This window comes from Microcaecilia unicolor, chromosome 6 (assembly GCF_901765095.1).
Source record: "Microcaecilia unicolor chromosome 6, aMicUni1.1, whole genome shotgun sequence".
Lineage (NCBI taxonomy): Eukaryota > Metazoa > Chordata > Amphibia > Gymnophiona > Siphonopidae > Microcaecilia > Microcaecilia unicolor.
The window spans coordinates 288553696-288773906 of NC_044036.1; the positions used below are offsets into that span (position 1 = coordinate 288553696).

Here is a 220211-nt window from a genome sequence, read left to right on the forward strand (position 1 = left end):
TCTGCCCAGGGGCCCACCCTAGACCCACGATTTTAAGCTAACCAGGACCCCGAAATTAAACAGGAAAGAAGGACTAACCTGGAAGAGGTGTATGGACAAGTTTTAATCCAGTCCGCCATGTCTGTACCTGCAAAATCAGCAAAAGAAAGGAGGAGAGGCTCCGAGGAGCCAAAAACAAAATGGCGCCCGCCACTTCCGCCTGGATTGCAACCTCCGGCGTCAGAATCGCTGGTGCTGGAGCTTACAGAAGCGGTGGTCAAAGCGCTAGACGCCCGATTTACACAACTATCGGAGCAGATAAATGGGATTACGGCGGTAACCGCTGAGCTGACCCGCAGAGCGGGCGAACTAGAAGCGCGGATATCTGAAGTAGAGGACGTCCAGGTGGAACACGTGGCGACTCTAGAGAGACTCAAACGTCTGACTCAAGAATACCAAGAAAATTAGATGACCTCGAGAACCGTTCAAGGAGGGAAAACCTGAGGTTTGTGGGTTTTCCTGAGACTCTTGCGGAAGGGCAACTCAAAGAAACCCTGGAAATCTGGCTGAAAGCGCGATTCCCGGAGGCCAGTGAGGAAGGAGATATACACCTAGACAGAGCTCACAGAATAGGCCAAAAGCCCGCCAGAGAAAACAGACCACGGGTGGTCTATGCAAAATTCCACCGTTATGCACAAAAAGCGGCGATTTGCGCTTGTATAAAGCCAACAAAGAAGAAGCCAAATTTGAAGGGGGAGTCATAAGAATATTTCAAGACTACTCTGCGCCATTAACATCACGGAGAAGGGGCCTTTACCCCTATCTGCTCCGGCTAGTAGAAAAAAAGCAAAGATTTGCCTTGCAATATCCAGCCACCTTGAGGATTCAAACAAACACTGTATGGGAAGAATTTTACACCTGAATCAGCCCAGAAGTGGTAATACCGCACTGGGATGAAAGGCCTTGCTGTACTACAAGAGTCCCTGGTGGGACATGAGCACTGCAGCTAGTGTTTGTGGACTGGGCCTGTGATATAGAACAGGGAGTTCTAAATCCTGTACATAAGATTAATATGTTATGATTCTGTTGAGATGTTGGGGGAAATGGTTCAATGAAAGTTGAATGTATTGTGGAGGGGTTGGGGGTGGGCACCAGGTGTGTTATACGGGCCTGCTTGCCAATGGAGTGAGTTAGACGGGATAAGAGGGAAGGGGAGATTTTGGGGGGAGGGATGGGGGAAGGGGAGGGTTGGGTACAGGTATCTTCACCAGTCTTGCAGGGTACAAATGATATACAGATAAGAGATATTTCTGTGTTGGAATGGAGGATAGCTAAGAAGGTGATGGGTCCTGGCTGGGAGACCCACCGCCTTAGACTTTGCCAGAATTTTGTGCACACCCATGAAGTGAGAAGTAATGGCTAGGCCCCCAGCCCTAAGATTGGCATCTTGGAATGTATGGGGGATCTCCTCACCTATTAAGAGAACTAAAATACTAGCCCATCTAAAAAGACACGCAGTCTCAATAGCATATTTGCAGGAAACTAAGCTTACAGATGCAGAGCACCAGAAACTCAGACAACAATGGGTTGGGGAATGCTACTACTCATCGGCAGTGGGTCGGAAGGGAGGAGTAGCCTTACATATCAAAAAAGGGTTGGCGGGCCAAACAAAAGTGGTAGAAACAGACCAAGAAGGGCGATATGTCTTGGTGCATCTGAGCTATCAAGGTCGTGAGTATTATCTCTGTGGAATATATGGGCCTAATACAAGAAACACGCAGTTCCTACACTCACTAATACAATTGGGTACCAAATACGACACGGCTCCATGGATATTACTGGGGGATTTCAACCAAGTTTTGGATCCAGGACTTGATGGTCATCTGGCGCGGTCTGGGGAGCGATGGGCAGAGGTAGAGGGCTAGATCATCTCTGTAAAGTGTTGAATCTGGTAGATCCTTGGCGTCTCTTGCACCCCACACAAAAGGAGTACACCCACCTCTCCAAGGCGCATCGTACTTGGTCACGTATTGATTACATATTAGTTGCCGCAACACTATTCTCAGCCACACAATCGGCAGAGGTGGGTCCAATGGCATTATCGGATCATGCTCTAATTTGGGTGGATATGGAGATGGGATATCCCGCTGACCAGCAGACCCCGCTGGAGATTCCATACATATTTGGCAGGGGACCCGGACTTTCGCAGTTTTCTAGAACAGAAATGGGAACACTATGCAGAGGAAAACAAATTACACTGGGACACGCCTGGGCTGTTCTGGGAGACTCGAGAGCGTGCTCCGGGGAGAAATTATAAGCTATGTAGCAGGAAGAAATAGGCGGATGGCTCAGGGAATCATACAATTAGAACGACAATTTGCAAGCCTCAAAACGTAAGCATCAACAACAACCAACACAAGCCCATTACGAACAGATGATGGCCACTCTTGCAGGGCTTAATTCTTTATACACGAAACGGACACAAAAATATCTTTCCATAGAAATTCCAATATTTTAAGTACGGTAATCGTACAGGGAAGCTGCTGGCTCGTATTGTCAAGACTTGGATGGGGAATTCCTATATACACACATTACAGGCCCCGGACGGCACTAGGAAACATCGGCCACAGGAGCTACTGCATCTCTTTAAGGACCATTTTACAAGATTTTTCAGGGCAGAGCCGGAGGTAGAGAACACACAAATTAAAGATTACCTGAGATTCTAGAATTCCAGGTTTAACACCAGATATGAAAGAACAACTTAATGCCCCTTTAACAGCTCAGGAGATACAAAAGTGATAGGGTCTCTTCCGGGGGAACTAGCCCAGGAGCAGATGGGTTTTCTGCTGAATACTATAAGTTGCTCTCTCACAGAGTGAGCGCACCTTTGGAAGGGTTCTTGAAGAGGTGATAGATGCAGGGGCAGTTTCCGGCCGGGGTGAATGAAGCGCTCATTACACTGATACCAAAGCCTGGGAAAAACCCTGAAGAAATAGAATCATACAGACCAATCTCTCTACTAAATGTAGATCTCAAAATCTTAGCTAAGATATTGGCGGAACGATTGGCAAAATATCTTCCCCATGTGGTGGGAGGACACCAGGTGGGCTTTGTGCGGGGATGCCATCCGGGCCTTAATGTACGATGGGCCCTTTTGGCTCTAGCACATAGCCGGGCAAAGGGAGATCCCCTATTGCTGGTTAGTCTGGACGCGGAGAAAGCGTTTGATAAGGTGAGATGGGGATACCTCTTTGAAGTAATGAAACACGTGGGATTAGAGGGGTGGTACCTTCGCGCGGTAACATCTCTATACGCAGAGCCACATGCCCGTATCATCATAGTAAATAAAATGACGTCCCAGGCTTTTCCAGTACAGAGAGGCACAAGGCAAGGGTGTCCATTGTCTCCACTGCTCTTCTTATTGTACATAGAACCTTTTTTGCGAACGGTGGAGAATAATGTAGACATAGCGGGAGTAACTCTACCCAACCTGACAATCAAAGTCTTAGCATTTGCGGACGACGTCCTCCTCACATTGACACAACCACAGAGTTCCCTCCAGGGTTTACTGGAGATGGTAATGAGTTCCAATACTATTCGGGGTTTACTCTAAACAGACAAAAGTCCATTGCCCTACCAAGTGAGCCGGGCATCCGATTACAGTAGGAGGGTCCCTTCCCCCTGCAGTGGAGAGAGGAGACAATAAAATATCTAGGAATCTATATAACAACTCATCCCGACCAAACACACAAGGTCAATCTAAAACCACTCTGGGAAACTACAAAAGAAGCATTACAGATGTGGCTTAGGTTGCCTTTGTCATTGTGGGGGAGAGTAGCTTTATTTAATATGATCTTAGTTCCGAAGTGGACGTATATCACTCAGGTACTATCACTACTCATAACCCGCAGAGAAGAGTTAGAGCTTCATGGACTTTTAAAACAATTTTTATGGAGTGGGAAGAGGGCACGCGTCTCCTTGAGGCAAACATATTTACCCAGAAACAAAGGAGGGCTGGGAGTGCTTAGTGTTAAATGGATGTCAGCTGCGGGATGCATGAGACATATAGCGGACTGGCTGAAAGGCACAAAACATTTTACATACCCAGAAACAGAGTGTAGGATGTTGGGTGATACCCACTTCAGCTACTGGTTGCATGCCGGGCCGGGTAGGGTGAAAACACCTCAGCACCTTAAATTTTTGTTCATGTCATTAAAGAAAACTTGGAAGTGGATATGTGGGCTATTGGGGTTAAATGCCCAGGTCACACCATACTTGCCGATTGGGGGAAATCTAGACTTCCCGGGGGGTAGCATTACACGCACATTCAAGCAGTGGAGGGAGGCCGGAATCTTCTTCCTATTCCAGGTTACTCAGAGGGACGGAGAACTACGGTCTAGGGGAAACCTGCAGGAGCATCTAGGATTAGAGTTGGGAGACTTCTTAGCTTACACACAGCTGCAGCACTATGTGCGGTCGCTCCCCAGGTCCGCATTACAATACTCAGTGCGGGCACAACTAACAGAAATCCTAGATTTAGAGGCTAAACGCCCAGTCCCACTAAAATACTATCATGCACAAATTAGGGCTGCCCTGTCACCCGCGCCATATCCCCAGCTGACACAACTGTGGGCTGGAGAATTGAGAACTTGTATTGGGCCTAATGTTATACAGGCCTGCCTGCAGACATGCTATAAAGAATATGAGAATGTGGACATGCGAGAAACGCAATTTAAATTTTTGATGCGCCTCTTTATCTCTCTGCATAGAGCATACAGGGCAACATTAAGACCAACAGACGATTGCCCTAAGTGTACCGGGAGCGGAGCTCATTTGGGTCACATGTTCTGGCACTGTCCTCCAATACGGGCCTTTTAGTCTTTGATATGTGGGCAGGTCTCTCAGATGTGGCAGACACAATGGGTAGACAACCCAAGACTCTTGTTTGATGAATTCATTAACCGGGGATCCAGCAAGGCAGGCCAGCGTCAGTTTCAGAGAAGGGCAGTACTGATGGGGAAAAAATCAATACTCAAGTTGTGGCTTCAGGAGGACAAGCCAACAATTCAGCTCTGGAGGGGATACTTGATTTCACTCTGCGCTTTGGAGCGAAGGAGCGTGCGTGATCTGGCTACCGCACGAGGGGAGAGATACCTACAATGTTGGATGCCATTTTTGGACACATTGCTGCCGCGAGCTCGCAGTAGAATATTAAATTGATAACTTATCAGGGGGAACCTAAAAGACTGGTGAAGAGGGGGGAGGGAAGGGAGAAAATTGGAAATATCAAGATGACATGCACAGCTTTACAACCGATATATAATTGTAAGGAGACTGAAGGGAATTCATGACTATGTTATAAATAGAAGATGTAATTTATGCTTGATTGTCATCAATAAAAATATATTAAAAAAAAAAAAAGGATGTGCAAGACAGGAAGTTGGAGTCCTCCTTTAAGATGTCCTTTGCGGTTGCAGCTTTGTTCTAGCAGGCCATACAGTATGGTTCCTGTGTGGCCCGTGCTTGCCTAAGTTGGGATCAGAAAGCTTCCTTGGTAGAAGACTTAATTCAATCACTGCCCTACTTGGCAGATTTGCTGTATGATCTACTCAGGGCATCTGCTAAACAGATCTCCTTGGCTGTTACTGCAAGACGGTGGCTTTGGCTTAGATAGTGGGCTGTGGATGCATCCTCGAGATCTCAAGGCATCAAAAGCTTCCATTTCATGGTAAACTCATTTTTGGGGAGCACTTGGAGAAAATTGTGAAGGAGACAATCCAAAGGGCACCGTTTGCTGGAAGACAAGTCAAAGTCTTCCTTCCGTTCCTGCCAGTCTAGGTCCAGATTCCGCAACACTAAGAGGCAAGATGTTACAGGCCAGGTAAATCAGACTTGAATCAAAGACCCCGCTTTGAGCAGTAGCAGCCTTCCTTTTGGGGGGATAAGTGTTGGGTCCTCGGTCCATTCCTCTGAGACCAGCATTGGAGGACAGCTGTGGAGGAATAGGCCAAAATTACTTCAGACCAGTGGGTCTTAGAGGTGGTCAGAGAAAGTTACAAACTGAAATTTGCTCGTCCTTTAGCAATTTTTTATCTGGACTCCCTATGCAAGGCTCCCACCAAGGTTCTGGTGGTCTGAGCTACTCTGTGACCTCATGCTCTTGGGAGCAGTACAGGCAGTGCCCCAGCAGAAATAGGTCGGGGCGCTATTTCTTTATCCCCAAAAACGGTGGTTCCTTGCATCCTGTACTTAACCTCAAAACATGTCAGCAGAGCTCTCGAGGTCAGGCACTTCCGCATGGAGACCTTGTGGCCCGTCATCGCATCCATTCAGCCTGGAGAGTTTTTAATCTCTCTAGATATCAAAGAGGCGTATCTGCATATTTCAGTTTGGCTGCCTGATCAGTGCTACCTATGGTTCTCAGCACTTGGGGAGCACTATAAGTTTTGGCCATGCTTTTCAGTCATGCCACAGCACCACGCTTCTTCTCAAAGGTGATGGTGGTGGTGGCAGCCTTTCTTCAATGAGAAGATATCCGGGTTCATCCCTACCTAGACAACTGGCTGATTTGAGCATCTTCCTAGCAAGAGAGTGTAGGTGACAGACAGGGTGGTCAATCTCCTTCATTCTGTGGGTTGGGTAATCAACCTTGTCAAGAGCTAGTTGACCCCCACGCAGTCCCTTGAATATCTCGGGGTTGTCTTCGATACTCAGGTGGGGAAGGTCTTCCTTCCAGAAACTCATCATCAGTAGCTTCACTCCCAGGTATCAGGCCTTCTGCAACTTCCTGCTCCCCAGGCGTGGGATTACATTGAAGTTTTGGTAGCCATGGCTTCCACCCTGGACATTGTACCATGGACACGATTCCCCTCCAACTTTCCCAACTCAGTCGTTGGTCTCCCATGACTGACGACTATCATCTCCAGTGGCTGTGTATGGCACAGACCAAATTCAGTGGCCTTTCGTGGCTCAGTTTGAAAAATCTGGGGAGGCGCACTTCCCTGGTGACGCTGGACTGGGTGGTAGTGACCACGGATGCCAGTCTGTTGGGCTGGGGAAGCCCACTGTCTAGGCAAAATAGCTCAGGGACTCTGGTCACCAGCTGAAGCATTGTGGCTGATCAGTCTGTTAGAGTTGAGAGCCATCATGGTGTTTCTGGCCATGTTGCAGGGCAACACTGTTTGTGTTCTTTTTGAAAATGTGACAGTGGGGGCATATGTCAACAGGCAGGGGGGGGCACAAAGAGTGCTCTGCTGGCTTAAGAATTGCCCCTTCTGTCAATGGGCGGAGACTCACTTTAGGCTGCTCTCAGCATACCCCCCACATCCCACCTTCCAAATTTCTGTGCAGGGACAGAAATTTCACCCATCCTTACAAGTAATCTCCATCCCCACTTGTACCGTCAGAAGTATTTATTTAATTATGTTACTGAAATATGTTAGAGGCTCTGGCAAAGTATGTATTTTTCCCAATTGTTATTTCCAAATAAGCAAAAGCTCTTTATTAATTTGGAATATTAATTGGGAAGAATACATACTTTGTAAATCTGTCTTTGCCAGAGCCTCTAATGTATTCTGTACATGTAAAGGTTCAGTTTAATTCTCCCTGAAGAATAATGTTTGCATTACTTTGAACCACATATTGAATTTGTGTTCACTCTAACTGACAGCATTTTTTCACTACATATAGAAGTCTTCATGCAAGCAAGGCAGATTATATATAAAAAGAAAGACAAATATTTAAAAGAGAAAAGTAGAAAAAAAATTAAGTCACTCCATAGTACAACTGCTTAAGGAGAGCATACCTGTACCAGAATGAACCACCAGAAAAGTAAGGGTGAAAAACATCTAGAAGTGTTATAGACTTAACGCACATTAAGGGAATTAGCGCGCGACTTATGGGCTTTTAGCACGCTTTAAGGCCATAATTCTGCAGGTAGCATGCGCTTCTACCACCAGGCTAGAACTATAATCTGAGCAGGAACAATAACTACCACCAACAGAACCTGCCACTGTCTTTACCTTTATAATTCATGTTACTATTACTATTATTATTTTATAACTTATTTCTGCACCACTTTATGCTCATATTCAGTGGATCCATTCATTTAAATATATCACAAGGAAAAAAGCTCTTTTTGATTACAATCACCTCAGCACGCCATATTGGTGAGATTCAAGCGCTGTTACACTATGAGCCATATACTTAAATACTGCATAACAAGATACTCCTTCGACCACAACCAAAATTTCTTCTTAAGGTGGTGTCTCCATTTCATTTAAATCCATCCATAATACTTCCAATATTCTGTCCACCTCATACTGATGCTAACCAATGTCGATTGCATACTTTGTGCGCGAGCACTTACAATTTATTTAACTCGCACAACATCCCCAGACCACCCATCTCAGGGGCCCTTTACCAAGCTGTGGTAGCGGCGGGGGCCGTTTTTACCAGAGCAGGTAAAAAAGCCCCTAAAAAAGACATGGCCATGTGGTAAGATTATTCTTATCGTGTGGCCACTGAGGTGGTGGTAAGGGCTCCCGTAGTAACTGGGCAGTAACCGATTACCACCGGGTTAACGCCATGCTAGAAATTACAGAATAATTTTCTGTAGTGCACGCGCTCGAGGCAGAACTACCACTGATGGCCGCATTGGTCCAGTGGTAGTTCTGGCTTGCCTCACGGCAACCCTTTGGTAAAAGGGCCCCTCAGTTATTTCTTTCTCTGCGGGAGTGGCATATGCCTTAACCTGTCACAAAACGTACTTTGTCGTAACGGATAGTGGCTTATATCTTTTTCTACTATGAAAATGCAGATTCCTCATGACATGGCTCATTGTCTTTGGACTATGGCTAGTACAGTGCATCTTCACAGACAAGGAGGTTTGATTGAGAACAGGAGATGGCAAGACATCAAAAAGTTGAGACCGATTAGGTTTGTCTCCCTTTCCCTCTCCGCGCAGCTGTCATCCCTGTTCATGTAAAACAAAGCTTTAAACTTTGTTTTAATTCATTTATCCAGTCCTTGCATGTACATGGTTTTGCTTTTTAAACCTGAAGGTGAATCTTAAGGGTGGTTGAACAATTAGGTATAAACTGTGTTGTTTCTGACTACTTGTTTTGGACTGTTTTGGGTTCTACTGATGTGTACATCTGCTATCTAGAATTTTGGAAAATAAAACTGAGAAAATAAAAATTAAGTTTTGCTTGTACTTTGTAGAGGTTGTTTACTTTTGCAATGTGTGTATGGATGCCTATTCTGGTGTGTGCGTGTGATAATGTTTGAATAACTGTCTACACTTATGGCTATGATTTCTGAACATGCCGCCTCATTAAAGGATACTTTAATGCCCAGTTGGGTATATCTCAACTTTGTTAAATGTTTCAGACATATCCATCTACTTGCTCCCACAATATAAGTGAATTCTATTATTCTGTCTCACTATTTTCAAATGTAAGCCACATTAACCAGAGTGTGCTTGGGATAATGTGGGATATAAATGAAAAAACAAATCCTTTATACTCGCCTTTTAAGGCATTGCCTATCCAACTGGATGGTGATGGCACAAAGAAAGCAAGTTTGATCCAGTGAAGACTAACCCAAAATAACCTGTTCCTTAGCTGGACTCTAGTATTACCATATTGAAAATGTGACTATACCATGCCTCTGTAGGCATGCCACTAATAAGTTAAATGATTAACTGGCTTGCTTGAAAGGATTATATAACCTTTGGATGCATGACTAGGAACAAACACATATACTTATTTAGTCAACATCACAATTCCTCATGTACAGTCACAAAACAACCTTTTAGGGTGGATAGTGTTCACAATGAGCGCCTTTTATTATTGACCAGATAGGAGAGAGTTTTCAGTTTTGGCACAGTATATAAGTCATCACAAGAAAATATAAGAAAACCAATGGACTGCATTAGGGGCTTATAGCCCATTTAGTTATGTTTAAACAAAAGAGATCTGCATGAAACAAAATATTTATTTTTATTTTGACATAAAATTGCTTGTCCCTGAAACATGCTCAAAACAGAATAATCCATGTGTGTATCTAAAATGTAAACTTCTAAAAAACAGCTGAAGTGAAGATGGGATTCCACATGCCCCAATGAAAGGAAAGTTTCATTTTACTTCAATTTAATTTCAATATATTCCATCTTTATAACATCAGGCTTCCCAAGGCAGATTACAACTACAGTTAAGATGAGCCCATCAGGAAACAGGATATCCTCACTGAAATTTGGCCATCTGTATTGTATGGAACAGTGTTGAAAAATGAGCACAAGTATTTGGTTGTACTGTTCTTGCAACTGTTACACTATTGTACTTCATACATTGCAGAGACATTCCCACCCCTCCCCAGCCTGCTAGCAGAAACATAACACAGGTACTTCCTTGTGCAAAAGAAAACGGGGGATGTGTCCCATCCTAGACCTAAGGGCCCTGAACAAATATCTATTCGAGAAAAGTTCAGGATGCTTTCCCTGGGCACCCTTCTTCCCATGATTCAGAAAAATGACTGGCTATGCTCTCTGGACTTGAAGGAGGCTTATACACACATCCCGATATTGCCAGCTCACAGGCAGTATCTTCGATTCTGTCTGGGAACACAGCATTTTCTGTATTGTGTGCTGCCCTTTGGGCTCGCCTCTGCGCCCCGGGTGTTCACCAAATGCCTGGTGGTCGTTGCAGCGTCACTACGCAGGCTGGGAGTGCATGTGTTCCCTTATATTGACGATTGGCTGGTGAAGAATACCTCGGAGGCAGGAGCTCTACAGTCCATGCAGATGACTCTCAAACTCCTGGAGCTACTCGGGTTTGTTATAAATTACCCAAAGTCCCATCTCCATCCAGTTCAACGACTAGAATTCATAGGAGCTCTGCTGGACTCTCAGACAGCTCGGGCCTATCTTCCTGAGGCGAGGGCGGACACCTTCCGTCCCTGGTTTCCTTGGCCAGACAACCAGGTTGCCATGTACTATGTCAACAAGCAGGGGGGCACCGGATCTCGCCCCTTGTGTCGGGAAGCCGTCCAGATGTGGCTTTGGGCCCGCCGTCACGGCATGTTTCTCCAGGCCACGTATCTGGCAGGCGTAAACTACAGTCTGGCTGACAGGTTGAGCAGGATAATGCAACCTCACGAGTGGTCTCTCAACAGGGCAGTTGTCCGCAAGATCTTCCGAGCGTGGGGCACCCCCTCGGTGGATCTTTTTGCCGCTCAGATCAATTACAAGGTCCCTCAGTTCTGTTCCAGTCTTCAGGCCTACGACAGGCTAGCCTCAGATACCTTTCTCCTACATTGGGGGTCAGGTCTTCTGTATGCGTATCCTCCCATACCTCTGGTGGGGAAGACTTTGCTGAAACTCCAGCAAGACCGAGGAACCATGATTCTGATTGCGCCCTTTTGGCCGCATCCGATCTGGTTCCCTCTTCTTCTGGAGTTGTCCTCCGAAGAACCATGGGGATTGAGTGTTTTCCAACCCTCGTCACTCAGAACGAGGGGGCGCTTCTGCATCCCAACCTCCAGTCTCTGGCTCTCACGGCCTGGATGTTGACAGTGTAGATTTCGCTTCCTTCAGTCTTTCTGAGGGTGTCTCCCGAGTTTTGCTTGCTTCCAGGAAAGATTCCATGAAGAGGTGTTACTCTTTATGTTTAAATCTTTTATTGGTAATCCACAACATAAATTGCAAGTACATATCTCAACACAGAAACAACACATATGTGCTTCAAGATGTCACACTCTTAAAGATTACAACAGAATTTGCATTTTCCCATTTTCTCCCTCCCCCCCCCCCTCCCCTGACCGTCAGCTCAGCCTACTAAGATTAGAACAGGACATCTGCCATGTTATCTATCCAGCCGATAATTACACAGTATCCTGGCTTCCATGCCCTCCACTATCTCCAGTAACCCCCTAATAATATCACTGTTCTCTCCAATCCCTCAAGGACTCCAACAGACAACATGACAAACTAAACAAGTAGAAACCTTAAGAAACCATCTATCCAGCCGATAATTACACAGTATCCTGGCTTCCATGCCCTCCACTATCTCCAGTAACCCCCTAATAATGTCACTGTTCTCTCCAATCCCTCAAGGACTCCAACAGACAACATGACAAACTAAACAAGTAGAAACCTTAAGAAACCATTTACACTTTGCAAGTCAAGGACCAGTGTTCTAGTGTTCCGCATGTAAGACCAGAGGCTTTGGTTCTTATAGCCTCCAGCCCACTTCCCCGACCACTTAACATGAGGGTCAAACCCTCACAATCGATCTAACCAAATGTATGGACGGCCCCCAATATCAGGGCAAACTCCCCTGTCCCACTGTCAATGAGAGCAGAGAGCCAACTGCTCTGGTATTCCAGTCGTCTCCTCCCTTCTCCCCTTCACTAATCTAGTACAGCACTGAAACCTGCTCCCTCTATCCCATCCCACTCAACTCTCCCCCTCCTACCCACCCTCCCTTCATGTGTGATGTTTAAATGTTTAAGATGTAACTTCTCCCTTTAGGTGGCAAGGTGTTCCACACTGGTTCCCACATTTCTCTAAACCTGGTGCCCGGAACACTATCCATGTTGTGCACCCCGCACCTATCTATTCTCATTTGGTGGATTAACTGTGATCTCCACCTCCAGATGTGAGGGCCCTGCGGCATCATCCAAGCTGTCAAGGTGGCATGGATGCCGCAAAAAATTGCTAATTGCACGAACCTCTTAAACCCCGCCGGAGGTTGTGTTGTAAATTTAAAGCTATTAAATAGCAGCAAGGGGTCACAAGTGAGAGTACATCCCCACCACAAATCTATAGTCTGTAGCACTGCCCCCCAGAAACTTTGTACCTCTGGGCAGAGCCAGAACATATGCCCTAAGGAGGCCATAACCGCCCCACACTTTGGACAGACCCCCGAACTGGAAATGTTTGCCTTGAATGCCCGCAGGGGAGAGATGTGCAGTCTTAACAAGAATCTATATAGTTTATCACGCTGTATTACTGACAAGCGCCGCGCATATAATTGTTTTAAATATGCTTTGCACATCTCCTCAGTCACCTCACAGTTTAAATCTTTAGACCAGTCTGCTGCCAAGGACGCATAATGCAACTCTACGGTCGTGTCCTTTAGTTGCTGGTGATGGAATCTTAATGGCACACACAGCTGAGCACCCAACGTATAAGCCTCAGAGAGAATGTCAGACACATCCTCCGTCAGGTCCGTCCAGGGTAAAGTCTTGACATAATGTCTTAATTGGAGATATGCACAAAAATGTCTCGCTGGGATCCCATATTGTTGTTGTAGGGTGGCAAAAGGCCGAATCTGACCCTCATCGTCTATGATGTGCACCAAATATATTATACCCTTCTTTTCCCATTGTTTAAATACACTAATTCCCTGACCCGGCAGGAAATCCAGATTATTACAGATTGAGAGGTATGGCGTTACTTTAGCGGAAAGCTGATGGCGACGGCAAAGCCATCTCCAGGTCGCTTGCAAGGATCCCAGCAATGGATGGCGTTTCAGCGCCGCCTTGGGTAAGTTACCCCCAGTATGTAACAGGTGACTGAACTGGATCTCCGGAAAAATAGAAGTCTCTATAGCCGTCAAGGAGAAGTCCGAGGAGCCTCGGAACCAATCACTTATGTGTCGCATAGAACACGCTACCGTTAACGAGCGGAGGTTTAACATTCCCATACCCCCATACTCTCTAGGTGTCGAGATCGTAGAGAGTTTTAGTCTTGGGCGTTTCCCTTTCTATAAATATATTTGCAACATTTTCCCCAGTTTATTCTCATCCCTTTTTGTTAGAAAGAGCGGGAGCTGCTGAAAGACATATACCCATTTCGGCACTACCAGCATATTGAACAGCGCTATCCTTCCCCACAGAGACAATGGCAGGGCCTGCCATAGCAGCAACTGTTTTTTCGTCATCTCCATGAGTATTCTGATGTTTTGTTCGTATAAGAGTGTTAAATCTCTGGGTATAAAAATCCCCAAGTATTTTAGCGCTACATCTTCCCGACGTAGCGGGAATTGACCTCTCCACTCTTGGAACGTATCGTCATCCGGTGCCATCGCACATGATTTTTGAAGATTAAGGGAAAACCCGGACACCGCACCATATTGTTCCACTACCTTTAAAATGTATTCTAAAGAGGCTTGGGGGTCCGCGAGCAAAAGCATGATGTCATCCGCGTACGCCAGTGCACGAAGCTCCTCCCCCCTACACTAATGCCCTGTATCTTACGTGTCTTATTAAGTATCCGCAGCAAGGGCTCTAACGAAAGGTCAAATAGGAGCGGGGACAATGGGCAGCCCTGCCGCGTGCCGCGTTGCACTTCAAATGGTGCTGACCTATTCCCATTCGCTACAATCTGCGCCAACATGCCTGAATAAAGCGCCTTAACTGCTCTCAAAAACCCCTCAGGGAGCCCCACCCATTCCAGGACATGAAACAAATACCCCCAGTCCACCTGGTCAAAAGCCTTGGCAGCATCTAGGCTTGCCACTAGTAACGGTGACTGTGTATACTTGCTATGTGCCATAGCCAGGAGGATTCTGTGGACATGCAATACTGATTGTCTGCGAGGAATGAAGCCCACTTGTGCCACACCCACCAACTCTGCAATCCGGGTAGCCAGTCTATTGGCCATCACCTTTGCAAGGAGTTTGATGTCCACGTTGATCAAAGAGATAGGCCTGTACGATGCCGGATCTTCGGGTGGCCTACCCGGTTTTAATATGAGCGAGATGAGGGCTGTATTTTCCCTACCCGGAACCGTGCCCTCCTGTATGATTGCCTGCAGATAATCAAGCAATGCTCCCCCCATAGCAGCCTGCATCAATTTAAAGAACTCTCCCGAGAAGCCATCTTCTCCTGGAGCTGTTAGCGGCCGCAATCCCTTAATTGCTTTCTGTAACTCTCTCATCTGTAGCGGCATGTCCAACTCCATTACTGCCTGAGCTGACAGTTTGGGCATATCCGCCCGATTTAAAAGGTCATTCATTATATTTCTATCTGCCCGATCTCCCCCTCTGTAAACTGCCTGGAAGTGGTCTTGTAATATCTGCAGCAAACGTTCCGGTCGGTTTACCACCACTCCTGTACTATCTTTCAAAGCCGTGATAGTCCGTGTACCCCGCTTACTCTTAACCAAACGAGCTAATAGCCCGCCTGTGAGGTTCCCAAATCTATGAAAGCGGAACTTTTGAAATAGCCACCTACGCTTTGTGTGCTCATGCAGCAAAGTATTAATAGACACTTGCAATGCTACATATGCGTCCTTGTTAGCTTGGGTCGGGGAGTGAAGACTTAAGAGTTTAGCCTTTCTCAATTGTCGTTGTAAATTTACAAGGCTCGCGGTCGTCTTCTTTCGACGAGCCGCCGTGTATGATATTATCTCCCCTCTCAGTACAGCCTTCGCAGCACACCAAAACAATTGGGGGTTAGTTTGATGCTGCTCATTGTGGGACACATACTCCTCCCAGCGACCCCTCAAAAATTCCTGAAAGTCTTTATCCTTAATTAAGTATCCTTGGAATCGCCAGGTCAGGACAGGTTTAAAGCTCCCCGGCGGTTCCAATTCTACCCAAACAGGCGCATGGTCCGCAACGACCACCTCCTCTATACGGGATGCTAGTACACAGGGGAAGAGCGCTGATGATACAAATATATAATCCAGTCTGGACCAGGATCCATGGGCCCGGGACCTATGAGAAAAGTCTCGTTCCCCAGGATGTAATACCCTCCAAGCGTCTACCAAATCCAGTGAGATCACAAACTCCTCCAACATCCACTGTGCTGTTCTTCCTATACTCTCGTCGCTGCGGGAGCCTGTGCAGTCAATCTCAGGATCTATTAAGAGGTTCTTATCACCTGCAAGAATAAGGTTTTTACCTTGATAGGGTACCAAAGCCCTTAATAGCTCAGGGAAAAAGCTCCTATCATAGGGCGTGGGGGCGTATACTGCTAATAGATACACCTCTCTACCCTGCAGCCACATCTTTATCAATATATATCTGCCCAAAGGGTCCTGTAAGAGTACCTCGGAAGTGACCATCAACTTCTTATGAAGCAGAATAGCCACACCGCTCCGTCTCCCTCCCGATGATACCCAAAATGCACCACTTGTTCCTCTGATCCCATCCCTACCAACTTACTTAACACCATCTCTCCTACTATCACCCCCTCCATCTATCATATCCTCAACCTCTCTCTCTCCACTGCAACTGTCCCCGACACCTTCAAGCATGCTGTAGTCACGCCCCTCCTCAAAAAACCATCACTAGACCCTACCTGTCCCTCCAACTACCGCCCCATCTCCCTCCTACCCTTCCTCTCCAAGACACTTGAGCGTGCAGTCCACAGCCGCTGCCTTGATTTTCTCTCCTCTCATGCCATCCTTGATCCGCTTCAATCCGGTTTTCGCCCTCTTCACTCGACAGAAACAGCACTTTCTAAAGTCTGTAATGACCTGTTCCTTGCCAAATCCAGAGGCCACTACTCCATCCTCATCCTCCTGGATCTATCCGCCGCTTTTGACACTGTCAATCATGACTTACTTCTTGCCACACTGTCCTCATTTGGGTTCCAGGGCTCTGTCCTCTCCTGGTTCTCCTCCTATCTCTCCCACACGCACCTTCAAAGTTCACTCTCATGGATCTTCCTCCACCCCCATCCCCTTATCTGTTGGTGTTCCCCAGGGATCGGTCCCTTGGACCCCTTCTCTTCTCAATCTACACCTCTTCCCTGGGCTCCCTGATCTCATCTCATGGTTTCCAGTATCATCTCTATGCTGATGACACCCAACTGTATCTCTCCACACCAGACATCACCGCGGAGACCCAGGCAAAGGTATCGGCCTGCTTATCCGACATTGCTGCCTGGATGTCCAACCGCCACCTGAAACTGAACATGTCCAAGACCGAGCTTATCGTCTTTCCACCAAAACCCACTTCTCCTCTTCCTCCACTTTCTATCTCAGTTGATAACACCCTCATCCTCCCCGTCTCATCTGCCCGCAACCTCGGAGTCATCTTTGACTCCTCTCTCTCCTTCTCTGCGCATATCCAGCAGATAGCCAAGACCTGTCGCTTCTTCCTCTTTAACATCAGCAAAATTCGCCCTTTCCTCTCTGAACACACCACCCGAACTCTCGTCCACGCTCTCATTACCTCTCGCCTGGACTACTGCAACTTACTCCTCACCGGCCTCCCACTTAGCCATCTATCCCCCCTTCAGTCTGTTCAGAACTCTGCTGCACGTCTCATATTCCGCCAGAACCGATATACTCATATCACCCCTCTCCTCAGGTCACTTCACTGGCTTCCGATCAGATACCGCATTCAATTCAAGCTTCTCCTTCTTACCTACAAATGCACTCAGTCTGCTGCCCCTCACTACCTCTCTACCCTCATCTCCCCTTACGTCCCGCCCGTAACCTCCGTTCACAGGATAAATCTCTCCTCTCAGTACCCTTCTCCACCACCGCCAACTCCAGGCTCCGCTCATTCTGCCTCGCCTCACCCTATGCTTGGAACAACCTTCCTGAACCCTTACGCCAAGCCCCCTCCCTGCCCGTCTTCAAGTCTTTGCTTAAAGCCCACCTCTTCAATGCTGCGTTCGGCACCTAACCCTTACCGTTCAGTGAATCCAGAATGCCCCAATTTGACTGCCCCTATCGGACCGACCGTTCACTTGTCTATTAGATTGTAAGCTCTTTGAGCAGGGATTGTCTCTCTTTGTTAAATTGTACAGCGCTGCGTAACCCTAGTAGCGCTCTAGAAATGTTAAGTAGTAGTAGTAGTAGTAGAGTGAACCTGGCCCACCCAGGATTTGCACAACTTTGCATGCTCTTCCTCTGACAATCTTGTCTCCTGAAGACATGCTATATCTGCCTTAAGGCGCCTCAGGTGAGCCAAGATTTTTGTTCTTTTGATCGGGGATGTGATTCCCCCCACATTCCAAGTTACTAATCTACAATTAGACATCCCATCTCAAAGTGTGTCGCAAACCAAAGTTTCCCGCTTCTGCGAATCCAGGGGCCCAGCCTCCCCCCGGATCCCATGTGTAGAACATTTGCCTACCAGAGCTGCCACAGAAATTGACATGTACAACATCCCCTTGAGAAGCACAGTACACACATGATTCTCCCCCCTCCCCCCAACCCCGCACATCCACCTCCCACGTCCTCAATGTCAAGGTACCATTATTTCCCTCCCCAAGTTCCCCCCACCCCCCTCCCTCCCACCCCCCTCCCCCCAACTTCCCCATGCTATTACCCTTGACTTGAGTGGAACTTTGTCCATCTCAGAGGTAGTCACTAAATGCTGAGGCCCCCACTCCACCGTCCATCACTCTATTCTCCAGCCGGTATCAAATACTCAACAGTTAGACTTAATGCAGTCAGTGTATTCCCCACCATCTGCACAAAGCAGCAAATCCTCCAAAACGATCTTTTGCCTCACTTATCTACTGTGGGCGCCACCTTCCCATTGCGATTCAGGAACTCCGTTGCCCCTTGTACCGAATCAAATGAAGACCACGTTCCCTCATGCAGCACCTTCAGCGTGGCAGGATACAGTAGCATGAATCGTATTTTCTTTTCTACTAGGGAAGTGCAGAGCGGGTGAAAACGGCGTCTCCTCTCTTGCACCCCCGCGGAGTAGTCCTGGAAAATCCGGATCTGCGCGCCATCATATTTTAGTGTGTCTCTCTTTGCGCGGTACCCAAGCAATATTTCCTCTTTGTGGGAGTAATTATGGATTTTAATGATGACAACACGTGGCTTTTGGTTCTCCGGTTTCAGCCGGCCCAGCCTGTGAGCCCGTTCAATGCACAGGGGGCCATAACTATCAGACAAGGCAAATTCCGTATTGAACCACTGCTCAAGCAGGAAACTTAAGTTCTTTTCCAGTAACTTTTCCGGCAGGCCTACAATGCGCAGATTACTCCTGCGTGCCCGGTTCTCTAGATCTTCAATCTTGTCTTGTTGTACTCGCACAGTCTCTTTTAGTTGGTCGAGCTCTGGCGCCACGCGGTTCCATGTGTCTTCCATATCTGAAACTCTCCGCTCTGTCTCTGTCAGCCGCTTGTTAGAATCCAGCAGTAAGGCATCTAGCTTCTCAAACCGCCCATTCAGTTCAATAAATTTGGGCTCCAGTGCCGCTCCCATCGCGGCTGTAATCTGATTAATTTGTTTGGCGGAGAATTCTTCATCCGCGCTCGGCACCCCGCCCGCCATCTTGGATTCGCCGCCCGTCGGCGCCACCTTTTCCTTCTCCACTTTCGCAGTCTTTTTGGAGCTCCCTGCTGGCATCGAGATAAGATATTGTTCCATACACTGTTCCCACAGCGTATCACAGGTAAAAATCCCGCCGATATGGCTGTTAGACGGTCACAATTAACGATATGTAAAGCAGGGGCCTCGGAGCGAAGCTGCAACGCACCCTTCACTCACAGCGCATCACGTGACTCCGGTGTTACTCTTTTAAATGGAGGAGGTTTGCCGTCTGGTGTGACAGCAAGGCCCTAGATCCTCACTCTTGTCCTACACAGACCCTGCTTGAATACCTTCTGCACTTGTCAGAGTCTGGTCTTAAGACCAACTCAGTAAGAGTTCATCTTAGTGCTATTAGTGCTTATCATTATCGTGTGGAGGGTAAGCCTATCTCTGGACAGCCTTTAGTTCGATTCATGAGAGGTTTGCTTTTGTCAAAGTCCCCTGTCAAACCTCCTACGGTGTCATGGGATTTCAACGTCGTCCTCACCCAGCTGATGAAACCTCCTTTTGAGCTGCCATCTGAAGTATTTGACCTGGAAGGTCATTTTCTTGGTGGCTGTTACTTCAGCTCGTAGAGTCACTGAGCTTCAAGCCTTGGTAGCCCATGCTCCCTATACTAAATTTCATCATAACAGAGTAGTCCTTCGCACTCACCCTAAGTTCTTGCTGAATGTGGTGTTGGAGTTCCATCTGAACCAGTCAATTGTCTTGCCAACATTCTTTCCCCGTCCTCATACCCGCCCTGCTGAACGTCAGTTGCATACATTGGACTGCAAGAGAGCATTGGCCTTCTATGTGGAGCGGGCAAGCCCCTACAGACAGTCCGCCCAAATGTTTGTTTCTTTCGACCCCAACAGAAGGGGAGTGGCTGTCGGGAGATGCACCATTTCCAATTGGCTAGCAGATTGCATTTCCTTCACTTGCGCCCAAGCTGAGCTGACTCTTGAGGGTCATGTCACGGCTCATAGTGTTAGAGCCATGGCAGCGTCAGTGGCCCACTTGAAGTCAGCCACTATTGAAGAGATTTGCAAGGCTGCGACGTGCTCATCAGTCCACACATTCACATCTCATTACTGCCTTCAGCAGGATAGCCGACGCGACAGTCGGTTTGGGCAGTTGGTGCTGCAGAATCTGTTTGGGGTTTAGAATCCAACTCCACCCCCCTAGGCCCATTTTTATTCTGTTCCAGGCGGCACTCTCAGATGTTTCTTCATAGGTCAATTTTTGTTATGTCCTTGCCATTGCGAGGCCCAATTGATCCTGTTTGTTGTTTTGCTTGAGCCTGAGGGCTAGGGATACCCATATGTGAGAACAAGCAGCCTACTTGTCCTCAGAGAAAGCGAAGTTACTTACTGTTTATTTTTCTTAGGTCTGCCTTCTCTATCTGGGCAGCGGAAGCCATGGCCCTTCTAATAGCCTGGAAGGAACTGCATAGCCCCTCTAGATACTTAATTACCCCAACCCTGTATCTGCTCATGGCAGGTCTGCACAGACCAGGCTGTAGCTAGGTCTGTAAATACTACTACTACTACTTAACATTTCTAAAGCGCTACTAGGGTTATGCAGCGCTGTACAATTTAACATAGAGGGACGGTCCCTGCTCAAGGAGCTTACAATCTAAGAGACAAGTGAACGGACAGTCCGATAGGGGCGGTCAAATTGGGGCAGTCTGGATTTAGTGAATGGTAAGAGTTAGGTGCCGAATGCAGCATTGAAGAGGTGGGTTTTAAGCAAAGACTTGAAGATGGGCAGGGAGGGGGAAAGGAACCCAGTATTCAATAGATGTAATAAGATAGTTTATTATAATCTTACCAATAGTAGTACAGGTGAAACAGCATTACATGACACATCAGCCTTCTATGGTCTTCTCTCTCCTTCTCTGTTCTTCTTCCTTCTGTTCTAATACCCTTCTGACTCCCATTTTTATACTATTTTCACCCTATTCATTTCAATGGACCCCAGCTTTGTCACCAGGGTTCTTGGACCTTATCAGTTGATCAAAATGACTTCACATACTATCAAGCTCTAAGTATAAACAAGATATGCTCAGAGCGCATCTTATTAGATGACTTTGCATTTCCCCCAAACTTTCCCTAGCCCCCTCCTTTGGATGTTCTCACCCGGGGTGCAGCTGACCCAGTACTATCTCTACATAACCATAGCAACTCTTGCTTATGACGTCTTGTAGGTGCCAGTCCTAGGATTGTAGACAAGAGTTCAGCACTTGCTACAGTGAAATGTAACTGTGTCAAAGGTGATCTCTGATTTCTACAAGCTAGCTCTCTTTTGTATCAGAGATTATTCTGATTTTAAGAAGCCTAGCTCTTATTATGAGCCATTGGCCTGTATTTTACTGAGAGCAAGGGCTAGCATAACTCTTCATTACCTGTAGCAGGTATTCTCCGAGGACAGCAGGCTGATTGTTCTCACCAACCCGCCCGCCTCCCCTTTGGAGTTGTTCCTTTCTTTGGTTTTGCTTCATAAGTTGACTGAAGCGGGACTCTCGGACGGCGGGCGGGAAGATGGCCGCGCATGAGCGGTGCGTGCACCCGCGCGCTTGAAGGCTTTAGCAACTTTTGTTGCTAGGAAGATTTTCCGGACCTGGGGCTGCTGTAGACGTCACCCATATGTGACAACAAGCCTGCTGCCCTCGGAGAATACCTGCTACAACTAAGTAACTTCGCTTTATCTGAAAATTACAATAAAATATTTTAAAAAGAAAAATGAGCTAAAAATACATATACCTGTGGTTTCTGCCAGCAACAAGTTTTAAGCTGTTTTAGTGATATTCAATTTTTAATTTATTATATTTATATTTACATATTTATATTTACATATAGGAAGTTTTCAAATAAATTAAAAAGTTGTCAAGTTAAAAAAAATCTTTTATCCTCCACCTTTTGAGGCACTGCCTACCCAACTGGAACAGCTTTTGGACTTCTTCAGATGGCCCATGTATAGGCAGTCTGTTATTTCTAATAATCTTTTTCTATTGTTTTCAATAGCGTCTGTTATTGTTTTGGGTGAAGGAAAATGTCGGCAATCTCCGCCTACTGGCTTCAGCCCATATAATGGGCTAGGTAGGCTCATGCCGTCTCCTGTTCTCAATCTAACCTCCTTGTTCACAGAGCTTCCCCCATACATTTGTAAAGTAAGTACATGAGTATCCTTGCATACTTTTACGCGGCACAATCATCAATGCTGCCTCGTCAAACAACTATAGTTTCGCATCGGACAGGTATTGTTGCGCTCTCCTATCTCCTCTGACGCAACTTCCTGTTTCCGGCAAGGCAGGATGCAGAGAGGCAGAAGTTCCAAGTTATTGTGCCCATCGTAGGGGACGGGGCACTGGAGAAGGAAAGCTGTGGGATTGTTAGTGGGCGACCTCAGGTATGATTTCGGGGGGGGGGGGGGGGGTTGAGGGAGAGGTGCCCGTGCCTTATCGGGGACAAGGGGAGGAGAGTGGAAGGTAGAGGGGGAGATGGCAGGTCATGGGGAGTGGAGCCGGCCGGTTCCCTGATCCTCCAATGCATGTGAGAGTGTAAATACAGCCGAACTTGGTATCTTTGAATCAGTGTGGCAGTAGAAGTAAACATTTTTAGTGGAAGGGAAGCTCTGTGGCAAGAGGTCATGACAGGAGTCTCAAATCAGGAAGTATTTCTTTACGGACTCAGTGATGGATTCTAGATTGGGTAGTGGAAACAACAACAGTAATGGAAATCAGGGATATCTCCATGTATGCATAGCGGTTGCCTACTTGTTTATGTTTATACAGCCTTTCTGTTACTAAAACAAGAAGAGAGAAATCTGTCCATTAAAGGGTTTAGTGTCGTGCCTGGAATGAAAGTAGATGCAGTCTTATTCATTGTTTCTATAGTTTTCATTTATTTTAATTTGGATCGTGCTTTTTTTTTATTTGTAGCCTCGGGTGAGTTGCATTCAGGTTCAGTAGATTAGGGATACACAAGTTAATCCTTAAGAGCCACAAATAGGTCAAGTTTTCAGTATACCCCTAATAAATATGCACCTTCCTATCCCTGTGAGAAATTTCTTCAATAAGTTACAATTCCTATATTAATTCTCCTTAGTAACTTTGACTGTTTAACAAAATTTTATTTATTCAATATTTCTTTTACAATTTACAAAAACTTAAAATCCTCCTTATCCTCACTGTTTCAATCACATACATACATACATACCATGCACCTCTCTTCATACTAACTACATTCAAACATAAAAATCCATCAACATCACAGTGTGAATAAATCCAAGTTATTAATATTCATGATTGAAATTCAACTTGTGCATTGGTATCTCTATTGATTATTCCTATCTCTGTTATATCCGCTGGGATTCTCTATACAGCCCACAATTTTATTTATTTATTGCATTTGTATCCCACATTTTCCCACCTATTTGCAGGCTTAATGTGGCTTACAGAGTTTTGTTATGACATTTGTCCAATACACAGGACTTCAATCAAAGGACTGCTCTTTATGCCCTTTCACTTTGTCATGCTGAGCTCTGCACTATTAACTCCGACCAAGCAGTTCCTGGATTGTCAATCCCTCCTCTGTTTGTGTGCTTCACTCTTTGATTTGTATAATCAAGCCCAACACAATTGCATTTTGCTCTAATCGTCATCAGGGGCGATGACTGTGATCCAAAAAGAACAAACAGGAATTCTTTCCTATTCCTAACACTTAACTCAAATATCATATATTTTATCTATATTATGCACATACCTTATCATTATTAAAACTTGCTCTGCTTTACAGCTTGGTCAGGTCAGAACGCCAACCCGCCTGTGCAAAATGGAGAACAACTCCTGATATTTGAGTTAAGTGTTAGGAAGTAGGAGAGAATTCGTCACTGTTTGTTCTTTTTGGATCACAGTCATTGCCCCTGACGACGCTTAGAGCGAAACGCAATTGTGTTGGGCTTGATTATACAAATCGCAGAGTGAAGCGCACAAACAGAGGAGGGATTGACAATCCAGGAACTGCTTGGCCGGAGTTAATAGAGCAGAGCTTAGCATGACAAAGTGAAAGAGCATAAAGAGCAGTCCTTTGATCGAAGTCCTGTGTATTGGAAAAAGAACTGAGGCCCAGATGCATCAACCTTTCGTAAAAAAATGTAAAACGTAAAAGTCCTTAACGAATTTTAAAAAACAAGTCTTTAATGTTCGGTACGGTATTGTAAAGTACAATGCATTAAAGATAAGTTAAATTGGTGTAATCCCCGTCGGTAATCGGCCCCTAAAGCATGCGCAGAGCAGCCAAGCGTTATGCTGGCTGCTCTGCGCATGCCACAAACGTCAAAACCAAAAAAAAAAAAAAAAACCAACACAAACACGTGGCTCCCCGCTTTCCCCTGCATACAGTATAAAATCCTAACAAACATCAAAAAAGGATCAGGAGGGGGCAAAGGCGCTCATCAGGAGCGTCCTGTATGGACGACCTTGCCCCCCCGCCCCCTCCCGAGGTCGCCGCTGCTCCCCGCTTCTCCCTGTATGAAAAAGAACTCAAAATAAAAATCAAACCTTTTGCAGCGCCGGGCCCCCCTCCCTTCCTGTCTCTCTCTTCTCCTTCTCCCACCACTGCCCCGCCCCCCTGAGGTTGTCGCCGCCGCTCCCCCCACCACCACCGGTCCCCCCTCCTTCTTACCGGACCGCGCAGCGCCTCTCACCTCTGTGTGAAGGCGCTGCACGGGCAGAAAGAACAGCTGATGCCTCCAGTCTTCACGTCTCTCCTTTCCTCTTGGGCCCGCCCTTGTCTGACGTAAGTAACCTACGTCAGACGGGGGCGGGCCCAGGAGGAAAGGAGAGGTCCTAGGTCCACTTCTCAGAGGCAGTGAATGTAGCAAAATAATACAAGAAACAGGTGCTTGTATGGAAAATAGTATTCTATTTATTTATTTTCTGCCTTTTTGAAGAAATTTACCCAAGGCCATGTACAGCAAGAATAAGCCAAATATAGACATTACAGCAGTAAATACAGTCTTGATTATCTGACCGTCACTAATCCGACCATCTGTCATATCCAACAGACCCCCCCTATGATGTCATCGCATTTATTTCTGTTAAAAGTCTTTGTTTTACAACAATTTTTTTAAAATTTGTAATTCTATGCCTTTGTTTATGCATTGTTTGAGAAGTTTATGCAATATTTTCCATATTATCCAACTTTTCACTGATCTGACAGTGGGTCGGTCCTGTTTACATCAGATGATTGAGACTGTACTGTATATTCAAATAATAATTATACACAATACACATTAAAACACCTTAATAGACAGCATAGGGTATAAGAGTAACAGGAGATAGATATAAATAAGGGCGACTAACAAAATTAATTGTGCATGAAGTCAGAACAGATACAGGGAAATGATTTCAGCTAGAATAGGAATGGATAAACAAGTCCTGCTTAAGTATGTGCAGCTGGTGTTAGTCCTTCTGTGTGTGACTAGCTAATTTGCTTTCCATTAAAAATGTCAGAGAAAAGCCAACTGAGCTTTCTCCTGCTTCCTGAAGTAGAATAGTTTGTGTCAAGCATAGACTTTCTGGAACTGTGTTCCAGAGTATAGGAGTTACTCTGGATAAGGCTCATTGGTGGCTGTCACAATGCCATGATTTCCTTTGGAGAGGGTATGGTTAGGGGTATTCTGTGGGAGCCCATTGGGCTCTCTGACAGCTTTGGAAAACATAGATGTGTATGTTTCTGAAATGGCCAACCTAAATAATGTGGTTTAATTAGGGCTTAAGACTTAATATGTTAATAAAGCAATTAACACATTAAATCTTTAGTGTGCACCAAAATGTTTAATCGTAATTATTGTAGAAAGCAGACACACAGCCTGGCACCTCTCACATTCTAATCTCTGCCCACACCACAAACCTTGCCTGTCTGCCCATCAGTGTTGAAGGTGCTCCTTCTAGCCGATGCAGACCTCCTTTCTGCCATAACTCGCCCACCAGAAGCAGGAAGTTGCATTAGAGGAGATGGGAAGAGCATCTTCAATGCTGACAGGCAGGCGGGGGGGGGGGGGGGGGGCAGGGCCAGAGAGTAAGAGGTGCCGGGCCATGTGTACAGAATTTCCCTTGAGGAAGGAAGGTGAAGTCCTGATTCAAATGCTGCTGCTGTCACAACTTTTCTGCATATTCCTGCTTTTCCAGCTTTCAATGAACATGGTGCCAGAAGTCCTGGGCTGTTCTCGTGAGAATTGAGAACTGTGTAGTATTTCGAAGATCATGTTGATAGCACGCTGTTACAGCTGTGCTGTGCAGAAAAGCCATGACAGCAGCAGCAGCGTTTGAACCAGGAAGAGCCCATCCATCAATGATCTTATCGGCTGAGAGAGATGGAGTTCAGGGACCGAAGATAAGGAAAGAAGGAACTAGGAAAGCAAGGGGCTAAGAAAAATTGGGAGAGGGAGGACTGGATAAATAGATCATGTATGGAACAGGAGATAACCTGGAGGAGACGAGGTAGGGGATATATCTGTGTTTTGGGGGAGGGGAGAGAAGATCCAAGGACATCAGAGGGTAAGGGGATTGTGGAAGGGAAGGGGAATTGAGGGGTAGCAGATGAAACTGTGAATGGGTAGAGAAGAGCTGGAGACATGGTAAATTGTGTATGGGAAGAACAGGAGTGGGTATGAGCACTGATCCTGTACTCTTGGGGAAAATCTGCACCAAAAACTTTTAACATTTTACATTTTTAAAGCAAGAACTTTTCAGTTTTATTCAGAGACAATAGTTATACTGTATTATTTTGATAGATACACTTGTGCGTAAAATTTTAAATATTTTTGCACAGAATTCTCCTAGGAGTAATATACTGTCTGTGCATTAGAGTTAATAAACCTGTGTGGTCCTCTCACACTCTTTGACCTAGGAATATTGTATGACACCTTTTATGCAGCAGTGTGAGCTGTTCCATCTATTACTGTCAGGTTCATTGATAGGTAGGAAACTGTAAATCTGTCCCTTTGCAAATAAAGACACCCCCCATTGTAGTTCAGTTGGAATGGCTCCAAGTACTGTTCATGAGAACCTTACAGCCCATCTATAACTTTAATCACGCAATTAATCACAGTTAAAAGTTTTAATCTTCCTGCAGTCCTAGGTTTAATATGAGGGAACAAATTAGAACATGAGAGATTTTGGTCAAAAGAGAGGCTGAATCAAATGAAGCATCTTAAGTTGAAAGAGAGATTTCATTTTTTTCAGCTGGTAGTGATATTTATTTATTTATCATTACATTTATATCCCACATTTTCCCACTGATCGCAGGCTCAAAGTGGCTTACAAAGTCTGTAGTGCAAGCTACAGTACAAGAAAAACAATTATACAAATTGAAGAATAAGATATAAAATAACAATTAAACATCAAAAGGCAAGTGATATATGCTACTGGTAGGTTTATTTGGTTTAGTTTATTAATACCTTGATATTAAATCAGAGCAGTCTACAATAACATTAAAAATATACAAAAAAAAATAAACAGTGGAAAGAAACTCCCTAAAAATATGCACAGGGATATTATTCAATTGCCCGAGGTGCAATATACAGCTTAGATTGTGAGCCCATTAGGGACAGTGCAGAGTACCTGTAATAGAAATTATAAACCGCATAGTAACCTCAGGGATCACTTGCGGTATATCAAGTGCTGAAAGTAAATATTATATAAAACTACTCATACTATCTTGAATGACTTGGCAAGTTCAATTCTTATATTGGCCAAGGATAAGGGGATAGGAAGTTGGCTCCCTGTCCTGCACAGTGCCTTCTCCATAGCCTAGGAGATACTACTACTACTACTATTTAACATTTCTAGAGCGCTACAAAGTGTACGCAGCGCTGTACAAACACAGAAGAAAGACAGTCCCTGCTCAAAGAGCTTACAATCTAATAGACAAAAAGTAAAGCATTTAAATTTAAAATATTTAAGCAGTCAAGCACAAGAGAACAGTCACAGAAGGACAGAAGATGTTGAAGGGTGGTCAGTGTGATTAGGTGTAACTCTGGTTGGAGTAGTGGGAGAAGGTGATAGAATAGAAATGGGTGAGGTAAAGTAATGAGTGGGTTGATAGGGAGGTTATATAAGACATGTCACTCTAGGGGTGGGTGGGTAGAGGGGTAGGGTGGGTAGGATTAAGTCTAAAGCAGGAGAAGGTATTCTCTGCAGCCTATCTGTGAGATGGAAAATGCTCTCTGAAGCTGCTGCTATAAGTTGTTAGTTTTCTCTCCCTGAAAGAGATCCAAGCCACACCCACGAAGTTCAAACTGTCAGTGGGGAGGGTGAGGGGAGGAAATGGCAGTGCTTGATAGCAAGATGACAGTATATAAGGGATGCAAGAATTTTTGAAGAGGTCAAGGCCTCAAGGTACCAGGATGCCGTGAGTGAGAGTATGGTGATTTGAGAAGTAGCAATGTACTACAGCTGACTCTGGTATATAGTATAGTAAAGCTAAATTGGTCACATTATCCTGTTAGCCATTTCAGAAACATATACATCTGTGTTTTCCAAAGCTGTCAGAGAGCCCAATACCCTTTGCCAGTATTGCTTTTGGAAGGGGGATTAAAAAACGCCACTGGAGGATTAAGTTCTAGCAGTTTGTAATACAGTGCAGTTACTGAATTTTTGGGTCTTATTCCTTTTTACAATGTTTTGTTAGTTTTTTATGCTTGTGATTTAGATCACAGTGGAGTTACCTTGTATTGTGTTAAATTTATTAGTGATAACTACTTCATTATCCTCATAATATTTTTTCATGGCATTTGATGTCCGGATTATAGTGGAAATCACCTCTAATCCCTCCATTTGGAGAGATGCACAAAATAAGCAACTTTCTAAAACCTAGATGTCCTCAGGAGCAGGTGCAAATCCTGACATTCATGTCAGCAGACATAAATGTGCATTCCCTTTGTAAAATCAGGAATGCACATATACAGTGGTGGAAATAAGTATTTGATCCCTTGCTGATTTTGTAAGTTTGCCCACTGACAAAGACATGAGCAGCCCATAATTGAAGGGTAGGTTATTGGTAACAGTGAGAGATAGCACATCACAAATTAAATCCGGAAAATCACATTGTGGAAAGTATATGAATTTATTTGCATTCTGCAGAGGGAAATAAGTATTTGATCCCCCACCAACCAGTAAGAGATCTGGCCCCTACAGACCAGGTAGATGCTCCAAATCAACTCGTTACCTGCATGACAGACAGCTGTCGGCAATGGTCACCTGTATGAAAGACACCTGTCCACAGACTCAGTGAATCAGTCAGACTCTAACCTCTACAAAATGGCCAAGAGCAAGGAGCGTCTAAGGATGTCAGGGACAAGATCATACACCTGCACAAGGCTGGAATGGGCTACAAAACCATCAGTAAGACGCTGGGCGAGAAGGAGACAACTGTTGGTGCCATAGTAAGAAAATGGAAGAAGTACAAAATGACTGTCAATCGACAAAGATCTGGGGCTCCACGCAAAATCTCACCTCGTGGGGTATCCTTGATCATGAGGAAGGTTAGAAATCAGCCTACAACTACAAGGGGGGAACTTGTCAATGATCTCAAGGCAGCTGGGACCACTGTCACCACGAAAACCATTGGTAACACATTACGGCATAACGGATTGCAATCCTGCAGTGCCCGCAAGGTCCCCCTGCTCCGGAAGGCACATGTGACGGCCCGTCTGAAGTTTGCCAGTGAACACCTGGATGATGCCGAGAGTGATTGGGAGAAGGTGCTGTGGTCAGATGAGACAAAAATTGAGCTCTTTGGCATGAACTCAACTCGCCGTGTTTGGAGGAAGAGAAATGCTGCCTATGACCCAAAGAACACCGTCCCCACTGTCAAGCATGGAGGTGGAAATGTTATGTTTTGGGGGTGTTTCTCTGCTAAGGGCACAGGACTACTTCACCGCATCAATGGGAGAATGGATGGGGCCATGTACCGTACAATTCTGAGTGACAACCTCCTTCCCTCCGCCAGGGCCTTAAAAATGGGTCGTGGCTGGGTCTTCCAGCACGACAATGACCCAAAACATACAGCCAAGGCAACAAAGGAGTGGCTCAGGAAGAAGCACATTAGGGTCATGGAGTGGCCTAGCCAGTCACCAGACCTTAATCCCATTGAAAACTTATGGAGGGAGCTGAAGCTGCGAGTTGCCAAGCGACAGCCCAGAACTCTTAATGATTTAGAGATGATCTGCAAAGAGGAGTGGACCAAAATTCCTCCTGACATGTGTGCAAACCTCATCATCAACTACAGAAGACGTCTGACCGCTGTGCTTGCCAACAAGGGTTTTGCCACCAAGTATTAGGTCTTGTTTGCCAGAGGGATTAAATACTTATTTCCCTCTGCAGAATGCAAATAAATTCATATACTTTCCACAATGTGATTTTCCGGATTTAATTTGTGATGTGCTATCTCTCACTGTTACCAATAACCTACCCTTCAATTATGGGCTGCTCATGTCTTTGTCAGTGGGCAAACTTACAAAATCAGCAAGGGATCAAATACTTATTTCCACCACTGTATCTTTTTGACGTGCCTAGAACATGCCCAGACCAAATCTCTTGCCATATGCATGTATTCATGTTTTGATGTGTATACCCCACCTTTGTAAAATTGGAATTTAGATGTGTGTTCAATATAAATTTTTAAATGCGGTTTCTGCATGTCTAAAAAATAAATAGAGCTTCTAAAAGAACTTCCATCTTCCTGCATTGTCTGGAAAAAATCAGTTAACTGTTTTTGGAGATTGCCTCGATTATGTGGAATTCTCTACCGATAGAGCTTAGGGTAGAGTATGATTACTTGAAGTTCAGGAAACTCCTTAAAACATCTTAAAAAATTTCATAAGCATATTTTATGTTTTACTATTTATATTCCCTTTTGTAATTTTATTGTTTTTGCTTTGCGTAGTTCTTTTATCTTTTGCAAACCACCTAGACTTCTAGTTTTAAAATGTTATGTTATGCATTTAAGGCCCAAAGTGAAGTCACAGTGTAAAAATTGAGTGAATAGCACTAGGAATAATGCAAAAAATACAGTTCTATGGTATTGCAGTTTTTGGATTAAGTATTTATAAAAAAGATATGTCTTTGAAAAAGATAATAAGGTATTAACCAGATAGCAGGAGGAAGCGAGTTCCAAATTATACCAGACTGCAAACAGAATAACTTTCTAAAAATAGCTTGTACTCTTAAGCCTGAAACTGATGGAAAGCAGAGAAGACCTCAATTTATTACACAGCACGTTCGACCTACTGGAGTTATCCCGGAAATAACAGTGCTTTTAGAAGGCTGCCCAGATAGTATTATTTTACTAGATATTTTAAAAGTGATTCAGTCTTACACAGGCAGCCAGTAAAATTGGTTTAATAAAGGGTATACATGATCACATTTTTTTTTCATTTTAAAAATTAATCAAGCTGCAGTATTTTGCTTTAAAAATTGACATCACTTGAGTCAAAACAGACCTACTGCAGCCATTGGGAATGCTTGGTTTAGAATTTGTCTTGCCCTGAGAACAGAGGTGCCAGAAAGATGATATGTGTACTGTTCCTTTTATTAAATGAGCTTTATTGAAATCATATGTTGCCAGGTCAGCCATGGACATAGAAATTATTCTTCCTTATTCATCACCAAGGGTAATCTTGAATTGTAAAGTAAACCTCAAAATGTTATCTTTTTTGGTCCAGGAGGTTTTACTATTTTTTTATGAACAGGTAATACCCGTTATTGGTAGTAGTTGGTTTGAAAGGCATCAATAGTATACGTTATCACTATGAAATAATTTTGGTATGAGCCAGTAACATAGTAGACGACGGTAGAAAAAGACCTGCACGGTCCATCCAATCTGCCCAACAAGATAAACTCATACTTTTTGTGTATACCCTACCTTGATTTGTACCTGTCCTCTTCAGGGCACAGACCGTATAAGTCTGCCCAGCACTATCCCCGCCTCCCACCACCAGCCCCGCCTCCCACCACCAGCTCTGGCACAGACCATATAAGTCTGCCCAGCATTATCCCCGCCTCCCAACCACCAGCCCCGGCACAGACCGTATAAGTCTGCCCAGCACTATCCCCGCCTCCCAACCACCAGCCCCGCCTCCCACCACTGGCTCTGCCACCCAATCTCGGCTAAGCTCCTGAGGATTCATTCCTTCTGAACAGGATTCCTTTATGTTTATCCCATGCATGTTTGAATTCTGTTACCGTTTTCATTTCCAATACAGCAAGCACATCATCTGCTGCATTGCATCACTTGATGGAAGACATCTACCCCCTAAATTCAGATTTCTTCAGTTATTCACATGTGATCATGTGGTTGTTTTTTTTATTTTGTTTTTCATTGAAAGATGACATTGGAGTGATCCACAGAGTAAATACCATTAGCTTCCATAAATGTCTATAAGTTCATTAAAAAAAAAAGTATACTGAAGGGTGTGAGCTTTTTTCAACATAATAAATTATTCTGTTAACAACTTGTTATAGCATGTAGATAATGCTGAATTAATCCTTATTGACTTTTTGTACGCGTACTATATCAATGAGGCACTCTATGGCCTGTGCAATAATATAGTGTGGACTTCTAATTAGAGAGCGGCCTGAGAATGGGGATTGCAGGAATCCCACAGAACCCGCAGGATTCCCGTGGGTATGGAAGAAGTCGCTGTGGGATTCCCATGGAGATGGAAGAAGTTGCAATGGGGGTTCCCGCAGGAGTGTAGGAAAAATCTTTGATGACTCTAGAATGAAGCTTGGAATACACTGAGAGAAGCAATTGAAGCACCAGAATGAAGCTTGGGTATGGCGAGAGTCAGCTGGGGCATCAGAATGAGGCTTGGAATGCCCACAGAGGCAGCCAGAATACCAGACTGAGGCTTGAAACACTCATTGGTTGAATAGTGAATACCATCGAAAAAAACACAGAGGGCTGCAAGAAAGTAAATAATAGCGTTGACTCTTGCAGGTACAGGTGAGGATGGAGGAGGTTAATTGTGGGATGGAATGGATCTTACAGGTATGGGTTAGATTCTCATGGGGATGGGTGAAATTTCTGTCCCCGTGCAACTCTCTACTTCTAATGTGATATTGCTTTGTTTTGGGTTTTGTTTTGTTTTTTTAGTTTTAGCTCACACCTTTGTACATAATTCAGTATATTCTCAGGGGGCCCCTTCAGAACCTGTCCCTTTCCACTTTTACACAGATGACATTTTATTGGTATCCTATCTTGATCCTTCTAACCCTGATCTCATTATCATCCAGTCTGGCTTGAACTCCATCTTAGATTGGCTTGTCTCCCTTTGGCTGGTTCTTAACCTGGCTAAAACAGTTGTCTCATGGATAATGATTCAATCATTACATTTCTCTCTTGCTCCCACTATCATAGGTACCCCCGTTGTTTTGGTTGACTCCTTTATGTATTTGGGTGTACATTTCTGTTCTTAACTATCCTTCAAGATTCAGTTAGCGTCTGTATTCATACTTTACTTGGCTATCTAGACTTCATTTCCTTCCCCCCTCTGTGCTCCTGTCTTGTCTAGACTATTATAAGGTTGTGTATGCAGGCATTACTTCAGCTTTGAATAGACTTCAGTCTGAGTCTGTCCAAACACTACTATAGATGTCCTTACACACGCTCACCATTATGACCGTACCTCTCCACTCTTATTTCACCATTATTTGTTGCCTGTGTCATTTTGCATTCAGTATAAACTTCTAACCCTTACTCATAGGGCTCTATATAATAGATCCCCTCCATTTCTCGTGGTGTTAATTGCTCTGTACATCAGAGCAACAGCTTTATGCTCTGTGTTGAAATGCCGTCTCGCTATTCCCTCAGTGCTTAGGTCTTGCCTCATTGCTTCGAGGCATTGTGCATTATTTCATGCTGCTCTTATATTATAGAATGCTCTTCTGATTTCTCTTTGTTCTGAGCCCTCTTCTGTTAAGTTCAATCAGGTCTTAAAACATGTGGAACTCTAAGTGTAAGTGCTTTGAAAATGAGCTCCTAAGTATCTCTTACCTCAAGAAAACAATTGAGGAGCTGCACAAGTTTTGAATTTGGAAGAGATACCTCAAAACAGTTTAAATTTGGCTTGATTTCTGGAGTAATCTGTGACTCGTTCAACTCTTGTACCTTTTGTGTTTCACAAGACCGTGACCATGTTATGCAGCTTTATTTTCACCACAGACAAGCTCTTTATGGGATGAAATTTTGACTTTTCCCTGATTTAACTAAATCTACACAGAAGGTAGAAAAAAAAGTCTTCAAATAAAGCAACCTTGGGGCAAATTTTTTGTTACGATTTCCTTGTAAATGTTGTGTGATATATTCCTCATTTAAATATGTTTTTTTTCCAAGACCTTGAGCAAATGAGGTTCTTGTACAGTAGATGCAAGAAAGTTGAAAATTCCTGTGCCGCCTTTTGGTGATACTAATGTAGCTTGAAGAATAGGATGTTATATTGGCTGTCTTTAGTACTTTTTTAATTAAGAAATGTTCGGGTTGGGGAAAGAATTGTAAGGGTGGGGGGATATAAGGAGGGTAAGTTGGGAATGGAAGGGACCAAGGAAGGGGGAATGGGGGGGAGGGAGGATAAAAATAGGGGGGGGGGGGGAAATGGAGGAGACATAGGAGGGGACATTCTTTATTGTATATATGTTTGTATTCTGAGATTCAGAGAAGGGAATGATTGTTGTCACCAGAATTTAGGATGAGACAATGTAATGTAACTCTTATAAAGTTTGTTCAATAAACTTTACAAATTAAAAAAAAAAAAAGAAATGTCCGGGTTAATTTTCCCAAGCTTCAGGAATTCTTCTTTTCCTTTCTTGGAGTTTCTCTCTGTATTGTGGTCTATATAGCACTATTATTTTCCTTGTTTAGTTTTTTTTACTTTTTAGGGCCTCTTTTATCAAACCGTGCTAATGGTCCCTGGAGTGGCAATGCCAACAAAGCCCATTCACTTTGAATGGGCTTCATCAGCATGCAGGAACTGGTAGCACAGCTTGATAACAAAGGCCCTTAATTTGTAAAACTATTTCTGAAAGTGCTTTTCCTATTCAAGTAAAATGCTTGTAAATTTGTTACAATACAAATAAATATAACATTTTTAAAAATTACTGCAATATGAATTGCCCAAGATTACAAGGAGCAGCAGTGGGATTTGAATTTGACTTGCTTGGATTCAGCCTGCTCTTCTAACCATTAGGCTAGTTTAGAAATTAATTTATTTCCAAATGTTTTATGTTGCTATTATTGCCATAGTTCATAGGCTAATTAAACTTCACTGAAGTGCTGTTTTAAGGCTAACCACTGAACCTCATTGGTTAGGCCAGTTTTATTGACGAAGATAATCTATTGGGTGTTATACCTTGTCTTGTCCGGGAAGCATTTTAACAAACCTCCACATATTCTCAAGAGTTTGCAGGTGGAGTAGTAAATACTGTTGAAAATCCTAAGGAAGCCTATTCCTCCCAGATAAGTGGTTTCTGCAAGTAAGCAGAATCCAGACCTTAAGCTTTGAAAGAGCTGTGCTTTTTCTCTAAGCTGTCTCAAAAAAAGGACATAAAATGAACAGTAGCCCTGTAAACATTACGGTTGAGTCTTGGTCTCAGCCTTGAATCTTAGGCGAAGATGCATGGAGATATCTCCTCTTAAGAGTTGTGCACATTTGAATCTTGAGAGCTGTAGTGCCAGTCTTCAAGGCTTCAACTCTATCTACTACCTATTTCTGTATCTTTCATATGCATTCATAATTTAATCATCTTTAAAACAAATCTAGCTATAGAGGGGTTTGATTTGATTATTCCTCTTTCCAAATCTGAGCTTAAGATGAGCTACATATAGATGTAGAAGGTGTTTCTCTGCCAAACAGGGTGAACAATCTAAGGTTCATACCTGAGGGAGTGAATGGTTAAGTGGATTGTCAAAAGGAGTTGCAGAAAGTGAAGCAGATTTAAATCTTGACTTCCCTGGTTTTTGGCCTGCTGCTTTAACCACTTGGTTTCTTCTTCAGTCTGTTGTATCTACATTGTTTATTTTGTTTTGTTTCTGTTTAAACAAAAAATTCCAAGAATCAGACTTGTACAGAAGAAAGCTCAACATGTTCTTCGCAATTGTCTGGAACATATCTGAGAAATAGAACATGCTAACCTCATATTTGAATCGGAAATGTCTGAACATCATGCTGGCTGCAAATTCCGAAAGTTTCCTTTAGAAAATTTAAAAGGAAAAGGGATGGGATTCGATATACTGCCTTTCTGTGGTTACAGTCAAAGTGGTTTACATATTCCCAGAGGACAAGCAGGTCTTTGTATTCTCACAGTTAGGTGACACCATTCGATGGAGACAAGCGTGGACGCTGACTAGTAGACTAAGAACTTTCTAGCAGTGTACCACAGCGCACATGCTGGTCCCTCGGTCTTATTTTTTCCATGGAGCAGGGAGGGTGAGTTTTGTGTTCGCCTCTCAGTTTGTGTGTGTGTGTGTCTCTCAGTACCTTCCCATGCAGGTATTTTTTCTGTTTCTTAGTTATTATTTTTAATTCTTCTATTTCTGTTTTAATTTTGTGAGCTGCTAGGCCTGTTTAGGCCAGAGCACCGACCTCAGTTTGACTGCTGCCCCTTTTACGGGTCACAATTGAAGAGTTTAATTTGACCACAATTTTTTTCTTGATGTCCAAGAAGACCCCAGTAGCTTCAAGAGGTGTGCCCAATGTAATCAGGTGATTTATGTGATGGACCCGCACTCTTGGTGGATCGAGTGCCTTAGGCTTAACATGAGCCTAACTCTTGTTCTCTCTGTTTAAAAATGCAGTTGAGGACACAATGCATGGCAGGTCCAATAGGAGAAACATTTTGGCTCCTCGAAGACCGGTACATCATCATTGGCACCAGAAGTATTGACCTCAATGACTGTCAAAACATCCACTGAGAGTGCACTGGCATTGAGAAGATCTCTACTTCTCTTGACTTCGGGCACTGAGAGCAGGCCCTAGGACCGGCCAGCATTGGACCTGACACTGAGTAAATGTACAGGTTCAACGTTGTCCTTGTCAGCACTGAAGGACTGTGATTCTGAGCATCAGGGGAAGCCCAAGAAGCACAAGCATCTGTTCTCATCAACGTATAGTGCTGGAAGCACCAGGTCATCGGCTTCGCTGGTACCAGAAGCACCAGTACCGGAAGGAGCTCTCCCCTTCTTTGAAAGAGGTGCTGGTCTGCAAGTCTCCGGGCAGCCAGGTTCCTGCTACCAGTTTGGCACCAATGCTTTCTCAGGCTGCCTCTCACCTGGCTCCCCCATCTTTGCTGATGCTTTCTTTTTGATGAGTGGTTCCAAACCATGCTCAGGGAGGAGCTGGTGCAGATACTGAAGCTGAAAACTGTTCAGGCATTGAGGGCACTTGTGCCAGCTGCGGATCAGCCCCAGATTCTTCCTGAGGCTCAGCCCATGACTTTGCAGAGATCCTTAATGCTGGCACCTCAAAGGTACTGCTCTCAATGTCAGGGGAAGGAAGCTTCCCCAGAGTTGCAGGGTAGGACTGTACCTTGGCGCTGTTTGGGGCACGGACATGGTTCCACAGAGCTGAGGCAGGCACAGACTCATTCAGCTAGTTGTGTTTTTGGTGGTGGTCATTTTACCTTGCAGGGTCAGTGAGCTTCATGCTGATCCACTTAACACTAAGTTTCACCACAATAGAGTATTTCTCTGCACACACCCTAAGTTCCTTCTTAAGGTAGTGCCTGGGTTCCATCTTTAATCGGTCAGTCTTCCTGCCAACATAAACCACATGTCCATCCTGGCGAGAGTGTACTGCATACCTTAGACTGCATGCGAGCTTTGGCCTTCTATCTGGAGCAGGCTAAAGCCCATAGACAGTCCACCTAGCGTTTTGTTTCTTTTGACCCAAACAGGATGGGGTAGCCGTCAGCAAACACACAACTTCCAGTTGACTAGCAGATTGCATCTCCTTTACTTATGCCCAATCGGACTGACTCTGAGGGTCATGTCTAGGTTCGTAATGTGGAGCCATAGCTATTCGGTAGTCCACAAAGTCAGCCTCCATAAAGGAGATTTGCAAAGATGTACACACATTCACATCTCGTTACTGTCTTGAGCAGGATACCTGACATGATAGCTGGTTTGGGCAGGCAGTCCTGAAGAATTTGTTCATTGTCGAGAATCCAACTCCACCCCCACTAGGCCCAGTTTTGTTTAGCTCCAAGCTACACCTTCACAATTACTAAGTACATATATTCAGGTTAATTGACTTCCAGGCCTCGATGTTTCATGCCCCTACTTTCCTAGCGTTGTTTTTGGTGAACCTGGTAGCCATGGATTCCCAGTTTTGAGAATAAGAAGGCCTGTTTGTACTTGGAGAAAGCAAAGTTACTCACCTATAGCAGGTGTTCTCTGAGGACGCCAGGCCAAGTATTCTCATGTACCCTCCCACCTACCCTTGGAGTTGTATTCTTTAGTTGTCTTATATGACTGAGGGACCCATGCTAGTGCAGTGGGCAGAAAATCATCAGCATTAGAAAGTTCTTAGTCTCACTAGTCAATATCTGCACTGGGCTCCATTGGATAATGTTACCCAGCTGTGGAATACTTGGCCTTCTGTCCTTGGACAACATCTGCTACAGGTGAGTAACTTTGCTTTATATACAGACACTTATTTTCTACCTGGGACAATGGAGGGTTAAGTGACTTGCCCATATTGAATGTGTGCTGCCTTCTGAGCTCTTCACCTGCTTCAAGACCTCTGCTCCTTTGTACATTGGGAGAGCAGTTTCCAGCACTCAGAACAAGGAGAAAGCGGCGTCTGGGTGACATCACTAACTGTATTGTTATTTGAATGTGTGCTGCCTTCTGAGCTCTTCACCTGCTTCAAGTCCTCTGCTCCTTTGTACATTGGGAGAGCAGCTTCCAGCATTCAGAACAAGGAGAAAGCGGCCTCTGTAAAGCAGATACTATATATCTGACAGTTCTGGGGCATATATCTGGTTTATGACAACTGACTGCTCCCAGTTAAGAAAGCAGTGTATGTATGAAGGCAATAGATGTGCAAATATCTTGAATGTATTTGAAGACTCGTGTAATATTACAGTGTTCCAGTAAGTTGAGTCTGCATTTTATATAGAAGGAGGAGAGGAGCCCCCATCATCCTAGCGAAGGTAGCAAAGTGAAATCATAGTGGGACAGGCCTCAGAAATGGTGCAGAAAAAGATACAAGAACCCTAGCTGCTAATCAAATGTAGCACATCTCCCCAACCGAATAGGAAATCAGGCCAGACAAATAAACCTCTATACTGCAAAGGGTGGAAAAAGTGCCAAATCAGAGGATAGGATCCTTACTCCTTATGGGACAGGTCTCTACCAAGGTCATAGAGGAAACGGAAGGGAAGACCTGAAAATAGAAGGTCTGACACTTGCAGGATTGTCCAAGTTGCAATTGGAGCCTATGACCTGGGACCCAAGAGCAAAGTCCACGACTGACTGTCCTCGAATCACATCAACACTCCAACATACACTCACCTTCATACATTCACACACTAAACGGCACAATTACCAAGCGACTGGATACACCCTTGAGAAAAACAAGCAGAGCATAACTGGGTACCATAACATAAACACCCATGAATTCATATACCCTCTTCCTTCATCATTCTCATACTTTTACACGCACATTCCTTCTTTACTTCACGAACTTAGTCCAGATAAACCTCACTTCATAAAAACATTACCCATAATAGCACTCCACTCCCCCCCATGAGTTCATTCTTAGAAGTAATTTAACACACAACAGATCACATAGGATCCCCTGAGAAAGTGCAAAACCAAAAGCACTTGCTATTACACAAAGGAGCCAGAATGAACGTAATGAAATTACTCCTAGGAATCTACTCCTTAACATTGGTCCAAATACTGTTAGCCACACCTCTCGATGATTATAACACCATACCAATACTACACAGCCGATTCAGGATTACCAGACACATCAACCTCAACCAAACCGGCAACAGAACTTACAATAGCAAATAATTATCCCACAAACAAACTGCACAACCAACACAAAAAAGCTCTAATAAATCCAAATCGACATACAAACGACAATTAATAAAGGTTCCCACTTTCACCATTATGGAAGATCCATGCCTTACAATTCAAATAGGTTACATCAATGCCAGATCAACAGTAAACAAAACAGAAATGATAAAAGATTGGATCACATCGGAAACCTTAGATTTACTCTTCATCAGTGAAACCTGGATCCATGACCAAAAAGATCCCATAATAATGGACCTTTGCCCTCCGGGGTACAACATTACACACTGGACCAGAATAGGTAAAAGAGGCAGAGGCATTGCCATAATCTACCGATCACATCTCACTTTAGAAGCCACTGCTGAATCAATCACACCTCAACTAGAAATTGCCTCAATGAGATTGCAACATAAAAGTGTAGCCGGCAATCTAAATTGCATCCTATTCTACAGACCGCCAGGCACTTACAGCGAAGCATTTATAACCCTAATGGATTTCATATCGGCCACTTGTAAATCTAACTCAAACATATTAGTCATTAGGGATATAAACCTTCATTTAGAAGACCCAAACTCAACTTGTGTCCAAGATTGTAAGGAATTCTTCCAACTATGGGATTTCGAATGGCCACATCCGAATGCCACCCACAGAAAAGGCCACACACTTTTTTTTTTGTTACATTTGTACCCTGCGCTTTCCCGCTCATGGCAGGCTCAATGCGGTGGGCAATGGAGGGTTAAGTGACTTGCCCAGAGTCACAAGGAGCTGCCTGTGCCGGGAATCTGCTAACCCATAAATTCGCATCAAACCAAATCATTAAAGTCATTGATCACAAATGGATGGAAATTCCATGGTCAGATCACTTCAAATTAAATCTGACCCTACATTGGCTGAAGAATGGGCATCTCAAAGCTGATGAAAAAAAATCTTACCAAACCAGAGGTAAAGTGGACACAACTGCATTCTGGCAATCAATTTACGAAACAATTGATCTATTCCATCTGATTCCATCAACTATCTTGCATATTGGGAATCGAGATGTATCACCGTTCTAAGTGAATTATTTATTTATTTGTTACATTTGTATTCCACATTTTCCCACCTACTTGTAGGCTCAATGTGGCTTACATAGTGCCAGAGAGCTGTTTGCAGACTCCGGAGTAAACAAATACAAGGTGATATTGTGAAAGGATAAGGTTCATGTTGTAGGACCACAAAAAGGAATCATACAACAGAAGAGTTGTATGATGGTCATTACGAACTTTAATGTTGTTGTGTTGCTGAGATCAGGCGTTTATATTGGGTCGGTAGGGTATGCCTTTTTAAGCAGGTGGGTCTTAAGTGATTTTCTGAAGTGTAAGTGGTCGTATGTTGTTTTCAAGTCTTTTGGTAGTGTGTTCCATAGTTGTGTGCTGATGTATGAAAAACAAGATGCGTAAGTTGATTTGTAATTGAGTCCTTTGCAGCTTGGGTAGTGGAGATTTAGGTACATTCGTGTTGATTTGGATGTGTTTCTTGTTGGTAGGTTGATCAAGTCTGTCATGTATCGCGGTGCATCACCATAGATAATTTTGTGAACCATGGTGCAGATTTTGAAGGTGATGTGTTCTTTGATTGGGAGCCAGTGTAGTTTTTCGTGGAGGGGTTTTGCGCTTTCAAATCTTGTTTTTCCGAAGATGAGTCTTGCTGCTGTGTTTTGAGCGGTTTGAAGTTTCTTTAAGATTTGCTTTTTGAAATGATGATGCAATGTTTGATGTTATTTTTACTAACTTGAAATGTTTGACAGCACTACGGTCTTGTAGTCCAGCGGAATCTGGATGTCCGTGATATCACTGAAGGGAATGAAAGCCGCGTGCAGCACCTTCTCGTCCACCTCCACGGCCAGGCCGCCTACATACAGCATCCGCTTGGTTGCCGCCATCTTGGTACTCCTTTACGAACAGAAACCATTCACAAACCAAACAGGACCCCATGGTTCAACGAAAATGTTAAACAATTAAAATCTAGAACCTGACAACTCGAATGAGCCTGGAGAAAAAACAAAAACGATCAAAATCTAAACACTTGGAAAGAATCACATAGAAAATACAATATGAAATAAAAAATCCAAACAGAACTACTATAATGAACAACTAGGTTCTGACTACAAAGACATGAAAAAGTTATACAAGCTACTGGATAAATTACTAGACTCAAAACCAGTGCCCTCAACAAAATCAGGAATCCCAACAGCAGACGATCTTGCTAACTATTTCAAAGGCAAAATTGTCGATCTATGCAAAAATATGTCACAGGACTACACCAACCTTGATACCTTCCTTAATGAGCTAGATCCATGCTCAGAAGAATACCCAGCCGAGCGAACTTGGACAAATTTCGCCCATATCACACAAGAAACAATAGCACTAGCAACCAATAAGATCTCTACAGCCTACTGTCAATTGGACACCTGCCCCAATTATCTAATGAAACCCCTCCCCCCCGCTCGATTCATCACTGAACTTACCTCCCACCTCAACTTCTTGTTCCAGCATGGCATATTACCCAAAGACAAAGGTAATATACTACTCACACCATTACCAAAAGACACCAAAAAGAAAACTAACGATATCACCAACTACCGACCTGTGGCATCCATCCCACTTACAACCAAACTGATGGAAAGCATTGTAGCTAAACAATTTTCAGAATACATGAACAATTTCTCAATCCTTCATGAATCACAGTCGGGCTTCAGATCTCTCCACAGTACGGAAACCATCTTGGTAACTCTCCTAGCCAAGTTCAAAAAGGAAATCGCATTAGGTAAAAACATACTCCTCTTGCAATTCGACTTGTCAAGCGCATTCGATATGGTTGACCACTATATGCTATTAAGAATACTCGACAAGATAGGCATAGGAAGCAATATACTCAAATGGATCAAGGGTTTCCTAACCACGAGATCTTATCAAGTAAAAGCAAACTCAAACATGCCACCATCATGGAGTACCGATTGCGGAGTACCCCAGGGTTCACCTCTCTCACCCATATTATTTAATCTGATGATGATCCCCTTTGCTCATGCCCTATACAAGCATAATCTTAATCCTTTTATGTATGCGGATGATGTCATCATTTACATACCGTTCAACTCTAATCCAACAGAAATCACTGTTGCAATAAAGACTAGTTTAAGTTTAATGGATGCCTGGGCATCGGCATTCAAACTCAACAAGGAAAAAACTCACTGCCTTATTCTCTCTCCTCACCACAAAACAAATCTCCCTTCATCCATAAAAACCCCAGAACATACTCTTCTAATATCGGACAAACTGAAGATCCTTGGAATTACTATTGACACCAACCTAACCCTGGAGAGCCAAGCCTCTGCCACCACGAAGAAAATGTTCCATGCAACGTGGAAACTCAAACAGATCAAACAATTCTTCCCAAGGGAAACTTTCTGTAACATTATTCAAACAATGATACTATCACATGTTGACTACTGTAACGCCGTATATGCGGGATGCAAAGAACAGATCTTAAGGAAATTCCAGACCGCGGAGAACACGGCAGATAGACTCATTTTCGGAAAGACAAGATTCAAAAGTACTAAACCCCTACACGAAATACTGCACTGGCTACCAATCAAGGAATGAATAGCCTTCAAAATTTGCACTGTGGTCCACAAAATAATCCATGGTCTGGCCTCAACCTACATGACTAAACTTATCGACTTACCAACTAGAAACATCATTGAATCGTCAAGAATGTTTCTAAACCTGCATTACCCAAACTGTAAAGGACTAAAATACAAATCAACATATGCATCCAGCTTTTCCTACATTTGCACCAAGCTCTGGAATGCTTTACTTAGAAACATTACAACTGCGAACACCCATCTAAAATTTCGAAAAGACCTCAAGACTGACCTCTTCCGGAAAGCCTACCCAGCAGACCCGAACTAATTCATGAACAATGCGTCACATCTTTCGATCTCAGAAATGAACAATACCCCTTCCACATAATCATATTACTTCAAACTGTACAAATTTTACCACTCCAGTTATAATTAAGTGTACTTCTACCCTTATCCTACTCTGTATTGTTCACTAGAAGCTGTAGTCCCATCCCCGGAGACTTATCAGCCTCATTGGGATTACTGCTCTCTATATGCTACTATAGATTCGTCCCTTAGTTGTATTCTCTTTTCCAGAACCTTATCAGCTTCCTTGTACCTACTGTTACTCTATTTTCCACTCTGTATATATTCCCAGAGTTGGTACTCTCCTCTCTGGAACCTGTAAGCCACATTGAGCCTACTGCTATGCGGGAAAATGTGGGATACAAATGTAATAAATAAAATATTCAAAGGAGCTGCAATATGAATCAATCCCTATTCCCCTGGTTCTCAGGCTACTGCACTAACCATTAGGCTACTCCTCTACAAAATCAACAGGTGAAAAGCTTTGTAGGTCAATATGACTGTTTCAGTGGGAAAAATAATTTTTTTTTAACTTGCTGAGATGCTGTCCTTGGGGTTGGGACTAAAAGCACAAAAATACAGCAAGAATCACACATTTCCATTTATCATTCTGTAATATGAGTGACAAATTTAACTTGCTAACCCAAATTAATAAGATTATCACTGGAGGGCTAGCTTGCTGAGTCAATGCACTATGGAAGGACTTGGCTTTGATTCCAAGCTTGGGTCTTTTGCTCTCCAGGTAGCCAAATCTAGGGATCATGCAGAGGTAACTTTCAAAGCCCCTAGGGAAGGGTTTTTTAACCTGAGACACGGAGGTAAGTCAGGAGAATCTATGGAAACAAAGATAATTAAAGGGAAATCTTGAAATAAACTTATAATTTAATACTGTGAATCCTTTATTTTTCTGGGAACAGTACTCTTCATAAGCAACGCCTGTGTTTATTTTTCCCAACTCTGTTCTTGGAGTTGGCTCTGACTACATCCGTGTTGCTTGACTCTTTTTTGTTTGCAGATTTTCTCAAAGTTTGCTACTACTGTGTAAGGCTATTTCATCTCTACAAGCTACAGAACACCTGGGATCCTGTCACCAATGCAGCACAGAAAGGTATAATTAAATAAATTAGATTCCTGATTAATTTTTTTAACATTAATTGTTTAACATTCCCATAAAGCTTTGCTTGATGCACGACCATCTCTACTTCAGGAAGCAGGTGAAAGCATGGCTCTTCTCCTAAAACTAACTAGCTAGTCAAACACACACATGGACTAACGCCAGCTGCACAAACTGTATATAGCAGGACTTGCTTATCCACTCCTACTCTAGCTGTAATCATTTTCATGCATCTTTTCTGACTTCATGTGCAATTTTTCCTTAAGATAGCCACCATTATTTTCTATTGAGCTCCTGTTACTCTGTCTTATCTATCTATGGGGCTGATGCACAAAAGCCCCTGGAAAGAGCTACTCGCTATTTCCACCTCGGTAAAAGTTACTGAGATGGAAATTGCGAGTGATTCCCAAAGGAAATCGCATGCATATGAGCCAGTGGAGTAGCCAGACAGCCAATTTTGGGCGGGCCCGAGAACAAAGTGGGTGGACCAAAAATTTCATCACTGCCCCTCCACCAACTAAAATGAAACCCTAATTTAGTTTCCATCCCCCTCCCAGCACCCCCCTCCAATTAAAACAAAACCCTAATTTAATTTCCACTCCCCACCAAAGTAAATGAAGTACCTGTGCTGTCAGGGATCCCCAAGCCGTGCCAGCTGAAGACCTCCTTCCTGCTGAATAAACTTATCTTGGGCGGCTGCTGGACAGTTAAACTATATTTTGTACTCATTTTTCCACACTGTTCTATATAATAGAGATGGCCAAATTCAGTGAGGATATCCTTTTTCCTGATGGGTTCATCTTAACAGCTGTTGTAATGTGCCTTAGGAAGCCTGGTGTTGTAAGATGGACTATATTTATTTATTTATTTATTTATTTGTTACATTTGTATCCCACATTTTCCCCACCTATTTGCAGGCTCAATGTGGCTTATATAGTACCGTAAAGGCGTTCGCCAATTCCGGTACGAACAAATACAGTAATGTTGTGGTAGAATAAGGTTCGTGTGTACAGACACATTAGGGAATCGTAGCCAGGAAGAGTTATTATATGTCCATTATGAGCTTTAGTTTCATTGTGTTGCAGGGTACAGGCATTTAAGTTGGGTCAGTAGAGTATGCCTTTTTGAACAGGTTAGTTTTTAATGGTTTCCGGAAGTTTAGGTGATCATAAGTTGTTTTCACGGCTTTTGGTAATGCGTTCCATAGTTGTGTGCTTAGGTAGGAAAAGCATAGGTTGATTTGTATTTGAGTCCTTTGCAGCTTGGGTAGTGGAGATTTAGATATGTTTGTGTTGATCCTGTTGTATTTCTGGTTGGTAGGTGTATGAGGTCTGTCATGTATCCCAGGGCTTCGCCGTAGATAATTTTATGAACCAGGGAGCAGATTTTGAAAGCAATACGTTCTTTGATTGGAAGCCAGTGCAGTTTTTCTCGGAGGGGTTTGGCGTTTTTGAATCACGTTTTTCTAAATATAAGCCCAGCTGCCGTGTTTTGAGCGGTCTGAAGTTTCTTTATAATTTGTTGTTTGCATCCTGCATAAATTCCATTGCAGTAGTCTATATGGCTTAGTACCATTGATTGTATCAAGTTGCGAAATGTTTCCCTCGGGAAGAATGGTTTCATGCGTTTGAGTTTCCACATTGAGCGGAACATTTTCTTTGTTGTAGATTTCACTTGGTTCTCTAGTGTGAGATTATGGTCGATTGTAGCACTGAGAATTTTCAGGCTGTCTGAGATAGGGAGGGTATAATCTGGGGTGTTTATGTTTGTGGGTTTGTTCGTATTGGGATGAGAAGATGAGACAGTGTGTTTTTTCTGTGTTAAGTTTTAGTTGAAATGCGTTTGCCCATGAGTCCATGATATTCAAGCTGAGCTTGATTTTCGTTGGTGATTTCTGTCAGATCACGTTTGTAAGGAATGTATATTGTGACATCGTCTGCATAGATGAAAAGGTTAAGGCCTTGGTTGGATAAGGATTTGGCTAGTGGGATGGTGATTAGGTTGAAAAGGATCGGTGATAGTGGTGATCCTTGAGGTACTCCGCATTCTGTTTTCCACGGTGGTGATATGTTTGAGCTTGATTTCACTTGATATGTTCTAGTGGTTAGGAAACCCTTGATCCAACTAAGTATGTGTCCGCCAATCCCGAAGTAATCTAGGAGTCTTAGTATTATTTTATGGTTTACCATGTCAAACGCACTGAACATGTTGAATTGGAGGAGAAGTATGCTTTTGCCTGTTGCTATTCCCTGCTTGAATTTGGCTAGGAGGGTAATTAGTACTGTTTCAGTGCTATGGAGGGGCGAAATCCTGATTGTGATTTATGTAATATTGTGAATTTGTTTATATAATCAGTAAGTTGTTTGGTTATCATGCTTTCCATCAGTTTGACCACCAGTGGGATTGATGCTACTGGGCGGTAGTTAGTGATTTTGTTTGATTTTTTCTTGGGATCTTTTGGTATTGGGATGAGTAGGATGATGCCATTTTCTTTAGGGAAGAGACCTTGTTGAAGCATGTAGTTTGTGGGATGTAAGGTCTGCAATGAAGCGGTGGGGGGCGGATTTTATTAGGGAGCTGGGGCAGGTATCCAATTTACAGTGAGAGTTGGAGAACCTATTAATCGCCTGGGTGACTATTTCTGCGGTGAGGAGAGTGAAGTTTGACCAGGTTCAGTCCGCTGGGTATTCACCAGGAGTTGGGGCCAAGCCAGCGATGAAATTTTCGATATCGGTGTTGTCCTGAGGTAGCGTGTTTCGTAGGTTTTCAATTTTTTCATTGAAGTATTTAGCAAGGTTGTCTGCAGATGGGATGTCTGTATTGCTTGTGGTGACCAAGGTGATGTCTAGTAGTTTGTTCACAAGTTGGTATAATTTCTTCGTGTCTTTGTAATCTGGCCCTATTTTAGTTTTATAGTATGACCTTTTGGTCTGTCTTATTACGTATTTGTATTTTCTTTGTATTTGTTTCTATGCGTTGAGTGTGTGTTCGTCTTTTATTTTTTAACAAGCTCGTTGGAGTTTCCTTGATTGTGTTTTTATTTTTTTCAGTTCTTCGTTGAACCACGGTATTGAGTTATGCCTACGTGAGGTTCTTGTTCGTAAGGGTGCTATTTCGTCCAGTATGCTTCTGAATCTTTTATCCCATTCTGAGAGGTAGTATATAGAGTCCGTTTGTGCTGTCCATTCGTTTTTGTATATTTGTTGCCAGATATTGAAATTAAATGGAAATAAAATTAAACTCACCTTTCATTAGGGTACATGAAATCACATCTTCACAGGTCTCCTGTTCTCAGACTAACCTCCTTGGGCTTCCCCACCCCCATTTCTTGTTGAATACCAAGATCGCCAATCTAGCTGAAGCCAGTCAAAAACGCATGTTGCTGGCCTGGTAAGTTTTGTGCATCGGGCCCTATATGTTCTACCTCCGCTTAATACCCTATGCTATCCATTAAGATGTATTAATGCGTATTATGTTGACATTGTGCAGTGTAAGTAGCACACTATCTGCCGGATTCTGCATAGGTCGCCCAAAGATGGGCGTTCAAATTTGGGTGTGGATCCCAGATCTGCACATAAACTAATTAGCTAATTATGTGCTAACAATAATTGTTAACAAAACTAAAGAACGTAATGGACATAACACAACTCTTCCGTTGTACGATTCCCTAATGTGGCTGTGCCACATGAACTTTATCTTACCACAAAATCACTTTGTAGTCTGTAACACCTCTCCGGTACTATGTAAGCCACATTGAGCCTACAAATAGGTGGGAAAATGTGGGATATAAATGTAACAAATAAATAAATAAAGCAATTCACAGTATTTGGGAGTTTATTTGAATTTGCTAAACCACTGTAGCTGCCTGAGCAAAGTAGAGCGGTGTACAGAGTACAGTAGTAATCAGAAAAATAAAGGAACCCCATTAAAAATAGTAAAGTCATACAATCACACAGAGAAAGCAGAAAGGGGAGATAGGTAAGAATGAGGGATGGGAGAACTAGATATAACCTCTGGCTGGTGATCCAATCAGTCTGAATACCCAATAGCCTGCCTGAAAAGCCAGGTCTTTAAGTTAGCTTTTGAAAAAGGAAGAATCACTACAGAGCGAGAGAGGGAGATTGTTTGAGACATGGGTGAAAGGAAGAAGAGAGCACTACATCAGGTTGATTCATAGTGAGTAGACTTGGGGCTAGGAAGGACAAGATGGTGATTGTTAAGGGAATGGAGGGCCCTAGCTGGTGAGTAGGGGATAGTGAAACAGGTAAGGTAATCAGGGAGGCCTCCCCTGACAGCCTTAAAGGTCAGTATTGCTACTTTGTAGGTTAATCAGTATTCAGGTTACCAGTGATGGCGTTACATAGTGGAGTCGTGTGGTCAGTATGATAGGCGTGACAGAGTAATCTTATGGCTGTATTTTGGAGGGTTTACAATTTTTTCAGCGAAGAACAGGGTAGACCTGCATAGATGATGTTATAATAATATAAGCGGGATGTGAAAAATGAAAGGATAAGTGCATGAAAATTATTGTGGTCAAAGAGGTAGTTGACGGAATAGGAATAAAGTAACTTTAGACAAATACAAAATCTGAGGCAGAAAAGAGAGGGAGGAATCCCAAATAATTCCTAGATAATGGAAACTCGTAACTGGGGTGACTGAAGTTCCAGGAAAGGTAATAGAGGGAAAAAGGAGGGAATATGGTGCCAGAAAACCAACATGCAACAGTTTTATTTGTATTGCGCACTAGCCAGTGTTTAGCAAACCAGTTTGTGACTGAATCCAGGCAAGCCTGGAGAGGAGCAATTCAAGGAGAGAAAGGATTGGTCAGATAAAGAGAATGTTGTCTACATAAAAGTAGGCTGAGATTTCTGAGGTCTGAATAAGGGCTGCAAGAGAGCTCAAGAACAAGTTAAACAACGGGGAGGGGGAAAGAGGAGGAGGTTTGAACTTTGAGGGACACCGAAGTGAAGTTCTCTTTTCTCTGAGATGGAGGTAGGAGTGATGACCTGAAAAGAATGATGTGAACCAAGAGAGAACTTCACCAGCAATACCAAGGGATGATAAGTGAGAAAGAAGTAGAGAGTGGTTGCCAAGGTCAAAGGCAGAAGAAAGATCTAGGGAGACTGCCATTATGATTTTGTGTTTATCAAGATAGGAATTAAGTTTACTGAGTAAAGCTGTCATTACTGTCTCTGTACTGAAATTAGCCCTGAAACCTGATTGGTGAGGGTGTAAGGCTAATGCTTTTTCAGAGAAAGAAGAGAGCTGGTTAAACACAATTTTTTCTAAACATAAGAGATTAGAGACAGGACGGTAGTGTCTAGGAACAGAGGGATCAAGATTGGGTTTCTTTAGAATGGGACGGATCACAGCCAGCTTCCATAAGTCAGGGAACTGGCCAATAAATAGACTAAGATTGATTATAGATAGGAGCGTAGGGAGGAGATGAAGTTTGGGAACTTTGAGCCATAAAGATGGAACAGGATCACATTGGCAATAGGTAGGTTTCATTGTGGACATAATTGTTTTCAGAGAGAAAAGTGTTTGCGTCTGAAAAGAAGCCCAGACTGTAGTACTGATCTGGGATGTGGAGGAGGTAGCTGCCAACACACGAGTAGAGGAGACAGAAATGGAATGGAAATGGGACTTGATATACCTTCTTTCTGTGGTTTTTGCAACTACATTCAAAGCGGTTTACATAGTATATACAAGTACTTATTTGTACCTGGGGCAATGGAGGGTTAAGTGACTTGCCCAGAGTCACAAGGAGCTGCAGTGGGAATTGAACCCAGTTCCCCATGATCAAAGTCTGCTTCACTAACCACTAGGCTACTCCTCCACTCGACGATGGGGTGGACGAAAGCAACAAAGGTTGTAATAAGGTGTCAGTTTTTTAGTGAAAAATAAAGAAAGAGTCTCTGCTTTGTGGATTATAATGGCCATGTTTCATTCTGTGGATTGATCTGCTGTATACCCTATACTATAACATTTGCGCCTAAATTTCATACCGCCTGATATTTAAAACTATTTAACCGGCCAGGAACAGTTAAATTAGGTCACTAAACTAGCTGGAATATCTTTGGCCAGTTTAAACTTAACTGGCCAGTGCTGAATATCAGCTTGACTGGTTAAATTTAAGCCAGCCAACAAACGCCTAGATATTCAATGTTAGTCACCAGAAATGGCCCGGCATTGAATATCCGGGATCAGCACCAACTGCGGGAGGAAGCCCGGCTACCTCCTGCTGCCTGAATATCGGGCCCATAGTGTGCAGTTAGAAATATGCAATCTGTCCCTAAAATCGAGTGTAGTACCGAAAGACTGGAGGGTAGCCAATGTTACTCCGATTTTTAAGAAGGGTTCCAGAGGAGATCCGGGAAATTATAGACCGGTGAGTCTGACGTCGGTGCCGGGCAAGATGGTGGAGGCTATTATTAAGAATAAAATTGCAGAGCATATACAAAAACATGGACTGATGAGACAAAGTCAGCACGGATTTAGTGAAGGGAAGTCTTGCCTCACCAATCTAATGCATTTTTTTGAGGGGGTAAGCAAACATGTGGACAATGGGGAGCCGGTTGATATTGTATGGATTTTCAGAAGGTGTTTGACAAAGTGCCGCACGAAAGACTCCTGAACAAATTGCAGAGTCATGGAATCGGAGGTAGGGTATTATTATGGATTAAGAACTGGTTGAAAGATAGGAAGCAGAGAGTAGGATTGCGTGGCCAGTACTCTCAGTGGAGGAGGGTAGTTAGTGGGGTCCCGCAGGGGTCTGTGCTGGGTCCGTTGCTTTTTAATGTATTTATAAATGACCTAGAGATGGGAATAACTAGTGAGGTAATTAAATTCGCCGATGACACAAAATTATTCAGGGTCGTCAAGTCGCAGGAGGAATGTGAACGATTACAGGAGGACCTTGCGAGACTGGGAGAATGGGCGTGCAAGTGGCAGATGAAGTTCAATGTTGACAAGTGCAAAGTGATGCATGTGGGTAAGAGGAACCCGAATTATAGCTACGTCTTGCAAGGTTCCGCGTTAGGAGTTACGGATCAAGAAAGGGATCTGGGTGTCGTCGTCGATGATACGCTGAAACCTTCTGCTCAGTGTGCTGCTGCGGCTAGGAAAGCGAATAGAATGTTGGGTGTTATTAGGAAGGGTATGGAGTCCAGGTGTGCGGATGTTATAATGCCGTTGTATCGCTCCATGGTGCGACCGCACCTGGAGTATTGTGTTCAGTACTGGTCTCCGTATCTCAAAAAAGATATAGTAGAATTGGAAAAGGTACAGCGAAGGGCGACGAAAATGATAGTGGGGATGGGACGACTTTCCTATGAAGAGAGGCTGAGAAGGCTAGGGCTTTTCAGCTTGGAGAAGAGACGGCTGAGGGGAGATATGATAGAAGTGTATAAAATAATGAGTGGAATGGATCGGGTGGATGTGAAGCGACTGTTCACGCTATCCAAAAATACTAGGACTAGAGGGCATGAGTTGAAGCTACAGTGTGGTAAATTTAAAACGAATCGGAGAAAATTTTTCTTCACCCAACGTGTAATTAGACTCTGGAATTCGTTGCCGGAGAACGTGGTACGGGCGGTTAGCTTGACGGAGTTTAAAAAGGGGTTAGATAGATTCCTAAAGGACAAGTCCATAGACCGCTATTAAATGGACTTGGAAAAATTCCGCATTTTTAGGTATAACTTGTCTGGAATGTTTTTACGTTTGGGGAGCGTGCCAGGTGCCCTTGACCTGGATTGGCCACTGTCGGTGACAGGATGCTGGGCTAGATGGACCTTTGGTCTTTCCCAGTATGGCACTACTTATGTACTTATGTACTTATGGGGGCATGGCCATGGGAGGGGCATGGGCAGGTCAGGACATTTCCAGAATTTAGACGCAATGTTACAGAATACTGTAATCTACTGGTCTAACTGCCATTAGTTGGGCTCCAGCATTTACACACGCCAAAGACAGGTGTAAATGCTCACACCCAAAGTTAGGCACAATATGCTATTAAGCTAGTAGTCTGCAAAGATCATTCTACGCAGAGCTCCCTTTGTAGAATACTAGCTTAGCGCAGATCATCCCAGCACCTAATTGGGCGCCATTTATTGAATTCCACCCATGCAATAATGTGTATTCTTATTTGAATATGTTTACTGCTCTAATTGTCCTTTGCCCGTGTCTAGCTTATTCTTGCTGTGCACCACCTTGGGTGAATTTCTTCAAAAAGCAGTAAATACATCCTAATCAATAAGTATTTCCTTTTCACCCAGACCAGTCCAGAACCAGATGGCTGTGTTCAGTGACCAGCAGATGGAGACAGAGAAAGAAAGTAGTGCTTTGTGACTCACCCCTTAAAGGGTATTGTGCATCCATAGATTGTTTGGTATCTTTCTCTGTCTCCTAGCAGATGGTGGATGGACCATGAAGCAAATCCTTTATGCTGATCACAGAGCTCCTGAAGCAGTTGGTAACTGTGTTTCAGTAAAACATGGTGGTTCATAATGGACAGTTTACACTCCTTTCAATATGTTAGAAGCTTTTCTGGAGCCAGGGTGATGCTGCAGTTTGTTGTGGAAGAGGTTAAAGGCTTTCATACTGCCTTCTGTGTGTGACAGACTGCTTGCACTGTTACTTGAGATACTGCCTTTCCTCTATTTTTCTCTGGAAAATTTTATCTTCTTCACGACTCTCTCATGTATGCTTTCAGGGCCAATGGTTGCACGGATGGTTGGAAAATTCTCACCCTGAGCCACTTTCGGTTTATTTCTTTCCTTTTTTTCTCAGGAAGTACTCCTTCTTTGGCAGTTTATTTATCAGTTTCTGGTTTTTAATTTTCTCTTTGAAGCATCAATATTTTTTACCGCGCTCTAGAAGCTGCAACTTCTTCATTTGATCGTTTCATTTACAATTCTGATCAGAGCAGTCATTTCTGTGAGCAAGTTCTTTAAAAAAAAGTTAGCCCTGTAGTAGTCCACTGTTTGGATAGCCAGCTATGGAAACATAGCTTCTGAATGCAAGTCTGTGCTATGCAACTCTGGTGTGGGAGGTAATGGTGATGGGGCCGCTTGATAACAGTGATCATAATATGATCAGATTTGATATTAGCTGTGGAGTAAGTATACACAGGAAATCCAATACCTTAGCGTTTAACTTTCAAAAAGGAGACTATGATAAAATGAGAAGAACGGTGAAAAAAAACTTAGAGGAACAGCTGCGAGGGTCAAAAATTACATCAGACATGGATGCTGTTCAAAAATAATATCCTGGAAGCCCAGGCCAAATATATTCCGTGTATTAAAAAAGGAGGGAGGAAGACCAAACGACAGCCGGCATGGTTCAAAAGTGAGGTGAAGGAAGCTATTAGAGCTAAAAGAAAATCCTTCAAAAAATGGAAGAAAGAACCGACTGAAAATAATAAGAAACAGCATAAGGAATGTCAAGTCAAATGCAAAGCGCTGATAAGGAAGGCAAAGATTGCGCTGGAGGCAAAAAACACATAATACAATTTTTTTTAGGTATATTAAAAGCAAGAAGCCGGCAAAAGAATCAGTTGGACCGCTAGATGACCGAGGGGTAAAAGGGATAATCAGAGAAGACAAAGCCATAGCAGAGAGATTAATTAAATTCTTTGCTTCGATCTTCCCTGAGGAAGATTTAGGAGAGCTACCAGTGCCAGAAATGGTATTCAAAGCTGACGAGTCGGAGAAACTGAATGAAATCTCTATAAACCTGGAGGATGTAATGGGACAATTTGACTGGTTTAGGAGGAGTGGCCTAGTGGTTAGGGTGGTGGACTTTGGTCCTGGGGAACTGAGGAACTGAGTTAAATTCCCACTTCAGGCACAGGCAGCTCCTTTTGTGACTCTGGGCAAGCCACTTAACCCTCCATTGCCCCATGTAAGCCGCATTGAGCCTGCCATGAGTGGGAAAGTGCGGAGTACAAATGAAACAAACAAACAAATTGAAGAGTAGCAAATCCCGCAAGGGAAGCTCATCTCCTAGAACCAGGGTAGTTATAAACACCAGCTTTACAGCAGGAAAGGAAAACTGTAAAAATTCGCTTAGAATCTGCTTTGAACTTAGCGGAATATAAGAATCATGTAGTATAGTATCGAAGAGATTTTTGTTGATTTCGGATCCTTACCTAAAGCAGATCTCCCCTATAGCCCGAAGTCAGGTATCGAATGGGTTCCCAGCATGAATAGTGTGTTTGTTTGGTGTTATGCTCCTGGTTGGGGTGGGAGTGGGGGTTTTGGTTCATTTGATTGCTGTGATATATATGCTGTATGTTTGGGGTCGTAAGAGTACAGGTCCCAGATTTTTATTTGTCATGATTACTTTCATTTTGTTGCATCTTGTTAGTGTTTGGTTGCAAATTTAAAGTTAAAATGGCTGCTGTGAGTTCCTGCGGTTCACAGCAATCTCATGAGACTGCCACTGAAACTCAGGGCAGGCAGCTATTTTAACTACAGAGACTGCATGGGCAGGAGCGTAAGAGGATAGCTCCTGCCCCAGCTCACCACTGGACCACAGCTATAAGGTAAGCCTGGGGAGGAGGCCTACAAGTGGGTCTAGGAAGGGGATGTTCGTATTACAAGGAGAGACTGAGCCAGTTGGGGGAGGCTGGGGGCAGAGCCGGCCATGGCAGGAGTGCCGAATTCCAAGGGGAGGGAAGGAAGGAAGGTAGGATTTACAGGTACTTGAATATAAACCATTGGTTTATATTCTAGTTAACATTTTCTTCCCCTTTTTTAAGGGAAATCTGTTTATATGCGGACAGGTCTATATATACTGAGTATATATGGCATGGAATCCTTTAATTCAAGGAAACCTCCTTTATCATTCAATTTTTAGTATTTTCTCTGTTTTTATTCCACCATTTTCTTTGGAAGTGAAAAGATATTTCAGTTGAAGGTAACATAACCTTACTTCTGTTTTTATTGTACTTAGGCTGTGCGTTAAGGAGATCTTTATGTCTCTTGACACAATTCTAATTTATAATAATCTTGGGCATTCCACCTCATACCCTCCAGTAATTTGCCATTTCTCTTTGCTCCTTTTCTTCGTGGCCCTTCTATTCCTAAATCTCTCTCGATTGGGATTCCAGCGTTAGCCTTTTCTTGCTCTCATATTGTTTCAATTTTTCATTCCTGCCCTTTTTGAGTACTGCTTTGCTATACCCCACTGGTTATGGACTGGTCTGGTATGGACAACAAAGAAGGAAACAATTATGTCTTACCTGATGATTTCCTTTCCATTAGTCCTACCAGACCCACCCTGATTGATTTTATTTTCCCTGTGGGGTATCTTTACCTGTTTCTCCTTTTTCTTGCAGATTTCATGCCTCCTGTTTTTTCAACATTCTTCAACATGCACAGTTTTACACACCTGCTGATTCAGTGAAATATCTGTATATCAGAGTATGTGCCTCCATTGGTACTGTATGTATGAAGAGGCAGTTCAAATTCAAATATTCAGTGTATTCCAGTGGTTCCCAAACTTGATCCTGGATGTACCCCAGCCAGTCAGGTTTTCAGGATATCCACAATGAATATTCATGAGAGAGATTTGCATACCAAGGAGACAGTGCATGCAAATTTCTCATTATTATTATTATTAGCATTTGTATAGCGCTACCAGACGCACGCAGCGCTGAGCATCTGACACAAAGAGACAGTCCCTACTCAAAAGAGCTTACAATCTAGATAATGAATATTCATTGTGGATATCATGAAAACCTGACTTGTTGGGGTGCCTCCAGGACCAGGTTTGGGAACCACTGGTGTATTCAGTTAACCCAAGCACTTAAACACTCAATTTACTCTCATGAGTATGATCAATAATTGTGTGGAAAAAGCTCAGAATACCTACCTCCACCCTGTAAATCACTTTAGACCGGTGGCAGATATTCTTCGGGATATGATAATGTCATAGGCATAAAAAACCTCCACAAAAGATCATTACAACTCTTTAAAGTATATGTCCATTTGGTAACCCATAAGTGGTGACAAAAAAACATTAAATATAACTTAGCTTCAGTTCGTTAGTGCTCTTCCACATAAGATTAACAATACATCGACTGTAGCCAGAGTTTTGCCGTTCGGCTGTATGAAGGTGCAATATTTGTTATCTAAAACAAAAAACAATAACATGTGATCAAAAAATACCAGTTGGATCAAACTAAAAATATTGCAAAATATTTGAAATTCAGTACTTGCCAGTTTAGTAGCACCATATGAAGTCTCAGCATCACTGGGTTCCATTAAACATGACTGCGAGATCTCTTTTAAAACTTTTCTTAACTCACCACTTCCTGTTCTTCAAAAAATTAACTTTATTCGACTTAACTGAAACCTGCTCATAAAAGACTTTTCCATTCTATTTTAGCATTAAGTCCCTCTGGTTCTTCTGTTTGCAAATGGTAAAAGCAATAGTGCTCCCTTCTAACAAATCTTTTTTACAATGCTCCCTTCTAACAAATCTTTTTTACAATTCATCACATGCTCCCCAACTTGATCTATTACACATCTCGAAGGTCCGAGAAAGAATGTTGCTTCTCCAGTGTGTCACCAAAAGTGCTTCTTCCTTTTTTTTTGTTCAAACAACTTCTGTGTTCCGTTAGACAAACTTTCAGAGGTTGTGTTGTTTGCCCTATATATACCTTCGGACAAGGTTATAGGATCACTTACACTGCATAATCAGAGTTACAAGTTGTGTTGTATGTTAAACAAAACCTTTTCTTCGTCACTTGGTTCATAAACCACATGTGTAACTCTAACATATTCCCATTAACTTTACAATTGCCACATTTCATATATTGTTCCTCTGTCATCGTGCAACTAATTGCCGATCTATCAATATCAGATGGGTTTAATAGTTCCTTGAGATTAGGATTCCTATTGAAAGCAACTCTCAAATTGGCATTTATAAACACTGGTTCATTTGACAGGATATGCCAGTGCTTTCTTAAAATGTTCAAACCCTTTTCTATCCCAGGGAAATATTTCAAATAGTAATTGTCTCTGTCATTTCAATTGTACTTGATTTCTCAAATAGTAAGTCTCTATTAAAATAAGTTAGTTCTTTTATAAGCATTATGAATAGTCTTCAAAGGATACCCTCTTTGCTGTAAATGCATTTGCAGTTCTTTTGCTTGACTTTTAAAATCCTGTATGTTGGTGCAAATCCTCCGAAATAAATTGTGTGAAGGGAAGACTGTTTTAGATCAGATGGATGGTTACGATGGGAATGTAAAAACTATTTTGTCCATTTTCTTCCTATAAACTATTGTAGTCAGTCCATTGCTGTCTGTCTTAATTCTGACATCTAAAAGTGATTTCTTCTTGATGATATGTCATACTGAACTCAATATCAGGATAACAGGTGTTCAGACAGTGATAAAAAAAATCTTAACCAGATTTTCATATGATGTGTAAACTGGTTTGTTTTTATCCAGAGGTTTTCAAACTCTTGCATAAAAATGTTGGCCATTCATGGGGCCATAGTAGCTCCCATGGCCACACCAGATACTTGTTGAAAAAATTGGCCCCAATATTTAAAATAATTCCTCTGCATTGCTATTTCAGTTAACTTTAACACAAAGGAAGTGAAGATTTTGGATTCCCTGTTGTTTTGATCTAATAAAAAAATGTTTGTATTACAAATGTTTGTATTACAAGTGCTTTTTCTGTGGGATAGAAGTGTATAGTGACTTTACATCTAATGTCACTAAAAATGTAGTTGACTCTACCCCTTCTAATTCAGATATCTTTTTCAAAAAATCTGAGGAATCACATATATGAAAAACCTTGCAAACCATGGGTCTCAAGTTGATAAAGGTTCAAGTAATGACCCTTTATTTGAAACAATTGGACGCCCTAAAGGATGTTCTAATGTCTTATGTATTTTTGGTAAAATATGAAAAATGGGTGTCCTAGGGTGATTCTTGTTCAAATATAGATATTCCTTTTTAGTTAACATTCCTTTATCATATACATCTTTAGACCTTGAATTGGATCTGAACTTAATTTTAAGTAGTCTGTTTCAACTGAAAATTGTCTATACACTTCTGTATCATAATCTTGATTATTAAGGACCACTATCAGGGGCATTTTCGAAAGGAAAGGGCGTCCAAAAAGTGACACAAAAGGCACATGGGCGTCCCCGTGAAAGAAGGTCGTCCAAATCCAATAATCAAAACCGGGCCGTAAGGGCGTCCTCAGCACGAGGATGCCCATCTATAGTCATCCCCACAGGGGGCATGTTATGGGCGGCGTTACGAGATGGGCGCCCCCAACGTATAACGTCTTGCGAAATGGTTTCGCATGGGTCGGAACATGGACATCCTTAGTTAGACGTGAAATAAAAGTGACCAAAGTAAGGGGAAAGTCATCTTTAGACCCATTAGCAATTTTGTGCAATTGGAGAGTGGCGAGAGCGTTGTTGGGCGAGAAAGCTGAGAGTTTGTTCAGTACCTGTTACCTTTGTCTGTGTACCGTAGTTGGAACGTTTTCCCCCTCACCTGCCTCATTTGTGTTTTACCTTTTCAGCTTCCTCTACCCTTTCTAGCCCCCAAACCCAGACACCACTACTCCTTCCTCTATCTCCCTCATCCCCTCTCCCTATCCCTCTCCATTCACTGTCCCCAAGTTCATAACTAATTCCCTTACCTGTTTGTAGTCTCTGTTTGTCTTTGTCCTGTGTACTGCTGCAGCGTGTTTGTGAAGACTGTCGTTTGCTGCTTGGACAGTGAGTGGCTAGAGGGTGTGGCAGGGGAGTTTGTACTGGGTCAGAGAGTGCTTGCAGTGTGTGATCGCATTGTTTATCGGTGGTGGGAGAGTGAGTGTCAGCTTCTGTTTGTTGCTGCTGTGTTTCACCAAGTTGGTAGGGAGAGGTGAGCTGGCACTGTAGTGTGGGGAAATGGAGGCACTAAATGCACAGGTGGCTTACATGTTGAAGGAAGAGGGGAGGCACCGCAGGAGGTACTCACGCCCCAGAGTTTTCAGGCCCCGTAGCAGTTTCCTAGACCTCACTGACCTGCAGTGTCTCACTAGGTACCGCTTTGATAGTGCTGCCATTCAGCACCTTTGTGACCAGCTCAAACTCCTCCTGCAGCCCAGGACCCGTAGGAACAACCCCATCCCTGTGCACCTAAAGATCACTGCTTCTCTATCTTTTCTGGCCACTGGGAGTTTCCAGTCTGTCCTATCTGTGAACATGGGTCTCACCCAGGCATCCATTTCTAACTGCCTCACCCAGTTCTTTGATGCTTTCCTTACCCATACCTCTGAGTACATCACCTTCCCCACCACCCCCCAGGCCCTGCAGAACAACATGGCTGACTTCTACGCCATAGCTCGCTTCCCCTCGGTCAAAGGCGCCATTGACTGCACACATGTCGCACTCAGACCCCCCCCTCCCCCCGGGCACGAGAGGCCACTTATAGGAACAGGAAAGCATTCCACTCAAAATGCAAGTTGTGTGTGACGCCCAGGGGGAGATTCTAGACATGTGTGCCTGATACCCAGGTTCCACCCATGATGCCTATATATTGCAGCACTCAGGAATCTTCCGCAGGTTTGAGCAAGGGGAGATCACTGGTGGATGGCTCCTAGGTAAGTGCAGCATGGATCTGTCCAAACTATACCTCCTTCACCAGGCAGCCCTCAGTACTGTCTCCCTCCAGCTCACTCCACAACCCACTATTCCCCCCCCCCCCCCCCACCTCCACAAGGTACCTGCGCCAAACAATACACACTGATCTTTCTCATCCTGCTTCTCCCCACAGCGGAGTTGGCTCATGACCCCCATAATGCACCCACAAAGGAGGTCAGAGGAGAACTACAACAGTAGACATCAGACCAGCTGTGGCATCATCGAGCGCACCTTCGGACAACTTGAGAACAGGTTCCGATGTCTGGACCGTTCTGGAGGGGAGCTCCTGTACAGCCCTCAAAAGGTGGCAAAGATATTCCTGGCCTGTTGCATGCTACATAATTTGGCAATGCGCAGAGGACAGGCCCTTCCAGAAGATCCACAGCCACCGTAGCAGCAGGCCCCAGATGAACAGGATGAGGAGCCCCCTCCACCTCCCGCCCACAGAGCAGAGCAGAGTGCACACCAGCTGGGGGTCAGAGCCAGGCAAAGACTGATCAAAACAACTTTTTAGTGTGAGAGTAAGTTGACATTTATTTCTATCACATAGTATTTACACACCAACACCACCCCCCTCCCACCACCATCACCTGCTCTGTGCATATTCCCCTCCCTCCAACCCTCACCCCCACCCCTCCAGCATGACCCATCACTTCCCCTCCCCTGTCCCCATCCCCTCCTACCCCTCCCACCGTGTTACTTTGCAGCTGGTGCTACAGGGGAACTCTGTTGAGAGTCCTCTGATGAGCTCCCACTCTCCTCCTCTGTGTCCACAAGGCAGCCTACTACTACAACTTATCATTTCTATAGCGCTACTAGACGTACACAGCGCTGTACACTGGATAGGAAAGGGATAGGAAAGGGAGGAGGGAGATGGGGTGATAGTTGGAAGGACAGGTAGGGTCCATTTAAGGTTTTTTAAGGAGTGGTGTGACTACGGCATGTTTGAAGGGTTCAGGAACAGTCACAGTGGACAGTGAAAGATTGAGGATATGACAGATAAATGGGATGACAGTAGGAGAGATAGTGTTAAGTAGATGGGTGGGAATAGGATCAGAGGAACGGGTAGTTAGTTTTGAGGCTGCCCTGTGGAAGTCCGGCCACCTTGCACTCTGTGGCTTGCCCTGCAACCTGGGCACAGGACCCAGAAGGGGAGCTGGTGTGGTGGCTGCTGGACCAGTGGCTGAGGAGGCTGAGGATCTCAAGCTCCTCTTCTTAGCGGGTGGTTGCTGTGCAGTGGTGGAAGTAGAAGCCAGTTGTTGTTGCTGCATCAGGGCTGTACTAGCTGCTTTCAGGTCATGGCGTAGGCCCTCAATGCTGTGCTCCAGCCGTTGGAGCTGCTGTACCACTTCTCGTTGCACCTGGAGCGCTTCCCTTTGCAGCTCCAATTTCTGGCGCCGGTAGTCTTCCATCTGCACATTCTGGCCCAGCAATTGTGTGGCGAGGCGCAGTAGCTGCCTCCTCTGGCTGGATGGCCTTTGCTGAGGAGGTGCCCCCCTTCTGCATCTTCTGCTTCTTCTTCAGTGCCACCATCAGCAAAGGCTGAGGGTGGTGGAGGGAGAGCCTCTGCTGCGGGTGGTGGAATGAGAGCCTCTGCTGCAGGTGGTGGAAGGCGAGCCGGCGCTGCTGCTGCTGGGTCCTGTGGTTCCACCCCATGGTCCTCTGTGGTTTCTTGTGCAGGCCCACTAGTTTGGTGCTCTGTGTGCTGGGGCTGGTGACCACTAGGGCCAGCTTCTTCCTCTGACTGGCTGTCATCACCTGCATAGCAAAAGGGGAGGAAGTGTGTCGGTCAAAATAACCCACTTTTGTTTTTCAGCATTCATATACATAGCCCCATAGGCAAAGACCCAGCAAAGAGATGGTGAGGAATGGGATTGTCAGGCAAGCCACAGATGTCATTGTACATGGTACAGAGCTGGAGACAAGGAGCACAGTGTACTACAGAGACTAATGTGCAAGAGAGCCACACAGGCAGGTGGGTAGACATAGAACTGTGGAACTGTGGAAGGAGTGCAGAGGACACAGTGGCTACAGCACAGAGGTGTGGGAAGGAGATATGCAGAGTTTGGTGATGGGGAAGGCCCCCAAAGCTGTGAAACAGTGGTAACCTACACACACATTGCTGGAAACCCTCCCCCGTCCCCCTCCACCCGGCTACTCCCTGTGTCATGGTCTGTAATGAATAGTGATTTGTATTGTATGTGGTATTCTCACCCCTTCCCCTACTGAGGAGTACCACACTGTCCCCCACTTGTATAAAACAGAGTGTAGTACAGCACAACAGATACCCTCAGGCTGTGTGTCAAGGGACCCAATGCCATGGATCCCCTCCTGGGCCAAGAGCCCATGAATGATTCGCTCAATGAGGGTGAATTTAGCGGTGTCATCTACTTGGGGGGTTGGCACCAGCCTTCCTCCTGACATCACGCCTCAGCCGGCGCCACTTCCGTTTGCAGTCTTCCACATCCCTGCCACAGTGGAAGACTGCATTGAGCCAGTCCCTTACTGCCTCCCATTCTCTTTGCTTCGTTGTAGCAGCTAGCCTGCGGCCCATGGGAGCAAAGAGATGCATGTGCCTCCTCTGGATTTCTTGAACCAGCAGTTCAATTTCTGCGTCGGTGAAATTACCCTTGCGGGTGGGTGGTTGCTTTGGTACCATTGTACCAATGCGATGCAAAGAATCGAAAATACAGAGAAGGGCGCTTAAATACTCTCTCAGGAACGCCTATGTGAGAATGAGATGGGCGTCCTAATTTTGATTATCGACAAAATCCCTAAACGTCCCCAGCTGCTTTGACGATTTGGGCGTCCTAATTTCGATTATAGGTAGGGAACTGTGGGCATCCCCAGCTGCTCTGTGTTTTGGGCGTCCTCATTTCAATTATGGGTGATAATGATAAACGTCCCCAGCTGCTCTTCCCATTTGGAAGTTTGCATTCCCTTTATTGGCGCCTCTTTAAAACGGCTTTCTCTGTGCTTGCATTTAGAGGTTTTTTTTTTTTTTTGATGGAGTGGTATTTCAAAGCATTTTAGCTTCAGTTATAGTAAACCTTGTTTTTGCCACTGTATGCTTTTGTGCACCTGTTTGTTTTGGGGTTTGTTTTTTTTTGTCTCATCTGCTTGGGGGTTGGCACCAGCCTTCCTCCTGACATCACCGCCACTTCCGTTTGCAGTCTTCCACATCTCTGCCACAGTGGAAGACCGGTTGAGCCGGTCCCTTACTTCCTCCCTTTCTCTCTGCTTCATTGTAGCAGCCAGCGTCTGGCCCATGGGATCAAAAAGATGCATGTGCCTCCTCTGGATTTCTTGAACCAGCAGTTCAATTTCAGGGTTGCTGAAATTACCCTTGCGGGTGGATGGTTGCTTTGGTGCCATTGTACCAATGTGATACAAAGAATCTTGTACCACAAGTTCAAGGTAAGCTCATACCTCTCAGCCACCTCTTCCCTTTCTGCTATGTAGGTGCTAAACAAACATGTCTTCCATCTTGCAGGACAGCTGGTCAAGTAATACCCTGCACTCTGAGAGCCATAATTGTTTCTACCCAATTCATTGTACAGATGTCTTGTTCTCTATTGGACACCCTCAGTTGTGGCTGCCTGTGGGGTGGGGGAGGGGGGAGAGGCCCTGAGAATGGATGTGTGCATCCCTCATGGTCTAGGGCTCCCCATTCTCTGTGTGTTCTCTGCATTCAAATCTTACCTCTATTTTCAACAGATTCACGGGTATCCGCAGCAGGTAACTTTTCAACTGCTTTCCACCTCTTGTGTCTCCCCGCTAGGCTCCATCCTTCTTTATGTGGTGAATCCCAGTCCCCTTTTATGAAGTGCCCACCCATTCTGAAGGTTGTTGGGGGTGGGGAGAGGGGGAAGCATATATGCATTGAATGTCTTTTCCACATTATTCAACACAGTCCTACAATCCTCCATAGTTATGGAACAACATTTCTAAATTCCATCCTGCAAACTATTTTCAAGGTGGCCACAGGTGCGTGCCTACTACAGCCTTGAGCCCTTAAATCATGGTGAGGGAGAGGGGCTCTGGTTACAGTTCCTATTCTATATTACCTGCAGGTGGCTACAGCTATATAATTCCCCTAGCCTGTGCCCTTCTGTACCTGATGTATTATATTGCAATTGTGATGAAGTAAACATCCATCTAATGCTTTTACCGTTGTTTTCCCTTTTCTCCTCAGCACTATATACCATTGCTGATACATTCAATGTGAAAAGATGACCCAGCTGTTTCTAGCTCCTTTCTGGCCCTCACCAATGTGGTTTGGTTGTGGGCAAGGGTGTCTGGTGATCAGAGAGCAAACATTGTCTATGCGATACCTATGGTTATCTGCAAGTTTCTACTTGGCAGATCACTAGTGCTAGACAACATACCTATTATTTACACAACTCTGTGCTGAGGGGCTCTATGGTAAAGGGGGGAGAGGCTGGATGGGCATTTCTGTTACTCAGCAGAAATGCCCACCCAGCCTCCCCTCCCCTTACCATACAGCCATGCAGTTTGGAAGGAACAGATGGCCTGTATGGCCACGTTTATCACACATGTACCAGAGTTTCTCTGTCACAGTTTACCTGTCATGCAACCCAGATTGCTGCCTCCTCTCACATCAACCCCAGCATTTGATAATATGTAGTGCACAAAGTAGAGACACACACCCTGTTATATCAAAAAATATCAAATGTGTATTTAACAAAAATATATATATAACTATTTACAACTGATTGCTCTTTTTCACAGCTGCTCAGTTCTGTGCTCTCACCCCACCCCCATAGAATTCCTTCCTCCACAACATTTTTCGGCCACAATACTCCTCCCTGCCCTCCTCTCTGATGCTCTACCGACTCCCACACCATATGTCTGCGGTCCGTGTAAAATTTATAAGGGTGTGGCCCGCACGGTACCAATTGGGGTAACTTAATACCTTACATACACCTTTTTGGCTTCCTGTGCAAACCAGAAATCATTTTTTTTTATTTTTTTTGATTTCCTAGAAAACTTTTCTTTTTCCTTCTCAGTCCCATGTGCTGTGAGGTTTGAAATATATACTCCCTCTTGGGCTTCGAATAAGAGTTGTAAGTTCTAAACCCCTTTTTCTCACATTTTTTTTTTTTAACATCCTTATCCAGGCTTCCGAAACTGCCATTTCTTTCTGTAGCTTTTAAAGGTTTTCCCTAACAAGTGCTGTAGTTCACTATCTCAAGGACATGAGAATCTGGGAAGCTTGCCCACTTTAGCTGCCTTATCAGTCCAGCACTGCTTTGGCAGAGGAGGCTCTACAGTTCACTTTTGAAAGCTCAAAAAAGTGATTTTTTTTTTCTTCCCCCCTTTTCCGTTCGTTTTTTGTCCCTGTTCTATGCTGAAGTGGTATAAGTTAAACAGTCATTTACACAGGTATTCTTTTTAACCCTCTGTCAACTGTATTGTTCCTAAAATCCGTCTAACTAACTCTCTCTCATGTCTTTCAACTCCGGTTTCCCCTCATAATTGTAAAATGACTTATCTTTTCATGCCTCATGCTGCCAAGTCCGTTATACGTGCACCTCTGAGCATGTAAGATTGTACGGATGTATTTCTGCTTTCACTTTTAAAATTATGGCACTGCATTTTAGTCTTACTCTGCATTCTCCTTTTATCAGGGCATACTTTTTTCTCCTCTTTTGTGTCATTTTATTAGGACGTTGTCCCCCACTTTCCAAAATTTTCTGCTCATATTGCTTTGACTTTTGAGCGTTTCTTTCTCTTTTATCTCATTTCCCTTAAACAATAGACCGTCTGAGACTCTAATGCTGTCTCATTCTGTCTCTGAGCCGTGATTTTAACCCCGAGACAGGTTTTTCTTTCTTTTTGTGTTGCAAGTGACAGTTTGATAGACCTTATCGTGCCACACCTTCAAACATACATTACTTGACTTTCCCCTTTAAAAAAACCAGCTTTCTCCTTCTTTGTCCTAGTGTGGTTTCCTGTGATCACATTACAATGCTTCTAGGAAGCCTTAGTCCGGAAACTAAAAATTAACCCTTACTTAACAGAATCAAGCGATATGCTGGTAGTAATGAAATTTAGATTGCCGTTATTTTAAAAAAACACAGTAGAAGACATTAGAAATTTTTGCCTTAAAGGAGCTGTCGTATTAAGTGTAGAATTGACAGTTTCAGCTTTCATATGAACACATAACGCAGTTAGAATTGTCATACTTTCTCAAACATTAACTCCCTGGTTCCTTACACAATAGTTCCTAAGGACTGCAATACGTTTGATCTGATAAAATCCTATCCTGATTAATTATAACAGCAGAAAGTTTTAATATGAAAAATTAAACTTACTGTTTTTATGTGCTGTATAGTTCTATTTTCAGTAGCCGTAATGTCCAATGCTTGCAGTGAGCAGTAAACTCAAATTAAGCACAGGAAGCACACTTCCCTTCTGGTTTTTATTCTCCTTTTCCTATAACATCCACGTCAACATTAAATCCTTATAACAATTTTCTGTAAACCTCTTTGATGTTCTGGTTCTTCTTAAACTCTCTACAGGATTACTGCTAAATCATATTAAAAGTTTTACTTCCCAGAAGCAGTCTTTTAACCACAATGTTACCCTCTAGATAAGATTCTCGTATGCTTTGGATCTCCGATACTCTGGTTCTAGTTTCTTGTACTCTATTTTAATGGTGTACTCGTTTAAAAGAAATATAAGTTACAGCCCCAGCACCGTACTATCGTGTTAGTTTAATACAAGCCTGCTTATCTTCAGGAAACATTGATTTTTGAACAGTATTATAGATTGTCAGAATTATAAATTGTCCTCATATTTAAGTCCCATTTTAAGGACTATATTATAACGTTATCTACAAGAAATACTACACTTCCTCGCTTGCATTGTGATTTTCGTCCTGGCTTATTTTAAACACTTGTAATAATGAGCTAGGTTATAATATTTCTTGATGAATATTTCCACGTTCTAAGAATGACAATCACTTTTAAATAATATGGTTCTATAATGAATTAAATTGTGTAAGTCTTTATAACAAATTTTCTATTTTTACTCGACAGCATTGTAAACCGGAATCCAACACAGACAGTTGCTAGAAATTACAGTGGTTTATTGTTACATTAAGAGCTAAAGAAGCATTTCTTTGCTTTTACCTTAATAGATAAGCATATAAAATATGTTTTATCTTTCCGATTGAGAAGATAATGGCTGCGTGCCATGATAATACAGCGTTGCTTCACATCTCAAGTTATTTCCTGTTGTTTCTTTATAACCCACCCCACCTTCTCTTTCCTTCTAATGCTGCAGCTGTTCTGTTTGTCATCATTTAGACATACCATTTCAGTCACTGATTAGTATGTATGTTTTATGCCGTACCACGATTCTGGTGTCCTGTTTCACAATTTATTGCATTATATGCTTCTCTTATATTTTCCTGTTTAGATGCTACTTCCGATCTATCTGGTACCCGCCCCAAAAGCATTTAATATGTATTTACCTTTATTTCATTTATTCTAGGGGTATAGGCCTGGACTACACATGTTACAATACCTTTCTTGCCTTTTGTTGAAATCGGTGTTTCAGTAACATATATGGTTATCCCCTGTTACTCTTATTATAGTATGTAGTAGTTTCATGTCTTGTTTAAAGTCTATATTTTGTTTCCATATACAGCTCCCAACCTACCCTTACAGCTTATTTTTTGCCTTACATTACAAATTAGGTAGGCCCAGTTTTTATCATATAATTTCATATACACTTATCTTTCCTAAATAGTTTTCTTCTTTTACTACAGGTATGAATGAATTTATTTGTACTGTTTGCCCTTGTATTACAGGCTTTCTTATTGTAACTGTTCCGCTCTAATGCTTTTGAGTTTCCTTCTCCTGGTTTGTTGAGTGGAAAATATATTGTCTAGTGAATGATGAACGTGGAATTTTTCACATTTTTTGTCCTGACTAAGGTGTTCCAACTAAAGGCTCTTTTTATGACTGTGCCTTACCCGAAGAGCTTACATGTTTTTTTTATTTATTTTTATTTATTTCTTTTTACTCACTATCTCTGGAATAGGTTTCAGGGATTCTTTCTAGGAACATGCCATGTTCTTTTTTTTTTTTTTTTTTTAATTTATTTGTTTTTCCTTTTCCTTTTTTCTCCCTCTGCAAGTCCCTCCTACTTCCCTATTTTACGTATGTCACTTTAGTTTCTGACTTTACTGCATATTTAGGCTGTATAACAGTGTGCATGATTTTATCCTGTATCGTATTGTCCTGGTTTTGCAGGCTTCCTGACTGTCGGCTGTTTTATTTTAATGTCTTTTGAGTTCCATTATTTAGTAGAAAATCTATTGTCTAGTGACTCTTTTATGGTTCCATCCCCCAAGAGCTTACATGTGTTGAGTCATAAATCTTTCTTTCAATTTTCTTTTAACCTGATTAATTTTATTTTCACTATCGTTGCAGTTTATTTCAGGGGCTCTTCCCTTTTATTCAACTCTTTATTTCTACCTTTCTTAAATACCTGTGTCACGCTATAATCATTGGGTTCGATACCGATGCCTGGGACTTACACCCATTGGAGGGCCGCAAACCCTTCAATGGATGACGGTATCACAATTACTAGGAGCAGACTTCCATTCCATTTTCGGAGTGGCCTGCGGATTCGGCTTTATTGCCCACATATGAGTTACCTAGTCCAAATGACCGTGGGAGCAATATAGAGACGTCTGACGCTTTTCATTGCGAGTTTGGACTAGTTGACTAGGGCATTCAATATTTTTGAATGGTTAGTGGTAACAGAGAAAATTCCTAGTCTTTCAATGTTTTAGTTGGGTTTGTGGTAACAGAGAAAATTCCTCACCTTAAATTTCTCAGTGTTTTGTTGTAAACGAGAAACATTCCAAACCACTGTAGGTCCATTGGAGAGGTTAGTTGTAAAAGAGAAGATTCCTAATCTGCGGAAATCCAGTGGTCCGCTGCTCTTCGACTCAGAAGACCTTATTCGCGGGTTTTATGGGTTCTTTTTGGGAGTGGTTGCAACGTCCCTTCTTAGGGGCTCTATCATGGGTTATAGCCCGTGGCCGATCGTAACCGAGATAATTCTTGGCAGGCAGTAGAAACCGAGATTTATTCCTGTCTTTAGAAGCACACTCTGGAGAGTAGTTCTCATTAATTAGGGGTAGAGTAGTATAAATATATAATAGCTGACACTACGTATTTATTTACTTTTGTACTGTCTCTCTAGGCATATTTCTGTTTACAATTTTTGTCTTGCTTTCTCCTAATGTCACTTGTGGTCAAAGCGTGGAACTGTCCGCCAATTAGTAATTTTTATTTTGGGTCCCTATGTTGGAGTACATTAGCAGATGCATGAGTATGAATGTGTTATGTCTCTGCATGTTCTACTATCAGAATAATCATCGCATGTTTTTGTACACTGTTAGCACATTATCATTTCAAGATCTCCCTGTTATCTCTGAAGCTGCTCTTTGATCCACTGACCTTGTACCAGGTTCTAGGTCTGGTCAATATATATATTATTACAATAGTTCATTTTTTTTCTATAGCATGTTACAGGTCTGAAGCTCATTTGTAGACCACTCACTCACTAGGTCCCGTGGTTATACATATTGGGTGATGTTGTTCACTACCCATTATGTCATATCTTCCTCTCCGCAACCAACACCAGATACTGGTGATCTGACATCTATTCAAATCTCTGGTAAGGACTTTCTGGAACAATCCTTTCTATTTTGCGGTTGACCTCCCTATGCCACCGAGAGTTCAAAAGGGCGTAGTGATCCCGCCAACTGTCCTCTTTCTCTATTAATTTTCTGCCCTGGAGATTACATTGCACGAATCGTGAGTATATTTTCATTTATTGCATGTGTTACTATGAAGCTTGCCATTGTATATTCGAATTTAGTAACAGATAGTAGTGATATAAGTGTTTTATAAGACTAGATTTGCCAATATTATTTGATACAACCCAGATATCAGTGTTCTACCATACCAGAGTTCTGGTACCCAATTCATTATGCTGCCTCTTGAGAGAGTGATAAATCACTTCCCAGGAGACCACATAAATCTTATAAAGTTTTGCCAAATATGGCATTCCTGGAATAAGTTTCAGCCTGGACTCTCGTGGCCCCGTAAGGGCACTTTTAATACCAAAACTTTGCAAAGGTTATTAAATTTTATTTACATATACACACCCGATTCCACCCGTCATTTCCACTATCAGATTCTCAGTAGATGGGTATCGACTATCACTGATTACGTGATCCCAGACACTGTCGATCTGACATCGTTATTGATACCTGGTGAGGTGAATCTTAATCCACGACCTAGTAGACGGCCCCCTGCAAGAGGCGATTCACCCATTCCACATAAATTCAATGCTCCTAGTGTTAACAATCAGTGCCGGGACTGTCGCTCTCAACCTACTCCCAGCCACCGAGCTGAAGTACAGTGCAACCGTTGTTTCCAATTGGGACATAACGCCATGGAATGTCCATGCCGGCACTGTCCTCATAGTCAATACCGTCAACCTCCTTCAGACTCCCCATCGCTGCATGTCTCCCGGATGCAGATACGACAGCCACAGAGAGACCGCAGGCGCCCGAGTGACCTCCCCTCACTAGATAACCCACATCGCCAAGACTGTAGGAATGATTACCCTGATAATCGTGGCCGCCGCGCCCAACCTCAGCGAGGTCGCCTACGGGGGCCCCCTGATTCCACTAGACAACCCAGAGACTACCGTTCCCGGCCTAGTCCTGATCGCTTTCCAGATGTCCTGTGTTATCGCTGCCAGCAATATGGCCATTATGCCTTTCAGTGTTCTCAACCATTACGGAATCTGCCCCGAGCTCAAGTTCGGGCAATGCGGCTATTACGCAGCCGTCTGTCCACGACCACGACTACGCGTACCTAGAAAACACAGAGGAAAAAAAAAAACAGATTCACCAAAACCTCAACTGTCGTGCCAACGTGGAATGTTTCCGTTGCTATCACATCGACCATTCTGCATCGCAGTGTCTACTACCCGTTCAACGCTAGCCCAGAAATCAAAATCGCCCACCCCACCCGTCCATAATGACTAGGCGTATTCCGAACCCGATCTGATTTTGTAGTTCACAGTTACTCATAGTACTCAGCTCCTCATTTAGTATCCAGAAACCATTTCTCTGTATATGTGTTGGTGTGATGTTTCTGTTTCTATTGCAGGTAACGTGTTTTTATTTTATATTTCTCCTGGTTTAATTTCAAGTGTATATTTATGGTACCATACAAATGACCTAACTGAGTCAGCAAGTTATTTAGTTGTTTCTATGCATACCTTCCCTGGGGAGTTCTTATCAACTGCAGGGATGAGTGATCCCCAGAGGATGTTCATTTTATGTTTTTTATATGTATACCTGAACTGACTTATTTATGCCATTTTACTTTATACGGGATCCCTTTTTAATAAAAGCTGTGTATTGCACATTTTTAAAATGTTTTCTGCTTTAACTGTTGTGCTGTATAAATTGATGTGACATTCACTTCTTTAATTTTTTTATTAATATAAAGCCTTCATTTTTGAAATCTCTTTATTGTGTGTGACATCTGAAAGCTTTTCATTATTTCCTTGTCTAAGAAAGAAGAAATATTTAATAACCATTATCTGTTATATGGAATGAATGCGAGAAATATTCCCTTGAACTGGCCATTTGGGGGAGCATTTTGCGCTGATCATAGATTTTATAGTATTCTTGGACTGAGAATTGGTGAAGCTTTCAGACATAAATTGGGAAAATTATACACTCCACTTTCTGATTCCTTTCTATTTAAAACAGGTTATCACAATATGGCAACTATTACTCTTTTTATTTGTGTGCAGCGGTCCTGGAATTTATGCTTTGTGTATTTAACTAACACCTTGCTTCAACTAACTCTTGCCGCGTGGTGGATTTGTCTTGAAGCGATATGCTTCTTCCTACTTCTTTGTCTGATTGAAAAGGGTTACTTAAACTCTATGTGAAGGTCAATCACTGGTGTCTGCACTTTTGAATGTTTTTTTCATTTGTCTTTTTCAAGGAACCTTTTTCTGGCATTGCCTTCTGAATATGCCTTGCTGCAATTCAGATGTATCATATTTTGTTTTTTTATTATTAAGCTTATTTTTATCTTACACCCTTCAGGGTGCTTTTTTAATTTTTTTAATTTTTTTCATTCTCGATGAAATAATGTTAGATCCCCCAAGATTGTGGCAATAATCTTTACACCTTGCAAACTACTGGATCACAAGTTTTGGGTCCATGTGAAAGATATACGTGTTTACTCAGCCGCAGAACCAGATGTTACCAGTCTAACCATCTCAAGACCGGCAACTTCCTTCAGCAAGCCAGCCTGAAAACCCAGCCCTGTTAGATCTTCCAGATCTCCGTCCAGATTCTTCAACGCTTCCACCGCCTCAGCCATGATCGATGAAAGAGAATTTAGAACTGATACTTAATTTGAGAATTACTGTTGCTGTTTATGGACATTATAGATTCATATTATGTTTTATTTTCAGTTTAGCAATAATCCTGTCTAGATAGTGAAAAGGTTTTATTTCCTTTATTGTTCTAAATGTTTTTCCACGAGTTTCCCCGTTATTTCTGTTTAAATTGAAGTCGATATTGTTCAGATACAAGGGTAACATTATACTGGCTAAGATATCATAATGTAGATGTAAACTCTGTTAGTATCAACCTGTTATGCAATTGTTTAACTTTGGTGCAGGCTTACTTGAGCTGCATGTCTTTCTGTAGGTTTGACTAAGCTCCAAGAGGGGTAACGGATATATACAATGCTTCCCATACTTCCAGGTCATTATGCATATGTCAAGATCCATGCATGACCTTGGTTAATATAAATTTTCCTAGGATTGACCATTTTTGCTGTATGAGGCAACCTCATACTTGCTATCCACTTATTAGTGCTCATGATTGGATGCCAATGGTGAGTACTGGTAAGGTCCAGGAATCCCGACCTGTTTAAGGATTCTGAATACCTACAACCTTAAACAGCCTATTAGTATGATCCACCTGAAATTGCTATTACCCGCATACCTATATTTCATGGGATTTTGTAAATGAGCTCATGGATTAGTCCCATTCATAAAAACATTTCTCGCTACAGGTTTGAGTAAGTCTCAACCGAAAACTAAACAAATTGTACCAGTTGATCTTAAGACTCAGATAATTTGATGGCCTCATAGAATACCTTCTGGAACGGATGGTACCAAGGTACGTTAACCCTGGTGTCACCCTATGGGATAGGGTGAAGAGGGGAATGTTAATATATGGCCTGGCTTTAAGGCTACCACTGGAATAGTGATGGCCAAAGCTATGCAGCCTAAAACAACTGAAAAAGTACTGACTAGGCCAAACAACAAGTAAATGATTTAATATTTGAGAATCTGCAAAAAGCAGGTCTGAATAATGACTTCTGACACAAATTGGTACAATTTTTAAATCAAATATAGCATCTGTAATGAAAGATCAGGTGAATAAAATGGAGCTTATTAGTTTTGGTATACAATGATACAGAGGTAATACAGAGTTCATGAGAAAAGTATGAAAAGTATTGCAGCCGGAAGATGTGAAACTGTTATCTCAACGCTTCCCAAAACATGTTGATAATTAGCAGTAGCTGAGAACGGAAGGAGGTGGGCACATCAGACAGCAGACCGCGTGGGAAAGTATGATCTCAGAAAGTGAGAAAGATTAGGAGCAAGGTTTCTCACCATTCACTTCTATGGAGAGGTTTGTGTATAAAAGAGGGGAGATTTTGCCTTAGTTTGGAACTCCTCCCCAACGCTTCTATCAGACGGCAGGGCGCTGTGCAGATAAACCCAGAATCTGATGTCTGTATTTGTATCAACTTGAAGACTTGTGTTTGGGTAAGAAATAAAATGTACCTATCTATCTAAACCTATCTCTGTCTCTATTTTTATTGATTCTATCTTCTCTTTACCTAACATTTAGCCTAAGGTAGATCACATACAAGTGACACTCAGTTTTGGACAGAAAGCAGTAGTTATGGGAATTAGTTTTCAATTATGGCTCCTAATGCCACCCTGTTATATGAAATAAATACCTTTAGTCCCCCGTGGGAAAGAGTCAGAAAGAGGTCTATAAGATGGGGGATTAAAAACAATATATTTTGAAAAGTCAAGGGAGGCCTTGTCTTCCTCCTTGCCTGGCTCTTTGCAGCAGGCTAACGAGCAGCACCAGAAGCAGCCTCAGTGCCCAGAAGTGCTGCTTGTTAGCCTGCCGCATCGCTGACACCTCCTGCAGCAACTGGTTTTGGCTATTCACCAGTTCCTGCAGGAGGCGCAGTGCTGAGGCTGGGGATGGGCCTGTAACAGGGACATCCTTCGGCAGTTCTGTGAGAAACATGTCCTTGTTACTGTACTTTATACTTCTCAATGTTCCTTATATTTTCCCTGTACCTGGATATCCGCAACTACATGCACTGTACTTCCGGAACAACCAGGTCAAAGAAGTCCAAAGTATAGTAATAAGGACGTCTTTCTCATAGAACCGCCAATGGACGTTGATATGAAAGTACATTGAATGTTTTAAGGACATCCTTTTGCAGTATTTTTACTGTACTTTGGGCGTCCCTGATTTTGGCTGACTTTGTGAGGGCGTCCTCATTGGACGACCTTTCGAAAATGCCCCTCCACGGCTCTTGTCCACCTTACAGATCCTTATATCAGTTCTTTTTTGCAATGCTCATAAGGCTTTCACTTCTTTGGTCAAATTATGCTGTTGATAAATTTTCTTCTGTAGATATTTTTCTGTGTCTCGCAACACTAGTTCTTTGTAAACTTTCAAATTAGCACTAAGTGGAGTCATAGGTACCCAAATAGATCTCTTTTAAACTCAGAATGGTTCTGGTTCAAATGAATGTTTATTAAAAAAAAAAAAAAAAAACTCCTTCAGCTGTAAATGTCTAAAAAAACATTCTAAATCCATACTTATCTCAAAAGGTTCCATATTGACCGGCAGTTTGTTCACGAGCACCATTGCTTGGCTATTCAAAATACTGAACGTACTATGACTGTAAGATACCCTTAAAGAGCAAGTCACAAAGAACTACTTTCTTTCTTTGTCCTCTATCCACTGGTTCTGCACTGATGTGGTAGGACTAAAAGAAAACAAATTATCACGTAAGACATAATTTTTCCTTAAAACATTTTTCCAGATTCACGTGACACTATGATCAGGAGCAGCAGCTAGTTCTTCTGCTCCTGCCACCTCTCCATAAAACCTTTAATTTTTACATAGCATACCTCGGATTTTGGACTGATCCTGATTTATAGGAGTCTCTGAGGGGCGAGAATTAAGGAATTGGCGATTATTAACAACTAATGGCGACTAAAAATCTCCGGAAAGAGAAAGACAAACAGAAATTACAGGGGGACAAGATGGCTGCACCTGCTAGTCCACCCAACTCTACTGTCAGCTCCGCGTGGGTAGCGGAATTAACGATGGAAGTAATTGGAGCAATGGAGCATGTTTTGGACACTCGGCTGAGCACCAGAGATTCAAAGAACAGCTTCAAAGTAATCTAGATCGTATTGCTGCAGAATTAGCAAACTACTGCTGCCGCACTGGAGAGCTGAAAGACAAAATGGCGAAGGTGGAAGAAGTTCAGGCTCGTATGCAAAAAGTGTTGGATACTTATGAAGACAGGTTGGAAGACTTGGAAAATAGATCTCACAGACACAGCCTGCGGTTTGTGGGACTGGTAGTGGAGTCGGAACTGGGGAAGCTCTAAATTGTATCTTGACCAACTATAATACTGTAATCCTTTTTAATGTATATGGTGCATTATGTGTGGAGGGAGGCCGATTGCTGGGGTGGTCTCTCTACTTCATACTAAAAAGTTTATCTATGACTTTATCCTTGCATTGTTTGCTCCTATGGTTAAAGTAGTAACTTGGAATGTTGGGGGCATTTATTCTTCTATTAAGCATTCCAAAATACTGCAATATCTGAAACGTATCAAAGCTGATGTGGTTTTTCTTCAGGAAACACATTTGTCTGAAAAGGAGCATGCAAAATTGGCTCGCTGGTGGGTGAGTGATTGTGTGTCATCACCTGCTGATGGAAAGAAAGGGGGAGTGGCCATTCTCTTTAGGGCAGGATTGGGCAGGATTGTTAAAGATACCGGGGGGCGCTTTGTTTTTTGCCAGGCTCTGATAGCCCGACAACCAGTGGTGCTGGGCAGTATTTACGCCCCCAACCAATGGGAAAGTGCTTTTTACAAACGCTTTACACACTTCTTGAAATTTCCTCTATGCCCATGATATTGGGGGGTGACTTTAATATGGCCTGGGACCCTGAATTGGACAAATCTCGCCCGTCTCCAAATCCAAAAACTTGGTCAACGAGGGGGTTACCTGGGTTGTGTGAGCTGCTGGATCTTTTAGATATTTGGCGGGTTCTGCATCTGCTTGATAAAGATTACGCACACCTATCTCGGGCGCATGGTACACAATCACGGATCGATTATTTGCTGATCTCCCATTCCCTTTTGAATTCAGTAAAGAACTCCCAGATAGGGCCATGTGTTATTTCAGATCATGCTACTGTCTGGTTGGAGTGGTCGACGGTAGGGGCTGAACAGCCGGCCCGATCCTGGACCTTCCCAGCTTACTTTGTATCATAATGCAGAATTTAGGGAGCGTTTATTGCACGGGTGGGCTGAATACACGCAGTTTAATAGGGATAGTGGATCAGGCGACCCTCAGGGGGAGGAATGCTGGCTTCGGCCTAACCCCTGGTAAGCCTTCCTCAGCTGAGAGGTGCCCAGCTATACCACCGGCTGCCTTTCAGGTGTTGTGGAGGACTTGCAGCTCATCTGCATATCCTTTGCAGCCTTCTCCGGGGTGACACCCAGGTCCACTCAGGGCCTCAGCTCTTGGTGCTGCGCGCCGGCATTTTTCTCTTTACATCTATTTTCTCCCAGTCACTACTGACCTCACCCAATTATACCTAATTCTGAATCACGCTATGGCCCCTATACACATTCTCTTCCTTGCCCTGTCCCTTCCTAATCTTTTCCCTCACCCCCTACTTCTCTCCACTACAGGAACTCACTGCCCATCCATCGACTTCATCACCTCACCTTGCCTCCTACCCTCTTCCTCCCTCTTAGCTTTTAATCTTCATCTCTTTCTTCCTTCCATTTTGCCTTCCCCATTCCACCTAAATACTTCTCGCCTTCGACACCTTCATGGCCACACCTCTCCTACTCTCCTCCGCTCTCTTTTACTCCTTCTCTTACTCTCAGCCGGTGACATCAATCCCAATCCTGGCCCTCCTCACCAACATTATCCCAACTCTATAGATCTCACCATGACCTCTCTAACCTCATCACTATTCCTCTACTCCCCTCCTCTTCTCTGCCCTTCTCTTGCACCCTTTGGAATGCCTGCTCGATCTGCAACAAACTCCCATATGTTCATGACCTCTATCTCACGTCACCTCCATCTGCTTGCCATAACAGAAACCTGGCTCTGCCCTGATGATTCTGCTTCAGTCGCAGCCCTCTGCCATGGCGGTTATCTTTTTTCACATACTCCTCGCCCTGCTGGCCGCGGGGGCGGTGTTGGATTACTTCTCTCTCCCTCCTCCAGATTTCAACCCCTTCTTCCACCTCAATCTCACTGTTTTTCCTCCTTTGAAGTCCACTCTATCCGCCCTTTCTCTCCTCTGCCTCTTCGAATAGCGGTCATTTATTGTCCCCCTGATAAGTCCCTTTCATCCTTTCTCAGTGACTTTGATGCCTGGCTTGCCTTCTTCCATGATCCTTCCTCCCCCTCTCTCATCCTTGGTGACTTTAATATTCCTGCTAATGATCCTTCCAACTCTTATATTTCCAAGTTACTCGCTTTAACGTCCTCCTTTAATCTCCAACTATGCTCCACCTCCCCTACTCATCAAAATGGTCACTGTCTTGATCTTGTCTTCTCCTCCAACTGTTCACCCTCTAGTTTCCTTGCTTCTGATCTTCCCCTCTCTGATCACCATCTTATAACTTTCACACTTAAATCTCCTCCCTCCCAGTCCCGTCCTATCTTATCTAATTTATCTAGGAATCTTCATGGTATTGACCCTTCATCTCTATCCTCCCATGTTTCAAACCTCCTCTCCTTCAAAACCTTGCGCCTGTACATGGCCCTTGCCCCGCTGTCCGTCACTGGTCCACCTTTGAGCCAGTCACCGTGTAGAAGGTCTCTCTGGCCCTTCGCAAATTTTCTTGTACACACTGCAAGCTAGGTTGCTGCCCTAACTACTTGATTCAATCGGCGCCGGAATGTTTTGTTGATGACTTTACATCCTATCTGAACTACATGCTCCAATGCGGGCGCTTCCCTGTTGATCACGGCCATATTCTCCTGACGCCTATCCCGAAGGACCCGAAATGTGAGCCTAGTATTATTAATAACTTCCGCCCTGTAGCTACTATACCATTGCTCGTCAAAACTATGGAAAGCTTGGTGAACTCTCAGCTTGCTGATTATTTGGACAATTTTTTGATTCTTCATGCCTCCCAGTCTGGATTCCGTCCTCACCACAGTACCGAGACAGTACTAGTTACCCTCCTGTCCACCTTTCGGAAAGAGCTGTCTTTTGGTAAAAACATCTTACTTCTTCAGTTTGATATGTCGAGCGTTCGACATGGTGGACCACAACCTCCTCCTCATGTTACTAGCTGAAAATGCTGTTGGAAGTACCGTCTTGGATTGGTTCCGGGAGTTTCTGTCTTGCCGATCCTATCGGGTAAAAGTCCAGTCCTCTATCTCACCTTCCTGGACACCTCGTTGTGGGCTTCCTCAAGGCTCACCCCTTTCGCCTACCCTGTTCAATATCATGCTGATGCCTCTAGCAATGGCCCTTCACAATCGTGGCCTGAATCCCTATATCTATGCTGATGATGTGACTATCTACATCCCCTTTCGGTCTTCCATAGCCGAAATCTCAGCGGAAATTCAGGACAGTCTCTCCATCATGGTCAATTGGGGTAACACATTCAAATTTAAACTTAATCGGGAAAAAACACAGTGCCTCATCCTATCATCCCAGTTCAAGAAGTCTATACCGGCCAAGGTTACTACGCAGCACTTCTCCATTCCTGTCGCTGCAAGCTTGAAACTCCTTGGGGTCATTCTGGATCCCCACTTGTCTCTTGACCTTCAAGTCTTGTCCATTACGAAGGGCACGTTCCTGTCCATGAGGTCCCTCCGGCATATCAAGCATTACCTACCATTTGCCCTATTCAGGTCCCTTATTCATTCCCTTGTCTTGAGCCATTTCGACTACTGCAATGGAATTTACACCGGTTGTAAGGAACATGCCCTTAAGAAGCTCCAGACAGCGCAGAACACAGCGGCGAGGCTGCTATTTGGCAAATCTTGATTTGAGACAGCAACGCCCCTTAGTGAGAAGCTCCACTGGCTCCCGATCAAAGAACGGATTGAATTCAAAGTCTGTGCCCTTGCACACAAGATTATATATGGGGAAGCTCCAGCCTACATGTATAGCCTGGTCAACCTCCCACCCAGAAATGCCGGGCAGTCATCCCGCACCTATCTTAATCTCCACTTCCCCAACTGCAGGAATTTAAGATACAAGCTGCTCTTTGCCTCTTCATTTTGCCTCCTGTGTCTCTGTTATTGGAATGCTCTGCCATCAGCGTTAAAAGAGACCTCTGATCAATGCCTATTCAAGAAATCCCTGAAGACCTACCTATGTGATCGTTCATTCTCCTCAGCTGCTTGATCTTTTGCATCTCCACCTCCTTTCCCTTGCAGTTTTCCCTCCCTTCCCCTTATCTTCTCTTTTCCTCTGCTTTGCACTAGTGCTGTTTGTTGTACTTTTCTCTTAACATTGTGCGCCACATAGAGCCTGCCTTGGTGGGATTATGTGGAATATAAATGTTCACAATAATAATAATATACAATGGGAGGATGTCTTTGCACACTGTCAACTAAAGCATTACATTCAAGCATTGTGGGGGGAGTCTTTGAGCAAGGGTACTGGAGCTCAAGTGCATAATTTCTTTGACAAGATCTCTGAGTCTTCCACTTCAATTTCGGGAATCCATAAGGCCTTGTGGAATTTGGGCACTTATAGGGATCTGGAGGATATCAGAAATCGCTGGGAATCTGACATGGGATTGAACTTGAGATTGTGGGATATGCTCGCTATACGGAATGAATATTCCTAGGCTAACCGGTTGTGCTTCATATAGAGAGTGCTATTTTTGAGTCCTTCTGAGGGCCTATTTTACTAGGGTCCATGGTGGGGGGGGGGGGGGGGGGGGGTCTGTCCTCTTCAGTGTGTCCCAAATGCAGTAAGTCAGATAATACCTTTTACCATGCCTTTTGGACTTGTGAAACTGTCAGACGCTTTTGGGATTGGATTATGGTGTACGTATCGTCGGTTAGTCTGCGCCGGGGTGGTGCGGTCCCAGTCTTTTTTGCTGCTGGACCGCCCTGGGTTGGGAGGGGGAGCAGTTGAGGGCTCAGAATTAATGCTTCGGAAAGCCTACTTGCTGGCACGTAAATGTATTCTGCAGACTTGGGTTTTGGATGTGCCCCCTGAGTATTGGCACTGGCGAAATCAGCTGCATCAATTGGTAACATGGGAGGCGAGGGAGACAAAAGGTTCACATAAGCGTAAAATTCACTTTCTGAAGCTTTGGGGACCCTATCTGTCTTCTCTGTCTCCCAGAGGGAGACGTTTAGTGATTAATGAGATGTGAGAGGATTGGCTGGATGAGTGGCTTGCTACATGAGTTCCGACTACATATGGGATCCTTAATTAATCATAGGTACCTGGGGGGGGGGGGGGGGTAGAGGATAAGGGAGTATGAAGCTATGCTTTCCCTGTTCCGGTGTCTTGAGGGCTCATAAGGAACCAGACCTTTCGGGGGATTTGTGTTGTTTCAGTATTTGGGGATAGGTGGGAAAGGGAAGGTTAGGAGGTGTTAAGGGAGGTGGAGTTTGTTACTATGATTATTGTTGATTTGAAGTTATACAGCCCAGGGGTGGGACATGGGTGAAGGGAGTTAAACGAGAAATAATTGTTGGTGGCTTTCCCCATGTCAGTCTCAATGGCAGACTATGGACTTTTCCTCCACAAATTGTCCAAGCCTTTTTTTAAACCCAGATACACTGTCCGCTGGTACCACATCCTCTGGCAATGAGTTGTAGAGCGTAACTGTTGATTGAAAATTTTTTTTTGACCTATTTGTTTAAAAATAGTATCATGTAACTTCCTTGAGTGTCCCCTAGTCTTTGTACTTTTTGAAACAGTAAAAAAATCGATTTACGTTTACCCATTCTACACCACTCAGTATTTTGTAGACCTGTATTATATCTCTAACTCTTAAGCCTTTCCTTATATGAAAGGAGTTCTGCTTTATCATTTTGGTTGCTCTTCTTTGAACCTTTTCTAATTCTGCTATATCTTTTTAAAGATACAACAAGCAGAATTGCACACAATACTCAAGGTGTGGTTGCACCATGGAGTGATACAGAAGCATTATTATATTCTTTATCTTATTTTCTATCCCTTTCCTAATAATTCTTAACATTCTGTTCTCTTTTTTGACTGTCACCACACATTGGGCAGAAGATTTCAGCATATTGTCTACATTAAATCTCATGTGCCATTTGGATGCCCAGTCTTCCAACTTCCTAAGGTCTTCCAACAATTTTTCACAAAACAACTTCCCTGGTCTGTTCTATCTGACTTTCCCGTTCCACGCCCTCTGCTTCTATTCTTTCCTCTTTCAATCCTCCTTTGCTTATCACATAAATTCCCCCTGTTTCCTCATCTATCATAAGGCTAGAATTCCAGTCCCCTCTAATTACACACCAATCATGTCCCATTACTTGCCTTAGTGCTCTTTCTAATTCATAGCCATTTAACCTATAAATATTGTACAGGCCCCTAATTTGCTGTTCAAAATCAATGATTTTTAATTTAGGATGTGGTATACCATCAGTGGCCTGTTTAATGCCATTCTGGGACCATGATTGGAAAACAAACATAGTATTAGCCTGATTTGCTTCTCCTGCCCTGTATAAAACAGGGGAAGCAGTTTCCTCTCTTCTACTTAAACCATTAAATCATCTTCTTGTCTAGTAAGTTAGCCTGATCTAGCTTAGAGTTCCCCACCTGTTTCTTTTTATTAATGTCACAATTTCTTTTATATGCTTGTATATACCAATTTTGTGCTTGTTCTAGTCCATTTTTTTCCTGTTTTCTTTTGTGACTCTTTTCATATGCGTCAAGATTTCTAAGCATTCATCACAAGAATTCACTGTCAATTTTCCATCAAATCCAATCTTTTTCCATTTTTTCAAATATTTTACATTTTCTGGATTCAACTTATGCATAAATTTAGCATCACCGGTTAATGCTTTGTCATGATTTTCACGGCCATCAGAAAAACAGCATAAACAATTACAGAAACCTAATTCAAAACACAAATTTCCTATTTTGTCCGGACAATCAACAAAGACAAACAACAAAGATTTCCCTGAATCCAGTCTAGACTTTGCTGTAAGGAAAAGGACCCAGACTCCTATAAAGGACGATCCCCAGGACCACGAGTTTGCAAAACCCGGTCTGGATTCCTATTACAGCTTGAAAGTGTACACTATGTTGCCACTAGCCGTCCCAGACAGGCTGGGGAATTTTGCCAGTAGCTGTCCCAGACAGGCTGTGGACTTTTGTCAGTAGCCGTCCCAGACAGGCTGTGGTCTTTAAATGAATCCCCGATTCATTGCACACAAAACAAAAAGACAGAAACACAAAACTTACCCAGAATCCTGGCGGCTGTCTTTGGTTTAAATTTGGTTCGAAACCCGATACCAACCCCTGGTCACAGAGAGATTGGCCTCTATTTGACAGTGGTGCTCCCCGGAGGTCTTTCTGTTTAAGGACAGTTATTTGTCCATGCAATTGCAATCTCGACCCTGTAACCAGGGGGAGGGCAGTGGGTCTGGCTCTGCGAAGGACCAATATGTTAAGAGGATTTTCTGTCTTACCAAAGAAGCTTGCAGACTCTGGGTTCAGATATATATATATATATATCTTTATTGTAAACCTGTATACAGGGAGACTAGATGAACAAGAAAATCTCAGTTCACAGTCTGACTATACTGATTCACTGCAAACCTTAAATAGCCAAGAATACTGTTATCTTTACCATCACCAGCTCACCAGGTGCTGTATTTCTGGTTAAGATGAAAGACATATAAGATGAAAGAATATATAATGATCCCCTTCCTTTCTCCCTCCAGCTACTGCAAATAAAACACAACTCTTCCTGTACTTTCCCAGCTAATCAACATTCCAAGCTTCAAAGATGATTGTGGTTTATTATTTACTAACAAGCTAGTAAATGGCCTTTTGCTGAAGTAAGACTTATTTCAGTGATTACCATTCTGCAGTGAGATACAATTCTATTATCCTACAACATGTACATTCTATAACAGAGTAAGCATAATCCTAATATACATAGAATGATTTCATTTTCTCATAACACACATGCTTTTTAACAACTTTGAATAGTTTTGTATTGTCTGCAAATTGAATCACCTGACTTGTTATTCCCATTTCTAGATAATTTATAAATATGCTAAATAGCACCGGTCCCAGTTGTAAATAATTGTCACAAATTGAATGCAGTGAAAAACAGGTTCAGGCTTTCTAAGCAAACTAGGCCTGTAAAATTATAGCATCTCTCAGTCCTGATACTTCACTGAAGAAATGTGACAGTCTGATTAAGTTAATGAAGCTTGGCAGAGTTACAAAGTTGGCAAGGATTGTGTACAGCTGGACATAGGCATGCTGAGAAACTATAAAAAATAATTGGGCCAGGTGCAGAAAAGTTAAATTTGAGGATGAGGGAAGCTTGGAGATAAGAAAACTTACTAAGGTTGAAACTTCGTCATAATTGGATGAGAGATAAGAAAGTTGAGACTTGGTCATAATTGGATGTATGTGCCAATTATGATGAAATTGCAGATGGCTCATAGGGATCTATGGGACCAAAAAAGTATAAAAGGTCTGCTACCTAAGCAGTGCCTCAGAAAAGCCAGTAACCTGTGAAGGCACATGCCATGTGTCACGACGTGCTGCTCTCCCAACAGCTGAATGCCTGTACTGCGATGCCATTCTGTGTAAAGCTTGCCTTTCTGTAAGTATGAAATAAACTTATAAATCTATCCCAGTTTGTCCTTCTGATTATGGAGCTTGAGGTCAGAGTAATTAGTGGGAACACGCTAATTATTTACACAATACAGATCCCTGCTGCACTCCACTATTCACCCTCCTCTATTGAGAAAAATGCCCATTTAACCCTATCCTCTGTTTTTTGTCCAATAACCAATTCCTAATCCACAGAAGGACATTGCTTCCTATCCCCTGACTTTTTAATTTTCTCAAGAGAATCTCATGAGGCACTTTGTCAAAAACTTTCTGAAAATCTAGATAACACTACATCAACCAGCTCACCTTTATCCATATGTTTATTCACATCTTCAAAGAAATAAAGCAAAATTGGTGAAGCAAGATTTCCCTTGTCGGAACCCTTGCTAAACCCATTAAACCATGTTTGTCTACGTGTTCCGTAATTTTATTCATTATAATAGTTTCCACTATTTTGCCCAGGACTGAAGTCAGGCTTACTGGTCTGTAATTTCCCATTTCATCCCCTGGAACCCTTTAAAAAATTGGCATTACATTGGCCTCCCTTCAGTCTTCAGGTGCTACTGAATGATTTTAATGACAGGTTAGAGATCACTAACAGCAGATCAGCAATTTAATGTTTGAGTTCTTTCAGTACCCTGGGGTGTATGCCATCTGTTCCAGGTGATTTATCACTAACTTGTTGATTTGGCTCAGTACATCTTTCAGGCTCACTGAGATTTCTTTCTGTTCTTCTGCAGTTCCTCTTTTCTCTGATTTGTTTTAAATTTACATAGAGCATCCCCCAGTTCTACTGTTGTTTGAAAGGGTGAATAACTGCCTATTAAATGCTTCTATCCACTTATGATTTTATAAACCTCTATCCTTTCCCTCTGACTTCTCTTAGCTAAAGAGCCCTAACCTGTTTAGGCTTTCCATCTTTTAAAAAAAACCCCATTGCATTCTCTGAATATTTTTTTTCTTGCTGTGCAGTACCTTTTGTAGCCTCCCTATATATATTTCAAAGGGGAGTGTTGAGAACTGCACACAGATCTCAAGGTGCAGTTTATATAGAAACATTATGGTATTCTCTATTTTTTTCTCTATTCCTTTATTATTAATTCCTAATATTTTATTTGCGTTTAGACCACGCATTGAAATGAGCATTTCACGATATTGTCTGTTATGACTCAAAGATCCTTTTCCTGGATAGTGATGCCTTTTATGGAATCGCACATTGTGTACGTATAGTTAGGATTATTTTTCCCTGTATGCTTTACTTTGCACATGTTCATGTGAACTTTCTTCCCATCTTGATTGCGAAGATAGGAGAGGTTTTTCATTTCTTTTGTTTCACGCTAAACTCTCCCTAAAATTCATGAGTTTTGTTTTGCTTTTTAAATTTTTGCCTTTACATTTTTTTATGTTCATAACAGAAAGATGAGCACGTGCTGTTGGTGTACACCTGGTGGATCTTTCACCACAGAGTTCTTGAGGAAATACTCATCCAAGAATTTGTCCTCGGAGGATCTTGTAGCAGCTAATGATGATCTCTGTTACTGTCTGGAGTGCGTGGTTGAATACCATATTGCGCGAGATGAGCTGGCTTTCCTGCATGAGGTAAATTTTTTTTAAAAAAGGAAGTGCTGCTCCTAATGACTGTTGAAAATCCTGTAGAACAGTTTACTTTAACCATATAAATAATGTGAGGTCCACATAAAAAGATCTCTCATATGTGTGAACAAAGAGGGAGGCCCATGGAAGAGGGCAGGATCAAAAGGACTCTCAGCCATTGCCCTTATATATCAAGAGACCAGCGTGTAGAGAAATATTTTGACTCTAACTCTTCCCCTCCCCTCACAAAAGCAGAGAAAAGTAAAAGCCTGGTTATTTTGATAAGTATTTAAATTAATGGAGACATAATTTGACTGTGCATCATATTGTAGTATAGGTGATGTACTGTCCTAGGATCAAGCTTATTTGGTAGATTTCAACTATTTTACTAGTTAAAACAATAAGGAAATCATTGGATGGTTGTGTATAATTGCTAATTTATATTTATAAAATTAGCAATATGTATAGATTTTGCACTGGATTTATGTATTTAAGAGATGAATTGTTAATGCTTCTGTAGTAACCTATATGATGTGCACAAATTTTTTAAGTCACTTCACGATGATTTGTTTGGTGACGTGATCAATAAATATAAGGAAATACCATTTCTTAATCACTATGAGGTTTACAGAGATTAATAGGTGGGCTTAAAAACTGAAACTTAGTGTTACTGGTATAGGTAAAATCACATGACTGTAGTAAGTGTAAGGGTGTCAGATTTTTAGAGGAATTACAGAAAACCAATCTAGAGAGACACTTTTGTTCTTAATCAAATAGTTGTTTAATGCTATACAGTGAACAGGAAATAGAGGACGTGACAAAATGCCTTCCCGTTAGGCTATATTGTTTTCATAGTAATTATTCCCTGCTGAAGGCCAAACATTTTAATACTCATAATTAGATAAGGCAGGTAAAAATAGTAGAGAATCATAATATGTACATTGATGATGATCAATACTTATATATCTTCCAACAGCTCCTAAGGAAAGAACTTGGCAACAGTATTTTCTTGCTATAGGCCTTGTGACTGTAGTTCTTCATTTGGATTCCTCCACTGTGGTGCAGTTTTAATTTCCAGAATACAGATTATGGAAGTTTCCTTGTACTAATAGAGATTTAGCACTGCTGGATTTATTTCTAGCCCATAAATGCAAAGTCTAGTTTACTGAACCAAAGTACACAGATATTTATTTCATATTGATGTTTTTACTGGCTTACATTGTCTCCTGTCAGCACAGTCCCATTAAAGTACCAACTTGCTGCTTCATCTTCTATACAACAACTATACTGTATTGGAAAAGAAGCAAAATGCCTGCTGCTTCAGTGCACTTACTATTGAATGGGACACTTGGCTGCCATTGTAAACTGTCAGAATAAATTAGTGGAATCTCGAAGAAATGCTTTTAATTTTATTACCTTATTCTGTTCTTCAGTGTTATGTGTAGTTGCTATCTGAGGAAAAAATGGTTTATCATAAATCCTATTCATCAGATTTTTTTGGAACCCTTCATTTAAGTAGCTAAGGAAAATTTCTTGTTGACATATAACCTTATGAAACCAGTTCAGAAGTGTTTATTTAATGTTATATCCCACATCTCCAGGATCTTTGGGAGCTGGAAACATCTCGTCTTGTTACCCAATTTGAGAAGTCCCTGTTTAAAGATGACGAGGATGAGGATGAGTTGCTGTTGGTGAAGAGGACAGAGAAACACGACTGTCCGGATACATAGGCTCTGATTTTGAGAACAGCCTAAGGGGTGCCACTGCTAGAAATCTTGAAATACCCATACTTATTGCTGCATGAAACGTTTGGGTAAGCAATCCCTAAATGCCAGGCAAGAGGACATCAAAATGGAAAAGGCCTCATATAATAACCAGTGCTGTATTTTGATATTGTTCTGTATGAAATAGTCTTACAAGTTTGTTTGAAAATGTTAAGCTCCACAACCAGAAAGGAGTGGAAGGAGGTTATTGCCTTTCTGATCATGTCTCAGCCATTTGTAATGGAGCAGCTTTAGCATATATGGTATAGAACAGAAAAATTGTAAGCAGATAAAGACTATATAGCCTATCCAATCTGCACATCCATACCATCTACTCTCTTATCACTCCCTTAGAGATCCTATGTACTTCCCAAGCTCTCTTGAATTCAGATACTGTTTTCATCTCCACCACTTCCACTGGTGGCCATTCCTGAATTCTCCACTCTTGAAAGTATTTCCTCAGGTTACTTCTGAGTCTGTCCTCTTTCACCTTCATCCTATGCCCCCTCATTCCAGAGCTTCCTTTCAATTGAAAGAGGCACGCCTCCTGTGAATTTATGCCACAAAATTATTTAAATGACTTCTCCCTTTCTTCCAGAGTATATATATTGAGAAATTTAAGTTTGTCCCTATTACTCTTTATGACGAAGACCACTGACCATTTTAGTAGCCACCCCCTGGACCAACTCCATTCTGTTTATATTTTTTTTAAGATGAAGTCCCAGAATTGTACACAATATTCTAAATGAGGTCTCACCAGAGACATATACAGAGGCATTCCTCTCACTATGCACCCAAGCATCCTTCTAGCTTTCGCCGTCACCTTTTCTACCTGTTTGACCACCTTAGGTCCTCACAAACGATCACACCCGAGTCCAGCTCCTCTTTCATGCACAAAAGGTATCAAACAGCTGTGCTTTGCGATAATCGCAGGAATTCAAATGTATCTTGAAGAGAGGGCATGGCCAAACATTTATAATAAAGTGAGCCAGGAGATGTCGTGATGTTGGAAAGGTCATTTGTATTGGAATGAATCCCTGGCCAAGAAACTTACAGTATATTTTGCCTATATTTGATGTGGTGTACGGTACAGTGATTCACAGGGCTTTGCTATAGAGGCTAACTGAAATAAATAATTTTCAGGTTAGGGGTCCTGTTTGTTATTATGCTTCTGTACTTTTTGAACCTATAATTGAACCATTTTTTTTCTTCCTAATTTGTTTGTTCAAGTGATTTCTCTTTTGTCTCTTTCTTCACTATGTGCCATTGTTATGCCATTTTGTCCAGGTGAACTCTGCGTTGCTGCATTGTGCAAGATGGAACAGGTGAACCAGTCCTTTCAGGTCTTTGACAAACATCCAGGAATCTATCTGCTTCTAGTGTACCCCAATGAACGGTGAGTTACCACTGGACAAAAGCAGCCCTAGAAAGCACATTCAAGAAATGAACCAGTTATGAGTTAGTTATTTGCTTATTCACCCTCCATGCACCCTATCCTGCCTCAATGGCATACCTGAGCGTCTCCAGGATCCCCAAGAAAGGGGATATCCTTTCTTTGGCAGTTACCAACTTCTCTTCTTCCCCAGAACTGAGTGACACGTTGTTAGATAGGAGGACTTGAACCCATGTCATCTGTACTGAAGTGGATAGTGGTGTACCCTGAGTCGAGGCTTCATTTCAAGACTTTTTGGCAAACAACTTGCATGTTGCCTAAAAGGAAATCCACTTGAAAAGCATACTTCTTAGATGCAGATCATTTCTTCGGGAATAGCAGGCAGTCGCCACAGTCTGTGGCATTGACTTGTCAGTTTGTATATTCTCTTCTATAAAATGGAGACATCAGTGCTTTACTTCTGGCCACAAAATGCCTGTGCGGCTGTTTGCCCTTAAACTTGTTTTTAATTTTTGTTTCAACCTTGCATCTGTGAGGAGTTTATTCTTTTAACATTTACAGAGGTATTCATCACCTACTGAATTACTGTATTTTAATAATTATTTGCTATCTGCATTTTTCCCATATTGTGCAGTGGTCATTGTTTTGATATTGGCTAAATTCAATAAAAAATATTTAGCCAGAAATGCTCTGACAGCTGGTAGGACAGTTAATTAGAGCTGACTTTTAGGCCCCCAAACATTTCTGTCTGCACAAGTGGGTTTCATCTTCTCCTAGCAGATGAAGGTAGAGAAAAAGCTATAACCTAGTGTGCTGAATGGAAAGATTCAGTATTTTCTCTGCCTCTAGCAGATGGTAAGTTGTGCTGACTGGTTGCTCCTGGTCACTCCCTACTCTGCTGGCAGGAATGTACACATGGTCGAGCCTAACAGCTGGTTGAGTGTGGAGCTGAGGTCTGCTACCCCCCAGTCCTTCTTTTAGTAACCACTAGGTGAGGCTTCAGCTTAGTCCTGCCGGACCCCCACCCCTCCTTGCCCATACACCTTGTTATTATATATACTCACACAAATAACAAGAGATAAAGACTATAAAAGTTTGGAGTGACAACTTTCATTTTGAAAGTTTTGGTACTAGAGGGTCAGTAGAATGGGACTATGCAATTTCACAACTTGAGTTTTTCATGTTCTACACCCTGGCTTTGCATGTGGAGGTGGTCCAGTTCCTGAAAAGTATGGTGCATGTGCGCCCTCCACTTCATCCTTTGTGACCTGTATCTGATCTTCTGAGTACTGGCTGAGGATCCTTTTGAACTCCTGTGGTCAGCTTCTTTCGAGGACCCTCGCACTCAAGGTGGTTTTTCTGGTGGCTATCACCTGACCCTGGAGATCTTCGAGCTGCAGGCTCTGTTTGTCGAGATCCGTATGCCTTCCTTTGAGGGAGATTTGGTCTCCCTTTGCACAACCCTTCCTTTCTTCCCAAGGTGGTGTCTTCATTCCATATGATCCAGTGGTTTGTTTGCCTTCCTTTTTTAGCAGAAGGCTCTGATCTGGCAGATGAGAGGCTACACAAGCTGGACTTCCAGCGGATGTTACTTCAGTACCTGAAGGAGTTGAATGATTTTCTTCAGTGCTTTTCCATGACCCTAGGAAGGGTCAGGAAGAAGGCTTTGATTGCATGACTATCGAGGCCACCTATATTGCAGAAATCGTCTGTTCCTCAGGGCCTGAGGGCCCACCCACACCATGAGAGCTCAGGAGTGGCCTAGTGGTTAGGGTGGTGGACTCTGGTCCTGAGGGAACTGAGTTCAATTCCCACTTCAGGCACAGCTCCTTGTGACTCTGGGCAAGTCACTTAAACCCTCCATTGCCCCATGTAAGCCGCATTGAGCCTGCCATGAGTGGTGAAAGCGCGGGGTACAAATGTAACTAAAAAAAAAGTCACATCCTGGGCAGAGGCCTAGGCTGTAGCTCTGGAGGAAATTTGTAAAAGTGACCCTATAAGTTGGCCATTCTGGCCAGGGCGTGTTTGGACTTTGGCAGAGCAGTCATTCAGGGGACTTTGTCTTCTCCCGCGCCGTAAATCTGGCTTGGTACATCCCAGTGTTCAGAACGGTACAGCCAGATGGCAAGGAAGGTGAAATTGTGTCTTACCAATGATTTCCTTTACTTTTAGTTGTCCATACCATTCTGCAACCCGCTCTTGGGTAGCTCTGCACTTTCTCTTACAGTTGAAAACTAAATAAAAAAAAAAACTGAAAAAAAAGAATTCAATTTAAACATTCCTGGAGTATTAAGGTAGCGAGTGCCACCTTGTGATGTTATGCTTGCTTGATGTTCTTTGCAAATGCAGTGGTTGGTGGGGCATGGATGTGCATTACAAAATGACCTTCTGCTATTTTGGCAGATGTATGTATACTGTATTTTTCCGTTCAGCAACACTCAGTTATGCTGGTGAAGCCACTGGCAAAGATAGCTTTTCTTACCTCTATCTGCTTGTAGGAGGATATAACAACCACTTGTGCAGAATAGTACAGCTGACTAAAAGAAAGGAAATTATCAGTTAACACACAGTTTCACCATTCTTTCCAACCCACCCCAATGGAAGTTGGAAATAATTATATTACAAGCGATCCAGAAATGTCCTGAGGTAGACATCCAGCAGGTGGTGGTGAGGCATTTCATTTTTAGCCGCCAGTGTTGTTATCCCCAGATACTCAGTGCTGGGCCGTGTCCGGGCACTGGCATTGAATATCCAGGTTATCTTTGCATGCTATCCTTATGCTATTAAGTGTGATATTCAGTACTTAACTGTCTAAGGAACACCGCATAAAGATAGGACTGTGTTTTATGCAGTCCCATTTAGCCGCTTTACTTAGGTGGTTAAGGGCTGATTCCATCCCTTGACCCCACACAAAATAGCTAGCTTTCAGTTTAGCAGTCGTGCTAATATTCCATGGCACAAAGTGCTGCTTAATATTAACTAATAGCCTCGCACAGGCAATTTAAGCAGCCATGAGCCTCATCCTGGCTGTTTAAATCACTTTGAATATCGCCCCTTCTGTCTGGGATCAAATAGGTCTGAAAATTTAATGAAATAAAACAAAATAAAACATGGAAAAGAAAATAAGATGATACATTTTTTATTGGACATAACTTAATACATTTCTTGATTAGCTTTCGAAGGTTGCCCTTCTTCGTCAGATCAGAAATAAGCAAATGTGGTAGATGACAGTATATATAAGTGAAACATCAAAGCATTTCAGTGGACAGTCTAACAGGATGGGGGTGGATAGGTGAGAGGAGGGTGAACAAACAGAGCAATGCAACTTTATGGTTTATAATGGGCTAGAAAAACCAGATCTTTAAGTCCTGTCTGTTGGGTGTCAAAATATTCAATCATTCTGACTTCAATGGTCTTACCTTCCTGTGTTGTTTTAAAGTTACCTTTCAGGATTCTTACTATGAAATCACTGGTACAGTGTTCTGGTTTTGTAAAGTGCTGCCCCACAGGGGTGGAATCCTGGCTGGCATTGGCATTCTTCATGTGATGTCTATGTAGATTAAATCTTGTCTTTAGCATCTGGCTTGTTTCTCCAATATAGCACCCTTCGTTACATTTTTTACACTGAATGATGTATACCACATTGGAAGATGAGCATGTGAATGACTCTGGGGTCCTGTGAAATGTTTTGGCATAGCTTGCAGCTGGATATATTGCAAGGATGTGTGCCATTCTCTTCTCTTTGAGTCTGTGTTGGGAGTTTACTTCTGATTAGCTTGTGTTTTAAGTTGGGTGGCTGTCAGAAAGCAAGCACTGGTGGGGATGGGAATATCTCTTTCAGTAATCCATCCTCCTGGAGTAGAGGCTGAAGATCTTTTATGATTTTTCTTAATTTTTCCAGCTCTGAGTTGTATGTCACTATAAGGGGGATTCTGTCCGTGGCTTTTTCTTTTCTTCATACTGTAGCAGATTTTCCCTGGGTGTTTTGAGGGAGGAGGCTATATTCTTGGAGATTATTTTGGGGTTGTAGCCTTTCCGTTCGAAGGATGCAGTCAGGATTTCAAGGTGTCTGTCTCTGTCCCTTGGGTCAGATCAGATATGGTGGTATCTTGTGGCTTGGCTGTAAATAATGGATCTCTTGTATGTGAAGGGTGGAAGCTGGAGTTGTGGAGGTAGCTGCATCTGACTGTGGGTTTCTTGTATATAGATGTTGTATATAGCCATCGCTGATTGAGACCGTGGTGTCCAAAAAATTGACTTTTTCTGGGGAGTAGGTCAATTTTGAATCTGATTGTAGGATGGTATTGTATTGAAGGAATAGGATGGAATGGGATGAAATGTGTACAGGGAAAAGTCTGGTGAAAAAAACACATTGAGTTTGAAAATATGTGACCTGGATTTCCAGAGAAATAAGCCCCCCTGCCCTCCAAAAAATGGTTCAATGCATTTCTGTGGGAGGAATTCCAGCTTCTGTAGCATAGAAATGTACATACATTAAAACATAGATGTTAGGAAATTCCTCCTTTCATATTGCCTCTTCCCATTCTCTATTCTCCAAAGTAGCCCCTACAACCGATCCACCACCCTCAAACTGCCTTACCAACCCAAAACGTCTCTTCCACAACTGCCCCAACCCCAACAACTACCCCCTGCAAACTGTCTCCAACATAAATAACTATCTCTCATAACTAATTCTCCATTCCAAAAAACTATCCTTTTCAACTAGTCTCAAATTGCTCCTAGCACCTAAAAACTACCCCTTCCCCATAACTGCCTTAGCACACACACATACACGTGTATGCAGAAAGGTTGAAAATAATTCCATGAGCCATGCTTTGCAAGCTTTCCTCAGTTGTTTAGATTTTTAAATATCATTTCATGCGCTGAAGATTCTCCTCACATTGGAGCCAAGGAGTTCTCAGCAAGAGTCAAAACAGGACTGGTTTTCAGGATATCCATAATGAATAGAAAGAGAGATCTGACTCGCCCCTCTTTCAGTAGTAGCTCAAGGGAAGTTACAATAAGGTACAGAAGGGCTTACAATATAGGTTTGTACCTGAAGCAATGGACAGTCAAATGATTTGCCCAGGAAGGCACAGTGGGATCAAATGGCTGTGCTTCACAATAAATTGCAACACGTGAAATGAACCTTAGAAGAGGGAATGACCTAGCATTTATCATTTGAACCAGGGCTTCCCTAACTCTTAGCCCACTGTTCTAACCGCTAGGGCAACTCCACTCTACTCACACATGTAGTATGGGAACAAGGTTGATGTTTCATAGGATGATTATCCTCAGACTGAAGTTGAGGACCCTTGTCCTACAGCAAGGTGAGGTCGCACCCATGGAACAATTCAGAGGCATTATAGTATTTTCAGTCTTATTTACTATTCCTTCCTAATAATCCTAGCATCCTGTTTGCTTTTTTGGTCGCCGCCACTGTACACTGAGCAGAAGATTTCAGCATATTATCTACACGACACCTAGATCTTGAATGCTGACCCCCAAGGTGGACCCTAGCATATGATCAGATTATTCTTTCCAATGTGTATCACCTTGCATTTGTCCACATTAAATTTCATCTACCATTTGGTTGCCTACTCTTCCAATTTCCTAAGGACTTTCAATGTTTCACAGTCGACACGTGTTTTATCAGCTTTGAATAGCTTTGTACCATTTGCAAATTTGATCACCTCACTCGTCGTCCCAGTTTCCATATCATTTATAAATATGTTAAATAGCACCGGTCACATAACTTATAAACGACATAAAATACTGTTAGTTAATGCACATTGCATAGTGCACTTATATCTGCTATTGACCTGGTGTAAATGGTCATGCCTAAATGTAGGTGTACCAGCTCAGGTTTACGCTAGTATTCTATAACAGCATCTTGGCGCACAGATGCCATGTTATAATTGGCGCTCAGAGCATGGCATCAGTGTGCCTAATTGGAGGCACCAAGTTAAAGAGTTGCTCCCACAGCTTTGTGCTTTTCATAATGATTGAGGTTTAGTACTCAGCTAATGACATTACACTACCATACCCTAGTTCAGGACAATCAGGTTGTGTTCTCTTGCTCTTTTAATTTCAGTGAATTCTTTAACGCGTGAGCCCTTCAACCTATTTATAGACAAAGAAATCAGCATCTATAAAGATTAGGTTTTAAAGGACTAATATCTATGGGGCTGATAATTAAGCCTGCATGAGGGTCAACATTTATAGAGATGCCGACTACCACAGCAGAAAATTATTCAATGCTGTTCCTAATTTGGGCACTGGCATTGTCTATCCAGGTTTCATCAGCCACTGGCAGTTATCTGAGTGCCGTCCAATATTCAGACCGGTGTGTGGTTAACTGCCCAATTAAAGTTAGAACATCTTTTTGATGTCATAACTTTATCCGGCACTTACATGGTTATTGGACTGAAAACTATCATTGGGTAAGTCCTGGTTCCACTCTGACTCCGTCCCAATGATATTCAGCAGCACTATTAAGCATCCACCCCACTTTGCTGTGACAGTATTATATTTTAGAAGTTAACATAATAGAGATTTACCGTTGAATTTAGTTCACTTCATTTTCTGCTGTCTGGCTTAAGATGTTAGTGGGACCTCTACAAATACTCATATATTTGCCTATACTGTAACAGAATATTCTGCGACTTACATTTTTATCATGTTTTGAAGCTGCCAGCTCAATTTCAAGGTCCTGAGCTTGACTCCTTTGATAAGTGATAACACATTTCTTACTGCTACAAATTTCTTGATGCATGGATGTTGTGTGTTTCCTTTCCTGTGACAGATTCAGCGATGGGCAATCCTAACAGCAAGAAACTTGGGGAAGGTGGCCCGAGATGATTACTATGATCTGCAGGAGGTTTTTACTTGCTTGTTTAAGGTCATTGAATTGGGGCTGTTTTGAAAATCCAGATATTTACAGCTTCTCTGAGATTGAGAAAGGGAAACTTATTCTCCTGCCACCACATCTTTATGACACCAACAACCAGAAAACTACTGGTTAGGTGAGAAAAGCTGCTAGCAGCAACTGTAGAGTGGGCAATAAGTTCCTGTATTTATTATTTATTTATTTGGATTTTGCTCACATCTTTTCAGTAGTAGCTCAAGGTGAGTTACACTCAGGTACACTGGGTATTTTGTATGTTCACAGTTCATGTATAGTGTTATGTGAGCTGTTAGAGGTTGCAGGCTGTTCACATCCTTAGAGGTTTCAAGAATTACTATATATGCAAGTACAAAAAAAAAGAGTTTTGAAATTTCTAATACTAGAAGCACAATTTGTATTTATTTATTTATGTAACAAACTTAGGACTTGCCCAGTTACCACAGGGTCAGGGCAAGGTACAAAAGGCATAGGCATTCTTCAGGACATAAACCAAGCAGATTGGGTCTGAACTCAGAGAAATATCTCCTGTTTAGTAATGGTCTGTCTTCAGGACAGTGTTTTTTTCTTACAAGGTAAGATGTCCATTTTTCTCTTTTAGCATGTTTCTTGTATTTCAGGTATTTGTATGTTACTCAGTGTTCTGGAGGAACAGGCTATGGATTCATTGCTTCTGGGCCCAGACAAACAAAATGATTTCATGCAGTCCATACTTAACACCATGGTGAAGAAAACTGACAGTAAGTCTGGACTTCTATGACCTTTTAATCTGTAATTGACATGCTTTTGCTTATCAATATGTAAACCAAGGGTCTTAACTAGTGGTGGCTGCACCCCCAAAGGGGTGTAGGATGAGGTCAACAGGTGTGGAGAAGGGTCTTGAAATCTGAGGCAATTTATTGAAACTTTCTAAATAGTGAAGGCAGTTATTAGGGCAGTAACTTAATAGCTGGGTAAATTCCTCAGGCTGAAAACTTCACTTAGTATTCACACAGGTACATTTTTACCAGCGGGTTTCTCCACTCCAGCTCACATTTTCAAAGGGAAACTATTTATTTGAGACTATCCCCACCAAAGACACAGAAATACATACACACATTTGTGCCATCCCTGGATTATACTACTACTACTACTACTATTAAACACTTCTATAGCGCTACTAGACTTACGCAGCGCTGTACAAATTAACATGAAAAGACAGTCCCTGCTCAACAGAGCTTACAATCTAAATTGGACAGACGAACAGACAGTTAGGGGTGGGGAAATTGCAGTGGTAGGGGTGATAAGTGAGGGTGTTGAGTTAAGAGAGTCATGGTTAGGAGTCGAAAGCAGTACCACAGTAGGAATTGGCTACTTATTCTTTGGGTTTCCCTCTGAGACCTAGATGGTCTTTTTATAATTTTTCCAGCTCTTTGTACTCTGAAATTCATTTTCTTTGCACTGGTTTTCTTATTTTGTCAAGGTTAAGAATTTGTGAGTCTAGAAAGTTTGTATACTGGCTGTTTGCAGTGGTGCTATACCATACACATAGTTAAGTGTTTTGTTAATGTTATATTCCCCTTAACACCTTTAAATAGGTTCGGAGTGGATCGCAATTCAAGATATAACCAGTGTACAAAACTGGGAGCTCACAAATTAAAAAAAAGAAACAGATTAATATGCAATAACAGCATAATATCTAACTAGAAAGCACATACTTTCTAAATAAATTTGTTTTTAAAAGTTTACAGAAAACTAAATAACACGATTGACATTTCACCGAAGTTGATAAGAGTTCCAGATTTGAGAGGCCTGATAGGAAAATAAAGCTGTAAAGTATTTTTTAGAACGTAGGCCTTTATATGAAGGGACAAACATGTTTAAATTATTGCAAGTGTCATACTTGGAAGTTTGAATTTTGATCATTGGAAACATATAACATAATTGACACGGAGAGAGTGGTGGATGCTTGGAATGCCCTCCCACGGGAGGTGGTGGAGATGAAAACGGTAACGGAATTCAAACATGCGTGGGATAAACATAAAGGAATCCTGTTCGGAAAGAAGGGATCCTCAGGAGCTTAGCGGAGATTGGATGGCAGAGGCGGGGCTGGTGGTTGGGAGGCGGGGTTAGTGCTGGGCAGACTTATACGGTCTGTGCCCTGAAAAAGACAGATACAAATCAAGGGGCTGGTGGTTGGGAGACGGGGCTAGTTCTGGGCAGACATACGGTCTGTGCCCTGAAAATGACAGATACAAATCAAGGGGCTGGTGGTTGGGAGGCGGGACTAGTGCTGGGCAGACTTATACGGTCTGTGCCGTGAAAAAGACAGATACAAATCAAGGTAAGGTATACACAGAAAGTAGCACATATGAGTTATCTTGTTGGGCAGACTGGATGGACCGTGCAGGTCTTTTTCTGCCGTCATCTACTATGTTACTATAAAGCCACACCCTTTAAAATCTAATAAACTAAGCAACAAAGCTTATTTAAAAAAAAAACCTCCAGCCTCACTTGGGAATCAATGTAATCTTTCGTAATGTGCAGAAACTCTGTCAAATCTACCTACATCACATATAAGACAAATTACTGTGTTCTGAATAGTTCTGAGTCTTCTCAATAGATGTGATTTAGTCATAAACTAGTCAAGATCTTATAGTTTCCCTGCTTAAAACTCTGATTAGTTCAATATTGCTTTCCCTTGCAGTTAAACCAGGGTTTATGACCAGTCGTAATACCAAACACTAAGTTCCCCAACAAGTGTTTTTTTTTTTCTGTGATATCTGGTAACATATATGTTTAGCTTTATAGTTATTTATTTGATATATGGTTTTCCTTCCTTGAGTGGCCCTGGAAGCTGGAAGAGACTACTTATAAATATTTAAATTAAACAGCACAACAGCTAAATGCATCCTCAAACAGAACCCCAAAACACACATCCAAAAGGCAAACACAGAGACCTGAGAAATTGAAACTAGATGAAACTGACACAAACCCAGCTGTAATGATACAATACTGCTACTTCAAATTCAGTTCACTGCAATATTTTCAGATTGTTCTATTCAGCACCAGATGGAAAGGTGTGCTTTCATTTATTTCAGATGAAGTATTAACATACATGTTGAGTATATTTGTCTCTGCAGTCTATAAACATAGGAAGATGTACATTTCATTAGGTTTTTTATGTGGTGTCAGGAAAGGCATAGTCAAGTTGTGGAACAAGAGTCGAGAGAGTTCCATGGCTTTTGGAGTTCAGATGTTGGTTTTGCAGTGTTCTCTCTGTGTGACCAGGGCCGGTCTTAGCAAGTGCGGGGCCCTATGCAGACCAATTTGGTGGGGCCCCGCCCCCATTGATATTATTCAATTTTTAGAAAATTTTTTATTTATGAAATGTCAAATAAAGACAAATGAAGCTAAACTTGTACAGAAAAACTGATTGAAATAATAAGCACAATGCTATCATGAAACCCCTCCTCCCCAGAAATTATCAGTTCAAGTCCACTACAATTAGTAGTTCCAATTCTCATAACCCGGGGGGGGGGGGGGGGTCAGAGGTGCGGACACACAATCTCTCCACTGCAAAACACTATACACAAACTTGTGCAAAAACACACTCATAACCTTACCAAACCATAACAGCACTAATTCCAAGGACATGAAGAGCACAACCTTATGTGTGGAAGGCAGAACTGTAATTACACCAGGCTCTAAAACACCAATACACTACCTCCTGAAAAAAACAAAACAAAAAGGGCTGCAAATGCTACACACTAGCAGGACACTGCACCTTGATCACACATGAAAAACACATGACAACAGATATGAAGGCAAAATACTGAACTGGAAAGTTACCTCAAGAAGTCAGACTCAGCATGCAGTAATACTAGAAAAATTGAAACTTACATGCAAAATATCACAGATGCACATTTCCAAAAGCTGACATATTCCAATTAATAAATTCTGAATAAAATACTTTTTTCTACCTTTGTTGTCTGATCATTTGGTTTTTCTATTCGCTTTGGTCCCAGTGTCTTCTGTTTTATGCAGTGTCTTCTTTCCATTTGATATTTTTTCTCTCACTATGTTCACCATCCTCCTGTGTCCTTATGTGTCCTGTCTACCATCTGTAGCCCTGTTCCTATCCTTTCTCCAGTTTCAGCATCTGCCTTCAAAGTGTTCCAATCCAGCCCTTAAATTCAGCAATTTTCCCTTCCATGCATATCCAGCATTTCTCCTCACTCCCCTCCTTCCATGTGCATCTACTTTCCTCCCCTACATCCATGTCCAGCATTTCTCCTCTATCCCTTCCCCTCCATCCATGTGCATCTCCTTCCTTTGTCTTTCCTTCCCTCCATTCCTGCCCAACATTTCTCCTCTCTCCCCTGCCCCCTCCATTCATCCCTATCCAGCAATTCCCCTCTCTCCCTGAGCCCCTGCCCTCCCATCCATGTTCCTCTCTCCCCTGCCCCCCTCCATTCACCCATATCCAGCAATTCCCCTTTCCCTGAGTCAAACATCCAGCAATTCTCCTCTTTCCCTGAGTCCTGCCATCCCATCCATGTCCCTCTCTCCCCTGCCCCAACTGCCCGCCCTCTTCTCGCACCCAAGATCCCTTTCCTTTTTTTTTTTCTTTTAATATAATATATATATAGCCTAGGGGTCTGTGAGGGTTGGCACGTATAGTTTACTCACAGTTAGATGTTTAAAGGAGTTGCTCCAGGGTGTAGCGGCTCCATGGTTCAGAGTGCTGCATCGCTGGTTTGGGTTAGGTATCTGGAGAGTTATTGTAGTGCAGGCGGGTAGTGTTCCTGCGGGTTGAGGTAGCTTGCTGTTATGTCTGGGGAGTGCAATGTCACATCCGAGGGGTGCAGGATGTATGGGTTCCGCAGATGCTGGCAGGCATGTTATTTAGTTGTATTTCCATTAGTTCTGAGCGTTGATTTGGAGGTAGGAGTTAAAAGGCATGGGGTGATGATCCCCTGTGCTGCCGAGGTTTGAGTCCCGTTGCGACTGTCTTTAGGGCGGCTCCCTCTTTCTCATTTCCTCGGCGTCGCCTTTGTTTCTGGGTTGGGCCGCGTGCGGTCTTGTGTGTTCCCGACTGAGGTGAGGTCTGGTCGTCCTCTCTTCCGACGCTAGACGGGTGAGCGGGTTCCGAGGCGGAAGGGCAGACCGTCTCTGTTATAGTCGTCGCAGACGGTTCGGGTGATTGGCGGATGAGCAGGGCCGAGGCGGGAGATCAGATCACCTCCGCTCTGGTGCGGGAGTCGATCGCCGCCGGCTGTCGCTGCGGCTCCAGGTGGGGGATCGAGACGGAGGCCAGATAGCCTATGCTCTGCTCCAGTCGCCACTCGAATCTCGCCTTTCGCTCGCCATCGTGGCTTCAAAGGCCAGAGCAGGGGTGGAATATCAGGCAGGGTAGACTCCGGGCAGGCCGGGGGTACGACCAACCGTTAAACCTCGGTTTTCTTTTAAATTTACCTCCGAAGTCTGGCAGAGCAGCGTCAGTGAAAGCGCTCCCAGTGAAAGCGCTTCTCTTCGCTCAGTGACCCGCCGTCTTCTGACGTCATGACATCAGAAGAAGGCGGGACACTGAGCGAAGAGAAGCGCTTTTACTGGGAGCGCTTTCACTGACGCTATCGCTGCTCTGCCGGACTGGAGGTAAATTTAAAAGAAAAAAAAGGAAAGGGATCTTGGGGGCGAGAAGAGGGCGGGCAGTTGGGACGAGCGGCGAAACTGGGTCGTGTGAATGCCTGGGAGGAGGCTAATTGAGGCGCGGCGCGCAGGGCCCTATGCAGTCGCCTCGGCCTAAGACCGGCCCTGTGTGTAACTGTAGGCGAGTCACTTTGTTCCTCAGCTTACCCAGTGTTAACTGTTGTAATGGTTATCTCTCCATCTTAAATTGGATAGAAACTAAGGTTGATAACATTAAAAAAAAAAGAAACAATATGAAGTGTGATACCTTGTCGTGGACTGACTCAATACATTTTTAATTAACTTTTGAGAGCTTCCTCAGGTCAGGATAGAATGAGCTAAAGATTGTAATAGAATAGAAAATACAAATGGAAAAGTATGTGAAATTTGGTTCATGGAATTCTTTGCTTGTGTCTAATTATAAAATAAATCAAAAATGTTCCTGCTGGTAAAGGGGAAACGGGGATGGGGAAGGCAAGGGGAAACAGATGGGTGATGAGAAGGTGGCAGGCAGTAGAATTTTGTGGCATACAGTGAGAAAGCAAAGACCTTAAGTCTTTTTTTGTTAGTTTGAAGGTATCTGATCATTTTAACTTCTCCACATAACTCCTCTAGCATTCCATTCAGTCCCCTCACTTATTCCCCCTGGGTCATCTCCACCACCTTAATCTCCTAGTTACCTTCCCTCTTCCTCTTTTCATCTTCTCCCCCATCCCCCTACCTCCACTGCCATAATCTCGATCCTATCTCCAGTATTAGATTTGATTGTGAGCCTATTAGGAACAGAAAAGTAACTGAAAAAAATCGTATATGTAAACTGCTTTGACTGTATCTACAGAAATGCGGTGTATCACGTGTGGAATAAGCAGGCAGTGGGGTCTCAGGAGTCTAGCAGTATACCACCTCAGGCCATGTCCTCCATCCTTGCTGCCCAGGATAGTGTGTAATGCTTTGTAGATGTGGTTCAAGTGCAACATTCAGGTCTTTCTTGGGCAGCAAAGAGAACAGCATGGCCTAAAGTGCTGTACTTAAGATTTTGCATATATTTCTGCAGTGCTGAAATTGTAAACTGCTTTGAGATTGTTGTGGCTGAAAGTTGTTACTTGAACTTAAATTATTCTTTGTTACCAGATGACAGCACAAGCCCTTTCTGGCCAGCCTTGCATTGCTTTATGGTGATTCTAGATCAATTGGGATCCAAAGTATGGGGGCAGCTCATCGATCCAATTGAAGCATTCCAAACTATAATCACTAGCCCAAGCTACAAGAATGAGATTGAAAACATTCGTAGGAGCACTGTCAGGTTAGTGTGTTTCTTAGCAATATTTTACATCTTCGGGTTCGCAGCACACATATGCAGGTAGTTATTTTAATGATGACATAGTCTTTTAATGACAGATTAGAAGACAGCAAATTAGGAGTCAGTGTAATTTTCCTGTTGGAGTGTTTCTTCTGTGGCAACTCTCCCAAGACCTGCTTTCTGGAACAAGACTTGAGTTATCAATAGCCTTTTTTATAAACTGATTTGTTCTTTAATTTCAAAAGCATGACATCTTTTCAGTGAGTGTTAAAATTTGTCATATATTATAAACATGAGTGTGGTGTGAGTTTACATTTAACAATTTTTATTGATGATCCAGCATGTCAAACACAGCCATAAAGTTCAATACACAACAAATTGAACATCAGACCTTGCTGAACAAAAGCAAGGTAATAAATTCCATCATCAAAGTTTTAACAATTTTTCTCCCCTCCCCACCCAGACCTTTTTCCCCCCTCCCCCCCCTCGGTTTTTGACATTTAAATAATTTTATTGATGAGAAGCAGAATAAAAAGAGTCAATACATAAGAACATCGCTAATGCCATCACGTATTTGCATATAAGCTATCCTCTAACCCCACTCCATTTCTCAAACCACCCCCTACTTCCTCCCACTCTCTACCATTAAAAAAAAAACCAACAACCCTACTTTTAAAGAGAGTTAACTACAAAGCTACTTGCCCTCGGGGATAAGGTTTGAATATATGGTTCCCAAATTCCAAGGAAATGTTTCCGTCTCTTAGGGGAGGACCCCACCCCTTGGCGTTTGATCAACAGAAGATCATGGAGTCTATTTCGCCAGTGCCAGTAATCCGATGGAGATGTACTCATCAATGTGGTCATAATAAGTTTTTTTTACCCAGTATACAGGCCTTGCGAATTAACTGCTGCACTCCCCTTCTTTGTAAGGCAAAAAGTTCGTATTTATCTAGCAAAGCCCCCAGGAGAGTAAACAGTATCTGGGACCGCACCAAAGTTTCTAAATAACTAAATATTGCCCTCCAAGAAACCCTTATCGTTGGACATTCCCAGAGAGAGTGAAAGAATGAACCCATCTTCTGTTTACATTTGGAACAGAGAGGCTCTGAGACACCCCCTATTTTAAAGACTTGAACCTTGGTCATATATGCTCTATGCTAAATTCTGTACTGACATTCCCACAGACTAGCATTAGCAGACAATGTGGGTATACGAGAGGATAGCTTATTAAAGTCTAAAGCAAGATTTGGATGGCTCAAATCTTGTGCCCAGTGTAATCTAATGCTATCTTTATCTTTACAAGGGGCTATTGCCGTTAGCACCTTGTATAAGCCCGAGACCAAGAGCTGGTCATCTGGCACAGAACTGAAAAATCTCTGATTCGCCTACTGTGTCCGCTTTTCAAAGCTTCTTTCTGCAACATATGAACATAATGCACCAACTGGTGATATGCAAATAAATGATTGAAATCAATGCCTAACCCTAGTGCTCCCAGACCCAACAGCACCCCCCCCCCCCCAAGCCTAAAACATGTTCTAATCTTTTTATACCCAAAATCGCCCATCGTCAAAAGTGTGGTGTGAATTTAATGTTCCTTTAATTTAAAACATAATGTTGCAAGACTTTTTTTTCTTATGCAATGCAGTAGCTATAGAAATTGACAGTGCCTTTTGTGAAAAGATGTTGAGTTTCTTTGCTCCATGAAACAGAAAGCAGGTCACAGTTCTAATATAAACTGGGATCATGGTACCACATTCTGATTGATCGAGTAGCTTACACTAACAAACAGGAAATGGCTAATAATAAAATAAAAAATATAACATAGGATAATTCCACACTAGATAGGATTAGATAAAGGTCTAATCTAAAAAAAAATGCACTATGAACTATCAAATAATATGAAACATTTTAGTTGAATGTAGTGTTCTCCAAAAATCAATTTGTGGGTACCTACACAAAATAAATTTGAAGCATTAAATATTTCCCAATTCCAAATTCAGAATATAATTAAAATCTCTACTTGAGTTCAGCTTTCAAAAATTATCTCCATTTGTGAAGCTGAGAGCATACACATTTGGGAGTAAATTTACAAGTGAATTGATGTGTAGAATATCATAGCACAGGGGTAGGGGGTGACTCAATGACTTCCAAAGGGTGTCTTGGATACACCGTAGGGGTTTTTGTCTACAGCTGCTAGAATAGCATGGCACCTACTTTAATGGAATATATACGCAGACATTCCTCTGAGTGGAATGGGGTAGGATCGGTATTATGTATGTGTTTTTTTTTTTTTTAAATAAAATACACACACCACAACCTCTGTTATTTGCCTTTATAAAATAGGTATAATGTATGAGACACTGAGCCTTCCTTGTGCAGGCAATGACCCTGTACAGAAACTCAGAAATTGTGTATCCAGCATTCCAGCATCTGCAGTGTGATTTGTTTCAAGCAATCAAGTATTATCTGCCAAAAGGTCTGGTCCTTAGAGCATGTCCACCATATAGAAAAACAATCTCCAATACCTCTGCACTGCCAACATCAATTCAGCTCTGTTGTAGATCTGAAAAAGCTTACCAGGTTATAGTACTACCTATATGGAGTGGAGGAGTGGCCTAGTGGTTAGAGCACCGGTCTTGCAATCCAGAGGTGGCCGGTTCAAATCCCGCTGCTGCTCCTTGTGATCTTGGGCAAGTCACTTAACCCTCCATTGCCTCAGGTACAAACTTAAGATTGTGAGCCCTCCTGGGACAGAGAAATATCCAGTGTACCTGAATGTAACTCACCTTGAGCTACTACTGAAACAGGTGTGAGCAAAATCTAAATAAATAAATATATATAATATCTTAAAACCATTTTCAATCATATTACTTGCTGCAGAAGTGTACTAAACGAAATAGCGCCCTTAAAGTCAAGAATATCAAAAATACAAAACTCGATACCATGGTTCAATGACGAACTAAAAAAACTCAAAACACAATCCAGGAAACTTGAACAAGCATGGAAAAAAACAAAAGATGAACATACACTCAATGTACTCCGCTCACTGGTCAAGTCTCTCTTGTCGTCCTCCTTCTCCTCCACTGCTAACTCCAGGCTTTGCTCCTTTTCTCTCGCGGCACCTTATGCCTGGAATAGACTTCCTGGACCTATACGTCTAGCTCCATCTCTACCTGTTTTCAAATCTATGCTGAAAACCCACCTTTTCACTGCTGCTTTTAGCTCCTAGCCACAATTGCCCTCCCCTTGTCCCTTCCTCCCTTCTCACCCATTACTTCCCTCACCCGTAACTGTCTTGTCTGTCTGTATTATTTAGATTGTAAGCTCTTTTGAGCAGGGACTGTCTCTTTGTATCAGGTGTTCAGCGCTGCGTGCGTCTGGTAGCGCTATACAAATGCTAATAATAATAATATGCAATAAGACAAACCAAAAGGTCCTATTACAAAACTAAAATATAGTTTTCAAATTGTAAATAAGTTATTAGACACCACAACCAACACAGACATCCCACCCACAGACAAATTTGCTAACTAACAAAAAAATAATAAAATTACGCAGCACACTTTCTCAGCACAACACTGACATCGAAAACTTCTTCAACGACCTGGACCTAATCCCTGGTGGATGCCCAGCTGACCGTATCTGGTCAACATTTACTCTCCTCACCACTGAATCAGTTACAAAAACGACTCATAGGTTTGTCAACATGCACTGCAAACTGGACATATGTCCCAGTCATCTACTCAAATCCGCCCCTGACCACTTCATAACAGATCTCACATCCCACCTAAACTTCATGCTATAACAAGGTCTTTTCCCCAAGGAATATGGCAACATCCTACTCACCCCAATGCCAGAAAACACCAAGAAAAACACAAACGATCTAACCAATTTACCTCCCAGTTGCGTCTATCCCACTAGCAGTCAAACTGATGGAGAGCTTGGTGACCAAACAGCTTACAGAATACATGGACAAGTTCTCAATACTACACGACTCACAGTCAGGATTCCACCCCCCACCACAATACTGAAATTGTCCTGGTCACGCTCCTGGCCAAATTCAAGCAAGAAATAGCCGCAGGTAAAAGATACTTCTCCTCCAATTCGACATGTCGAGCGCATTCCACATGGTAAACCACAATATACTACTAAGACTCCTTGGCCACTTCGGGATTGTTGGAAATGTACTTAACTGGATAAAGGGTTTTCTAACCACCAGAACTTACCAAGTAAAATCAAACTCAAACATATCACCACCGTGGAAAGCTACCTGTGGAGTACCTCAAGGATCACCATTATCACCAATACTCTTCAACATGATGGTGATCTCACTGGCAAAGTCCCTATCCAACCGAGGCCTCAACCCGTTCATCTATGCAGATGATGTGTCAATCTACATTCCCTTCAGTCATGACTTGACAGAAATAACCAATGAAATCATGACGGCCTGAACACTACGGACTCCTCGGCAAATCATTCCAACTGAACACTGAAAAGTACACTGCCTCATCCTCTCATCTCAACATAACACGTACAAACCCACAACCATAAACACCCTAGAACACACCCTCCCTACCTCAGACAGCCTAAAAATACTCGGCGTCGCAATTGACCACAACCTTACCCTTGAGAGCCAAGTAAACTCCGTAATAAAGAAAATGTTCTATTCAATGTGGAAACTTAAACGAATAAAACCTTTCTTCCCGAGGGAAATCTTTCGAAATCTAATACAATAAATGGTCCTAAGCCATGCAGATTACTGCAACGCAATCTATGCGGGATGTAAAGAACAACTCGCAAAAAAACTGCCCAAAACACAGCTGCCAGACTGCCCAAAACACAGCTGCCAGGCTGTTATTTGGTAAATCACGCTTTGAAAGTGCCAAATCCCTACGAGAAAAGCTGCACTGGCTCCCAATCAAAGAACGTATCATCTTCAAAATCTGCACCTTTGTCCACAAAATTATCTACGACGTAGTCCCAGGATACATGACAGACCTCATAGATCTACCAACCAGAAACAGAAATCAGATCATCACGATCATACCTAAACTTACATTACCCAAATTGCAAAGGACTTAAGTACAAAACAACTTACACATCCAGCTTCTTCTACATAAGCGCACAACTATCGAATGGACTCCCAAAAGCTGTAAAAATAATCCATGACCATCTAAACTTCAGAAAATCATTAAAAACCAACCTCTTCAAAAAGGCTTACCCCACCGATCCAACGTAAATCTCCACACCCAGCAACACAGCACAACCAATGATCGTACTGGACAATATACAATCTTCATTCCCTTCGACCCTCATGGTGCCTGACACACACCTACCTCATTCGACCACAATACAACCTTGTATTTGTTATCAACCGACTGGCAAACGCTTTTACGGTATTATATAAGCCACATTGAGCCTGCAAATAGGTGGGAAAATGTGGGGTACAAATGTAATAAATAAATAAATAGTAAGTATTGAAATACATTTTTTCTTTGCGTGTACTCGTAGAAAGTATTCATGTCCTTATCCCACATAGATATATACTTACTGGATTTTTCTGATATAGGCGTGCTTGATAAAGCCTTGATACTCTTCCACAACCAGATTTCAATGCCCATTCCATGGCTGTTTTTAGTCTCCATTAGCCTTGTGTAATAAGTCTTTGATTTACTTATAATTAAGTGTGTCCTGTTGCTGCAAACCACACTCCTCTTTCATGTCCTCAAATGATAACACTTGACTGTCTTCAAGATCTGCCCCTAGGTTCACAAGGAGTGAGATGCCCATTTTTTATAAGCCATGCCTAATTTGCCCAGCCCAGGGGCATATTCAGTAGAGGACATCAGAAAGAACAATGCTCTGGGAACATTTGCATCCTCTGAAGTAGCCAAGTCTGTAGTGAAGCTCTTACAGGACTTGTAGAAAGATTTTCAAAAGTTGGTCTCCGCTCATACACTATCCTGCTTATAATCGAAATAGAAAAACGCCTATATTGTGACCCAAATCGGGAGATAGACGTTTATCCCACAAAAACGAATAAAGCGGTATAATGGAAGCCGAATTGTGGACGTTTCAACTGCACTCCGTCGCGGATGCGGACAAAGTTGATGGGGGCGCGTCGAAGGCGTGGTGAAGCCGGAACTGGGGCGTGGTTATCGGCCGATCAGAGATGGGCGCCTTTCGCCGATAATGGAAAAAAATATGCGTTTGTAGCGAGAATTTAGGGCACTTTTCCTGGACCCTGTTTTTCCACGAATAAGGCCCCAATAAGTGCCCTAAATGACCAAATGACCACTGGAGGGAATCGGGGATGACCTCCCCTGACTCCCCCAGTGGTCACAAACCCCCTCCCACCACAAAATATGCCGTTTCACAACTTTTTATTTTCACCCTCACATGTCATACCCACCTCCCTGGCAGCAGTATGCAGGTCACTGGAGCAGTTATTAGGGGGTGCAGTGGACTTCAGGCAGGTGGACCCAGGCCCATCCCCCCCCCCACCTGTTACACTTGTGCTGGTAAATACGAGCCCTCCAAACCGCCCCCCCAAACCCACTGTACCCACATGTAGGTGCCCCCCTTCACCCCTTAGGGCTATAGTAATGGTGTAGACTTGTGGGCAGTGGGTTTTGAGGGGGATTTGGGGGGGCTCAACACACAAGGGAAGGGTGCTATGCACCTGGGAGCTCTTTTACCTTTTTTTTGTTTTTGTAGAAGTGCCCCCTAGGGTGCCCGGTTGGTGTCCTGGCATGTGAGGGGGACCAGTGCACTACGAATCCTGGCCCCTCCCACGAATAAATGTCTTGGAGTTATTCGTTTTTGAGCTGGGCGCTTTCATTTTCCATTATCGCTGAAAAACAAAAACGCCCACCTCACAAATTGTCGAATAAAACATGGACGTCTATTTTTTGCGAAAATACAGTTCGGTCCACCCTTCACGGACCCGTTCTCGGAAATAAACGCCCATGGAGATAGACGTTTCCGTTCGATTATGCCCCTTCACGTGGACCTGCTGACTTAGTCCTTATTTTGTTTTGTTTTTGTATATAAATACTTAAGTGCTTGATGATTTTTCCGCAGCTCTTGCTTAGGTTACCAAGGGAGCGCCCATAATGGGGTTTTCCCCATTAATGCGTGTTCTGTTTTTATCCAGGGCTTTGCTGTGTCCTGCAGCCATTCTAATACAATTTTTAGTTGGGATGCTTTATAGTAGTTGTCAAAATGAGGCACCATTTTACCCCCATCTCACTTTAATTAATAAAGCATATCCCGGTGCACCATTGGTGGTTTTCCAAATATAATGGAAGTCTTTTCTGGTTAAGTTCTGTATGAAGCGTTTTGTTAAGGTATAGGCAAGGCCATAAACAAATAGAGCAGCTTTGGCAATACAATCATTTTAAGTGCACGTGTTCTCCCTAGCCAAGACAAATTCAAACTTTCTCATCGGTCAAGATCCAACCAAAGTTCCTGCAAAAGTGGTGGAAAACTAAGACGATTTGGACAACTGAATTCCCAAATAACGACTGCTGTGCTTGGCCCAACAAAAGGGAAAATTTCCTTTTAATTGATGCACTTCCCTAGGACTAACGGTCACATTGAGGATCTTGGGTTTACTCATATTAACATGAAATCCTGATATTTGACCATAATCTTGTAACAGTTCAATGACTGTAGCTAGTGAGCTATCAGGCTTTAAGTTTAATAAGATGTCATCAGCAAAAAGCATGATTTTATGTTCTGAACCTTAAAACATAATGCTCTTTATAGTCACTTGATCCCTTATTAACTGAGCCAATGGTTCCCTTTCAATGATACCTTTAGCAACAAGTATCTGCCTTATCAGTATAGTCTGAAGCACCTGCCAGGGCTTATTGTGAGATAGTAGAATTCCAAACCCTTTAGTCTATTCTTTAGTTTTATCGGAAGCTAGGTAAATCTGTCTGTACTTTTTATAATACAGTAATCTCTCATGTTTGGGCAAGAGGTGGGTTTCTTGAATAAATCCAGCGTGAACCTTCAGCCTAATTGCTTCTCGAAAGAGGAGGCGGCGCTTGGTTGGCGAATTTAAGCCCTTCACATTTAGGGACATAAATATAGCTCTCCTGTGATCAGTCAGTATATACCCTGATAATGTATAATTGCAAAGGCAAGAAAAAAAGTATATACAGTGCAATCCGCTTAAGTGCAAGGGTCTGGGACCAAAGAAATACATGCAGTTAACCGGAGCGTGCACTTAACCGTTGTGACCCAAAAAAGAAGCTTGACATCTGATAAACATATGTACAGTACTGTTTATACATACAGTATACAGCCTCCGTTAACTGACGTTAGGCTTACTTGAAGTAATCAGTCATAGTCCTCCGTATACTCTTTGTGTCTGTAAGTTCCATAGACTACGTCTACCAGACGGTAAAAACTGTCATAGCACTGACATCCAGTGGCCTCCAGAAAGGCCCGCACAGTGTTGAGACTCTCCAGCACTCTTGCAAAAGTGACAGGAGGTTGTTGAATTTCGTCAGCATGTGCCTCGCTTCTCATTTCATCATCTGTTTCACCATCAACCGTTGCCTGCGTGTAGGCGCATATCTGGACAGCTGTCGTCAGCTGTTTGTAGATCGTAATCAACAGCTACGTAGTGATGAAACTCCTCTTCAGTAACACCGGCTGGGATGTCAATAGCCTGTTCATCTGACGCGTTTGCAACAGCTGCATCTGTTTCGTCTCTCTCCACATCCCTAACAAAGCTTGCCCACTTGTAGCAGTTCACAATGGGTGCCTGTGTAACATGATTCCAGGCTTCTTTCTGCATATGTAGGGAATCCAATAGTGATAGATTACGAGTCAGTTCAACAGTACGTTTATCCTTGCCAGTCTGATCATCCATTACGCTCATCAGACGACGTAGCACGAGCCCGATAATGTTGTTTGAAATTGGCTATTATGCCCTGATCCGTAGGTTGGATCAGAGAGGTGGTGTTTGGTGGCAGGAAGACCACCTTGACGTTAGACAGCCTGACATCATCACTGTGTGCAGCACAATTATCACAAAGCAACAAAATCTGACGCTTTTGTGCCCTCATTCTAGTGTCTACACTGCTTCCAAATTTCCCCAGTCATCCATGAATTTGCATTAGCTTCGTATGACAGAGGAAGTCGCTTAACATTCTTGAAGCAACGGGGCTGTTTGCTCTTTCCAAAGACAAGTGGTTCCAACTTCTCACTCCCATTCATATTGCAGCAAAGGAGGATCGTCAGTCAGTCCTTCGATGTTTTACTTCCTGTAGTTTCGGCTTGTTTGAATGCAAGTGTTCCATCAGGAATCGCTCGCCAGTAGAGACCGTTTTCATCAGCATTGAAAATGTCACGAGGTGCAAACTCGGAAGAACTGAAACAGCCCAATTTTCAGTACCAAAGTCATCAGTGTCTTGTTTTTCACCGTGCTGTTTCTTGAATTTTATGTTGTTCCGCTCCTTCCACTCTAACAACATTCTTTTGCTTCTTCTGCCTGTGGCAGTTAACCAACGAGATTTCAAATTTACCGCCCCTTTGTCACGTGCCAGTCGACTTCCATATTAAGTGCTCGCGCTTATGCGGAGTCTTTCCTGCAGAGGAGCAGTCTTAAGCCATGCATATAAGCGAATCTTGCACTTATCAGTGGTGCACTAAACCGAAGTTTGTCCCCATAGAAATTGATGGCGCCAAAAAACGGGGACCGAAGTACAGCATGCAGTTACAAAGAGCATGCGCTTATCCGACGTGCACTTAAATGGAGTGCACTGTATTTAACTAAAGTAATGTAATCAAGCATCCCTCTCTCTTTTACAGAGTCCATGACAAGGCAGAATTTGTGTCTAGAGCCTGAGCTCTTTCATTAGAACTTGGGGACCATCAGTCAATTTTAGCACACAATGGAAAAGGTGCCGGTACTCAGTACCCCCTCAAAAAAAGCCCTGCAAATAACTAATGTGATGATTACACATAAATTAGTTGAACGAATAATTAAATGAATTTGAAGGAGTATGAAGAAGTTGCAAGTCTCAGCTTTGAAGGTTATTTCATCAACAACCCAAACGTAATATACATCAATCTTTCAGAACCCAGCTTTAATTTTGCATAGCAAGACAGCATTAATCATAAAAACAGAAATATCATTCTGTGGCATAGATGCGAAACTCTGAGAAGAAACCAGAAAAGTAGCCATCATGGGGACTTGACGAAGCAAAAAAACAAACCAAAAACACAATGGTGCATAATGTAAATTAGGAACTGAAAAATATAATTTATTTTTTCTGGTATGGAAGGAGTTGCTTCTTTTCTTTGTCTGCTAGGGTGCACAGAAGGTGGCCCTACATATGAGCGAGAGTGTTCTTTGCAGATAGCTGTGCTCATCTCTTGCCTTTCCCCTCCCATCACCTTCACCCTCGCTGCCACCACCACTGGAACACGCAAGAACAGTCCTGGTGCTCTTAACTTCTTTTTGCAGTGTGTGCCAGTGCTTCCTCATTCACCTGTATAGGAGAAAGAGTCTGAACTGCATGGTTCTCTGTAACAATATGGGACATGCACAGTTCAAACACTTCACTGAACTGCACAGGAGGAGGCAGTGCTGGCAAGCACTTCAGCAAGACCACTGACTGCTATACAGTGGAGGAAAGGAGGTTAAGAAAGATACAAGATTCAGGTCTCAGGGAGTGCTAGAGGAGGGCAGGCCCAAGCCTGTCCCTGTATCTCCCACAGGGTGCCCCTGAGTATGCATCCTTCATTCTGTCACCATTTGTGCAATCCCAAGTAGAGTACTCTGCTCCATGCAAAGGTCTTGTTAGATTTGAACTCTTTGAGAGGGGGTGGACATTGAGTACTTGGACCATCATACATTTTCCCATTTTTATCTGCTGAGTTTTCTTTCTCATTATTCATAATGAACTGCTTCTGGGTCATTCATAGTTTCCAGCCATACGACACCAGTGTTCTCAGTCTATCCAAATTCTTCTCCTCCATTACTCTTAGGTAGGAGGAAGATCAACACCAGATTTCCTGTCTGATATCATAGTGGGATCTTCGTGCTGTCACCTGTTTCTGTTTTTAGCTCTTTGAAATTGATTTGGAGCCAGAAAAATTAGCTTCAGGAGCTTATTCTCAGTATTCAAGTACCTTTCCAATGAGGAATAACAAAAAAACTGGTCCTTGTGTAGTCTTTTGTAACTTTTACTGTTTTACCTATGGAAAATGAAATTTATCTTCTAAAGACTATCTCTGTGAAAATGTTAATTTATTATGTTATAGTTTATTAGAAATGTTTTATGTCTAATTCAGTTGCATGCATTCAAATTAAGAACCCCCCCCACACACACACACAAATCGGGGGTCTCCTGCCCAAGGTAGGAGACTGTATTTTGGTGACAGCACTTTAAATAGTTTTTTTTCTTGTAAATTGTGCAGTAGGTACTAAGAAAACAATATGTACTTAATAGAAGAGTAGCAGTAAACATGTTCTTTCCCCTCCCCCCCCCCCCCCCCCCCCCCCCCCCAAGGATATGCAGGGGGCTGTTTGGGAGAAATTTATGCCGCTGATTTGATTAATTTGTCACTTGTTTAAGAACATAGTATTCTAACAAGCTGTATGTATTTCTCTCTCTTTTTATTTTTTATTTTATATATAAAGAATGAAATGCGAACCAGTGTTGGATTACAATGATGATGATGTGTCCTGTAGTCAAATCGTTTACAACTACAACACAGATAAACCAAAAAAGGTGGGAAATGGCATGTCTCATTGGTCCATTGTCACTAATCAGTGATAGAAAGTCTTTTTTATTTTCTGTACTTAAGGTTACTGGCAATGTACTGGCAGCAATAAATGAAACCTAAATTTGAAACTTGTGCATTTGGATAGTTGACAGTTGTTTTCTGTGAATATAAAATTGAGGGAGTAGAACGCTGCTATAAATCTGTGTCTGTTAGATTTTCATGCTGCATTGCTGGAGCCATCCTGTCATTAATAGGAGCCATTTCACTTGTCAAAGTTATGCTTCTTAGAGATCATGGAACATTTTAGATCAGCCCTTTTGTTAGGTCTTCACTGATTATGTCTCCATGGCAACACTTGCCATGTAATCCATGACAGGCAGGAACAAGGCCAGGTTAAAAGTGCCTATGGGCTGGAATTAGGACTTCTCTGGTATATGAGGATCCCTTGAAAGTGAAAAACTGCTTTCTACTCATTTTTACACACTTATTGTTAACCAGTAGCAATTTCTGAGTAAATAAAACTCTCATAGCAATCTAGTTGTTTGCACCCAACAAGGCTGCTCTAATTGTTGAAGTTGATTTGAATTAGTGAACCTATAATTTTAGTGAGTTTTGAATGATTTTGTATTAACACTATTTCAGCGCAGAGCTGGTGGCGTGATAGATGGGGGTTTTGTCCAATACTATCACCTATAAGTTTTTTATAGGGTACTAGCCGTTAAGCCCGTTAAAACGGGCGCGTATTGGAATGTTTTTTTTTCCCAAGGCCCCCCTCCCATTGCAGCTGCAAGGCCCCCTGCCATCCTCCTTCCCTGCCAGCTCCAAGGCCCCCTCTGTCCCTCCCTCCCAGCTCCAAGGCTCCAGTCCTCCCCTTTTCCCAGCTGCAAGGCCCCCTGCCCTCCCTCCCTCCCAGTTCCAAGGCCCCAGGCCCTGGAACCCCAGCTCCCAAGGCCCCCTTCCCTCCCTCCCAGTTCCAAGGCCCCCTGCTCTCCCTCACAACTGTAAGGGGCCCCATTCCCTCACAACTGTAAGGGCCCCCCTGCCCTCCCTCCCAGTTCCAAGGCCCCCTGCCCCCCCCCATGCCTTCTTCCCAGCCAGCTGGAAGGCCCCCTTCAGTCCAGCCCTCCCAGCTCCAAGGCCCCCCCTCCTTCTGAGACCTCCCATGTCCCCTCCCCCCAAGGTAGCCGCTACCGCCCCCCACCCCGGAGTCGCCCCCGCCCCCCCTTCACCCGGCCCGGGCCCTCTCTTCGTTATTCAACTTACAGCAGTGCCAAAACAGCAGCAAGCAGCAGCTCCCGTTGGCCTTCCTTCACTGCCTGTGCCTCGCCCTCGTGTGACGTCACGTCGGCGAGGGCGGAGCACAGGCAGGGAAGGAAGGCCGACGGTAGCTGAAGCTGAGCTGCTTGCTGCTGTTTCGGCGCTGCTGTAAGTTGAATAACGAAGAGAGGGCCCGGGCGGGGTGAAGGGGGGGGGTGGTGGCGACTCCGGGGGGGGGGGGAGCGGTAGCGACGTCAGCGGTTCCCTCCCTCCCCTTCCGCGCAGTTTCCCTCTCTGTCCCGCCCCCCTCCCCCCGTCATCACGTCTTGACGCGGGGGCGGGACAGAGAGGGAAGTCTCTACTGCGCATTTGCAGGTGAGTCGGTCACTTGCCATTTATAGGTTTGATGTTTGTTGCACAGTACTATATCTGTCTGAAACATGCGCTGTCTCTTTAAAATACTTGTTTGTTTGCTATGATTTTAATGGGAGCTTCCTGGTCTGCAGTAAGGTTGCAGCCACAGACATTTTATTTAGAGCTCCTAGTTCAAACCAACAATGTGAGTTATGATTGCAGGTACATTTTTTGAAGTGTAGAAGTTTCTTCTTGAAGACTAGGAGGGGTTAAGAGCCACGGTCATCATTTTCATTTCATCTTACAGCTATCTCCTCTGCTAATTTGTAGGTCAGGGGAATAATCTCTTTTCATGTTTTCTAGCTATCTCCAGTGAGTGCCTTATTCTGTCCTGTTGAGAGAGGTTGCTATGCTCAAAATTATTACGGCCATGGGCACATCTTATGGGTCTGTATGGTGTTTTGGGCTCATTATGCTACTTCCACCTTGTTTCTCCTTCTCTTTTTTTGTTCTGGCCAGGCTGAGTGGATGGTATTGAGTAATTTGTTGGGGCAGCCATTGCCAGAATGAGAGTGTTGGTGCGCACAAGAGAAAAATTAAAATGATATATAAGGTTTAAAGAGTCTCTGGGAGAGCTGCTGTCATCGATTGACATCACACCTATCTGTGGATATATTACCCCTTTGACTCTGAGAGGTTGCCTGGCTGCTCTTTCACAACACATTTTATCCAGGGGGTGGGGGAAGGTGTATATTTGTTACAGAACTGAAAGTGATTTATTTTGTCTGCTCTTTCTAATAATGTTTGTTAAATTTCTGCTTTCCTACCCTCCCCCCTCCATTCCTGGAGGGAGGTTCCATGCAGGAGGATATTAATTAAGCAACTACATCTTTAATATCGACAATTTTGGGCTGACTACAAACTTTGTAGAGTATAGTAATTAAAGAAACATTTCTAATTTATTATATTGTTTATCTTTGTTCTCAATCTATTCCAGTTATTAATGGTCATAGGCTAAAATCAAATTTTAGAAAAGCTAAACTGCCTTAAAACTTGAGTCAGATATCCCTTAGGAAAATTGAAGATGATTCTGATAATTATGAAGTAATACAAATCTTATATTTTAATGCTAGATCTGTGTGTAGTAAAGCGCATGTGATTAGGGCTTATATAGGTGATTCCCATTCAGGTTTTGATTTTATTACTGAAACATAAATTCCTGATTTTAGTTCACCTTATATTCTAAATATTTGTCCACCAGATTTTAAAGCTACAAATTGTCCTAGACAATATAAGAGAGGAGGAGGTCTTGCTTTGATTTCTAGGGATTTATTTTCTTAATAGATAGGCTATGTGATGAAACTTTGGAGTTAATAGTGTGCCAGTAGGGATGATCTTAGTATATAGGCCTCCTAGTTGGAATCTGATTCAAAAAAAGTTTTATACGAGTCCATTTTTTACTATTCTACAAATTTCATTGATTTAATAATTCTGGGAGATCTTAATTTACACTTAGAAGATATCACTGATCCTCGTGCTGTTCAGTTCACTCAGTTTTTAGAATTTTTATATCTTATTTTAGGTCTTATAATTCCTACATGTAACAAAGGTCATGCACTAGATTTTCTTGCATATTTTGGGACTAGAGAGTTCTTTTAATATGCCATCAAGTCTAGGAACCTTTGATTTTGTCTCTGCACTTTAATCTTTTTATTTAAAAACTTTTAATGCTAAAACTAAGGTGACTCAACCAAATACATCTAATTTGAGAAGGAAAAGAATTAAAGTGGTCTAATCTTTGGCAATCAGTAATTTCTAGGTTACACACCACAGTTTCAAATTTTCAGTTTAAGGTAGAAATATGAAAAGCTGCAATCACGACACATTAAAAACAAGGAATTTAAGAAAGACCAATAATCCATGGTTCACTGAGTCTCTACAAAAAGACATGGCAGAAAATTGGAGAGAATCTGGAAAAGAAATAAAGATCATTAATCTTATATTAATAGGAGGACAACAATGAGATGTTATAAATTACTAGGGGGCCCTTTTACTAAGCCATGGTAAAAAGTGGCCTGCAGCAGTGTAGACGCGTGTATTAGGCGCGCTGGGCCAGTTTTTACTGTGTCTACAAAAGTGTGTGTGGGGGGGGGTTAATGTGATGGGAAAAGGGCATGCAGTAAAACTGAAACCAGCGTGCGTCTAAAACTGGCCTGAGCCCTTAACGCCAACTATTGATCTAGCAGTAAGGGCTCACACGCTACATGTGCGGTGACCAGTCAGCACGCACCAACTACCAATTACCACCAGAAATGGCACGTGTGGGAGGAAATAATTCATCCAGGCGTTATGGGTGCATGCGTCAAATCTGAAATTTCCTCCCAGGGAGGGGGGAGGCGCACTGACCTGGTGATAGTCTCATTTGGGTGCACACTGCACACGTGTAGAGCCTACCACAGCTTAGAAAAAGGGCTCCTTAGGCTAAAATTGGTTTCTTTGATCAGGAAATAAAACATTCTGTCAGGAAATAAAATATTCTGACAACTCTTTTAAACCACTTTATAAAATATTTGATAATTTAACTAATACAGGGTTTCTTTTACAAAGCCACGCTAGCGATTCCCGCATGGCAAATGAGAGGAAGCCCATAGAAATTGAATGGGCTTTCTCTCATTTGGCGAGAATCGGTAGTGCAGCTTTGTAAAACAGGCCCACAGATTGTTAATGATTCCTGAATCTTTGCAACCTAGTACTAAAGACCTAGCACAATTTTTTTCAAACTAAACAGAATTAAGCAATCATTGTCTTCTGTTAAATTGAATTATGGCCCAATGAAAACTTATCCTTGGAAATAGGTTATGGTGTAACTTTGATAAAATCTTTTTAGAATCAGTCATGAAGACTCTGAAAAAATATTAGGCTGGCTTACTGGGTTTATAAATTTTTCTTTACCAAATGGTCATTATTTGGTTAACTAACTGATATAATTTTGACTCCATTACCAAAATCTTTAGTTGTTGAAAATTATCAGCCAGTAGTCAGTATTCCTTGGATGGCCAAATTTTATGACATTTTTAGTAAATAAACTACAATCCTTTCTTGAATTCTTCAAGGTTATCAATAGAAATCAAACAAAATAAAACATGGAAAAGAAAATAAGATGATACCTTTTTTATTGGACATAACTTAATACATTTCTAGATTAGCTTTTGAAGGTTGCCCTTCTTCGTCAGATCGGAAATAAGCAAATGTGTTAGCAGATAGTATATATAAGAGAAACATCAAAGCATTACTTTGACAGTCTGACAGAGTGGGAGGATGGGGGTATGCATGGGGACATCATACCCCCACCCTCCCACTCTGTCAGACTGTCAAAGTAATGCTTTGATGTTTCTCTTATATATACTATCTGTTAACACATTTGCTTATTTCCGATCTGACGAAGAAGGGCAACCTTCGAAAGCTAATCAAGAAATGTATTAAGATATGTCCAATAAAAAAGGTATCATCTTATTTTCTTTTCCATGTTTTATTTTGTTTGATTTCTATTGATAACCTTTAAGAGTGGACTAACATGGCTACCACACCTCTCTACTTGAATTCTTCAGTGTTTTCATTATACGCAACATGGTTTCAGATCTAGACGTAGCACTGAAACATTGCTTCTAGTTCTTACTTCAGAAGTAAAATCTATTCTGAATAGAGGGGAACAGGTCATTTTGCTCCAGTTTGATATTTCTGCGGTACTGACTTGGTTGAAACAATTTCTAAGTAAAAGAACATATTGTGTGAGAGGAAAGAATTCAATGTCATCTCGGTGGAACCTGGATTGTGGAGTTCCGCAGTGTTCACCACTCTTTCTGCTCTTCTTTAACGTCTATCTCGGCTCTTTGGGTGAATTATTTTCAGAGTTAGGGATTACAGTTTTATCTTATGTAGGTTACTTCCCCCCCCCCCCCCCCCCCCCCGAGTCTGGCTTTACAAAATTTGAAGATATTTTAACTTATTTAAAACATCGTACTTCTTTTATAGATGATTGGTCAAATAAACATGGTTGGAAGTTGAACAGGCAAAAAGCAAAACTCTTGTGGTTTGGGGACTTCGAAATATTCTAAAAAAAAAAAAAGAGATTGTACTATATTCTGTTGAGAATTTAAAATAGAGAATCGTTCTATAGTTCTGGGATCATTCTATACTCTAATATTTCCATTGAGAGAAAATTTAATGCATTAACAAAAAAATTTTTTCCAGACTTAAACAACTTCAAGCTATATGATCTTCATTAAATTCACAAAGCACTAGAATTATAACACAGGCAATTCTTCTTCCACAACTAGATTACTTCAATTCATTATATTGCAGTATTTCGACCAAACTTCAGAAAAAGTTGCCGTTGTTACAGAATACCACTGCTAGAGTAATATTTAGCAGATATTTCTGACAAATCTTCATTGGTTATCTATTAATAAACATTTTAAGTTGGCTTGTTTATTTTTTAAATCAATTTATGGCCAAAATTCAGGGAGAGTTACTGAATTACTTGCTATCCCTCTTTATAGACATAATTCTGGTTTTCTGCGAACTTTACAAATAGGATACCCTTCACTTTGGATTGTCCATTTAAAGTCTGTTTTTGATCCTTAGTTCCTGTTTCAAGGTGCAAGAATTTGAAATGCTTTGCCTCGTAAACTATGTTTTAGAAAGGCCTTGAAAACATATTTGTTTGAAAATTAATGTGATTATGTATTTTCTGTTAATTATACATCCCTTAGATGTCGAGTTCCTTATCTGAGTGTTATCTACTACAAATCCTATGTGGAATGTGGGCAGTATACAAAATAGGCTATATTAGAATTAATATATTAGAACAGTGGTTCAGTAAGATGGAGTTCAAGGAAAGTGCAAACTCCAAACTGGGGTTATCTGGGGATGGTTTCATATTTTCTTTAAATTGCAAAAGAGAGAAATTCAGAAAATATTGAGTCATAGTCTTGTATGCTAAAAATATGTTTAATAAAATGTTGATTTGGTGTTTTGCAGGATGCTGGTTGGAAAAGTGCCATATGTCCAGATTACTGCCCTAATTTCTATGAAGGAATGCAGACTCTAACAAATGTGTTGCAGTCTGATATTGGCCAAGATATGCGAGTACATAATAGCACTTTCCTGTGGTTCATTCCTTTTGTTCAGTCTGTGATGGATCTGAAAGACTTGGGCGTGGCCTATATAGTGGAGGTCATTCACCACCTGCACTCTGAAATCAAGGATGTCCTTAACAGAAGAGTTCAGCACTGTGACCAGGTCACTGAATTTTTTATCCTGATCTTGGTATCTGTGATTGAGCTTCATAGGAATAAAAAGTGTCTGCATTTGCTATGGGTCAGCTCCCAAAAATGGGTGGAAGCATTGGTCAAATGTGCTATGCTGCCAACAACAGACTTCAGGCGACATTCAGAGAAAATGCCCACTCATTGTTCTAAAATAACGTCAACTACGTCATCGACTATACCTACTTCGGTGAACTCGCAAGCAACTAACTCTGTCCAGTATGCCTGCCTCCAATTAATTCGAAGTCTTCTGCGGGAAGGTTGTCAATTAGGGCAACAGAGCACCTGCAAGACATTTTTAGATATACTCAACCGCCTTCTGAGGAGCAGTTCATTCCAGGGCTTGATACTCAATGAACAAGAAACCAATGGTTTAGAATCATGTTTGAAGCATGTAATCAAAAACACCAAGGACAGAATGTCTGTAATGGTTAGCTCACCTGTGGAGGACAATTCTGGGTGTAAACTATTATCCAATTCTTTTATTAAGCAAGAAAATGTAGACAGGAATGACTACCATATGGGTACACCCTGTGGGAATAGTTCCAGTCCATATCAGCCCTCAGAGAGTGAGACAAATGAAGTTTGCCAAACAAGTCTTTATGCAGATAGAAATCTGAGTTTACAAGAGTGTCCTTTGGATCTGAGTTTTCAAGAGTGTCCTTTGGAAACCTGTAGTAAAGATTCAAAGGTGTGTTCAGAGACAGAACATCCTATTGCTCGAGACAATTGTGTTAGCAGATCATTTGAAAAACAGAACATTTTTGACAACGTTGTGACAACAAGCAGGAACAGGGATTTTCAGAACACTGGACAGCATGAGTCAGCCAAGGAAGATATAGCTGAGAATAAATCTCTGTCTGAAGGCCACATCACTACAAGTCATCAAGAGTCTGTTTTCACAGGTCAAAGTTTTAGAGAAGGCAGACACAAAGAAGGAACATGGGGAAGAGAGTCCAGCAATGAATGGGATGAGGAAGCCAGTAAATCTTCTTCCTCTTCAAAACATGTAATTAACTCCACAAAAATTAAGAATCTAAAAACTAAATTAAACTTGTCCAATTTGCAGTCAAGGTTGTCAGTGGTGATGGATAAATCCAAAATTCCTGTGAAAAACAAATGTGCAAATGATACCTCAGATCCAGATGCACAAAGTGGCCAGTCTGAAACCATGAATATGTATCCAGCAAACAGCAGAAACAAGGCAAAATCTGAGGCCTACGCACAAATAAACTATGAAAACGGAGAGAAATCCGCAAACAAAATTTTAACAATGAGCCTTAATCCTGTTAAGCTGGAATCTGATAATTTGTTAAAATTCTCCATGTCTTGTACAAAACTAAGTGAGATTGAAAAGATCAGTGAAAGTGCTGATGTTGACAGTGATAGTGATGACAATGTATCACTTGCAGACATTAGAACTAATTTATTGAAAAAGTGTCCCACTCACTCTACTAACTTGCCAGCGTCTCTAAAAGGCCCTGAAAAATTGGCCTTAAATGTTGAACAAGCCAAATTAGAGAGCTTGTCCTCAAGAAAAGACAAGATCGGGGATGGGACAAGAAGGAGCCATGCAGATACAGGAAATGATAGTGCTCCAGATGATTCTGGACCTATTCATCAGAAGTGCAAAAATAAATATTTGAAAGTTCCTATGTCCAAAAAACACAAATTGGATGTCAGTCTCTGCCCCTTAAAATCCTCTGACATTAACAGGGATCTTGATAGGCTATCATTACTTGCCTATTTAAAAGGGGTGAACTTCCCTGGGGATTCTAGTCCAGAGGCCTTGGCATCTCAGTTGCCAGATCAGGTTGAGAGAAAAGTGAGAGTGGATGGTAGATCTTCAATTGGCGACCATAGTGATTGTTCATCCTCTGATAGCAAAACTCTCAATGAGCCAATCGTCATTTCTGATTCTTCTGATGAGGAGAGAATGCACACAACTGTAATTGACAAAAGAGACTATCCTGTTAAGCAGCCTTCAGCACCTACGTGTTCCTCTGTGAGCTTGGAAAGAAATGTTAAAGAAGAAATAAAAGTGAAGCATGAAAGCTTGCCTGTGCCATGTGATGAATATGATTCACAGTTCTTTGAGTTTGAGACAGAGAATGAGGTTTATTCAGTTTGGCAGGACTCTCAGGACCTCAAAAAGGTTCAGAAACAAGAACAAGAACCTTGTTCATCTTTAGCCAAAGACTGCTCCAAGGAGAATTCTGAATGGGAAAACCAATGTAATGAATGGGGATATGACACAGATTATATCTCTGATGATGTGATAGAAGCAGCAGCTAATGCTGCAGAGGAGGAACTGGCAGGTAAAGGGAGAACCACTGTGAATAAAAAACTTAAAGAATCTGAATGCCATCTAAAGAGAAGCTTCAACAAAGAATCTACAGCTGTTAGGTATTTAGTTGATTCAGTTAATCATAAAATGGCAGACCAGTCTAAATGTAAAACCGTTCCAGACATTGCTGCTGGAAGTAGAGCAAATGAAATGATCCCAAAGAAGCAGAAAGAGCAGCTAGCAGATCCTTCAAAATTGAACAAGGAGAAGAGGAAAGATCCCACCACATGTTCTGGACAAAAAGAATCAGTAGTGGCTAAATCAGTCAGAACTGGATCAAAGAGCCCTAAAAAACTGAATAGAGTTGTTAGATCAAATAAAATGCATGTCCATCAGGCTAGCATGCAAAAACTAGTACCATCCAGGGTATTGCCTACTGTAGTTCCACCCAAGAAGGATCGTAAATTTCCTGAGCCAGCATCCACAGTAGAAAAGCTTGGTTTGAAAAGGGCACCACGCAGAGCATTTGATTTGTCTCAGCGGTCTTTGGATAGTGTTGCAAAATTACGCAGTCATGGCCAGGCTGCAGGAGCCCTTGAAATAAAGAGGAAGGGAAAAACTAATTTAATTTTGCCTCTGTCTTTGGCAGTAAAAGGACATAAAAAATTGTTGGATTGCCAGGATCTCCAGTTTTATCGTCAGACAAGACCTAAAAAGAAAATCAAAGATCCAGGAGAAGAATCCAAACAAAGGACCAAAAGAGTCAGATCCACTGTTGCTGAAAAGCCACCTAGGCAAGAATCTGTAGCTCATGAGTTGGTAATGTCTGCTGAAGCTTGGAAACCTAAGGCAGACTCGGCAACCCCAAAACTTGCTCCTGATTCAAGGAATGAAAGGAAACTGCTGAATAGAAGCACTTCAGTAGAACATGACATTAGCAAAAATGTGACAAAAATGAATGAGAATATCAGTGTAGTCCCAGTAGACATGAACACAAATATGCAAGAGAATAACAAAACTGAGATTTTCTTAAACAGTCCTTCACATTTCTCCTTAACTCTCCATTCTCTTGATAAGGAGGAGAAAAGTGAGTTGAATAAAAATGATGACATCGACAAGGACAACTTATTTTTGACTCAGCTTAGTCCAGTAGATATGGAATTATGTTCACAAGAGGAAAATGTAGACATTAAAAAGAGTATTGATGGTGATACAGTAGACCTGGCAGAACATATATCCAGAACAGTTCCTTCTGGGTCTCCTCTGTACAAGCAAAAAGGTTGTGCTCAGACTGCTGAATTGCCTGGTATTTACTTTTGTAAGCACTCCAACCTTGAAAATTCAGATGATCAGCAGTTTGTCAAACCTGGCCCACCTGCTTCTGTCTTCAAACCCCTCAAACCCTCTACTGTTAAGGTTTTCAGTACCAGTATGTCATCTCGGAATGCCAGCCTAACCAAAGATCTTGAAAATATTTCAAAACTGCCACCAGCTGTTAAAAACAAATTTCAGGCAGCAAGACCAATCACACCAAAATCGAATGAGACAGTGTTTACATCTGGCCAGAATAAGACTGTACAGCCCTTGATCTATCGGGCCAGCACTGCTCAGTATTCCAGATCTGAAGCTGGAAAGGCTCCTTCTGGGACTGAAGGCCACCAGTTTCCCACTTTCCCGCCATGTAAATCCTCCACCATGGGATCAAGCTTTTCTGGTTCGAGAGATCCTGCAATGGAAATATGAAATGTTCTCAAACTTCCACCATGATGGAGCCCCAGTAACGTTGTGCCAGTTTGACATAACTACTGTTCCTCGTCGGTTTTATGGCTATAAGGACTACTTCCTTGTTTTCTTCCCTTTGATGATGCTAAACACGTTTGAATCTGTAAGTATTCTAGTCCCTTTGTTGTAATATGTATTTAAACTCTATGTTATTAATTACAAATAGAACCAAAATGTGTGGAACAGAAGGTCTTTCAGTTTTAACTTTGCTCTTTGTTATGGCGGTTTCCTCAAACTGGAAGTAGAAAGCTTCATACATGTATTAAAGGCAGCTTTCTGTGTGCAATAGTTGCTTTTGTGTTTTTGCCTCATGTCCTTTCTGCACATGTGCTCAAAGCAAATATTGTGTATTATATGCACTTAGCACACACTCTTTGCCTGGATTCACATGTACAGAGCAGCTGTGGGAGCTCATTAGCTGTAGTTGGGCATGAGAAGGGATCAAATGCTGCAGAGAGGAGCAGGCTGGAGGCAAAGGAATGGCGAGGATCATAGAGGGTTGGGTGGAGAATGGAAGGAACCACCAGGAAATATTTGGAGATAGTTGTAGGAGAGCACAGAGGACCCACAATCAGAACCAGAGAAAAACCTACGTAGATGGAGGCCCCAAAAAAAGAAAGTAGGGCAGGACAGTGGCAAATCCACAAGGAGCCAGATATTACTCTGCTCCTCATACACTCAGATATGGAAAAAGGGAAATTTTAAATGTACATTTCATTAGACTGGGTAATTTTTTATGGGATGATTTCCTGTTAGGAAATGACCCATTGAGTAGTAATGATTTAGATGAGTATTTCTATTTTTTTATTTTTCTTTATTTGTATCCTTACAAGGGGATAACATTTTGTCCTTTAGTTAACTGTGTTTGAAGGAACCAAAGATATTTTAAACATGTCAGAAGTTTCTCAGGCTATTTTCTTTGTGGGTACCTAATCTCGCTGATTTTTTTATTTTATTTTTTTTACAGCTGGTTCAAGAATGGAAAGAGAGAAAAAACATATGCTATATGCTACATGGTTCCTCCAAGATGCAGGGGAATGCTGCTGATTACAAAGGTGAGGTGCTCTTCAAAACCAAAGAATCACAAACGTTTTAGTTTCTAGCATAGAGAGATTTTTTTCTGTCAATGAAATTTATAATATAACATTTAAAATTGGATAAGGCATGTTCAGGTTAGTGGTAAATTATGCTTATGTATGTATAAGTGTTGACATTTTTTTACCTAATCACTAAAATTTTCTTCTATGATTTTAGGAGATGAGAATTAAATGGTTCGAGGGTTCTGGAATTCCAAAGGTTGTTTCAAGTGACATCCTTGATTAGGAAATGACAACCTTCCTAATACTGTTCATATGGAGGGCTATTTTCAAAGCTGTTCAGCTGTGTTAATTGGCTATCTGAAAAAAGCTCTTTCTGAGTACAACATCTGCATGTAGAACTGATCCACCTCAAAGTCCATATTCAAAACCTTTGTAAAATAACCAGCAAATTTTAGCCATTTTATCTGTATGTGAATATTCAACTAAACTAAAATTGTAAGCTGCCTAGATGGTTCTCCTATAAGGCGGGATAGTAAGCATTAATAAAACTTGGAAACACAGTTGGCTAGGGTTTCAGCTAAATATTTACCAAAATTTGTCTGCGTTTAATGCTCCTGGGTTTTCTGGCTAAATTTAGCCAGTTTATGCTGAAAATCAGGCCTAAACCAGGTAACTCAGAGAGAGTGTAAGCTTCCCACTATTTCAGAACCTGTGGGATAGTTATGTCCATCAACCAGCAGATGGAGATAGAAAACTGAGCCAGCAGATGGAGATAGGTTTCAGCTCAGTTTTCAGTTCTCTATGTCTCTTGGCTTCCAGTCCAGCTCCTCAGTATTTTCTATCTCCAGCAGGTGAATGGACTCACTTTTCAGCCTCTGTTTCTGAACGATTTGCTCCTGGTCCAGTTGGTCAGCTGGTCCCCAGTTCAGCTTTGCGGGTGGCTTGAGTCTGCAGAGTCATATCTGGACATCTTAAGATACCTGTCACTGGTGCCCCACGAATTTACTTCTTCTCTCCCTTCACTTCTCCCCTGTGTCCTGTGGAGCTCTCCTTTTCCAACACAACCTTAAAAAAAAGGAGAAGGAAAGAAGTTTACTGGAGAGCTTGGGACAGAGTATCAGTCCTGATTCTTTCTCATCCAGGGTAAGACTTGTGGAGATTGTGAACTTGGGAGGAGCAGCCGGCAGTGTTGTCCTACTAAAGTTTGACTGAGAACCACTTGGAGGGCTTCAAATTCTATTTGGTTCACGGGAGGGATCTTGACTCACCCCTCGGGAATGCATTGTGCTGCGCTTGTATCAATCGGGAATCCACGGGACGTGGGAGAACGGTCAGCAGCAGCACGTCTTTGGATTTGGCACAGCACCCGAATATGACAGGAACTTTGGGTTCTCACAGTTTGATGCAGGAGAGCATGGGAACAGGCCCCATTTTGTTGTCAACAGGCAGTGAGGAACTGCCTCTGTCTGAACACACACAGAGCAGAACCACCATATTACAACCTCAGGGCCTGACAGAGTATTCAGCTGCATCAGGATCTTTGTTTTCTCCGGTGTTTATATTGCTGTTACACCAGATCTATTTACTGAAGCAGAAACAGAGTTGCTGCAAGGTGCTTCAGTTTCTTGCCCTGCTGCCCCTCTGGCTCCTGAAAGATCTCATTTAGTTTCATTTATCTACTCTTGGAGGTCTGTCTCTGCTTCTCCCACCTTATCTGATGTAACGTTGGTCCATTCAGAGGAGCCAACATTGAAGGAGCCATTAGAGGAGGGGGATGACCTGAAAATATTGAAATTGTTTCACAAAGAGGAGCTCAGTACTCTTATTTCTGAGGCATTGGCGATGCTTTCCATTGAGGAGCCTTCTGCTTTGGCATCGGGAGGTCAATCTTCATTGATCATGGGTGATTACAGCAGAATGGGTCTCACCGGACATGAGGCTAAGAGTGGGAAGAACCAAGGTTCACATATACCTGTTGGTTTTGGAGGAGAAAGAGAAATTGCAACTTACCAGGATGGACTCCCTTGTTATGGCAGTGACCAAGAAGACCACCTTGCCGTTGGAAGGGAGCATTGCCCTAAATGACATACAGTATAGAAAGCTAGAACACTCGCAGAAACAAGCCCTTGAAGTGCCCTCTTTGGGCCTTGAAGTGACTGTGCAGCTCGTTTGAGGCTAGATCATGCCTGAAGTGGCATCAGCAGTCTTCAACACAAGATGGGTGCCATAACGCCCTGCTGGAAGTGGGGCTGGCCTATTTGTCAAATGCTATTTATGACATGTTACAGGTTACGACCCACACGTTGGCAACTCTGGCTATGGCATTGGGCAGCGTTAAAGTCATGTCTAGTTAAAATCCCTTTCGGGGCAAGTGGCTATTTGGAGATCTCAGTAACTTGGTGAATGAATGAGGGGAAATTAAGCCACAGAAGTTGCCAGAGGATAAGCCAAGAGCCTCTGATTTTCTGTCTTCAGGGAGCTCTCAATTTCAAGACAGCAGACTGTACTGGCCTGGTTGTCATCAATATGGTCAGAAGTGGAGGAGTGGTCTAGTGGTTAGATTAGTGGACTTTGGTCCTGGGGAACTGGGTTCAATTCCCACTGCAGGCACAGGGAGCTCACTTAACCCTCCATTGCCCCAGGTACAAATAAGTACCTAAGCCGCATTGAGCCTGCCATGAGTGGGAAAGCGCGGGGTACAAAAAAAAAAGTCCCTCTTTCAGGCATACCAGTCTTCCTTTCATGCAGACAGGAAGTCATCCTCTCAGTCAGCTACAGCACCCAATGCCTCCCGAGCTTTGCAATGATTTGAGGCTGGTCCACTCTTCTCTTTCTTCGATGGAAGAATATCTTGAGGTGTTTCGAGAGTTGAGGGCCAAAATCATGTCAGACCAGTGAGTTCTGGATACTCTTTCAGAAGGTTACAAGTTAGAGTTCTCCTGCCCGGTCACTCCTCTCTTCTTGAAATCTCCTTCTCGAAAGAGAACCAAAGTGGTCCAGGTTCAGGCCACTGTAGATTCCCCACTGGCGCTCTGGCCCATTGTTCCAGTTCCCTAGACCGAACAGGGACAAGGCAGATACTCTACTTCATTGTCCCAAAGAGAGATGGTCTTAGATTTCAAAGGTCTAAACTACTGCCTCTGAGTGTCCCACTTTTGCATGGAAACACTCAAGGAAATTACAAGGCACTACTTTTAAAACGAACAGGAGGAAATATTTTTCACTCTATGACTTGTTAAGCTCTGGATCTCATTGCCAGAGGATGTGATGTCGGCGGTTAGTGTATCTGGGTTTAAAAAAGGTTTGGACAAGTTCCTGGAGAAAATGTTATTGACATAAAGGACATAAAAAATTGTTGGCTTGCCGTGATCTCGTTTTATCGTCAGACAAGACCTAAAAAGAGAATCGAAGAAAAGGATCCAGGAGAAGAATCCAAACAAAGGGCCAAGAGTGTCAGATCCACTGTTGCTGAAAAGCCACCTAGGCAAGAATCTGTAGCTCATGAGTTGGTAATGGCTGCTAAAGCTTGGAAACCTAAGACAAACTCGGCAACCCCAAAACTTGCTCCTGATTCAAGTAATGAAAGGAAACCGCTGAGTAGAAGCACTTCAATAGAACCTGACGTAAGCAAAAATGTGTCAAAAATTAATGAGAATAACAACGTAGTCCTGGTAGAGATGAACACAAATGTGCAAGATAATAACAAAACTGAAATTTTCTTAAACAGTCCTTCACATTGCTCCTTAACTCCTTCATTTTCTTCATAAGGAGGAGAAAAGTGAGTTGAATAAAAATGATGACATCGACAAGGACAACCTGTTATTGAGATAGACATGGGGAAGCCACTACTGTATCTGGGATCAGTAGCATGAATCTTGCTACTATTTGGAATTCTGTCAGGTACTTGTAACCTGAATTGTCCACTGCTAGAAGCAGGATACTGGGCGAGATGGACCATTGGTCTGACTCAGTATGACTATTCTTATGTTCTTATGTACAGCGAATAGTAAAGTTTTTGGAATCCAGTGGATTATGGACCTGAGGCAACATGGTTTCACTAGAGGCAGGTCTTGCCAGACAAATCTGGTTGATTTCTTTGTCTGGGTGACCAGAGAGTTAGATCAAGAGAAAGCACTATATGTGGTTCCGCATAGGCAACTAATAAATAAACTGAGTGCCTTCGGTATGGGCCCTAAAGTGGCTGACTGGGTTAGGAACTAGTTGAGTGGAAGCCGACAGAGGGTAGTGATAAATGGAGCTCATTCTGAGGAAAAAGATGTTACCAGTGGTGTGCCGTAAGGTTTGGTTCTTGGGCCAGTTCTTTTTAACATTTTTATAAGCGATATTGCTGAAGGTCTGTCTAGTAAGGTTTGTCTTTTTGCAGATGATACCAAAATCTGCAATAGGGTAGACACCCCTGATGGTGTGGATAACATGAAGAAGGACTTAGCAAAGCTAGAAGACTGCTGGTCTGGAATTTGGCAGCTTAGATTTAATGTTAAAAAAAAGTACCGTCATACATTAGGACTGCAAAACCTAAGGGACTGGTATAGTTTAGGGGGTGTGAAGAACTTTTGTGCACAAAAGAGAAGCGGGACTTGGGTGTGATCACATGTGATGATCTTAAGATGTCCAAATAGGTAGAAAAGGTGATGGTGAAAGCTAGAAGGATGCTTGGGTGCACAGGAAAAGGAACAGCCAGTAGGAAAAAGGGGATGATGATGGCACTGTATAAGTCTCTGGTGAGACCTCATTTAGAATATTGTGTACAGTTCTGGAGACCACACCTTCAAAAAGGTATAAATAGGATGAGATCAGTCTAGAAGGTGGCTACTATAATGGTCAGTGGTCTTCACATAAAGCGTGTGGGGACAGACTTAAAGATTTCAATATGTATTCTTTGGAAGAAAGGTGGAAGAGGGGAGATATGATAGAGACATTTAAATATCTATGTGGCATAAATGCACAGGAGGTGAGTCTTTAAGTTGAAAGGAAGCTCTGGAACGAGGGGGCATAGGATGAAGGTAAAAAGGGATGGCTTAGAAGTAACCCGAGGAAATACTTCTTCACGGAATGGGTGGTGAATTTGTGGAACATCCACCTGGTGGAAGTGGTAGAGACAAAAACAGTAGCTGAATTCAGGAGAGCTTAGGACAAGTACATAGGATCTCTAAGGGAGTAATAGGGATAGATGACATGAATGGGCAGACTGGATAGGCCATATGGTCTTTGTCTGCCTACATTTTTCTGTGTTTCTGTAAAGACATGATTATTATAAAGACATGCAAGACCTTATTGACTTACCACCCAGGAATGCCAAAAGATCAGCATGCACATTCCTGAATCTTCATTTCCCAGCTGTAAAGGACTAAAATACAGATTAACACATGTGTCTAGCTTTTCCTACTTAAACACGCAGATGTGGAATGCATTGCCACTTGATCTGAAAACAATTTGTGATGATATTAACTTTCGTAAATCATTGAAGACTTTTCTCTTCAATAAAGCATACCACAACGATCCTTAATAGGAACTGTAATGCATCTCCACTTACCTAATTATTCTGAATGTTTTCCCCTCTATACCAGTTACTTAATTCTATTATATCATCCATGTTCTTATGTAATACGAATTGTATCTCTTACTCTGGAATGGTGACTGCCGTGACAGAACATTGTAAGCCACATTGAGCCTGCAAATAGGTGGGGAAATGTGGGATACAAATGCAGCAAATAAAATAAAATAATCACTCCACCTGCATTTTTTAGTCAATTGAAAATTTGCGTCCTCTTTTCTTGTTCTACACAGTAGAAAGGCAACATAGAACAATTATTCTACACAGTAGAAAGGCAACATAGAACATAAATCACACTGTATACTTAGTACCTTACAACTACATTCAAAGCGGTTTACATATATTCAGGTACAAATAAGTACCTGAATATATGTAAACCGCTTTGAATGTAGTTGCAAAAACCTCAGAAAGGCGGTATATCAAGTCCCATTTCCCTTTTCTGCTATTTTACTTTTGAGCATGATGCAGGTACATGTCAAGAATACCTCAGAATTTCAGAGGAAAGCCAAGTATTTTGGCATAAACCTGAATTGCTGCTATTTCACTTCCATTTTTTTTTACTGTATTGTTAATGTTTATTAATTTTAATTATTTGTTCTCAGTTTTCATTCGTGACTGTGACCTGAATAAGCAACTCCATCCCAGAGACGATGACCTTGTCTTTTTGTGGGAGCCAGACCATCAGAACAGCTATCTTCCCAATCAAGGCGAACTGGGAGAACCTCTAAGATATCATATGGCTACGTGTCTCGATTTAGCCGTTCTGGTGCTACTGAAATGAGTAAGTTCTGAAAGAACATCTCTCGCTCTCTGTATGACATACTACTACTAGTAATCATTTCTATAGCGCTACTAGACGTACGCAGCGCGTACACATATACAGGTACGTTCTCTGTCCCTAGGGGGCTCACAATAAGTTTTTTTGTACTTGGGCAACAGGAGGGTTAAGTGACTTGCCCAAGGTCACAAGGAGCTGCAGTGGGAATCGAACCCAGTTGCCAGGATCAAAGCCCGCTGCACTAACCATTAGGCTACTCCTCCACTCCACTTAGAAGAGGAGCCTAATGGTTAGAGAGGTGAGCTGAGAACCAAACAGAAACCAGGTACAAATCTCACCTCAGCTCCGTATGATCTTGTAAACTCACTTAATCCTCCATTACCTCAAGTATAAACTTATGGGTCAATATTAAGCCAATGGCGGTAGTGTTTTATAAGTGCTGACCACTGCTGTCTAATTTATGCCCAGATATTCAGTGCCAGGCACCGAATATTCAGTTTAGCAGTGGTACCCGAAACTTATGTGGATACAGCCTATATTCCATGTTATGCCTGCATAGCTGACCGAGCAAAGATAGGACCACTGTTTACGTGATCCTACTTGCCCAGTTAGCTATGCAGACACCACACTGAATACTGCTGGTGCCCACTTAACTCCTGGCCTGAACAGTGCCGTGGCAGTCAGAGAAGGAGTATTCAGCAACAGCAGCTGATTAAGTGCCTCTGAATATCCTCTCCTCCCTGGTTAAATCATTTTGAATATCGGGCTTTTAGAATATGAAGACAGTAAAATATCTACTGTAGCGGAATATAACTCTCACTTTCAGCTGCTGCTGAGAAAGGCATGAACTAAATCCAAAACCCCTTTTCTTATCTGGATCTTCATATGCTGTGTACATTCTCTAAGAGGGCACCTAGATGAAAAGTCCCAAGAACACCTACACACAGTCCGTGTAAAATAACACACAATCTTTCAGCATTTATATCCTGCAGTTTTATAAGATCCCTTTTCCATGTATAAAGCAAATTTTACATGTGGAAAATGCTTTCTAAAATTACTCTCATTGTGGACAGAATTTGCTGATTAAGCTTATGGAATGTCAGAATTAATTTGATAGCATGTTACTGTGACATTAATAAAGGTTTTAATCATTTTTGGTGTACCAGAATGCTGCTGATGTCATGATTTCAATATTTCAACAAACAAAACAGTGAAAACCACATCTGTGTTAACTTTTTAGTCTTGGGAGAAAAGACCTCATACAACCAGCATAATAGCTGTTGTGCCAGCAGGCTATTCAGTCATTACAACTTAAAGCCTTTCTCTAATCATAGGTCAAAATCTTCCATGTCCATTTTTATATTGATTTTTCTGATATGCAGATAATAAATGTTCATACAGTCATAATTTTCAATGACACTCCCACCAAGTGCAAATTTATAATATCCCAAAAATTATTTAAATCATTTGAATGGCTATAGAATCTTCTCAAACTGTTAATACAATCAAGCAGCACTTAACTCTTCAATCCCTACAGGGATCTCCATTTCACCAGAGGCTTCTTCAAAGGAGAAATAAAGGCTGCTGCTATTGGCCCAATTCATATAATCTGAGACTCTGTTGAACCCAATTGAAAATTAATAATAGTACAGGGAGAAATAAACTGTGATGACATAAAAAAAAGCTTGGCAAACATATCGGAATCCAGCTGATTTAGCGAATATTATTGGTAAACTGTGCACAGCATGATGGTGGGTTTTAAATCTGACGCCGTCGCAACAACAGACTAATCGGCATTCAGATGTAAACACCAGCCAATCTAAAACCAAAAAGATCTTAACCTAAAACTGAAATGGGTAACCATGAAAAAACAATCAAAAGAGAGCAGACCATTGTATGCCTGCATGTAGACCTGAGGGCTCACAGGAATGCAGGCAGTGAATCCATCATTGTTTCTGCTGAAGTAACTTTAAAGCGCCATTGCCACCTCTGTTGTTCGTGGTCACATGTTCAGTAACAAAACAAACAAACTCATCAAAAGAGTGACCTGGAGCACCCAGCTTGTCCCTAGTGACACATGATCTAGATGCTCAATCATCCTAACGTACATTACGGGTAGTTTTCCCCGCATACAGTTTATTGCATTTACATTTAAGAACATATACTACGTGATCAGTTTTATAGTCCGTGCTTCCCTTCAAAATGTATTGTTTGTCCGTCATAATGTTTAGTAAATGAAGAAATCTCAATGGTCATGGTACATCTACTATAATAAAACTTACCCTCAACGTTCTGAAGACAACGTTCTGAAGTCACTCAGTCACTCCCTGAAGGGTTCATGGATTCATGGTGGTGAAGCCACAACATTGACCATGTCTCTCAGCCCCGCCCTCGCATGACGGACCAATCAGAAAAAACACCCTCAACATTCTGAAACACAAAGGACCATCACAACACCGTTCCCAGGCAACACTAGGCAACGTAAGACGGACCAATCAGAGGAAACTACGTGACAATAAGGGAGGAGCATTCCCCAGCAGAATGGCTCATTATCTGTGCAGCACGGAGAGCACAGAACCACCGCTGGAACGAGAGAAGAATATTCCTGCTGTGGGTATGTGCAAAAATAGACCGGGGGGGGGGGGGGGAGAGAAATTTTTAAATGCCTAATGCCAGTACTGAAGAGTGCCAGAGGGCCTATAGCACAGACTATATTTGGGATCGCTTGACATGGAGTCAGAGGAGCCGGAAAACAACGTGCCCGTCACCATCTGGGACGTGGGCGAACAGGACAAGCTGCGGCCCAGCTGGAAGGATTACCCGCGACCCAGCCAGCAGCAAACAGCGACCAAGGAAGGGGGAGGAGTATTCCCTACTCCTTCCCTGCCTAGGAATCGCTGGAGACTGGCTGCTAAACTAACGAAACAACCGCACACCGACACACCATCTCCATCATTGAAAAGGCATCCACTCTTTCTTCAACAGAAATGCAAACTAATAATACAAAACAAAGAATACCCGTTTTCTCATGCAGCTACAGGTAACTCCCCACCCCCTTCCTCTTCCCCTTTTGCCAAAGCGGCCGTGCCCAACCATCCCCAGCCTCAGGCAAGCCGTCTCCCACCTCAGGGATTCCCCGAGCACCCGGAAAAAGACGGCGCAGCTTCCCGCAGCGCATGTTCCAGCATTCCCCTGCAGCCGGCCTGAAATGGACCGAACATACCGGATCACCACCCAATGGCCCGAGACCGTGCTCCTCTCCCTTCCGCCAACTTAAAACAACATCCCCGTCCTCAGGCAAGCCGTCTCTCCACCTCCAGGATGCCCAGAACCCCAGCCCAACGGAAAAGACGGCGCTGCTTCCCACAGCACATTTCTCTTCCAGTGTTCCCCTACAGCAGCCCTGAAACGGCCAAAAAAATACCGACAGACCAAGAACGTGCTCCTCTACCTTCTGCCCACCTAAAACAACACTGCTGCCTCAGCAAAACACAAAAAAAAAACAAAAACGGAAAAAAACAATCACCACTCAGCAAAGGCTGACCCCCCTACAAACCACATTTACATTTCACCAACAGAAAGACCCCCTCCACAAACCTCCTTGACAGACAAAACCACACACACACAATACAACAGACACACACCCTCAAAGCCACACACCAATCCATCCCACTTTGCCAGCATAGCACAGCACATCCCCCAACCCCCCAAGCAAAAAAAAAAAAAAAAAGACACACATCAACAACCTGCAAACACACCCCACCCTCACACACTCACACACAAAATAACTCTGTGACACATACACACACAAAAAAAAAACCACATCCTAGCGCCTGTTTCATTGGTTTCGGAAACGGGCCTTTTTTACTAGTGTTCTATAATTCCCACAGCGTTTGTGATTCAGTGGGCTGCTTCAAGACTGGTAGAGCCGATAGACTCAATATTTCTTTAAAATTACGCATCCTAAAGAAGGCAGTCCAGACCTGCTGATCCTTGAAAGCAGGATGAGTTTTCATCACCTCCCAATTTTTTTTTAATGACATTGGCCGCCACTTACCCACCCATCAAAAACCGCAACACACAGGTGTGTATTGTATTATCCACTGTGACAGAATTATAGGACTGCAATAATAAGATACGTTGCAGTACTTGGCTCGTTTGTAAGCTGTCTTCAAAACTGTGTGGATACCTTTTTTAGATAAATCATCAGAAAACAATTTTGATTGTAACTTAAAATCTGAATCTTCAAAACAAATTCGCCTTGTGATAAATATAGGACATGCCTCAAAAGAACCTAGCCACCAGATGGGGCTCTTATGTTGGAAGACTGCTGTAATGACCTGAAGGGGAGCCACTAGAGGGCGCTCAGGAGAAGAAGCCTGCTTAGAATGGGTAGCGATCACTAGAGTGCATTCTTTTTTTTTTTTTTTCAATTCTTTATTTTTGAATTTTTGTCAACATATTTATAATAACATATCATAGAACAGCTTTCCAGTTTCCTCATATAAACAAGAGAAAGACAGCATTTGTATCACATAACCCCCTTTCTATGGAACCCCTAATCCTTCCCTCCCTCCCCCCCTCATCCCTTTCCCATATTTACCCCTTCCCTCATGAGTCGAAGCATACGAGAAAACAGTTAAATTATTTTGTAGAGTTACACTTATACTGGTCCCAGACCTTATAGTACTGAGCAAGTCTCCCTCTCCGTATTGCTGTGAGCTTTGACAGTAGCCGAATTTTCTCCAGCACCACCTGAAGCCTTGGCAGAGTCGGTTTCTTCCATGCTGCTGCAATGACCATCTTACTTGCTACTAGCATCTGGGTGGCAAAATGGTATGGCGGTTGCCTGATCCCAGCCGGCTTGAAGTGTAGCAAACAGTTGCCCATTGTCCTGGGATATTCTACTGCTATTATTGTGCTCAGGCATCTCATTCCTTCAGTCCAAAATTGCTGTGCATGGCTGCAGTTCCACCAGATATGGAACATATCCACTACACACCAACATTGTCGCCAACAGAGATCAGATCCAGATTTATACATTTGTGCTAACCGGTGGGGCGCGTAGTACCAACAGTACAAGATCTTATGCCCATTTTCTACCATTGCACTTGAAACTGATCCCCGTAGTAGGGATTTAAAAACTTGTCTCCATTGCGAAGCTTCATACGTTACCCCCAATGCAGACTCCCACTTAGCTAAATAGTTCTCCACTGGGGTGTCATGACACAGTAAAGCCTTATATATTCTAGATATGCCCCCTCGTCCACCTCCTCCCATCAGGCCTTGCTCTAAGAGTGTTTCAGTTAAGCTTAACTCTTCCCCTGCTCGAAGTTTGATAAAGTCTCGCACCTGGTAGAACTGAAAGGCCTGGAGTGGAGACAACCCATATCCCCGACACATCTCTTCATATGTGGTGTCCTTCCCCTCCTCATGCATCTGACCCAGCTTGCACAGGCCTATATTTTCCCACTCCTGGTATGCATTGTCTATCTGGCCCGGTTCAAATTGAGGAGCAAATCTAAGAAACATATGTTTAAAGTATTTACGCCCTGGGAAAAACTTTTCTCTGATCTGACTCCATACAGTCAGGGGCCACCGCAGCTGCTGTTTTGGGAGCCAGGGTACTGCTCTAATTGGAAATGGGGTCAGCCATCTTTGCTCTAATTTTACCCATGCCTTCTCTGTGTTTTGCAACCAAGTGGCTAGTATTCTAAGATGGGCCACCTGAAAGTATGCCTGAAATGAGGGAACCCCCATACCTCCCCTCTCTCTAACTTGGTATATCACCTCTTTCCGCACTCTTGGTGGTTTTTTCTTCCAAATGAATGCAAATACTTTTTTCTGCAGACTACGCATAAAGCCATCTGGTAAGGCAATAGGTAGTGCCATGAATAAATACAGAAGCTTCGGTAAAATTACCATTTTCACAGCGTTGATCCGTCCCATCCAGGACAGCGTCAAGCCTTCCCACCTATCTAATTCTATAAATAGGTCTCCTACCTTTTCTGGGAAATTACTTTTAAAGATTTCATCTAATTGCCGTGGTATATTAACTCCCAAATATCATATGTATTTGGCCGCCCATCTATAGGGAAACTGACATTATAATTGTTTTGTTTGCTCGCTTGGTATATTCACGCTAGTGCCTCCGATTTATCAAAGTTGATTTTAAAGCCAGATAGTTCCCCATATTTTTGAATCACCTCATTGATTATTGGAAAAGATGTCATGGGCTCCCTCAATATAAGCAAAATCAGCAAACAATAGAATCTTGGTCTCTAACCCTCTCCATTTCGGGCCTTTGATGTCAGCATGTGCTCTAACATAGGTAGCTAGTGGCTCTATTACCAGAGCAAAAAGCAGGGGAGACAATGCACAGCCCTGTCTAGTACCCCCTATATAATATAAATGGTTGCGTTAAATGGCCTTTAACTCGTACGGCCGCTTTCAGGGCTTTATAAATCAGGTGCAACCGATTCTCGAATCGTCCTTCAATTCTGGTCCTTCTTAACACTGCAAAAAGGAATGGCCAGCTGACCCGGTTGAACGCCTTTTCAGCGTCTAGTGATAGTATGCACAACGGAGTCTTAGTAATATGTGCATGTTGTATCATATACAAGACCCTCCTAATGTTGTCAAAGGTCTGTTGACCTTGTATAAAGCCAGCTTGATCCTCATGGACTAGTGATGGAAGACACTGCTATAACCTGGTTGCTAGAATTTTGGTAAATATTTTATAATCAGCTCCCAGAAGGGAAATAGGCCTATACGAACCACAGACTTAGGGGTCTTTTCCTGGCTTAGGTAGAATTGTGATGGTGGCCAGATCCCATGTATGTAGGAGTCCACTCTCCATTTCCAGTGAATTAAATACCCTGAGCATAAGAGGGGCCAACAATTTTCCAAAATTTTTATAAAACTTATTTGTATACGCATCGAGTCCCGGAGCTTTATTGGGAGACAATTCTTTAATTGCTTGTTCAATCTCTTCTAACTCAATTGGATTGGATAGAGTTTGTCTGGCTTTCTGTGATAACTGTGGGAGATCAGCATCTTCTAGGTATTTTATTATATCATCTGACCTATGTGGGATCTCCGAGGTATATAGTTTTTTTATAGTAATTCCGAAAAGCTGATTTTAAGAATTTGGAATCAGTGTGTACTTCTCCACCCTCATCTCTGAGCCCTCTTACTATATTCCAACCAGTTTGTTGTTTAAGATTATATGCCAGAAGCCTACTAGCTTTGTTGCCAAACTTTACAATTTTCCGAAAGATCTGCCAGTTCTAGCTCATGAATCTGACTCCGCAACCCTTGAGCCCGAGCTGCCAGGTCAGGAGACATCCGGATACCCCCTGCTGTAACTGCTCTTCGATTTTCTCCAATTTCCCGCGCAGCCCCGTTTCCTTTGCAGACCTCTTTTTCCAACAGTGTGACCTTAGTGCTATTAAGTGGCCTCGCAGGACTGCCTTTAGACCCTCCCATAACCTCCCCATTGTCATTGAAGTGGATATACTCCTTAATGTGATGTTCGATCCGAGAGAGGTTTTCAGGGTCTGCCAACATTGCATCATCTAGACGCCAAATGCGTTCTTCCCTTGGTAGTCTCGGGCTATTAAAATGCATTAATACTGGTGAATGATCTGACCAAGTGCGGGGCAAAATTTGGTGTGCCCCTATCTGTCCCAGAATTGAGGTATCTCCCAGCCACATGTCTATTCTTGAGACTGTTTGATGTGTTGCAGAGAAATATGTACAGGTACGTGCGGTAGGGTTGTCCCCGCGCCAGAGATCCACCAACTGCCAGCATGTCATTAACTCATGAAGCTGCCGCCTACTCACTTTGGCATAACTGATTTGTGGTGAGGAATTATCTAGGTGTGGGTGCAATGTGATGTTGAAGTTCCCACCAATTAGTAAGAATCCCTCAACATGTTTAGTTATTAAGTCATCAATTTCTAAGAAGAATTCCCCTTGATTTGCATTCGGCCCATATATATTTATTACCGTGTAGGCCTTTCCTGCCAAAGCCAAAATCACTAGCAAATATCTTCCTCCCTTGTCCCTTATTACCTTACGTACTTCCCAAGGCTTAGAATTGCTAAGGGCTATGAGTACCCCTTTATTTTTTGTATTATCAGAGTTTGATGCAAAGTAGATCAAGGGGTACTGCTTATGATTGCATAGCCACTCATGCCTCGGCCTCAGGTGAGTTTCTTGTACTAAAGCTACGTCTATCTGTAATCAGTCTAACTCTCGGAACAGTAACTGCCGCTTTCTGGGGATATTTAACCCTCTAGCATTTAACAGTAACCGTTAAGTACCATCCATCTCTGTGTATCTCTATTCTCTGCCCTTTAGTATTTTTCGTTCTCACATCGCTTCCCTTCTTCCCTCCCTCCCTCCCTCCCTCCCTCCCTGTAGAATATCCCCCCTCCCTCCCTTCCTCCCATCCCACCCCTTACAGATCCATGACACCCAATCCATAACTGGAACGGTGCCCCACGGAAGGAACGTGATCCTCTCACTCACAACCGAACATTCTTCTTACTAATTCAAACCCCTCGCAACATCATATAACAAATACGTATAACATCAATATATCCCCCAACACTGTAGCTCAACTTTCCCAAACATCAGGTACGACTCAGCCCTGCTAAGCAGTCCCAGCGCCATCCCGCTTATGTGGGCCTGAACCCCAAAAGGGGTTCACCCATGCCTATAAAAGAACAGTCTTACTCTTAATTGCTGGTCAATATTCATGCTGGCGTTGTAAGCGTTTATGCCCCACACGTTGCCACTTGGGATGAGATCTTGGAGCTGAGTCCTGTCGAGACATCCCCGATTGTGATGGTGTCACCAATGCAGCCTTATCTGGGAGGACTTCTCATGCTTCTGCAATGGTTTTAATCTGGTGCATCCTTCCGTCTTTGTAGAAAGCCAGTGCAAAAGGATGTCTCCATCTATATCGGATCCCCATGTCCCGGAGTCTGGCAGTAACTGGCTTTAGGTCCACCCAACGTTTCAAGGTGGCTGATTCCAGGTCTTGATATATCTCTACATGAAGGTATCCCATTGGAAGTTCACATTTTGTCTCGCTGCTTTGAGTACTTGCTCCTTCAGCTTAAAGTTCTGAAAGCACGCGATGATATCTTTGGGCTGATTATTCCGCATGGATCCCAGAGCCCGTTGCGCTCTCTCTAATTTTACACTCTCTGAAGCCACAGGCGCCTCCTTTGTGGAAAGTAGCAGACTCACCACTTGTTGGACCACCGCCTCACTATCTTGGTATGTTGGGGTCTCTGGGAGACCACAGAACCGTAGATTATGGCGCCGACTCCTGTTTTCTAAGTCCTCTAGCTTATCTGCTATTTGTTGGTGACCAGTGCGGATGTCTGTGATCTGCCTGTCCATGGATCCCATCACCTCTACTACTACTACTACTACTTATCATTTCTATAGCGCTACAAGGCATACGCAACGCTGTACACCATACACAAAAGACTGTCTCTGCTCAAAGAGCTTACAATCTAGATAAGACAATCTAGATAAGACAGAACAATTAAGGGTAAGGGAATAAAGAGGTGAGGAAAAAGGACAGGGTATGTGAGTTAGGAGTCAAAAGCAGTGGTAAAGAGTTGGGATTTGAGTTTGGACTTGAAAACGGCTAAAGACAGGGCTAGACGTACAGACTCGGGAAGTCTATTCCAGGCGTGAGGTGCAGCAAGATAAAAGGAACGGAGTCTTGAATTAGCAATAGAGGAGAAAGGGACAGATAAGAGAGATTTATCTACAGAACGGAGTACTCGAGGGGGAACGTAGGGGAAGACAAGAGTGGAGAGGTACTGGGGAACAGCAGAGTGAATGCACTTATAGGTCAATAGGAGAAGTTTGAATAGAATACGGAAACGGAAAGGGAGCCAGTGAAGTGACTTAAGGAGAGGGCTAATATGGGCATAGTGACTTTGGCGGAATATGAGTCATGCAGCAGAGGTTTGGATTGATTGAAGAGGAGAGAGATGGCTAAGAGGGAGGCCGGTGAGTAGTAGGTTACAATAATCAAGATGAGAGGTGATAAGAGTGTGGATAAGGGTTCTGGTAGAGTGCTCAGAGATGAAGGGACGGATTTTGCTAATGTTGTAGAGAAAGAAGTGACATGTTTTCGCAATCTGTTGAATGTGAGCAGAGAAGGAGAGAGAGGAGTCAAAGATGACCCCAAGGTTACGAGCAGATGAGACAGGGAGAATGAGAGTGCCATCCACCAAAATAGAGAAAGGGGGGAGAGGGGAGGTAGGTTTAGGGGGAAAGATGAGAAGCTCGGTTTTGGCCATGTTAAGCTTCAGGTGACGCCTCTGCTTGCTCATCGATCCTTCAGCCTCTTCCACCCGGTGTCCCAGCTCCTTAATCTCACCACGTAGGTCTGCACCCAGAGCTGCTAAGTCGGAGCGTATCGCTTTAAGGTCTGACCGGATCTCCTGTAGGCAGGTGCGTATTTCAGGAAAAACTCCTTCATCAGGTCTCATTTCATCATGAACTTGAGATGCCTGTCCCAGGGCTGGGTCTCCAATGTTGTCCCTTTCAACTAGAGCTTCCTCCGCCGGTACCGCCATGTGTGTTTTGTTCGTGTTATGTGTGAATGCAAATGTTTTTAGGTCGACCACTTCTGCGCTGACCTGCATCCCAGATTCCAGTGACCCACTCACTATGGCGCTCGATTTTATCATGCAGGTGAATTTCGGTCGTCTCAGGCTGGGGGGTTGCTGAAGAAAACGTTGCGAGTGCCCGGGAGCTCGGCGTTTAGGCAGCTATGCTCATCGGTGATGTCACTTCCTCCACTAGAGCGCATTTAATGGTGGAGGCCCTTGTGTTACTTTATAGAGGCCACTAAGGGGAGCCCAGCCTCAATGATAGCCCTGACACAGATAGCTGGAACGGGGGAGGGGTGGAGGCTACCCTTTTGCTAAGTAGAAAGGGGAGGGCAGTGGCAGAAGGTAGGAATAGTTCCCTTCAGAAGGCAAGCCCATTGGATAAGGTTCTGTACCTTTTCCAGAATATAGGAGGAGCCCAGGAAGGGTGGGGTTGGTAGGAAACAGCCCTTTAAAACACCTTTTCCCAAGAAGAGAAAGAAGGGGAAGGAGCCCTCCAAGAAGGATGCCAAGCAATTGATGACTGGACACCAATGGAAATAATCCATAAAGACAGGCTGGAAACCCCAGGGCCTGGACCCCAAAAGAGGATCCCTAAAGACAGACAAGGTACTTAACTGGTCCAGAATAATGGGAAGGATAAGGAACTTTGATTTGGCCACAGTGTGGAGGTAACACTGTGAGCCTTGAAATGATATCAACAGCCTGGGGTGGAGGACAGGATTATAAAGTTGAGGTGAAGTAAAGTCCTGTCGAAGAGGTGGTGGCTGTTTTTATATTGAGACCGTCATCTCCCAGTGGAGGGCCCAGTTGAAGAGAGTATAATGAATTGTTTGCTGAAAGAAGAGTAACCCCTACAGAGTGCTTAGCAGAAGCTAATTGTAGTGGATTTGCATTTAGAATGGTTAATTTGCATATCATGGGAAGCCGGCTAACTGAGTATTGTATAATTGACCCACACGTTCCCCAGTGGAGGGCTTAGTTCAAGAGTTCTTGCTAAAGTGTTTGGTGAAAGAAGTACCCCTTCCAAGTAATTAAAGTATAGCCCGTGAGAGAAGATTTGCCTTCTGAATGGTTACTTTGCATATCCTGTAAAGTTAAGTTTGTTAACTGGTATTCTGCAGACGGAGTGCCAGGTGGCACAAGGAGGGTAACAGAGCGGTGACATGTTACCAGGGAAAACTTCAGAGGAGGGGATGTTGGACGAAATAACATGTATTATGGTTATTCACTCTGAGTTAAAGGGGAGCCATGCAGATTGACTTTGAAAGGGAAATAAAGCATTTGAAAGAGAACTTTCCTAGTGATTTTTTTCTTGTGGAAGAGTTCAATTTCTGTAGTGCCTCCTGTTGAGAAGCAGGGAATGCTACATGGCTACCTCCTGTTAAAAGGGAGGAGGAGTCTATTGGAGTTTACACCTTACTTCTCTGAATAGGGGGAAGGGTTGTCAGGAGAAACTCAAAGACATTGCTTCCTGTTGAAAGGAGTGGTGCAGCCAATAAAGCAAAAATTGTGAATACGGGAGACTATTTTTGAGCTTGACAGGATGACAGCTGCCGTTTTTCAGTCAGTGGATTTTTTGTAGACCTTGGTATTAAAAGAATTATCTTGTAAACTCACTTGAACATCCAAAAAGTTCACTGACTCACTAGAAAAGTAAATTCAATATTCACATTACAGGTATTAAGCTATTGGACAAATTCATGTATCTCCTTTTCTCGACCCAACCACAGCAAAAACACATTGTCTATATATCTGACCCATAGATAAATCTTCTCAACAAATCTTGAGTCGTAAATTCATTTGGATTCATAGACAGACATATAAAGGTTGGCAATCAGCGGGGCGAAAGTAGCGCCCATAATAACCACACCAGAAATTTGAAGAAAAACTTTGTCTTGAAACATGAAAAAAATGGGCACACAAAGCCAGTTCTGCTAATCTGAGCAAAACTTCTGTGGGAACACCCTTTGGTTGTGGATGAGTATCTAGTGCACATTGAATTACATCCAAGGCTTCATCCTGTGATATTGAAGTATATAAAGATGTGATATCTAAAGTGGCCATGATGATATGAGAACCTTCCTGTATAACAGTGGAATTTAAGATCTGTAAAAAAAAAAAAAAAAATGGGTGGTGTCTCAGATATAAGAGCGACACGATGGCACCAAAGGTCTCAAACAGTCAACAAAAATAGATAAAGGTTCTAATATAGACCACCTGGAAGAAATAATTGGATGACCATAGGACTATAACCTTTTATGTACCTTTGGTAAAGCATAAAGAACAGGTATCACTGGATGCTTTGAATTCAAAAACGTATACTCCTGGGAGGTAAAAAAAATACCTTAATCTATACTAGACGTAGTAAGTTGCAAAATTATCTAATGTAAATCAGGGGTAGGGTCCACAGCCTGCTTCCAGTAGGTATTAATATCTGACAAATGTGAGTTGACCTCAGTCAGATAATCACCTCTGTTTTGAACTACCACAGAGTTGCCACCCTTGTCAACTTTCTTGATTATAATGGATTATCTGGATTATAATGTAATGTCTTCAGTGATAAACGTTCTGCCTGAGAAAGATTGTTTCTGAAATAAGGGTTAGCTTCACCAAAAGAGACACTAATATCTCTTAAAGTGAAAGTTTTAAAGACTTTCACCAAAGGATCCAATGGGACCCATTTCGTTTTAGGAACCACCTCTGAATTGTTATGATGATCTTCAATGCCATAAAAAAAGATATTTAACTGGTGTACGTATAAATCATTCGAAATTGATCTTAAACTGAAACAAATCAAAACCGATGGCAGGCACAAAAGATAAGCCTTTAGACCAGCAGTTCCCAAACCTGGTCTTGGAGGCATTCAGCCAGTCAAGTTTTCAGGATACTCAGAATGAATATTCATTAGAGAGTTTTGCATGTAGTGTCTCCACTGCATGCAAATATCTCTCATGAACATTCATTGTAGATATCCTGAAAACCTGACTGGCTGGGGTGCCTCCAGGACCAGGTTTGGGAACCACTGCTTTAGACAAAAAGGAACAATCTGAATCAGATAGGGGTATCGAACAAAGATTGATCACCAGTGCCTTGTCTGATACTGTGATCGAGTCTATGGATGTGAAACTGCTCTGCCACTTCGTCTGTTCCCCCAACCTTTTGGTTGTCTCCCCTGTCTAGACCCTAAAAAAATCATCAAAAGCCGGACTACTCCCAGAAGAACACCTCTTTGGTTTTAGATTGGCTGGTGTTTACATCTGATTGGTCCATTGTTGCGACGGCATCACATTTAAAACCTACCACCATTTTGCGCACAGTCTACCAATAGTATTAGCTAAATCAGCTGTGTTCCAGTTTGTTTGCCAGAATTTTTTATGTCATCACAGTTTGTTTCTCCCTGTGCTATTATTAATTTTTAATTTTGTTCGACAGAGTCTCAGAGTATATGAATTGGGCCAATGAATTCAGCAGCAGCTGTCATTTCTCCCCTGAAGAACCTCTGGTGAAATGGAGATTCCTGTAAGGAATGAAGAGTTAAGATAAGTGCTGCTTGATTGTATTAACAGTTTGAGAAGATTCTATGGCCATTCAAATGATTTAAATAATTTTGAGGGGACTTTGGGACATTATAATTTTGAATTTGGTGGGATTGTCATTGAAAATTATGACTGTTTATATGAACATTTATTATCTGCATATCAGAAAAATCAGTATAAAAATGGACATGGGAGTTTTTGATCTTTGATTAGAGAAAGGCTTTAAGTTGTAATGACTGAATAGCCTGCTGACACAACAGCTATTATGCTGACCGTATGAGGTCTTTTCTCCCAAAAGATTAAAAAGTTAACATAGCTGTGGTTTCCTCTGTTTCGTTTGTTTACCATGTGGATGTTCAATGTATTTTTTCATCTTTTATGATTTCAATATTTAACAGGGTCCGGGGAGCAGTTCACTGCCTGCTACCTTTCCATCCAGACCCAAGGCAATTTCTCAAGTAGAAGTCAGATGGTGAATTGTGAGGTGATTGGGAGTCTGGTGACCACTCAGCGTCAGTTTAAAGCTTTGCTGCAGCTTTCACGGAGCCCCTTGTTTAAACCTATCATCAGCCCAAGCCCTGCTGACTTCTTTCCGCGAGATAAAGTTAATATGCCCACTGAGGGCTCTGTGGTAGGTCTGGCATTGTTGGCTATTTTGGTTGATTGTATGACAGTTTAAATGTATTGGACAGTGTGGGGGGGAAAATTACCCCATGGATATTAATTAGCACCAACCAATACACAGAGTGTTCTTCTGAATTACTTATTCTATATGGAAATGTGAAATATTCAGTGTCTTTCTTCCCAGCTGCTATAATCCCTATTATGATGTCTTGTCTTATGATTATTTTTGATCTGGACTTTCAAGGCGGAAGCTTGATTCTACTAGCATTGTGGGAGCAGATTGCCCAGTCAGAACTTTCTGTTTTCTAAGTCTGTTCTATGAGCAGATAGGCCTAGCTGCTTAAAAAATTGAAAAGGAAATAAAATGCACATTTTCAGCTTATGTAATAGCTTTTTTTTTCCAACTGGGACCCTAAGCACCTTATAGCTTTACAGACTAAGGAGCCATATCGGTCATGCTACATGACAGCTTTAGAAGAGGAGAAGGAACAATGTGACAGTCAATATACATACTTCCTTGTCACATACAGCAGATGAATCCAGGAACTAGTGGGTTAAGTCCGTCTACCAGCAGGTGGAGATAGTAACATAGTAGATGACGGCAGAAAAAGACCTGCACGGTCCATCCAGTCTGCCCAAGAAGATAGAGTTAGAGATAAACAAACTAAAGGCAGTGATGCCAGACGGCCAGCTTCTTCCTCAGTTAGTATGTCTCTATCTCAGCAGGTGGTGGATGGCTTTTTCTCCAGCTCCTGGGCCCAAGGCCTCTGAGGGTGCTCCTAGGCCGGTGGCCAGTTTGAGCCAGGGGTGGCGGACTGGTGGTGTCCCTTTGACAGCATACGCAGTTGCTGGGTCCCTGCTGCACCTCAAATTCCCTCTGAATAGGCTTTTGCTGTACCTTTCCTTCCCTGTTTGTTTCTGCCTCCTCACTAAAAAAAAAAAAAAAAGAGAACCATAGAATTTGTTTAACAGAGATGCACAGGGAAGTGTGTTTTTGCTGAGAGCAGGTTTGTGTTGCTGCTGTCCGAGTTCTGTTTTCTGTTGCCTGCTTGTCTGAGCCTGCCTCGAAGTGGAGTCGGAGAGTTTTTTTTCTTTGGCTCAGCTGTCAGTTTCCACGCTTTTCCAGTCCGGGGTAAGTCCTGCTGGGTTCCCGTTGGGAGGCGGGCGATAGCAGCGAAGGCGGTGAAACGCTGTTCCCGATGCAGGAAACTGTGTTCGGCAGCAGGCCTTTGCAGTGCGGGTTGCGCTGATTTGGCAGGACTCGATGGAGCGGTGCCCCCCCCCCCCCCCCCCCCCCCGAGAGCGTGCTTTCCCGCCCGGAGGCAGCTCCAGTAGCGGTTATGGGCAAAGCTTCTCCACTGGTAGGGGAGTCGGGGGGCCGTCAGGCACTGTGGGCGGTGGTGTAGGTGCCAAGGCTGCAACCTCCTCCGTTGCGGGGGAGGGGTTTTCCCCAGAGTTAATTTTGCTACTCCCATCAGGCGTTTTTGTTGAAAAGGGCCTTGCCCCCCCCCTCTCATGCGCTGCGACAGCTTCGGCCTTTGATCCTCTCAGGGGTTCTGGGGGTAACCAAGAGATTTTGGGGTTTTCCCCAAAGGACTTCTCTTCCCTTAAAAAGCCTAGGCTTTCTTTGGGGTCTTGAGGAGGGGTCCTGCATACGGTCGCCTGCAGCTTCCTCCGTGGTGGCTCTCTCGGAGCAGATGGGGGTAGAGGTCGTGGAGGATGGTGTCCTCACTGACCAACCAGAGGACTCTTCCGCTGTGAGGATTTTCCATAAGAAGGAGTTGTCCTCCTTTATCTCTCAGGCGCTGTAAGCCCTGAATATAGAGGACCCTGAGCTTGCGGCTTCTCAGGCGGTCAACCCCAAGATGGCTAGTACCAGACGACCTTCTAAGGCCTTTCCGGTACATGAAGCTATTGAAGAGTTGATTTCGGCCCAGTGGGCGGATCCGGATGGGGGGCTGAAGTGGCCAGGGCTATGGCCCGGCTGTATCTGGTTTCAGCGGACTGTTTAGAGCAGTTTGCTCTGCCTAGGGTGGATGCCCTGGTGACGGCGGTCACTAAGAAGACTACTCTTCCAGTGGAAGGTGGTGTGGCACTTAAGGATTTGCAAGACAGACGGCTAGAGGCCTCTTTAAAACGTGCCTTTGAGGTGGCCGCTTTGACACTTCAAGCTTCTATTTGTAGTTCTTATGCGGCTAGAGCTTGTCTGAGTTGACTACATTCTGTCATGGATTCGATTTCGGAGTCTGATATGCTGGGAACTCCTCAGATGTCGCTGATGGATATTGGGCTGGCGTACTTCATGGATGCCTTGTATGATTTGGTCCATGCTTCGGCCAAACTCATGGCCTTGACCGTTTCCTCTCGGCGTCTTCTGTGGCTCTGTCATTGGGCCGCAGATATGACCTCTAAGCAACGGCTCATTAAATTGCCTTTCCGAGGGAAATTGCTTTTGGGGGAAGACCTAGAAAAGATTGTTAAAGGTTTGGGGGATTCCAAATCTCAGCATCTTCCGGAGGATAGACCCAAGTCTACTTCCAGGCAGGGAGCCTCGAGGTCATGTTTCAGAGAGACGCGCCGGTATTGCCCGGGGCGGTCCAACGCAGCCTTTCAGCGTCCTCGTTTTGGGCAGCGTTCTTCCTTTCGCAACGAGAAGCGTCCGGCTGGAAACCCCTCTCATCAGGGGGCTCCTTCTCGGTTCTCCCAATGATGGGGCGCAGGTCCACTCGGGAGGAGAGCAGATTGGTGGTTGGCTTTCTCTGTTTCTTCCAGAGTGGGCCAGAATTACTTCGGACCAGTGGGTCCTCGATGTGGTGTGAGAAGGTTACAAGCTAGAATTCTTCTCTCCTGTCACAGACTTTTTTCTGGAGTCCCGCTGTGTATCACGGACCATGAGGACAGCGGTTCTGCAGTGTTTGTGAGACCTGCTAAGGATAGGGGCTATCGTGCCTGTTCCTCCTCTCGAAAGGCGCACAGGTCGGTACTCCATCTTCTTTGTGGTTCCAAAGAAGGTAGGGGCTTTTCGGCCTATTCTTTATCTCACAAAAGTAAACCAGTTTTTGCGGGTTCGTCACTTCCGCATGGAGACATTAAGGGCAGTTATTGCTGCTGTTCAACCAGGCGAGTTTTTGACGGCTCTCGATTTGAGGGAAGCTTACCTGCACATTCCCATTTGGCAGCCCCATCAGAGATTTCTCAGATTTGTGGTGCTGGGTCAGCACTTCCAGTTTCAGGCCCTTCCTTTCGGAATGTCCACTGCCCCACGCACTTTTTCCAAGGTCATGGTGGTGGTGGCGGCGGCGTTCCTGCAGAAGAAGGGGATTTGAGTGCATCCATATCTCGACGACTGGCTGATTTGGGCGACGACAGCAGAGGAGTTGAGTGGTCACCGACCGAGTGATTGCGGTGTTGCAATCCTTACCTTGGGTGGTCAATATGGACAAGAGTCATCTGGTCCCTACTCGGAGTCTGGAGTATCTTGGATTGCAATTCAATATGAAGCGAGGGGAGGTATTTCTCCCCGAGGGACGAAGGATCAAATTGCTTTCTCAGGACCGGACCTTATTGAGTCATCGCGCTCCCCTAGTGTGGGATTATGTTCAGCTCCTCGGTTCCATGACGGCGACCTTGGAGGTCATACCATGGGCAAAGGCTCACATGCGGCCTCTTCAGAATTTCCTTTTGAGTAGATGGTCACCGATGTCGCTGGATTATCAACGACAACACCACAACGGTGGCCTACATCAATCGGCAGGGGGGCACTCGCAGTCTTCCCTTGGCAGTGGAAGCGTCTCGTCTTCTAGTATGGGCGGAAGCGCATGTTCAGAGTCTGTCGGCAGCGCACATTGCGGGTCAAGACAATGTTCAAGCGGATTTTCTCAGCCGGACTCTTTTGGACGCAGCGGAATGGATGCTGTCGGACTCGGCTTTTCAGCTGATCTGTCAACGTTGGGGAAGACCAGTAATGGATCTCATGGCCATGGCTTGCAATGCCAAAGTTCCCCAGTTCTTCAGCCGCAAACGGCAGCCAGGATCCGCACGATTAGGCGCTCTTCTCCAGCCATGGCTGGAACAACAGCTACTGTATGTTTTTCCTCCGTGACCTCTGATAGGGAGAGTTCTTTGCCGCATAGGGCGGCATCGTGGGCCAGTCGTTCTAGTGGCCCCAACGGCCGTGGTATGCGGATCTTGTTCGAGCACTCTCAGAGCCACCATTGCGACTTCCGGTGACTCCCGATCAGATGGAAAATCCCTCCCGCTTTGGTCGTACGGCTGGCTATTGAGAGGCGGCAGCTGAGTAAGAAGGGATTTTCAGGACCAGTCATTGCCACTCTTTTGGGGGCACGGAAGCAGTCTACTTCAGCGTACGCGCAAGTGTGGAAAGCTTTCTCGGCGTGGGGTGCTTTGCGTGCTAAATCACCTTTTCGGGTGGACATTCCGGTTATTCTGGAGTTCCTTCAGGATGGTCTTCAAAAGGGATTGGCATATAATTCCCTTTAAGTGCAGGTGGCCACACTAGCTTGTTTTAGGGGCAAACTGGTCGTTTCCTCTTTAGCAGCTTACTCTGATGGGGTCTGTTTCCTACGCGGGGCTCTTACGCTTCGGCCTCCTTTGCGACAGCCGTGCCCGGCGTGGCATTTGAATGTGGTACTGCGAGCACTCCAGGCCCCACCGTTTGAGTCGTTGAATAAGGTTTCTGAGAAGAATCTAACAAGACAGTGTTTTTGGTGGCCATTGCTTCGGCTAGGAGGATTTCTGAAATTCAGGCTTTGTCTTCCAGAGATCCTTTTTTTGCAGTTTTCTGAAGCAGGGGTGTCGATCCGGACAGTGCCGTCGTTTCTACCTAAAGTGGTTTCGGCTTTTCATGTCAGTCAGGCAGTTTATCTTCCGTCTTTTCGAAGAGAGGATTATCCGGGGGAGTTTGCCTCGCTACGTTTCCTGGACGTGTGGAGAGCCTTGTTTCGGTACTTGCAGATCTCTAACGAGTTTCGATGCTCGGATCATCTCTTTGTGCTCTTGTCGGGATCAAAAGAGATGAGACGGCTTCTAAGGCTTCCATTGCTCACTGGATTAGGGAAGCCATTGGAGCGGCGTATCTGCTACAAGGGTGGGCATCTCCAGTGGCCCTGAAGGCGCATTCTACTCTGGCACAGGCGGCTTCTTGGGCGGAGGCGGAGGCCTTATCTCTGGAAGAAATTTGTCAGGCAGCTACTTGGGCGTCCCGTCATACTTTTGCGAAGAATTACAGGGTAGACGTGTCTGCTTGGGAGGATGAGAGTTTTGGGGCGGGAGTGTTGGTGCGGGGAGCGTTGGCTTCCCACCCTACTGAAGGAATGCTTTGGTACATCCCACTAGTTCCTGGATTCATCTGCTGCAAGTGACAAGGAAGGTAAAATTATGTCTTACCTGATCATTTTCTTTCCTTTAACGCAGCAGATGAATCCAGGATCCCTCCCTATTTCAGCCGACGTTTTTTTCATTTTCCACGCAGTGTGGCTATTTTTTTCCTTCCGGATTCTCTTTTGCAGAGTTCAGACAGATATGGGAACACGGAAAGGATTCCGATTTCTGGATCAAGTTGCAGTTATTTCGAAGTTCTTATTTGGTTCTCTGTTTTTCATAGTGAGGATGATTTCTGGTTGTTATTGGTTTCATATTTTTGGCCTTGGCAAATGCTTACGAATGACATACTAACTGAGGAAGGAGCTGTCTGTCTGACATCACTGCCTTTAGTTTGTATATCTCTATCTCTACCTGCTGGTAGGCGGACTTAACCCACTAGTTCCTGTATTCATCTGCTGCGTTAAAGGAAAGAAAATTATCAGGTAAGACATAATTTTACCATTTGTGTAAGCAGAACCCCCAGATGTAAAATAATTTACCCAAAGTGGTTTGTAGTCAGAGTCAGAGATTTCATTATCTGATCTAGTAATACTCCTCATTTGCAACTTAATGCACTTCCTCTGTCAAGTCAATATCCCAAAGCAATGTTAAACATTTACTGTATGCCTCAGCGGTGTAGCTCACTGATAACCAACCTTCAACACACTGAGGTTTACAACACCAGCCTCGTCATAAGCATCATAGAAAAGTGTGTATAGTTAAATTTGACAATCTTTTTAAATCTTAAAAAAAAAAAAAAAAAACATTAGCACTTCAATGCTTTTTTTTTTGTTTTCTTATTTTTAAAGTTTTATATTAAGTACTCATCTGAATTAATGTTCCACTGCCAGGTCGGGGACACAATTCGACATGACTCATGTTTCACTTAGAAAGCTGTTTCATGGAGAGTCCCCTGTTAATAAAAGATTGGGCATGAATACTAGTATAAAATGTACTATAATATAAAACTTTAAAAACAAGAAAAAAAAGCAATGAAGTGCTAACATTATTTTTTTTTTTCAGATTTAAAAAGATTGATAAATTTGTTTATAAACTTAAACGTATAAAACCTTTCTTTCCTCGAGATGTATTTCGCAACTTAATACAATCAGTGGTATTAAGCCATTTAGATTACTGCAACGGAATTTATGCAGGTTGTAAAGAACTAACTAAGAAACTCCAGACCGCACAGAATACAGCACCTAGACTGATATTCGGAAAATCAAATTTTGAAAGTGCCAAACCCCTCCGTGAAAAACTGCACTGGCTTCCTAACAAGGAACGTATTGCCTTCAAGGTTTGCTGTCTGGTCCACAGGATTATTTACGGTGAAGTTCCTGGATATATGTTAAACCTCATAAATCTAAGTTCGGGATAGGCTGGTACTTCTGGGTGGTAGATTTGCATTATCCAGACTGCAATGGTCTTAGATACAAATCAACTTATGCATCCAGCTTCTCTTACATAAATACACAACTGTGGAACACTGTGCCCAAAACCTTGAGATCTATTCATAACCATCTCAACTTCAGGAAATTACTGAAAACCAACTTGTTTAAGAAGGCCTATCCCCCTGACACAAATTAACTTTCTACTTCCTGCGACACAGAAAAACTATGGACCGTACTGGACTTCTGTCACCATCCCCTCTTTATTTCTTTGTTTGATCTATGCTTATGTTTCTTCCATGTTGATTACTATATTGTGTATTTGTATTTTATCGAACCGGAGCCTGCCTTTCCGGTATTGTGTAAGCCACATTGAGCCTGCAACTAAGTGGGAAAATGTGGGATATAAATGTGTTAAATAAATAAAAATAAACACTTTTCTGTGATGACAGTGACGAGGTTGGCATCACAAACTGTGTTGAAGGTTGGTTATTAGTGAGTTACACCACTGAGGCATGCAGTAAATGCTTAACATTGCTTTGGGATATTGACTTGACATGTATGTTTATCTAGTACGTCCCTAGCACAAATTACTTGTGATCTGGTGGTTGATTCAACTTCCCCTAACTGAGGCACTCTGGCCCTTCAATGAGACATTGCAGGTTAGAAGTGGCAGGTCTATAAGCTTCTTTCAATGTAAAGATTTTCCTTTGCAGACCTGCAAGTTGCAGTATCATTCTGATCTGTGCATTTGATCTAGCGGATTTTATTTTTTGAAGTTTTCTAAACAAAGCAGATATAGTACATAATGTCGGTGTTGCTTTCATAGTTGTCACAAATGAGAAGGTACAATGAGGATCAGAAAAAAACCATTGAAACAGCACTTGCTATGGTAAAGCAGCATCCAAGACTTTCTCAAATCTGCCTAATCCATGGCCCACCTGGCACAGGGAAATCTGAGACTATTGTGGGCCTTCTGCAGCGAATTCTGATTGAGGTACAGTACCTGAGAGTGGGAATGTCATTTGCCTCTATTTTGCTTCTGTTAGAGGAGGGAGGAGCAAGTAGAATTGGATTTTTATTTTAGCAGTAACTCATGACAGGGCATATGTACTAAACTGAAAAGAATCAATCCCGCTAATCCTTATATGATAGAAACTGGGGTGAAGCCAATTTTAATCAAAGAAGGTATTTTTATTATAAGAAAATAAAGAAAGATTCAGTGTAGGCTGTACAGTTTCAGCCGAGCTAGATGTAAGTGATAAACGCCAGTTCTTTTGCTCACTTAATTAGCTCTTTACATCATTAACCTCCCAAAACGTTTTCTTTCCTCGTTTTGTGATTTTTTTTTTTTACTTCTTTTAACTTATTTTCTAATATATTATTTGAAAACCACCAACTCCCCAGTATCTAGCTAATATAAAAATTCTCTGTTGCAAACAAAAACTTTTCTCAGTCCAAAGCGTATGCCTATCGTACACACCACAATGCTAAGCACCAGTGAAATTTTCAAGCAGTATAAAGTAAACTTATCTTATAGCGTTTCACTTGATTGCTTGTCAGAAACAAAGCACAGTAGAAGTCAGGAAGAAAGAATGCAGAAAGGGAAGGTAGCATGAACTAGATTGTAGGCAAATTGCTTTAAATGCTATTCTCCGAGGACAAGCAGGCTGCTTGTTCTCACTGATGGGTGACGTCCACGGCAGCCCCTCCAATCGGAATCTTCACTAGCAAAGTCCTTGGCTAGCCCTCGCGCGCCTGTGCGCACCGCGCATGCGCGGCCGTCTTCCCGCCCGAAACCGGCTTGAGCCGGCCAGTCTTCTTTCGTCCGCACTCGGTACGGTCGTGTTTTCGCCGTGTCGAGCCCCGGAAAGTCGACCTCGCGCGTCCTTTTTCGACGTGTTTTTTCTTCGGAAAATCCTTTAAAACTGTTCGGGAAGTGTTCCGGAAGCCCCCTCGGGTTTCGTTTTGCCCCTTCCCGTATTTTCAGATTTTGCCCCGGTAAGTTTTCTTTCGTCGTCGGGGTAGGCCTCTTTTCGGCCTCGGTCGAGATTTTTCTCCCTCAAAGTTTTGGTGCTCATTTTCGCCATTTCGGCTTTTGATTTCGCCGGCGTGATTTTTCCGCCCATGACATCGAAGCCTTCCAGCGGCTTCAAGAAGTGCACCCAGTGCGCCCGGGTAATCTCGCTCACTGACAGGCACGCGTCGTGTCTTCAGTGTCTGGGGGCCGAGCACCGCCCTCAGGCCTGTAGTCTGTGTTCCCTGTTGCAAAGGCGGACTCACGTAGCGAGATTGGCCCAGTGGAACGTTTTGTTCTCGGGCTCTTCGTCGGCATCGGCACCGGGGGTATCGAGTGCATCGACGTCTTCAGCGTCCAGAGCTTCATCCTCGGCCGCCAGTGCATCGAGTGCATCGAGGCATCGGCCCTCTGCATCGGCGCCGAGACATCGGATAGCTGCATCGACGTCGGTGGTACCGGGACCTCGTCTGCTGATGTCGTCGGACGGTGGTGCTTCGTCTGGAGTGCAGGTGAGGGCTGTCCATTCCCCTGCTGGTGGCGGTGGTGGGTCTCCCCCTACCCTGAGGGCTCCTGCGGTACAGCCCCCCCGAGACCGACCTCCTTCGGCCTCGGCCCCGAGGAAGCGACGGCTGGATTCTACGTCCTCCTCGTCGGTACCGGGAAGCTCCGGTGACATGCTTCGTTCCAAGAAGTCGAAGAAGCATCGTCACCGGTCCCCTTCCCATGTCGGTACCGAGAGCTCTGGGTCGCCGAGGGAGTCGGCACCCAGCAGGCATCGGCACCGAGAGGACCGCTCACCCTCTGTTCAGGAGGTGTCGATGCGCTCCACTCTGGACAGCCCGGAACAGCCTCCACGCCCGGAACAGGTTCTGACGTCGACGCCTGCATCGACTTCCATGCCTTTCTCTGCAGCCGCTCTGAACGAGAGCCTCCGGGCCGTTCTCCCAGAGATCCTGGGAGAGCTGTTGCGCCCTACCCCTCCGGTACCGGCGGTGCTTGCGCCACCGGTACCGTCGAGCGTGGCGCCGGCTGGCCCATCGCCCGAGGTGAGGTCTCCGGCCGCGTGCGGTGCCGGCTGCCGTCGCCTCCCAGGAAGGCTCCCAGACTACGTCGGCGGAGGGAGCTTCGCCGATGCGGGCAAGGGAGTCTACCTCTCGACGCCCCCATCGTGGACGTGGCTCCACGGAGTCGAGTCGGGCACGGTTGCAGACACAGGTCCGTGAACTTGTGTCTGACACCGAGGGTGAGGCCTCGTGGGAAGAGGAAGAAGACCCCAGATATTTCTCTGACGAGGAGTCTGAGGGTCTTCCTTCCGATCCCACTCCCTCTCCTGAAAGACAGCTTTCTCCTCCCGAGAGTCTGTCTTTCGCTTCCTTTGTCCGGGAGATGTCTACGGCCATCCCCTTCCCGGTGGTTGTGGAGGACGAGCCCAGGGCTGAAATGTTTGAGCTCCTGGACTATCCTTCTCCACCTAAGGAAGCGTCCACTGTTCCCTTGCACCATGTCCTAAAAAAGACATTGCTTGCGAACTGGACCAAGCCTTTAACTAATCCCCACATCCCCAAGAAGATCGAGTCCCAGTACCGGATCCATGGGGACCCAGATCTGATGCGCACCCAGTTGCCTCATGATTCTGGAGTTGTGGATCTGGCCCTAAAGAAGGCTAAGAGTTCTAGGGAGCATGCTTCGGCGCCCCCGGGCAAGGACTCTAGAACCTTAGACTCCTTTGGGAGGAAGGCCTACCATTCTTCTATGCTCGTGGCCAAAATTCAGTCCTACCAGCTCTACACGAGCATACACATGCGGAACAATGTGCGGCAGTTGGCGGGCTTGGTGGATGCGCTCCCCCCTGAGCAAGCCAAGCCTTTTCAGGAGGTGGTCAGGCAGCTGAAGGCGTGCAGAAAATTCCTGGCCAGAGGGGTGTATGACACCTTTGATGTTGCGTCCAGGGCCGCTGCTCAAGGTGTGGTGATGCGCAGGCTCTCATGGCTGCGTGCCTCCGACCTGGAGAATAGAATCCAGCAGCGGATTGCAGACTCGCCTTGCCGTGCGGATAACATTTTTGGAAAGAAAGTCGAGCAGGTGGTAGAGCAGCTCCACCAGCGGGACACCGCATTCGACAAGTTCTCCCGCCGGCAGCCTTCAGCCTCTACCTCTACAGGTAGAAGATTTTTTGGGGGAAGGAAGACTGTTCCCTACTCTTCTGGTAAGCGTAGGTACAATCCTCCTTCTCGACAGCCTGCGGCCCAGGCTAAGCCCCAGCGCACTCGCTCTCGTCAGCAGCGTGCGACCCAGCAAGGCCCCTCGGCTCCCCAACAAAAGCAAGGGGCGAGCTTTTGACTGGCTCCAGCAGAGCATAGCCGACATCCAAGTGTCAGTGCCGGGCGACCTGCCAGTCGGAGGGAGGTTGAAAGCTTTTCACCAAAGGTGGCCCCTCATAACCTCCGATCAGTGGGTTCTCCAAATAGTCCGGCAAGGATACACCCTCAATTTGGCCTCAAAACCTCCAAATTGCCCACCGGGAGCTCAGTCTTACAGCTTCCAGCACAAGCAGGTACTTGCAGAGGAACTCTCCGCCCTTCTCAGCGCCAATGCGGTCGAGCCCTTGCCATCCGGGCAAGAAGGGCTGGGATTCTATTCCAGGTACTTCCTTGTGGAAAAGAAAACAGGGGGGATGCGTCCCATCCTAGACCTAAGGGCCCTGAACAAATATCTGGTCAAAGAAAAGTTCAGGATGCTTTCCCTGGGCACCCTACTTCCCATGATTCAGGAAAACGATTGGCTATGCTCTCTGGACTTGAAGGATGCCTACACACACATCCCGATACTGCCAGCTCACAGACAGTATCTGCGATTTCAGCTGGGCACACGCCACTTCCAGTACTGTGTGCTACCCTTTGGGCTCGCCTCTGCGCCCAGGGTGTTCACGAAGTGCTTGGCTGTAGTCGCAGCAGCACTCCGCAGGCTGGGGGTACACATGTTCCCATACCTCGACGATTGGCTGGTGAAGAACACGTCCGAGGCAGGAGCCCTGCAGTCCATGCAGATGACTATTCGCCTCCTGGAGCTACTGGGGTTTGTGATAAATTACCCAAAGTCCCATCTTCTCCCGACGCAGAGACTCGAGTTCATAGGAGCTCTGCTGGATTCTCGGACGGCTCGCGCCTATCTCCCAGAGGCGAGAGCCAACAACTTGTTGTCCCTCGTCTCGCGGGTGCGAGCGTCCCAGCAGATCACAGCTCGGCAGATGTTGAGATTGCTAGGCCACATGGCCTCCACAGTTCATGTGACTCCCATGGCCCGCCTTCACATGAGATCTGCTCAATGGACCCTAGCTTCCCAGTGGTTCCAAGCTGCTGGGGATCTAGAAGACGTGATCCACCTGTCCACGAATTTTCTCAAATCCCTGTATTGGTGGACGATTTGGTCCAATTTGACTCTGGGACGTCCTTTCCAAATTCCTCAGCCACAAAAAGTGCTGACCACGGATGCGTCTCTCCTGGGATGGGGAGCTCATGTCGATGGGCTTCACACCCAAGGAAGCTGGTCCCTCCAGGAACGCGATCTACAGATCAATCTTCTGGAGTTTGAGCGATCTGGAACGCTCTGAAGGCTTTCAGAGATCGGCTGTCCCACCAAATTATCCAAATTCAGACAGACAACCAGGTTGCCATGTACTACGTCAACAAGCAGGGGGGCACCGGATCTCGCCCCCTGTGTCAGGAAGCCGTCAGCATGTGGCTCTGGGCTCGCCGTCACGGCATGGTGCTCCAAGCCACATATCTGGCAGGCGTAAACAACAGTCTGGCCGACAGATTGAGCAGGATTATGCAACCTCACAAGTGGTCGCTCAACTCCCGAGTGGTGCGCCAGATCTTCCAAGCGTGGGGCACCCCCTTGGTGGATCTCTTCGCATCTCGAGCCAACCACAAAGTCCCTCAGTTCTGTTCCAGGCTTCAGGCCCACGGCAGATTGGCATCGGATGCCTTCCTCCTGAATTGGGGGGAGGGTCTGCTGTATGCTTATCCTCCCATTCCTCTGGTGGGGAAGACTTTGTTGAAACTCAAGCAAGACCGAGGCACCATGATTCTGATTGCTCCTTTTTGGCCGCGTCAGATTTGGTTCCCTCTTCTTCTGGAGTTATCCTCCGAAGAACCGTGGAGATTGGAGTGTTTTCCGACCCTCATCACGCAGGACGAAGGGGCTCTTCTGCATCCCAGCCTCCGGTCCCTGGCTCTCACGGCCTGGATGTTGAGAGCGGAGACTTTGCCTCTTTGGGTCTGTCAGAGGGTGTCTCCCGCATCTTGCTTGCTTCCAGGAAAGATTCCACTAAGAGGAGTTACTTCTTTCTATGGAGGAGGTTTGCCATCTGGTGTGACAGCAAGGCCCTAGATCCTCGCTCTTGTCCTACACAGACCCTGCTTGAATACCTTCTGCACTTGTCTGAGTCCGGTCTCAAGACCAACTCTGTAAGGGTTCACCTTAGTGCAATCAGTGCATACCATTACCATGTGGAAGGTAAGCCGATCTCGGGACAGCCTTTAGTTGTTCGCTTCATGAGAGGTTTGCTTTTGTCAAAGCCCCCTGTCAAGCCTCCTACAGTGTCATGGGATCTCAATGTCGTTCTCACCCAGCTGATGAAACCTCCTTTTGAGCCACTGAATTCCTGCCATCTGAAGTACTTCACCTGGAAGGTCATTTTCTTGGTGGTAGTTACTTCAGCTCGTAGAGTCAGTGAGCTTCAGGCCCTGGTAGCCCAGGCCCCTTACACCAAATTTCATCATAACAGAGTAGTCCTCCGCACTCACCCTAAGTTCTTGCCAAAGGTCGTGTCGGAGTTCCATCTGAACCAGTCAATTGTCTTGCCAACATTCTTTCCCCGTCCTCATTCCTGCCCTGCTGAGCGTCAGCTGCACACATTGGACTGCAAGAGAGCATTGGCCTTCTACCTGGAGCGGACACAGCCCAACAGACAGTCCGCCCAATTGTTTGTTTCTTTTGATCCCAACAGGAGGGGAGTGGCTGTGGGGAAACGCACCATATCCAATTGGCTAGCAGATTGCATTTCCTTCACTTAACGCCCAGGCGGGGCTGGCTCTTGAGGGTCATGTCACGGCTCATAATGTTAGAGCCATGGCTGCGTCGGTTGCCCACTTGAAGTCAGCCTCTGTTGAAGAAATTTGCAAAGCTGCGACGTGGTCATCTGTCCACACATTCACATCTCATTACTGCCTGCAGCATGATACCCGATGCGACAGTCGGTTCGGGCAGTCAGTTCTTCAGAACCTGTTTGGGCTTTAGGATCCAACTCCACCCCCCGAGGGCCCTGTTTGTTCTGTTCCAGGCTGCACTCTCAGTTAGTTGGTAAATTTTTTAGGTCAATCTCAGTTATGTCCTCGCCGTTGCGAGGCCCAATTGACCATGGTTGTTGTTTTGAGTGAGCCTGGGGGCTAGGGATACCCCATCAGTGAGAACAAGCAGCCTGCTTGTCCTCGGAGAAAGCGAATGCTACATACCTGTAGAAGGTATTCTCCGAGGACAGCAGGCTGATTGTTCTCACAAACCCGCCCGCCTCCCCTTTGGAGTTGTGTCTTCCCTTGTCTTGTCTTGCTACATATGGGACTGGCCGGCTCAAGCCGGTTACGGGCGGGAAGACGGCCGCGCATGCGCGGTGCGCACAGGCGCGCGAGGGCTAGCAAAGGACTTTGCTAGTGAAGATTCCGATTGGAGGGGCTGCCGTGGACGTCACCCATCAGTGAGAACAATCAGCCTGCTGTCCTCGGAGAATACCTTCTACAGGTATGTAGCATTCCCTTTAGCACTTCAGAGGTAAAATGGAGATTTTTTACCATTTTTAATTATTTATTTATGACATTTATATCCCACAATATTCCCGCCCATCGGCAGGCTCAATGTGGCGTACAGTAGTTAATAAGCAAACAACAATATCAATAGTACAAAGTACGACAAGGGCACAGGTAGGAGAGAGAAAGAACTGATGAGGAAAAGGAAGAGAGGGTAGGTGATAAGTCATCACAGAGTGAGCTGCGGGCTAAAAGGATGTGGGTCTTGAGGCGCTTCTTGAAGGTCGGATGGTCTGAAGTGATTAGCAATTATTGGCTAAAAACATGCAGTTTGCTAGTATTATTGCTTAAAAAAGAAACTGTTTCTGTCATGTGTATGCTGATTTGTATAAAGTGAGCCAGTTTTGTCATCATATAATATAGAGTGCTTCCTTTTTGATTGATCAACAGAATCATGGTAATGAGATATCAGCCCAGAACCTGAACACAAAGAACAAACGCAACAGAGTTCTGGTTTGTGCCCCATCCAATGCTGCAATCGATGACCTCATGAAAAAGATAATCCTGGGATTCAAATCAAGATGCAGAGACAAGAACAATACTTTAGGTATTTCTAAGGTCATCTTTTTTGCATTTAAATTTTGCTATGTAAATAATTTCAGTTCTGAAATGCAGTCTGTGGCACACACAGGAGATTCCTTTGACAGACACTGAGCACAGTTATAAAAACATCTTTATATATGCATTCTGATAGAACTACTGTGTATGAAACCAGAGCACTAGATGGAGAGAGAACGTGCAGAAGGGTTAAATACAGCACTGACAGAAATGGCAGCTAGTCATAAAAAAGTGAAAGGACTTGAACATAGTGGTTACTAGCTAGATTAGAGCAAAGTCAAGCAGGAGCATCCAAAATTGGCCACATGCTGATGTACATTTAAACAAGTCATGGAGGCAAGGAACAAGTGTGTCATCCCCTCATCAGGCCACATTGCAAGTACAACAATCAGTTTTAGGTATGGATCCTCCAAAAGGATATCCGAATATTAGAAAAATTAGAGAAGGGCACTGCATGAAAACTTTTGTTTAGTCAAACAGCTGAGGCTGTTTTCCTTAAAAACAAATGATTAGGGGAATTTAATTACAGTATACAAATATGTAAGTAGACCAAAGAGGGATCTTGCAGATGATCCTTTGAATTTATCCACAAAATTTGAGCATCCTTTTAGGCTAAGGAGGAACGGATTCTATCACATTCATTACGGGGAAATTGTGGAGCATTTTGCCAATGTCAGTGAAGAAAAATTCTGAAATGTTTTTGAATAAGTCAAAGAAGACTGGTTATGCCTCTCTAGGTCAGTGGTTCTCAATCCAGTCCTTGGTGCATACCCAGCCAGTCAGGTTTATCCATAATGAATGCCCATGAGAGAGATTTGCATGCACTGTCTCCTTGGTATGTAAATCTATCTCATGCATATTCATTATGGATATCCTGAAAACCCAACTGGCTGAGTGTGCCCTGAGGACTGGGTTGAGAACCACTTCTCTAGATAAATGCTAGGGAACATTCAGAATTTTTAGAGGTACTAAAGCAGTGTTCGTAAACTTAATGAATGGGATCCAGAATTGGTTGTAGGCTAAAATCCTCCTTAGAAAATTGAGAATAAATTGAGTATATTACTACTTTCAGAACTTAAAGCAAGGTATGAGCCCTGGTTGTAGTACTTTCTGAAAATTTCAGGCATTTTAGCTTCTATAAGCATTCACAATATAAAGCTTGGAAGTGGAGAAAGTCCCTGCAAGAGAGCTGGTTAAATACTGTACTGAAGCATGTGATGACTTGGGAGCAAGTGGCTGCCATTTGTCAGCAGTAATGTGCACCAAGTTACCCCCATTCGGTCTTACACATTCCTTTTAATGATGATATCTCTATACAGCTTTTTGTTTTGTGTCATTTTGAATATGTTCAAGTGGACACAGCTTTGTGCTTTTGGATTTGTGCCCTTGATCATAAGCCAAGGACACAAACAGTAAAAGGAATAGATTAGTTCTTAGACCAGTCAGTTGAGAGCCAAGGAAGCCAGGGTAAAAATCTTGCTTCTCCCATTGATGCTCCTTTTGACCTTGAGGATGTTATGTTGCCCTCCATTGCCCCAGGTACCAACTAATAATATAAAAGAGGGACCTATTTATCCTAGTCACACCTTCTAAAAGAAAAAAAAGGTACAGTGGAATTAGAAAGGATACAGAGAATGGTAAAAAAGAATACAGCTCCCTTACAAAAGACTGAACAGGTAAGAGCTCTTCAGCTTGTAAAAGAGTAGCCTGAGAGGAGATATGATAGAGGTCTATAAAACCATGAGTGGCATGAAAGAAGCAGATAGGGAACAATTATTTATACTTTCAAATAGTGCTAGGACCAATGGACTCTCCTATTAAGCCTAATAGGTAGCATATTTAAAACAAATTGTTTCACTTGGCATTTGATAAAGCTAGTGGCATCAAGAACACCCATGTCATGGAAAGATTATTTTTTAATAACATTTTCTATAAAGGACACCTAAAACAGATGGAAGGAAATGGCCCCATGAAAGAAAGTCCCTTTACTGTATGCACAATTGCTTCCTGTGGTTCTCCCAAGCACTACAAGTCCTTAAGCATCAAGAATGTAAACTTAAAAAAAGAAAATGATGGAAATCTCACCTAGATGATGTAGACTGTAAGAAATAAATGGCAATTACCAGGCCTTAATAACAAAAAACAACATTTCTCACAACACATTATAACTGGCTGCAGAATCAACCAAGCAGCTAATCAAAATAGTAAACAGTACTGCAGACCCCACAACAGAGCAAGCCTTCCCACTAACCAGCAATGATTTGCCAACAAAATTAAAGGTCTCAATCAGCCTGTAACATAGACCACTTCCTCATATCTTATTCAGTTGTACATAGAATTTGGCTTCAGTTTGTCCTGTCTATATATCTCAGCTGCACTTATCTCCCTTCTTGCCTATTAAGATGTTTCATTGTATTGTATTGTACGAACAGCATTAGCATCATTTCAGTTATCTGAATGTTCTATTGCATGCCTGTTAAGATGTTTCACTTGTAATGTGGTAATATTGTAAGTATCATATCTATGATATATGAATGTTCTTTGATGCTGCCTATTAAGGTATCATTTGTAGTTGGATGACATTTATTATATTTCTATTATTGATTGTTTTACAGTGCTATTAAATGTTTATATTTTGATATTGTTTCATGTTAGTTCTATTACTGGGTTGCCATCTCCAAGTTTACCCTTGTTGATTGTATTCATGCTTCTATTTGGTCATTTTACTATTGTTTATACTGTTTACAAAATTGTACATTTTGGGCTAGATTCTATATATGATGCCAAAAAAAGCGCTATAAGGTAAGCCATGCATAAAAGTTAGGTGTGGTTTATAGAATAGAGCTTATGCCTGTGAATCGTGCCTAACTAGGTGCTGCCATTTGCACAAACATGCAAATACACGCACCTACGTTAGGTGCATATCCCCATTATTCTATAACAATGCTTGTTAATTTTAGGAATGTCCCTGTTCCGCCCTAGACCTCTTCCATTTCCATGCCCCATTTTTCAAATCTCATATAAATTTTGGGCACATAAAGTTTCATTAACTTGAGTTCCAATAATTGCTTGTTAATAAGCCAATTATTGGCGCTAATTAGCTTGTTCAATTAAATTGCATGCACCTAGATTTGCATGCACAATTTATGTCAACTTCTACAGAAATAGGGGGTTTATGTCAAGCTGTACTTGCTGTATACCATCTTTGGTGAATCTCTTCATAAAGGCAGTAACTAAATCCAAATAAATAAAGCAAGCAAGTAGTGGAATTTACTGCCTTTAAGATGTGGTCAAGGCAATTAGTAGAGCTAGGTATAAACTGGTTTTGTCAAGTCCATAATTATTATTAGCTGTAGGCTGAGGTATGACAAACAACTAATGGATCTAATCTTTGAGATCCTGCCAGGTATTTGTGACCTGGGTTGACCACTGTCAGAGACAGTATGTAGAGCTTCATGGACTTTTGGACTGATCCAGTTTGGCACCTTTGATGTTCTTATTGTATCTGAATTGGAACTTGCTTGAGCGTGGGTTTGAAATCCCCTTACTTGTATGCTTTGTGCACAGGTAACTGTGGAGACATTAACTTAGTGCGCCTCGGCTCAGAGAAGGCTATTGACAAAAATGTTGTGAAGTTTAGTCTGGATTATAGGGTGAACCACAAAATGGGTAAGTGATGTTCTTGTCCTCTTCTCCTAGCCTCGTCATAATGTTATGAAACTTAATTATTTTCTGGTTTGAGTTAAAATATTTTTTGACATTTACACTGTTATGATGAACAGTGCCTATTAAGCACTTCTTAAATTGTCATTTGTTTTGACATAAGTTTTTAGCCATTGATGCAGACATGAGGTGTTGAAGTGTAGTTGTATCAGGCTTACTATAGTTTTAAGTACGTTTTTCAAAACTTTCATCAGAAGGTTCATTCCCTTTATGTAGTTTCATTTGAGTGAATGACCATTCTAGTCTTTCATTTATTTGTATAAATTTCATAGACTGGATGTTAGAAATGGAGATTTTAACAATTATAATTATTAAGATTGGCTAAAAACACGTATTTTGCTAGTATTATTGCTTAAAAGGGAAATTGTTTCTTCTTATGTATACTTCTGTCTTGCCTCTGCAGCAGAAGTAACCTTCTGAAAGAGTAAATCTTTTACTCTCCAGGCAAGAAAAACTCTGGCTACTAAATAACTATTAGACTTAATAAATGTTTATTCAAATTGTCAAAGAAGCCAATCAGTAATTATTGAAATAGTAACAAATAAACTCCCAATACAGTATCATATGTAGCAAATAAAAACAGAGTTTTCCCTGGGAGCTGTCAATATGTCCATGTGCTAGTGTAGGCACATTGAGGCTCGCCATCCTCAGTTCTGTTTCCTGTTAAATACTTTTTTCTTCTTTTCATCATTATCTTAATTATAATTACCCTTCCTACCTAATGAATATGCATCTTTCCGGAATATTCTATTCCTTTTATGGCAAAAATCCAGTTCCAGCTTTTGACAGGTTAAAATCTGTCATATAAAGTATAAGTTTTTGTTTGATATAAGTTAACCTAATGTTCTTGGTATGCCCAGTCATCATACCAGCCCCCTCCACCCTTTGGTTTAACCTACAGTGTTACCCACACCCCTTACTTCTCCTTCTGATTGTTTATCTGGATACAGCAGGCATCCTTAGTCATAGGAGTCTCTGGCTCTTAGTTTGCTGACCAGCAACTTATCACAAGTTAGTATAGGCCAAAGTGTTAAACCACAAATTTCTATAGCCTTAGAAAGGTATTTACCAGAAAAAAGCACATTTGCAACTCTTAAGTCTGCTTTCAGCTCAAGGAGAGCAAAACAGCTTATAATAAAAACTAGAAAAATGTATGGTTTGCACATTTTCATGGCCTTTATGATATACACTCCCCTCTTGTGGGCCTTAAACTAAGCGAGAAGGCCCACACTATGACTAGGTTCTTCAGGCTTTAGAGGCCTCATTAGACAGAGAAGTAAGTGATGGACCCAAAACAAATTATAGTCTGTATCTACCCCTGAAAGGGAACATGAAAGTAGGGAATCTGGGCTGGAGCATGGACTACCATTACCTTTGTAGCTGCAGAAGCCATAATTTGGCAACATGCAGTCATATCACAGGAAACAGAATACAGAACATAAGACCTGTTATAATCAATATTACACAAGAAAATAAGCAAGGCGGAATGGGAAATGGGACTTGATATACCGCCTTTCTGAGGTTTTTGCAACTACATTCAAAGTGGTTTACATATATTCAGGTACTTATTTTGTACCAGGGACAATGGAGGATTAAGTGACTTGCCCAGAGTCACAAGCAGCTGCAGTGGGAATCAAACTCAGTTCCCCAGGATACTACTACTACTATTTAGCATTTCTATAGCGCTACAAGGCATACGCAGCGCTGCACAAACATAGAAGAAAGACAGTCCCTACTCAAAGAGCTAGGATCAAGGTCCACTGCACTAACCACTAGGCTACTCCTCCCAGGAGCTTAATCAATGGTATGTTCTTCAGTAAGAAAGTGTGGGGGAGTGACAGTGATAGCTAAGAATAAGAACCTCAGCATAAGCATAAATATGCAATTTGGTAAGATTATGAATGTTGTCCATTATAATATTTGTACAAATAACAATAAGAGTGCAACAGTCAGGACTATTTAAAACAATACAAAGTCGACAGTGGGATGCAAGAAGATAATCAAGTGCCATACAATTACAGGAGGTAATTAACATATTAACAAATCTGATCACAGGATACAAAATAAAGAAATACAAAACAGCAAACTAGTATCAGGGAATCTTATGGGAAATAACAGAACAAAGGACTAGGAGAAAGATAATAAAAAAAATAGAAAACTAAGAAAAAGTCCATAAGGTTTTATAAATATAGACAGCAAGAAATCTGGCAAGTCAGTGTCCTTTTAAAAACTTTGCTTCTGATGGACTGACAGTTCAGGAGATGGATACATCATCAGGGATCAGCATTGATTCTAGTATTGCAGATCAGCAGGCTGTACACAGGGAGTTCACATGGGATGTATCCTGCTGCTTCAGAAAAGCTTTAACTGATAGTAAGTAAAAGTATGATTCAAAACAATACAGCAATTAAACAGAGTAGGGCCATATGCTTTACACAGTTCTAGTTATATTTAATACAGAATAAAATAACTTTTGAACAGTGCAATTTAGTGAGAATAAAGTTCCTAAGAAAACTAATTAATAGCTTGCAAAACAAATAAGATTAGGGCACGGGGGAAGTGATGTCACCGAGCCAAGATGGCTGCTTGAGCAAAGAGCTCTGGCTGTCCCACGAAGAAAAGTGGAAAATACAAGCAGTTAGCGCGAAGCTACAATAAAATCAGCGATCGCGGACAATAGCGGAACATCAGGTGATCGAAAAACGCATGGCAGCTCGAACAATAAAGCACTCATTGGCGGGTTTTGCGTACACGGGATCCAGCGCGTCGACACAACAGGCCGCGGCACCAACAAAAAAAAAACAGCATGGCGGAAGGCCCAGCGGAGGAGCGGCCGAATCAACAAGAACAGATACCGCAGGATTCCCAGATCCTCTTTACACAAGAGGAATCGCTAACGGGCGAAAATGAACCAATCCTAGAGATTCGAGACTGGCTAAAAGAAATAACAGGAGAATTGAAAGCCTTACGCTCTGATTTAATCACGTTGGGTGCGGACCTCAGAGGTGATATTGCTGCATTAGGAACGCGAGTAGCAGAAACGGAAGAGCGCTTAGATGACCAAAGTGAACTGCTGCAATCTGTAACGGAGCAACAAGCGGAGGAAAGGAAAAACATCCAACAAATATGGGACAAAATGGAGGATATAGAAAACCGCAGTAGACGTCACAACATCAGAATCCGAGGTATTCCTGAGATTCCCCTATATGCGGATTGTGAATGTACTGTGCAGCAAATAGCAAGCGCCATCCTAAAGGAAATACAAATAGATAAAGATCCCTCGGAGATACAAATCGAGAGGGCACACCGAGCGCTTGGAGCACCCAGAAATAATCAGCCGAAAGACATGATAGCCTGCTTTGTGGACTATAAACTGAAAGAGAAAATAATGCAGGCAGCACGAGAAAAGCCGAATTTCAAATGGGATACACACCAGATTCAACTTTACCAAGATCTGGCGGCCTCTACGCTGCGACGACGGGCAGAACTACGCCCGATCACTCAATATCTACGCACGCAGAACATTCAATATAGATGGAGTCACCCCTTTGCCCTGCGCTTCTATAAAGAAGGAAAATTACACCAAATCAGAGAGGTGGCAGAAGCGGCAATGATATTCCCAGACAAAGAGTTGCAATCCACGGTGGCGCCAAGACGGGAAATGGGGTCAACGCGCAGAGAGAGACCCAGATGGCAGAGAGTGACAAAAGGAAAAGGACGGCTACAGCGTCAGCAATCGGATACTGCATTGAGAAGTGGAGATCGGGTGACCACTTGAACTTAAATCGATAACACAGAATCTAGCGACCAAGAGGCATTGCAATGGAAGAAGCACGATGGCGCACACAGAATAGCTACTACTAAGGACTGAGAGGTAGTAAGTGAACTGTAATGCCACTGTTAAGTTAAAGCAGGAATATAAAGGTTAATGTGTTAATGTTACATTAGAGAAGAGTTTAAAATGTTCAACTAAGTTTAAACACATGCAGGGCTAACAGTACAAGAAATAGCTAACTGGAAAGCGGAGGGACACGGGACGGTCACATTTTACCCCAACACACCTGATCCAAATATGACAGGTGATAACGGTCATGGGAATGGGATACATGGTGATAGAGGGGGGAAATATACACTGATACTGCTGCACCAAGATAGATATGGTCTTTTGAGGCAGAGGGGTGACGAGAGTAACAGAGTAGGAGAGGATATGGCAGGCACTAACAAAGAAGGACATGATGGGCACTATTGACTTACTCACTATCAATGTAAAGGGCTTAAACTCCCCGGCAAAACGCCAACTCCTTTTTAAGGAGGCACTGCGTCTCAGGGCAGATATAATTTTTGCGCAAGAAACGCACTTGCTGCCAAAACATGAAAAGCTATGTAGACATGGGCGGTATAAGGATATATATTTTGCATCTAGTCACAAAGAGAACAAAAAAAAGGGGGTACTGATAGCACTGACACAGATACATGTGGCAGGTGCGGAGAGTGGTGAGAGATAGAGATGGTCGATATATATTACTGATAATAAGCTTGGGGACAGAGGTCTTTACCTTGCTAAACATCTATGCCCCAAATGAACATCAGGGCTCCTTCTATGAGGAAATATCGGAACTTATAGCAAAATATATAGAGGGAGAATTACTGATTGGAGGGGATTTTAACCTAACGCCCCACCCATCAATGGATAACTCCACACAGGGGATACGATATGCACGAATAGACCGAGCTAAACTACATACGTTTTTATCCAAATGGCAGATGACAGATATATGGAGGCATTATAACCCCACATCTCGTAGCTACACATATTATTCTGCAGTACATGCATCATACTCCAGAATAGATTTATGGCTAGGAGGGCGAGCTGTACTGCAACAGGTGCAAACAATTCAAATACAGAATAGAACATGGTCGGATCACGCCCCGCTAACCTTACAACTAAAAAGTGCAACTAATAGACTGCCTCCCCCGACATGGCGCATGGATGATAGTATGTTAGCAGACCAAAATGTTATAAAACAATTAGAAGAAGATATAAAACAGTACATTAGCGAAAATGATACAGGGGAAGTAGGAGATGAGATAGTATGGGAGGGCCTAAAAGCAGTCCTAAGGGGTCAAATTATATCACTGCAGGCCCATAGGAACCGACAGAAGCAAGCAAAAACACAACAATTACATGTAGAACTAGAAACACTGCAAACATCAATGGCCAATGGAAATCCGCCCACTAACGCAGCGGAGAGATGCCACCAGGCACAACTAGAACTTAGGGAACTCCAGCTAGCAGAAGTGGCGGAAACTTTGCAAAAAACTCAACAAAGCCATTTTGAATTTGGTAATAAAGCGTCCCGATTATTAGCATATAAACTGAAGCAGCATAAAAGCAAAAATCATATTCATACAATAGAAGAAAGCACAGGGCAAAGACTAACTACAACTAAGGAAATTAGCCGGGCCTTTATGGATTTCTATAAACACTTGTATAGAGATGAGACTCGCGCAGACCCTCAAACAACACAGACTTACCTGGAAAAGGTAGAGCTCCCCCAAATCACACCAGACCAAAGCGCCATACTCTCGGCACCGATAGCACTAAAAGAGATAGAATGGGCCATCAGTAACCTACCAAACGGAAAAGCGCCAGGGCCAGACGGATTTACGAATAAATTTTATAAGAGCTTTAGAAATCTATTAGCTCCCTTACTGGCCCGAGTTTTAAATGGGATTGAACATCAGGAAAAATTACCCTACTCATGGAGGCTAGCACATATAATTATACTGCTAAAACCGGGGAAAGACCCGAAACACTGCGGTTCATACCGCCCAATATTGCTATTAAACACAGATTATAAAATCTTTACGAAGATTCTGGCTAAGCGCTTACAGATGTTTATGCAGCAATTAGTACGAGATGACCAAACGGGGTTTATAGAGGGTAGACAGACATTTGATAACATAAGAAGAGCCATACATCTTATACAGGAGATCAATAGCACGCAGCAACCAGCGGTACTTCTATCACTTGACGCCGAAAAAGCGTTCGATAGAGTTCACTGGCCCTACATGTTTGAAGTACTAAAGAAAATGGGGATAACAGGCAGCTTTATAGCATGGTTAAGACAATTATATAAACAACCATTAGCAGCTTTGATTATTAATGGGGAATGCTCTGAAACCTTTACACTGGAGAGAGGGACACGACAGGGATGCGCCCTATCACCTCTGCTTTTTGCCATAACACTGGAACCCCTAGCCCAAGATATTCGATTACACCCTAAGATACAAGGCGTCCGCATTGGACAAAAGACACATAAAATCATGTTATTCGCAGATGATATCTTGCTTACTGTGATAAATCCCCAGGGTTCCATGGAGGGCATAATACAAACTCTGCAGCAATTTGGGGAAATAGCAGGGTTTAAAACAAATATGACTAAATCAGAATTAATGGGCCTGAACCTGTCCGGAGAAACTACCAAGGCTATAAAACAGCAATACCCACTGCGGTGGGCAACTCGCTCATTGCGATATCTGGGGGTCAATCTTACACCCAAATTAACGGATATATATGAAGCAAATTTTCCCCCTAAAATGCAGGAGCTATTTAAAGATCTAGATCGATGGGAGGGATTGGAGCTATCATGGATAGGCAGAATACAAGCGATAAAAATGATGATCTTACCCAAGATATTATATCTCTTTATAGCACTGCCACTACCGATCCCCAATAAATTTTTTCGACAACTAAAGCGCAAAACATTTGCATATATATGGAAGCATAAGCCGCCGCGAGTTTGAGCGGAAATGCTCTATCAATCAAAAAAAAAAGGGGGTATGGGAGTACCAGATTATTATCGATATTATCAAGCAGCACAGCTGAGGATATTGGTAACTTGGGTTAACGATGAAACAAAACCATGGCTTCAGATAGAAAAACAGTGGGTGGGTATGCATCAACCAGCCATGCTGCTCTGGCAACCTAGAAAGCGTATTAGAGCAATGGCGGCACTTCTGCCAATAGCAATACAATCACCACTCCTGATCTGGAACACGATACGTCAGCAGCATTGCCCAAATAGAACATATTTCCGAAAGATGCACATTAGGGGAGCACCAGGATTTGCATGGGAAGAGGGAGATACAGTGTATAAACAATGGGAACAGAGAGGACTAAAACAGCTAGGACAAATATGGGAAGAGGGGGTAGTACGTTCCTATGAGGAGCTGCAGGAGGAATATGATCTTCAACCACAACATTTAATTTATTACTCCAGAATTAGAAATTACATTCTTCGAAAAGCGAAGGCAGAGTTGCAGGGGGAGGAAACAGAGCTGGAACGGGCAATGGGTGGGAGTAGCACCAAGGGATGTATAACACGAATATATGCAGCACTATTAGCACATAGAACCCCCATATTGAAATACACACAGAGATGGGAACAAGACACAGATACTAGACATGATACACACAGCTGGGAGAAGGCATGGGGTTTCTTGTTAAGTAGCTCTGTGAGTAGTGCCATCATAGAGAATGGATATAAAATACTATATCGCTGGTACTACACCCCGGACAGACTAGCCAAAATGATACCAGAAGCGTCGAATCAATGCTGGAGGGGATGTACAGTGAAGGGAGACATGCTACACATCTGGTGGACGTGCCCAAAAATACAAAGATACTGGAGAGAACTGCTGGACATGCTTAAACAAATACTGGGCAAAGAGTATCCACTGACAGTGGACCATTGCATACTACACTTTCGACCTACAGGACTTTCGAAACCTCTGCATCGATTGGCCTCCATGTTTCTGACAGCGAGCAAGATAGCGGTGGCATCCGCATGGAAGCAACAATCGACTCCACCAGTAATGAAGGTTATATATAAAATGGACTACTTCTACCAAATGTCTAAACTGACAGCAATAAAGAATGGACAAGTAGCCCAGTTCTTAAAAATCTGGGATAAGTATAAAGAGTGGAGGAATCGAGCCGGGATCGACCTTGATGCACCCCAGCTGATGACACCGCGGCTCTGAACGCCATTAAAAGTGCAAGGACCGAAATACATTATAAACTTAACCACGGGTGCAGCAGTGTTGGGACTATTGAAAAATTAAAATAGAAGAGATATATGGTCAGGGAGTTGGGGAAGTGAGGGAGGGGGGAGGGGATATGGGATTGTTTAAATGTAAACTTTAGCAATATACTTTGAAATGTATGCTCAAATATATAAATAAACATTAAAAAAAAAAAAAAAAAGATTAGGGCACCATGTAATCAAGGAAGGCACACCGTTTCTCCATTGATACAAAACAAGGCTCAGAAAGGACACAGAGTGGGAGAAAAGTTTAATATTCCAGCTGTTCACAATTAACATCTAAACTGTAAATATGCTAGGTAGAAACATCAATCTTGTTGCTAAAATAATATAGGACACAAGGAACTCTTCCTAAGTTAGAGGAAAATTCATTTCAATTAACCTGAAACAATAAATTGAGAAAGGGGGGTCATAAAGATAATGGTCCCAGATAGGAAATCTAATGACCTATCTCATATATGGTGAAAGGGAAAACATTGTAAACAAATTAGGGCACACTAGGCAGTTGCCTAAAAAGGCATTGTCCTTTTTATTGAGCAGCACAAAACATGTTCATGGAAGGTACAGAAAAAAAATCGTAACTTCTGAAGTTAATCATTCATCTAGATTCACTCTTCCTGGGATACAGAACACATATGTATATATTGTAAAAGTGCGCAACATGTAGACATAACAGAAAATACAGGCATGAGCCTTTCAATAAATCTCACAGTTAATATAAAAGTTATATTTGTAGAAAACCTATATAGGATCAGAAAAGTTAATAACAAACTTTGAACCCAATCTAATAGAATTGAGCTGTAAAAAAGTACCAATCCTAGTAAGACAGACAAAGGTGCATCCTTGACTGACCTTTACAAGATTCACATAGATCAGGAAAGAAATATAGCACACAGGTCTCTACAATCAAGTTGGAGCAAAGAGAGCATCAGGTAAAAGTAATTTTTAAAGGAAAAGTATACCTTAGAGAGAGACCTTAATTCTGTACTGAATGTGAAAAAAGTACACTTTAGCTGTAACTAATGCACTAAAAATGGTGATAATAGACAGAATCTAAGTAGCTAACATGCCTACTAGGGAATTCATAAAAGAAATCTTTTGTTACATTGTATAGACAACTAATATGTATTCAGGAGAGAAACTATTTGTACGTACTGATTGTACTACCCACAAAATTAAGAAATTCATAAATGGTCACCTATAGTGATTGTATATAAGGGGTAACACAAACACCCACAAAGACACTCCACACATCGCAGTGGTGCCAGGTCCCTCCCCCTCCCACCCCAATCTGCCCTTTATGGAAGCTGACTGTTGAGCACTTGGGAGAGGACCATAAGGGCTAGTCAAAACAGAACCCAGAAAGCTGCCTTTTAAAGAAGGATTAGTACAGCATTAAGGGACTGGGTGTTTTTCAGTCTCTGTAGGAGAGGGATGAGGAGAGTGAATGGTTTAGGGATCTGACAAGTGAAGGAACATGGTGGTGCAAGCTAAACAATGCATTTACTACCTCTGTTGTACGCAGATTCATTGTGGGTATCCTGAAAACCTGACTGACTAAATGTGTCCTGAGGACTGAATTGAGAGCTGCTGTTGTAGGCACAACAATCATAAGTTAATTATATTACATTTGCAGAGAAGGCTCAGCCGGGTCGTTATCAGGACTTTCAGAGAAGAAAGGAAGAACTGGATCGCCTTTTAGATGAGCTGTCACGCCAGCGAGCCAGGGAAAGGTGCAACAAAAGCAAACAGGTACATGAGGATATGAGGACAAAATCAGAGAGGGCAGTACTGGCCTTTAGCTTTAGTTCATAATTCTTCACTGAGGATTGTCACAGGGAAGTAAACAAGTGGGGAAAGTTTGCATGGCTCGTTCTTTCCATTCATTTGAGTCTTGTGGGATGTGTCTGTTTCTTGAGTTTATATCTTTGTCTGTTTTGTATATCTGATTTGTTTTGGTGTGTCAGTTCATGTTTCTGTGTGTCTTTGGGCACGAAAGCTGTTTGAAAGGTGCAATACCTTAATTACTATGTTACAGTGAATAAGTGTATGCATGCTGTACCTGGTTGAAACTGTTTTTCTTATAGAAGTGCACTGATTCATTTGTGGGATGCTTCATTTCTTTTGGCCCACCTCATGCAGAAACTTCACTTACGCAGCACAAGAACTTCCCTAGCTCAGCTTCTCCCTTCCTGTAATTAGAGCTACCTTCCAGTGCTATGACCCCTCCCCCCCACCTTTCAAACCTACCCACAATTTCTGCCTTCCACTATTCCTGCTTCCAGTGCCTTCCCATTGGCTAGCTCCTATTTACAGTTTCTGCTGCTATTTCATAGGCACCTTGCGCCCCAAGTACTAACTTCCCTCCCAACCCAAGTCCACAGCGGCAAGAACAGATAAGAGCAGTGATCTTCCCTTCCCTGCTATTGTCTCCCCGACTGGGAGGCTGCAAAGAAAATTAAATCATGCACAGGGTTGGAGCCCTGTGCTCACCGCTGCTGGCTCTGCTCATCGCCTTCCTCCTCCTTCCTCAAAACAGAAAGTTTCATCACAAGGGAGGGAGGGAGGAGGAGGGAGAAAAGCAGATCCTACAGTGGCGCGCACAGGGCTCTGACCCCGCTCATGGTTTAATTTTCTTTGCAAGCTCCAAGTTGGGGAGACAGCAGCAGGAAGGGGAAGAGAAGATCACCATTCCTATTTGTTCTTGTTGTTGCAGACTCAGGCCGGCAGTGGCCCAACAGAGGTATCATTGAATGAAGGGGGATGTGGAGGGAGAGAAAGAGATGGGGTGAATGTGGTTTGAGGGGTTGAGATAGCATGATGGTGAAGGATGGGACTCATGGGAGAAAAGAGAGAGGAGGACTATTGGGGGGGGAGAGAGACAGGTGATGCTGGATGGAGAGGGATGAGAGAGATAGAGGGGCAGTGTTGGATGGGGCAAAAGCGAGAGACATAGAGGAGATCCTGGATGGCTTGGGTGGGGGGAATGGAGGCACTGCATGTCAGGTGGAGAGAGAGAGAGGGGAAATCCTTGATGGCTGGGGAGGAGAGAGAGAGAGATCCTGCATAGCTGGGGCATGGGCAGGTGGGTAGAGAGAGAGAGAGATATGTCATATGGCAGGCAGAAAAACAAGAGATTCTGGATAGAGGAGGAGAGCGAGGATGCTGCATGGAGGTTGGGAGAGGAGATGCTTGCATGGTTGGGGGGGGGGGAGAGGAGAGGAGATGCTGCATGATGGAGAAACAGGAAGTGCTGCATGACTGGTGAGAGGGACGAGAGATACAAAGATGCTGCATGGATGGGAGGAAAAAGAGATATAGACAAGTGCTGCTGCATGGCAGGAAGAAGAGAAGGAACAGTTAGTGAAAGGCTGAGTAATAAGAGAACCAGAGTGGGAGAACCTGGGTGAGGGAAAGAGGTGGAAAGCTGTAGGTAGATTGAAGACTGTAAACCAGGGACCCTGTTTACTAAGCTGCGCTAAAAATTAGCACGCGTTAACGCTAATGACACCCATAGGAATATATGGGTGTCTCTATCATTAGTGCACCCTAACTTGTTAGTGCGCCTACAGCGCAGCTTAGTAAACGGGGCCCTAAGTGTGAATGAAATCTGAGTGGACCGAGAGCAAAATAGAAAAAAGCTGAATGGAAAATATCAATTTTGAAGATGGATGTGGAAGTGGTGAAGAAGATACAAAAAGAGAAAAAAATGACAAATGAATAGGAAACTCTGGAACGAGTTAAGAGAAGATAGGAAAACAGTACCCAGAGACTGCCACCTACAATTTGAAAAATGAAATGGCCAGAAAACAAAGGTAGAAAAAATCATTTTATTTTTAAATTTAAGGTGAAATAATGTGGAACGTCATGTCAGTCCACATTAAAATTAATAAAAATAAAACAAAAAAACAGAAAATAAAGCAATACCAGGCCAAAACCTAAATTCCTTGAGTAAGTAAACTATCCTGCCTCTGAAAGCTAATCAAAAATTATATTAAATTAGTCCAATAAAAAGATATAAAATTATTTTATATATTACTTTTATTTTTATGTGTATATTTTTATATTTCAACTTTTTTATTGAGATCAAAAGATAAACAACCTCGAATTACAATCTTAGCAAATATATACATTCATATCTTCAAGTTATACAACAACTCAACGTCCAGATCCATTCTCATATTTTTGAACCTTCTCAATTTCCCCCCCCCCCTTATCCCCCCTTCCCCCCCCCCCCCCCCCCCCCCGTTTTTATCTCATATTGGTTCTCTACATAAACATCAAAACCTTTACCCCCTATATTCATAATTTGTTAAGGATTAGGCTTCTCCCCTGATGTGATAACTTGGCTAAATAAGGATTCCACAGCTTCAAAAATCGGGTTTTACGTTTAAATGAGCCTCTAACCTCTTGTGCTTCCCATGTAAGTACTTGATGTATTTGGTTACGCCAATGCCAGAATTCTGGTGCATCCGATGAAGTCCACTGTTGCATTATACATTTTCTTGCAATCAAACATAACTTACGGCACAACAGCACCTCTCCTGCTTTGAGCCTCCCAAAGGAGCCTGGGCAATCAAGCACCACTTGAATAGGTGTCCCCTGAACATGGTTTGACGTCAAAAGGGAGAGGAAAGCTGTCACCCTCCTCCAAAAACATCTTATAACCAGACATTCCCAGAGCCCATGGTATAGAGAATTATCAGCAGCTTTACACTTCAGGCAGGTAGGTGTTTCAATTCCCCCCGCCCGAAATAGCTGGACCTGCGAAAAGTAGGCCCTGTGGACAATTCTATATGCACATTCTCGATAACCTGCCCCGCTAATTAATTGGGGAATACCCTTAAGATGAGCTGCAATATCCCAACAGGCAAGATCACATCCCACATCCAACTCCCATCTTCTCTTAAGCTGGGCCAGCTCCTTCCCAGGTGCCAATGTCCAAATTTTCTGCTGTAACTTGGATATGGCTGGCGCTTCCTCTGAAATTTCTGTTAATAAATCCTGTATTTTCTCTCCCAATTTAAACTTAAGTGCTTCTTTGTCAAGAGAGTGAACATAGTGTTTCAGCTGACAGTAAGCAAAATTGTCTCCCCAGCGAATTGATTCCCGCGGAATCAGCATGTCCAGAGCTCTAGGCTCCCCTGTCTGATCTACCACTGTTCCCAAGTTATGGAGACCTTGAGTCTCCCACCGCCTGGACACCAAATTCTCTTGTCCAGGTCTAAACATTGGGTTCCCCCTTATTGTTAGAAGTTCTGTTACCCTCGGGTCACCTCCCAGTTGTTTACCCAGGAATCTCCACGCTTCCCGTACGGGGCTCAGCAATACTGATTTTCTCATCAACTGAGGCAAAGACTTGTTATCCCCTTGCAATAATGACACCAGCTGATATGGTTTAAATAGTTCTTTTTCTATTTCCAAAGGTGTGTGATAATCCGAGTTATAGATCCAATCACGGACATGTCTCAAATTGCATGCCAGATTATAATATTTAATATTGGACAAGCCTATTCCTCCCTGATTCCACCCCCCCAGTAACAATGACATTCGCACCTTTGCCTTCTTATATGCCCAACAGAACTTCGTCACTATACGGTAAAACATCCTTACATCTTTCTGTAACAACTGTAAAGGCAAAGTTTGCATTACATATAACCACCTGGGGAGAATTACCATGCGAATTAGACATATGCGCCCTGATAATGACAATGTCAGTCCTTTCCAGGCTTCCAATTGATGTTTTGTTTTGTCTACCAGCCACTGCACATTTGTTCTATAAAGCCCCTTTGTCCTTGGTGTTAAATAAATGCCCAGGTAGCGAAATGATTCCTCCACCCATTTCAGTGGAAATTGTCCCCTCCATGTTCTACGAGTATCTGCTGTTATGGCCATCGCTTCCGACTTGTCGTAATTCAATTTGAACCCAGAGTATGCCCCAAATTCTGAAAAAACTTCCAGAAGCTCACCTAATGACTCCTGTGGGTTTGTTAACAGTACCAACAAATCATCAGCGAAAGCCGCTACCTTAAATTCCTGTTCTCCAAGCCGCACTCCCCTAATTGTGGAACATTGATTTATATCTCGGATTAATGGGTCCATATATAATGCGAAGAGTAAGGGCGACAGCGGACATCCCTGCCGAGTCCCTCTCTTAATTTCAAATTCCTCAGAAACATTCCATTCCATTTCATCATGCTGATCAATCCATAGACTGGTGGGTTGTGTCCATCTACCAGCAGGTGGAGATAGAGAGCAATCCTTTTGCCTCCCTATATGTGGTCATGTGCTGCCGGAAACTCCCCAGTATGTTCTCTATCTCAGCAGGTGGTGGTCACACACAGCAGCAGCTCTGGCTAGGCCTCCAAGCCTAATCCTTAGGTTTTGTTGAGGCCTGGGGTTGAGGGCTCTTTTGAGCAAGTGCAAACCTGGTGGTGCCAGGTCCCTCCTTTTCTCCCCCCCCTCCCGCTGGCTCCGTTAAAAAAAAAAAAAAAAAATTTTAAACGTCCTTAAAGGCGTTTATTTCGACGTTTATTTAAACGTTCATTGCAGCTACTCACTGGGACACCAGGTCGTTACAGCTCGGAGCGGCAAGCAGGTAATTTTTACCTTTTATAGCGGGCAGGGGGTTCCCCGATTCTTCTCCTCGTGGCATATGGTGTCGGAGGGCGAGGGCGCAAAGAGTCGCTCCCCGGATCGCTTGAGCGCTTCTAGAGGGGATGCGGGGGTCTTAAAGCCTGATTCGCCCTTGTTGGGTGACAGTTTCGTGACCGATGAATGTCCCGGTCCTTCCTCCGGCGTGGCGGTTTTTCCCGCCATAAACGCCCATCCCCCGCTCCTCGCCTCCGCCATCTTGGCCGGCCACGCGGCTCGGACGGCTTCTTCTTGGGCCGCCCTTGAGGTGGGAGACGCTATTGCCATGAACGCCCTTGATTTGGGCGACGGCACAAAAGCGGCTAAAGTTAAGCGCCGTTCTTCCCGCGCGGCTCCTTCGTGGAGTGTCGCGCCGGACGCCATCTTGGATGCGCAGCATGTCTCTCCCCCGCTCTTGCGAGCGCCGGTTGAGGGTGCGTCTAGGGCTGTGGCCCAGGCTGCGGAAGTGCATAGTCTGGGGGGTTTCTCCCCCGAGTTTATTTTGCTGCTGCATCAGGCCTTCCTTATGCAAAACGCTGCCCCTGCTCCCTCGTCTGATAAAGAGGTTGAGGCCCCCGGAAGTAAACGCCCTCGGGTGGATTCCCAGGCCTTGGAGGACTTTGTCTCCTCCGATGTAGATGAGGGCAGCGTATCTGAGTTCTCCCAACGGTCCTTTGGGGATTCCTTGGAGGAGACGGATCCCCGCTCGGATGGAGCGGATGACCCCTCTGCAGCGCGGATATTTCGCTCAGAGGATTTGCCCAACCTGTTATTGCAGGCCATGAGCATTTTGAAGATTTCCTCTCCGGAGGACGTCTCTCCCTCAGCCCCTGTTGGCTCCGCCATTATGCTGGGGACGAAGCGCCCACCTAGAACCTTCCACGTGCATGATGCCATGCACACCTTGATTTCGGCTCAATGGGATGTCCCGGAAGCGAGCCTCAAAGTGGCTAGGGCTATGTCCCGCCTCTATCCTTTGCCTGAAGGTGAACGTGAGGCCTTTCTGTGGCCTACCGTGGATTCTTTAATCACTGCGGTGACTAAGAAAAAGGCGTTGCCGGTGGAAGGTGGCACGGCCCTAAAGGACGCCCAAGACAGAAGATTGGAGGCGGCCTTAAGGTCGTCCTTTGAGGCGGCTGCTTTAAGTTTGCAGGCCTCAGTGTGCGGCTCCTATGTGGCTAGGGCGTGCCTGACTATGGTGCAGCGGGCTTCCCCCTCGGATCCTTCCTTGAGGGCTGATTGGCCGGCCCTGGAATCGGGCTTGGCCTATTTGGCAGACTTGCTGTATGATGTCTTGAGAGCCTTGGCTAAAGGTATGGCTCAGACAATCTCTGCGCGGCGGTGGCTTTGGCTGAAGTATTGGTCTGCTGACCACGCCTCTAAGTCCCGCCTGGCTAAATTGCCTTTTAAAGGCAAGCTGCTCTTTGGGGTCGAGCTGGACAAAATTGTGACCGATCTCGGCACGTCTAAGGGCAAGAGGTTACCAGAGGTCAGGGCTCGGGCCAGTACTCGCCCCGGTACCTCCAGAGGACGGTTTCAGGAAGCCCGTCGGTACTGCCCGGGCAGGTCGGGCTCTTCTGCCCCCTCTTCCTTCAAGAGGAACTTCTCCCCCAAGCAGCATTCCTTTCGCAGAGACCGCCGTCCCGGAGGTGCGCCCTCCGGTCCTCCCCCAGGGTCTCGTACCCAATGACGGGGCCTTGGTCCACGCCCCAGTGCAGATTGGAGGACGGCTGTCCTCGTTTCTGGGCGAGTGGACCAGAGTAACTTCAGACGCTTGGGTGCTGGAAGTCATCAGAGACGGCTACAAGCTAGAGTTCTGCCGACCCTTAAGAGACGGGTTTGTACTCTCTCCCTGCAAGTCTCCGGTCAAAGCTGTGGCAGTGCAGCAGACTTTGGACAATCTGATCCGCTTGGGCGCGGTCGTTCCGGTGCCAGTAAATCAGCTTGGCAAGGGACGTTACTCCATTTACTTTGTGGTACCAAAGAAAGGAGGTTCTGTCCGGTCTATCCTCGACCTCAAAGGGGTCAATCGGGCCTTGAAAGTTCGGCACTTTCGCATGGAGACTCTCCGCTCTGTTATAGCGGCAGTGAAGACGGGAGTTCCTGGCATCCTTGGACATCAAGGAAGCGTACTTGCATATTCCCATCTGGCCTCCTCATCAACGCTTTCTGCGTTTTGCAGTCCTGGGCCGACACTTCCAGTTCAGAGCCCTCCCGTTCGGGTTGGCTACTGCTCCGCGGACCTTCTCCAAAGTAATGGTGGTCATCGCGGCCTTCCTGAGAAAGGAAGGAGTCCAAGTCCATCCTTATCTGGACGACTGGTTGATCCGAGCCCCCTCTTATGCAGAGTGCGGCAAAGCTGTGGACCGGGTGATTGCTCTTTTGAGCTCCCTGGGGTGGATCATCAACTGGGAGAAAAGCCAGCTGCGCCCGACTCAGTCCCTGGAGTATCTGGGAGTTCGTTTCGACACCCAAGTGGGCAGAGTGTTCCTGCCGGACAATCGGATTGTCAAACTTCAGGCTCAGGTGGACCAGTTCCTAGTAGCCTCTCCTCTTCGGGCTTGGGACTATGTGCAGCTGTTGGGCTCTATGACGGCCATGATGGAAGTACTGCCCTGGGCCAGGGCTCATATGAGACCACTCCAAAACTCTCTGCTGCAGCGCTGGACTCCAGTGTCGGAGGATTATGCTGTGCGCCTTCCCTTGGACCCAGCAGTGCGCAAGGCGCTGAGCTGGTGGCTGAAGACAGACAAGTTGTCTGCAGGAATGCCTCTTGTGACCCCGGAGTGGATTGTGGTCACGACGGACGCCTCTTTGTTGGGCTGGGGAGCCCACTGCTTGGGAAGGACAGCGCAGGGGCTCTGGTCTCCTGCAGAGGCAAAGTGGTCTATCAACCTCCTGGAACTCAGAGCCATTCGGTTGGCGCTTTTGGAGTTCCTCCCGGTACTGGCGCTGAAGCCAGTACGGGTCCTGTCGGACAATGCCACGGCTGTGGCCTATGTCAACCGCCAGGGAGGTACCAAGAGCGCCCCTCTAGCCAAGGAGGCTATGAATCTTTGCCAGTGGGCGGAAGCGAACCTGGAACAGCTGTCAGCGGCCCACATTGCCGGAGTCATGAATGTCAAGGCGGACTTTCTCAGTCGCCATACCTAGGATCCCGGAGAGTGGCAGCTATCGGCTCAGGCGTTCTTGGACATCACGAAGCGCTGGGGCCAGCCGAGCCTAGATCTGATGGCGTCATCGGCCAATTGCCAAGTGCCGCGCTTTTTCAGCAGAGGACGGGACCCTCGATCTCTGGGAGTAGATGCTCTCCTCCAACAGTGACCGACACAGGAGCTTCTCTATGTGTTCCCGCCCTGGCCCATGTTGGGCAGGGTGCTAGACCGGGTGGCAAAGCATCCGGGCCGGGTAATCCTGGTGGGTCCGGACTGGCCCAGACGTCCCTGGTATGCGGACTTGATCAGGCTCTCAGTGGACGAACCTCTGCGACTGCCAGCGGAGCAGGGCCTGTTGCATCAGGGTCCCGTGGTGATGGAGGATCCCTCCCCCTTTGGTCTTACGGCCTGGCTATTGAGCGGCAGCGTCTGAGGAAGAAGGGCTTCTCAGACAAGGTCATCGCCACTATGCTGAGAGCGAGGAAGCGCTCTACTTCTACTGCTTACGCCAGGGTTTGGCGTACCTTTGCAGCGTGGTGTGAAGCAGGCTCACTTTCTCCCTTCACTGCTCCAATTTCTTCAGTGTTGGCGTTCCTGCAAGAAGGTCTGGAGAAAGGCCTGTCGCTCAGTTCCCTTAAAGTCCAGGTTGCGGCTCTGGCTTGTTTCAGGGGTCGCCTGAATGGTGCTTCCCTGGCTTCGCAGCCAGATGTGGTGCGTTTTCTCAAGGGAGTTAATCACCTGCGCCCTCCTCTGCACTCAGTGGTGCCTGCGTGGAATCTCAATCTGGTACTAAGAGCCTTGCAGAAGCCGCCTTTTGAACCCTTGTCAAGGGCATCTCTGAAAGACCTGACGTTGAAAGCAGTCTTTTTGGTGGCTATCACTTCAGCCAGAAGAGTTTCCGAGCTCCAGGCGCTCTCATGTCGAGAGCCTTTTCTGCAGTTCACTGAGGCAGGAGTGACTATTCGCACAGTGCCTTCCTTCCTGCCCAAGATTGTTTCTCGCTTCCATGTGAATCAGCAGCTCTGTCTCCCTTCCTTTCGTAGGGAGGACTACCCAGAGGAATACTCTGCTCTCAAATATCTGGATGTGAGACGAGTCATCATCAGATACTTGGAAGTGACCAATGATTTCCGGAAATCGGATCATCTGTTTGTCCTGTTTGCAGGAAGCCATTGCAGCGGCTTATGTGGCCGCAGGGAAGATGCCGCCTATCCAGCTGAAGGCTCACTCCGCTAGAGCTCAGGCGGCCTCGATGGCAGAGGCCGGGCCCGTCTCCTTGGAAGAGATTTGCAAGGCGGCAACTTGGGCGTCGGCCCATACCTTCTCCAGACATTACCGCTTGACTGTGGCTGCTCGGGCGGAGGCCCAGTTTGGAGCTTCAGTGTTGCGGTCAGGGATTGCTATGTCCCGCCCTGGGTGAGTACTGCTTCGGTACATCCCACCAGTCTATGGATTGATCAGCATGATGAAATGGAAGGTAAAATTATGTATCATACCTGATAATTTTCTTTCCATTAATCATAGCTGATCAATCCATAGCCCCTCCCAGATATCTGTACTGTTTATATTCTGGTTGCATTTCAGGTGCAAGTTTAGTCTTCGGTTCAGGACTTCGTGTTCAAGTTTTTTCAATTGGATTCTTCAAGAGTTGAGACGAGTTTGTGTTACAGTGAGCTGCTGCATTCCTCTCCCCTCCGTTTTACGGGGCTGGATTGAGACCTAAATTCTGCCGGCGTTCCCTCCCGCTTCGTGCGGTTGTAGGGCAGCTTTGTACCCCTCCTGCTTCGGCGGTGTTAGGGTCAGTCAGCTCCTCCCGCGGTTGCGGTTGCAGGATAAGCCAGATCCCCCCGCATCGGCGGGTGTGGTGTCCCTCCCCCGCTCCGCGGGGATGAGCTGGACGGATTCCCCTCCCCCACTTGTGTGGGGATGAGCTGGGTTAATTCCCCTCCCCCATTTCGGCGGTGGTGAGCTGGGCAGAGTGTCCCTTTGTGGGTGTAATTCTCTAAGTGCTGAGTCCTGCGGATGGAGCTTGGATATCGACATACTGAGGAGTTTCCGGCAGCACATGACCACATATAGGGAGGCAAAAGGATTGCTCTCTATCTCCACCTGCTGGTAGATGGACACAACCCACCAGTCTATGGATTGATCAGCTATGATTAATGGAAAGAAAATTATCAGGTATGATACATAATTTTACCTTCACCCACATCTTAGCTTTTGGTGATTCATACAATGCCGCTATCGCCCTCACAAACCAGCCTTGAATCCCATATTTGTCCAAGATAGAGAATAGAAAAGGCCACTCCACCCGATCGAATGCCTTTTCGGCATCGAAACTAATCATAATAGACGATTCACCCCCAACCTCCAGGCGTTCCAGGGATGCTAGAATACACCTAAGATTTCGTGCCACTGATCTTCCCTGAACAAACCCCACCTGAGCTTCGTGGATAATGCCCGGGAGAACACGTCGTAGTCTATTCGCCAATATTTTAGCAAATAGTTTAACTTCTTGGTTGAGAAGTGAAATAGGTCTATACGAGGTTACTAAGGTGTGGTCCCTTTTAGGTTTGGGCAAAACTATTATCTGGGCTTGGTTAAGGTGTCCCGGCAAATGATCTTGGTCTACCCAGGCATTAAACGCCTGAGTTAAATACGGTACTATCGAGTCACCTAGCAGTTTGTAAAATTCTGCTTTAAACCCGTCTGGGCCCGGAGACTTACCCAATTTACTGCACCCTATTGCCCAGCTTACTTCATCACAACTAATAGGCGCGTTCAGAATTTTTCGTTCTTTCAGTTGAATTTTAGGGGTTAAGACATTATCCAGATAAAGCTCTGCGCTTAGACCTCTCTCTTCTCCCGAGCCATACAGTGATTGAAAAAAATTTTGAAAAACTTCTCTTATCTCTTTATCTGTGTGGAGTAATCTTCCCCCCTCATTCCTAATAGTTAAAATGTGTCTAGAAGATCGTTTAGCTGCTATTAGCCTTGCCAGCATCTTACCACCTTTGTTTCCTTGTTTATAAAGTTGAAATTTATAATACATTTGTGATTTTACCGCCCGGTCATGGAGTAAGGCGTTCAGAGTTGTCTGGACTGCTAGGATGTCCTGTCTGATTTTGGGGGTTGGTTTTTTCCCAAATTGTTTTCGTAAGCTCAATAATTTTTTCTCCAAGCGTATGATTTCTTTATCCCTGACTTTCTTATAATGGCTTACATAACTTATAATGTCTCCTCGCATTACTGCTTTCCCAGCCTCCCAAAAGAGTACTGAATTATCTTTTGCCCCTTCATTGAAGTGTGAATATTCTTCCCACTTGCTCATTAAGAACTCCTTAAATTTCCCAACAGTATATAGATAGCTAGGGAAGGACCAGTTTTTTTGCACCCCCTCTTGACTCCCCAAGTTCCAGGTCAACCAGACCGTCGCGTGGTCTGAGATTATACAGGGGCCTATCTCAGCTTCTCCTACGTCCGAAAAGAGCTCTCTCGAGATTAACAGATAATCGATCCTGGAGTGAGTACCATGAGCTCTGGACTGATGAGTATATTCCTTTTCCAAAGGATGTAGTACTCGCCAAACGTCTATAAGGTTAAGTATAGAACAAAAGTCTGGCAAGCCCTTCGATGTTTGTGTCCCTCGGCCCTGCATAGGATTAGACCTATCCAATTGCATATCCCATGTCATATTAAAATCACCCCCTAGCACCAACGGAACAGGGTCTACCTGGGTTAGTATTGATATTAATTTCTTATAAAATTTGATGTCAAGTTGATTAGGGGCGTATATACTTCCCAGATTCACCTGCTTTCTGGCTATTACCGCCTTACAGAAAATAAAACGACCGTCCGGGTCTTTTATGATGTTCGTGAGTTGCATTGCCACCCCCTTTCGAATGAGAATTGCCACTCCTCCTTTACGTCCCACTGCTGCTGAAGATATACATTCCCCTACCCACCACTTCGCCAACTTGGCATGTTCACTCTCTGACAAATGTGTTTCTTGTAAAAATACTATATCAGCTCTGATTCGTTGTAAGTAATGCAATATTTTTGATCTTTTTATGGGGGAGTGAATACCCTCCACATTCCATGTGATTATCTTAGTCATTTTTCTTTGCATTTATTGTATGTTGTCCACCAGTTAATTACCCTATTATCTGAGAGGAGCCAGCCCAGCCTCTGACCCCCCTTGTGTAGACCAATAGTTCTCACCCAAGCCCACACATCATTTTGAGTAGTTATCCCAAGTAATTGAGCCCTCATCCTTAATATTAATGCCCATACGCTTATTTCCCCTCCCCCCTGTGTCCCTCCCTTCCCTATCCCTTTCCCCTCTATCCCACCCAATACCATCTTCCCGAACCCCTTCTTACCCCCAAGATCCCTCCCTAGGGTCGAGTCACGTTATACGCTACCCCCTCAATCTCAAATCAGGCCTATTAACATACTTGTTTTACAGGTTTTATTAATATCCCTTATGATATCTTATTTATTTAACCCTGCCCCTTTCCATTTCTCCAATACCCTCCCATATGTGTATATTTTTAATTTAGTGTGGCATACATACATTTTTAAATTTACATCTGCTATGTTTATATTTTGCACAGTAGAGAAGGAAATGCATCAGTGTTTCTAGTTCTCTGTGTTACAGTGTATGCAGAGACCAGCTTCTTGGTGTTTCAGTTTAATTTTTGTATACATATTTATAGTTACTTATCCTATACTTGGTGAGGTTCTATCTGTGTTCTGCATTTGTGAAAAAGGCCACTTATTCTGATATCATTGAATGTCTGTGTAGAATTGATCTGTACTAATCCAGTTTGTTTAGAAGGTGTACAGCATTACGGAGGAAGTGATATCACTAGGCCGAATGGAAACCTAAGCCCACGGCTCTTCACTGAGACACAGTGCTACTAGACAATATGAGTAAAAAGAAACATACTGACCTCCAAGAGTTTGCTTGTCAGAGCAGCTTTCAATGTCTGCAGGATGAAGGCAGTATGGCAGCGCCAACTCAGAGCTGAGGGGCCTCAATGACAGATGCATCCCAAAATAGTGGGGAGACATCTGCGATAACAATGGATGAGATGAAGCACTGGTTGGTATATATTAAGAATGAGATAGCAGCGGCCCGAGCAGATGTAGCTGCGCTTGGATCAGAGCTAAGGGTGGAGATGGTTGAGTCGGGCTACCGGATAGAAGAAACGGAGCACCAGGTTGAAGATCATGCTGACCAAATTGCCTCACTGGATCACCAATATACAGACCTGCAGAAACAGCACATGGAGATGTCTGAGAAGCTTAAAGAAATAGAAAACAGGAGTCAGAGAACAAGCTCCGTATGCCGGTACTCCCAGAGATTCTCAATTTCCAAGATTGTAAAGATCTGGTGCAAACGTTATCCTCACATTTGATGGCATGGGTGGGAAAACAGTGTCCGATGGACAAGATCAAGATTGAAAGAGCACACAGATCAACTGTTCACTTGAGATCAAATTTGTCAAAAGATATCATTTCTTTCTTCTGTTTCTTTTCAGTGAAATAAACAGTATTCTTGGCAGCTTGTAAGCAAGAGAAACTCCTATAGGACACTTTTGAGTTCCAAATCTTCGCAGATTTATCTCAACTACTCGGTGGAGATGAAGGGAACTGCACAATATTGTGTGCAAATTGAGAGAAGAGCAGCTAAGAATGATGGCCCCTAGGCATCCCAATGGATGTTTTTTGGGGCATTTTTCACTTGGATGTTTTTTCCCCAAAATAGTCCCAAAAGAAAAACTCACTGAGCATAAAATGTCTAAAAAGGGCAATTTTCAAACCAAAAATATGGCAAAAATTCCAAAATCAGACTTAGAGGTTTTATCAAAAATGCCTTTCCATGCCTAATACTAGATTTTGGATTTGGATTTTGCTCGTGTCATTCTCAATTGTCGCTCACTTTTTCCATGGCCAACAGGAATATGCTGGACTTGGGAGCTAGGGCTGATTGTGTTAAAGTATCTTCATATATTTCCAGAGTGCTGCAAATATTGTGTTGTTCAATATGTTGTATTATTTTGTCGCATTACTTTGATTTTTTTTTTTTTTTTTGTGTGGCACATAACTCCCTGGAATGTGTTCAGTGTGTATAATAGCATCAGTCACGGAGTTGGTAGCTGTATTCAAAAGTGCCCCCACTGTCCCTTTACTACTGACACAGGACTGAATGTGTTGCACCCCAAGGATTTTAACTTGAAACACCACACCCTATGATGTCACTCCCTAGCCTTCCCAAATATCTGAGTCACTAACTGCCTATGTGCTGTTTACATTGGAAGCAGACAAAGTAGGTACTAGGAGTAGTGGAAGATGACTCTATTCCCGGAGATTATATGGCAGTGGTTCCCAGATCTGGTCCTGGAGGCACCCCAGCTAGCCAGGTTTTCAGGATATCCACAGTGAATATTCATTATGGATATTCTGAAAACCTTACTGGCTGGGGTACTTCCAGGACCAGGTTTGGGAACCACTGCTATATGGGTAGAATCCAGCCAATACAAAGGCTATGGGAGTGGAGTGTCACCAAAGAATGCATCTGTTCGTGGAGATCCTGCTGGATACTTCAGATGGCCCAGATTGGCTACTGTCAGAAAGATGTTTTGTTCAATGGACATTGACATGTCTTATATTCTTGTAATTCATGATGTACTTACACTCATTCATTTAATCTTCCTGTTTTATCAGTGTGAGATTCTTGATGAGAAAATCCGCAGAGTTTCAAGTGAGAGGCAACAGCTTACGTGCCAACAGAAGGAGGTGAGACAGGAGCTGGAACCACCCATTATTTTTTGATCAGAAAACTGATTGACCCACTTTAGTGTGCACCTTTCTAAAGTATCATTGTAGGTTCCCTTCATAAATAGACTAATGTTTACAATTTGATTGAGAAGAATTCTTAGTTACTAGAACTTTTCTCTTTGTGTGAGGGGGACTTCAGAATTATAATAAGTGTACCTGCAAAGACTTGTACAATGTATTGGTACTTTGTTGTTTATAGGTTTAAATACTAACACAACTAAAGATATTGAGAAAGTGGCCTAGTTAGACCAATGGATTGAGAACCAGGGAGGTCAGGGTTCATAATCCTGCTTTTATCTTCCATTGCGCTGGGTACTCACTTAGAGCCCTGTTTACTGAGTTGCGCTTTTAGGGCACGCTGTGTAGGCGCCAAAGTATTCCTATGGGTGCCTACACAACAGAGCCCTTAGATTGTAAACCCTTTTGGTCATAGGCATACTGTTCCTGCATACTTATCACTGCACAGCCCTGTGTATATTCAAGTAACAGTGTAAAAATCCTTATGTGGGTAGGATAGAAACAAACTTTGATATGATCTTTGGCTTGTATGTACATAATATATATAGATATCTATTGTATACTGTGTTTCAGAAAAGAAAACTATACAAAGTTTGTTTTCTGCATTACTCTGTCAAAACTTGGCCTATGTCAATACAGTTTGGGATGTATCATCCTAAATAAATTTGCAATAAGCCTACACTCATGCCAGCCACCTCACCAAAATGATGGTTGCCACCACCTAGCAGTTATTTTCATGATACGTACAAAGACCATTTTGCTTTAAATATTATATGGTTTTTAGTCAAGAGGATCTAATCCTCTTTAAAAAATTTTATCTGGAGAAAGGTTATGGTTCTCATAGACTGGCGCAAGAGTTTCCAGAAAAGAGGTGGAAGAGGGTAAGCGTAGAATATGTTTTGAAGAAATTGCTGGTCAGGAAGCAGCAGGGCCCAATCAGTTTGCACTGAAGAAAACATTGTGACAGTTGAAGAACCAGGTAGTGAAGTGACGACGTTTAGGTTAGGTGGCTGGCATCGTGTAGGCTTATTACAAATTTATTCAGGATGATCTATCCCATATTTTATTGAAATTGTTCAATTTTTGACAGAGTTATGGAGAGAAAACAAGCTTTATATATATTTGTTTTTTGAAACACGGTGTATATGCAAATAAAATGTATTGCCATCAAGGTTTTAATTCTCTGCTTTTCTTCTGCTGCAAGATGCGCCCTTACGAAATACAAAGAACCATCATCCTGGAGTCTCACATTATTTGCTGCACTCTGAATACCAGCGGTGGCATCTTGCTGGAGTCTGCATTTCGTCGTGTGGGGCCTGACCCTTTCAGTTGTGTCATTGTGGATGAGGTCAGCAACTCTCTGTCATATAAATACCACCAGTGGTGTTGCCCAGCTCCTTCCAAACTACTTGAATGAAGAATTCCAACCCCCCCCCCCCCCCCAAGTCAAAAAAAAACCTGTTAAGACAGATGAACCCAACCCTGTGAGCATTACAAACATTCTCTTCATCAAGATTTATCTTTCTTCTGTCTTCTTTTTACCTGTCTCTACTTAGGCTGGACAAGCTTGTGAAGTTGAAGTCCTAATCCCTTTGATTCATCGTTGCTCTAAGCTTATTTTGGTTGGAGATCCAGAACAGCTGCCTCCTACTGTAATCTCTAAGGTAAAAATCCCATGGGGGAACAGAGAAAGTTATGGACTGAATGTGATGGAAAAAGCAGTTTCATCTTTTTGCATTTTCTGTAGGGAGAAACTGTAATGGGAGCGGAAGGACACAGCTCAACTACCAAACACTGAGCCTGATTTATAATAATTACTTTCCTTAGCTGGTAAAGAGCTTTTGGCTTTCAGATTATTCAATTACTAGTAAAAAAGGCCCGTTTCTGAAAGCAATGAAACGGGCGCTAGCAAGGTTTTCATGGAAGTGTGTATGTTTGACAGTGAGTGTGTGAGAGACAGAGTGAATTTGCGACTGTGTGTGTGTGAGAGAGTGAGACTGTCTGTGTGAGAGTGTGTGTTCAAGACAGAGAGTGTGCCGCAGGGGTCCCCCCTGCGTGTGTTGGCATCCTTCCTGCTCCCCCCTGTTTCCTTTTCCCATATCCTTCTAGTCCCCCTCCCAGCCTCAGGGTCGTGGCCCCACCCCCCCCCCCCCCCCCCCCCCGGCCTGCAGGATCGTGGGCCCTGTGGCGGCGTTTTTCTGTATCGTAGTGTGTAGTTTTAGAGAGTGTGTGTGAGAGTGAGTGTGTGAGAGAGAGTGAATGTGTGAGTGTGACAGAGTGAGAGTGTGTGTGGCGTGTTTGTGGGAGAATGTGAGTGTGTGTGAGAGGGAATCCCAGGTTCAGGGTGTTGGCCCCGCCTCCCTTGGGCTTTCAGGATGGTGGTCCCTCCGTCTGCCGGCGTTTTTCCCCCTCCCCCTTCCTGCCCTCCCCCTTCCCTCCTCGCAGGTTGAGGTTCGAGTGCCCCCCCCCCTTCCAGTGCCTTTCAGGGTCGTGGAGCTCCCTCCGACTGAAGCTGTCGCCGTTAATGGCACGTTCAGGCAGGCAGGCTGGCTCCCTGCGTGTGTCCGACGTTCAGGTTGCCTGCCTGCGTCACTCCCTCTGTGTCTCGGAGTTTGTGCGGGGCGATGGGAGTCCTGTGAAGTTGGGAAATGGCTGCCGAGGGGCAAGGGGAGTGAGATCGCGTGTCGCCGATTCTTGCGTCCCCGCCTGCCTCTCTCCGACGTTGTGCGGGCGATGTTAGTCCTCCGGAGGTGGGAAATGTCCGCCGAGGGTCAGGAAGATGGCGTTTGGCCGATTGTCATAGCGCCGCCCTCGACGTCATGACGTTATGACGCGAGGGCAGGCCAGACACTCAGGGCAAACCGGATATCTCTGGCGCCTCAATTTCCGGCTTGAGGCTTCAGAACGTTGGAGGTGCCTTTTATTATATAGAGATTAGTAATGGTCCACAGTTCCCCATCTCAGAAGATACAGCAGACTAGAGAAGGTGCTGGGAAGAGCAGCAAAAACTACATCTCTCTTTCTGAAGGAAGGCTAAACAGGATGGGCCTTATCTGCCTGCAGGTTTATAAAATCATTAGTGGTGTGGAACAAGCTAACAAAGAGCACCTATCATATAGTACTAGGATTGAAGAACACTCTATGAAACTGGTAGAAAATTTAAAAGTTTACAAATCAGAGCGGTGTACAATAAAATAAAATATTTTAAAACAAGCCAGAAAGGAATACAGTAAAATAAAATATTTTAAAACAAGCCAGAAAGGAACTACAAATCATTTATTTATTTGATACATTTGTATCCCACATTTTCCCAACTATTTGTAGGCTCGATATGGCTTACATAGTACTGGAGAGACCTATGCAGGCTCCGGTGTGAACAAATACAGGGTGGTGATGTGGTAAGATCAAGTTCATGTGGCACAGCCACATTAGGGAATCGGAGAACGGAAGAGTTGTGTTATGTCCATTATGTGCAGTAGTTTGGTTGTGTTGCAGAGATTAGGCATTAAGTTGGATCGGTAGGGTATGCCTTTTTAAACAGGTTGGTTTTTAGTGATTTCCGGAAGTTTAGGTGGTCGTACTTTGTTTTCAAGACTTTTGGTAATGCATTCCACAGTTGTGTGCTTATGTGGGAAAAACTAGATGCGTAAGTTGTTTTGTATTTAAGTCCTTGGCAGCTTGGGTAGTGCAGATTTAGATAAGATCCTGTTGATTCGGATGTATTTCTAGTTGGTAAGTCGATCAAGTCTGTCATGTAACTCGGGGCTTCTCCGTAGATGATTTTGTGAACCAGGGTGCAGATATTGACAGGAAAGAAAAGAAGAGGGGAAAAAAAGAGCACATTTTTACAAGTATTGTATCTAGTCCATGCACAAGTAAATCAGAATTTGTTGTTAAAGGATGAAGGCAGCTAGCAAAGCTGGGTCTGAAAATGTTTTGGGCAGGCTTCTGGAGAACAGGTTCATTAATAGCTAGTAGCCTGGCGGACTTGGGGGTCACCACCTGTGGGAATAAGCAGCAGGAAAGGGATCTTCCCCTTAAGATCCGCAAGTTTGCCACCGTCAGAGGCAGGATGCCAGGCTTGATGTGCCATTGGTCGTAGCATGTCGGATCTTTGTCCTTTTTAGACGCATTTCCTACTAAATGAGAGTGCTTATTGTTGATGCTCTGTCCATCTCTGTCCACCTATATACGTGTATCAGGAGCCAGCAGGAGGACTATTTATGTGTTAGAGAAATGGAGCTATAATAGAAACAAAGATTACAATGAGACATGCCTCCTTGTGTTACATTATAAACTTATACCTAAGCTACATGTTTTTTTTTCTTTAGGGAAGGGAGTGTTGGGATGATTTCATAAAACAGTTTAAAGTAGTGCTCAACAATGGTAGGGCTGCTGTGACTCCTAAAAATGACTTCATTAATACTGTCCACTTCACCCCATTTTTGCAGAAAGCTGAGAGCTTTGGCTATGGCAGGTCTTTGATGGCCCGTCTGTGCAATAGTTTGGATAATGAGGCCAAGAAGCCAGTTCTGCAGCTGACTGTGCAGTACCGCATGCACCCAGATATCTGTCTCTTCCCTTCCAATTACTTCTATGGGAAACTTCTGAAGACGCACAGGTAAGCACAATTCCATTTTTTTTTTTTAAAACAGAGTTTCATGGACACCCCCCCCCCCCCTCGTGAATACCTCCCTGACCTTAGATTTTCATCCCAAATTGTCTTTGCCTTCCATAGTCCTCTGCCGCCTATCTCCCTCAGTCACATTGTGCTGAGCTCCCTCTATAAAAGAGCTGCTTTGTTTTCTCGTAGAGGCACAGAAGAGAATCGCTGCTCCTCAGACTGGCCTTTCCAACCCTACCTGCTGTTTGATGTTTCAGATGGACATGAGAAGCGGGAAAATGAGTAAGTTCCCCAAGTCATTCAGGAGGTGCAAAACATTTTTTGTAATCAACACAGCCAAGGGTGGGTGCTTCCCCCTGCGCCTCGATGTAAGCATGTTGTAGTACACACATAGGCGCCCCGTATAAGAGGCTTGGGGAGGCTAAGCCTCCCCAGCCCAATCGTGGACTTCGTTGGCTGCTGCTGCTGCCCTCACAAATGCAGCAGTTTTGCCAGGCAGGCAGGTCTCCCTCATTCCTTCCCGTTCTCGGCTCCCCGACCGGCATAGCCCCCCCCCCCCCCCCCCGCGTTTTAACCTTTAACTTTCCGTTGCAGCGACGCCGACGTCAATGAAGAAAAAAGCACTACAGGCTCGTCTCCGGCTCCAGCTTCTCCCTTCTCTCTTCACACAATGTCCCGCCCTCGCGGGAACAGGAAATGCATCATCTTGAGGGCGGGGCACTGTGTGAAGAGAGAAGGGAGAAGCTGGAGCCGGAGACGAGCCTGTAGTGCCTTTTTCTTCATTGACGTCGGCGTCGTTGCAACGGAAAGTAAAAGGTTGACTGACTCCCTGACAGCTACTGCTACATTCTCTCTATCCATATGTCCCATCCACATTGATAACACCTGGATATGCCAAGCTGACTCCTTGACAACTACTGCTGTTGTCTCTTTTAAAGGCCTCCCCACATTGGTGATGCACCAGAGATTCTGAGCTGATTTCCTGACTACTGCTGCTGCTATCTGTCTCTCTAAAAACCCCACCCACATTGATGATGCACCAGAGTTGATGAACTGACTCCATTACATTTCCTGCTGCCCTCTGTCTCTCCCAACAGCCTTGTCCACATTGGTAATGGACTGGAAGCACTGAGTCTGCTCCCTGATTGCTAGTATTGTGGTCTGTCACTCCAAACACCTACACTGGCAGCATACCAGAGGGTGCCATCAGCTGTTCTGATTTCAATTTTCTTCATAGCAGCACTTTTAGACCAAAGCTAATAGAAAATATAAATGCTCAGACAGCAAAGGTAGAAAACATTTTTTATTCAGAATTTATTAATTGGAATATGTCAGTCTTTGGAAATGTACATCTGTGATATTTTGCATGCAAGTTTCAATTTTTCTAGTATTGCTGCATGCTGAGTCCAACTTCTTGAGGTAACTTTCCAGTTCAGTATTTTTCCTTCATATCTCTTGTGTCATGTGTTGTTCATGTGTGATCAAGATGCAGTATTCTGCTAGCGTGTAGTATTTGCAGCCCTTTTTGTTTTATTTTGTTTTTGTTTCACTAGGTTGTGTTCTCGTGTTTTAGAGCCCAGTGTAATTATAGTGCTGCCTTTCCACACATAAAGTTTGTAGCTTGTCCTGTCCTTGGAATTAGTGCTGTTATGGTTTGGTAAGGCTATGAGTGTGTTTTTGCACAAGTTTGTGTATAGTGTTTTGCAGTGGAGAGATTGTGGGTTGGCCTTACTGAGGTGGCACCAAAACATCAGAAAGGGTGTACAGCATAAATCATGACACACTACCTCTTGAAGTAGTAGTAGTTGTTAATAAAAGGAGCTCATTGTGAACACTATCCACCCTAAAAGGGTGTTTTGTGGCTCTACATGAGAATTGTGATATTTTGATCCCTCGTTTCATATTGTTTACGGTCTGCATTTTCCATATGGGTGGTATATTGGTGTATTAGTGTCTGCCCAGTGTAATATTTATGGTACAGGAAGATTCTGAGTGTGTTTTTGCACAAAGTTGTGCATAGTGTTTTGCAGTTGAGCAATTGTGGTTAGTATATGCTTTGAGCAACCACTTTATTCTTTGACATATGATACATATCTAATATCTAAATTTAATACAAGGTATTAATTGTGACTATTTTATTTTTACTTATTTTTTTCTGTGTGTTGTCAGACAATTATGGAGGTAAGCTCCGCCCCTACCCCGCCCCCTTTAGCCTCCCCAAACAGTTGGGCCACCGACCGCCTATGAGTACACAGCACTGATCACTGCTCACTCTTTCAGCTGACCTGTGTTTCCAGCTGGTTTAAAAGTTCGTGGTGCTCCTGTCTCTTGGATGCAGCTGTCTGAAGGTTTACTTTGGTCACTAGGAAAAAAGTGGTAATGCGATGCTCTTATTGGTGATGTGACAATTCCCTGTTGCTGTAGTAAAGTAAAGCCAGCAGGGGGCATCGTGGTATTAAAGCATCCACTTGTGCTGTTCTCTGAGCTCTGCTAAAGTAGCCTGTGTAATGGCAATGGTTTTGTTTAATCTTCACTGTGGTGGTGGTGCTGCAGCTATTGTAAGGTGATTGAATTACCGAAATAGCTGAAATAAAAAGAAAACTGGGACTGTTTTTCTTACGATGCAAAACTGAGAATTTTGATTGTGCCATTTATCCTATATAATAATTCTCACCTCCAACAGGATGTGCTTGGGACCGTGCCTGCCGGAAGTGGTCTGCTAGGCAGGCACGCACTGACCTCAGTGACAGACAATTTGGCAAAGCAAAACAATCTGAGTGCTGGCCATTAGGACACAGGGTTGATAGGAGAGTTTTAAAAGACTGAAGGAACCGAAAGTGTTAAATGGGGGGAGGGGGGAGTTCTGAACTACTGAAAGACATGAACATTTGGGAAAGGAAAACAATCTGAATGCTGGCCATTAGGACACAGGGTAGATAGGAGAGTTTTAAAAGACTGAAGGAAACGAAAGTGTTAAACTGGAGAAGGGGGGGGAGTTGTGAATGACTGAAAGATATGCAAATTTGGGACAGGAAAACAATCTCAATGCTGGCCATTAGCACACAGGGTATAGGAGAGTTTTAAAAGACTGAAGGAACCAAAAGTGTTCGGGGGGGGGGGGGGGGGCAAGTTCTGAATGAATGAAAGAAATGAAAATTTACGAGAGGAACACAATCTGAATGCTGGGCATTTGTACACAGGGTAGATAGGACACTTTTTTAAAAAAATGAAGGACGTGAAAGTATTACATCTTGGGGGAGGGGTGAGGAGGAAAGCGGTGGGGTATCCGGATACTGGGCGTTAGGGCCACGGGGGTACATAGACTTTTGAAAGCCTTAAGGAACCGAAAGTGTGGGAAGGAGGAAGAAAAGGAGGGGAGGGAACGGGGTGAGGGGCATTAGGAACGGGGGAGGGGGCCCTGTCACACACTCATTCTCACACACACACTGTCACACAGACAGTCTCACTCTGTCACACACCCGCACATTCACTCTGGCTCTCTCTCTCAAACATACACACTCCCAGGAAAACCTTGCTAGTGCCTGTTTCATTCGTTCCAGAAACGGGCCTTTTTTACTAGTTTATTATAATATCCTGCTCCTCTGGGGCTTCCAGCTCAGTTGCACCAACTTGGGTTATGGTTCCATGAGTTTCATTTGCAGGCACATCCTGGGTTTTCTCATTACATGACATATTCTCAACCATTACAATGACAATCTGCTGACAAAGGAACAGACTGCAGTTCCTTCAAACCCATGCTTTTTAGTTGTGTTGTGCAATGACTGAGATTCCATGCAGTGCTTTATGATCGCTGCCTCTATAGCTGCTTTTGACTCTGTTCAGGAATCAGACCTGGATGTCTTCTGGATTTGATTTCCTGGACCAAGTCTTGGATTTGGATTTGATATTTAATTATTCCCCTTTTCTTGATATGAGCTCTAGGTGAGGTGTAGGCAGACACACAGGTTATTTCCCTGTTCAAATGGACTTATGATCCAAGTTTTACCTGGAAAGTGAGATGACTTACCCTGGCTCACAAGGAGTGTCTGTGGGAGAAGCAGGATATGAAATCTGGTGTCCCTAGTTTTTAGGCAAAACAGAGAAAAGAGTAGTTGTGGACTAGTAGGTTCCAAAAAGGAGGATGTAATTGTATTGTATTAAATTTTTTATTATTATTAAAACAACTTCCACCAGAACGTAAATAAGTTATGCAAGCAAATGTAGCCAGACTTGACACAGATTTGTGTTTTGGCGAATCAGCGCCTGCCTTTGGAGTCACAAGATCTAAACGAGCATAGCTGGTAGTGTTTTGGGAATCGCCAAGCTGACCTTTTGTTTATCTACAAGTCTTTATTTGCATGCGTTCGCTAAAGTGCTGTTATTTAAGTATAAGCTTGTTTAGATCTTATGACTCCTGAGGCAGGCATTGATTTGCCAAAACACAGCTCTGTGTCAATCTGGCTAAATTTGTTTGCACACGTTATTTATGTTCTAGTGAAAGAAGTTTTAATAACAAATTTTTTAATACAACACTATTATATCCTCTTTTTTGGAACCTATTGGTCCACCCCTACTCCTGTCTCCATTGTCCCTAGTTTTTAGCTTCTGCGCTTCCGTTCCAGTTGTGGTGCAATTGGCTACGTGTTGGGAGTAATTTTATAATAGGGTGCTATCAAAAATTCCAACATTTATTGCATGTTTTATAAAGGCAACATAGGAATTTATGTGCATTTTTTAAAAATAAAATTAGGCTCCCAGAGCTATCCCCAAAAGTGGACGAATTTACAGGTGCGCTGAGTAGGTGCAGTTATATTTTTGTACTCAGTGCATGTATGTGCATATTTTCTAATAGGTAGTTCTATAAAGTTGTGTGCCGATTTTGGTAACCCATTGATGCATGCTAAGCACCGATTCTGTAACAGGACCATGGCACCAAGATTGCATCTTAGAATACTAGCCCGATCTACCACCTGCACTCCAAAAATGCAAAGTGTCATCAGTTGTGCCTGCCATAGACATGGTGTAACTGTTGGCACATTAGTGCAGCAAGGGCACACGTAATTTCCAGGATTATGTAAGATATGTGCATCAGTTGGCATCTCTACCTATGCTTTGCCCATTGGCACACCCTCTACCACTTAGGTGTCAAGCCAGTTATGCCCACCTTTATAGAATGATTCTTAGCACAGTTATGTGGCAACCTGCAAATTTTCTCGGCAATAATGTACATTAGTGGCACGTAACTCTAGGCATCAATGTGTAGAATTGCCTTCATGTTGTATAAAAGTAGATCTGTTTGTGTTCGTGCACATATATGTGATAAGTTTCTAATAGCCATTTTCCATGTGTAAAACATGCTATACATTCACACAGTGCATTATAAAATCACCCCCTTAGTGTGTAGAGAGTCTGGGGACTGTTGCTGCACTAGTTGGGGTGAATTGAAAGGCAAAATGGAAAAATGGGGAAAAACAGCTGACTGGTTGTAAATGAAAGGCCTTAGTGGAGGAGTGGCCTAGTGGTTAGAGCACCGGTCTTGCAATCCGGAGGTGGCCGGTTCAAATCCCGCTGCTGCTTCTTGTGATCTTGGGCAAGTCACTTAACCTTCCTTTGCCTCAGGTGCAAACTTAGATTGTGAGCCCTCCTGGGACAGAGAAATATCCAGAGTACCTGAATGTAACTCACCTTGAGCTACTACTGAAAAAGATGTGAGCAAAATCCACATAAATAAATACAGTGGTGGAAATAAGTATTTGATCCCTTGCTGATTTTGTAAGTTTGCCCACTGACAAAGACATGAGCAGCCCATAATTGAAGGGTAGGTTATTGGTAACAGTGAGAGATAGCACATCACAAATTAAATCCGGAAAATCACATTGTGGAAAGTATATGAATTTATTTGCATTCTGCAGAGGGAAATAAGTATTTGATCTCCCACCAACCAGTAAGAGATCTGGCCCCTACAGACCAGGTAGATGCTCCAAATCAACTCGTTACCTGCATGACAGACAGCTGTCGGCAATGGTCACCTGTATGAAAGACACCTGTCCACAGACTCAGTGAATCAGTCAGACTCTAACCTCTACAAAATGGCCAAGAGCAAGGAGCTGTCTAAGGATGTCAGGGACAAGATCATACACCTGCACAAGGCTGGAATGGGCTACAAAACCATCAGTAAGACGCTGGGCGAGAAGGAGACAACTGTTGGTGCCATAGTAAGAAAATGGAAGAAGTACAAAATGACTGTCAATCGACAAAGATCTGGGGCTCCACGCAAAATCTCACCTCGTGGGGTATCCTTGATCATGAGGAAGGTTAGAAATCAGCCTACAACTACAAGGGGGGAACTTGTCAATGATCTCAAGGCAGCTGGGACCACTGTCACCACGAAAACCATTGGTAACACATTACGACATAACGGATTGCAATCCTGCAGTGCCCGCAAGGTCCCCCTGCTCCGGAAGGCACATGTGACGGCCCGTCTGAAGTTTGCCAGTGAACACCTGGATGATGCCGAGAGTGATTGGGAGAAGGTGCTGTGGTCAGATGAGACAAAAATTGAGCTCTTTGGCATGAACTCAACTCGCCGTGTTTGGAGGAAGAGAAATGCTGCCTATGACCCAAAGAACACCGTCCCCACTGTCAAGCATGGAGGTGGAAATGTTATGTTTTGGGGGTGTTTCTCTGCTAAGGGCACAGGACTACTTCACCGCATCAATGGGAGAATGGATGGGGCCATGTACCGTACAATTCTGAGTGACAACCTCCTTCCCTCCGCCAGGGCCTTAAAAATGGGTCGTGGCTGGGTCTTCCAGCACGACAATGACCCAAAACATACAGCCAAGGCAACAAAGGAGTGGCTCAGGAAGAAGCACATTAGGGTCATGGAGTGGCCTAGCCAGTCACCAGACCTTAATCCCATTGAAAACTTATGGAGGGAGCTGAAGCTGCGAGTTGCCAAGCGACAGCCCAGAACTCTTAATGATTTAGAGATGATCTGCAAAGAGGAGTGGACCAAAATTCCTCCTGACATGTGTGCAAACCTCATCATCAACTACAGAAGACGTCTGACCGCTGTGCTTGCCAACAAGGGTTTTGCCACCAAGTATTAGGTCTTGTTTGCCAGAGGGATTAAATACTTATTTCCCTCTGCAGAATGCAAATAAATTCATATACTTTCCACAATGTGATTTTCCGGATTTAATTTGTGATGTGCTATCTCTCACTGTTACTAATAACCTACCCTTCAATTATGGGCTGCTCATGTCTTTGTCAGTGGGCAAACTTACAAAATCAGCAAGGGATCAAATACTTATTTCCACCACTGTAAATAGTGCTGTAGCTCAAAAAAACAAAGGAACCTGCCAAACAAAAACCCCAAACCGAGTGGGGTAGATATTCAGCTGACGGTGGTGTTTTTTTTTTAGCTGCCGCCAGCAATTCCAGGCTATTCAGTGCAGGTCCAGGCATCGGCACTGAATATCTGGGTTTATGTGGCCGGCTGTCTAGTTAAGTGCATTATTCAGCACTTAACTACCTAATAGGGGCTTATTTTCAAAGCACTTAGCCTTCCAAAATTCCATAGGTTTCTATGGAAATTTGGAAGGCTAAGTGCTTTGAAAATATGAATGTGACACTACATGAAGATAGGACTGAGTACAAAAGATTTCCCCTACAGCACGTAGTCAGGTTTTGAATTGGTTCTCGTTAGGCCACTAATTGGCATTGGTGATCAGTGGGTCTCGGGCACGGTTAGGTGGGGGAGGGAAGGGGGTTTTGTTGGGGGGGGGTGTATCTTCTAATTTCTGGCAGGTTGGGGTTCTAAGAACCAAGGCCAATTGCTTTCTGTGACGTGTATCTTGTCTTACTGGAATGTTTGGAAGTTGCTTGGGGGGGAGGGGTTGTTTGGGAGTTTGTTATTGTACTACAATTGTTATATGTTAGAATTTAATAAAAAGATTTACAAGTAAAAATAAAGATAGGGACGGAGGAAGTGACGTCACGGGACCGAATGGCCGCCTAAACCCGGAGCTCCGTTCTTCCCTCCTGCTTTAAAGCTCCACTTATCATAAGGAAGCCTCTCACAGAGCTCGCAAGAACTGCAAACTGTTGCTGACTCGTCTAAGCCAAAGAAGATGAGTAAAAAAAGCGGCGCATTGCATCGAGAGAGCGAGCGGTTGTCGGCGAAGCAGATGGATCGCGGCCTAACGCGACCCGCTTCCCCCAAAGTACGCAGATCCTCGGAATCCGGCCACAATCCGGCCCGTGGAGAACGCCACGAACCCGCCCCCAATCTGGACCTGGCGCAAGAAGTGACCAAAAGCTTGGAGGCGCTCAGGGCTGAAATCGTGGCGTCCAAGGAAGAAATACTGGAGCACGTGGACGCCCTGAGTGTTGACCTAAGAGAGCTTGGGGGCAGGGTAGAAGTGCTGGAGGAGCGAGTGGACGAGATGGGGGAGAGATGCGAAGAAGCCGAAAGGTGCATGAAAAAAATGTCAGAACAGACAGAAGACCTGCAGTTTAAGTTGGATGACCTTGAAAACCGGGGGAGACGTCAAAACCTCCGGTTTCGGGGAGTCCAGGAGAACGCTGACAATGAAGACGTCCCGACGGTTGTGCGTGCTATATGTGCGCAGCTGTTGGGCCCAGAAGTTGATACTAGCCAGATTGCCATGGATAGAGCGCACAGAGCACTGGGGCCGGCGAGAGATAACAGACCGAGGGACATAGTGGTTAAGTTTTCCACATATGCCTGTAAAGACCTAATATGGCAAAAAGCTCGCCAGTGCTCTAACCTCGAATTTAATGGAGCTCGAGTGGCGATCTACCAAGACCTATCCTTGTTTACGCTGAACCTCCGAAGGTCTATGAAGCCGGTAACAGAGGTCCTAACCAAGGAGAAGATTGCCTATAGATGGGCATTTCCATTTGCCATTTGCTTCGACCTCAAGGGAGAGAAGATTCGCTGCAGGTCCGTGGGCGCTGCGTGGAAAAGCCTACATGAAGTGGGTTTAACCCCCACGGAAAGTTTGCCTATGGGAATGGCCCCCTCAACAAAAGAGCGCATGCAGAGATGGAAGAGAGTCGAGAAAGGGGCAAAGAGCTCCAGACACCAGACCTGAACTGTAGAGGTTGGACTCTCAGGGGTGAACTCAGTTGTGCAGTTATTCCCCCCGAAGGGGGGTAAAGTTGACAACATGTCCTAGAGAGAGCTACTCAAATGATAATGTACTGATTAGTAGTGGAATATAAGGTGATATTGAGGTCGATTGGAGGAGGAGGGAGGGATGGGGGGTGGGGGGTTGGGGGGGAATCACTATATCTGATTGTTACATTGGTTAAAATAAGTTGCGATTTGGTCAGGGGGGTTTTCTTCTTTCAAGTCCCAGGCAGTGCTGAATGGCACTGGTTGGTGGATTCAGGATAGGGGGTAGTAGGGAGTGTTTATGGGGTAGAGAGAGGCTAGGGGGGTTAAGGCGGGGGGGATTTAGGGATAGGGGGGTGGGGGATAGTTTGGGAGTGGGGAAGTTGTTATTAGAGTTAAGTCCTCAATGGTCAACATGTTATTCTTCATTCTCTCTATTGAAGATTGAATGGTAGACTTTAAAATCTGTACATATAACATAAAGGGGTTGAATTCGCCTTATAAGCGACACGCACTGCAACGTGAGCTACACTTGATGAAGCCGCGTGTAGTCTTTTTACAGGAAACACATTTATTACAAAAGCATGAGGGGCTCCTGCTGTCTAGACAATATAGGCAGGTTTACTGTGCCTCAGATGCTACGGGGGCAAAGAAACGGGGAGTGGCCATCATGTTTCATAAAGACACCCAGGTACAGATTCTGCATTCCAGAAAGGACAAGGAGGGTAGATTCCTATTTTTGCATGTGTTATTGGAGCAGGAGGAATGTACATTGGCTAGTATATACGCCCCAAATGAAAGGCAGGACTCTTTTTTCCTGCGCTTGAACAGGGAATTGCAGAAATTTGCTAGGGGTAAACTAATTGTAGCTGGTGATTTTAATGCCACCATGCAGCCAGGTCTGGATAGATCAGCTCCTCCTGCTCCGATTGACTGCAGACTTTCTCGAGCCTTGAAATGTTTGGTTGACGAACTGGGACTATATGATGTATGGAGACAGGTTAACGCTAGGGGGAGAGAGTATACTTTTTACTCAACGGTGCACCTTTCCTACTCCAGAATTGACTATATTTTAATGGATAAGACACTGTCTGACGGGGTAGAGGGGGCTACTATAGGTCATATTACTATATCAGACCATGCCCCAGTTTGGGCCAAAATTTCTTCCTTGCATGCTGAGAGGAGGGATAAGAGATGGGCGCTTAACAACTCTCTGCTGCAAAACCCAGAACTGGTGGTGGGATTTCAAACAGTCCTGAAAGAGTATTTTGACCTCAACATAGACTCTGGACCACCACTGGGGGTAGTATGGGATGCTTTTAAAGCTGTGGCGAGAGGGTATTTTATTAAACAAGCTGCTCAGAAATCCCGAACCCAAAGGGAACGTTTGACTCAATGTATGGGTGCAGTAGGGGACCTGGAAATAAAATATAGGCAGTCTGGTTCAAGGTCTGATTACCGGAAGCTGCAGGCAAAGAGACTGGAAATAGCCTCCCTACACGAAGATAGTTTGAAGTTTGTGCACGCTAGGACCAAACAGGTGTACTACGAATGCACTAATAAACCAGGTAGACTACTGGCCACAAAATTAAGGAAAATAATATCTGACCGGCACATATTAAAAATAAAGGGAGTTGGAGGAGAGGTTCTGCATAAGGCCACTGGGATAAGAGACTGTTTTGCACAATATTATGAGAGGTTGTATCGGGAGGATCCCACTGTACAGACGGGAAAAATAGATGAATACTTGGCTGAAAGGGGTTTGAAAGTTTTGTCCGAAACGCAGAGGGTGGCATTGGACCAACCAGTGAGTGTAGAAGAGGTGTTGCAGGTAATTAAAGCAATGCCAGCGGGTAAGGTGCCAGGCCTAGATGGTTTCACCAACGAATTTTATAAGATCTTTCGACCACAACTGGCACCCTATTTAACTTTGATAGCCAACTCGGTGAGAGAAGGAGCCCCACTACCAGCGACGATGATGGAGGCTTGGGTGGCAGTAATTCCCAAACCTGGTAAGGACGGAACTGAATGTGCCTCGTACCGGCCAATATCAATACTCAATGCTGACGTAAAAATTTTGGCTAAGGTTTTGGCCAATAGGCTGGCGAGGCTGTTACCTAGTCTGATCCACCCCGACCAGGTTGGGTTTATAGCAAACAGGCAAGCTATGGATAACATCCGGAGAACAGTGGACCTCTTGTATGCAACCCAGACAAAGGCCAGTCAGGTGGTGTTGTTAGGGCTGGACGCCGAAAAGGCCTTTGATAGGGTTCACTGGGGGTTCCTTGATAAAGTCCTGGCTAGGGTAGGGATAGGCTCTCAGTATAGGGCCTGGATTGGAGCGTTGTATGCGGCGCCGCGAGCGTGTGTGAGGGTGAATGGAGGACACTCGGAGATGTTTGGGCTAGGCCGCGGTACGCGACAGGGGTGTCCTTTGTCTCCCTTACTCTTTGCACTGGCAATGGAGCCATTGGCAGAGGCGATTAGAGAACATCCGGATATTACAGGGGTTAAGGTGGGTGGACAGGAATACAAAGTAGCATTGTTTGCAGACGACGTTTTGCTGTCCCTGTCTAACCCTCTAATCTCGTTGCCAAACTTAATGAAGGCGATAGATGAATATGCTGCAATCTCTGGCTATAAACTTAACGCGGGTAAATCTATCGGCATGGCGTTGGGCATACCCCCAAATATATTGGATTCATTGAAGGCGTCTTTTAATTTCAAATGGGAGCTTAAAGCCTTGGGTTACTTGGGAGTTAAGATCTCGAGCAACTTGTCAGATTTGTTTGATGACAATTACCTGGCCCTTAGAAGGGAGATACAGAGGGATCTGGACAGATGGTCATCCACGGGACTGTCTTGGTTTGGGCGTATTGCCACGATTAAAATGAACATTTTGCCCAGACTATTGTATCTATTCCAGGTACTGCCTCTGAGGCTGTCCAGGTCCTTCTTGTCCGGGATCCAGGACTCCTTGATACGGTTTATATGGTGTCATAAGAAACCGCGTTTGTCGCGAGCGGTGCTATATAAGAGTAGAAAAGAGGGAGGCTTGGGTGTGCCCAATCTTACCTGGTACTATTGGGCGGCACAAGCTAGAGGGGCAGTCGATTGGTTTCGCAGGGAGGAGCATAAGAGATGGGTAGATATTGAACAAGCCCTGGTTGGAACGCGTGAACTTGGGCATCTCATGTGGTTGCCTGGTAAATATAGAGGAAGGGTGGAAAGATTTCCGCCGGCAGTCCAGACTACCTTCTATTACTGGGACTGTATGTTCCCGGAACGACAGCCGATTACATCTGGCTTAGCCCCGATTGTTGATAACCCTTTATTTGAACCAGGTATAGGCAATAGTGTGTTTTGCAGATGGGCAGCCTCGGGTTTGGACTTGTTGGGGCAATTGCATGTAGGTGAGGCTGTTTCGCCCTTTGAGACCTTGGTGGAGGACTATGGTCTTAGTCCTGGAGATAGATATGCTTATTCGCAACTCCACCACTTTCTCAAGGGACCTATATATGGCAGATGCTTAAGGCGAGAAACTCACCCGATGGAGGAGATATGCGTAGATACTAGACGCACAAAGGGATTGATATCCTTTTTATACGATTATCAAATGAGATGCGCAAAAACGTCTATATTACACAGACAGAGATGGGAACAAGAGCTACATTTTACCCTACCTGAGGCTAGTTGGCAGGCTCTCGAGAAACAGATTCGAAAGTCTTCAACGGCGGTGGCCCTACAAGAAAGCGCCGTTAAGGTGTTTTACAGATGGTACTTGACTCCGGCTAGACTACACCATATGAGTGCCCAGATATCCCAAAATTGCTGGCGAAACTGTGGGGAGGTAGGGACAGCGGGTCACATCTGGTGGACATGCCCCAAAGCACAGGCTTACTGGAGGGGGGTTCGAGCACGTATTCAGGTATGGACTGGTAGGTCTGTGCAGTGGCATCCCTCGATCTTCCTTTTGGGTGGGCGACCAGAAGGCCTTACGTTAGACCAGTGGCTATTTGTGCGCGCCTCTCTGAACGCTGCCCGGGTGAACTTAGCTCAAAGTTGGAAATCCCCGTTGGTCCCCCCAATGGTGAGATGGATAACTAAGATCAGATATATTTGTGAAATGGAAAGACTGACGGCCCTGAAGAGAAAAAGGTTCCCTAACTGGCAGAGAATTTGGGCCCCTTTTCTGAATAAATGTTTGGAATAGCGAGAAAATGACTGTATGGCTCTGCTGACTGCGAGGACGGGAGGGAGGGTGGGAGGGAGGGGAAGAATTTGATAAGGGGAGTTGGGGGGTTAGGAATTACAGAAAGGGAATTTACTTTATAAAATTAAAAATGTGTGAAGTATACTGAGTTTGGGATAAGCTATTGTTACAAGGATGGTTATATTGTTCGACACACAGTCTTCGTTAATGGTATCATATTTGTTTTATGCGGAGACGTGTAAGGCTCTTGTGTGCATAACAATTTTCAATAAAGACTTCCAAAAATTAAAAAAAAAAATAAAGATAGGACTGAGTTTTATGTGGTTCAATATTGCCGTTAAACTTAAGCGATTAAGTGCTGAATATTGGTACTTAACCACATAAGTGCAACTCTGCTCTCGGACCACCCACAAAATAGCCGGCTTTCACTTTAGCAGTCTGTGGTGATATTCAGTGGCACGAACCAGTTAAGTTGTACTGAATATTATTGGATATCCTCACAGAAATGATTTAATCTGCCAGCAGCTGTTTCTGCCGGTTAATTTGCTTTGAATATTGACCCCAGCGATGTTAACCATGGTGTAGTGTCTGTCTTTTTCAGTATAACCTCATAGACAGAGGAGCATGTTGCTTCTGTCTGGTGTGTAACTTTTTTTTTTTTAATAAGTATTTAAAGAAAGCAGTCTGGCAAGAATTATAAGCTTCAATGAGCTTATATTGAAGTACTAGTAAAAGAGGCCCGTTTCCGACAGAAATGAAACGGGCGCTAGCAAGGTTCCACGCCCCCCTCCCTACCTCCCCCTCTCTGTCTCTCTTCTCCGAGTTCCAGCCCCCCGCCCCCCTCCCCTCCGAGTCCCAGGACTCCCCTCCCCCCGAGTTGCAGGACCCCCCCTCCCCAAGTTCCAGACCCCCACGCCTCCCTCCCTCCCTCCCTCTCTCTCTCTCTGTCTCTCTGTCTCTCCCCTCCGAGTGCAAGCACGACCTGTCCGGCAGCCCCTCGCCTTCCTAAATGCCGGCAGTAATTTAAAAATTCTTACCTCGGGGTCTGGCGTCAGCAGTGAAGGCGAGCGACGTTTCAGACTGCCTTCCCATCTGTCTCAGCTCTGCCTCTGGTCCCGCCCTTCCGGAAACAGGAAATGAGGGCGGGACCAGAGGCAGAGCTGAGACAGATGGGAAGGCAGTCTGAAGCGCCGCTCTCCTTCACTGCTGACGCCGGACTCCGAGGTAAGAATTTTTAAATTACAGCCGGCACGCAGGAAGGCGAGGGGCTGCCGGAGGACAGGTCATGCTTGCACTCGGAGGGGAGAGATCGAGAGGGAGGGAGGCACAGGGGCGTGGAACTTAGAGGAGAGGGGAGGCCTGTAACTCGGAGGGGAGGGGGCTGGAACTCGGAGGAGAGGGGGGAGGAGGAAATGGAGGCCTGGAACTCGGAGGGAGGATGGGGGGAGGGAGGGGGCGATTCTCTACTCACCTTCAACGTTCTGTGGCTGGCTGGTGCTGGCTTCCCTCTCACTGATCCGTCCTCTGACGTCATCGCCAAGGTGGACCAATGGGAAGTGTATTACAAACCCAGGCATCCAGACAGAGGTGCAAATTATTATATAGGATAATATGATACACATCATTGGTGTTGGGACCAACAGACATGTGGCTCTCTCTATCTGGACTGGTTAGCTAGAGTTACAGAATCATAAAACAGAAGCTGTCGGTACAGTATTACTTTGCATAGTTTCAGCGGATAAACGCTTCCTTGGGATTCTGAAAATAGATCTGAGCCTTGTCTAGTATGTAGCAATTCATGTGCAGAGCAGTGAAAGCTGAAACCTGCCTCACCTTTGTCATATCTCTTCAACCTCTCAAATAGGCAAGGGTCAGCTGATATCCAAGTATTGCACAGTGTACTGTGATGTCTGTATAGACACAATTATTCATTTTGTCTCTTTTCTCTTGTTCAGGTCTTATTGTAATCCCCAGGAGGTTAAACTGACCATGAAAATAATTAAAGTGATTAAAGAAAGGAAGACAGATAAAGGTCGCAGCTTTGGTGTGATCACACCTTACAGGGCCCAAAAGAATATGATCCTACATGAGTTAAAGAAAGAGTTTGGTGTAACCAGCAGGTATGAAGTTAATGGATGCTGCGGCAATGCAACCTTTTCTGTGTCCCAAGGCACCAGATGATCCCCACCCCTTTAGAAATTATCCCAGGAGGTCTAGGCGATACAGATCTTGTATTTCTCCAGTTAATCGAAAAGCACTTGATAAGGACAGCATGGTATTCTATTGGTATCTCATGATCCCAACATGAAACTGACCAAGTGGAAATACCATCTGTTTCTAGTAGCAGGTAAGAATTGCTTTTTGGCTACTTCCTGAGCTGCTGGGTATCTCTGTGTGCTCTCTGCATGTCTTCATTATAGTAATAGGTTAAAACAGGAGTGAACCAGTAGAAGCAACTTCAACAGCAAAGGTGGTCCAAGGAAGGACGACAGCCAGTGGTAACACCCAAACAAAACTTTATTGAAGACGGACACTACTTAACCTAGTTTTTTCAATTGCCTGCATCAGGGGTCATCAGATTCTTCAATATAAAATGAATACTGACATCAGCAGAGAAAATACTTAGCCAGATATGTCGCACCCTAGAGGGCGTGACTAGAAGGCTGATTTCAAAATACTCCCCAGCAAAGAACAAAATGATAGATGAAATAAAATGTTTAAAAAAAAAGGACTAATGGCTTGCAAGTGGTCAAGCTTGTATGGCTACCAAATGAATAATATCCTTAGTTAAAACAGTGTAACGGGCAATCTTAATTTATCACTGGCATTTGTCTGCCAAAATATGTGATGTATATTACTTTGCAATACTTGCAGCGATCCTGTATGACATTTATGTAGCAAAGTGATGTTTGGCAATGGTAGAGACATTAATAGAATGATTTTCAGAAGTCAGTAATCTATATATGAATTTTTTTAAACATTTTTGTTCACCTCTTCCAGTGATAATACGTGGCAAGTGGACACTGTGGATGGTTTTCAAGGCCGTGAGAAGGACTGTGTTATCGTCACCTGTGTCCGTGCAAATGTTGCTTCAGGATGCATTGGGTACTTATCTGGCTGCTTTCCCACCTTCTGGGTTAAATTACTTCTCAGGGCCTTCTGGTAGATGTAGTCCCAGGTCCTGTCTCTGTAGTGCAAGGCAACAAACCATGGGTTCCCCCTCTATGCTCATGTTATTTTTAATACATGTGATTTTAGTTTATATTGACATTTCTGTGTTAAAAGTATTTTGGTTGGGAATTCTGCTAACAGCTGAAAAAAAGAAAACTCCAGTTTCAGTTGATGAATGCTGCAGTGTCTGGTCTGTGCAGATGTTGAGTTTAGATTTTTTTTTTCTTTATTTCAATCAAAGCCGATCACATACAGGGCTGAAGGAGGACCTTGCTTGTGGTAGTTGCCTTTCATAAACACTGCATGGTACTGCATGCACACTGGCTGAAGTACTTGGTTAAAATACGATCATCTTCTGCATTTTTTTCCCACGGTTTCCCTTCTTTCCTGGGTTTAGGTGTTACACTTTGCTGTTATATGCTGCCTGTTTCATGAGAACAGAATTCAGGTGATCCATAGTGCTGTAGTTTATAAAACTAAAGACTTGGGACAACAATGCAGAAGTGAGTTTCTTGAATGGCTTCCTTCATTTATATCCTTTGGGTTTAGAAATCTGAATGTGTCATCTATTATTTACAACATTGCCATTGCTTTCTCCTCTGTCTGTGCCATGTCTCCATTGCTGTCCCAGTAAAGAGGGTTGAATTTACTACCACTGGCCAACTGAAGTGCAGAAATGCCACCTAGCTTAAGTGTTTGGGGCCATGCCCCCCCCTCTTTTTGTCATTAGATGTGCCTGCTTACCTGTACATTTGTAACCAACGAGTGTGCATTTGGGCAGAGCAGCTGACAGATTAGCCTTCATTTCTCAGGCAATTGTTATTGAATTAAGTGGTGCATGCCCCATCTTCTCTTTTCACTAACTACTTGTTGAATATTTTAATATTGCTGCAGTTGATGTTGTGTTCTAGCAGCTGCCAGGAGCTGTCATGCCTTTATGTGCCATTTACAGGTTAAATTATTTTTCTTGACCCAGGTTTTTGGATAGTCGGCAGCGTCTAAATGTCACCATCACGCGTGCCAAGTACAGTCTCTTCATCCTGGGTAGTTTGAAAACTCTGATGGTAAGCCACAGTCTATTCATGGTTGTCTCTGTTTCCTCATTCAACTTGAGTGGGAATAGCACATGGAAAACCATGCTGTTGTGCTCTTCAGTAGATTCACTCTGTGGTTATGTGACTCTTTCCTATTCCTTCTAATAATGGAGCACCTTTGCTATTTTACGTTACGTTATCAGGAATTTGTCTCTCACCAACTCTCTTATATAAGATTCGAGGCAAGTTACAATCAATTTAGAATCGCACTAATCTAATCTAATCCTGCACATGGAATCAGAGCAGGGAGAGGAACTGAGGAGGGGAGTGCTAATGCCATGGTGCTGCTAGTACTTATACAGAAGTCTCAAGGGTCATGCTGTAGTAATCTCTTTGCACTTTGTCTTGATTTGTTCTATGTTCATTTTTTTTTTTCAAGGAGAACCAAGATTGGAATAACCTGATTCAGGATGCTCAGAGAAGAGGTGCCATCATCAAAACCTTAGAACAAAACTACTCGAAGCATGCCAACAGAATTCAGAAACTGAAACCTGTTTTGCAGCGTAGTGTATCACACCTTAGCAGTTCAGGCCCGGAGAGGGGAGCAAGCTGCAGGTCACAGGGTGACACTGCACATGGTGTGACTAGTGAGTTTTTGAATGATTTGAATCGACTGTCAGCACTGCCACTCTCACCAGCAGCACCTAAGCCACATCCATCCATGCCAAGAAATGGAGGTCCTCTGCCACAAACTGCACCTTCTACTGGGAACCCTGGGAAGGTATTGGTACAGACTAAAGCGGTCAGCACAGCACTAGTGCCACCTGCTGCGCCAGAGAGACCTCGGGACCCTCGTTTGGCTCGAAGGGAAGAAAGTGCTAATAAAGAACGTGCAAGAAAGATTAATCGGACATCTAGCTGTCTAGAGGCAGCAGTACCACCAGACCCTTCTGGAGCTGCTGTCCATCTGAGTTGTGGCAGTGCTGCGCAGCATCACTCCAATCCTGACGCTTCCAGATTCCACAGACTAGCTCAGGCTGTCCATCCTGACAACATTATGGCGCCTCTGGCCACAGAAACTTCTCAAGCTCCCAGGGAAGGGAATAACCAGAATAGGGACTGCCACACTGCTAGAAAGAAACCACCAGATGAACCACTGGACAGGCAGGATGATAAGAAAAGAAAACTTTCTCTCTAGTCAAAAACACTACTGGAATTCCCATGTCATGAGACATAGATAGTGTTGACAAGTGCAGGGGACCTCAGGCTGCAGAAAGTTCATTCATCACCATAACCCCAGGTGCCACTGTGCACATGAAATGCCAGCACTTTGAAACTTCACAGTACCATCCATCCTATGCAAAATCACCAGAAATGTATGGTATGTGCATGCTGAGATTGTAACTGTATGACTTGAGGATTTGTGGTAACTTTATAATGAAGGATGCTATAAAAGTTCCCATGGGCTAGATGTTATATCCATTCTGATATAAAGCCTATGAGGTGTTAGATTTGTTGAGTAAAGGCTTTTCTGATTGTCAAACGTTTTCCATGTTGCTATGAAGTGACTGCTTTCAGGGCTTCTCTTTGATGTTGTGGAGCTTTATCCACATTCAGCAGTTATGAATTATTGAGACTGGACTTGTAGAAGTACAATTATGGACAGTGCACGTGAAGACCCCTCCTGGTAATCAGATTGCAGGCTGGTGCACTTTTCTTTGATGAAACAGCAGCAGTCCCAATGCAAAAGATTCTCTTCTTGCAGTCTGATAAGTGAGATTATAGTGACATTTTGCTCTCACACAGTATTTAATAGTCCCATGAATTTGAAAGGGTCCAGATCAGGAGCCCAGAGTTCAGTTTGTTTTCCCACCGAAACCTTCTATGGAATAAGTGATGGTTTGGAACTTTTAAAAGTTTGATATAGTATTTCTCAGGATGCAATAATTATATCTAGGTTCAATATGACAGTTCAGGCCCCTTTCAGGGCTTCCTCTTTTTCAAATCCTTCCCAAAAAGAGATGATACTTTAGAAAGCAATGTGAGCAATGTTAATAGATCTGTGATGCTTGCGGCTACTTTTTGATCTGCAGCATGCAGAGAGCTCATTTTGACAGATGAGAAAACAAAATAGGCCTGGTAAGAAGTAAATGTACGGTACTAATGATGTTTGTATATTTGTACAGTCAGATAGGGATCTTCCTTTAGATTCAGTCTTACTAAGCATGTTGGACTTTTTTTTTCAGATATTTAAGATAAATACTAAGACCAGTAGTCTGGTTTCATTAATACTGAGGGATGTGCACAGTGGTGGTTGTCACTCAGCAGATTCGTGATTCACATACCAGATGTGTCACTTGCACAAATCCAGCTTTGGAACATCCTTGGTGCCAGGAGTTTAACTTTCTATGTAGAATAGTCCTCTTTCATTTCTGACTGCAGTAATTTGTGAAAATAATATATGGTAGAAAAACATCTGGGAGAAAAGGCATAAAATATTAATATCACGCAGGATGCCAAAGTATGACCCAGCTTGCTTCTCAGTAGCTTTATTTCCACTAAATCTGTGTACAGAGCTTTTTTTTTTTTTTGCATTACTAAATAGCTCAGGTCTCCAAAATCTGTACTGTGACTCCCTGTAAAGCCCCTGGGAGGGGTAATACAGAATGCTGAAAGATCCATTACTAACTGTGCATGCTCCCTCAAGCACAAAGGCAGTAATTAACCAGATGGTAAATACATTTCTGTGTGTAAATATATATATGTATATTTAGAAAATGTCAGTTTTCTAACAAGACCTCAGCCTAGTCTTATTTTCCCCATAAAAAAAAATAATTGTCAGTAGGAGGCAGTGCAGTTACTTGGTCAGAATCTTTACTTGTAGTTTGAGGATTACTTTGTTTGGCACATACAGACCACTATTTCTCTTTATTTTTAATAGAAAATATTGGCTGTAGTGTAACAGAATACAGTGACCTTCAGAGGCAACAGTGACAGATATGGATGGCTTATGAGATCACTGGTGACCAAAAAGATGAAAGTAAATGTGTAGGATTCAAGAATGCTGACTCCCAGAACCATATTGAGTCCTGCTTCCTCATACACTGCAGTCAGGCAAAGAAAACAAGCACTTGTTCATTTTGATTACAGGGTAGTTCACCAAGCTCCACGCTGTTCAGGTGCTCATTAATTTAAGCAGTGACGTCCATTTGCTGGGCCCTTGTACCTAAGCCATTGCCACCCAAGTGTCTATCTTGTGAAGATTTACAAAATTCCAGCACCGGCTGCATCTTTCAGGTGAGGAGTTATCATGGAGGCCATGTAGCATAGGGGGGAAGCTGTGACTTCTGAGTGTTTTCAGGTAACTTCCGTATGAACAAAACTCAAGCTGTTACTATCATACTCTGTGAACTAGGCCACACAGGAGCCTGCTCAGACTGTTCTAGCCCAATGTTTGGCTCAGTTGATAGGTGATCTTATTAACTGTTAATGAGATTTTAGAGCTGCTCTAACTTTTCAAGTAATGGTATAGAACATTACAATATAGAGAGAAGAAAGCAGGAATATGGTCGTAGCCATGTTAAAAAATGTGCATCTTATTTGGGAAAAAAGTGACCACCTTTCATACCCTTTGTAGGTCAGTGTTACCACTTACTATAGAAACCCTGAGCATCAATGTTTCTCAGTGTTACAGAGTGGATTGATCTTGGGTTCTGTGTAGTGTAAGGTCTCTGTTCATTTTTCAGAACCAGTTCACAGGAGTTTTTTTTTTTTTTTCTTTCTTTCACGCCATGCCCATGAGGCAGTGTTTATGATGTGTGCAAAGTAATAGACTTCTTGCACAAGATCAGGCTTTGTGGGGGGGGGGGGGGGGGGGGGATGTACACTTAGCTGGTGCCTTATGATAATATCAGAATTCTGCAATATGATGACTTTTCCACCTGTACAGTCTTTATTTGTGATGCTGCATTTTTCTTTTATAGAATTGTAAAGTTCTGAAATTAAATGTTGATAATTTTTTTAAACATTCAGTCTGTTTTAGCAGTACTTCAGTTGTTCTGTGTTTTCTCCAATTTTGAATGCCTCGCTGAATGCTTTCACTGAGTTTTTATATAATAATGGTATTTTTCAAATTTAGATTGAAATTAGCAAAACCAACAAAAGTAAACATTTTCATTTACAAAGCAGACTTTAAGCTGGAAAAGAAAAGTGTTTGCCGACTCCTTTCACAAAGCTGACCAGGAAAGCTTTGTAAATGAGTGCTTTACACATGGTGTGCTTGTATGGTGGAAACCCAGAAGGTTTGAAAATGAATGGGAAAAAAATAAAACTGTGAGAATCATTTGTGTCTGGCTACAGTCTGTTAAGAGGTCATACATGGAATTGAATGAATTGGGGGACCACCCTGTTCCCGTCCCACCTGTTTAGACTGAATAGGCCTAGAGCCAGCCTATGTTGGATTCCTTATCTGAATCATGGGACAGTTCTTATATACACAAACTTTGGTACTGGTAGCTTTCTAATGGAAAGGAAGCACTATGAAAACCAGTTTATAACTGCTCTGCACCTGTTATCAGAACATAGACGTTTTCTATAGTTTTAGATTTGCTTAGTATTTTATATAAAAATAGTTGCATATATTCTTTTGCGCTGGAGAAGTGTTAAGTATGAGACTTTGCATTGGGGAGATTTACTTGCTAGTGTGGGGGGGGGGGGGGGCTAGGGCTTTTAACATACCCTGCACACCCAAATGTGACAGAGTGGTTGTGTTGTTGTTGTTGTTGTTGTTGTTTTTATTATTATTATTATTGAAAAAATTGCTGCCAAAATCTAATTTGTTTTATGTTCATAGTCTAGCCTGGTGGAGGTGATTTGTAGAGGACACCCTGCCAGGTCTGCTAAGGAAGTGGTGTGAGGTTCCCTTGGATCTGGCAAAAGAGAAAGCAGCAGTGCTAGAAAATGACATAGGGGTGCCAGAATAGGTAACCCAAATTTAGATACCATATTTGGCTGACGTGGGGCTTTCCTGTAATTGAGTCAGTACAGCATATGGAGAGAATGGGAGGGAGGAAGTTTAAGGGGACAGGGGTTTAATTACAGAGGTATGCATGAAGGACTCAAGTCAGACGAAAGTGGTAGAACCAGAGGACAGAAAATACAACTAAGCAAGGATAAATTTACCTTCAGGAAGAAATTTACCTTCTTCTAGGAAGAAATATTTACAATTCTTGTGCAGAGGTGGTTCCAAAAGCTACCGGAATGTCCAAGCAAGGGTCTTTATGTTAAAAAAAATAATAAATTGTACAGTGTCTTAGCAACCAACACATGCAGTCATTTTGAAGGACCAAAACTAACTGTGTGAGAGATGCACAGAGGTTGAATGTGAT

The 220211-nt window shown here is 43.6% G+C and overlaps 1 protein-coding gene across 1 annotated transcript; it reads left to right on the plus strand.

The window, feature by feature from the left end:
- The first annotated feature begins 85313 nt into the window (after window positions 1–85313).
- Window positions 85314–218855, plus strand: SETX (senataxin). The gene is given in 32 exon segments (XM_030206834.1): window positions 85314–85345; window positions 86772–86955; window positions 88551–88638; window positions 88641–88705; window positions 88707–88762; window positions 88861–88949; window positions 90000–90112; window positions 96911–97024; window positions 97026–97116; window positions 97119–97130; window positions 97630–97749; window positions 103811–103982; window positions 115645–115735; window positions 122382–126651; window positions 126653–126840; window positions 127705–127792; window positions 133955–134051; window positions 134054–134133; window positions 148717–148949; window positions 156542–156709; window positions 163987–164143; window positions 167722–167823; window positions 177622–177737; window positions 192506–192577; window positions 193842–193985; window positions 194194–194301; window positions 197089–197258; window positions 197451–197543; window positions 212575–212739; window positions 213620–213724; window positions 214767–214854; window positions 215264–218855. Coding segments are annotated over 32 exon segments (8427 nt in total). The 5' UTR covers window positions 85314–85316; the 3' UTR covers window positions 216023–218855.
- The last annotated feature ends 1356 nt before the right edge of the window (window positions 218856–220211 follow it).